General features: G+C 42.3%; 5 protein-coding genes and 2 long non-coding RNA genes across 19 annotated transcripts; 3 read left to right on the top strand and 4 right to left on the bottom strand.

Annotated features, from left to right (window-relative positions):
• Positions 1-4,347: 4,347 nt before the first annotated feature.
• On the bottom strand, positions 4,348-11,812 carry LOC130144845 (uncharacterized). 2 transcript variants are annotated; one of them, XR_008820266.1, is made up of 4 exons: positions 11,645-11,812; positions 7,631-7,856; positions 6,503-6,615; positions 4,348-4,647 (listed from the first exon to the last, which is right to left on the bottom strand). It is a non-coding gene; the product is annotated as an uncharacterized LOC130144845 (long non-coding RNA). The 2 variants fall into 2 exon arrangements; XR_008820267.1 differs by lacking the exon at positions 7,631-7,856 and having other exon boundaries at positions 11,645-11,775.
• Positions 11,813-49,688: 37,876 nt separating this feature from the next.
• LOC130144432 (uncharacterized) lies at positions 49,689-82,442 on the bottom strand. Its single transcript, XR_008820137.1, has 3 exons — positions 82,140-82,442; positions 76,010-76,163; positions 49,689-49,894 (listed from the first exon to the last, which is right to left on the bottom strand). It is a non-coding gene; the product is annotated as an uncharacterized LOC130144432 (long non-coding RNA).
• A 37-nt stretch (positions 82,443-82,479) lies between these two features.
• On the top strand, positions 82,480-116,229 carry MRPS9 (mitochondrial ribosomal protein S9). Its single transcript, XM_056328079.1, has 11 exons — positions 82,480-82,642; positions 89,198-89,377; positions 98,024-98,086; positions 98,180-98,210; positions 100,518-100,597; positions 106,675-106,757; positions 109,479-109,554; positions 112,279-112,447; positions 114,156-114,264; positions 114,457-114,626; positions 116,027-116,229. The coding sequence occupies exons 1-11, from the start codon at positions 82,565-82,567 to the stop codon at positions 116,116-116,118; spliced, it is 1,131 nt and encodes a 376-aa protein (XP_056184054.1). The 5' UTR covers positions 82,480-82,564; the 3' UTR covers positions 116,119-116,229.
• Positions 116,230-140,890: 24,661 nt separating this feature from the next.
• On the top strand, positions 140,891-145,250 carry GPR45 (G protein-coupled receptor 45). Its single transcript, XM_056329803.1, is given in 3 exon segments — positions 140,891-142,780; positions 142,783-142,995; positions 142,998-145,250. Coding segments are annotated over 3 exon segments (627 nt in total). The 5' UTR covers positions 140,891-142,557; the 3' UTR covers positions 143,189-145,250.
• Positions 145,251-149,162: 3,912 nt separating this feature from the next.
• On the bottom strand, positions 149,163-183,936 carry TGFBRAP1 (transforming growth factor beta receptor associated protein 1). 4 transcript variants are annotated; one of them, XM_056329789.1, is made up of 12 exons: positions 183,687-183,936; positions 180,049-180,750; positions 171,711-171,905; positions 170,513-170,667; positions 164,630-164,712; positions 158,179-158,520; positions 156,767-156,824; positions 155,841-155,984; positions 154,661-154,807; positions 152,973-153,132; positions 150,953-151,386; positions 149,163-150,051 (listed from the first exon to the last, which is right to left on the bottom strand). In XM_056329789.1, the coding sequence occupies exons 2-12, from the start codon at positions 180,731-180,733 to the stop codon at positions 149,863-149,865; spliced, it is 2,592 nt and encodes an 863-aa protein (XP_056185764.1). In that variant the 5' UTR covers positions 180,734-180,750; positions 183,687-183,936; the 3' UTR covers positions 149,163-149,862. The 4 variants fall into 4 exon arrangements, with proteins under 4 accessions (XP_056185764.1, XP_056185765.1, XP_056185767.1 ...); XM_056329790.1 differs by having other exon boundaries at positions 183,718-183,936; XM_056329792.1 differs by lacking the exon at positions 183,687-183,936 and adding an exon at positions 183,333-183,643.
• A 1,325-nt stretch (positions 183,937-185,261) lies between these two features.
• C2H2orf49 (chromosome 2 C2orf49 homolog) lies at positions 185,262-200,344 on the top strand. Of its 3 annotated transcripts, XR_008820404.1 has the most exons (6): positions 185,262-185,430; positions 187,242-187,408; positions 192,992-193,364; positions 196,294-196,360; positions 198,704-198,770; positions 200,207-200,344. XR_008820404.1 is itself a non-coding variant. In XM_056329794.1 (5 exons), the coding sequence occupies exons 1-4, from the start codon at positions 185,302-185,304 to the stop codon at positions 196,348-196,350; spliced, it is 726 nt and encodes a 241-aa protein (XP_056185769.1). In that variant the 5' UTR covers positions 185,262-185,301; the 3' UTR covers positions 196,351-196,360; positions 200,207-200,329. The 3 variants fall into 3 exon arrangements, 2 of the variants coding, with proteins under 2 accessions (XP_056185769.1, XP_056185768.1); XM_056329794.1 differs by lacking the exon at positions 198,704-198,770 and having other exon boundaries at positions 200,207-200,329; XM_056329793.1 differs by lacking the exons at positions 198,704-198,770; positions 200,207-200,344 and having other exon boundaries at positions 185,263-185,430; positions 196,294-198,697.
• On the bottom strand, positions 199,458-263,016 carry FHL2 (four and a half LIM domains 2). 7 transcript variants are annotated; one of them, XM_056329799.1, is made up of 6 exons: positions 262,903-263,016; positions 214,600-214,779; positions 206,910-207,084; positions 203,648-203,817; positions 201,744-201,930; positions 199,458-200,335 (listed from the first exon to the last, which is right to left on the bottom strand). In XM_056329799.1, the coding sequence occupies exons 2-6, from the start codon at positions 214,753-214,755 to the stop codon at positions 200,184-200,186; spliced, it is 840 nt and encodes a 279-aa protein (XP_056185774.1). In that variant the 5' UTR covers positions 214,756-214,779; positions 262,903-263,016; the 3' UTR covers positions 199,458-200,183. The 7 variants fall into 7 exon arrangements, with proteins under 7 accessions (XP_056185774.1, XP_056185771.1, XP_056185770.1 ...); XM_056329796.1 differs by lacking the exon at positions 262,903-263,016 and adding an exon at positions 243,679-243,780; XM_056329795.1 differs by lacking the exon at positions 262,903-263,016 and adding an exon at positions 225,978-226,153.
• Between the last annotated feature and the right edge of the window lie 25,342 nt (positions 263,017-288,358).

Below are 288,358 nucleotides of genomic sequence, written 5' to 3'. Positions count from 1 at the left end.
GCGGTATTTGGTTACTCGATTTGGATGGCAACAAAGAGCCAACGTGAGGCTCCGCACGGGTTTCTGTTAACAGGCAACCTTCTGCGGGCTGCTGCGTGAGAAAAGCTGGGGCTTAGGCCGGGCGAGTCGCGTTTGCTCGGAGGGACTGGCAAAATGTGCCCCGTGTGCCCGTGCCGCGGGCTTGTCATGCACAAAAAGTGAGGCCATGGGCGCTCCCCCCACTCCCCCCCACCCCCACCCCCGCCCCCAAGAAACTGAATCCTTTGAATGTATTTAGGAATTTCAGGGTTGCGAGTCTATGAGATAACGAGAGGTAGATAATAACTGAGAGGGTTTGCGCTAAGGGTTATATTGTTACACGTGTAAATAATGAAAATATTGTTATATATCGCCAGATCTCTTAATGAATTTAGTAATTGTATTCATTTATAATATCAGTGTTCTGTGCTTGGTAACTGAGTCGGCATCATTTTCTTTACTCCCTCCCCCCCCCCCCCCCCCCTTTTTTTTTTTATTTCCTGCCTAAAGGAAAGCCAAATGTTTTACAAAGTTATGTTTGATCAGTCTGGGTAATCCTGAGATGTGATTATTTATAGTTTACATTTTCATATCCTGCGGTCCTCTACTACGCCCCAGTCTTCTCACTTGCATCCCATCCTTCCCCCGTCGAGTCTGTACACAATAAATCATTTTCAGGTGTATTTAAAATAGTCATCTCACTGCTGTTGATCCGCATATTTTCCGGAATTTAGCAAAGAGCTCTACCTTGGTTTGAAAACGCAGCGGCTCCTATGGGAAAGTGATCTTTACAGAATCCTTATGCTTTAATGTAGTGACTCGTGTTTGCACATTACAATGCTCATAACTTGTTTTGTATGAATGGTTTTAAATGGAACGTTTAGAGAATAATCGGTTCTAATATGAAATGCAGTATATACTATTGATAATTTTATCAATAAGTGTAATATTTTAAATAATTTTAACAATTAATTTTGTTTTTTTAAATTATATATTTGTAAAATATTTATCCTGTTGAAAGCAACAATATATTGTTGTATTTATTCGTTTATTTTTGTAATAAATGATCAACACCTTCAAGCTACGGCAAAATCGATACTTCTATATATTTATCCAGGGATACCTTCCTGAGGCGCAGAGATGCTTGTTCCGATTTGCGCGAGAGTGTAAAGACTGCCTCTGTAACTGGCAGGCTGCAGGGCCGAACTGTAGGCGTGAGCTTCTTCGCCACATGTACTTTAGTTTGCTTAAGTTCCAGGGTAATTAATCAAACTTTAAAAGGGACGCAACAAGTCCCGGCCTCGGAGGCGGGCGCGGAGCGAGCGCTTTAGGACAGGGACCGACCTTGCTAAGGCCGGGGATGGCGAGGAGCTCGGTCGCCTGTGGCGAGACGGATGGATGGAGCGAGCGGAGGAGAGGCAGGGAGGTGGTTGCCCCAGCGGTATTTTCAGTTGCAGTTTGGAATAATGGAGCGGGCGCAGCCTTCAATAGGCGGCGGGAGAGAGGGGAGAGAAAGGCAGCCAGCGACCCCGCGGTATCAATGACACAGCAGTAGGGAGCTTTTTTGGCTGAGAGGCTTTGGCGAGACAAAAAGCTGAGGAGCGAAGGCCGAGCGGGGGAAGGCTCGCCTCCGATCCCGTCCTGCCCGACGCCAAAGGAGCAGCCAGGGCCGCGGGGGCGCCCGCGGGGCCGCGCCGTCGGGGCCGCGCCGGGACCCGGCCCTGCCCCCCCCCCCCCCCCACCCCCGCCCTCTCCGGGGCCGGCTGCGGCGGGGCGCGGGGAAACGGGGCCGCGCCGCCCTCCCCCACGCGTGGAAGGCCGGTCCCGGGCCGCGCCGACGGGGCGGCCGCCGGTGCCCGGCAGCGCTCCCTCCCCGGCGGGGCGGCCCGAGAGGCGGAGCGGCCCGGGAGGGGCGGCCGGGCCGCTGCTCCCGGCGGGCGGCGGGGCGGCCCGGGGCGGCGGGCGGCCCGGGGGAGGCGGCGGGCGGTCCGGCGGGCGGCGCGGTGCCGCGGCGGCAGCTGCTGCGGGTCCCACAAGTTGTTTTCCTCGTGGCGACCATTCAGCAAAACGCAGGATCCTTTCTCCAAGATTTAAATTTCGCGGATGAATTACCATACAGCGGTTGCTTAGCAACTAAATTCAAGCCGGGCTAAGAATATGCAAGCTTTTTGTATTCTCATTAATAAAAATGCCACTCTGACACAGCAACCTGACTTTGGATCACTGCAACTTCTGTAAAAGCCATAGGAGAATACAAACCGGCTCCTCCATTTAATTACAGATCAGAGTGGCTTGAAATGTGATGTTTTGTTAATCTATCTTCCTAAAAGCGATGTAAAAAATAACGGCTTTTCAAGAGCAGTGGAAACTACTATTTTAATGGAGCTGTCTCCTGGTGCTACTGATGGCTGTAAAGCGAAACCTTTTTTTTTTTTTTTTTTGAGTCACACTTTCAAGTAGCATCCCCCCTTCTGCGTTGAGTTTCCTGAAATAAAATAAAAAAAAACAAAACAAAACAAAACCAAAACCAACATTGAGACATTTGGAGCCACAGGGAGAAAAAAAAGTAAATAAATAAGCTGCAGCCGACCGGCGCGTTGGAGAGGCGAGCATCGCTCAGAAAAGGGAAGGGGGGGATTAAAAATGTCAGGGTACAGCCCCAGCCAGGCACAGCCCCACGACCCGGGGTGCAGCCTGCCCTTGCTCTGCAGCGGGAGCCTCGGCTGCCGAAATGGTTCCCTTTGGCAAAACATGCGTGGGTATTCCGGGGGGGGGAGGGCAGGAGAAAAGCCTTCAGGGACACCTTGTTGAATGTTTCTCTCCATAATTTATTTCCCCTTCTGCTAACATTTACTTTATATTGCTCTTAGATCGGTGGAGATAAGATGTTGGTGTTAGATTCTGGCATCATGCACCCCATCTCGTATATATGGGAGAATGACCTCATCAGAGGAGGACTGTGTGTATAGATAGGATTATTTAAACATAGACTAGACACCTACATATAAATCTATATATAAAGATGTGTGTATATGATATAGAGATATATATATAAGTGTGTGTATATGCCTCCAGCAGTACCAAAAAACTTCGCTGCCAGCTCCGGAGCCTGCAGGCAGGCTGGCTTCCCCTGCAGCCTGCGGCGGGAGGCGGCCCCGTACCGCGGGGCAGCGGGCGGTGGGGCAGGGCCGCAGCGGGCGGTGGGGTGCCCCGGGCAGGGCCGCAGCCCAGCGCAGGGCGCTGCCAGGCAGGGCCGGGGGCCGGGCCGCCCCCCCCCGCGCCCGCCATTGTGTGAGGGCCGCTGCCGCGGGAGGGGCTGCCCTCGGGGCACCGGGCACCGGGCACGGGGGCCGCTGGCTGCTTTCGCTGGTGGCTGAGGGTTTGGTCGTGGTGCCTTTGTAGCAACGAAGGGTTAAATCCAAACCTTCTGCTGCCTTCTCCCCCTTTTTATCTTTTTTTTTTTTTTTTTTTTTGGACCCCTGGAAAGTGCTAACATTGAGCCTGAATTGTACAAACCCCAACCCACGTTAAAAGTTCAGGCGTGGGGGGTGGTGGTGTGTTTCCCATGGGGTTTGTCTGCAGGAGAAGGGGAACTTGGAGGTCCATCGGAGCTGTGTGCAGGTCACTGAGGAATCAGGGGTTCCCCCCTCCTTCCCCCCGCCTTTTAAGGTTTTATTTTCTTTCAGGGGGAGGATGGCTTGAAGGGGGGCGGTCGAGGGGAGTAGGCGTTTTCCAAACGTGAGTTTGAGAAGGAGGGAGCTCGCTCTCTCAGCAGGATTTAGTTCCTACACACTTTAAAATGTAGAATGTAGAATGGCAGACAAAAAAAAAAAAAAACAAAAAACATCCCATATAACAAATACCAAGGGAAGAAAGGCAGTGAAGTGAGAACCTGTGAAGACTAGAGTCCCCCTGAAACTCAGGCTCATGCATAGCTTTAGCAGAGTGTTTTGCTTCTCTCCCCAACGGTTATAGGATGAGTATCACAAGGCTACAGCATAAATAATCACATTCCCTTCCATTTTGCATCTCTCTCTCTAACAGAGTTGAGATTAAAAGCCAAAATCCAAGCACAGCCCTTACAGAGTGGTTGAATTGTGCCAGTACATATGTTTCCCACTCACGTGTTGAAAACTGTACCTTCAAACATAGGCTTGTTTCTGATAGCTTGCATTTCTTCAAGTACAAGGGAAAAAAAGCTAAACAGAACTTTTCTGAATTGTTCCTATTGCGCACATCAGTGGGGTGAAAAGACAGCATTACATCAGCTCGGTACCTTCAACGCAAACAGGGAAGGTTTAGCAAGACAAGCTCACGGGCATACCGCAATAGAGATCTTTATTTTAGACTTGGGATGGTTCGAACCAATTCAACACCAGTACTGAGTACCACAAAATATTTGGTTTGGGAACAAACTTCCCTCCGGAGTAGTGTGAAGTGGATTGCTGCTCCTCGATGCCAGATGCCTGGTCACCCCAAACATCCCCTTGCTGCCTTCCTTGCAAGGCGCATGATACAGAGGAGACTTTCTACCCACAGGGACGGTACTTTCAGGTCAGACTGCTGTGCCATGCCTTCCAAAGTCCAGGCATGGGGTCCCAGCAGAATTATTTCTTCCTTGGAAGAAGCCTAAGATGAGAAGGGGGAAATGGATTAGAAAGGGGAAACCAGCCGGGGACTGTTATACTGTTGCTGGTGGTAGGCCTGCTCTTAAACACAATGTCAAGGCGCTGAGATATGCGTGTGAAATGACAAAGACAGATGCTATTTCTTCCTGAGGTCCACGTTGAGTGGAGAAAGCCAAAGGGTTGTTCACCGTCTCGCGTTCAGGGCCATTCTTTCAAATTGAAATGAATTGATTTAAAAAAGCAGGGACTGCCTAATGGGGAACCGCATGGCTGCTATATTTATGTGCATCAAACCGAAATTTAAACAACTTGAGGCAGTGTGGGCTGTGTAAATGTTTTATATATAGTAACCTTTTTGTTATTAGTTTTGGAAATGGTTGGTGTTACTTCCCTGCCAGCGCTCCATAGAGCTGACTATACAGCATTCAGTCCACGCTACAGTCAAGCAGGAGCTGTTTGCTCAACAACTCCAGGCTCTATTTCCAACTGGAGTACTAACATACACCCGGAGGTGATTGCATAAACCCAGGTAGCCCAATGTATGTAGACCATTTCACCGAGCAGGCTGCTAAAATACAAGAAGCAAGCGCGTGGCTGTAGGGCAGGTGTGGGCTGGAGGGTCTTCTGAAAGGGTTGGTTTGGTGGTTTGGATTCTTTTCCCCCTCTGTGTGAGTGCTTGTGAAAGCCAGAGAGGACAGGGACATCCTCTGAACCTAACTTTGGTCTCATCTCTCCACCTTCCCACCAAGTTTGAGACATTGTGAATATTTACCAAGTACAAAAGAAATGAGAAGTGCTGGGTATTGATCATTATTATATCCCTTCCCTGACAGAAAATAGGCCTAGGATAGCAGAGCTGAAACTAATCTTTCTAAAGGGGGGGAGGGGGGGGAGGGGGGGCGTTGGGGGGGATGGCGGGAGTGGGTTAGTGAAGAATTGTGCTGGAATAACATACATTTCTTTCCTCTTCTGGAGCTCTCATTCAAAACAGGGGCCCATCTGCCTGAGTGGGACACTTCTCACCAAAAACTAATAGATATTTGTTCCAGAGTCCACATTAAAGCCACAGACCAAATGTAAGGTGCAAAGCTCTTCATTTGTTTCTCTCTCTGTCACACACATGCATTCCCACACATGCAAACACACACTCCCTTCTCTTCCTAAAATAATAAAATAACCGCTCCCCAGTTCTGCTGCCTTCTCTATTTTATGCAGGTCCATACTCAAATGTGTACCAAAATTCTTAACTCAGTTTGCTAAAATCGCCTAGATTGTCGAGGAAATTAAACTAAACAAGGAGCTGTGTGAAATGTTGAACTTTAAATACCATCCGCTACCTCGAGAAGAAGAAAATGAGTCAATAAACGCTCAGGTTTCTGCTACTTTTAGATTATCGTAATTAAAAGAATTATTTTGTTAGATTTTTTCCTTTTTTTTTTCTTTTCTTTTCTTTTTTTTTCTTTAGCATGGTAAGAATTCCCTCATGCTCTAGTAGTGGGTATTTGAAAATAATGCTCTTTCCCTTCTGATTTTGTACTGAAGGACAGGGTTACAGTGTCTCCCCTAGGTGTTAATGATGGATATATGGACGTGTTTAATCTTGTGAATGGTATGTATATTTCTGTGAATACCAGGAGAGATGACGATACCATTCTCAGTAGCCCAGAAGAGGCATGTTTTACCTGAAGTACTGGGCTTGGGCTGGATGCTGCTGTTGTCCTGGGTTTTGGTTTTGGTTTTTAATTGTCCTGCCTACTCTCTCAAGTCAATATTAATGCCGTACAGCACGGCTGAGGCCAGGGCTGAGTGAGCCCCGTCATTAACAATAGCATAAACAAAGGAAGGGGACCAGTTACCTTGACATTAGGTGCCCGCTTTGTTCCCGAGCCTCCAACTGCATCCTGAAGCCCATACAGGGAAGTATTGCCTACGGGAATGAATAATCCACTCCACCTATTGTCCCAATCCCCTGGAAAACAAAACAACACAACCAAAACAAAGATGACAACACACCCCCGCCCCGCGTGGAGTCTGCGAATGGTTTCATCCCCTCCTGCCTTTCCCTGCACTTCTGGCCACTCTGGTCGCCGACCCGCTCCCCCACAAGTGCTGCCCGCTGCAGCCCGCGGGCGCTTCCCGGCTGGCGCAAGCACCCCCAGCCCTTTGTCGCCCAGTTTTCAGAGGGAAGGGGCTGGAGAACCACCCCCACCGCTCTGGGAGGGCGAGAGGCGGGGAGCGGGGGGCTGCGCGCTCCTGTGCCTCCGCAGCCCGGCAGGATCCTTCACGCGGCCGGGCCGTACCCGGGGGGCGCCGCGTTAGACGGGGCGGCCCGGCGGGGTGAGCTGCCCTCCGGCCGCCCAAGCCGTGTCCGCCCCGCTCCCCGGCCTGTCAGCAAGCAGAAGGGATGCACCCCCTCTCGGTGGCATGGCCTGGCCCAGGGGCAGCGCGACATGCCCACGCACAGCCGTGGGGATGCGAGGGAGGTGGGGGGCGAGCGACTCTGTGTGTGGACCTCCATTGTCCTTCCAGCTTCGCCCCCCCCGGGGCGGTTTTCGGGGCCCACTCGGCACTGCCCTCCCTGCTTGCACACGACCTGGTAGACCCCGCTCCGTAGCCCCCCGTATGTGGCAGAAACGCCCGGAGCAGCCCCCCTGCTCATGCCCAGCCGCAGGAGCCTGTGTGGAATGGGAACGGCTCCTTCCTCTGCCGAAATAACTAAGCTCCCCACATCCAGTTTTGTCTTCCCCTTCTCCTACAGCCCCATGCGGGCCATCGGGGCAGAGGGATGGATAGCAGCTCCCCCAAAGTTTTCGGGAGGCCGGTTTGTCCCGGTCCTTCCCCGCACGGAGGGGGGGTGCCAGGCCAGGCCACGGCAGCGCTGCCGTGGGGTTTCCCCCCGCGCCGGCCCCGCTCCAGGGGCAGCTTTTGTTCCCGCTGTGCTCGGAGGGGAGCAAGTTCTAGCCCCGGGAACCTCGCGCCTTCACCTGGCTCTCCGGGAGCAGATGAAGGGGACCTGGTGGCGTAGCCCGAGGTAGAAGAAGGCCTTAGGAGACAGATGCATCGATCCCAGATGCAGCCAAATCCATCCTTGCGACGTGGGTGTGTGTGGGGATACAGGGAGTAGCCAAGGAGGCCGTTTGAACCTCGAGTCCTGGCTTCAAAGGTTAACAGCTCCCTCGTCAAACGTTGCCAAACGCTACCTCTACGGGGCTGAAGAGAGGGGAGAAGGGGAGGAAAAAAAAGAACATCAACATTACTGCAAATTTCAAAGCGCTGAAAATAGCTCTAAGAAATCCCGAGGATCCACCACCGCTTCTTTTTACCCGGGACATAGGCGTTAGGCGAAGTATTTCCTCGGAGGTGCTTGTGAGCAAGGCCAGCGGGAGCCGCGCCTGCCTTTGGGGGCGAGCCGGTCGGCGGGGAGGGGGGCTGTGGGTCGGGGCCGCGGGCTGCCGCCCCCCCCTCACGCACCTGCAACTTTTGGCTGCGCTGGGGACCCCCCCAGGGCTGTGCCGGGAGCAAACCCCCTGCCAAATTGCCCCCCGCCCGCCCCCGCGGCGCGCCCGGGCCGTGCTCCCGCTGGGAGCCGCGGCTGCCGGGCAGGGGCTGGCCCCGGCAGCCCTTTATGCACAGCGGTCAGCAGCCGGGTTGTGGGTTTGCAGCTGCATGCAAATAAATCCCCGGCAATAATCTAATGCGGGTTTGCAGCCCCAACGACAAAGTTCCACCACAAACGCAAGTGCATTTTTTTTTTGTTTTGACCACCGAGGTCCAGCAACCAAGGGAAGCAAATAAAAATGGGGGGGGGGGGGGGGGGGGAGTTGGTTAACACTCATGTTTCAACAAACGCAGCCTGCTTTTGTGATATACGAAAGCCAAGGATTTGTTTCCTGCACCTCTGCGAGAACACCAGCACCTGCCCCAGCTGGAGACAACGATTCCACGCGAGATGAGCAGCAACGAGGTGTCCTACCTACCCGGCCGCCCGCTGCTGCCTTATTTGTTCTGTTCCCACGTGGAAAATGCATCTTTTCCCTCAATTTTCATTGAATTACAGCTATATTCGATACGGGACGTGGCGGGTGGGGGTGGGGTGAGAATAAATTTATACACTAGCTTCTCTTGCAGGTGAAAGTTTTTTTGTTTGTTTTACTGCTCTCCAAGAAAGGTCTGTTTGCACGTATAGGGGAAGGTTGTTTGGTTTTTTGCTTGCCCGTCTTAAGCAAAAGCTGAGCAGAGTCAATGGGATGAAGAAGGAAAAACCCAAAACAACAACATGTAAAAGAGGGTGAATCTTTGAGAAAGAGCCCTCTTTCTCAGTGGAGTGGTAGAAGAAAAAAATCAAACCACAAAAAAATCCCAGCAGCCCAATTCCAGAGAGGATGGGAGGGGGTACAATTTCCCAATTGCCATTCTGCGGACTGCCATAAAAGAAAAAAAAATCTCATTGAGGGCTGGGACAAGTGGGGGGGGGGGAGTTTTACTTTTGCGAAGTGTAAGTCTCTAACGACAATCAGTCCTTCGTGACACCTGACGCCCCCCCGGGCAGGCTTGCCCCCCGGGGCCCCCGAGGCAGGCAGGGCGCGGGTGCGGCGCCCAGCCTGGGGCGGCGGTGGGTGAGTGGGGGTGGGCGCCAGCTCTCCCCAGCGCAACCCGCCGCTCTCCAACTCTCCCGCCCCTAACTTTGGGAGGGGGGGCGTTATTAGTGTGGAAAAGCCCGTTTCCCTGGCAAAAGAGGGGCAGCTGGGCGTCCAGCCTCCCCACCGCCATCTCCCCTCCGGGCGTGCGGGCAGCCGGTGCGCGGCCCCCGGCCCCGCCGGCTCGACCCCGGCTTCGCCCGGCCCACCTGAGCCAGGGCCAGCTCTGCTTTCGCGTTTCATCCCTCGGGGAGGGGATGCGTCCCCGCAGCCGCCTTGCCGGGCACAGACGGGCCGCCCTGCGACCAGCTGGCGACCGGCGGCCCTCGCCCCCGCCCCGGCACGTCGCCCCGGGGGCTTTCCCAGACTTGGCCCAGCTCTCCCAGCTCCTCTGTCCGGCCTTGCCTTTCCCCGCTCTCCCCGCCGCCGCCCGGCTGAGTGCGGCGCCCCCAGCACCCAGGTCCCGCCGGCGGCGGGGCTGCCGGGGAGCGGCAGGGCAGGGGGTGACCATCCCCTCGGTGTCTCGCCTGCCTGCCCGCCCGCCCCTGCGTTGCCTGCCCTCGGCCCTTGCGGCCGCCCCTCGTCCCCCCGCCCCCTGGCACGCACAGAGCCCGGCCCAGCTGCCGCTCGTCCCCTCGGGGGGCTTTTTTTCTTCTTTGCCCCCACTCCCCTCTCCCCGAGGCCTCCTGGGCGCGGGCTGCAGCCGGGCCCTCCGGAGGGGGCTCAGCCTCCGCAGGGCACCCCTCAGCCTCGCTGCCCACCCGTGCCTCCTTGTCTCCGCCGCCAACACAAAAGCCCCGGACCAAAGCGGTCAAGCAAAGGCGGCACAGCAAAGCTCACGCCCGCTGCCCCCTCCACAATGCGAACTCCAGAGGGAAATCTCCCTCCTAAGCCCGGCAGTCCCTTACTTAACCTTTGCAGCTTTCCGCAGGGTAAAGCGGAGTTTGTCACCCAGGTTGCCCCTCGCACCTCTGTGCGACCTGACGCGGGCACCGGGACAACGTTGCACCGGTTTCTGCAATCCGAAAAGAAACCTCTGGGTGCGGGGGTCGGTGCTGGGGGCCGGGGTGGGGGACCCAGAGTACGCCCGACCCCCCCTGCACCCCATGCACAGCCTCCTCGCCTCTGCCTTTGAAACTGTGTTTAAAACAGCAGCTGAAACACAATTAATTGTAACTGATTAACATGGATTAGTTTGGCCTCCAAAGCACTTTAAGTCAATTCAGCAGCCATAATAATAATTAATTCATTAATAAGTACTATTGGTGCTTCATCACTAACGCCAAGAAAAGTTTCCCTGCGAAGTACAGGTGGCAGGGAGTGTTAAAATGAAAACATTTCCATGCAACTTTTTAACCAGAAGGGAAAGCACTTTGGTTATATTTGGAGACATGTGTCTCACACATTTTCCCCCTTTTTTTTGTAAACTATGTAAGAATAAACATTACAGCTCTGGGCTTTTAATTTCTCCAGATGGAATCATAAAGTACCTAGTAGATTTTTTTTTTTTTTTTAATACTATACAATTGAGGACACATGTCTGCTTTTCCCAGTGAGGACGGAGAAGCGACTTAATTTGAAGGCATAACTACTGAACCACATTTTGAGTAACACACTCGAACAAGTTCACTTTAAAAGGCAGGAAACCGCTAAGAGCACAGCACTGAAAGTTGCTCCTTCCCACTTGAGCTCCAGTGGAAGATCGCCCGTCTGACCTTCACGTACACTTCGCCGTTCCGTACACGTGCAGAAGCATACCGCGTGTAGGTGGCGGGGTGCCTGGCCGTGGGGGGGGGGTGGGGTGGGGGGCTTTCGCAAGGCGGTCGCATCCCCGAGAGGCCCCCCCGCTCGCTGCAGGGTGATGGAGGCTGCCCGGGATCCCACCCCCGGCGCGGCGGCGGAGCCCTCTGATGCGCGGGTGACAAGAGAGGTCTCCTCCCGCGCCCCCCTCCCCCGGCTGAAGCGAGGGAGTCACTCGCCCTCCCGGCGCTCCTCTCCGCTCCTCACACGCACCCTTGCGCGCCCCGCAAAGCGCTCCCGTGGAGGCCGAAAGGAGGGAGGGAGCCCGGCAGCCCGCCGCTCGGCTGCCTCAGGGGTACACGCGTGAGGAGCGGGTCAGGAGCCCCTGGGCTGGGCGGAAAATAATACGGAAATAATAATAAAAAAAGTCCAAGGGCAAGATTTCTTGCTCTAAACTGTGTTTTCTGGGATTTTCGGGTTTTTTTGGGTTTTTTTTTTTTTGTCCCCTTGGTGATGGGAATGAGCAAAATAACCTACCTACTCATCTCCCTAACTAGACTCAGCCTCCCTCCCCTCCCCGTTCCACCCCCCCCCCCCACCCCCCCCCCGGTTCTGACTTACATGTGTTTAGAGCAATGGCAAGAGGCTCCCAACTGGAGCCCTGGCAGAAGGTGCGTTTAAAGTGTGGATGATTTACTCCCCTACAATTCAGGTCCCGCGTGTGAGCCTCCAGCCCCGCGTCAGCTGGGCACTGCAGACAAACAGCGTTAAATATGCATAAGGAACAGTTCGCTTTCTTAAAGGAGAACTTACCCCACCGGAAAGTTCACAGCCCGACGGCAGGCACGGGAGGGGGGGGGGCGGGGGTGGCCCTTGCGTCGGGACAGCCCTAACCCCTTCCCATGGTGTTCGCCCACACGCTCAGCAAACAGGGCTGGGGAGAGCCCTTATGCTCGGGACCGGGCGGAGAAGTGATGGCAAGTCGGGCACCGCCTCAGTGAGCTGCGTCTCAGCGGACCGGCGCCTTCACCCCGCAGCGCCGACCCCGTCCCCCCTTCCTCGGCCGGGATGGGCGGGGGGCAGAGCCGCGCTCCCGGGGCAGTCCGGCTCCGGTGGGTCCCCGCGGCAACCACCGACCGGCTGCCCGAGAACTTGCAGGGTCCTGAACGGGGGGAAAACGCGGGACTCGGGGAAGAAAAAAAAAGGAAAAAAAAAAAAAAAAACCGCAAAAAAGCGGGGCGGGGCGGGGGGGGATTGACGAAACAATCAACCAGCAGAGGCCAGGCAGGCTGTGCAGATTGCCAGCGCAGCTTTTTGAAAAGGAAAAGTAACGCGGAGGAGGGACGGGAACCTGAGCGCGGTTTTCGCCCAGCTCCCCGCTTGGGAACCGGCCGGCGGCCCCCCCGCCCGGGGCAGCATCTTCCCCCGGGAGGAGCACCGGCTCCGCTGGCCCTCGCTCGCCCTCTGCCTTGCCCCGGGGGCCGAGCCCCGCCGGCGCAGGGGTGCGGCCGGTCCCGGGCGCCCCCCGCGGGGAAGGGGTCCTCCGCCGTCCCCCGCCGCGGCGCCCGGGCGCTGCGGGGCTCGCCCTGTTTGCTCCGGTGTGTGTCCCGCCGCACGTGGTTGCAAAGTCTGTAGCGCCACCTAACGGGGGGCGGGGGCCGCGCCGCGCCGCCGGGGGCAGGGCGCAACCGGGGGCAGCGGGGCCAGCGGGCCCTGCCCCGCCGCTCCGGCCCCGCGGGGAGCTGCACCCCCGCCCCGCTCCTCCCGGCACCCTTCCTCCTCCGAAACGCCGAGGCTGGGGGTGAAGGATTTATTTGCTCCCTTTTTTGACCCCTTTTTATTGGCGCCTTTATTGCGTTTCCTCCTTTTTCTTTATTTCTGCTTTTATTTTTCTTTCTTTTTTAAAGCACCCCCTGTCCCAGGCAAAACAGGTATCGACCTCAGGGCGCGCTGATTTCTTTCATGGCAGGTGCCAGGCTGCTGCCCTGACACCCTGCCGGCTCAGCGGCACCACCTGTGGGATGCAGAGGAGTGTGGGGGATGCCCTGGCCCTTGGGAGTGGGGCAGCGGGGCAAGGGGCTGGCGTGGGGATGGCTCTTGGGAGCGAGGAGGCTGGGCCAGAAGGGTTGTCTGCACCAAACCTGCCCAAAAGTTGCTTTGTAACTCAGCCGGAGGGGTCATCCTCCAGGAGCTTTTCCAGCCTCTGCGCTTTTATTTTTTATGTCATCATAGCGGTGAAAAGCTGGTAGAGCTTTTTATTTTGTTTTGTTTTCTTTTTTAGGAGGGGAATAAATCCCAGCAAAGCCAGACAGAGCTGAGGGTGGATGGGAGAATGCTCTCCCAGCCCAGCATGATCGACTCTTTCCCTTTTCTGGGAGGTCAGGGAGGGCCCCAGCCAGCTGCTGTGTCTTCAAAGTGAATAGGGCCCCCGTTTCTGCTGCTTCTTCAGTATCCCAGGAAGCTCTCTGTTCCCAAAACTTTGAGCATATGCTAATTTTAAAGGTTAAATTATGACGCTGCCCTTTTGCCAGGGCACTGCAGCCATGCCTGGGTTGACAGCCAGACTGACACTCATTTTGGGAGGCACTCAACCTGGTCCCCCCAGTTTGTTTAAGGCACCGAGTTGCCCAGATTAGGAGCCTGCTCACCCCAGGCCTGTGGCACGGGCAGCAAAAGGAAACAGAGACTCTCCCGCACATGTCTGGGCTCTTGTAAGATCACAGCCAGTCTCCACTGGTGCCTGCTTCTTCAGCTCTTGCCCCTTCAAAGTACTCAAGTTAGAATGGGAGAATACAGGCATTTCTGCTGAACCAGGATAGAGGTTTGTCATTAGGTTTGAAGTTTACTTTCATTCTGCTTCTGAATTTCTGTTATGTCTTCAATTACACATACCAATTTCTCTGTGTTTACGTAGGTCTTCTGTACACGCATGTTGGCAGGGAGTCCCAAAGAAGCACAGAAAACTTTCTGTCCGTACCTCAAGTCATAAAACGGTAGTGTAGCCTTTGGCTAGCAACAACTGTATTTGCATCAGCCACTCAAACTGTATTTATTTTTCGGTCCAGGTTGTCCGGTGCTGTTGGATATGATTTCTGTGTGTGGCAAATCCTGTGTGACTCAGATGGCCAGGTTACATTTGCCAAGGTGATTTTGGCAGATTAGGTACCTGAGTGCCACTGACATCCATTGACTCTGAACTTTACCACTTCCAAGGCATTTAAGGCCCAGCCCAAACAGAGGGTTTAGGCTACAGACTCCTGGGTGAGGTCCTGACTTCCTCCAGACACCAACAGGGAGATAAAAACCTACATGAGAGTTACAAAGTCTAAATCATTTTTGTCATATGTGGCCCTTAGTCTTAAAGCCCATACTAAAATATTTAGGTTCTAACTCCCTCTTTATTTCGTTGTAACATCTGAAACATCTTTGATGGGATCCACACGGCTTGGAAACAGGATTCATCCGTCATTCATCCTAGGTTGCCTACGCCTTCTGAACAGAAGGATGGTTAAACATGTCAAAAAATCTACACCTTGAAATTCAGCTCTGAAGTCCCCTGACAGCCAGAAGCAGACTTTTTAGGTGCTCTTTCCGGCTTTATCGTAGGGAGCAAAAATTTCCCATACATACACACCAGAAGGAATCTGAAGTGCAAGGTGACCAGGACTTTATCCTTTCTGATTGTGCTGCACCACAGGCCACTACAGTGACCAGACAATTAAGTGTCAGTAACAACCGTCTGATCAGTTCTCTGTTGTTTGGTCAAATTTTACCAGGTTTTGCATTTTCAGAGGTGAAAGTGTGATTTGTGATCCCCGTCCCATGTAATCTTCTGACACCTTATGAGCACTAATAATTAAAAATAACACACATTTATTCCAGTATCAAAATAAGGCTTGTAAAAACTAAACTTTGCATGGCAAAAATGAAATAGAGTACTGACGCTGAGCTGGTTTTATAGACAAGAGATTGTAATGTGTGTTATTCACAGACAGGGATAGATTTTCATTCTTGAGTCTAGGAATGCTTATCTTGTTCAGTGATTGAGGAGGGATGGCAATTTCCATCTGTGCTGAAATAAGAATGCATTTTGGGGTGTATGGACAGTAGACAACCTCTGATAGTCAGGCTAGGATGTCTCAGAGTAGGCATGAAAACTCAGACACACTCCAGTTCATTAGCCATCTATGAAGAGTTAGGTTAGAGAGGTTTATGACTAGATCCAGTGAAGGATTTACATGTCTTGAAAATTAGTTGTCTCAGTACTTAAACTTCAAGTGCCTTGCCCCAAGACTGGCATCCCTGATGTTGCATTTGGCAGCAGGGCTCACTATACCGTGAGTGAAGAAGGTATGTACAGATGAATCTTTTGTGCCTTGTCCAAAGCCATACTGTCCAGCAAAGGACAGGAACAGCAGAAAAGCCCAGGCTTGTGGTTACATTAGGAAATGCGAATTACTGGTTTTAACTGAGAGAGTCTTTTAAACCAAGAGAGGAAAAGTTTTTCCTCCACTTTTATGTGAAGAGTGATGGAAGGACAGCTGCCCGATGTCTTTCAGATGGAGGATTCCCCATGCTTGTTCTTCAGTCACCCCACAAGAAGCACGAGTCCGGAAGGCTGGCAGATGGCACATTTTGCTGTCACAACTTCCAACTTGGGAAAGGTCTTCCTGAGATTGGTGAGGGAGACCTACTTTCATCTCTACAGTAGCAGATAATTCATTTGTTACTATCAGGTGGGACATAAAGGTTGTTATTCACCCTAAAACACGACACCTATTTTCTTTTACTATATAATCTAGAGGACCTTGGGGTTTTCTTTATCATTCAAAGAAGTTAAGCTTTGGCTTTGAAATTACTCCAGTGTTGTCAGTTTTCTTACACTTGGAAGATGAGAACAGCTCCTTGAGCTAACTCAAGGCAATGCATTTCCCAGGTCAGTCCCAGGAGGGCCATAGGCAGCATCAGCTGCAGCAAGTCAACAGTACCTTTCGCTGTGCAACTCATGGCGATTAGACCATCCTACGCTTTTGATCCTGAACTTGCTGAAGTTGTGGCGGAAGGTTTCTGTTCCTCCAAAGTCCTTTTGCTGTGCCATTGGTGAACTATGTGACAGGTCCCTTTGTTTTTTTTGTCTGGGGGGTTAGTTCTCATTCAACTGAAAAAAACTCTGTCAGCGCCAAAGGCTTCTCTCATCGTTCTTCCCTTTCTGGTGTAGAAAGACAAGGGACCAAACGCTTTAGGGTTTTTTCTAGTAAAACAAGGAGCACAAGAATTCCTTTGTACAAAATAGAAGCAGCTTCATCCACGTTAAGGTATGTAATTAAAACTGGAGTAGTTTTCAGAAGTGCCGGGGAATAAGCAGACTCAGTGGGTGCTCAGTCCCTCTGTAATTCGTGATCCCTTCATGTAGATGCCAATGTTTTGACTTGGCTGACTATCTTTAATATTGGGTTTAAAACTTTTGGCCCATGTGTTCTGTTTCCTCAGGGCCCTCTAATCTTTAACTTTTACCATAGAAAAATCTTAATGTTTTCAAGGTTCTACCTTGCTAGCAATATGGTTTGAATCAGATACACTGCACAGAGACTATTTGATTTTAAAAAAGAACAACCTTCTGGTTTTATTTCTGCAGGTATGAATAAAAATCTGAGAGATCCTGTGTTTAGAGGCTGCCTTCACTTGATAGCAGACAGCATGAGCTCTGTGATATGGATCAGTGATACAACATGTTTTCCTTCATTAGAAACACAACCTAGACATTAAAAACAGCCTGCTGAAGAATCATATACATTTACTAATCATGTAATTTCACAATCAAGGGGTTACTATTGCCCCCCATCCCCCTTCCACCCTCTCTGTGTCTGTCCCTGCCCCGTCCCGTCCCCACTTTAGGACTGCTCATTTATGGAGAACATCTGATACCAATAAGTTTATGATACCTATTCCTAAAAGCAATGCCTGCATTTCCAATGCAGCTTTAGCAGTTGAGTTATCAGATTCAGCACTGACTGCAGATGGGGTTTATCTTCACCAGACACATACTGGTTAATGCGTAGGCCAAGTCTGGGCTCCCTCTGTATTCAGTGGAGAAAGACAGAGGGCGATTCATGCCAGCTAACTTAGGCATCTATTAAAGGGAGGGATGAGTCACCTTTGGAAGCTGCCTGCGTCGCTCAGTCGATTATAGCAGGAGGCCAGGCAGCTATCTTAGTTATAGTGTACCTGACCAGATGGCTGCAGTTAGGGTAGATGGATCCTGTCCTACCTCTCTGCAGGCAGTGCAGACAGGAACTAGCTGTGTCCAGCGCTCTCTCAGGACTCAGAACTGGTCGAGATGAGCTGTTGTTACTGAGTGTGAATGTGTTTTGCCCATGACAAACAATATTTCTTGGGGCCTGGTTTATACCGCAGCCAGTGGTAAAATGCTCAGGAAAAATGACCCCAGCCTACAGCTAGCTCATTTGATCAATCTGCTGTGATGTCTACTGAAATGCAGTTTTACTTTGGCACCTCTTTATTTGCCATCCAGGCTGTGCTGCTTCTTTGAGGTGTGAGATCTTCAAGTTTTTTGTCATGACAGGATGAGCTGGACCCTCCCTTTTGTTCCAGCATTTTCTACATAACCGTGTGAGTCTAGGAGCCAGGCATTAAAGCAAATACCAAGCAGCATTAGACTGCTTATAAAAAAACAAACCAAAGACCTTCAAACCCCAACCCAAAACCTGGCAGAAATGAATATAGGAATACCTTTTCATGTGGTTGTACCTCTTTAACCAGGGCTGGCACACACAGCTTGTATAGAGTTAGGTCTATACCATATTAAACTCAAACTTTTTTTCTCATTACCCAGTTAGTGACACCCCATGAACTGGGAGGTACGAAGACAAAAGAGCATCTGTGCTGGGCTGTGGTAGAAGAGATGTACATACCCCCAAAACCTTTTTTTGTGTTTTGCTCCAAGTTTTCATGGGTCAGTTGGAGCCACACGGTGGGGGGATCAACCACCTAGCTCGGGAGATCAGCAGCCTGAGACAGCCTGTAGCACTGGGCTGGAAACAAGCAACTTGCCAGAGCCACAGTGCAAGACCAGGGCTGGACAGGTGAGTCCCAAGAGTAGAACATGACACAGGGAATGGCTGATTAAGAGCGGCAGAAGCATAAGGATAACCAAGTACCAGTTTCTTCGGAAGAACATATCTCAGGGGACCCTGTCCCTTTTGTTAAAAATTTCACTCCAAGGACCTCTCTGGAGAAGCAGCAGAAGTGGATGGAGCCTGTGGACAGAGGATAAAATATCCACCTGCTCAGCTATAACAACTCCATATATATTATCCCAGTGAAGCCAATGGATAATTTCCTATGACCTCTTGCAAGAGGATGCCCAAGCCTTTAGCCCTGCAAGCAGACTTATCTTCAAGCTGGCAAACAGCAACACAGCATACACATGAGATGGTGTTAAACAAATGCCCTAGGCCACTTTGTTTTCACTTTTGATGCCTGGCTGGCAGGCAAGTCGTGAGTGGGGATTGTTTTCTGTGTAGGACATAGCCAGCCTGAATATTTCAGATGGTAAAGTTCATCTGAGCAGTCAGACAAGACTGAGAAAAATGTTTTAAATTTTACATGAAGCTCCACGTTATTCCTCTTTCACCATTCAAGCTACTGAATATTGCTCAAACTTGAAATGAAAAGTTTTTTGCAAGATTTGGGTCTTTCTGTTTCAGTTCATGTTTGGCAAACTAGCAAAAGTTTAGAATTGAGAAGCAGCTAAAATATTTATCAAACACCCGAGACCCGCAGTCTTCTCTCATCACACAAATCTCACCTTTTATTCTCTTCCTTGGGTATTCAGCCACAGTTAGGCCCACCAGACTAGAATAGGCTTCTTGGACTTGCAAGACCTCCTCTTATCACAAACACATAGATTTGCTTTCAACGATGTGTCATGTTCAGTCTTACATACCGTTCAGTTCTTGGTGCTCACTCTCCCCCACAGCAAGACTGATGACTAACAGCTAGGAAGCATTTTCTGATTTTGCTGATTTCTTGTTGATAGCTTGTATCTTCTCATTCTCCTTCCCCCCACTCTCTGCAACTTAACCAGCCAAGTTATTCAGGCTTCTTCTGTTTCCTCTTGGTCAAGTTAGCTGTGTTTCTGCACAGTGCTTCCATCTGGAATCAAGCTTTCCTGCCTGTGGGTGCTCAGAGCTGCACATGAAATCCCATCACAAATCAGGTTTTGTGCTAAAGCATTAACACTTTCTGATCTCTGTCTCACTGGATTTTAGTTACCTGCTTTGAAGGCTGAGTCATAGTGTAGCATAGAGTCACCCTGGGTAGTGTGGCCAGGTATTTCTGCTCACTTACAAGCTTGGAGCAACCAGAGGAAATTGTACTATCAGTCCTAACTTTGCATTTAATTTTTTTTTTTTAAATCTTTACCTGTTTTCAGGGTCTTGATATGCTTTTCCTTGCATTAACAACACCTCTCAATGCTGCGTCATCAAAAATTTTAAAGTCTGTATCTATGTAATGATAATTCATGAAAACAGTAAACAAGATTGGTCCTAACACTTAGTCTGAAGACCTCTCCTAATTGCTTCTTTCCAAGCTTGTAATGCTCTTTTTTTCAGTAGTGCCTATATGCTATAAACCAGATCCTTATTATACATTCAGTTTTTCTGCAAAGCTCCAGCTAAAAAAATAACATCGTCTGTGCCACTGTGTCAAATGCTGTAGCAAAATGCAAATAGACAGTATCTAGGCTGTTCTCTCTGTGTAGGAAATCATCTTGTCCAAGAAAGCTTAGGAGGACTTTGGTGTGATCTTTCATGTCACATTTTAATCAATTCCCTGTTTAGCACTTGGTCTTTCTTTTAAAAGACATAAGCTAATGTACTAGTACCCCTCCTGAAGTCGTTATGCAGCCAGACTTTCTTTTTTGCCTGTTACACAGATTCCCGAAACTTAGTCACTCAGACCTGTAGAAGCTCCAGGCCTCTTTCATGTTTTAATGCCCAAATTCTACAGTCCATCCAGCTTTACTAATCAATTCCATGAGTTTACCAGACTTTGCCCTTTTGAAATGCAAAGCCTTATTAACAGACTCATTTATCTGTTCCATTTATTTAGGAAGTGTCAGTCCCTGGTCACTTGAGCCAAGGTAATTTTTTGCTGCAGTTGTCAGTTACCAAACCCAAGTCTCAACCAGCATCACTTTTTACTGGTTCTGTGAGATTTTTATTAAGAAATTTGCTGACGTGCTACCACTAGAATTTTCTGTATTCTGTCGCAATTAGTGGCATTTGCTCTTTGATCTGTATTTGAGAGGGCAAAAATTTCCCTGTGTGATACAAACACTACAGAACTTGTCTCTCTAATGGCATTACTGCTGACTTTACCCATAACCAGCACTTTCTAAGCACTTCTTTTACCAGCTTTCCCCAAAGTGATTTTAACTGCAACAAATTCTGCTTTTCGCATGTTAGCCCTTCTGCACATCCTTCTTTGCAGTGTTTCGTATCATTAATGTGCAGTTATTTGCCACCACCTTCACCTTTATCTCTGCCTTTCTGAATAATGCATATGCTTTGAGACCAGTGTTCCAGCCGTGATTGCTATTCTGTTGAGTTACCAGTGCATACCTGTCCTGCCTAGTACCCTGTCAGCTCAGTTCATGCTCTTCCCTTTTTTTGGTACATATATTGTTGTTAAATATTTCTGTACCCCATACCACAGCTTTGTTAAGACCTGCTCCTGACACTCACTGTATTGCCAACTTGGAAGCAGTTCTCATCACAGTTTGAACTTTCTTTTTTCTTATTCCCTGCCATTCTGATCACTGAAATTTCTTTATCCTTTGGCATACCCTCGTGTACCTAGGCTTTCTCCTCTGGTGTTCTACGGGCATGTGGAGATTATTCAAGTCTTTGACTCTGTACCCTTCATTTCTAAGTTCAAAGCTCTGCTTATCAGTTCTGCCAGACTTGCTTCCAGAAGGCTATTTCCACAGTTGCTCAGAGAGAGTCTGTCCTTCAAAAAGGGTCTTCTTTCAGTAAATACATCCCAACGGTCAAACACTGCCAGTCCTTCGGCTATCTGTTGATCTTCCTCAAAGCATTCTTTTTTTGGCCTATTTTTTATTTGCTATAGCATCAAGAAATGCTAGACCCTAGTGCTCTTTTTAAATAAGAAGCAATACTAAAAAAGGAAAATTAAAAAAAATAATAACGGCATCTTCCCCAGATCTCCAGTAACACAGTTCTAAAAGCAAACTCCCACATGCAAGCAGCCGGCTCAGAGAGACAACTGAGATGCAACCAGAACCAGCAGTGAATATTCTGTTCCCCGCTTTCCCCTCCAAGATTTCTTGTATACGCAGAGAGTTTTGCCATTCTTGCTGTGTCAGTCAGAAGCATGAAAACAATTGCCTGTGGACAGAACAATATTAGGGGGGAAAAAAAGTCTTTTTTCTGGTTTATTATTTTGTTCATCAAAACGGTTCCACTGAGGTGGCTCTGTTGGTATTATATTAGTGTAGCTTTGCTGGCAAGCCCTTTCACATGTAGTGAACAAGGTGTAATGGAATAGTAGAGAGCAGGGACGACACTGTCTGTTCTGATTTGAAGGGTGATTCTGTGGGGGTAGCTTTAGGACCACACCACTTTTGGGTAGAAATTAATGCAATGTGAGAAAGGGCATGAACAGACCCTGTAGAATTAAAAAAGGCTGCAGTGGATGCCCTCATGTATGTTCACAGAATGTTCTCAGGAGTCAATGTTTCTGAGCCGTGGGCTCAACACTAGCTCAGCAGCTACTTCTGGCAAACTAACATTTTGATCATGTTAAGCCATAAAAAACCTACCTAGAATATGAATGACTTCATAACAATGGCAAATATGTAAGTAAAACCAGGCTTAAATGTAAGCGAATTTGAAGAAGTAAGGTAGTCACTTGACTTGGGCAGACAAAACGCATCCAAGGTTTTCTTCCCCTCTTCTTTCCTCCCTTCCTTCCTTCCTCCTTCCACACTTTCCTTTTCTCCCTCCCCTCCCCTCCCCTCCCCTCCCCTCCCCTCCCCTCCCCTCTCCTCTCCTCTCCTCTCCTCTCCTCTCCTCTCCTCTCCTCTCCTCTCCTCTCCTCTCCTCTCCTCTCCTCTCCTCTCCTCTCCTCTCCTCTCTCCTCTCCTCTCCTCTCCTCTCTCCTCTCCTCTTCCTTACAAGGCTCATATTTCTGTGGAATGTGAGATGACGTGGCTGATCTAAACTCACAGTGAAATTTGATTGAATTAAGTGCAAAAATGTATTGGCACTACAAACAGCTTTGTATTGTAATGAATTCAGAACTGATGTGTGAATTAGGAAAAAAACATGGTATTTCTGGAACTGCCAGTTCATTTTTTTTAATGCAACTATTCTTGTTAGTTAAAATATCACTTATAGAGTCAAAACAATGTGATTTCGTAGATGATCAGCATCATAAGCACATACTATGAATATTGAATAAAGTTCTCTGAGGAAACAGCCCCCTTCGTAAAAGAATCTCTAGATTATTCCTCTAGATTTAACAGCGAATTAGATGAAAGAAAGTGCTGGCTACCTATTGAAAACAGAGAATTAGAAGTGTGTAGTTTCTATACCTGGTTCAGTTCCTGATTCACTTAGTGAACTTCAGGCAAGTGATTTCAACCCTTTGTCTCCTTTTCAGTATCTGTACAATTGGGAATATGTTAACATTTGTCTGTCCTCCTGGGCCCGCAGAGGGTTTCTTAAGAAATCCACAACACTCTGATGTAGGTGTATGTCGTGGATTAACCCCAGCTGGCAACTCAGCCCCACACAGCTGCTTGCTCACTCCCCCTCACGTGGAGGGATGGGGACGAGAGTCAGAAAGGAATGTAAAACCCAAGGGTTGAGATAAGAACAATTTAATAGGTAAAGCAAAAGCTGCACATGAAGCAAAGCAAGGAATTCATTCACCGCTTCCCACGGGCAGGCAGGTGTTCGGCCATCACCAGGGAAGCCGGGCTCCGTCGCATGTAACGGTTACTTGGGAAGACAAATGCCATAATGCCAAATGTCCCCGTCTTCCTTCTTCTTCCCCCAGCTTATATACTCAGCATGACGTCATATAGTATGGAATACCTCTTTGGACAGTTTGGGTCACCTGCCCTGGCTGTGTCCCCTCCCAATTTTCTGTGCCCCCCAGCCCTCTCGCTGGCAGGGCCCAAGAAACTGAAAAGTCCTCGATTTTGTATAAACATCACCCGGCAACAACTAAACACATCAGTGTGCTATCAACACTGTTCTCACACCAAATCCAAACCACAGCACTGCACCAGCTACTAAGAAGAAAATTAACTCCATCCCAGCTGAAACCAGGACAGTGTAAAGCACAGTTGTTGAATAACTATAATCAACATAGGAATGGACCTGGAAAGTCTTGAAAAAAGTTCACCATTAACCACGTTTCTGTCAACTACCTAATGTACTCAGCAACCACCCTGCATAAAGGTGTTTGAGGAGCATGTTTCAGCCAGGGTGTTGGCTCCCAGGGCTGCAGCTGGAGGGCTGCATGGTCAGCTAGGTGATGTGCTGGTTTTCTCCTGCCTACCTGAAGAGAAGCTCTGGGCAGCTTGTTTCCACCCCATTTCCCCCACTGCTTTCTGCTGCCCACCAGCTGTGTGGTTAGACAGAGTGAACAGCAAAATGTCAAAATGGAGGCTAAGACTTTCTTTAACTTAGAGTTAGACATGCCCCTGCAGCCTGATGGAGTCCATTTCCTAGGGGTGACTCTGAAAGTTTCCAGCTGCAGGATTTCCCTCTTCAACATTTTTCCCTAGATGAAACATAAGCTCTTCATTACTTCTACCTTTAAAGGCCGAGAGGGAGAATCCCAGAAGAAAAAAGTTCCATCTAGCCATATTAAATACAAAGATATCACCTCTGGCTCAGCTTGTCCTCTAGCTGCTAATCACTAGAAGCTAGGAGGGTGTATCGGAGAACCACGGCTGCATTTTTTGGCTCTGTATTTTTCCCTAAACATCTGCTATTAGTCACCATCAGAGGTAAGAGTCTAGAAGGATGTTGGTTTGATCCAGTATGACCATTATTACATTTTGATATTATGTTCTGATAATTTGGCCTTACACGGCCTCAGGAAGCCAAGACATGGTAATGTCTGGGCAAAAGGGCATGGATCAAACATTGCTGTCAAAGCCCATTCCCTAATATTTTGGAATAAGCACATAATAAAAATGATGAAGAATCCACCCTTCAGCTTGGCTGTTTGCAGCAAATATTGTAAGGGTATTAAACTAAACAATGTCTTGTACTCATCTGGCTCTCCAGATGTTTTCTATGACTCTTAGTTTCTATCAATCAGTTAACCACGGTTTTTGCTTTCCTTAGCAACGTATTTCCAAATCACAATCAAAGAAACTAACGGCAAATAATGAAGGCTAGATTGTATTTGGTTGCTGCTAGTTGCTCATGGGAAAGGAAACTGCAAGAAGCACTGCCAATCCTTCACACTGGCAGACCGTCCAGGAATGCTTCCAGCTCCCCTAACTGCCCCCCCAGTGCGGTCCATGCTAGAGGGGCTCTGCAGCACTCATGTCTGACAGGGAGACCCCACGGCTTGGGATGGAGGGACACATGTGACTGGTTGCTATATGGGACAGGAGATATGGAATAATTTATTTCTCTTTCCACTCAGTCCTTCATTACAGCCTCCCCAACTTGCTCGTAGACACAGCAGGCTGCAGTCATTTAGAGTTTAGCAGTGGGTGTTTTCAGCCTGGCTCCGTAAGGAAGCACAGCTCATATAATTGCAGTGTGTGCGTGTGCTTGTGCACATGGCTGTCTAATAACTTTTGTACCCATTGGCCAACTGTAGCTTGAACCTGGCAGAAAGGTAGAGGTTTCAGAGATAATCAGCTTCGTACGTGAAAATAGAAAGCTGAAGATTTTTCTTACTGATGGAAAGGCTGCAGCCCACGCTTGGTTCTCATTTGACACGGAGAGAATCCACCTGGGAGAGAGACTGGATGTATGTGAAGGAAAGCTTCAGTCAGAGCTTACACCTTATTAGATATCAGGGAATCCACTCCGCAGCCTAGGCTTCTCTCCCCTATGGATTCTCCAGTGTCTGATAAGGGCAGAATTCACACCACAGCAAGAGTATAATTCATTTAAAATGTCAGTCAGCCATGAAACTCGAACTCCATTGGAAACTAGGCTTCCGGAATAATTCTGGTATTCATGGAAATACTTGTTCCCTCATACACTGCAAAGCTCCAGGAGGAATTATGGGTGTTTCTCCATTGCTTCCAGTCTCCAAGCTAGTTCTCTTGGAGCGATCTCTGCCCAGCAGTACAGTGGGTCTTTCTAGTGCCTGCTGCCTCTAGAGGTTTCAAGGGGGGAAAGTTATATTTCACTTCTTTCCTCAGAGCCAGGCTCATCAGGCATAACTTGTCTGAAGAACCCGATTCACAAAAGAGCTCCCCATTCCCTTTTAGGCACTGAAAAAACCCCAGAAGGCCAGCTTTCTCAATGGCTTCCTGGCCAGAAAGAATTGCTGGCTGCTGAGCACTTGTGGAAAAATGCTTTATTGAGAAGTGTAAATGAGAATGGAATCTTTCTGAAAATCTGGATCCAACCGGGGACTATCGGCACTTGAAAATTTGGCCCTCATTGCTTTTGAAATACTTAGCTCTTAAATGAGCAAAATCAGAAGTGACTTTTCAAAAGCCTCCTGCCTTCGTTCCCCCTTATTCCCAGGTAGCACTGAAAATACTTGTGGTATTGATGTCAAGCATTATGCTCAAACCAGGAAAAAAAAGACAGAAAAGGACACATTTCAGTTGGCTGAATGCTCAGGTTTCCTCTAGATACTGTTTTAATAAGAGACTCATTAGGAAATTCCCCAATTATTTGTATTGTCTTCCCATGTTAAAAGACAGAATGTTATTTCTTAATTTCAATATTATTATTGAATAGGGATAGCTACTCCCCCTAGAACGAACAGATTATTCTGGTCCACTCGGGGATCAGCATTATTTCTGGCTGCTACATTTCCCTGGGAATGAATACTAATATCATGACAGGTATTTGACAGTGGTATTAAAAAAAAAAAAGAAAAAAAAGAAGAGAGACATATCAAGTCATTCGATTAGTGATAAAAAGGAAGCCAGAGATCAGCACATGGGGACACATGCAAGCTCTCTCATCAGAGAGAATCCCATGTAAAATGGGACAATTCTGATGCCTGATCTTGGCAAATTTAAGTCAGTGCTGATTTGCCACCGATCTGAATGCGAGCAGGGCCCAGTGACAAAGAAAGCAAAATTTATTTCCCATGTAGCTATGCATTGTTGTTTGACTTCAATAGATGTTGCAAATACATGCTGGGAGTTAGACTCTGGCTCTGTTAAGTCAGGGTTGCAGGAGATTGCACTGAGATTGTAGGCAGGACAGATCAGATATTACACGAGCAAGAAGGAAATACAAACCTCATAGAATTAACATATATTGTCACATTCTATTAAGGTTTTCTGTAGGGCTAGATCAGATTAAGTGCATTGAATCCCAGTCATCTTACAGCATATGAAAATATTGTCATGGATAGAATTTTTCATTAGTGAATAAAATGCAGAATAATGAACAGTAGACAAAAAAGAGAGAAGATGTAAAGCCAATCAAAGGAAGGGCAGATGTTTAAAAAGTCTTTTGCTATTCAGGATTGTGATCCAACAAAAGCAATTATGTTTCTGCTTTCTCAATTTCAAAACAGCAGAAAAGAGCTTTGAGGTTTTTCCAGTGCTTATGGCCTATCTCCACACCGTTAACTGAACAGAAGGTAACATAATACCAAACATAGCCAAAGGCAACTGATTCCATGCAAAGCTTATAATTTGGGACATCCAGTGAGTTAAAGGGGATCGTAATCAAAGAGATATATATTTTTTCAAAAATTGCCAAAGAAATCTATAAGAAGCCTAATTAAATTCTTTTATAAATCTGGGAGAGGAATCATAAAAGGAAAACTAAATCAGTGCCTACAGGTGGAAATTACACTTGGTAACTGCCCTCTGAACACATGAAAACGATAATGTGTGGAATTTTGTGGAGATATGCCTGGCATGTGGCTGCAGAAAAGCAATGGCCTCTCTTGGCAAAGTACTGAATATTATTGTTGCCCCAAAATTTATTGTGCTATTTTTGAATGGATAAATATCAGAGATGTGATTATAAATACAGTCCACCACACTCCTCTCCCAATCACGCACCTAAACAAAAGTCAGTGAGGCTGAATATGGGAATATTCAGTGAATGCAACATATGTATGGCCCAAAATGTAATAGAATGGAGAGGAATGTCACAGAATAGAGGGGGAAAAGATTCAATGCCAGTCATTCTACATTGTGAGAGAAACACTTCCCTAATAATACAGTATAGTCTTCCTGTATTACCTGATGCACAAGGCCTGATGTGAAGAGATGCTACTTGCTACTCAGAGTGCATGTGCTGTGGCGTAATAAAAATGGAGGTTACATTCTGCTCTTGGTAGTAGTCATACAACTTATTAACACTGTGTTGTTGGAATGGGTCTGCAGTCAGACAGAAGGATGCGCAGCCATAGAATAGGAAGCTGTTGAAGTTGGTGGAATTTTTGCCAGGGACTTCAGCGGGGTTCAGATTTTGCCCACACAGTTCGTCTTCTCTTTCTCTGACTCCTGTTGTCCTGTGCTATTCAGACAACACAGGATGCTTCCTCGTTGCTTGGCTCCCCCACAGAAGGAGCAGGAAGCATAAAGACTCATTTGTATAGGTAAGCAGGAAGAATTTCTTCAAGACACTATGAGATCAACCTGGGCATGATCCTGAACTGTCTTCTATGTGTGTAAAATGCAGTTTAGTCAGAATGTAGGTGCATACTGAGGGTCACACAAAAAATTCTGCCAGTCTTGATTAGGTGTCTCCCAGCATATATGTTGCTGGGTGGGACTTCCTTAGGTGCCCATACAGTCCTACTGTATATCTCCAGCTACTCCTACCCACACCAGCTCAGGTCAAAAGGAATGGAGCCTTCCTGCAGGGGCAGGAGCTGGGGCCTCTTTTCTCCTGCAGCAGGGAGTGCTATGGTACAGTGAAGGCTGGAACAGCGCCTGAGGGTTCAGGAGAACAAGGCTTTTGGTCCTGTCAGGGAAATAAAGAGGCAGAGGTACCAGGATGCAGCCTTCTGCCTCATTTTCCTGGGCTCTGTCTGAAGCAAAGCAGTGCTATTACTTTTTTTGTTTGTTTGGTCTGGTTTGGGGTTTTGATTTTTTTTTTTCTTTTTTTTTTTTTTTTTTCCAGCAGGAGGCAGAAAAAAAGCAACAGCCTGCTTGTCTTACATCTTGAATTGGCCCTGCTACACAGCTACATAACTGAATCATTCCCATTTCCTTTCACAAGCTGCACCCTCCCTAACTCATACCCTGTTGGGTCCGAATCAGTGAGGTTTGCCCCAAACAGAACGTAGGACTGCTCTGGCTTTTGACAGCAATTGAGAGCCCCCCTGCTTCCTTTCTGGGACACATGGTGCTAACTAGAAGCTTTGAACATGAAGCTGTGTAGTTGCATTAGCTCAGGATCAGCTTACAGTAAAGCAGTTCCCCAGCTGGCTTGGAAAAAGGACAAAACAGGGTCACCTCTGTCTGCAAAAGACCATGTCAGCACCGTCTACTGTGGTCTTAGTTTCAGCATTCTCAGCCACTTCCTTTCAAAGGCGACAACTGCTGTCTACCTTTTGTGCAATTGCCTGAGAGCCAGAACACTATTGGAAATAAAAGTTTTCAGTTCTCTTTAACCTAAGGTATGGGTTTGAAGGTCTCTTAAGGAGATTTTCATTGAGAGAGAAGAGGTAGTAGGGGAGAGGACCACATCATACTTCACACTGAAGTGAGCCACAGTGCAGCTGAGAAGTCAGGAGTTGCAGAGCTAAATAGAGCAAAGGCGAGGCACTGCTTTTGCATTGCATGTAGACAGGTATAGACTGAAAACTAGGGTTCAGAGCTTCCCATTCTCAGTGGGAATACTCATTACCTGCACCACTCACAGCACTCCTTTCTACTCCCTCTGGCTCTATGAGCTGTGCCTTCTGGGCTGCACAGTGACCTAGCTAATAGAAAGAAAACAGAAGCACTCTCTCATCACTATTCCCACTCTCACCTAAATCCTTCTGATGAGACCCGCTTCTCTACGTTACTGTAGAGTTTGCTGAGATAGGGCTGGAGTCCCACTTCTGGGGCACATATTCAACAGGCTATTAGCTAAAAGCAGTTATCACCACGAGCCCTGTCCCGAAGGAGAGCAGAGATGAGCCACCTGTCTCCAAATATGCGACTAAGCTAAACACAGGGCAGCTCAGTTCAGAAGCTGTCATTCAAAAACACAGTTAACTGCAGCTCTAGTGGGAAGAAAAATTCTCGTCATTGGGATTTCCTGTTAGCTTTGGTGGCACACATCTTGTGCCCATTCTTAGGGTATGTTTCAATTGATGAGTATGGACAGACACATCCGTGTCATCTGTGATACAGGCCAAATGGATATATGGCATTCTGGTCCAGGCGATAAGGCCTGTTAGCTTAGGTCCACTGCTGTAGCTGTATGGGTACATGCAGCTGTGGGACTGGAGCTGGGTCACCACACATGACAGGAGCAGACGTGTGTCTCACTGTACTCATCTTCACATGGCTACTTTCTAAGTGCTAGCTTTCCTCAGTCAAATTTAAACTTTAACTTCCTGCATGTTGCCTATACCTTATCCCAAGCCTGTGACCTAACTCAAATTCACTCAGTGCTGTCTCTAAAGCCAGAATGCACACGCTCTCTAGTTTGGATCTTCAAACTGCTGGGCCAGTGGAGAGGCAGTCTGTGCGGACGCATTCAAGCTCTATCGAGGGCCAGCTGTTAGCACAAAGTGAGAGCGGTGGCTTAGACTGACCTTTGCCTGGGTTATAATGGGCAATTATAATAGCCATTTAACTGGTGTTCTGCTTCCTTGAAAGCCAGGCTGTCTGATGACATGAAGTGAGAGGTCGGAGTATGCGTCAGGGAACCTGCTGCTCTTCCCAGGATCAGCAGTCATTCCCCCAGTTACCCAGTGACAGCAGTGTCCAAGTATGGCTCTCTGACACGTTTCACTGCTTCTCCTCCCCTCATAGCTGGAGCAGCCCTGGGGACCTGTTCTGCTTTCTCTCCCTTTGGGCAACAGAGCTGTATTCTGGGACACTGGCAAGGCACCTCTCGGTCTGTCCCATGCACGGTGTGGTACGCTGTCACATGCCGAATGTGCCAGTTGCACAGAAGGTCTGGCTGAGAGAAAGAAGTAAATACCTGAATGGTAGTGTTAAACGATACAAAGAAACAGCATGTCAAGGCTCCCCCTCAGCATGTCGTCACCACCTCATTGCTGAGATACGTTGTGTGGAATCTGCCCCTGCTTCACTCCAGGGAAACGTGCACCCCACTTCCCTGCCAGCCTGCCTGACTGCATGCTGAGAAGGGGACATGCTCCTACTGTCAAGTGGCAGTGTAACAAGCAGCACAAGCTGAGAAGTGGTTTTAAAAGCCATCCTTTACTACCTTTCAGCTAATAGTTTGGTGCTTTTGAGTGTAGATACCTGCCAGGGTACGTGCTGTTTTGATCACAGCGCCAGGAGGGTCCAAAGCTCATCAGGACAAATCCATAGGCAAACATCCAGTGTACACAGAGCTTTAGGTGTCTTGCTCAGCACTATGAATTTTGATTCAAGAGCTAAGCATTCTATGTATCACATAGTTGGCATGACAGCACTGAGGGCTACTATTAGACAAGCTCTTCTAACTTCTGCTGATCAGGGTTAAGATATGGACGCACTCAGCCATGTCCAGAAGTTTGCCTCTTTGCCCCCTTTCCCCAGAGGTTACTGCCCGATCAGTATTGCAATTTAACTCTTTGTCTGATTGCTCCTTGACAGTGACTTCCATAAAGTGATGCAGGTTAAAAGAGAGTGCTTTTGGAGCTGGTTTCATCTGCACAGCTTCTTGGAGTATCCCAGCCAATTTGTAAAAGGAGCACTGGGTGCAGTTCAGAGGGACGTGAAGAGCTGCAAGGGAGCCCATTGTAGCTTTCTGTTTCTGGGATTCATGCCACTTTAATCGATGAGCTATTGCCCCCATGAGGGTCTTGGAAAGGAAGAGGGAAAATGCAGAAATACCTCAATTGCACCCCTACTCTGCCCCCACTAGGCTCCTCTAAACGGGTTCTGTGGGAACAGATGGCATAGGAATTGGCTCTGTCAGCTCTGTACAAGCTAGGAACTCCCTCGTGCCAAGGGAATCCTCGAATGGGGAGATTCGGCAGCTCTCCAGCTCTTCTGAAGTTGGTCAAAATGATTTAAGAATCTGTCCCGTTGCGGCCTCATTTCCTCTGTAAATCAGCTCAAATACAGGGGACGATGGAGTGGTGAGAAGATAGAGAATAAAATTTCAAAGAAGATCAAAATATGCCATTTTAGCTTTTGTATGTATAAACATGCATAATATGACATTTTGTTTAGACAGTTATTTAAAAAGAAACTTACAATCTCGTTAATTAAAATGAATGCAAAGGAATAGGCTATAAATATGAACACAGGAAGGTAGGAGTTGACAGCACACAGCCTTCCAGACAATCTTTTTTCAGTTGTTATGGAGTATAATAAAATTTTGTTTTCCTTTGCAATTTTTCCATAATGTTTATGTTTGTTTTAGGTAACAGATTAACTGTAGGTGACTTTTTTTTTTTTTCATATATCATGTCATGTGTCAGAAGCCTCATTTTACAGCTAGCATGGGAACAGTGAGTGAAATTATAGGAGGCAAAAGAAAGAGAGAGCGAGATGGCCATGTGGGAGACCATACCTGAACTGTGGATGTGGTACTGTCTACACTTACACTGCCGCTGTTATTAAAACATTGCTGGCATCGAGTCTCATTACCTTACCTTACCTCTGCTGTTTCCCCACTGCCTGCTTCGCTTTGCCTCTGCTGTCTGCCCACCTAACTCGTGAAATGCTAAACGAGTTTTGATATTTACCTGTTTATGATTAAATTGCAAAATGATCTGCTTAGTTCTGTTCTAAATTAAGGTCTGCATTAAATGTCATAGCATTTATCTTTCATAAAACGAGACAGCAAGGACACTAATTTCCCAGGTACTCAATCACTGCCCTGTGCCACTGGAGAGTGGCTCGGGGAGGAGCATGCCCGCTGTTCACAGCTCGCTGACAGCGCCGAGGCAGAATCATAAATGTCGATTAATCATTAAAAGCTGTTACCAGCCTGTATTGAACCGCTCTGGCGCAAAATGTTAATCAGCCCCACATCGATACCATAAATTCCTGCAAATTGGAGCGGTCGATAGCGCTGAGGCCTGGCGGATCGATGGGAGGGCGCAAGGCCTCTCCGCTGGGCCCCGCCAACATGGCCGCCGGGCGGCCACCACGCCCCTCCCGGCAGGCCCCACGCCCCGCTGTTGCCACGGTGATGGCATGTCGCCCCCGGCCAGGCCTGCTGGGGCTGAGGCAGGGGCCGATGCATCACTGGCTTTGATGGGTCTGTCAATAACACTTAGCAGGGGACGGGGCCCTCCCCAGCGCATTGGGGCGATTTAATCACTCGAGGCACTGTGTGCCGCTGCATATGTGCGGGGCTAAGCAGGGCCAGGGGTAGCTGCTGACCAGGGATGGGACGGGGCAGCCGGCGCCGTGTGCCATTAACCCGGCTGCTGCTGCGGGAGGAGTCACCCGGTGCTCCGCGGGTTAGGAAACTGTTCTCTGCCGAGCTGTAATATGTCACTCATGAACGGCTGCGGAGTTGTTCATTAAACCCCCTGAGCCCCAGGACAGTGTTTTGCTGCCGTCTCTGGTGTGCTGCTGCTGGGCACCCATAAAATGGCACCGCTGTGCCTGGGGCGCGTGGAGGTGTGGGGAGAGGGGAAGGTCGCTTCTGCTTTGGCACCAGCCTCATGCTTTTTCCCACGTAACTGTCACCCCTGAGAAAGCATGAGCAGTGCGAGCCAGTTGCCCTTGCAAACGAGACGCTTTCAGCCTTTCGCAAATCACCCTATATGTTTGGGTACTGGTTGCAGTGAGGCCTCAGGTTACGTCCTTGCCACCCTAATCCCTGGGGGCATGGTGCCGTCCCGCCTTCCCACCCAGATGTGCAGACCAGACTGGGGTGAGTGGAAGAGCCTGCGGCAGAGAAGCGAGCGCAGCGGGAAGGACCGTGTCCCGAGCAGGAAGAAGGACTCGGTCCGCCGAGGCCACCCCTGCAGTGCACCTGCTGCCTTCTGCTGCTGCTTCCCCCAGGAGGGCAGAGATCCCTGCCTCCCATCCGCAAGGCTGCTGAAGCCTCAGCTGAGCCCAATCCATTTATCTCCTGTTACTGTTATTAAATCTGACCTGCAGTGGGGGAAAAATAGTATTTTTAGGATTGCAGGATATTAAGAAAGCCTCTTTAGAGATGAAAGAAATGCCAGGTACCGTTACTCTAGGGAAGGATTGTGTTTCACTAGTTTCATTGTCATTTAACGTAGAACATAAAGGTTAATACTGAATAAAATAATACCCATGTTGATTATTTTAATAGTCTCAAAGTATAACTTTTTCCCTGGACTGCAGTTATCTAATCCATGTGCTGTACATGCACCGGCAGTATTTTGTACTTCTTCACGGCGCTGATATGATGGTTCCATTAACCATTATGATGGTTCAGTGCTGAGAAGCTATTGTGTGTATCTCTAACACAATCGCTCCATACTCTATGGGAAATGGAAAATACATGGATCCACAGACATGCTAATTCCCAAGATTTGTACATTTTTAAAGATTAATAAAAAAGTCCATCTTATTATTATCTGAGTCATAGGAAACATCAAAATAAATTAGGAATCCTACTGCAAAGAAATCCCCTATTCAACACATTGAGACAGGATGATGTTATGAGTGTTCAGACAAAGGTAATACAGTGCCTCTATTTAATTGCCCTGACACCTTGCTCAGTTCCTCCAGCTATACTCTGAGAACTAAAAAAAACCCCTCTCATTGTTATTAATTGTATTCCTTTTTAAATGTAATGTCATATCGCTGCAGGCTGAGCTAATGAAACATACCCATATTACTAAAATAGGCATATTTCTTTTTGTACAACACATTCTATCAAAACTGTCTGCTAAAGACATTGTGTTAAAGACCTTTCATAGAGCAATATAAAGAATATCTCAGCTACTCCAACATTTCTATTACATGATTATTAAAATGCCCAGGAGGACTAAACAATATAGTGTGGATCCAGTTATCATATAAGACTTTAGAAATATTGTTAATTCCTGCCACTGATTTATGTTAATACTAATGCTAGATTACATGCTATGGCTACTAAACAGCCACTGCATACCAATTCACACAAAGACAGTCTCACTCCTCTCTATGGGAGCTGTACTCTTCTGTTATAATGAGAATCTGAATTATTTATCTCTCTTTATCCTACAGTAGTTCACTTGACCACAATCACTTTTTTCCCCCCGTTTCTACCGTACATCAATGCATGTAAACATGACACAATAACAACAGCTATCTTTACCTATTTCAGCCAGTTTAAGTCATATGAGATCAGTCAGAGGATGGAAGCAAAAGTATTGCACAGTGCTGAGCAGGAGGTGGGTATGAGGTTGCCTAAATGCTAAAATGACAGCCCTGCCCCAAGATGTCTTCAGTACATTTAAGTACAGGTCCAGTGTAAATCACAAACTGAGCAATACAGAAGCCTCCCTTGCTGATGGTTTCTGCTGATGGCAGCTTATCTCAGGTGCCCGCTGCTTTTTGTAGCTCTAGCTGGGTGCAAACAGCTCCTCCACAGCATGTGCGCAGACTCCACTATCTCTGAATGGGACTCCAGGCAAAACCAGCGGTGTGAGTAGGATCAACTGCTGGTCCATTTTGGATGTTCGTGTAAGAAAGCAGTGTACGGTTCCATCTTCTTCCTAATTGAGAGCAGGGATGCGGCCAGAGCTCTTCTATTTGAGAGGTGAGTACTGCATCCACGATGTTATAGAGCAGCCTGTGGCACGTCTGTGAAACTATTTTTAACTGTCTATAACACCTGTTCTGCAGTCATTAGTGCTGGGTTTATACATCATTTGTAAGAATGCATTTTGCCCCCTTCACACATGGCACATATACATTTTAATTGAATTCCATGTCTGATTATTTGTATGCTGCAGCCTCACCGCCTGCTGTCTCACTCTGCACTTTGGCTGGCCTTGGCTTACGGGGAGGGTAGGAACGCAGCCCTGCTGAAGTAGCTCTGATGATCCTTCTGAAGAAGGTTGGTTGTCCTCTTTTCACAATAAAGAAACTCACACTACATCTAGGACACTAATTCAGCAGTAGGATACAAAGTGTATCTCACTGTTGCTTCCATGCCTTTTGCAAGCAGCAGTGAAAAGGAGGATGCTGTTGGTCACGGCAGCTGTCCTACAGGTGTAAATGTGGAGGCATGCAGGTTCCCACTGCGTACTGCTCTGTGACCTAGACTCCAAGCAGAGTTAGAAATTGCAACTGCACGTGTTGCTTGCCATAAGAAGTTGCAGACTGCCATTTTACCTGGTGGCAGCACAGGTATGGACCTGATCCAGGCTGCTAAGGACCTGTGATAGCAACAGAGGAGCATGCTGTAAATGAAGGATGATCAGCTATGGAAAGAAGAAAGATAGCATTCGTGGAAATCTGAGCCACATCTTGGCTGGTGAGCAAGGTGACTATCATGATTCTCAGGAAATGCTGAGGAAAGGATTGTAGAGGTTTTTTGGAAACTGACAACCCAAATTACATTTGCTAGACAATTTGAAGATGAAAAACAGAAAGACTGCCCGCAAAGTGCCATGTGCCATTTGGAAGATTCTTGTGTGGTGCTGCCTGTAGGTACTAGGTGCACAAAGCTTGGACTCTGTCAGGGCTGTTAGAGGATTATATTACCATTTTTTGTATTCTTGACCTCTCAGTTACCTATCAGTTGGAAGGCATATGTTTCCACTGTGCTTTTAGCTGTTGCTGTTCACTGTTTTGTTTCCCTGCCATTGCTACCAGCTGATAGGACATACCATGCCAAGTTTTTCCACAGCCCTTGCTTGTCCAAGGCTCTGCAGGTAACTCAGTTTGTCCTGGCAACTAAACCTATCAAGGTCAACAGAACCATTATGCTATCCACTATTCACCTTACTTTAGTGATCCTTCACTGCCAATTTCAGCTACCATCTAGAGCACTTCAGTTTTCACCAGAAAAAAACCTGTGGAGTGGAAATAGAAATGTGGGGTTTTTTTTTCCATCCGCCTGCCCCCTTTTTTTTACGAGCAATGTGGTGAACTTTCTCTGTCAGGCTTGAGACCACATTCTGTACAATGCCAGCAAGGCCAAGGGGGAATAGATGGGAGAAGTTTGGAGGAGGAGGCTGAGGTGGAGTCAAACACTGTGAAAACACAGTCATTTACCCATCAGATCCAACCGAGCCAAATTGTAATGGATGTTCTTCCCACCTGTTCTGTGCAGAGGCCCTGACCACAGCTGGAGATGCTGAGGTGCTATATGCTTGTTGCTTTGGAAGTCGCAAACCCTCATTATATGCAAGTCTTGATCCCAGTGTCTACTTTCTTCGGCTTGTCCTTGCCCTTGCTGGCTCCTGCTCACCTACACCTGCAACAAGCAGATGCCACTATGCGATTATCCTAGAAAGGCAATGGGAGAAGAGATCCTGAAAATGGAAAAGTGCAGGGCTTTGTTGTGAGAAGTGACCAGTGAAAAAAAGAGAAAGGGAAGGGGAAGGGGAAGGGGAAGGGGAAGGGAAGGGAAGGGAAGGGAAGGGAAGGGGAAGGGAAGGGAAGGGAAGGGAAGGGAAGGGAAGGGAAGGGAAGGGAAGGGAAGGGAAGGGAAGGGAAGGGAAGGGAAGGGAAGGGAAGGGAAGGGAAGGGAAGGGAAGGGAAGGGAAGGGAAGGGAAGGGAAGGGAAGGGAAGGGAAGGGAAAGCCTGGCAAGAATCCCTTTAAAGGGATTGATTAGGCAGAATCATTTGTAAGTAAATGTGACTATGTGGGGTTTTGAAACCACAGGGGTTGGGTATGTGTGTGTTATTAAAAGCCAGGGTCATTGTGAGGACTTGAATCTCAACAGGAACTTTTGTGCTGAGCTCTGAAATGCTTCCTTCACTGGAAAGAAGAGATGTGCATGGGGCCTTTGCTGCTGAACAACAGGAGAGAGGACCTTAGAGTCCAGCTGTGGAATCTGAAGCTGGAGACACTGTTGGACTCTGCTGCTCACCTGCACTAGCTCCATCTTCACTTCTCCCTGCATCTGGTTTGCTTTGCACACATCTGCTTGGCAAGCTAGGGATGTCTGCTGGCTGATGACATGCAGACTCCTGAGGCTGGAGGGGAGGGGAGCCGGACAGCCCTGACAGGGGTGAGGAAATGAGCAAGGAGGGAGAAGCAGAAATGGCCCAGAAACAATGCGGACGCCCCAGGGCCTGTGTGCGTGGGGGGACCTTGGAAGTGGTGCTCACCATGTACTCTGACAACCTCTGGTCTAAAGAGGCAATCACATTGAATGGTGTGACACTAACCCATCACACCTGGCCCACAAAAACTCTCTTTCACTCAACCAAGGAAGCCCTGCACTATTCAGTGATGTTATTGATATGGTGCCTCATGGTGAACGTTCTGAGTTCCAATTAATTGTTATAATTAGTCAAGTTCAGTAAAATACCCCAAAGATAGTATTTTAATTCAGGAAAACAGAAGGTCATATTTTATGTGGTATAAATTAGACAAACTCCAAACCCTTCAATGTTGCTGTATTAATTTCTATTATCTGACATACTGGTTTTGGTTACACTGGTTACAGTATCAAATCATGTTTCTTTAGAGGAGCAGTAGTCTAAAGACAGACTTCAACCTTCATTAAGGTCTAAACCTAGACTAATTTTACTGAGTTTGAAGGAGTTACACCAGATTTACCGTGTAAGAAACGAGGTCAGAATCACATTGTAAAGCATTTAGCATCTATCAGAGTTGATGAGGGCTTACCTTGTAATATTTGGTAACACTGGTATTTTAGTCAGATAGGGAAATGCACTCTCAGAGTCCAATTTAACAAAGTCTAATTTCAAAAACTGAAGCCCAGTTCTCCTAATCTGAGTGACTTTAGATACACATGGGAATATCAAAACATGATTGCCCTGAAACTCAATCTTCTTCTTTTTAATTAAAGAAAGAATCCTATCTTAGTCACCTGAGAATCTGAAAGATACTCTAAGTCTTTGACACTCAGAGCAACTTTTAACAGATAAATTATGAAGGCAAGAGACAAAAGCTACCATCGATAGTAAAAGTAAATTTAAAATAAAACCAAAGATGCTCTAATAATAATAATAAAAAAGAGCTAATCAATCCTGATCTACAAATCCTTCCTTCAAGCCAAAAATAAACCTACTGCAGGAATTAATTTAAGTTATAAAAAGTCACGACTAGATCTTCAACTAACATAAATCAACAGAGCTCCACTGATTTCAATGGAGCTCTACTAAAATAGTTAGATGAGAATCTGACCCTCAATTGCTTTGTAATTGTGTTCCCTAATTAACAAACAAAATATAATTTTTAAATTAACATAGAATCATAGAATAGAATCACAGAATGGTTTGGATTGGGAGGGACCTTTAAAGATCATCTATTCCAACCCCCTGCAATGATCAGGGACACCTTCCACTACATCAGGTTGCTCAGAGCCCTGTCCAGCCTGGCCTTGAATGTTTCCAGGGATGGGGCATCTACCACCTCTCTGGGCAACTTGTTCCTGTATCTCACCACCCTCATAATGAAAAATATCTTCCTTATTTCTAGCCTGAATCTACCCTCCTTGAGATTAAAGCCATTACCCTTTGTCCTATCGCTACAGGCCCTATTAAAAAGTCTGTCACAATCTTTTGTATAAGCCCCCTTTAAGTACTGAAAGGCTGCAATAAGGTCTCCCTGCAGCCTTCTCTTTCCCAGGCTGAACAACCCTAACTCTCTCAGGCTCTCTCCACAGGAGAGGTGTTCCATCCCTCAGATCATCTTTGTGGCCCTCCTCTGGACCCACTCCAACAGGTCCATGTCTCTCCTGTGCCAAGGACCCCAGAGCTGGATGCAGCACTGCAGGTGGGGTCTCACCGGACCAGAGCAGAGGGGCAGAATCACCTCCCTCGGCCTGCTGGCCACGCTGCTTTTGATGCAGCCCAGGACGTGATTGGCTTTCTGGGCTGTGATCACATATTGCTGGCTCATGCCCAGCTTTTCATCCACCAAACATCTGTCTGAAGCCCTCACTGTTCCTCAATCATAACCTGATGTTTCTTTTGTAACAGACCTCCCAATTTCTCTGTTTTAGCTGGTTTAGTTGTTTTTTGTTGTTTAGAAGGACAAATGTCTAAGAAATCACTTTTTTTTAAATCAAGTTGTGCAACCTTGATAAAGTACGTGTCTTACTATACACAGTGCTACCTACCTTCCTTGAAGGAAGAACTGGACAATGCTAAAGGATTAATCTCTTTTTGGCATTTCTCCAATGTCATTCAGGCTATCACACACAGGAGTGCACATGCAGTCACATGCCCTATATTGCTTGACAAGCTTTTGCTGGAGTTTTACTGAGTGCATCTTCCTTTTTTGCTTTTAAGGTGTGCTCATCCCTGACAATGCTGTATCAAAAAAGTAGAAGCAGAATATGACTGAGCTAAACAGATCACCACACCAAAACTCCTCCAATCCCTGCAGGCAAAAGCTGAGGAAGCAGTGCAAACTCTGGGCTGAGGCCATGAGTGCTCTGCAGAGACTTGTGCTTCCATGGGGCAATGACTTGTGTTGACCACAGTTCCTCAAGTGGTCCTTCATTGCCAGGACTGGTGTCCTGGGCAGCGCTGGCACAGCTGCTTGCATGGCCAAGCAGTGAACCAGGTGAGGAAAGCAAGATCTGCTTTTCCCACCAGATTGATTTCCTGAGCTGTACTTCATGGCCACATAAACACCTGGCTAAGCAAAGCATTGCGGTGATGTGGAGCTGGAAGTGAGTAGTCAAGGGGCTAGAGGGTCAAGAGCTACCTAAGGCCATCTAAATAACACCAAATTTGTCACCAAATATGAAGCCACACAATCTGCTACACAATCTGCCACACCATACCATGCTAAACTTTCAAGAGCAGTTCTACAGCCTGAATTACAGACCAGAAGCAAACAGGAAGCGCAGACAAATGGTGGAGCTCTGGTATCCTGTGCCAAACCAATTAAGCAGTCAGGCCCACTGGTAAAATTGTCTGGAAAGAAAACAGCTTTGTGCCCTTCCTGAGCACGGCACAAAGAGAACTGGGTATACTGCAGGGCTGGAAGGAGACCCAAGCCAGCACATTGCAGCGTGCTGGCTACACTGATTTCTGTCCCCTTGGTCTCCTTGGCTTTACAGCTGTAGAGGTCCCTGAATCACTTCCTAATAACTTTCTACTGAATGCTACAGAAACGAAACCTATGCAGTTTTTCTCTTGGTGATAGTGAAGCTTTTAAAACTTGGGCATCCAGAAATACAATTCTATTTTGTGCTGTGTTCTTTTCTGCTTGCAAGTGTGGTTTATGGTCATAGCAATGGTAGGAGAAGGATAGAACGTCCCTTATCTATTAACCACCAGCCTGCCATTATGAACATTAAATGGCTTCCTGACTGCTTCAAAATAAAAAGCACCAGCAAATATTTAATGCTGTACAATAATTAGAAAAGTCTGGAATTGTCTCTTATTCATTAACCTTAATCATATCAACCTGTTCACATACATTAGCGTACCAAATGCCAAAAGCCTGCTGGGAACCCATCCCTTTGCCAGCTGGTATGTACTGTATTTGACCAGGACTTATTTTCGTATGGGAAGCAATGAAAGAACATCCACAGTGGTTTGACAAAAAACATGGAAACCAGCAAACACATCTGGAAGTCTCTGAGAACAAGCACACACACTGTGCGTTCATTTATTTTCCCACAAACAGGGAGATAGACAAGAGGATGTAGCCTGTGAAAGCCATGCTTATCTAGGACAGTATCATTGGGGCATCGTATTATATTACTGCAGAGAAAGCACATGTACTTCCAGTTTTCACCAGGGAGAGCAGCTGTTAGTCTGAATGCACGGAGTGAGCCACATAGATTGACAAGGAATTTTGTTACCAAATGTTCATCACCCCTTGAAGAAGTTATGTGCTTTGCTGCACAGTGGTATAATTTTTTTTTCCACAGAAAGTGGAAAAAAATTCAGTATCGTGGAGGAGCAGATCAGCAAGCAAGGAGCCCAGAGTTGTGCCCACAGATGGCCTCTGCACCCCTGATGGGGGAGAGGGAAAGGGGCCACGTTATTGCTGCCTGGCTCTGTACCCGTGCTCTGAGCCACATGGGTGCTATTACCCTGCTGCATGCCTTCCCTTCCCACAGCTGAATCAATTTGTGAACTGAAAATGGAGTAAATTCTACATTAGAAACTTTGTCATAAGACACAGCATTGGTAAAAGACAAGTGGCATGCCACATAATTTTATCACTGCATTTCAGTCTAAGGTTAAATTTAAACACATGTACTTAAATTTTCTCACTCTCACCCTTCTGGTCTTGCCTTTTCTAGCCTGGCCTGCCGGTTTTGCTCTTGACCAATATGCCAGCAGCTATTTCCCTTCGATTGCTGCTTTTTCCCTGGTTAGGTGAAGTGAGGTCTCTCTTAGCGCTGAATTCTGCACTAAATAAAACTCTGTCTTTTCAATAATGAATCTTTCACATTGTCTCAGGGGCCACGCACGCAATTAAGAACAATATGAAATTTAATTAACACAGGATAATAATAAGGGTATGAATGTCACAGCGAACTCTGAGTGAATACAGACCCCGACAGTAAATGGTTTGGGAACTGGAGTGAAAGCCAGCTGCTAACACTCAGGTCCCAGACACCCAAGTGGCATTTCAACACCTGACCTCAAGTATCAACATACTGGAAAGGAAGAAAAGATGACTACCAAGCAATTAGAACCCAAAGGCTGCAGATCTTTATAAGGTAATGCTAAAACAGGGAGTTATACCCACAGGTGGTGATGGAGGAAGTGGAGTCCAGGCACTGAGTGCTCTGAATGCCTGCAGCCTGCCTGAGGCACCACCTGTGGGGGCACCACAGGTCACATCCAAGGAACACTGCTCAAAGGGTGCTCCTGTACTAGTCACTATGATGGTAACAGGCATGTCCTTTAAACTGCAAAATTCACTTCTGGTCACATAAGGTGTTATCTATCTTGCCAGTCTATCCTATGGATGTCTGTATCCAGACCGTACCCTGCAGTCCTGAAGCACCCCCAGACATTGTTTAGGAACCCCAAAGAGTACACATTAAATAGCATCACAAGTACGATTTGTATTATCAAAACAAACAGGCTACTACAAAATAAAAAAGTAGTGGAGCACAGAAAGGAAAAAAATGACTGACTGCAACCTGTGTTTCCATTAGGGGAAAACACTCACTTGCTGAGATTTAGATAAATCTTCGTTACAAAATCCAAGTACAAAGGTAGACATCTGAAATGTGGTTAAAGTATTTCCATCCCCTTGCTTCTCCTGCCTTTTCCCCTCTCCCCAAGGAGCCAGCACAGCTCTGGCAGTTCACACTGGCTGAGAAATGGGCTTCTATTCCTTAGACTGCAGTCATGTGCATGCGTCTCCTCATTTAAGCTCTTCCATTCTGTTTCTCTCAGAGGCTGAGAAATCTGCTTTTGGGGAGAAAAAAAAAAAGTGGGGAAGCTCATTAGCAATTTGTTTAGAATTTGAATGTCAGCGTAGTCACTTACATCTAAGTGACTGAAAAATATATGCGAGTCCTCTGACTTTCAGCAAGAAATCCAGCGTTCTAACATCAGAATGAACAATATAATTACTGTGTGTATAAAGACATATTGGTCTTCGTATAATGAGGTATTCAAATCTGCTCTACTTGAATCAGATCACAGAGATATATTAAACACACATGGCGAAAGAATTCAGTGTAAGGGTAACCATGTGTTCTGCCAAGTCTTTCTATGCATGAATGGGCTGCCAGGGCACCATAGGCTACAGACAAAGTACAGGAGAGCTGTGTTCAGAGGTAGGGAAATGAGGTTGCAAAGGTATTTCCTCTTCATTCCCTCGAACATGCGAGTGTCTCCCATTCCTCTTCCTCTTTCACAGGCTGGTGCACCTCAGAAGCAATTCCACCAGAATTTACTGTAACATTACTGTATCATGGTTTCTTGGTACGGTTTATTACTGTGTATTTATAGCACCCAAGAGTGAGCTGGCTGCCTGAGAGGGGTAGCGATTGCAAAGGCTATTCTCAGTTTCAGTTGCAGAATTGTTTTCACAAGTTCGCAACATTCTGGAAAACATGCCTCCTTTTCCAGCATCGCTGCAGCTATTTTCAAGCGGAGGTGCTTGAACTTGCTGGCTAGCAGCAGCGTGTGTGTGTGCCTGATAGGTGCTGAGGATTGATTGACACATCAGAAAGCCGAGGCTTGGGCCCCTTGCTGTGCCTGAGATCATGTAATACTGTGTACAATCAGGAGCAACCATTGTCAAAGCATAAGACGTCAATTTTTTGGCAGTGTTATTTCAACATCCAGATACTATGAAAAACATGGTAAGATGAAAACAGTAGCTGTTTTGCTTACTCGTAGAATTGTCTAAGCGTGGATACCACAGCAGATTGAGTTACGCCCAGCTGCCAAAACAGACACGGGGAACGTTTCTGTGGGCCACAGAAAAGTCTGAGTGCCAAAGCATGCCATTCCTTGGGTGGCTGAGCTCCTGCAGAGACCTTGGTGTGACAGATGAGAAAAACAAAGTGAATCAAGGCCATGATTTCAGTCTCTACCACTCACGAGTGAGTGTGTGGTTATATGGACAAGTTTCTCTGCTGGGAGTGCTGACTGATTTTAAAGGAAATGTCTTGCTTTTTGTTCCCAGGGCATGTGTGTCATACATGACATATTAAACGTACTTTTCTGTGGGTACAGGTGCTCGTATGCTGGTTGGGTACATGGGTATCTTCAGAGGATGCTTCTCTTTTCCACGAGTTGATGAGGCCAGAATTTCAGGGTGGCAGGAGCCAGCTGGGAAGGCAGGAAGAGTCCAGTCCTTGCTCCTCCCTTGGCAGCCACCGTGACTGCATTCTGCAGAGCACTTACCAAGATGAGGATGGCAATTCACACAGAAGAGAGGTTCTGGGGAGAAAGCACCACTTCATGTGGCTGCCAGTGATACAAACCTGGGAAGATATTTATCAGAAGCCTGGCCATTTTTAGGAAGTGAGAACTCACTGTTTCGAAGCAGAAAAGAGAGTGAGACCTATCTGTCTCTTCAGGGAACCACAGCTGCCAGAAGGAAAGGTGTCAGATAGATGTGGTTACCAAACCCAATTTTTTAGAGGCTTCACTGGTAGCTGGGGAAGGGGAGAAGAGGTGGGAAAGATTTAAAGGGAATTGCGTGTGCACAACAGCTCTTAGACTAAAGCTCAGGCTTTGTTTTTTATTTCACTTAGAGATAGACTGTAGAGTTTACTTTTGCAGAATCAGTGAGGTAAAGATGCGGTTCTAGAAAAAAATAAACCATGGATGCTTCCTATCCTCTTTTGTTGCATACAACTCTTTCAAGTCTGTGTGAGGTTTCAAATACTAAGCCAAGATTCAAATGCCAAGCTCAGTTTATAATTCATGTTTAAGTTAATAGCTCAAACGTAGAGCTAGACTGCTGCAAGAACCTTTTTTCACAGCAGTGTTCTAATATTGGGATCAGCTATAACCCCTTCAGTGGATGGAAGTCTTACACCCTGTTTTATTCTGAAAAAGACATGTCCTGGCTTTTTAAAAGCAAATGTAGTAACATCTAGTTAGCACAATGGTAGATTTCTTCTTTCCAGGGTATGAGGCTTCCTTTTAGATTCAAAAAATGTATATCTGAAGGGTGTGAAAAATCAAAAAGAGACGAATAAGCAGATAGTTAAGCTGGATAGATATATTGACTTCATCACACAATGTCTGGCTAAAAATTCCCTTTTATCATTATGAGAGTCAGTTCATATCCTCACCCTGTGGAAGTGGTTAGCTTTTAATTCATTCAAGAGATGCTATCAAAAAAGAGGGAGTTATTTTTTATAAACCCAAACCCAAAATAATACTGCTAAACAATACATAATTCATATCTCTTCAGAATTCTGAATGTGGTCAGAAATAAATAGCAGCACAGGCATTTAAGAGCTATTCTCATTGAAAAATGTAATTAATTGGTGTTATCCACAAAATATTTCTTTAAGGGGGGAGCAGTGTTGCTTTAATTACAAGTAATTGTTCTCAAAATCATGCAGCTCATAAGTTTTGCAGGCTAGACAGTGATTATGCATCAATACACTAATCTATCACCTTCATTATTTTAGTCATCTGGGTGTGATCACCAAACTTTGGAGTGTAACCCAGACAAGAAACCAGACATATCTCATTCTTTTATTCTTTCCAAACTGGGTTGTTTTAAAAGAAAAAAAAATTGCAGTGGTGATGCAAATTTCAATGCTTTTGTTTCAAATGAAGAATGTAAATCAAATTAAGTTCCTCTTTGTACATTATTAGATGATGACAATGGAAAGGATGTTCTTGTGACTGCATGAAGGCCTGGGGGGCTCAGGACACCCCAATATTTCTGAATTCTGCCACAGCCTGTCTTTGTGGACAGAAGATTTCACTTTTTACATTTTGTACAGACTGCCTAGTGAGTGTACCAGGAACCAGCTACTGGAGACCAAGCAGGCTGACCAGTCCACTGCTCTCTTCATCTTAGACACCATAGTGGTGTGATTCTCCCACTGGCCACCTTTTGGTCATCTACCACCACAGAATAATTAGCAAATCTCCCAACTCGGGAATGCAGGGAGCCTTAAACCATTAATGTTTGCACAGCTTAATACATGATCTATTGAAATGAAAGTAGCTACCTAACTGCAATTTATTGTCATTACTATTATTGTTATTATTATTACTAGATGAATGCAGAGCTGAGTTTGCTATTAATTGAGGTACCGCTCATCCCAGCCTTTAGTCATCCCTACCCGACATACCACATAAGCACCCATGTAAATCAAAGTTAAGCAGAGGATTAAGTGCTGTCCTGCATAAAGATGGCTTAAGTACATGTTTCCTGAATCAGGGCATAAGCTGTTATTTTACTACCGTCTCTGAAGTACTGCTTTTTCTACCTCATTATAATGAGAGGATGCTTGCATAAATTCCTCATATTGACACACAAGACTATGCCTGTCTCCCTGAGAATTTGGAGATTTCTTTCCTTTTCCCCCAAATTAATAAGTGCTGTCACCTGCATCGCTAAACACCAATTTGCTGCTTACCACTAACAAGACCTCCACGTAATGTAGCTAACAGTAGTATTTCAAAAATAGAGCTCTCCTGTTCCCAGCATGTCTGACAAGAATACATTAGAGGCACCTGTCCCTGGCACCAATATTTTGTTTTCTTCACTATGTGGAAAGGAAGAAATGTAAAGCACTGAAATTTTCCTTGAAAGCAAAGCAAATGTGAACACAGGAATCTCTTTTCCCATCCTGCATCCCATCTTTCAATCCTCTCCAGCTGTAGGGAAGTTTTCAAAAGTAAGTAAACATTAGAAACATATCCACTTGGGTAAAGATCTAAAGTTATCTCTTTCTTAATGATTTTCATTTTAAAACCATCAGGCAGTAGGACATTTTTTTAATTACATTTGAAACTATGAGACTGGCTCTGCGCTCACCAAGTCAAAGACATAAATACTGCAAATATACCGGAAATATCAGCAATCTTTAAACAAGTCCATCATACCTGTTAGCTGCCCAGGTCAAGACCAGTCACCATGGTACAATAGAAACTCAGGACTAGTAAAATCTAGATGTTCGCCACCTCAAAGGGTGTGATGCTTCTGTATGCTTCGTTTGGATTGCAACAGCGGTTCTGTAGACTGTGGGATGGTCTCTTTCAGCCCTTAGCTTCAGACATTTGTCCTGTATACCTTGACACCTGAGGCAGATTCCTTGGATCCCTTCAATGTCAATAGACGGAAACAGGTGTTTTGAAGACTCAATACATCTGGTCAAATGCAGATGTCAGCCCTAGCTGATGATGAAAAGGTACCTCCTAGAAATGCTTATTTCTCTGTATTGACTTCAAAAGGAGCCTTAAGTGATGTAAACATCTCGGATGGAAACATCTGTGTCCCGTTAGATGAATCCCAGGATGCTGGGTGCTCATACGCATTCCCAGACTTCACAGGTCCGCTCAGCTTCTGCTACGCTCTACCTTTCATCCATTGGCATTAGTTTTATTTGGATGTCTTCTATTAGAAAACTGATTTGTGCTTCTATCCCTGTGACAAAGATAGTGTAAGCTGACAAAGTACATTCATGCAATGAATGTCTCTCCTGTTTAGGGCAGTTTGTAAATTCTTTTCAGTTTTCCCTAGCACTTGAGCAGCAGATTTAAATAATCCTAGACATGGATTTAATGCTAGATCAGACTCAGTGCAGTTCCTATTAAAAATTATCTTAAAAATGTCCACTGACCAAGAAGGAAACTGGGTTGAGTCTCTTAAGTGTGCCATCATGAAGCCAACCAAGGCAGTGCTGTAAATCAGTAATACTAATTTCAATGAAACCCATTGACAGTAATTGAGAATATAGATGTAAAATAGTTTCCTTTCTTACTCACCTGAGAAATTAAACATGCTATAGGAGAGAAGGGAATACCCAAACAGCACATTTGTGGTTTTTTCCCTGTAATTTATTGGTGTTGCTGTCATGTGAAAAGACAGATAATATTGCCTCATCCTCCTTACGATTTATATGGGATGGATTTCTTGTCTTGTTCAATGTTCATTCTCAGCCCAACCCTCTGTTCAAATAATCATGGAATCATAGAAACATTTAGGTTGGAAAAAGACCTTTAAGGTCATCGAGTCCAACCGTTAACCTAGCACTGCCAAGTTCACCACCAAACCATGTCCCTAAATGCCACATCTATGTGTCTTTCAAATACCTCCAGGGATGGTGATGCAACCGCTTCCCTGGGCAGCCTGTTCCATTTGTAAGAAGCAGCAGCAAAATATACTGAATAATCAAAGCTTTCAAGAAGATTGTTTAACACTTGCTGCAATTGTTTACCCAGATTTGATTCTATTTCTTCATACATGTCTCTGCTTAGCTTTTTAGTAGGATTTCCATATACCTGGCTTTCAAGCACCTGGCAGTCCTAAGACACTGCACAAACCTCGCAGAAGTAGCTCAGATAATTCCTTATAAGGTAAGCGTGTAACAGAGTGATCTCAGTCTGAAGTTTCCTTCTTGCTTGTTTTCTTGACTAAGAATCTAAATGCTGTTTGAAAAAGCTGCCCCTTTTTAATGAGAAGTTCACTTTATAAATAAAAAGGTTGTATCCATTTCTTTTACCAAGTTAGTCATCTTCTGAATATTTCATCTGCTTCTAGATCATGTAGTAATAAGGAATAAAGGCACTTTATGGACCTGATTTTCCAAACACTTACCTCACTGTACACCAGAAGTAACTCCCCTGTAGTCGTTAGGTCTGATTTCTCTCATACTTCATTCTTGCCTGGCTTCCAAAAAACGGGGGTGTGGGGAGGGGGTGTGTGTCTGGGTTGGGTAGCTCTTCTGTCCCTTTCCTCCTCAGGCTGATTTAAGCTGTGGCTTACAACAGTGTTGCCATCCTTGGGGATAACACCGGTGGAAAACGGCAGCAAGCGTCAGAAGCCCCAAGCCTTGGAGAGTCCCTTTTTTAACTTACGTACATGTTTTATGGTTACATGAAGTCTCATTAAGAAAAAAAAACTCTGCATCTTGAAATTAACACTATTTTGGTCCATCATCTTTTGTGTTCACATTTGTTAAAGAAAACAGGTTGACTCTTCACAAAAATGTTAGTTGGCTGGGAAAAAAAAAAAGCAGCAGTGAAGTGACACTTTGACTATAATTAAAAACTTTTCAGTTGATTTAACAGTTCACTTTAGGCATTTTTTGAGCTATGGAAATAGCAGTGCTTTTAAGATAATGAACATTGTATGACTGCTAATGAAATCCACATATACATACATACATACATACATATGCGGTCTTCATGCTACGCATTTATCCATCTATATATGCTCCATACATATCCCTACATATATGCTCCTCTTCAGTTTACTTAAAAAGAAATCAAATGTGCAGGGAAGCGCATTTTTCAAATGTGGCTCTAATTGTCTTTTGTGCATGTTCATTACTGACTGTTTACAGAACCTGTTTGGAATGGCTTTACAGCAATAGAGAGAGTAACATACCTTCATTGTTTATAAAATGACAGCTCCTAATGGACCGTATTAGGTTTAACACAAACTATTAAATCCTTTTCATTAAATTATTCTGCGCTCCATTTTGGAACCTCGTTAGCTCTGGGAAGTAGGTGCAAACTCCTAAGGAAACACGAGCACACATTGAGACTATTATAGATAATGTTTATTAAATAAGCCTCTGAGGATGTTTTTCTTGGGTTGCTCTCAAGCATTTTGAAGGAGTCATGTTCCATGTTTGAGGTCCCATGTTTCTTCCTCTTAAACTATGAGCAGCTGTAGCACATGACCTACTTCTGTAGAACCCTGTAATGATTTCCTTCCTTCAGTGGCTTCAGGAGTCCCTCTTCTGCCCTGTGAAAAAAGGGACAAATATTTTAATCCAAGCAAAATGCTAAAGCAGGTTTTGTTGGTTTCAGGGAAGAAACTCAATACAGCTACATCACCGAGCGTAGGCCTCAAATTGGAACCATCTGGCCTGCAGAAGCACCATGAGATCTTTGGGGAAGGCATGGATATTTTTGCCTTGGGCTGTAACTCATACACCTGCAGAAGGGGTAGCCATGTTGGCAGACAAGCTGAACTCGTACAGCAATACAAGCCTTCTCTCACAGTGCTGTGGCAGTGCTGGAGCTTGGAAATTACCCTGACATGTTTAATAAATGTAATCACTGTACTGCGTGCTCTCCAGATAGCAAATATTCAGCTGCACTCACTGTTAAGTTCATTCAGACAGGTCTGCACTCCAAAGCCCATGTCTTTGTGCCCTTCTTGCACAGACAGCCCCTTTGAAGGCAAAATAAGGACAAGGGAAGGAAGATGGTAAGCACAAAAACATGCATTACATCTTCAGGCTCCCTCTTGCAGGCGGTAGTCTCATGTGATATTCATGTGAACGGGATTAGATTGAGAAGAGATTCTTGTTGGTAAATATTACAGCTCTTTGGGAACACAGAAAGGTAAAAGAATGCAGGTGTCAGTGCAATCAGAAATAATCTATCCTCCTTGGTGGGACTTCTAGGATGCAGAAAGAGAGAAAAGCCACACGCAGACTCTGAAGGTCATGACTCTAGAAACTGTCAGAAAGAGGTGGTGTCTGAGCCCAGTCAGAAAATGAAAATGCACATCACAGAAGCAGGAGGACATATATCTTTTGACTGGAACATTATTAAACAATTAGGATCACAGGTTTTCCCGGAGCTCTGCACAGCACCCGGCTTTCTGCCTGCAGTCTGGTGGATGGCAGAGCAAAAGAGCAGAACGTGACATTTGCACCTTTGTGATCTGTAGTGGCGAATGCTATTTTGCACCTGCAAATTTGTGCCCTGACCCTACGGGCGCTCTTCAGACAAAACTCCAAGCGGTCCCTCGGGGCTAAAAGGTTAAGGCCCACGCAGTTGGACATCAATACCGTTATTCTCCCTTCAGTGGTGGAATGTACACGGCATCCTAGGCAGAATTTCTGATGCTAGGCTAGAAAGCATCACTGCTCACATCATGCAGCAGATACGCTGGAGGGGAGCAGGTTTTCCCCAGCCTTCTCCCTCTGCCTAGAAATAGTGTTGACTGTATCAGTCTTTCCATTGGGAAAATTTATATCCTGAATCTCAATCTGTAGTTTCCCATATTCCTAAAGGAGTTCAAAGAGAACATTTTGGCCCAACTCTGCTTTCAATGTACTCTATATTGCTAGCATCTGGAGTCATGTACGTGGGCTATCCCAACCCTGAGCCAGGGAATAAAACAGACAGAACGTGCACAAGATTGCAGTCTAGTCCTGTGAGATGCAGTATCCTAAGCACTGCTGGCTCCTGTTGTCTTCTCTTTAGGAGATGCTGAAGTGTTTTCAGAGCCAGATCCTGAAGTTGACTTTCTAATTGTTTCTCTGAGAGCTAGACTGGAGCAAGGATAAAGGAAGACTATGTACAGTGTGTAAAAAATCAAAGTCTCTAACTCTCCTATCCTGCACCCCTCTGTAAATGAGAAGCAGCTCGACAGAAGCCAACAGACCAGTGCCAGGGTAAAACAGATGATGGAGAGAACAAAAGCAAAGTATTTTTTTTTGAGATCCATAGAGACATTATGGAGATTTTGTGGACAGTCAACTAAATATAACAGGAATAAAGGTGCAGCTGTCTCAAAGTACAGCGCTCTGAAATGGCCTCCTCAGTTCCCAACTCAGTCCTGCCTGACTTTGGAAAGGAAATTGGACTTTAGCTACTGACACATAAGAACAATGGGATACAGTATGTATTGCCAGAGACAAACCTCCTTCTGCAATTGTATTTGATTTGCCTTTGCTTTTCACCATACGTTGGTTCACCTCACCTCACAGCAACTCCTCACTGCTGCTCACACATCCAGCCAAAGTAGTTTTGCCTAATACACACCTCCAACAGTTTCCAGCACGGTTTCAGCAACAAGATGAGAGTTAATGAGGCTCAACACACTTCCTACCGAACTTTATGGGGAAAACCCCTTGAGTGAGAGCAGGAAATCCATCTTGTAAGAGTTACAATGTGGTCTCAGTTCCTCAGCTAGAAGCTGAAGAGAATATTGATATTTTTCAAGATATCAAATACTAAATGTGAGGTTTCCCCAGCCAAATTTCCCTTTGGTTCAATGGGGAAATTTTTCATTTCAGTGTCATTTAGATTTCCAAAATAATTTATTATATACGTCAAGAATATTGAAAATTTCCTGAAGCCAGATTCTGCTGCCTCTATTTATGCAGGCTGTGTACAGGCAATCCCACTGCTGCTACGAAAAAAGTGCTATTTGCTATGAGGGAGTGTGGGTAGAATGAGACCCTTCCTAAAGCCTTCTGAAAGATGGGGAAATGCAAAAGGGCCCATGTTTCAGTAAGTGCATTCTGACAAATAACTAAACCACCTTGTGATCCCAAACAGCAAACCAGGGCCTTGCTGAATGCCTTTTACAAACAGAAATTTCTTCATCGCATTCTGGGAACAACAACAAAAAAAAGAAAACAAAAAAAGGGAAACCTTTACGAGGGGAGAGCAAATGCAGCTGTGAACCTGGGAGGCCAGGTAAAAGGATATGCAAGCACATAAAGAGTAAAGTACTTTCCCTTAGCAAGTTTTTTCAGTCATCTGGCTCTTCCCGCTTTCCCCGCCCCATTCCCAGGGGTGACGGTCCCTACAGCACACTTTTCCAGACACACACCAAACCCAACACACGCGCTGTAGCTGCAAGCTAAATGTCTGCTTCCAGATGTGCCTGCTGGCCCCAGCAGGGCTGCTCCTCCATCCCACAGCCCATGACCCCAGGTTGGCAGCTAAACTTTCCTGGGGTACCCAACAAATAAGTGACTGCCCAAATCCTGATCTTTCCTTAGCTCTGCCCCTGCTATGGTTTCTAACAAACACTGGAAAGATGTTCCTTATTTCCATCACATTTCACAGAGCTGACTGTCCCATCCTTGTCCAGACATGGGTGTTTTCTTCCCGTGGCAGCCATGGTACAGGACAGGAGAGAGAAGATCCATTTTAGACACAGGTCCCATCCCTGCACACAGCCAGGATGTGGCCAGAATGTGCATCCAAATCCAGAAGCTGGCGAGCACTCCGGGGCCCCATGCTTTAGATGTTGTTCAAGTGCTGCTAGAGGAGTCATGCATATGCAGTTTACAGAAACGGAGCTTTTTTATGAGATACTTTTCCCTTTCCATCAGTGAAGGCAATAGAGAGCTCTTTCTCCTTTGGAGCTTCAGGCCGTGGAGTTCATTTTGAAATGCGCGCAGCCTTCTAAGATTGACGGAATTCCAGCTACTGATTTCCTTGACTTGCTCATAAGTTAATATTTACCATAAACATCTCAATGAGAAAACAAAATAATAAAAAAAGTCATTTTCAAAACGGCAGAAGCTGGGGAGATAATGAAAAAGGCAAAACTTTAAACGTTATCTTAAAAAGCATTAAACCTTCCTTCCCTTTTTTTAACCAGTGGTAAAAAGAAAATATGAAAAAAACCCCTCCCCAAAACCAAAAGGGTGATAAGCAGCTTTTATTGTTGAGTTCATTACTATGATTATTTTGGGAAAACAGACATTTTTCTCTTAATTTGTGAGCCAGAAATGAGCTCTTTGGAGGCTATCTCCTTCAAAATGACTGCACAAAGATGATTTTGCTAGAAAATTCCAGCTGGTTCAGCCATATCCATATGCCTGAGAAGCTTGATGATGGCTCGACTAACTCTCAGCTGCCCTCACCAATGCACAGCCAAGACCAGGATCTCCCAGGAGGCAGCATCCCACCAGCTGCAGCACAGCAAGCAGAGGATGCAATGGGCTGGGGTGCCATGAGCAAAGGCAAGCGGGGGTGTTGGCTGTGACGAAGGGCTGTGTCAAGGCAGCCTGACTGGTTGTCAGTGTCGGGGGACAGACTCACTCCCCTCCAGGCTGTGGAAACCGAGGCAGAGCTTGCAGGCTTCACTATTCTGCCAGCTGAGGGTCCCGTGCTTATTTGTCACCACACTGCCCTGGAAATGGCAGTGAACGTAACTCTCTCCTTTCCCCTCTCCCCAGCCCCGTGCAGGGGAGAGCTGCTGACAAGCTCACTGGCAGTGAGGGCAACTCATGAAAGAAAACACAGAACCGACAGAAAACCTAAATGCACATGGCGGGGAATAATATTTCATTTGTGTGGTAGCAGCCCTGCGCGAGCAGTGTAAATAAAGCAGGTCACTGAGACGTGAATATACCACTGTTTATAAATACTAGCCCTTCTGCCTGGAGACGTGCGTGAGGAGAGCTGGACACTCGTGAGGTCACCCTGCCACATTTTATGATTTGCATAAATCATGTCAACACTGCTAGTAGGAGCGGCGGGCAAACGGGGCTGCATGAAGCGAGCCATTCAGCCTCCTGTCACAGGTCTTAAAACAGGTAGAAGCTGTTAACAGGCCCACCAAATCTCTTAAAATGCAGAGGGGATGAGGGATAATCCAGCTGGGGAAGCAAGGTATGCCCCCACCCTCCGTGTCTCAGCTGACAGAGGCCTTCCTGGGCTCTGAGGAGCAGAAAGCCAGCCAAAAATAGGGTGCTGGCAACGCCCAGGAGCTAAACTTGTTATTAACATTCACCTTCACAGAGGGTAGTGTGTGCCACTAAGCAACTGCTCTTATGGAGAAAATGCCTGAACTGCCTGGTGAAAAAAATGCCCCCATGGTTGCTGCGTGCAGGACCCTTCCTCCCCTTATTTACCAAGCCCGTGGAAAATTTGATTTTTTCTGCAGAGGAATCAATATTCTGGGACTAAATGGAAGCCCCTTAGTACGTTTGCCTTGCATCCCAGTGCCTGTGGTTTGGGGGCCAGAGAGGAAGGCAGAGCAACACACAGCTTCCCATGGATTTCATTCGACTCCCTGGGAGCTCCATGTCTAAGCAGGATCACACGATACAAGGCCAATGCTGCAGCTAAGGACAAAAGTGGCAGAGACAAACAGTTTTCTTTTTCCTTGCCACTTCACAACCATGTACCGCTACAGGGTTGTCCTAATTTCGGAGGACAGTAGTTCCTTTTGGTCCAAGTCACCCAGTTCTGGAGACAGATGATGCCGTCAGGGTGGGTGCATGAAACACTGAGGATCTGGCTCGCAGTCTTTAACAGCTCTAATAACATGTAATTATGTAAAATAATTGTAAAAATTACAATTATACATGAATCGTGTATAATTATGCAAAAGAAATGTAAAAAATATAAAAGCAGTACAAAATCCTTATGATACATTGCTGGTATATGGACATGTACTATTCACTACTCTTAAATGCAAGTTGATTTAGAAGTATTACTGTGACCATAAATCAACTGTGTTCTGTGCGATTCCTGTTGATCTACAGCTGTGACACGTTCTCAGAGAAGAACAGATGTAAATATTAGAGAAAATTGGGAAGTGTTCTGGGAAATGTTTTTCAGTGGAAAATGTGGATTTGTCAAAATCAAAGCCTTAGGCAGGAGAGGGGATTTTTTAATGAATATGCCATATTCAAATTGGAAAATGTTTTTTAAAATGATCAAAATATCCTCTTTCTATACTTTCAAAAGAAAAGATGTAATATTTAGACTGAAAGTAAGCTTCTGTTTTAAATAAGTAAATTTACACCAAAAACAACGGTAAAAACCCCTTAAGTCAAAATACTTCAAGGATTACCAAAGACCAACATTTCAAAACTAACTTCTTTTTGATCCAATATAAAATCCTGTATTGTATTCTTTATATTCATTTTTTTTCAAGATTTGCACTTTTGGGGCCAATCTGAGACAGGCAGAGTTCTTGCAGTTACACAAAATATGGTAAGAGCAGAAAACCATTTTCTTTCACCTCTGTTGATCTGTAAAAATGTGCCTTCAGCAGACCCCAGACAGATCATGCAGCTCTAGTACCTCCTCCAGAGAAGTTTTCACCAAGCTGGAAATGGGAGGATCCTGGTCCTGCAGTGCTAGACCTCTCCACCCCTGGGGGCCAGCAGATAATCCCTGCTCTGCTTCCCCAGTCTCATTTGGACCCCAGGAAAAGCTTTTTTCCTAAAGGAGAAATGTGGAGGTGCCCTGCGGCTAGTGCCTTCCCCGTCTACATAGAGGTGACACCATGGTAGGGTCGCTCCCTTGCATGGGGAGTGACCTCTGCATCCTAGCCAGGTCAAGGTCATGGCTTGAAGAAGCAGGTACCTGTTACTTGAAACAAAGCCCTGATTGAAAAATAAAAGATTTGTTTTTTTGATACTGTGCCTTCCTGACGGTGACTTTTCAGGGGCAATTAAATGCTAAGCATCGGTCTGTTAAATTTAGTGGCAATTTCAGACGTCGGCAGCATCAAGTCAAGGACAATTTCAATTTCAGGGCAGCTTTTATTTCATGTGTTGAAACTGAGAGTGCTTTCTGTCCAAGAGCAGCTTTTGTTTGAAATAATATAGCCCAGCCTGTTTCTCCGTGGCCCTGATCCTGCATCTCAGAAAGGACCTCACTCACGGCCAGAATCCTACTGAAAATCAGGTGTGTTCAGCAGGGAGACTGAAGTGCTGCCCTACACACAGTCTGGGACTTTCTGTGCATGCCTGTCTCAGTGTGGGAAGGGTTATTAGGATCCAAGGGGTTTCTCCCACAAAGTCCCCCAACTCTGACCCACTGGCGAGACCCTTCGGGAGAAGAGTCATCTGCAGGATTCAGCTTTGGATGTAGACGTGGATCAGAGCTCCAGTGGTTTACAAAGGAATTTTATTTCAGGCATGTCGTTCGGTTCCCTGCGAGAGAGGGTGTGCATGCCCACTCGTACATGCCTGTGTAGCTGTACTTCATCTCTCTACAGGGAAGAGCTTCCCTGAGCTGCCTTCCTTAAGACTCAGGTTTTATATTACCAGGTAAATTTCGTTTCAGCTTTATTTGCATGGAGCAAGAGTGACATTCTGTGGCCAGTTAGATTTATGGCAGCATTCTCTCACTCTTTTTTCCCCTCCCATAAATACCTCAGGGTATAAAACATCCTCTGACAGTCTTTTGTTTTGTTTGTGGCTTCTATCATGCTTTGTGAGAAATAAAAATAGAGGAATTCTCAAACACATTTCTGTGGCTTAAAATCCTTAGGGACTGCTTTACCACGAATTCCTGACAAATTCAGATGTCTATGTACTGATTATTATTTTATGAGAGCAATGCCTGATCGTAATGTAAGTAACCAGAAGCATGAAGAGGCTACGGCACGTTCCTCGGGCTCTGCTCTAGCTGGCTCAGCCCGTTGTACTTGGAAGGGATGAGGAAGCCATGTTCCAAAACCCCGTCAAAAAATAAAGCAGAGCACTGTTTAAAACAAAGCAGTGGGCTTTTTAGGCATTTACGTGCTCCAGATAATACACCAACGACACTAAATTGAACTCATTTAGCTGTAAACATGATAATACATTTGACAGTTTCCAGCAGTAAAACACCAGACAGTCCATGCTGAGAAGAAAAGAAAAAATACAAGGAGCAAAGCTCATCACAAGAGTAGCCACAAAAGGGCCAACGGGAAAAAAAGTGCCCAACAAAACTTCTGCATTTTTCAGTGGTTTGGAGTCATAACTCAGCTCAGACACACATGGCACCAAAAGCAACCTTCCCAGTTTAAACAGTGGAGAGCAGGCACTGGAGTTTATGTTGTTCCCCTGTTTATTAAAAACGGATGGGAGCACTTGACAGAAAAATCAAACTTCTGGTCACGGCTCATTAATCTCTGTTGTATCTGTCAGATATGTGTGTCTAGAGTTTCAACAAGGCTCTAGAATCGAGATTACTGCTGAGCTCTGTTTTTCTCTCTAATTTTGAATGAGGGGAAATGCTGCCAATCACCCTAGATGAGAGGGGAGCATGGGGCCATTGCCACAGCCCTTTGCAGTGGGCACATCCTTGCCCCGTGGTTTGGACCTGATTTCAGAGGCAGTGACACCTCTCTCCCCTCCTCACCACAACCTGAGTTTTGGCTGGCTGCCTCCCCTCCCGCTCCCCTGAAAACCAGACTCAGTGCTTGCCACTGAAGTGTATCCCAGTCGGTGTTAAGGTGATGACAGGGCAATCTGTAATGGTGGTGGTGGATGCTCCTTCATCCCTGGATTCTGCTCTCACACGAAAGTGTTAATCGTGTTAATCCACGGAAGACAGTGGAGCTCCTCCAGTGTAAAACCAGGGTAAGTGATGGGCTCAGCAGGCCTTGAGTGGGCTCAGCAGGACTGAGACGAATATGGTATGAAACAATTAGCTGCAGATGGTATAGGAATCTCGTTTTCTGGAAATACAGATTTTGCCTCAAGATCTTTCTATATATATTGGATTTGTCAAACTGATAATGACTTGAACATTTGGAGAGAGGATAACCCACTGCAGGGCCAGATGCAGCTGTGATGGGGAGGATGGAGGATGTATATTAGCCCCAAAATGTGGCTGTTTCCCCATCATGTCACCATGCCAATCCATGATAGTGGGAGGATGGACAAGGCCCTGAGCAGAGCAAGGCAGGAGAGCTCACCCGCTGCCTCGCCTTATGCCATCACTTTCCTTATTTGCTTTGGACATTGCTCATTTTGTTTGTTCGTTCTTCTCTTCTTCCCTTTCTTCCTTTTTTAATTATCAGTGATAGTGTTTGCAGAGCTAGAAAAACTGCCAGGCACTTTGAGGATGAGGCACAAGATTTAGCTCCTGCTTCACTTGAGTGCAAAGCAGGCAGCTGTGAGCAGACATTTCCAGCTCCGTCAGTCAGAGGACAGGCTGGGGACTCCTTTTAATCCTGATACCACTAGCAAGTCTTCTTCAGACGCAGACAGTGGATTCATGCAGCACAAATATAGACACAGACAGAAAAATAACAAAGAAGATCTGATGCTTTACAACTGCAGGTACACCACAAAAAGGCAGTCTGACCCTCATTGCTTACAAACTGTAAACGGCAATAGCGGGACCGTGTAAAAGGCGTGTTTGCCAGCTCCCTTCTCAATGAAACACATGGGGTTTCCCTCGAGGGGATGTCTCTCCTGCCTGCCAAAGTCTGCCCTCAAGATCAGCCTTGCCTGCTGCGCCAACTGCAGGCTTGCAGGCATGGCTGCTGGGTGGCGCGTCAGATCATACGTTAAGCTGTATTCCCAGGGATGCCCAGGCATGCTGGAGAGCCTGCCTGCGTGGCAGTCAGCTGGACTGCGAGCGGGCAGTAGGCAAATGGCAAAAAGCAGAGCTTACCCTTCTCTGTGCTGCAGCTCACCATTTCTGAGAAGTGCAGGCATAGCTCTATGTTTCAACTGTAGCAGAGCTTGCCCATGCAGAACATTTCCCGAGAACCATCCTGAAGACCAGATTTATAAAGTTTGACCTATTAAGAAACAGAATGTCCTATTAGATCTTAATGGACAGGGTGAATCCAGCTGCCCGCTAATCTACCTGCAATGTGGCAGACTCTTTTAATCCCAAGGGTAAATTCCCATTGTCATAATGTTAGCTCCTATCACTTAGAATATTTTTCCAGTGGGGTTTTAGGAATCTGGATTATTGGGCCTCTTGATCTGTTCATTTTTGCAGACATGTGAGCAGCTACACGAGCTGGTATAACCTGCTGTTGCTCAGAGAAGCCTGTGCAGCTATATATATATTTGCAGCATTTCTGAAGTTTCTCTGTATTTAACACTTAATTTTTTTCAATAAAGTGTAAGTGACGTAGGAGACATTTTCAACAGTCACATCAGCACTTAAGCCCAGATCCTTTAAGCTATTCAAATACTTAAGATATATATACCTCAGTGGAAGTGTTTCAGACACCTCGGTGGGTTAGATGAGTAGCTTCCACTGAAATCTGCCCCCAGTTCCAGCTTCCCCTCAGTTGCTTAAGTTGTTCCTTTGGGATTTAGATATTGAGGTGACAAGTACCTAAAATACACAATAGCTGGATGACATGCCTAAGGTGAAGATGGGTGTTTGAACACTGTGGGATGCAAGATCAACTTTAGCTGAGTGACAGCTCAGGAAAAGGCCATCTCCTGGCCACCAATAGCCCTGGAGGAAAATTGTCAGGCAGTAAGTGCTGACAGCGACCCTCGAGGGTGTGAAATTTCTTATGCTGATACAGAAGACATGGCACAGGGTAAATCTCCACACTAGTCAGCTTTTTGGGAGCTGAGCTGTAGCAATGATCCTCTCAACAGAGAGCACTGAAGGTCAGCTTGGACATAACTGGGAGCAGAGAAGGGACCCACACACCAACCTGACAGAAACACAGATCTGTTTCATTGAAATAGAGAGTGGGGGCATTTTTAATGGCAACCTGTGAGGGAGCTGGACTCTGTCCTCCAAAAAGCTGGTGCAACTGCTGCCAGGCAGGCAATAGCTGAGCATCCTTGTTAGGCTGCATCACCTCCTAACTCTGTGCATCAGTCAAAGAAAGCTACAAACTAGGAACCCAGGATTTGTTATCTTCTTCCATCCTTTTGCGTGCTAGCTTTTTTTCCAGAAGACACAGAGAAACCTGAGGTTACAGACCTGCTCCAACTCTACTCCTGTCTCCAGGACACAGAAGATACAGCAGAGCTTGTGTCCCTCACTCCATGGTGTGGCAGCAGCACTTATTTTCTTCTTGAAAAGACTGTTGGATTGGAAAATCCAAAAAAGAATCGTTTGGATTGGAAGGGACCTTTAAAGGTCATCTAGTTGAATCCCGCTGCAACGAGAAGCCAGGAAGTTTCCTTGGGTTATGTCACTTGGTACTGCTGTGTACCACAAATACCATTTCTAAGCAGCTACCGTGTCCTTTGCCTTCATGGTTTCCTTTCTGCTCTCTATTGCTCATAATTTTTTTGCATGCATCTGTTACTTGAACAAAATAATATATTTTCAAGTGTGTAAATATTCAAAAATAAGCTACTTGTAGTTTGCTGGGCATTTTAGTGGAAAGCAATTATAGATGTTTTTATGCTTAGCAAAATATGGCTGAGGATGCTATCTGCTTTGAACTGCAAAACCAGAAAGTACTACAAACCTTTTTGTTATATGAGACAATGCGTCACTGAATAAAGAATCTTTTTATGAAGGGAAAGCTAAAAAAACCCCAATGATATTATATTCAGTTACACTGAAACTGCAACCTTTCCTTCTTCATCTCTGCTTCTACCATCAGCCATATAAAGCCCTTCTTACCACAGAATATATCAACTGCAGGTCTCCAGTTAACTCATGTGTGAAATGTGCTTGATACCAAATGAATGGATGATCATAAAAACAGCGTTGCTTTTTCCTGGAAACAAAAAAACAGTGGTGATATGTATTGCTTCTGTTTTCAGCCAAAGACTATAGTACCAGATGGCTAACACAACCGTAACAGCTAGCTGCATCTGGATTAAAAAGTTTGGATGGTGTGAGCTAATCTTTAAAAAATGTCAGATAACTTTTATTATCTTTTTAAATCATGTTACTGCTCTGTGTATTTCCTGCTCATGCCATCCTAGAACTGCTCAAACATATCTTAGACATGATCATTAAGCATCACTGAACTGAACGAAAGGCTAGTAACTATCTTTGTCAAGTCAGAGGTCAGGTTTTGGGATATGATCCAGGAACCACTGAAGGCAAGGGAAGATGTCTCACTGATGCCTGTGGCCTTTGAACTAGGAGCCTAGTGGTTATTTCCCCTTGTGCACATTTATTACAGCTGCAGATGAAACTTACACTGGTTATGGAAAAGAATAGAGAAGACAACTTGTCTCTTTAGATAAAATGACTTGGCTTTTCATACTTAAATGTACTTTTTCCCATGAAAACAAAGATGTTTGGGTAACAATGTTTGGCTAGCTGTGTAACCTGAATACTGAACAGACGGAGAAGAAATAAATCTTTTTGCTCTATATGATTATGAGATACCCAAACCAATATTTTGTAGGGAGGCCCTGGGCTTAGCTACAGATGCTTGCATTGCAACAGTCAGATATTGTTTCAAATTACTTTTAATTCAGTATCTTTCAGAATCAGCTAGAAATGAAATTCATACACTATTGGATGGGAGAGCTGTTGGCAAGGGCTTTGAGGAAGAAAGCACTTCGATTTTGTGACAGCAAGACCAAAATCTGTGGGTACAGAGGAGACTTACTTCTCCTCAGAGACTGTGCCATGGTACCAAACAAGATTCTGAGTGCTAGCTCTTGGGCTGGCTTTGCTTTTCTTTCCCCTCCCATTTTCTTTCCTGTAATGGTAGCAGTGTAGCTTAAAAATTCCACTATTTCCCACCCTAATCTTTGCCACAGGTCCCAGACACTTGATGGGAAGAGGCTCACAATTACTAAGTGTTTTGTGATGTCACAAGCATTCAAGTATTTTTGATGTGGGAACATTGACATAACTGCATGACTCACTCAGCCAGGACAGAAAAGAGAACAGCCTTGCAGTGCCTTATGCTGCTTCTTGAACGCTGGCTATCTTAATGGGGTCAGCGGTGGCATTTGTCTTGAAAACCATCCAGTAAGGAGGGAAGTTCTCACACAGTATTCCTCACAGATGGTGAGACCTGCCAGCAGTTTTACGGCTCAGCAGTGAATGGCTCTGCAGCTGTACGGGCATACCTGCTGGAAGGCTGCCTGAGTGATACAGCCAACATGTGCGTCAACAAAACCCGGCGCCGCTGGTGGGTTCCTTTGTTTAATCTTCTTCCAGCAAACAAAAAGTGACTTGGCTTCAAAACAATGGGAGGGAGGGAGAAAAATAAGGGGAGAGGGTGCTACTGAAAGATTTAGTTAAAGTCTATTCTTCTCTGGTATTTCTCAGAGTAGGGGTCAATGGTTTAAGTACAACAGGCTTGATTCACCGCCTAGATGAAGCAGATGGGGCAGATCACCAGGCAGCAGCTTCCAAATAAAAGCTGCGGAGGGCAGCTTTAACTTTTCTCGCAAACCAAAGGGCCATTACAATAGTGAGAAAGTGGGACCTGACCCTACCCACCCTTCACTTCCATCTGCTCCGGAGAATTCTTTGTACAGCATTTGGGTCGGAAGGGCCACCTGAACCAGCCCTCTCCTCCTCTGCCAGTGGCCTGGAGATCCAGTACAGGAACTGGCAGACAGTCTTCCTGCACAGGGGAGTACAGTGATTGGCTAAGTCTTATACTCTCACCTGGAGCCCACACTATACTGCAAAATGAGGTGCTGCACCTACAAATCACAAAAGACGCTCTTGCCTAAAAGAGGAGACAGACTAAGCATGAAACTAGAGTCATGCGTGGGAACACAGATATTGATAGGAAAACACAAAGGAAGAGTGAGCTGCCATTGTCCAGAACTGTGCTCAGGAGCCAGCTGCTTGATTGCCTCTACGTGTGCCGCAGGCATCGTGATGCTTTCAAAGCAGCGCATGAGGTCAGTTCACAGACATGTGCTGGGAGTTCCTCCCAAGAGAAATCTTGAGTGAAAGGATGGAAGTGTTTATTTGGAAGTGTGATAAGTGGGCAGTAACTGTGGTTTCATGGGACAATTAAATGCAAGAGTCAACATACTGGCAGTGCTGATAGGTCAAGTAGGAATAGACAGTGAAGAACCAGGAAAATGGAAACAAGCAGTTTGTATCAGTTGCAATATAGCAACCAAGACGGGAACCAGAAGAGAGAAGCAAAAAGTCAAGCTGCAGTATAAAAGAATTAATTTTTCAGCAGAAGTAAAAATGTATCTCCGTGGCACTCAGCTTTCCATGATTTGACTGTGATGCTTGCACAATTATTATCCAAGACTCCTTTCCCTTCTCAAGTCTGGAGTAGACCCTAAGAAATCCCTCAGTGACCCCATAAAAGGCGTACCTGGAGTTAACATACACAGACAGCTACTTCTGATTGAAGTTTTTAGCATCAGTAGTCTCTGAGCATCACTATTAGTCTACAGACAAGTCTATGTTATGTACCTTTTCTAGATTTTTAGACCCTGACTCTGAGCTACTAGCACCCCATGTTGTTTCCCAAGCTTTTCTAAAGCTTGACTTATGAGTATGCATAGGCATAACAACATGCAGATCTGATGAAAGGGTACTGTACAGATTTTTGTCCCTTGTACAGAAAAGTGTGAATACATTTTTCCATGTTTCTTTGGGCACATATATTATCAGACAGATAGACAAAGAAATAAATCATTCCACATACTGTATGTCCAGAATATTCCACTGTCAGTAGTTATCTGCATTCCTGTAGTAATATTAATTTTTTTATTTGATGATTCATAATCTTTTCAGTTCTTTCACACCATCATCCGTTTGTTTCTCGATTCTCTGAACAAGCACAGCATAACTGATGTTGGTAAGTCCAACATCTACCATTGCCTTTGCTTTCAGCCATGAAATTTCCTAGACATGAAACCAAAGCACTCTTCTGCACACGCTGAACAGCTTTGCTCTCATACATCACAAGCTAAGCAGTTTGTTCCCACATAGTTCGGTGCTCTACTAATCCAGAAGAAAACTGCACTCACCCAAGACCAAAAGGATTCTAATTTGGGACTTCTTTTTTCCATGGGAATTATATATGGACCAGACTACAGATATTCAGCCACAGTGTAGAAAAAGTGCAACCAACATATACAGGCCAGGAAAAGAGAACAATGACGGAGGAGTCTAATTCTGTGCCCCAGGGACAAGAGGGATTCCATGACCAGGCAAAGTAATTATTTCTGTCTTCTGCCCTGCCTGTGCACCTTATCATCAGTTCGTAATTCTTCAATTATCCCTGGATTGCTGTGATGAAACCTTGACTATTTTGACTTCAATTACTTTGAAGAACTGGGTCAGAATGCATGTGTGACAGATAACAAGGCGTAACAATAAAAGCAATAAAAAATGCAGAAGGCGCTAGTTGTGCAATATAGTGCCATTAACATATCACACCAGAAATCTTACTTTTGGAATTTCCTAAGGTAATTTTAACCATAGAGTCTTCACATTACATTAAAAGTCCTCCTTGTATAACACCCAGGGTCGGGTCAGCAAGTGTAGCAGGAATTGAAACGTGGGCTTCTGGGTTTAGTTAATCTCCGCTGTCTGACCTTAAAGATGGCAGTCAGGAGAGGCACAGAGTGCCGGCGTGGGCTACAGCAGCATAGCCTTTCCTTGTTTGCTACTCACACCCTTATTTTCACAGGAGAAAAGGAAGATCAACAGGCCTGAAGGAAATTGGATATAAGTGTTCCTGGACTCAAAATAAAATAATAAGACTTATTTTGAGTATTAAGACACATATGTATACACGGGGGTTGAGAGTGAGGAAAAGAAAAATACTCAGCATGAGTGTTAAGGAGAGAAAAACCGTGTCTGCTTTGACGGTTAGTATTTGGTGCCCTCTTCTGCACCCATACATATTTTTAAAGTTCTTTAGAATCAGGAGAAGAGCATCTGTCTGTCGTCCATTTCTACATAGCAGTGCTTTGCTGCTAAGGGCAAGGGGTCATCCTAGCAGATGTCAGCCATCGTGGTGATGGGAAAAGCAGAATCTTTTTTTAGGTGAGAGGAATGACTTTGTTAATAGAGAATAGAAGGCTGTGAATAGAAATTAAAAAATATTTAACTGAGATTTCATTTATGACATCTAAATTATTATATTAATAGAAGTACACTGTATTTTGATTGTGACTGAATAAGAAACATACCATGTATATAAGGTATATAATCAGTTTAATCACATGCTGATCCCAGGACAATCTCATCCCAACATTTTATGAAATTACAAATAACATATAGTGCACACAATTCTTCATAGTAATTTAAATGTCACTTTGCTAAATGAACTTGAAGACAGATTTGCATTTCTTGAATGCAGAATCATTTCAATATTAATTTCTATTTTTTCCATTACCAAAAGATAATTTTATGCTAGAATTTCAAATACTTAAATCCAAAAGGTTCACTAATTCTGCTCTTAGCTTTTGAGTTTCAGCAGTACCAAATTCAATTGGAAAGCTTGTTAACTACCTTTATCTTTCTACCTTGAACTTTTATCTGCAGATGCACAAAGCATTGCAAATGTCTTACAGCAGTTCTCTACCAGTCTGCCACAGTCTGAGCAGCTCTTGTTTTCTGCAGGATTATTCATTTTTTTTGAAAAGGGATGATACAGAGGTTATCATTGTGCCAGCTCATAGCTCCTCCACTGAGAACTGAAGAGAGCAATATCTAAATCATAGATGTTGTTAAGATCATGACAAGCCTCAGGTTCCCGTATGGCAGTCCACCTGAACTCCTGACCCAGGGCAGGGTTGCTCAGAAACATCATCTGAGCAAGAAGCAGAAGACTGCAGTCTGGTTTTACCCTTCCAGGTATGTCTCTGTTCCTGTTTATTGCTGGTTGACTTCATGCGAAGAAATCCATTTGACATTTTAAGATTTACTTTCTTGGATACATAGGTTTGAGCAGCTGCTGCTAACCTCCCCTACAGTTTTGAAGCCAGTTTGTTTTCAGTCAAGCTAAACCTTAGAGCCAAAACTGTCAAACTTGGGTGACTACATCAACATAGAGACATGAAAGCAATTGGCCAGATTTTTGAGGATGAAAAACATTCAGAGTTTGCATCAACTCAGCACCTCCAAAACTCACGCCATTCATTTAAGTGATTCCTATTTGGAAAGGCTGGCTAGTATTTTCAATTTCCTTCAACAATGAACTGCCATGCTTACTAATCTGTTCTGCAAACTGTTACCTTCTTCCATTTTTTTAACTTTGGGGAAGGGAAGATAAGTCTTTAATGTAATTACTAAGTTTTATACGTATGTCAGAGGATAGGTAGAACGGGGTATGTCATAGAACAAGGCTCAGGAAAATATGTAGACTGCCACTCTGAGCAGACACCTGACCTCAAAAGCACGTGCAGACACGCTGCACCCAGGGAGCTCATCCCAAATCTGACATATTATTGTCGCTAAGCAGATACTAGAAGATCTGCATCTTATTGTGCGGGAGTGCAAATCCCAAATGAAGGAACGTCTCTGCAAAGCTAACTTTAGCTTAAATGTTGCCCAAGTTTAACTCATACATAGGATCCTAACTTCAGCATGGTGAAGCCTGTAGCTAACTGGCTGGCCCACTAATGGATGCAGTCTGACAATTGATCTCCCTGTAGCAGGGACATATGTTTGCTCCGTGGGAAAACTTCAAGGATATACAGTCCTTCAGTGCCTTCTGCTCATCTAAAGAGGTCACCCTTTTCTTATAAGCAATTAATCGGGGATGTTTTGGTTTTTTCCTGTTTTCCAGCTTGCTCCAGTAAAGATACCCATAGGATGTCCATCCACAACTCTCAGTATTACATACAAGCATAGTGTGGGCAAAACAAACTTAAGCGTTATTTCAGAGTGTGGTTACTTTCATGCAAACAGAGCTAATACAAACACTGTAATTCAAGCACGGATAATTCATGTTAACTCTTCACTGAAGACACATCCATCAGTGGTACACAGAAAGTGATTTTATCCTTGCTTTGTTTTCACTTAGGTTGCTAATTAAGAGAAGTTAATCTAAACAAGTTTGAACTGGACTCAAAGTATCAGCCTCAGGGATTTTTTTTCTTGTTTACATAGATCAAATACAATTAATTGATGTAGACTTTTGTAATTTTTCTGGTGACGACAAGATCAAGTGCAGTAGCAAACGAGCAAAGACTGCAAAAATGGGTTCCAAAGCTTACTGCACCTCACTTTGTGGCGTCTTACACTTTTGTATCATATGACTACTTACAGCTAAGTGGAGCTGGCCATCCAACAAAGGGACCAGTCAGGTCACTGAAATATGGAGTTGCCCTTTGCTTGTATTTGGATAATTCTGATGGATAAAATGTTGTTCAACATTACTCTGGAATAACATCAAACATTTTGCCTCCATACACAAAAAATTGCAGTCTAGACCGAGAGGAGGTTTTCAGCATCCTTGTTTTCTTCTCAATTTTGCAGAAAATTCTCTTCAAATTCATTATTAAATAAAGGCATTTAAAAAAACTAAACCAAACCTGCACTTTAAACTCAAAGAAGGATGAAGCACCAGTGGAAAGAGGAAAGAGATTTTCTTCCTTTTACTGCCGTACCTACAGTTTTTGAAGGTGATTAACTGTTGTATGCTCTAATATTAAAAGGATTTTTTTAAAGGCATTTTATTGGGAGGATTCCTGATTTAAAGAGGTGCTTCAGGAAGTAATCAGCTGTTTTACTATCCTGTTTAGATAGCTACCTCTCTGCCACTGTAAGCTCTAGTAATATTCGTATCAGTATAAGCAATGTTATGGCACACAATCTCAGGATAAACTGTGTGGAAAGTGGCTTCTAACACTGAATCATCTACATAGCAAAAATATATGCCATTAATAGAATATACTTAGAAAGACAACAAACAAATATCACAGGTAGGCTGCCTAGGAGAAACAGGCTTTATCACTATGTCATCATCATATTCCTCCAACCTAATATAACAAAAATAACTTTGATCAGTCTGTTAAGAACATGATTTCAGAATAAAAACACTTGGATCTCTTTTTTCAGCGTCAGTCTATGAACATCAGATCAACTGCTTCAGCCTTTAAACTGCTTGCCTCATGTCACACTGCATCAACCAAAACAAGCAGAGGAGCTTTTGCTAGAAGTCTCTTGTTTAAAAAGGACTCTTGCAGGGGGTGAATTTCAGAGGAGCTTCCCCGAGCCTGGAAAATGTTCCCTGTACCAATGAGTTTATCCAGGGGTTTTTTTTTTGTTTGAGTCTGTCCATGCAGATTTCAGAAGCCAGTTGTTCTACCAGGCTTGACAACAAGGCTCTGAAAAACCCCACTTTTAACTCTAAACATCACCTAATACATCCAGAACCTAAAAACTCCAGCAATGTCCTCAGTTCAAAGGTCATGAGGAAACCACTGTGACCTGCTACTTAAGGCAGCTCAGCACCAATCAAAACACCATTGGTTCCTGAGGAGAAACAGCTTAATTAATCTAATTCTGAATCGATAGTATTCTGCTTAAATATACTGATAAAAGGATTGAGCCCAAGAGCCAAAGTGTTGAGTAGTTGTATCCTGAGAAAATAACTCAGATCTTACCTGAATAGGATGACTCTGGAAGTGTGTGCTGCCACCTGGCTCCTCAGAGATCAGGGCAAATCTCACCTCACCCAGTGTCAACCACCTCTGCACCTCAAGGGAAAGAGTCATCCCTTCTAAGCCCAGGCCATTAGCCTGCAGCATGAGGAGAATATCTCCCAGCAAAGGCAATATTTGCACAGGGACCTCAGGGTCATCGTGAAAGGGTATCTAGTCAGTAGAGGTTTTCTCCTAAATATGCCTGAAGACAGGGCATAAAAGATCACACGCCTTGCTCTATGTCTACTTCAGCAGAGGGCAGGAGAGAAGTGGGCAGAAGGCCAGGAAGGTCTGGACTGGGATGGAGAAGGAAGGAAAGAGTGCCTGAGGGAACTAGACAAGGAAGCACTGCTCTTTGCCATGCAGACCACAGGACCACACTTGGTGGGTTTGGTTTTGCCAGTACTCATCCCCTAGCAGAGCAGCAGGCAACTTAAACCTCGGCTGCATTTTGGGGCTGAAGCAATGTCAGGTTATGCCACAGTGCCTCGCTACACTGCATGCAGTCCTGATGGGTTCACCTGAGACCTGCTACACTGTTCTGGAAGCTGCTACTTGCTTCAGTGATGCAAGTGATTCTTGGGACTCTGTTACTGAGCCATACACACACAGACACACACACACAGACACACACAGAGTATATATACAGGCTGTATACTAATAAATTAAACAGTGTCAGGGAAAGTTCCTGGGCAGGGGAAGTCCATCAGCTATACTACAAAATTACACTGTTAGAATACTTTCAGGCACAGCTTTGGTCTGTGCCAAATAGGACTTTGCTAAGCATAGTTCAAGAGTTAGTGCAGCCCTGGCACCACTTCCAGCAGGTGGTTTGGATGTGGTTGCCCTTAGCTGAAGGGTAAGAACCAGTTGCAAGCCAATTTGTGACAGTTGGCCTCAACACCAGAACAGGGCCCCAGGATGCTTTGCCTACCACCAAACACAGCCTTACGCCTGCCAACTGAAGACATACTCGGCCTCTGCAGAAATTCAGGACCAGATGTGAGACGTTGTTCCCCAAAGGTCTGGAGACACTGACAGAGTGGATGGTGAGCCAGAACACTTCACTCAGAACTCCAGGGCACTCTCTGACATGTCTCTGGAGAGCAATACCTCATGCATGTGTGCTGCTATTAGCCTGAGTTACATTTGAGTAAGTATTCCTTTTGGTGGCTACGAGAAATGGAAATGGAAGCATCACAGAGCATGGGACTGCTGCTGTTGTAGGCAATATGAAAATTAAAAGGATTACACATCTTTCCACTTAGGTGTTCATTTCCATAGTTGTAATTTTCAGATGAGAGGGTATGTCCTGCTGCAGTCCCAGTAAACAAATATATGACTGTTAATAAATTTATAAATAAATATATACTGTGGCCCATATAAAGTACAAATCATGTGCCTTACTACTATGCAATAAACCTCCTGGATTGCTTTAATTTAATTAATCAATGAATAGGAAGATTTTTATTTTAACATCAACTCACTCCTTAACTATTAGAGCTCACTCCCTGGAGAGAAATATCCCCAGTTATCGTAATTACTATATAGTTCAGCCTCTGCAAATTTTACACCATGCATTTAACTTTTGGTTTCATAAAATGTGAAGTGCAAAGTACGCACTATGTGCCTCCCCACACAACTTTACAGTAGCATTACCTACTTCCTAGCTTTGCACACTTTTTGTACTTCTGACATGGAATTACACAAACACTAGCCATTCTTTGTTACCAAAGTAAGGGAAAGCATTTGTTTGCTTCAAAAACACTTGCTATAAACCACTCCTCCATTGTGGTAGCCATTCAAAAACCGCACACTCAATTCTTAGAAAAATTCCCAGCAAAATTCCTGAAATCATCACAACAGGTCAGTTTGTGAACCTTTCTTTCAGGGCTGACGTATAAAACTTCTCAGACAAAACTCTTCTGTCTATAGATAGATTAATTCAACTTGCCTGACTTTCTTCTCATTTATTTTTAAGAGGTAGGAGCTACCCCTGTTAGAATGGTACTGACATACTAGGACTGTAGGACTGCTCCCAGCAATAGCAATGTATTAGATAATTTCCAAGAAAGAATGGTTTCTCTGCAGCTTCTAAGTGGCAGCCTGATTGGCAAATTAGTTATTCAAGAGATTCACTTTCCGAATATACTTGTTCTCCTATTTTTTCTTTCAGAAGTCTTTCTAGATGTTTACTTGAGGAAAGATCAGGATAGATCGTTGCTTGAAACTTGAAGATAACCTTGCCACTTGAAACATTGCATTGCATTTTTTAATTAAATACAATTTATCTGTATCCGGTACTTTTGATATTAGATGCTTTGAAGCCCTGGTTAAGCAACCTGAGGATGTATTCAAGAAACTGTTTCTGTGCATTTATGAATAAGAGCTTTTATTATCAGTCTTCTTTATTTAGGTGTTTTGGATACACACCATAGCTTCCTTCCTGCCACAGGCTTCTGTCCCACCATCATCATCTGTTTATTTTTACTCCTAAATGCATATTTGGAATTGTGACCTAAGAGAAAGCCTATTTTGTTAACGTGCTTCTCTGTTCTACTTCACTCAGTTATATTCCTTTTATTTCTGTATCTTTACCTTCATTTATTTATATATTGACTTAGAAATTCTTTAAATCTTAACAAAGAGAAAAAACAGACATTGGTTTGTGTTAGAACTACTCATAATGTACTATACATACCATTGCAATAAAATATATTTAAAAATCAGATTTTGATCTAAATCACAAAAATCTACCATAAATAGGGCCATAACAGCTTGTTAGCAGACAGTGAGAATATTGCTGTGGCACAAAGGTTTCTAGGTTTTTCCAAAGACAAATTAAACAATGAGATAGTGGTATTAAAAGGAAGAATCTTCAGACATGGAATATGGACGAAGGTTCAAGAACATGGATTTGCCTGCAGCTACTCAAAATATTATCATATTCCAACAGTAATGTTTTTATAGATTAAAATCGTAAGGATAACTGGCAGTCTAAGGAGAAGTTATTTAGAGAAGATAACCATCTTATAAAATTGGTTTTGATTCTTTGAAACATTTGGCTTCCATCTGCTACAAATTATAAAGCAAGCACAGAATAGGTACAAAAGAGAGAATATTAATTACTCTTTTTATTCTTGTCTTTGATTTATGGATATGAGCTTACTCGTGTTAGCATAAATGAATGCTATATATGTTGGTGTAATGATCATATTTAAGTAGAAATAAGACACTTCCCTGTCCACTCCATTTTTTTGGGTCAGTTTGTTCAGACATCTTTACTAGGGTTCAAAGAGGCTGCAAGCTGCATATACATAACTTCAAAGTGTAAATCAATTACTTACTGGCCAGCACCCACAAAAGGTTGCTAGAGCTTAACACTTAAACACTAGTGTGCTTGCCACCCTGACAAGCCACCTGATGACTCTCTGCTGGCCAGACAGGCATCAGTTGTGGGGGGAAAGGCTGATTTCCAGGGCTCCTGAGGATGGTCCCTCAGTGTGGCAGAGATGCCATCTTCTACTGCAAGCTGAAAGTCCGTAGCCTGAAAAAGTTCCATAAGCTGATCCTGGAAATGCTTAGGATGTGGTTTTGAAATCTCTTCTTGAATTCACCTCTTGAAATGGTGTGCATCGCATTAATAGTGTGCGCCATTAAAGGCAACAGCTTTGTTTACTAGGTGAGAAGCTCTTTAAAGAAATATGGCAGTCTTTGCTCAGTTCTGAAATGAATTTCAACAGAATTTCAAGTTCTAAAATGAATTTCAAGAGAACAGAATCTCCCCATTTTTGCAAGTATGTTCAGTCAATTATTCTCTGCCTTCATTAATGGTATCTGTTTTTCTCAGGGGAGATAACTGTTCTTCAGCTTCTGTTCGCAATTCCAATGCTTCAGGTTCAAAAAAATGCAGTTTTTAATGTTCAATTTTATTATAATCTTCCACTCTACATTTCTGTTAATTTGCTTCACTGACCTTAAACTTAACTTCTGAAGATTCCTAAATCTTACCTTTTTTCTGAATACCATATTTACTACCAGTAACAGCAGTGCCATTACTCAGTGAGAGTGACAAGTTGTTCTGTGTATTCTAACAGCTAAAACACATACATTACCATCATCTAGAACTCAACCTTAACTGAGAGACTTACCAAATATTGCAAAGAAGGTCTGAGAGTTTGTTAAGGTCCTCTAATATTTGAAAAGAGAACAATCATTCAGATATGTTGATTCATTTTGCCAGATTTGTTCTACTACTGGAGTGAAGAAGGGAAATATTTATCATCTAATTTCCAGTGTGAACATGAGAAGATGAAAATTTGCTTTCTCTTAAGAATTTCAAACAATTCCAATTTTGTACATCAAGTATTTGCATTAATCTGAGAAGAAGACTAATGTGTGTTTGTGAATATTCTCAAAATAATTGGAATGTGCTTGACTATTACATACTGGCAGAGTATAAAAACCTCTTTAAATAGACCTAAATAAACAATTTAAAGTAACAATTAACATATAATTTGCAGAAAATTTAAAAGGGAAAAAGGTAAAATAAATTTTGTTTTCAGAACCCTGGTCTTCATTGCGAGGCCAACTGTTTGCAGGCTCCAATAAGGTGTTTACAAAGTGACCTGAGTACGATCCTGAGTGCACTTTAGCAAGTAATTCCTCATTTAATTTCATGTTCTTCAGTGTATAGTCCATTGTTTGAAATGGCACTGAGACAAATCCCTCACCAGAAAGATTTATTTATAAGTAACGTACACATCTGTAATTCTTAAAACACTCTATCAGTTTGACTAAGAGAGATCATTATCAGGTCAAGATGAAGGAATAGCCTTGACAAGATAGGAGGGAAAATGTCCGTATCAAGACAAGAATAATAGCCCTATCAAGAAAAGTGGTAGGAAAAGGATAGATCCAGGCATGTAAGGAATATCTCTGCCAGCTGTATCTCTCAATCCTTTACTTTGATGTCAAGAAAAAGTAGTTCTAATTCAGGAACAATAACCAAATACCTAACCATGAAGGAACTCCTTCAATATTATTCACAGGAGTGAAGTTACTCGTTTGTTTGAGCATTTTCAGAATCAGAGCTTTTATGACAAATGCATCTAAACCCAGTATTTTCCCCCTGCAGACTGACAACATTAGCAGTTTGTCAGGAAAGTACATTTAAAAATAAAAGTAACCTTTCTTAATCGTTCTGCTGTTTAGACCTCACACACGCAATGATACTTGTCTGTAATGGGATTGAAGTCCTGCTCTTAACAGTTGCTGGTCCCAGAACTGCTAAACACATGGTCACCTTTTGTTCTCCTATTTTAGCAGAATGAAAATCCAAGGAAAATGAACATATAAAAGCTACCTAGCCAGGACCTGATCCAGCAGCCACAAGATCAGAGTCATACATTCCACAGACTCAGGCAAATCCAATCAGTAAGGTCAAGCCTGTATAGGCAGATGAGTAAAGTATGGAGCTATCCCTGAAGCATATGAAAGAGCAAAACACCAAATGATGTCAGCTATTGCAGACAAGTAAGTAAACTTGCCTTCAAGTTCTGTTTCAGTGCTAGATTTATAAGAATGTAGAGGAAAGAGTACTGATAGGAGAGTCACACAGACATACAGAAGGGAGGCAAAGAAAAAAAATGTCTATCCTATTGATCCCACAAGAGTTACATGTAATTGGCTCCTCTACACTTTTATTTTTTGTGTATGAAACTGCATTTTTAAATTTTGAATAGTATCATATTTTCCCTGACAGCTCCACTCTAAAGAAGATCTTTTTCTGAAGGTTCCTTGCATTAAAAAAATGTGTATCTCTTTCCGTATTTGCTCACAACCTCTAGATTCCAACAGAAACTTTTGATGAAATTCCTGTTTGATTCTCTTTTTTTAATGTATCCGGAAGACTGGAAAACTAGCAAACACATCCCAAGGGACAGTGAAGTCCTCTGCCAAGAGATATTTAACAAGCTTTTTTATTTTGCCTTGCTTTTACTTAAGTAAATTGAAATAATTTAATATGATCTGTTTTAATCACATTGTATATATATCTAAGCACATATTGACCTTTCCATATACCTTTATAAATGACTGAGAAGGCTTGGCCAAAGAGACTACATGTCTGGCATCCTTTAAAATAAGCTGGAGCCTACTTACCTCCATAAGGTTCACAATAATTTGCTGCCAGCCAACCATGTCCAGCTGGATTGTGGCAGCACGTTATAAATGACACGACTTGTGTCATCAATAAGTAAGTACATCTGTCAGTTTGTGACTATGCTTAGAGAAGTTGGAGATTCCTTCTCTTTTTTTCCTCCGAAATCTGCAAACTTTCTCTCCCCTGTTTTGCCTCCCTTTTTGAAACAGAACTATCATAATCTGAGCAATACAGTTGTTTGCTGCAGATGTTCAAATTTAGGCTGACATGCAGTATTAGATTCTCACATGTAAGGAGGTGATGATTCAGGCAGTTTCTACTGATACTTATAATAATCTTAATTATGTGTGCTATTTCACAAGTTAGCTCCAGACTGCATCATTTGCCCTCTTAAGCGCTTTCTTTCATGATTGAAAATGGCAGAGCAAGAGATGTCAAAACAGAGACTGCTTTTCTACCTGCAGGTCAGATGGTTGAGAAAAGAAAGCATTCAATAGCATTTCCTATTCTTCTAAGGATTATTTCTCACAGTTGCAACTTGGCCCAAAGTGGTCAGTGGTTGACAGGCTCTCCAGGCTAGCATAAAACGCCTGGAGGCGGAACTATTTTCCAGGCACCAGCCTAGTTCTTGGAGAGCAGAGCACTACTTCTGCATTCAGGTTAGCTCTTCTTGCAATGATGTTCAAATGCTAAAGAAGCTTCCTGTGCTTACCTCCCCCTCCAACCATACCCACACAGGACTGCTGTGGACTAAGCTCTTCTTCTTGTGCAGTAGAACAACAGGAAGGGATCTTTTCCAGGTGTCACACTGACTGGGTCTTCAGGTATTGGCACTCACAGGGTAGACTGTAGGTAGTGCCTCATTGCTGCAATAAGATAAAAACCAAAAAGAATGATCAATTCTTTTCTCAGAACATCGGGGGAAGACATCTGTATTATGTTAGATACTTGGTTTTGCTGGGCGCTTTATAGTCTTGACATAGATTCAATACAGGCACATGAATTTCTTGTTTCTGTAAAGAGTCCTACAGCAAGAAACTGCAGATTATTATTTGAATATAATGGTCAGAAAGTAACAGCAGTACTTGGTGTTTTTTTTTTTTCTTAATCCAGATTCTATTTGTCATTCTCTTTCCTTTTTATTTCTGTGAAAGATGCACCATATGTATTTCTTTAGACCACCTGTGGAAGCCCTGATGACTCAGAAGCTTCAGCTGCTATGGCTGTTTTAAAACCTGAAATCTTTTAAGTCTTACTTTCTTGTGTTTCATTATTCACAGACTGGTTCAAAGCCTGCTAAAGTTAAAGATTCCTTTTCAGCTCTCAATTGGCTAGTATTTTGGTCATAATTTTCATTTTAAGGGAAGAAGAAATTTAATTCTGAATAACCATTCTGTCCTCTTTAGAGCATCTCCAAGAAGTATGGAAAAGTGTTAGGTGCTGGATCTGCCATTTCCTGAGCTCCAAAGACACAGAGAGGACCACTTTTATTCTTTAACTTTATAGCTCCCATCCAGCTTTCAGCACATGAACGCAGTCTCCTGCCAGAGTAGCTTGTGGCCAAGGTGACTACATCCTTAACAACGGGCCTCCTCAGCAGGAGTAACTTAGTGTCTGGGACCACAGCACTCTACGGGATAGTGCTTAGTCATTGACTGTCAGGCACCCTGCATGAATTTTAATCCAGCAGGAAAGACATGAGGCCACAGGAAGGTGCATCCCAGCCTTAAAACCAAAATGGAGCTTGCAGTCTGACAAAGATACAGATGGAGTTCACAACCTCCAGCAGCATCCATAAACTGTACGTTGCCAAACTCCATGCATTGTCCCAGGAGGGCACGCTCTGAGATGTATTTTTGTTATCTGCAAGGTAGACAGGACTTACAGTGTCTACTCTCTATCTAAACATGAATCTTGGGAAGAACACACATTTTGAAAAACTACTTTTTTCTTCTATTTATTCTGAATATATGTATGTCTCCAGTACTTAGAAAAAATCAATAATGAAAAGTTTATAAATCTGAACAGGTTCAGTAATGGGAATAGCAATAAATTTCCTTCTGTGTGATGAAGAGATAAAACTACTACTGCTTTGTGTCTATGGATGGAGGAGATAATTTGTATTTCTGGTTCTATTTTTGGCTGTTCCAAGCAGCCCTGCCATACAGGGAAGGTGGCCCTAATCAGTGCTGATGTGACTCCATCAAGGTCACTCCATCTCTAGGCCAGACCTTAGGCCGCTTTGACTTAGCAGTATAGGCACAGCTTCTGGATATAATGTCAGCTCTGACTCAAAGTTGCTGCTAGAATCAGTAATGACATTAGTCTTAATTATACAGATACAAAAAAGTCTGATGCAAACCCTAGCGTAAAGAACAGCTCAAAATGATTCTATTATTGAAATACTGAATCAGCAATAGCAACAGAGATAAACATATGGAGGCAAAGCGTATGGTAGACAAATGACAAAGACACATTACATAGTCTAAAAGCACTTGCCAACTAAAAATAGGCCCAGACACTGCACTTGGATCTCTTTGGGCTGACTCTGGCATCCATGTGGAATAAAACTATCTTCAGATGCCTCCACATTACAACCATACAAGTTCTCTTTCTTTCTGTTTGTAAATTCAATGGGGGTTACTTGACCACATAAATTATGGCAGAGCTGGAATATAATACTGCAGAAAAGAATGCTCCCCAAAATGCCTTGCAGTGCTCAATGATAGCCGTAAGCTGTGGAAAACTCCCCCAACCAACAACCCTCAGACTGTGAAGAAAAGACAAAACAGATGCACGGCTGTGATCCAAAGTACAGTGAAGAACTGGGTAACATCTTCCTTCATGGAGAAGGAAAGCTGTAGGAAGGAACAAAACAGGGGGCACTGCTTTACAAGCAAAGATCTCTGGCTATTTTTGATTTATCTTTACCAACTCTGTGCTCAATCCAAAGCCAAAGCACTTAACTATAAAACGAAATATGATACCTCTGTATTTGGTGTTGTCATCTAAATTTGTTTTAATTTTATATTTGATAAATACTGTTGGAATAAAAAATCTCTCTCACAGCAGAATTGGTTGACAGCCCCCTAAGTGCTGTGCCTTTTATAGTGTATCATAATTGACAACCCTTAGGTAGCTAGAGTATGCAGTCTATGAAATGGAGCGTGCTTGCTCTACGTTTGAAGAAAAGTAGGTGCAATGAAATGGTTCTTATTACTAGCTTTTTAAAACAAAATTTATGTGTGTGCTTTTACAAAAGCATGACTTCTGGATATATCAGCCTCAAGCCTTTCAATAGTGATGAAAAAGATCAATGCAGAACAATTTCTATGTCAAAAAGCACACACAAGCCATAAAGTATATATAAATTACTTAACTGGAACAGAGTTAAAATACTGCTGAATTCTCCACATTTTTAACATGCATTTTGTTTTTCCCAAACACATACTGATCAGCTTCTGAAACACAAAGCTTTTTGTCAAGCCACCCTTCTCCAGTGCTCTCCCTAGCCAAGAACTCGTTTGTTGTTGAACACTGGACTCAGGTGTTCCTAAATTTTTCTGGGTCTAATGAGAATCCAGACAATGCCCCTGGCTAGGCTTTGAGTAATGTTCTCAGCATGTGGATGCTCTGCCTAGCATCCTCAGGCTCTGCCACCCAACCACGCAGTCCCTGGACAAGCACTGGTGATTGCTGTCCCTTTTTTTGGCACAGGTGCCCCAGAACGTCAGCCAAAATACTTACAGCCTGAGGAAGAAAGGCACAGGGGAAACAGAACAGAGAATAGTTTATAAGAATAAGTTTAGTTCAGAATTCAAAACCAAATGTACTCTTTTATTTCTGTTTAGGGAAAACCCTGAAAAACGTAGGCATCTCTTCAGAAGTGGATTTAATTATGGCATCCTGAGAAGTTTTAACTTTCCTACAACTATGTGCTTTGTCTTCTGGTTCACGGAGTCCCACCCTCTCGGCTGCTGGTTAGCTTGTTCTGTCGCATGGCAGCAGATCCTGCTAGATTCTCCATGAAGTCCTTGCCCTCTTCTCCTGTGCCAGTTTTTTGTATGTGGAAGCCTAAGATACTGCCTTCAGCTCACTGCAGGTCAGAAGACTTTATCAGGGGAACACCTCTGTACATTTGCCCTGCCTTTCTACTCTTCTGTAAGCACCTATCATTAGCCACTGGTAGAATGAAGCCATCACACTCAATGGACCTTTGGTCTGACCCAGTACTGCCATCCTTGCCACCTTCTTGTCTGCATCTATGGGGCAGTGAGCTGGAGATACATCTCCATCAGTGCCACTGGGATACCTGTTCCTCAGGCAACTGGTTTTCACATTACCCATACCAGTAACCTGAACTCATGCTATCTACAAATCTACATTACGAAAGGATACCCAAAATCTCGCTGCAGGACTGTCCGCATGTAGGCTGGTAATGTAAGCAATCAGCAAATTTGGACTGAAGCTCAGCCTTAGGTTTGTGTTCAAGAATTTGCATATACTACAGATGTGCCCCTCAGGCTGTCCCCTGACCGATGCACATGGCAGGCTCAGCCTGGTTTCCTTATTTCACATTCAGTGACTTTTCATTTCAGAAACCTCAGGGCCCACACAAAAGCACCATTTTCTTAATGTCAGGCCATCCCTCAAAGACAGCACTCCAAAACTTTTATCATCCCAAATTATATGCTTACCCTCATTACCTAAGTCTTAAAACAAAAGCAGGTAATGTGCTGCAGGCAACAGTCCCCAGTATGTGATTGCATAGAGCACAACGAACAAGTTGCATGACTATATGGATAATTAGGTTCACAATTTGAGCAGATCCCCAGAGCTGAATGTTGCCCAGCTGGGCTCAAAAAGAACATTCCTGCCACACAAGAGACTAAAGATCCACAGAGGGCTTAGCAAAGCACTGGGGTAGTTTGCATGGATTAGGTAAGCATCTACTGTCTGTCAACTAAATGCAGAGATAGAAAAAGTCCTTTGGAGTTAATCTTGGGGTAAGTAGATTAAACACGGTTTTCTTGCATTTCCCTCCACCTCTGTCTCAAACTTCTGACAGAGATACGGGATGCAGGTGGTTGAGCATGTAAATAACTTCCGTTCATTTTTATCTTACCTTGGCTTGTGCTAAAACCTGATTTTGAACTGGCAAACCCAGATTCCTGCCACTTGAGCAGAAGTGGCAATCTTTCCACTAGAAGGAATCTTTTTGGGACACATTAGCCATGCCCACTGTGGAAGTACATTTTCTTCAAAGCATCCCAAGTAATAACTACAAGCACTAGTTCTTGGCTATACAATCAGTCTAGAAACCAGTCACTGAGGCATCTCTGCACAAGTGTCTTCCAGCGACAAGCAAGCCCAACTAAATTTGGCAGCAGCAGGATGGCTGGGAAATACACCTGGTATTTGTGCAAAAATCTTCCATCTCGAAGGGGCAGCCATTAATTTCTAAGGGCTGACGACTCTAAAGATCCAAGACACACAACATGGCCCTTGTCGTTAAATGGCTGGACTCCACATATACTAAGGTCTCCATTCAGCAATTCAAGAGAATAATTTGTAACTTTAGACTGAAACCATGGACTATATGAACTGTCACATCACTGAAAACGTGCTGCAGACTGAAAAAGCATTTAGGATTTTTTCACAGTAGGCATAAGAATAGATAGATTTAGGGGGTCAAGGGAGTTGGATTTACATCAACCAGTTTCCAAGTGTAAGTGGAGGATATTTTATAGGTGGCCCTGCTCCTCAAGTTCAATTGACAATTAATTACATGTGGGAAATGAAAACTGCTCACTCTAGCGGTGCTTTGTTTCTGTAGTGCTGGCAGGGGTGAGAGGTAACAATTGTTCAGCATGGTGAGGATGGTGCTCTGCTGCTGAACAAAGCCAAGTCATGGGGTGACAGATGGCAGACGAGATTCACCACAGGCCTTGAGGAGGCTGTACCATCTCTGGTGTTCTCCATCTCTTTCAGCTCTGCTGGCTGCTCCTGGAAGTAGGTCAGCGGGACTGTGACCTTAACCCAACCCCCTTTTTTGCTTTCAGAGAAACAGCTGAGAACCAAATGCCATCCCTATGCACCCTGTGAGTGAAAGTGCAGCTGCGGTTCCCAGCTCTTGTCCAGGTGTGCACAGGAGAGACACTCCACTGCTCTCCTTTGGCGTAGTGTTCATTGCATTCCCTTGCACGCATCCATGTCAATAAAGCTACTGACGTTTTCATTTCCACAGTTGGTAACCGCAAGAATAAACGCGCCTTTCCAGGTGGCTTCTACTCAACCTCCCCACGTGGATGACTTCCCTTGCCCATGGCCAATTTTCTTATACTCTCTTTCACATCCCAGGGAGGAAATCATACTCACGTCTGCATGGGGGGAGGCGAGAGCCACTTGTGAAAAAGTGAAAAGAAAAACCAACCAGGAAAAGCAGAGATTCACTTCTAGAACTTCCTCTCAAATAATAACTGTTCCTAAAGAGAAGGTCCCAATACATCTAAGGTAGAACTTTTAAAATTAAGTTTTTAATTAATTTCCACATTTTCTGTGCTAGAAAACACTACTGCCAAAATCCAGTCACCTCTAAGGGTATATACTATGCAACTCAGGGAAACGATGAAAACTGTCAAGCTCTCAGGGTTCAGCATCTAGATTTTATTATCACCGTGGCAGGTGACAGCACTGATACCAGCCCCCCCTCAGCAAGTGACAACTGCTGCATCTCTAAAAAAATACCATTTTTTCCATGCCCCCCCCCCCCGCCCCCAGTGCTAGGGTGAAATATGCTTTCTGCTACAACTCTCCAGACATGCTGCAATTTCCAACCCTACCTGCTGGAACAGGAGCCTTGGTTTTTAGTCTTTTCTTTCAGAGGGGGGTTCACCAGAGCAGAGTCCACCTCAGGTGACTGGCACACGCCCGGCGCCTACCACTGACCTCGTCCACAGTACGACCATAATGCCAATTGTGAACCACCATTTCAGAGATCAGGCCGAACGCTAACAGTGCTGATGTGTTTTACCTTTTAAATACATTCCGATACCGCGGCCGCGGCCCCCTCCCCCGCGGCCGCGGCCCGGCCACAGCGCCGAGCGGCTGCAGCGCCAGGCGGGCCGGGCGGCGCGGGGCAGGGCGGGGGGGGCAGTGCGCAGGCGCGGCTCTCGGCCCCGCCCCTCTGGCCCCGCCCGCCAATCGGTGGCGCCGGGCCCTGCCGCGCCGTGCCCTCCGCTGGCGGCCGGGGCGGCGTGTCGGGGCCATGGCGGCCGCCGTGGGGCGCGTGCTGCGGCTGGGCGGCCGGTGGAGCGTGGCGGCGCCGGGCGGGCCGCGCGCCCAGGTGAGAGCCGAGCCGGGCCGGGCCGGGCCCCTTCCCCGCCGCCCAGCGAGCGAGCGGGTGCCGCCTGCTTTGTGCCCTGCGGCTCCTCCCGCGGCCACCGCAGGCGGGCGGGAAGGGGGAAGGTGGGGTGGGGGAGGGCGGGGAGTTGTCTGTGTCCCTGCCGGGGTGACCCCGCGCTCGGCTCGGAGGCGCCGGTTGGGCCGGGATGTGGCGGCGGCCCGGTCCCCGAGGCAGCGGCCTGTGCGCGGGGCCGGCGCGGCGGCGCTGGCGGGCGGGTCAGCCTCCCGGGCGCCGCCGTTACTTCGCGCGGAAGCGTGGTTAAGCCCTGACGTGTTTATAGCGCTAGAATTAACAGTCATCTCGAGACCGCAGCCAACGCAGAAATCAGGTACCTTGACATGGTAGTTTTTGAGGTTGATGATCTCGACTGGTGTTTGGTCAGCAGGTGAGTAGGGAATGAAGCCTCCCAGTTCCCGCATGGAGAGAGAAACAAGCACCGGGAGTGCAGTGACTTCTGACCGACCGGCGTTGCCTGTCTGCCTTGGGAGGTACCGGTGTTCGGCCGGTCACCGCTCAGTTAAAAAGCGTAGCTGCTGCCAGTGTTGTGGGCAGCCACTGTGTCCGTGCGGTGGTATTTCATACACATGTATATTTATTTAATCAGTGACCAGCAAGTGGATAAAAAGGCATGCTGGTGACACTTTATAGTTACAAAGTAATTCAGGAGAGTAAGGGCCGAAGACCTGTTGGGTGGCTGAACTCAACCAAACCGTGGGGTCACAGAAGGTAGATGCAGTGAGGAAATGAGAGGTAATGCTGGAAGGAACAATCTGAGCTGTTTATATTGGTTACTTCTAGGTTAACTTTACCCATTTAGGGATACAGACCTGGTGCTTGTGCGGGTAGTACTCTGTGCATCGCTCAGAAGTACACACGGCTAAGTTGTGCAGAATGAGAAAGAGAATAGGGCTGAAAATGTGCAAATGCTTGATTTTGTTCTCGGTTGGAATAGTTTATGTTGCTTTGGTTGTCCTGCATCGAAGGTATGGTTATGATTGTAGCTTCATTTTCCTGGCTAGGCATCTGCTTGAGTTTGAGCTGAAAATTATTTGTGTTGTAAGTAAGGAAATGATCTCGGAGGAGGAGTCACTGTAGAAGGTAGGGCTGGAAGGGGCTTTGAGAGATCATCTATCTACTCCTCCTGCCCCCAGGTACCTAAGCCTATAGCTATATACAAATCATCTAACTGTGAACTAAGGGATATGAAGGGAACAAATGGGAGGCAAGGGCTCAGGAAACTTAAGAGACTGTTCTTTCCATTAGGTGTGGTTAACCTGTGGAAGTATTCAATGAGGATATTCAGTATACCAAGCAGTTGTGTGAATACAAAAAGCAACGTAAGGAACTTGGAAGAAAATTCCAATGAGGACTGTTAAAAACAAGATATCAGCATGTCTTTGAATCACAGATTGCTGGAAACTGGGGAAGTGTCCTGGGAAAATTACTACTACTTCTTTCTCCTCTCCTTGTGCCCATGCCTGGCTGCTGTTGAGGACAGGGCAATTAAGTTGATGTACCCTTGTTCTGACCTGCTGTAGCTGTTTCTTATATTAAGCATTTACCTGTCCTTACTGTTAAGGAACTTCTTATGATGCCTATCTTAAAAATCTCTTGTTTAGGTCATTACTTCTTGGCTATCTTAGTGGGGGAAACAGTTTAATTTCTTGCCTTTTTTTTTTTTTTTTTTGCATTTGAAAGTGTCTGGTGTTGAGAGAGGAAATGGGAGAGAAGCTTTGTAATTCCTGTTCCCTTAGCTTTGACTGAGCAACAGGTTTAGTTTCTTATTATTCTAATAAGCAAACTGCAGAGATTTAGCACAATTTATAAAGAAAAAAAAAAAGATCTGGCTTAGTTACTGTCAGTCACTTCCAATGTGTTTGAATAGCTGTTCTCAACAGAGAAGTACAGAGTGCCATACACGCTGTTTAATTTGATTGGGTCGGGTATTTTCTCTAAATCACTGTGGATGGTATATGTACTGATATCAAAAGAAGATGATAGAACTTTGGTGATGGTCTTTCAGGACTACATACTTGGAATAGAGTAGCTTTTTCCTGCAGTTGTTACTAAGCTAAAGTCGAAGAGCCTGTTAATATTTGATTCCTTGTGCTTCAGAACAACTGGATCTAAATTATGTTCCCTGTTACGCACCTCTGACACTTGCCATGTATCTATACATTTACTATCTTTTATTTCCATAGTACACAGTGTAAGCAAAACTTAATACATAGATTTGGTCAAATATGCACAGAAAGTAGAATTTTTCTGGGTGGGGAAATGCCGTTTTACAGTTAACCTCTCAAGAGACTTCATTTTGAGAGGTTTTTTCTGATGAAGTACTTTTTGAAATTAAGTATAAAGATAATATAAAATCAGTTAAGCATATTTGCTGACACCTTGTCATACTTTCTGATGTGTTTTACAAAATGCTTCTTAAAACATAAACCTGATACTGGCTTACCTAATTAGTTTGTAGGCTGAATGGAATCTGAGATTCCGTAAATACTGGTCTAAACACCGGAAAGCCACAACTTGTCCACTGAACAAAAAGTAATTCTTTAGAAACTGGAGATGGGTCCACGCATTTACATTCTGTATGATTGCTACATAATAGATGTTTTTTCTTGTGCAACAAGTGACTAGAGGGCCAGTGTTTGTATCTTCAATGTCTACTGGGTTAAGTAGCACTAGCTGTGCCAGTAATCAGAGCAGTGGACACAGGGCAGCTGTAGTCCTGCATGCTTTTGTGGTTAAACACCTCCAGCTCTGTGTCTCCTAGGGAAGCTTTATTCCAAAGATAACTTTTTAGTACAGATTTTTTGGTGTGCTGCATGGCTTTGGAAGAGGAGATGGTTGAAGCCTGCCAGCTTAGAGCATGGAAGCAGCATGAAAATGGTGAAACTGCATGCCTGCCACATCGTTTGGTGTTGTCCTCAATCTGTGTAACTATGTCATGTTGTGAAAGAGGCAACGTTTATTCTTAAATTCAACCCTCCTGCCTCCAATTCTTCTTTCCTCCCATTCCAAAAGTACAGACATCTTGATTCTTCTGTTAGTGATACGTGTTGATTTTATATGCATATGACTCCAAAATGGCAAAATGAACAGGAGGAGTAAACAGACAAGTCCTAGTTCTTTCTCTTCTTGGAAAAAATAGGCCACAGAAGTTGAAGTTGTCTGAAAATGCTTGCTTTTTTTTTTCCTATGGCAAATTTTACATAAGCTGATTTTCTATAAATTTACGGTCTCCCTGGAAAATCAGGATTTGCCAAGCTAGGTTGCTCAGGAAGAAGTCAGGAGGTGAGACAATACCAAGGAGTTGGGTGCAGAAGTAAAGGCTTTCCTTTCCCCTCTATTCTGGTGGAAGAGGCTGTTATTTCAGGAGTACTGTTAATAAACATTATTATTTAAGTAATGATGAGGCTTCTGTCTGCAGTAATGCTTTAGGAAATATGTAGAAGTGAATGCAAACCTTTATGGTTTCCTCTAGAAAGTAGAGGAGCGTGCTTTCCTGTTTGACTGAAATGCCAGAAGCATCTAGCTGTGCTTTGCAGTTCTTGCCTGTACCACCCATGAAATAGTACTCTTATCCCAGAAGAGGTACCCAATACAATAGATATTAATTTGCATAAGAGGCTGTTTTCTAATTATGAACAGTTTGTGTGTCCAGGGACTTTTGATTAGTGACGAATTGAAACTAGGGAAGAATATGAATAGCTTGAGGGAAGGAGGACAAAAATGAGAAAATTACAATAGAAATTGACAGGAATAAAAGAAAGCAATCTTTAACTTTAAAGTATTCTGTTTAAAGCATAGCAGAGAGAAAGCAATTTTGGACCAAGTAATAAGGAATCATATGTTCATTAACATGAATTACAAATAATTAGTTACTATTAAGACAAGTAAGACAGAAGATGAATTGAATTCTTTCCTGAGGAGTGACTAGGAGAGAAGAATAGGGAATATGCAGATACCTCTGCTTTCCTTACTGCTTTCTAAGGAAATCATCAGAGCCTTGCCTGTGGAAAATGTGTAAATTTAAATTTTTGATTATTTTTCTTTTAATTCTGTATATGTCAATGTAACTTCACAGAAAACATGAATATAAAAAAAAGAAGGGGCAAACCAGGACTAGCATTGCATGTGATACATATAAACTTTGGAGAAAACAAAGCAACAACAGGCTCTTCAGCAACAAATTCTGTCTTGGAGATGTTTTTAAATCTTTTCTGGCAGAAGTATTGGTTACTTTTCTGAGGTATGTGCCTTGGGGGGGCATATCTTTATATCAGGGTGTAAAAGCATAGAGGGTCAGTTCTTTCCATCTTGTGTGACCTTGTTATTCAGGGATTACCTTACCTGCTATATCAAACCTTACTGAATTCACAGAACCTATCCTGCAGCACAGGTATGTGGTGTGCATAGGTTTAAGGCAGGCTATTGTCGTTTTTATTCCAAATTGAAATTTTAGGTGGGGTTGTCAGATTTTGTATATTAAGCCTGAGACAATCGTGGACGGGTAAATGGATCCTGAATAGCTTTACACTTACTTATGTGCAGCCAATTAGATGCATTGGACCAGCCAGCCTATCCTGGGCTGTCAGATGTCCAAAATACCACCTAGGCTCTGCAAAAGTATAAGAAAAGCCGTGTTTTATTTCCTGTTCACGTAGGAGTTGAAAGTGTAATACAGAATACCCAAAGCTTCTAGTCACAGGAGAAGTTCATGTAAGCTAACTCATGTTGCTAACAGAAGGTGGAAGTTTGATCTGCTGTAGTGTTTACCTTGCAAATATATCCGTGTAATCTTGTTTTGATGAGTTGTGTGTTTGTATCACTGCGGTTATAAATGGGTTTGAAGATTACTGTTGTATTAGTTACAGGAAGACAGCAAGTTTTTTATGCTATTCATACTAGCTTAACTTAGAATGGTAAAATCCATCAAAATGGTGAGCACGTCTAAATTGTGGTCTGGAGAAGACACTTTGCATGACATGGGCATTTAATAATTTCAAATACTAGCTTTATTCTGTTCCTTTATAATAAGAACCCTAACTAGTTCACTTTGTTGCGTGTGTTTGGGTTTTAATGTTTGGCTAAAGGTAGACTGAGGCTGCAGCTCCAGGAGCAGCAAAGGCAGTTTAATAATTTGCTGAAAGAAAGGAAAGAGAGGACTCTCCCTCTGCTTCCTTGCTCAGGGTTGTGTGGTTCAGCCGTCTTCTCGTGTCAGCTTTGGCTCTCCTCAGAGCCTTCTCTGAACTGCTCAGACTTACCCGCTCAGCTGAGAACTGGCCACTTGTTGGAAGTCAGTGTTCTGCCGCATGTAGGGAGCTGAGCTGGCTTGCAGAAGAGTCCAAGTGCCAGAGCTGGCACAGGGTGAGTGAAGGGAGTGGAGCAAGGAGTGCTAGTAGGTGTGGGCTGTGAGATGGGCTCGCTCTGCCTTGTGAAACTGCACTGGCTGCCTACAAAGCCAAGCTGTGGCACGTTGGAGGGGCTGGAGAGAGGTGTTTTGAGGTACTATCTGGCAAATAGAACTGGGCATTTTTCTGATTCAGAATTGATTATTTTTCTGTCTCTGCTTTTGTCCCACACATACTTTCTTTTCTTGTGATTCCCGCTCTGCCCCTGCCCACAGAAGACCACACAAATAATCAGCTCTCATTCAGTTTGTCAAATAATTAAGCTGCAGAGGACTTTAATACTGATGTTGGAGAGACAAAATAGTGCATAATTTTGGCACTAGGCCAGCCTTGGGACATTACAGCTCTGTCAGTGAAGCTCCTGTTTGTCTGGCAGAGGGTTTGGTTGAAATTCGTCACCTTAACTACTGATTGTCTTGAGAGAAATAAAACCAAACCTGTATCCCACAAAGATCAAAAGGTAACTGTCCCCTGAGATATGATTTCTGAGCTGGAACAATGCTCAGTAGTATTTGCTGGTGAGAACTACCGTCCTATTTTTCTAATTGTTCTGCCTGAGATGGTGAAATAGCTTAAGGAACCATTCTGGCATTGTGAACTCCCTCGCCTTTCCAGAGCCTTTAGCAGTATTTGTGCGGCCATATGCTCCTGAAAGACATTAGAGAGCTACCCCACAGATTCTGTTCGTACTTTGTATGGGATGCTTTTAGATGAAGGCAAAATCTGCTTATGTGCTGCTAGATTTTGATTTTCTTTCAAGACTGCATTTGTTGATCAGTGCTGTTTTACTGGGTGTTCCCAAAATGAAACTACGTTTCTTTCCATCAGAAAAATCTTCTGAATTAATTGTAATGTGTGAAAATGTTCAACTTTTAGAATGTATTTATCTCTATGGGCATTAATCAATTGGAAGTAAACGGTTTCATGAGTAATACTGCCTTTTCTAACTTACTACAATAATGTGTTGAATCTTCTTACAGGTATGAGTGGCTTGTGTACTATTCATTTTATTTAGAGCTCACTGTGCCAAAAATATAAAATAAATCTCTTGCTTTTCTTTTTTCTTTTTTGTTAGACATTAAGGCTAATCTATACCACTACAGCAGTGCAGAGGAAAAATGTAGGAGCCTCAGGACCTGAAAAGTACACGGAGGCATTTATTAAAAAACAGATTGAAGAGTTCAACCTAGGAAAGAGACATTTAGCCAACATGATGGGAGAAGATCCAGAAACTTTTACCCAAGAGGATATTGATGTAAGTACAGTTGCTCTGTTGGAGAAGTAATTTACTATAGAGTTTCAGATATTGAAAGCACTTTACTTCAGCATGAGCTCCTCAGCTCTTTGTGAATTTTAATCAAATTGTCAGAATAAGAAAGAATACTACTATACATTGAAAACATTGCAACTGTGACTCTGAATAGAGATTCTACCCCTGCTACCATGTAAGGTCAGACATCACAGTATAGAGCTGTATACCGTATCTTGCTAAAGCACAGTAGGTTCTTTTAAAAAGTACTAATGGATAATCCTGTTGATCTGAGGTTATAAGAGGCACTGTAAAGGCTTTTGTAGCACTTCAAAATGTTTACCCACAGTTTGACCTGCTGTGTATATTTAGGTCAGGTTTTCTTGTATGATACTGTGGTTGCTAGTAATGCAAATTAAACTTTATAGGATGTTTTACAACTCCCACTCTGGTTTAGGTTAGAGATTTTAATATAGACATGAATTTAAGCTCATATCGGTAGCTTCAAATGTAGTATTTTATTGCAGTTTCCTGACAACTGACAGATGGGTGGCTTCCTCTTTCTCTGTGTCATTTAGGCTCATGTATAGAAACGTTCCCTTTCACTCAGAAAAATGTTTTGTTGCATGGATTTTTTTAATGTCCCACATGGTCTTCACTTCTGTCATTTCTATCTTATTTTATCACACGGCAGAGGTAGGGAGGAGAAATGTCATTTGGTGACATTCATTCTTAGGTGAAGCTGTGTGAAGTCTCATGGCTGAAGCTTTTCCTGTGCAGCAGCTATGCTATTACTATAGCCATGGCAGCACAGTGTATCAGCAGAGCCCTTAGGGTAGACATAGTAATGGTATGTGCGAAAAGAGGAGTGCATGGTTTAGTTTTTTGAGGGTGAGGAGATTGTTGCCTCTCAGTGGCAAAATTCTGTCAGCATAGCCGAGTCCACATAAGAGGTCTTGACAGCGTGCTTATGCCAAGACAGACCTACATCTGTAGGTGGTGATACAGGCTGATTTCAAACATATTTGACAGGCTTCAAAACTTAAGTTCTGAAAACTTCTCTGAAAATAGACAGCAAAGTAGAGAAGAGACACACAGTTAATGGGCTGCTGAGAAAAACTCTGAAATGAGACTTGAGTTTTATCAGGTATCAGAAAATCCGTAAGGGAAGCTTCACTGCAAGTCACAAATCCGTAGGAAGCCAAGCTTTGTGAGTACAAAGCTATGCACTTATATTTCGACTGCTTCTGTTCAGAGTCATAGATAGCACTTTGCTCTTCTGCAGACAGGTGCCAATGCAGGAACCCTTCCAGCTCTCAGGGTAGGGTGGATAAAGTCCTCTCAACAGCAGAAGTATTCACTGAGGCATCTGAGCCAGCTGTATTAGCAGCCTGTTTCTGTATATTGGCTTTCTTATTTCTGTGGAGACTACAGAATTTCCTTTTCCTGTATTTTTCAGATGTGCTTTTCTGAACTTTAATGACCTTTATCTTTTTGAGTTACTTTCTTGTAAAGTATTCGTGCAGAGACCTGCCACCAGAATACCTCCCATATTAGTACAGGATGATGATGATGCTAATAGTTCAGTTTGTTTGCCTGAAAGGTTACTGGTAGGTGAATGTGTTAATCTTTAGTCTGGCATCCTTCTGTGACAGGGTCTAGTGGGAAGGCTTATAGCAAGACTGCAAGAAATGGTAAATGACTGTATCAAAGCAGTGGTTTCTTCCTTATGAATCCACAGCACTATGATTGTTTGCACAAAATTAACTGAGCTCCATCATTAGTAAAAGCAGATTCATTCTGGAAGTCAGTTCTTACAAATGCAGTGCAGGTGACAGATATGGGACTGCTTTGCAGACTCTTGTTTCTGAAAAGGTGGAGAAGTGGAGCCAAAAGAGTAGTGTTTTGTTTGGTGATACCAAATATCTGTGGTACATGTTTGATTTCTTCATATTCCATCAGGTGTTGGAAAATAATTAGTGTGTAATGGTGTCTGCTATGCATAATTAAATTTCTGTTATAAAAATATAAAAGCTGCTTAAGCACTGGCAGGGGAATTATCAAGCTTTACATTTCGAACAGTAATAATTCTTTCTGATGAGTGCTTATATACCTCCATGTCTTACACTGTTAATCAGTCTGTGCAGTCTGTTTCAGAAGCAGACATCAGAATTCTGTCCTTCAGTGGAATTTTAGGAATAGTTTATAAAAGCTAAACCTTGTGGAGTTTTAAACAGGAAAGTAAGTTGACTTACTTGCTAATCCTTCTGGATGTTGTGGAAGCAGAATTGCATCTTACTGATGCTTTTATTTAGGAATGAAAAGTTAAGCTGTGCATTACAACTGTGTTTCTGGGGGAGAAAAAACAATCCAGCAAATTGATATATAACTCTGCAGAAGTCTTCCAATTGCTTTTTAATTGATATTACAAACCTCGCTCTGAAGCTAGGATGTTTTATTCTCCTATGTGTGAATATGTGCTATGAAGTTTTTCTAATTGATTTGGTTTGCCCATTACATTTGATGTATCATTTTTCACAATATTTCATAATTTGTGCTCATTTCTAATGAACAGAGTCGTTAGGACAGGCATGTCTAAGTACAACTGACAGCTAACATTAGGTGCCAGATGCAGTTTATAAAGCTATGTAGAACTGTAGAGAACAGTTTAAATAAATTAGCACCTGTACATTAGTCTCACTTGCTGGTAATTTATAAGCGAATCAGTAGAGATGACATTTAGGTAAGTCATTGATCAAGTTAACAGCTGCATTCCCACTGCCCAGCTGGGATACCTAATTAATAGAGATTGCTGTCCTGACCTAGTGCTTCTCCCGGTTGAGTCTGTAATCCTTTTATTTTGTGATTTAAGTTTTAACTTACGGTTGTAGTAAACAGCCCACCTTAATTTTCCACTGTCAGTTCTGTGATATTCTACTTTAAACCCCAGAAATCTAAGTAAGATTAATACAAGCGTCTTAATCTTCATGACCTATTTATATGCCAGTATTTTTATTATTCATTTTTATGCAGTCACTAAATGCTCTCCCAGATATGAGCTCATCATAAAGCAATACTCTTAGGGGGGGGAAAAAAAGTTAGTAAAACTCAAAAGCTAGAGGTCTCTGCTAATTTTCTCTTGTCTGCCTTGGGACCTACTAGATTGTTGTCAAGAAGATGTAGGAATTTGAATCTAAAATATATGTTTATCTTCCATAGTATATATATTGTTGCAAAAGTAGCAGTAAGGTGGTTAACTATGAAAACGTTAAATGCGCAAAAACTTCATTCCTCATAGGGTATGGTTTCTTTCAGTGAATTAAGACTAATGAAAAATAGGTTGTATTCAGTTACTTTTAAAAGTGGCTCAGCACATCTGATTTCTAAATAACATTCAGATTTTAGCAACACAAAGTGTAGAAATGAGTGAATATGGAAACATCAGAAATGTTATTCAGAACAAAATATGTTTCTGAACTTGATTTCTGCAAGAAGAGTGCATTGTCCAGCATTGTCCTTACAAGAAATATTGGATTTTGTATTGTTTTTTAAATAGCTGACTAGAATGCTTTTTTCAATTCCACTCCCCCCGCCCCCCCCCCCTCCCCGGTGTAGCCAAACTGCATCAATATTTTCTTACTTCTGCATCAAAATCCATCTGAACTGATGACTGCTGTATTTCTTTTTTTCCTTGTATAATACCGTTCAGTGTTTTGAAAAGTTGAAATGAAGACAGAAATAATAACTGCTACTTCCAAAAGGTTTTTTGCTTTTTTTTTTTCCTGTGCAGGCTCTGGAAAAATACATTAATTTTTGTTTTGAAAATTATTAGTATAAAAATAATGCAATATTAAAAAGTGGTTATTTTTTTTCATATGATGCTAGTGGTTGGTCTTTTTTCTTTTTAAGTGATGAGGTTAAAATGATCCATTATTGTGAACTTGAAACTTTTTTCTGTCCAAGCTAGTATTCAACAGGGATGAATGATTGGGGTGGTTTCAATAAATTTTAGTTAGTTGTTAGAGGAGGATTTTGTTTTACAAGGTAATCTTAGGTGTGTCGCTGTTTTGTGTTTTTTTTTTTTTTTTTGTGTGTGTGTGCTTGTTAACCTTTTCTGTCTTGTAAAGTCTGAAATAGTTGGTTGGTTTTTTTATTTTTATTATTCAACACTTCACTTCCCATTTTTGTCTCATTCATTCCTGGTTCTTCCCCAAATACTCTGAATTTTGGATGCTGGAAACTTAAAGAATACTGCTAGTGTGGTTAGAAGGAAAAAGAGCTGTTCCAGCAGACATCTCAGTCAGAAATGCTGAAGTGCAGTGGCTGAATAACATGATTCAAGAGGCAAGGTTTAAGAAGGCTTTTGCGTGATGAAGTTGAGCAGAAGCTGAAATGGCTATTGCTCAGATGTGTGATATCTGAGCAGCAGTGACACAGAATCATCAACAATGTTTTGATGTAATAAAAGGACATTTTGATGTAATTATGTACTGACAGCATCTCTGCCTATAGAAATGGTCACTCTCCCAGCAGTTATGGCAAGCTTAGAAACTAAACTGTTATGGCATTAAGTGTCACTTCCACCTCAGTGTTTTCATGGTTGAAGTTTTGTGTATATCTAAAAAGGAATAAGCAGGATTCTTGAGCCCTCTGCCAGAAGGGATCTGTTGCAAGGGAACCCCAGGGTGGAGGTGTTTTCATCCCCCTCCCCGCCTCCGCCTTTCATTCTTTCTACACAATACCTTTCCTCACAGGACATTACTTAGATACGTATCTTTGCACGTGATTTCAGCAATGAAAATTAGTGGAATGTTTTTGTGTTTGAGCTGTAGATCCAACAAAAGTGTGGGAAGACACTTGGGCAAGATCAGTTTGCCCTGCCAAACTTTTCCCACTTACGGCGGGTTACTGAAGGACTGAACTGGCGCAGTCTCCTTCCCCTATCCCAGTACGACTTGGTCAACTCTATATTTGAATTAAGATACTGAATTCTTAATTTCTCAAGACCTTAGAGAAAAAAAAAAAAAAAAGGTAACCCTTACTGACCCAGCTGAATTTGTTTGATTCAGAGTTAGTCTCTGACGTTTGAGAAAGTGAGCAAATAAAACCTAGGCAGGGAAGGAGGATCAGAAGTCAGTGTGTGCAACATGCACAGCGAAGAGGGAAAATAAAGGCGTGGCAGGTTTGCTGAATTTGCATGACATGCCACATGCAGTGCTGGACAGATTATTTAATGAATTGGTTTGCATGTTTGAAGGACTGCCAGATAGGATTTATTTTTTTTTTTTTAATAGGGATGGAAGCTTGTTCTGTTCATATTATTCCAACTGGCTTGAATTTAAACTTAGAGCTGCAAGTGAAAGACATTGTAGTCCTGTGCGCAGTATATTGAATCATCTGGTCCCTGAACTAGTGATGATATAACAGGATTTCTTTTAGTTTGCTACAGTAATGTTAAGTTTACCAATGCAGTTTAAGAAATGTCTGATGTCAATTATCATGTTACTAACATATATTCATTATGATCTGCTATTTTGAAAGGTGTGACTACTGGGTATTTTTTTTCCTGCATGGATCAACAGTGGAGTTTAAAAACAAACGTTCTTTTCAAATCCTGAAAGGAAATAGCTCAGATTTTTTTTTTTTTTTATAGTAACTCTTAGCAGAAGCAGGCTGTACCTATTCCACCTTTTTTCAGTAGCTTATGTAATTATTTTTGGAAACACTAATGTGTTACTAGGTACCAGGATTTTTAATTGTGTTTCTGCTGAAAATAATGATGGATATTTGTTTTTTAGAAAGTTGTGTTTTATTTCAAAAGACAGTGGCAACAGTGTGATTTAACAAATAGAATTCTGAAATAGCATCCCAGACCCTGTGGAGGCTAGTGGGATGAATGAATCTTGTATAGCTGAAATGATGGCCTGAAGACAGAGGTTCTTGGTCATATTAAGCACAGTATTCCTTCTCTCATCTAGACTTCAAGTCAAATTAAGCACTAGAAGAAGGATATGGGCCATAACCCTTAAGCTGAAAGCCACTCCTGGAATGGAAAACTGCAGTTAAATCTAAAAGGTTTCTTGGGAACTTTACTGCTAGCATTTAAACCTTGATTATAAAGTTTTAAGAGGACATTCACCTGCTTTTCCTGTGTTCAGGAAAACGCAGAATGTGCAGTTAAATCTCTACGGAATTTTGACTTGAGACATGGAGATTCCTGAAAGGAAACCTGTGTTCCAAATCTGAAGACATTGTCAGATTTCAGGAAAATATTTAATGGTTATTTGTCCTCCAATTGCAGTTTGGAGAGATGAATTCTGATGTCATTTCCTAAGTTTGATCCACCATCTTATTTTATTGCTACTACATGTGGGTGTTGAGAATTACAGTTTCTCTGAAATACCCCTTTTCTACAAGATTGAAACATTTGCATAGACAAAAGCAGGTTCTAAAATAAAGTTTCCAAGAGGCAGACTGACTTGCTGTGTAGTTGCTTAAAAGTACAGTCTGAGGACACGGCTATTTAAAATTATTAAGAAACTTCTGAATAAAGTTGAACTGGAGTCTGTTGCATCCCAGGATAGCTCCTAATGGGATGTAAAGACAAATACCTCATCCTTTGTTATATCTCCATAAAAAGGTAGAAGGCAGGAAGACTCTTGTTTCTTTCCATTTTGGAACAATGAAAAAGTGAACTTACACAGTGAACTGTTTGGCTAGTTGTCATGTGGAGAGCTGAAAGTAGACGGTAGGGTTTGTTTGTGCTTTAGTGTGAAAGACATGATATACACTCAAGCAATATAAAATAAACTTTATAGAAGTAGAAGGTCTCAGATGGCAGCCATTCTCTTCATTAGAAATGTTAAATTGTTATATTTAGCTTTTATTAAGGTGTCATAGTTACTGTAACTATTTTGACTGAGATTCTGGAAATGCTTGTATAAAGACTACGTCTTAAGTACACACACAGTCAGTCTCAGTATCCTGTAATAAATTCTTTTAATATATTATATAAGGTGTTTGTTTAACATCATTTGGTTCACAGCAGATTTCTCTATTGTCATCATAATTAATCCCCATTTGTTCGTAAATAGGTGTTCACCTACTGTGTGTATGCATAAAATGCCCATTGACTAACAAATGGGAATATAGTAGTCACTAAGAGAAACAAAATTACCATTTCATAAAATCAAGTTAAGCCTTTTGTTTGCTTCAGAATTCTCAAAATTTCTCTTCAGGATGCCAGTGGGGGATTAATGAAAGTAATAGGTTAGGTCTTTTTACACGCCATGCATATTAAATCAGTTGAAGCACTGACAAACCACTCCATGTCCATGGAAAAAATTATCAGCAAGTAATAGCCCTGAGGTAGCCTAACCAACAAAGAACTGTTCTTCTTAAAGAGAAGATTTTTAAACTCTGATTTTATTTTAATTCTACTTTTCTGTACTGTCTAATGGAAATATAAATGAGACCACTGCCAGAGGGGTTTATTCAGTTAGTCCATGTTACTGTACAAGAACAAGATTTCGATCTTGAGCTCTACTACCCAGTGTCTGAAGTTGGCTATGCTTGCCAGACTCTTACATCTGGGGATTTTTGATGGCTAGCATTTTCTGTTTTGTTCTTAAAACCAAATGGAAACAAAGGCATATTTTTGCTTTATTAAATTATGTTTTGGTTATGTTGAAGAGGGAGAGTATGTTGATGTTGAACAAAAATGCATGTCATTGGGCTTAACCTTTTACGGTGCTTTGCCTTGCACTTTGCCAGAATGATTTGGAATTTTGGTATACCTGCTTTATTTGTTGGAGGCAAATAATACTAACTATGCATCGTAGTGGTAGCTATTGGTTAAATAAAAGAAAATTATGTACCTTAAACGTAGTGAAGCCAGTGGTAAACAATGAGCGTGTAATGAATGTGATGTGCTTTGCTAAATTGTTTTAGCAAACCCTTGGGCATCTAAGCAGAAGAAAGATGGCATTTAAGAGTCTCTTTCCTGAGCAGTTAGTTCAAGTTCAGCAAAGACTGTAGTGATTCACAGTTGTTTTCAAATGCACTGATCAATGAAATGCTTATTTAGGCTATGTAAAATATCTTCTACTGCCACAACAAACGTTGCTTTTAGACTTGAGGAAACTGCATCTGTATAAATTGGGATTCTAAATGTAAAACTCTGCTTTGTCCAGATGCTTTAAATAAAATTTCCATGCTTGGTCTCTCAGTAAGTACTGTTAACAAGCACTGGTATTTTCAGAAAGATAAATGTTGTGATTTCCTCCAAAAGTTGGAGCACTTGAAATTTCAGGGGAAAATCACTGTGTATAAAGGTGGTCTTTGCAACTGAGTAGTTTTGGTAAGTTATGATAAATGCATACCATAAAAACTTAACTTTGCAGAAGAAAGTTCACTCATTCTCTTATAGAGTATAGCCTTCAGAATGAGGTTTTTACTTTAGGTGAGGATTTCTGAGAAAATCATCTGCTTTTCTTTTCAGGACAGCACATATGCGGCACTCTTCCTTACTGATTTAGTTGCCTACTGTACCAAAGTTATACTGGTTTTCTCTACAAGAAAGTACCTAATAAATATTTTGGTGATGATTTTGTTGGAAAAAATTACATATATGGTCTCTCATTTTGTTTTCAGAAAGCTATTGCCTATCTCTTTCCTTCTGGCTTATTTGACAAGCGAGCCAGGCCCATGATGAAGGTAGGATTTTTTTTGGTTGCATTTCTGAATAGTTGTAGCATGATATTTTAAGTAACTTTTTCCTTTTGTTGATGTTTGTTTATTTATTTGCAGCATCCCTCTGAAATTTTTCCAGAGCAGAGAAGTAAGTGTTCATAGATTGTTCTTTTTTATTATAATTTCTAAGTATTAGAACTTCTGCATATGTAGAGTTCCTTATTTTCACAGATTTACTTTTTCCCCCCATGTTCCTAATAACTGCTAAGACATGAGCCATAGAGCCTGATCTGATATTTTGGTTTTTAGGCTAAAGGACACTGCTGGATTCTGGAATAGCAGTGGTCTTTTCAGACATCTTGTTAACTGACTATAAATAAATGTTTTTCATTGTTTTAAAAAAAAACCATAATAGGTAGGGTGATGTGCAGAATCTGTTGAAGTCATGGGAAAACCTTTTGTTGAATTCAGTAGCTTTTTGTCAGAGCTGTCTATCACAGCCATAAAATATTCATTAATACTATTTTAAACCAAAAGTTTTCCTGGTAACTTCATTGTTCTGAAAGCTTAAAAATTACAGTTTTGAAATTGCCAGTTGAGGATGTAAGTAAGGTGAGTTGAAACTCTCCCGATCATGTCTCAGTTTTGACCTGAAAATCCTAACTCTCCACTGATGTCCACACTGTCTTTGATCTTGCTCCTGAGACACCATATTAAGCCCCAGTTGTCACTGATATGCCACTGTGTTGGTCAGTGAGAACTTCACTGAAATTGCCAAATTAATTTTACACAGAATACTTAAAAGATACATTAAAACCTGTTGTCCACTTTTGAGTCACGTTTAATATGAACTAGTGGCGTGGGTGTGAAATTCTGCATTCGCTGAGCTATCAAGTTCAAGATGGGCATTTTTGATTTATCAGCAAAATCTTACAGTTTTCTGTCCTTCCTTTTCATGTTCCTGGAATTAATTGATACTTAATATTTTTGGTGCTTTGTGTATCTTTTAGAAAGTTGTCTAAATTATCTAAAATTTTGGAATTCCAGCTTTCAAATGGTATCATGCATTATTTTCTAACTTCAAAGTATTGTGAAGTACAAAGTAGAAAATGAAATGGTGGGAGAGCATTAGTCGTTATGCAGTTTTAAAATCCAAGGGCTGTTTTATGGCAGATTTGGGCTACTATTCTATATGCTTTCAGGACTAAAAAATTCTTTGAAATACTAGTTGTGTCCTGAGGAGTGTAAGAGCTAATTAGTATAAATATGTATCTTTGCATTTACATCTAAAAATAACACTTTCAGTAAGTATCACTTTTAAGGCAGTTTTGTCTTGTCTATGCGTTATGTCTTTGATAACTGTGAAGTACAAAACCCATAAATTTATCCTTCAGAATGTTCTCTGAACAGCAATTTCAACAAAATATGCTTTCACAGCTGCATTACATGGAAATTCACACATTCCACTAGTAGTATGTGTGGGTAAAATCTCTCTGTATTCCTTCTGTTCTAGTAAGTTTTGCATCTTTACATTCAACTTCTGTTGTATTATGTCTTAACATTCCAATGCAATACATACTGTGCTTATCAGACAGGTTATTGGAGTCTTTTGTCTTTGTAGCTTACAGATGGCTTCATTTGAGCTTCACTGGATAAAATGGCTGGGAGTTTCTCTATAGTTCACTTTGTAAAAAGCTCTCAGATTTTTATTTTTGTCACTTAATTTGTAAAAAAATCTTTGTTGTGTTATACTTGTTGGATTTTTTTCCCCCCAAAGTTGAAATTTATTTGTCCTTAAATAACACTTTTTAATGAATAAAATAAATGGGATGTGCTGAATTATATGGAATGTATGTTTTCTTGCTGAACTAATTATGTAAACTACAGCGTAGATCTTTGTATTTAAATATCCCAAACGTATCGACATGAACAAGTCCTAAAATTACCCAAGTACTGAAAGCGTTATGTTACCTGCAAAAGACAATTGTACAAATACTTAGTTTAGTTTAGATACATTATACTACTGAAAAATTTGCTGCGGGCTAAAAGCACTGTTTTCCAGAGCTATTGACCTTTCATCTTCCACAATCATCGTATAGATTTCAGTTGTCTCTTAATTTGTATGTCATGTTCTAAAATGGATGCTTCTATCTCTAATATCAACTATACAGTGTTTGAAAGTTTAAGATGTACATGAGGGATTCCCTCATGCTAAATTATATTTAGAAATATTATATTAAATATTTGGTTATAATTGCACATGGAGATTGGTTTTTAACAAGGTAGTCTAAATCATTAGATTTCCAGACAGGCTGAATACCTGCAAAATGCCTTTGTTCTCTGATATTTAAAGAGGTAATCAGTATTATGAAAGAGGTTTATAACTGCAATTAAATACAAGGGATTTTTTTAATGAGTGTATATTGCTTTCTTGTCTAATCTTGCTTTTCATTAGAAATCCAGTGGGGAGAAGATGGCCGACCATTTCACTTTCTCTTTTATACTGGCAAGCAATCATATTACTCGTTAATGCATGTAAGTATGTTATAAATCTGTAATAAATAATGCTAGCTCCCAGTCAAGTACATATTATTCTAGAGATGCATATCAGGAGTTCGTGAGTTTACTCATGTTTTCTCAGTAGGCCATAGTATCACCACTGAAGCTACATGAAACGTATTTTTATGTCACAATATCCATTATTAGGGGCATTTTTATGTCACGTGTAAGAGAATGTATTCTCTTACATAACAGCAACAGTTCTTGCTTTATTTGTTGCTTTGCTTTACAGTTTTGGCTATGGACTGGGTTTGAATAGTCCGCACACTTACTTGTAGGCTGTATATGGTTAGTAGCGGAGAACATGTATGCAACTAAAATGACTAGTTCTAGAAGAATTTGTTTTAGAATAAAAAATAGGAGTCTCTTTTCCCTTGAAGGGCAAAGCTATATGAAATGTTATTTGTGCTGACATTTAGTGTGAAGAAAATTTGCATTTAAACTGCTTAATTGATTTTTCTTAGACTGTTTCATTCATGCAAACTTAAGGCTTTTTCTGAAATGTACGGTTCCAGGGAGTAAAGGATCCACATCTGTTTACCTTTATGAAGAAACACTGTATCTAACAGAACATCACTAGACCTGGTCTTAACATGGATTATGAACAGGCGTTTCATATCTATGCCCATCAATGGTGCAAGCGTTATCTACCTCTTTGGAGGAGTTTATGGAAAGATGTGCATGTTTGTTATGTGTACTTACAGAAGACAAAAGCATTAATAATGTATGTAGAAATATTTAATTGGACAGTCATGTCAGATTTTGTTTCCTCGTTAGGTAGTCTTTACTTAGTTCTATGGTTAGTCTGTTGTAAAAAAAAATAGTAATTTTATATTACCAAATTCAGTGCACAGCTTTACTGAGTGTAGTGTTTTTATTTGAATCATCTGATACTTATTTTGTTCTGTGTACCCAAAGGACAAAATCCCCACTTGTCAGGTACATTTATTTCTTTAGTAGAATAAAAAACAATGCCCCCCCCCCCTTTTTTTTTTTTTTGTTTTTTTTTTGTTGACCTTGGGCAAATGAGCTTCTTGCCCTGGCAGAAATGAAATGAATGATAAATGTAGAGTGTGTCTTTGCTGAGTAATGGAGCTGCAGCATAGGCTTTCCACAGAGGTTTTCTCCTGCACAGCCTGAGGCAGCCCGAGGACCCCTGCTGTTCATTTAAATAGGTATGTCAAATCTGCCTCGAAACGCCGCTGGTTTGATCTGTGGTAATATTTGTGAAGGTTCCATATGGACTTGAGCCCCCTGCAGTGCTAAGAAATAATGTACAACGCTTCATGGTGCAGACGCAAATTTTCTCTGAAAAAGGATGCAATGCTGCGTTTTAGCTGTCGGAGAGGATGATGGAGCTGACGCGCTAGGCCTGTCAACTTGTTACACGGATGGGTTGCACGCAGCAAGGCTGTGGAAAATCTGTGCCTTTTAACTTTTCTACTTAATCACGGTTGTAGCATTGCCTTTAGACTGTATGCTACATTAATTCTCTTCCTGCCTTCTGCCTTTCATCCCAAGTTTCACGGAAAAAAGTAAAGCATGCAGGTCTTGTAGAGGAGCCTTATCAAACAGCTGTCATCTGACAAGCCATTTGCATTTGTTTTGGCTGAAACAGAGCAACCCAAGGGCAAGATGTTTTGTTGCATTCCATCATAATGAAGAAATTACAAATTTTACAAGGAGCACAAGTTTATTTTTAGCTCTTACTAGCAGTTAGAAAGAGCATGCAAGCTTGCCTCAGAAATCTGTAAAAGAATAGTGTGCGTCTTGTTTCTAATAGTGTGGCAACCACCTTCAGACAAATGGGTTTGACAAATGCATTTTTCATTAGTACAGGATACTTGAGCATTCTTTGACTGTTTCTGAATATTTTTGTTAAATAGGCTTCTATAAACCTAAATCCGCTAAGTGAGGTTTAACAGGGGTTTTTTTAGTCAGCCAAATAAAAGCAGAAATCTGCATGAAATTCCCAACATTGTTTTAACCTCTTATTAGACTAATGTGTATTTAACAAAATGTATTTTGAAGTCTCAAAGCTAATTAATTTGGCTAGGGAAATAAAAGGTTGTGTGTTAATACAGTCTAGTGTAAGTAATCGATCCCATTTGAGGATGTCCTTTAAATTGCTGCATTAAGTCTAATAAATCGGATAAACGTAATATTTAGCTTAAACTTGTATGCCATTAATTACTACATAGACTCATGTGGAACTTGAATTTTACTAGCAATTAATAATATAACTGGTCACAGCATTATTTGTTTAGTTATGCTAATAATCCACATACTAAAAATTGTATATTTGTATGTATTATAACTGCCCAATATATATTTTGTTATGCCTTGACTATTAAATTAACTTTCATAAAGGATATTTGCTTTATACTCCATTGTGGTCTTTGTTCTGCCTGTTGAATAAAGTTTAGCTGTAGAGAAAAAGACAATTTATTTTTCATCTGATACACAGAAGAATGTTTATTGCATGAAACACCATTTCAAAAATGTTTGACTATCATTAACTTAAAAGTTTTTCAGAGTAATATATTTTTGTAATGTGCAGAACAAGACGAAACAGTCTCTTCATAACGTTGTGTCTAGCAAAATAGTAATGTTTTGTAACTGTGCTTCTTGCACGGTTTTAGAAATACCAGGTTGTAGATCAGAGGTAAATGCTCTAACAATAGAGCATTTTAACTCTTAAAAAAGCAAAACCTAAAAACGCCCAAAGTATATGCTGAAGTCAAAACCACATAAAAAGCAAAGAAAAATGCAAACTGTTACATAAAATGTGGGCTCTGCAGCATATTTTAACTAAAACGTTGGGGTTTTTTTCCCTGTAAGAATTTCTTCTTCTAGGCTTCCATTTGCTAATTTCTTCCCTACATTTTTAATGCAGGGTAAAATGAGAATACTATGTTTTTAATTTTAAGAGAGCATCCTTGCAGAGATCTGAAATTTGATCTCTCTATTAGAAATGGAAGCATTTCAGTACGTAGCCAATCTTGTAAAATCAGCTATTTTGACTGTGTAATAGCTGAGTTTACAAGACACACAGATGTGTACATTCATGAATTGGACTATTGAATCCTGAAGTGATTAGTAAAATCTTCACCTGCCAGCTTTGAAAGAGCGAGTGTGTCTTCAGAAGCTTTCTCTAGCTGTTAGGGAGTGAAGATTTGTCAGATAAATTAGTGGGCATTACATGCGATTCCTGATTTTGCAAAGGCTTATCCACATACTTTTCTTCATACGTGAGTGGTTCTTTTAGTCTGTTGACTTCATCTCTATACAGAGATTAAATACATGCATTAATTTTTTTTAATACTTCAGACCAAAATTTTATTTCATAGAGATGCAAGTCCACTTTCATTGCCAGAAATATGCAAGAAATTATATTTAGTGTTTCTCTTAAACTTGGGATGTATTTTAGAATACTACTTTTTAATGTCACTTGTCTTCATCTGTGTAAAGAGTTCTTTGTGTGAATGGACATCATTACTGAAATTTAGCCAGAACAGTATAAAGAGATTGTTTTAATTCTAAGAAGTGCACATTCTTAGAACTTCAACAGGCTATGGAGCGTTGATGTTCTTTGAGAATACCTAGGGAAGGTCTTCAGGAAAATCTTACTGTTCCAGCTGTTGTAAAGCTTTCTTTGCTGTTGTAACAGTGAGTTTCTGAGGCTAAAAACCAGTGGGTGGCAACGCAAGTTTCATTTGTCCGTGTTTATCATATGTTTCTGAATATGATGACAAAATCCTTAGGTCTTCCTTTGATTTGCGTCGTGTTACCTGAAAATACTTCACTTTCTCTTTAGAAGCAATTCAAACTATAGTCAGTCCGTCTGGAGGTACCAGCTGTGATTCAGTCCCCCTGCCCTTTTTTAAAGAACTGCGATATAGTTGTGTTTTTGCTGAGCTCCTGGTTCACGTGTTTTTTGCTGACTGTTCCAGTACATAAATGTATATGCCAGAGTGTCGTGAAGATGATGGGTATTTGTGAGAAAGCAAACGAGACTGCTTTTGCCAGGTGGGAAGGTGACGCTGTGCCTTAGGAAGGCAAGAGGTAAGCTGAGAGGCTAGCAGTGAAGTGAAAAAGCTCCTTAGACATTTGTAAGACCTAGTAACGCAGTGCCTCTTCTCATCATCTTAACACCAAAATACCGTCATTGTGCCTGGTTTCACTTCCAAATGCAGAAACTCATGGATCTCGTGGTAATCTGTAAGCCTAAAATTTGCTTGGTGTAAGGCACACCTCATGGCTGGTGCTTTTAATATATAGTTAATAATTTCTGCAGCCTGATAGCTCTGAATGGAGCCATTTAGTGATGTGACATGAACCTTGTCCAAAGTAGTGCTACCATATCTTGTTATCTTAGAGACCTACAGATATATTTGTGAGGCCTGGAAATATTTGAAAATATGTTTTGTTGTGCTCTTTTCGATGATGTTTTCCATGCTTGAAGGTAATTTTTCCTAGCTTCAATCTGATGCAGATGTGTCTGTCAAAAAATGAAGGATTTCTGAAAAGCATACTACTATAATACACGAAGAGTTCTGCTGTCTCAAAAATGGATGATTTTGTACTTCAGGATTTTATACTGTAGAGTTGTTCCAAAAATACTTCTGTTTCATTGTGCTGTTAAAAACATAACCAGTGACCTGCATGAAAGACTTTAGTAAATTGTCCCCATTTAAATGCTTTGAGTGCAGCTCAGATAATGATCTGTTCTTAGTTCATACACTTTAAATACAAATATTTTTAGTAATGTGTGGGTGTATTTTTGTGTTAGTGGATAAATCAGCCTGAACAGTAGGTGTTTATAAATAAGCAAGGGGCTTTTGTTCATTTGTTTTTTTAAATGTAAACTATTGCAGAAATTTCGTTGCATCCTGTTGCAAATCCCAGTATTACGTTAAGAACTGGTATTTCATTGGTTAATTTCTGACAATACAGAGCTGTCTCACATTTCTTCTTTTACTGTCTTTTGTAAGTAATACAAAGAAAAAAAACCCAACCATTGTTTCTTGTCCCTACCAATTCTTATACTAGTTTCTAGTATTTGGTAAAACTCATTATATTAATAAGGTATATGAAAGTTATTACAAGCTTGCTATTTTCACCTGTTAATGGAAGTAAATTATTTGGTATATAAGTACTTTGCTGTAGTATAACAATCCTGTTTTGTTTCAGTATAATTTATAATTATTTCTCTAAATGCTGCTATTTAACTTGTGATTTGAATCACTGTTGTAATTCAGAACATTAGATGTTATATTTTAGAACCAAATAGTTCAGAAAGTGTCTGAACTGAAAACCTGAAAATAAAAGTGGGTTTCTTCTGTAATACTTCGTGTGACTTTTTTGGAATATTTTTTCCTTTAGGTTTTCTGAAGTGGTAAATCGGTATCACAGCATTGTTTGAAAATAATAGCATAGCTAAGAATTTTGAGAAAATTGTTTTACTCTGAATTTTCAGTATTTTTTTAATATATTTATAATGTTTGAAAGAACAAAAAATCTGATTATGGTAAACGTACAACTATGTGTGGCGCTATAGACATGCCTGGGCAAGAGGGAGTTCTGACTGATAGAGACCACTAATAAAGTTGATACTCTAACTAAATGAAATTATTTATAGTCTTTAAACCTTGTCAGTATTTTGAAGAAGGCAAGCTAAAATGAGAATGGACTGATGAAATTATTGTACAGTATGTTTTAGAGTTACATCAGTTATAAAAATGTAGTTGCTCTTCTCTATACAGTTGAGAATTTTTTATTTACAAGCGCATGTAAGAAGGCAACAAACACTGTTGAAGAAAAATACCAGAATTCAAAATTATTTACTTTGCATATGAAAATATTATATACACTGTCTAAAGGTTGTTTGGTTTAGATTTAACTTGTGATTTTTTTTTATCATCAGAGTTCTGCTTGTTTTCTGACTTCTGCATCTTAAGTGTTGGAGAGCAAAACCACATAAACGTGCATTTTAAATAACCAAATTTTAAATGCATTTTCCCATTTAATATTTAATACTTTATACGTTTTAGGAAACATATGAAAAATTGCTGAATGTTCAGAAATATGAAGACCAACTGATTGCTCAAGACCTTCCTCCTCAGAAGGAAAAAAGGTAAACTTCCAGTTAAAATTAATACTCATACAAGTTTTCTTAAAATGCTTCAGTATGTTGTTTTGTCACTTCTTGTGGTTCCTTGCCTTGCCTGGCTTTTATTCCACAAGCACATTTTCAGACGCTCCTTATTCCTTGTCTAATACTTGCATGATAATTCCAGGTTGAAAAGTCTCACCTTTAGTATGTACGTGTGGAGTCCTTGCTTCTCCCTGCTAGAACAGGGAAACCCCACCTATTTATCTTGTTCTTTAATCTCTCCCTGCTCTTTTCAATATTCTGTCTTATATAAAAATTCTTAAGTATGATTTGAAAATAAGTAGAGAATATCCAGAATTCTACGTTGCTGTATATGAAGTTTTCTAATTATTTCTTTATTAAAGGCTTTTAAAAAAGGAGGTAAACTCTCTATAAGAAAACGAGGCCTTTAAATTGCCAAATAAGTTGTTGGAAAATTCCTAAGGCCTAAAGCTGAGCTCTCTTAATAGTCTTTCATTAATTAGTTCTTGAATATTTTTACTTACCAATATTTAACTTGAAGAGTATCAAAATACTTAATTTCACTATTTTTCTTCTAATGCCTTTGAACAGCTAAATTGAAAACTGTAGTAATCTTAGAAAAGTTTATTTGGTTGGATTTGTTTAAATATCACCATTATTAGTATTTGAATTTAGTTTCTCCTTTTTGTCCTCTTATACTTCTCTGGTATGCACAGCAAGCTCTGTAGCTACTTAGCTGCTGAACAGAAAAGAGATGTGTCAACCAGAAGCAGCTATGGGAGATGCTACACTACTTTCTTAGTGCATACAGTCGGGATTGTCTTTGAAATGGGTATATGCTTTAAGAAGGGTTTGCTTCTCTTAGACTGTATCTTTGATTTTTCTATTTTGAGATATTTTACAAGGATTTTAATGATAGGTTAGCATATTAAATTAAGCAAGTCTTTAAAAGAAATGGTTACAGCTAGGAAGTTTTGATTTTGGCTTTTACTGCTTTTCCGTGTAGTTACTTTTTCACTGTCCAAGTTGTTTTTATCTTTGTTCTTGCTGTGTATTTTCTAGCCAGATTTATGTGCTGTTACAGTTGCACATCATGTTGGTTTGTCATTTCTTAATTTCAGCCATTTGTTATTTGTGTTAGGAATTTTTTAATTTACTGAGGATTATTAATTAGGATTAATTTACTGAGATTATTTCAATTTCTTAAATAACAGAAGTTCATGTTTCTTCATGATATAAAGTGTCCTATGACCCACAGAATGTTTTATTGTAGATTCATGTTAGCTTCTGAGCAGACGAGAAAAAATAAATTTAGTTGCTTGGTGTATGCTGCTGAAAAACAACCTGACTCCTTACAGAGCTCAGCCAGTGGATTTACTGATGTGAAAAATGACCTAAAGCTAGTCAGAGACGAAAGGTTTTTTCCTGTTAGCTTTGTAAAAGCTCAGAGAATTTAAAGGATTTTTGAGACTTATTTTCCACGCTGGATATGGTACTTCCTCTCAGATTAGCCTGGATAATTTCTCTCCGAAGTGTATGTAGTGGGTGGGTAGGGCTGGTCGCCAACCACCCCAGGCTCCCCAAATTATCTATTTTGGATACATTTTGTAGTATTAGCTAGGGTGAGGACCTGATCTTGAACTACTTTGTTTAGAGCTTTTCACATGTGAAAAAATTTGTTGACTTCACTGGAAGTAGCAATATGTAAATGTAAGTATATACTTGAGTCTGTCAGGTTTAGAAGCTTTTTAAAATTACTGTTAAAACCAGCATTGTTTCTAAATAAATGTTTCTTGTGCCCTGACTCAGGAAAGCATTAAAATACATACTTAAGAAGAAGTACTACTTAAAATCACCTTCAGAAGGAGTGCTTTTCTGAATCACAGCTTCCTTAATGCTGCTGAAAACCTTCATTAAGATAGTTTCTAAATAACCTGAAGAAGTAAGAAACTAGTTACAGCTTTGCCTTAAATTTACCTGATAATGTTGACATATATATTTATGGTGGCATTCTGTTTAGTTGATCACTCCGTATCATACATATTTCACAAAGATTTTCAAGCATTGGTTTTCCTTTGTGTATAGCATCTCTGTATGAGGCTGTTTTCTTAGGCATTTCTGCTTTTGTTATCATCAGTGCAGATTCTGTGCTAAACAGGTGAAGGTTACAAATAGACAGAATACAGTATGTCATTCCTGCATTAGTTCTTTGACTGTGCTTACTGCTAGTACTACCTGCTGCTAGTGGAGTTTTTTGTATTGATCGGAAAAGTAAAGACGAGGCAAAATTGTGCTACTTGAGAATCTGATTTTAAGGTTCTGCCTTTCATTTTGTTCTTTGCTGCTTGTAAACCAATTTTTTTCCTAGCCTTTTAAAACTAAGTCCGAAGTTGTGGGGAAGGTTGCTTACTATTATGGTATTACTTTAGTTTTATGATATTACTTTAGTTCAATCTGGGACTTCAGTAATATGAATAATGCATAACTGATACTTGTAACTTTCATGTGGTTAACTCAATACATGGTTACTGTCCCTTTCAAAAGACAGATCTTTTAAAATCAACATAGGCCTTCTCATGTTTACTATAGGGATGTGCTCTGTATTCATTTGTAATGGAAAACTTATTTCTGAATGAAGACTGACTGCATGTGTGGTCCTTTGTGATGTAATTCTAATTGCATGGTTAATTAAAGGGAGAATATATGTGGTATTTTAAACAGAAACCTGGCTGGCAGCAGATGGCTGACTAAGATTGAATTGGAAGAAATGTTGTTAGAAAAACTGTCAGATGATGATGTAAGTAATTGATCTTTCTAACCTTAAGGAGGCTTGTGTCTTTAAAAATACGGACTCTGGATGCATTTTTAGGTACTGAAAAGGTACTTTGTAGAAGCAGGTGCTCCTCAAAAGAATTGTCATCCTTCTCATAAAGTCTGTATATGCTCACAGCACTGTCACATTCATCATGTCTTGAAAAGTGACCGGTGTCACTTTTTTTAATCTGGCACAGTACAGAACTATTAAGGGGTTTACATTGTTACTAAGATTAGTTTTTCTTCTGGTGATGTTGTGCGACCTAGATCACTTGTTCCTTGCCGTCTATTTATGTAGTCAGGAATGGAGTATAGTAACACTTTAATAGAAATAAATATTTATTTATTCTAGTTACAGATGAAAACCAGACAGAGCTAGAAACTCTGTTGCTTATTGTAGATATGGGGTATATGTTCAAGTTGGGAAACACAATGGATCTGTGTAATGCTAAACCTGCACGCAGTTTCTAATTATTTAATCTGAAGAAGGACATGATAATGATGGAAAAGTCACATAGAAGGCTTATCAGAAATAAGGAGTCCTTTTTCTTAATGATTTTAGAATCAAATACCAGAAACAAGATGCAAAGCTACATAGATCTGTGGTCTGACACAGGTATCTGTTGTTATATTCTCCTTGAATGTTAATATGGTGGGAGAGAGGATGGTTTTGCAGTTTCCCTGGTAGCTGCAAACTCTATCACTGTCTAAGTTTGGAGTCCTTCTTTACATGTATCTTTGGGAATAAAATTATTTATCCTGATAGTTGTATGCTTTTTTCTCAGTCAGAGCTTTCTCCTACAGTCCCCCAAATAGCATCAGATTTTGTAACAGCAGGTTCAGTCTGTGTGGCCAGCTTCAGTTTTCTTTTGAAAGTTTAAGCTTGAATATGATAGTACCAGAGAACATAACACTATTTGAGCATCCCAAGTATTTCCTCACCTAGAAACAGTGTTCTTCAATCTCTTCTGTCCTGTGGACAGCATCATTGCAAAAATAGCATAGCAGCAGCAAGCGTGCCCTTTGCTCAGTTGACATTCAGAACAGTAACACGTGATGGCTTCCTTGTCTATGGGCGATGTGAAAAGGTCTTGAGCAGATTGTGGCCTGTAAGTGTAAGTTAGAAATCACTGTTGTAAATTCTCCATCCTGGTATACCCAGGAGACTTCCTTTATCTTCCTTGTGGGGAAGCAGTTAGGACTTCAGTGTTTTCGGTAGCTCCTGCATTTGGAATGGCTGTTCTTCCTTTCAGAGTGCCAGGAACTGGTCTAGTTGTATGACCAAACAGCTTGGAGTTCTTCACTGCTTGATTTTTGTACACTCTACATCTGTAAAAGTAGACTGCAGTGCACTTTAAAAAAAACCCCTAACAAACAAAAAACCTCAAACCAACCCAAAAAGCCACAACCCCCCCCCATACCCTTGTACGTACTGGCCTCGCATGTAAAACCACAAAGCCTTGGTCTATAGAAACAAATGTTTAAATCTGTTTGAAATGTCTTGATATAAGCTACCAGTCTCACCTGCTCAAATTCTTGTATTTTGCCATTGCAACAATTTTCTGATTTTCTGTGGTGTTTGCATTATTAAACAAAATCAGAGCTATTGATATTTTTTCTTCTTTGCACTCTGCAAGTGAAGACTGTTGGAAGCTTTCTTCATCTATAGCCTCTAAAGTTTTTAAATTTTTGTGTTTTTCAGTTTGTGCTCTTCAAAGGCTTTACCACGCATATGTGTCTTGTCACTAGACAAAAGTAGCTTTCCACATGATGTCAGAGTTCCAGGGGCTATTGCTAGGTTACAAGAAAAGTATTAATTTTGTGCAGAAGACTCTGGTCAGAGAGAGAAGAAAAAGTAGTTTTAATAACTTGTAAGTAAAGAAAACTTCAAAAATAAGGTTATGATAGCTATGTGAAAAATCCATTTTAGATGATTGCATACCTTTATATCCAGTGGCCAGCTGCCTAGTGCTCCTGCCAGTAACACTTCATAACAGGACATCCCAGCTTTTACTACAAATGGGTTAACACAGTGGTGTTTACTTTTTAATCACATGTTGAAGAACTTTGGAGGGGGGTGCAAGGGGGAAGGAGAACCACACAGTAGCAAAGGATAATTTATTTCAAGAGGTTGCCCTTTAAGTCAAGTATCTCTTGAATTTTTAAATAGCTTGATTGTTCAGTTTTAAAGGAAATCATAAACATTAAAGTAACTCAGCTTGAACAGCCAAAGATAGATAGATAGGTATTTCCTGTATATATTATGAAATATAATCATTTAAGAGGTTCAGTTTAGTGAAATAAAATTATTTCCAAGTCAATGAACATGCTGACTTATTGAAAATGAGGTGAAAAATCTTTTCCTTTTGCCATTTTATTAAAACAAAAGAGTGAAGACTCTCCTCAATATTTTCTTTTCAAAAGCGAAATGAACTTCATTCTAATGTAATAATACTGTATTACAGAGGGGTTGGTTATGCTTTGAATTAAAGTTTCATTGTTGCCTGAAGACAGAACTAGGTATCTTTAGTCACACAGAAAATGGTGCATCTGCATGCTGTTCTTAAATCAGCATGTAGGTGCAAAAGTGTCATCTTGTCAGAAATCATAAAAAAAATGAAATAAGAAAGATAAATTATACAGAAATAGAAAGTTTAAGCAAATGCAATTACACTTGCATCCTTTAATGAAGTCTTGTTGTCTACAGTATTCAAGATTTATTCAGCTCCTACAAAAATTGGTGATGTTGCCATGTAGTGACATCGAGGAGAGTTATTTGCAAAAGTTTACCAGAGAAGTTCCTATTCAGTTACAAAAGGTAGTTATTGAGCCCTTGAAGTATGACGAGCGAGGAGTGGCCTTCAGCACTGGTGAAGGTAATAATTTTTAGTTGTTTGGTAATAATGCAGAATTTTTCGTCTTCATGCTACTTTCTAATAGTATACACAACATTGCTGAATCTGTCAGTACTTCATTTTATATGCTTATGTGTATGTTGTATGTATAACTGTTAATTATGTTATGGCGTACTAAGTTATGACATGGCCTGGTAACAAAGTGGAAGTTTTTGGCACAGTCTATCAACTGTTAGTTTTTATCTGTATTTCTATACAGCAGTACCTCTGTAAAGCGGACCCTGTTGTGCTGTGTATTGTAGGATACCAAAAGACTTTCATTGCTGGCAAGAGTTGAGTGTTGAACATAAGGGTTGGAGGACTAGGGGAGCATGAACACATATGGAGAATTCCGGGGATGTAACAGTGTCATTGCTTAATATTAAAGTGGCATGCTGAGGCCACTAAGTAACCGTTATCATAACTTTTGTAGGGAGTCCTGCAAAGGAGAATTTCGAAGATGCAAAGAACAAATACCAAGGCATTTGGATATTTACAGACAGTATAGGATAACGCAAAGAGGGAATTCATAGGTTATTATTTTTTTTTAACAAGTGGACAGAGCATTTGAGACAGAGACAAGAATTGGTCATTGGTATTGAGGTGGAGAAGATGCTAGAGAAAAGCCATGAAGGTCTCTGTACTTTCTAAACACAGTCTGCTTACGTTTTCAGTGGAGGATCACACAGTGGAAGAATATGATCTACGATATGAGTGATTGCCTAGAAAAAGTAACACAGCAACACACTTACAGGAAAGTCTGACTTTGTGGATGAAGCATATGTGCACACATACACTTTATGCTGCACATTTAAGAGGAATCTTAGAGATGACATGTATTCTTAAGCAGCAGGCAGCAGCTGAGGATAAGAACAAAAGTCGCAGAGAATTTGAGGACAAGGTGGCTAGAGAGCTCTGTTCTAGCTGGGTTGGCTTCAAGATGCTGTGACAAGGAGATGTGAGAGCACCTAACTGGGACTTAATCCACACTGGGTTTCAGTAGAGTCTTCGGAACAGTAGTTATTGAGGTTTGCTAAACATGCACCCCATGTTATGTAAGAAAAGCCACCAGATTTTATAAGTTCAAGAACAGTCTTGTGTCCCATCACCCCCCTAAATTAAGAAAACTATCCAATTTGATTCATAATTTATCAGAACGATTGCTTCCTTTGTGCTACAGAAGATTGGTCTTAGGCTTTAGCACAGTTTAACTTGAAGCTAATGCACTTAGGTAACTGTAAGTAGTAATTTCTGAGGAAACTATGCTAAATGATGCATAGGCATTACTTATGCCAGTATAATTAAAGTGTTAACCTTTTCCATGTGAATATTCTTAAACTTCTGGACCTTTGTATGATTTTATAAAGTATTTTAATGTTATTGGAAATTGTACTTAGGATAAACATAGGAATTCAGCAAACTGTTTATTTTCATATACAGTGACGTCACCAGGTCAATAGAGAGTTCTGATCTACTGAAGTTTTGGGAGGTAGAGTGTTACCTCTCATCTTCTCCCAACACACATTTTCCCCCTGCTTAATAGACTTCTGTTGTTGTTGTTGTTACCTCAGCCTCCAAAAAGAAGCGGCTGGTACTCTATGGAAGTGTTGAGATTTGCTTAAATTCTTGGGCACTTGAAGTTCTGTAGAATATGGAAACCTCATAACAGATTGGTTTTAATTCCTTTAAGGTGTAAGAAAAACAGCAAGAGCTACTGCAGTAGTTTATGACAACGGGACTGGAAAAATTACAGTGAATGGAATAGACATTTTACATTACTTCCCAGTGTTGCAGGACAGGTGAGAGCACCATGAAATGCTGTATTCTTCTCTGTACTTAAATTATTCCAGCAAAAGTCATGTCGTGCAATTATATTTTGGTGCTGTGTTCCACAGAGTTGATGCTATATTCTAGTTTCTGTATAACATACTGTTATATGAAAATTGGTCTTGCTTTTTAATTTTTTAAATTTTATATTTTTTGTTTTTTAGAGAACAGTTGTTGTTCCCTTTCCAGTTTCTTGATAGAGTTGGAAAACATGATACGGTTTGCACAGTCTCTGGTGGAGGAAGATCCGCACAAGCTGGAGCAATACGTTTAGCCTCTGCAAAAGCATTAAGGAGTTTTGTGACTGAAAAGGAGGTGGAATTCATGAGGCAAGGTAGGAATTGAAATTATTTCAGTGTTTCTTAATGTGTTTCTGATAATTAACAGAATTAATAGAAGGATCATTAAGGATCAGATAGTGCAAATTTGAGTAAATAATCCCAGTGAAACCTTGTATAATGCATGGAAGGGTTCTGCATTTATTTATAAATTGTTTTCACTTGTTTCCTAGCATCCTTTGTGTACATTTTGGATGACTTCTTGAGCATTTTTCCATCTGTTCACGACCTCTCTTGGCTGTATTAACCATATTGCCTCAACATAGAATCACAAAACATGAATGTTTATTCTCTAACAAATAAATGTGGATCAGGTATTAGTGAGCTGTAAGATCCTAACATTGTATTTTGTTTTACTTGGTTAGTTGCATCTTGTTCATGTTTAAAGAAGTTTTATTCTTGAACATAAACTAGATGCTAGAGAGTTAGCATTGAAGGGGTTAGTAATGAGCAGAAACATTATGTACAGTTAGCCAGACCGAAGGAGCTTCTTTCCTCTCTTGCTTTATTTAGGGTTTCCAAGTTACCTATGATAAGATAGAACTTACTTGGGTAACTGCAGCGTTTGCTGCTTCTCTGTGATTAGATGCCATACTTCTTTCACCAAATAGAGAATTATGAACAGTGAGCTTTTAACTGTGCTCTTCCTGGACTAGTAGGGAGCATACCTGCATGTATTACTGGCAGAACAGCTATGTGGTTTTTTTTTTTTTTTTACTCTATTGCCATCCATGGAAGTAAAGCTATCTTCGTGCTAGTATCTTTGAAACAAGTTTCTTTGATTTTTCAGTACTGACAAGTATGACTTGCTAGGAATACCCCTGTAAACTGACATTGTAATGAGTTGGCTATCTGTGATGAGAACAGTGTAATTCTGAATGTGTTTTGGACACTGCCAAATATATTTCGGAAACACTTAAGTCCACTTCAGAGCAGTGGTCTCCAAAGTGGGATGTGTGCACCCCAGTGTTGCACAAGATGATCCATTGGAGTGCAGGAAGAAAATGTTACAATTGCACTACTGTATGAGATTTATAAATAAATAAATACACATACGTTGTGGGTGCGTGCTTAAAATTTTCACTGGTAGGGGCTACTGACCAAAAATGTTTGGAGTCTGCTGCTGTAAAGGCTTAAGCGGTATAGATATAAAACAATGTGGGATTTTCTTAGTGGTTTGTGAAGTAAAATGTGAAGAAAGTTCATTTACTGAAGAAAAGTTAAAATATTAGAGCATCTGATAAAATTCCTTTTGTGTTTTGTACTGAACCCTTATGCTTCTAGATGTTACCGTTCCTATGCAGAGTTATTGGCTGCCTTGAATCCCACACATGTAGTATGTCTGTAATACCAACTAAAACCGGTAAACAAATGGGTGCTTTTCTGTGTTTTGTAGCTGGACTGCTAACGCTTGACCCACGTGTGAAGGAACGAAAAAAGCCTGGTCAAGAGGGAGCCAGACGGAAATTCACTTGGAAAAAGCGTTAAGTTTGAGTATTCAAAGAATGTCAGAATGCTACCAGAATTTCAAACATACTGGTTTATGATTTAAAACTGTCGTATAAATATATTTAGTAATAAAGACTTTTTCCATTATAACTACTGTGCTTTCTCTGTTTAAAAAGCAACAACTTTCTTTAAATTTATTTAAAATTGTGGAAAATTATGGTGTGATTTGCCAAATGCTGAATCTAGAAGAGCAGCTCGAATGCCGATGTTGCATCTTAGCTCCACTGAAGTCAATAATAATTTATGAAACTGTTGGTATATTATAACTTCTAAAAATCAGTCTATTTGTTTAGTGACTTGACTGTCTAAATCCTGGAATTAGACAGCTCCTAACCAGGTATTTGGACAACTTTGACATGCCTCCCTTTCTGCCTCACAGGTATCTGAGGATAAGTGACAACTTCCCACCTAAGCCGTGGAGGAGTTGAGAAACTAGTGAGAACGGTACTGACAATTGAGGGGATGTTGAGAGAGGAACAGTCACAGAGGATAACCTTTGCCTGTGGAATCTCTTGTCTCCAGGATGCCTCCCTAGGTTAAGTGGGGAGTGATTCAGAGCGAGTATTTAAATTTAGGTGCTCTGAATCACCCTCTGGAGGAGTTGGTTTTTCTCTGCTTCTTCCAAATGCAGAAAGAGCTGAAGGGATTAGGCTGAAGTTAATCTTTTAGAATACGCTTCTCCACCCCTTAAATCTCAAGGGGCCTGATCAAGGAGGCGTGTTCTGAATATGGCTAATGCACAAAGATAGCATTGGATTCTTTGCCAAATACAGTCATAACTTGTCTTTTTTAAAATCAGAAGCAGGAGGTGATGACAGTGCTGCCCACCTCCTGTCTATAATTGTAGCCTTCCAAAATAGATTAGTGGTTACAGCACTCGCCCAAAAGCACAAGGTTTTGGTTTATTGCCAACTTCCTTCCTGGGACAGAGGTCAGATACATAGAGGTTCCAAGGAAGAGCGTATCCTTCATCTTCCCCGTAGGAGCTGGGCTACAGCAAAAAAGAGTATAAGGTTCATCTTGCCAGGAGAAAGCAAGAAAAAGAACTCAACTCTAGTTCTAACAACAGGACACATTCCAACTTTCTGTTAATTTGGAAGACTTCTGTACTTGGAATTCTTCTTCCCCAGCCACATTTTCTAAGTGCTAGAGTACCTGCCCTGCTGCTTATTTGCTGTAGGTTATACCAAAAGTATTAATGCCTCAGAGGTAACAAAAGGTGCTAGTAGATCACCGCAGGTGATATCTATGGGTGAATTGCATGGTGGTCATTTTGCCAGGCATCATTGAAGAGCAGGCAGCGAGTAAATGGACCTCTTGAACTGAGTAGAACAGCAAAGGTCAGAAACTGGGTATGCATCCTTGACTGATGTGTTGCTGATTCCTTACTCCCCAGTGCCACTCTGTGCTTCTTTTTACCTCGTTTCATGAGAATACTCAGTAAATTCAGTATTCAGTACTCGGTAAACTTGAGCAAGATTTCTCATTGCTGAGGTAGCTTGTCTTAGTCAAAATACATGAGACTACAACTACCTGAAAGGAGGTTGTAGCGAGGGGGATGTCGGTTCTCTTTTTCCCAAGGAAAAAGTGATTAGAGGAAACTGCCTCAAGTTGTGCCGGGGAGATTCAGATTGGACATTAGGCAAAACTTCTTTACTGAAAGGGTGGTCAAGCATTGGAACAGGCAGCTCAGGGAAGTGGTGGAGTCACCATCCCTGGAGGTATTTAAAAGATTTGTAATTTAGTGCTTGGGGACATGGTTTAGTGATGAACTTGGCAGTGCTGGGTTGACGGTTGGACTCAATAATAAGGGGCGTTTTCAACCTAAATGATTCTATGATTCTGTTGTGCTTGCAACGGACCAAGTCTTGTATCATGTTTTAAAAGATTTCTTGTAACGTTTTACCTTCCAAAAAAGTATGGGCACAGCCTCTGGTGTTTACAGCCAGCAAAAACTTTAGGTAGGGTAAAGTTTTAGAATTTATCCCTGATTTTTAGGGAAGTCCCTAGAAATACTAGTTAATGCTGTGGAACTAGGTCACTTGCTTCATAGCTACTCGCTCAGCCTTCCAAGTAACTCTGAAACTGATCCAAAAGAAGCATTTTGAAAATAAAAAAACCAGAATTGTACATATTTTTTGCATTTTTCACTTGTATGACATTCTTCTTCATCTGCAGTACATGTCAACGTTTAGGAGTTGAAATAGTTGTGTTAAGAAAGACTGTTTCCGTCGTGTTAAAGCTCATCAGAAGGTGAGACTGCCATTTTTTTCCCACTCATTTGGATGGACCCTTCAGAACTGAAGTATCTTATGGGAGAACCAAATAAGGAAATTTCATTGGGGTTGTTAATTTTGGGTTGTGACAGCGGCACACAGTAGAACTGGCTTACCGGTTTGAATATTCTGTTTTAACTCTTCTGTTCCTCTTATGCCCTTGCATTCCCAGGGTTATTGAAAGCAGCCCTGAACACTACCTACTAACTGTGTCCAAGTCAGGTTTCTCAGATCTCAATTTTCAACCACTTGTGGTGTGGACCACCTTATCTTGCCAACAAGATTTCAGAAAAGCATCCTGGATGTGACAGGTGCTTATACTTTAAATATTTAAAATACTTTCTGAATGTGGGCAAAAAGACATAAGCCTTCTGTGCTTTCTGATGGCTGTATGTGGTGATTCATCCAGGCTTTTTTTTTTTTTTCTTCATCCACCATGTTAATGTTTTGCTTTGCGTTAAGGTACCAAAATTGTCTCTTAAGTCAAATGGAATATCTCTATGCTGTTGATTTCTGGTGATTGTCACATTTCTTCAGTGTGAGGAAACCAGTCAGTCAGAAGGTAAAGCTGTAAGGATGTTTCTGTTTTGAATTAATGCTGCTGTGTTACCACGAGATGGAGCAGTTTGCAATCGAATGAAACGAGCTATTTCCAGAAGTGATATATATATACTTGGGAGAGAAATGATGATGAATCTTCCTTATAAATAGTGATTTTTATAACAGCAGATTAATATGGAAGTAAGTGAAAAGGTAGATTCAGATTGTCTTTTCAGGATTTTTTTTCTCCTGATTAAGAGAAACAAATTTTAGTGAGAAATAATAAATGTCAGTTAATGCTAGTTTTCTAGTAGCTAGTAATCTAATACCAGTGTATAGGTAATACTTACAATGTTATTCTAAGAAATGCCAGCTGATGTGTGAAGCTTGGAAATGGTATGGTAGCATTTTACGAGTCGTCACAAAGGTAAAGTCACAGAATCACAGAATGGTTTGGGTTGGAAGGGGCCTTCAAAGATATCTAGTCTATCCTCCCTGCCATGGGCAGGGACACCTTCCACTAGACCGGGTTGCTCAGAGCCCCATCCAGCCTGGCCTTGAACACTGCCAGGGATGGGATGTCCACAATTTCTCTGGGTAGCTTGCTCCAGTGTCTCGCCACCCTCATTGTTAAGAATTTGTCTTATGTCTAACCTAAACCTACCCTTAATGTTCTCATATTAATCATATATTTAACTAATAAATATAATTATTTAGATAAAATGCCAGAAAGTGGTTTTGGCTAAGGGGAGGGGGATTTGTTACTGAAACTGCATTTTCATCTGTACAGTTTCATAAAATCCTTGTGCATATAGAAATTAATTTTCACAGTATTCTGTGATATTGTATATAGATAAGAATTCATGGGCTGGGATGAGAAGCAAATGTATGTTTTTATGCTCTGCCAGCACCCAGTGGGTATTGGTTTGTAGTACCTTACTAAATGTCCTGCAAAACTTGTGGACACAAATCGCTGCTCACATACTGTGTACCTGCCCACATAGACAAAGCAGTGTGGGAGAGGAATAAAAGATGGAAACAAATGGGCAGTAATGAGTTTAGACCTTATATTGCTTAGCATCCACCCTCGGCCATTGTGTCAGTAATCACTTTCACTGTTTTCAGTATTGAATAACTGAATATTGAAGTCTTTTGGGTGGGCAATTCCAATCCCACCTGCTGTTTCTCTTCTAGTTGCCAGCCATGTCAGCAGTAGTGGTTGTTCCTCTGCTTGGCTGGCAACTTGCTCATTTTGAGGGGAAGAAAGCCTTGGGTGCTCCACAGAGGAGGTTTGTGTTTCAACACACTAAATCTTTAAGGCATTCAAGATCGTTTCAGTAAATGTCATATTCAGATGCTGACAATACTGACATAAATCACATAAACAGAGTGGTGTGTGCTTGCCACAGTACATTATGGAAGCAATTTCAGGCTAACATGATTAGCAGGAGATACAAGATGATACCCTAATACATTCTTCTGAAAGTACCAGTTTTTGTCTGAGACCAAAAAATGTAAATTCTCCTCAGTTCCAAGACTGGGTGCCGATACCTTCCTGCTTGTCTGATTACACTTTCCCTTAGTAACTGCTGTTTCTTGTAAGACACAATGATGCCAAGACAAAGGTGATTGCACCAGCAGTACCAGGGCAGAAGTGATTAAAAAAACCCTGCAGCTGATCTTGGTACAGTCCTTATTTCAAATCCCAGAGCAGCCCTGCAGGATCCGGGTTGGTGGCACCTCTAAAACTTTGACCTTGTATACCTTATGCCGTGGGTGCTGAGTTGCATATAGGAGTGGCAGCTGTAATGCTTTTTAGCTAGTGGAGATACCAACAGGATTTTTTTTTTTTTTGGGGTTAAATTTGTGCTTGTATAATGTAACAGAGGTGTTAGAGGAAAATATGGTGCAGAGCAAGAGCAGCCTAGATTATTCATTGGCGACAATAAGAATATTGTTATACACTGCATAACAGAGGAAGAAGTCATTGCTTTGTAAAGGCCCTTGTGACTTATATACTGCTTTCCACGCTTGGGCTGAGCCCCATGTACCTGTCACCGCAAGTATAAGGTTAGCCAGCAAAATCCCCACAGAGAGCTTTTATGCGGGAGCACCAATGCCTGAGAATGCATACTGATAATGCCACATGAGGCAAAACATCTGCTTCATTCAGCTTCACCTCAAAAAAACTGCAAGCACATGGTTACACAATAGCCTCCCTGCTCAGCTCACCTAGAAAACCATAGGGCAGCTGGGTTGTCGGGATCTTCCAACTTTCTGCTGCACGCCACCTTTCATGCTCAGCCCAAGCTGGGCATCCCCATCTCAGTCAGCAGCTTCGGGGACAGCTAAGGAAACGCCACCAGCAACTGCTGCAGTGGTGCATTGCAGAGCCAGGCTTGGTGCTGGTGTGTTTGTGGTCTGTGTGTAGTGCAAGAGAGAAGCAAGACTCTGAAAGATCTTGGTGAGGCTGCTGAGTTCTGCTTGGCTAAAGCGAGGGCTGCCCCTGCTAGTATAGATCCGATAGACATCTAGGATCTGTTATTTAGTAAAAGTTCGCCTGCAGATTGCACCCACCTGCAAGGCAGACAGCAATTTGGTTTTCTCTTCACTCAGTTAATTCCTAGGAATTAAAAGCTTGTTCTTTAGCAAGACCTTGATGTGAGCACTGACATCTCTTGGATGCTTTTGAGTGAAGGCCACAGGCGTCTCTCCTGTATCTTTCACCTTGGAGAGCTCTCTGGTAGCTGTTGCTTCTGCTAGGAGAACTGATAAGACATACAGGTTTAACAGTCAGCTTCCCTCATAGAGTTTCTTTCCCTGTGAAAAAAGTCACTTTGAGACCTATTCTAAATCCTCCCCCTGCAACATTACTTCCAAACTCTGTTTAATTTCAGAGGTTAAGCAAACAGGCAGATTATTTTCTTCTCTGAAGTGCATGCTTCTAAGGCTGAAGGACTCCTTTCTACTCAAGTTGCGAAGAACACTTAATGATTTTATTTGACTAAGGCAAAATGAGAAAGGAAAATGATATTTAGAAAATTTCATTAGAAAAACGTTTGCTGCTTTGTTTCTGTAACAGCAAGGTTACTGGGTAATCTCTGCCTTAACTCATTGGGGATAGCTGATTGCATCAGGTGTGCTGATGGAGCCGATACTGATGGGCTTGAGCGTGCAAAGCATACACATTGCCCTCTGGAAGCCACAAGATGGTTCAGACCAGGAATGTGCAAAAACAGCTGCCCCAACAAGTGTATCCCAAGGTACAAAACAAAAACTAGGCAGGAGGCAGAACTGCTCAGAGCAGCAGCAGAGAGTCAAGGGCAACTAACCCTGCTAGAGCACCAATCCAACCCTGACAGCTGCTGAAGGCTGGGGAGCTCCTAGGAGAGGAGCCAGCTTAAGCAGTTGATCACTGCTCTGTGCGGAAGCTGTGGCACCGACCGATGCTGTGATGGTGTCCAGCACTTCAGCCCTTCGGGATGTCACCCTTTGTTGAGAAGGGATGGGGGTCCTGGATCTCCCCCAGAAGCTGGGTGGGAGGCAGGCAGCTGGTCTGCCCTCAGGTGGGGGAGGGCTTCACTGAGGGAAGGAGGAACTGCTGGCCGGAGCTCTCACACCTTGCATGGGCAGAGGATGTGCCCCTTCCCTACAGCAATGTGGCCGATTCAGATTCTGTCATGTGCCAATAAAAAAGGGGACACCGCCAATGTTTCATTAATGCACTGTGAGTTTGGTTTTACCTTAAGGAGTTTATAATTTATAAATATAAAGCTTTACTTTAGCATAAAGTTTATCAGATGTTTAACATCAAAAGTCAAGACTTCATTCGCTGCCTGAATTTGGCATAAATCTGATTGGTTTCTTTTGTAGAAAGCCAATTTAGGAATCAATTATATATTGTAATGGGCGTGAAAACAGCTCCTCTTTGGTCATTGTAGTAGATTACAGCTTGTAGTCTGACATCACTTAACTGTGTAGCAAATTGTCTGAAAATGAAAACTCCTATTAGGACACTTAAAAAAAACTCTTTCAAAATGACTACTTAACAGCCATTAAAGCATCTTCATAGAAATGTCACTACCCTCGTTACATCTGTACCTTTGGTTAGTTTCTTTCCCCCTTTCCAATTTTCTCCCAGCATCTTGCAGCTTGCCTATTATTTGGATGTATAATTAGAAATCCATTATTATGTTTTATGGAGATGTAAAGAGCAGGAAGAAAGCTGCGTAACTACTTTTTACATGCAGCATGCAAATTATCCACCTTGTGTATTTTGGCTCTGAATGTTCCGCAGATGTAGTTTCATTTCCCTTGGATCTCTGTTTACCCATTTTTATTGCTAGTCATCAAGTATAGCAGCAGAAAAAAATCAAAATAGGAGGGGGAAGGGACCTTCCCATAGAAGCAGCTTAACATGCCCCCATTACAGAGTGGTATCGACATTAATGTGCTTCACCTACACAGTTCTGTGCGTGGCCATTATTTATAATAGACAACCATGGAAATGGTAGGGGTAATCAACATTGCATGAGAAAATGGTCACTGCCAAAGCTGAGTAGTTGGGAAAAATACTTTGAAGGAATTAAATGTTTTATTCAGATACTATGTGGACTGAGAAAGGATGCAAGATGGGGCTTTGATCGTACCTCACGGCTTAGAAAGAGCAAATTCCTCTTTCCTCGGCCTGACTCTTCCAGCTGACATTTGTTCTGGTCTTGCCTAAGGATAATATCCCACTGTGTGATCCACTCGGGACCTGATCCAAAGGCAGTGTAAATCTTATGGACTTCATGGCCCTTTACATCTGGCCCGTATGTTTTTATGGATTAAAGATCTGACCTTTTATATGCTGTGAAACCCCATGGATGCATATAGCACAGTGCAGTTTATGGGTTGCACTCGTGCCGTGGCTTCTTCAGAATTGTCAGTCTACCAGAGAGAAAACAGGGTGGAGGTTAATCCCTTTTCCCTCTCACTCCCACCAGACAGAAACGTCCCAAGTCAAAAGGTTCCTCCAGTTTGTGACGAGAAAGGTCCAGTGAGGCTCCTAAAGCTGGCAAAACCCCTGGAGCTATGACCACCCCTTTCAGTGCGGCATTAAATGCTGAATGCCTTGAGAGAGCTGCAAGCTTTGCCATGCCTTTTGGAGGTCCTTGTTGGATCCCTGCTGGCGTTTCCCCAGGTGACAGGATGCCTCTTGCGTGGAGATAAGTTTCAGTGCAATGGCCTTAAAGCAAAGATTACTTACAGCTAGTGTTGGACATTGAGTCTGATGTAAGTTAAGTGTATGGAAATGGCTCTTGGACAGAGTATAAAAGCACTTTTTTTTTTTGGGGGGTGTGGCGTGTATGTGTGTATGAGGAGGGTGCCAGTGGCTGAGAAGGAGCTGGCTTCACAGGAGAGAAAGAGCCTCTTTAATGGACATCTGGCAGAGCTATGATATGGGAGTTACGAATGCACATAGTACATGGTGGTGTTTTGTGGTTTAGTGGCTCAGTGTAAATTTCTGAATATTAAATTTTAATTTACCTAGTAGGTACGCATTTTAAAAAATACTGTTTTTCCTGAATACTATTTTATCTAATTCCTTTAGTGACTGACTGGACAAAACCAGATACAACATCTCTACAGTATATAGATTTTCTCCCATTCTGAATTGCTGCTGGTTTTACTTAGCTTTTAATTTCATGTAACTGGCAAAATAATACATTGCCTAAGAGTGTCAGTCTCTTTTAGTCATGGTAAAAGTAAGAAAAAGATTCTGGTCAACCAGAGATCACCACTTGATAATAAAGTAGTATTTGATCAGTGTATTATATGCATATATATATACACCCACACATATGCATCCAGGTATTACACACATATATTGTATGTATTAGAACAAGGGAAGATAGTTTATTCTTTCTGATAAAAAAGCCAAAAAACTTTAATTTCTTCAGCTAATTTGATAACTATGCTATAGTTATGACTTAGGGAAGTCATAAAGCTATAAAGACTGGAACAAGTCAGATAAATATTGCAATTAAGAAGTTCTTATGGTGCTGGGATAGGACATGGGAAATAGCTCCTCTTCCTTTGCAGAGCTCATAATGTGACTACAGAGAAACAGTTTACTGCCTCACCACGAGCTGCAGTCATCTGGTAACACCTAGAGAGTGGGAATGCCACTGGGTGTCTATTTAGCTCTTGGTCTTTCTGACCATGTCCAAGTTTTCACTCGAGAATCCAAATAAGAGAACACTAATGCCTGGCACCCTGAGCTTGTCTGTCCATCCTTATGGCTGCTGCCCTCATGCTGTGTCCTGAGCCAAGTCCTTCTGTCCAGTAGCACCGGAGATGCTGCTCTCAGAGAAGAACAGCACTGCCTCCTTATCTGCCCTGAGGTGGCCACCAGCTCTCCAAGGGCTCCCTCCGTTCAACAGGCTTTTGGGACTTCCTGAACCTAATACGGCTACGCAACTTTTAGCTGGTGGTCAAAACTGGCCTATGGCTTTCTGGAATTGTAGATGAAACAGAAAGGAGAAAAGGTGGGGCGGGAGAGCAGGTCAGACCTCCTGTCTCTGCTGCTGTTAGCAATGCTGGAGAGGTATGATGAGTGACCGCTGCTTTGGGGTGGCAGCAGTCCTTCCTCAAAAATGAGTGATCCTTTATATCTTCACCTCCTCCTTGATGGCAGCGCGCTGGCTCTCCAGCAGCCTTATGTGCGTGAAAGAGGTGGTAATGCTATGGCCGGTTTGTTGCACCGAGAAGTTTCCTCACACAGGTGATGCGCTCACTGTGCCTAAGCCCAAGGTGTCCTGCTCACCAGGTGGAAGAGGGAGGCTTGGTCCCAGCTGGAGGTCTGCCACAGTTATTCCCAGGGATGACCAAAGAGCAACTAGGCTGTGTTTTTGCAAAGCTACATACATTTTCCATCTTAGACAAAGAGGTTTGCTATGATGTTTTAGCCTTGCTTGAAGGAGAGGCTGAGATCTGAAGGCATTGAGGTTGTTGCGTGCCTATCACCATGGCTGACAACAGCTGTATCTAAACCTGTGGCTGGGGACTTAGGTCAGCATTGGTGCAGTTCGGCCAGGTATGGACCAGAATGTCTCCAGCTCAATCCTGTCTCATTTATGGGTTGTGTCTTGCAGGTCCAACAGCTGTAGAAACTTTTTTTAATCGCTAGTTTAAGAAGATATATCTCTGGATACATCCAGGGGGTAGGTCTGCTGAGGAAGCAGGTGCCAGTTTTCCATAGTTACTTTTAAGAGCCAAATTGCACTTTAGTGCTGATTTTTAGTTTTAAGGCAATATTGAGAATTTTAAAACCCTTCTTTTTTTTATTTTTTTTTAATTTTTTTTATTTGATCCAGCTGGAGCTTGTACTTCCTCTTTAACTTTTTCTTTTATTATTTAAAATCCTTAATTATCTGAGACAAAATTGGTAAGGAAATCTGCAGAATCTAGGGATTCCACAGAGCTCTCTCTATAAACACTCAGGCTATTCACTGTTGCCAAATAGACATGTGCCAACTCTGAAACACCCACCCACTCCCTCCTTCTGCTGCAGCAAACTAATAAGTGCATTGATTACATTCATTTAAAGAAAAACACTGCTCTTTTAATCTTTACATTCCGCGTGCTTTAGATTTGTGATTACGAGAGATATCCTGTTTATCACACATCATGTGGTGAAAAAGCTACTTGACACACCTCAACGCATTAGATATTTTAAAAGAATATTTTATAGGGTACCAGCAAGTGGTAGTAGAAGATAATTAGCATTTCCTGCAAGCTGTTGTTGTACTATTCGCAAGATGAATGAGAGGTCTCTTAAATGTGATTTTTGTAAAGGTCCCTTAAATGCCTTCAATCCCCCCAAACAAAAATGTTCATATGCATCTCTTCCTTCTCGCTCCTCTCCCCGCTTTCCCCCCTCAACCCCCCCACCCCCCTTGCAAATATGGAAGAACTTTGTTATAAAGATATGAGACAACCACATGATGCCTATTCTGTTGCTCTATAGAAATTAATCGTTAAGAATGACAATTATATATTTATATATCGGTGCATGTATATAGACATATATAAAGGCAAATACGAAATCGTATGTTTGCGTGAATGTGCATTGATAAAATACTTAATACATACTTAAGCCAAGCCTGAAACCCACCTTTTTAAAGAGTTGAACAACTTTTTTGATTTCAAGACTGGCAGGAATATCCCAAGTTAGATGCAAAATCCTTTCCGAATGCCCCATGCAGGTGTATGTATGCATGTACATAGACAAGTTTGCTCCCTCCCAGCGGACCATTGTGGAAGTGACCCACCATAGCCCATGGCTATAGAGCAGGCCACCGGTGCTCCCCAGGGTCTGCCCCCAGCCAAGTGTCCCAGAGATGCTGGTGCAGGGAGGAGAGGTGGGCAAGCCCCCATGGGGCAGCTGGTGCTGGTTACCACCTCCGAGCAGCTAAGAAATGAGCAACAAACTCATGCCAAACCTGTGGAATACTTGGCTCAAAATCCGTCTCTGGGCCCGTCTGAATTTACAGCAGTGAATTTTGGATCACGGTGTTCATTGTGGGGAAGCTGCAGTGATGTTTTGGCCACGGTACTGCCCGTACCCCTCACGGCAGCTGGCAGTGCCAGTCCCGGTTTCCAAAGCTGCCGGGGCTCCCAATCGTGCAGAGAGGCTTCTACAGCCTCTTGAAATATGCCTCAAATCTAGTATCTGGGACCAGGTTCTTGAGGTATTTACTATTGAGTGAGTTCAGGTATCCAAGCAGGACCCCTGCCTGGGATATAACATTTTACTTGTCCTTGTTTAGGGCCGCTTTCCCACTCATGCCCCGTGGGAGCAGTCCCCCGCTCCCGCAGCAGCCCAGCCAGTCCCCGGCTGAGACCACGCTGAGGAACACAAGAGCCACAGGAGGTAAAATCGGCTGATGATGAATCCACAGCCTGTATTTACTTCTGAAGAGAAAGGCTGGCTTCACCCTCCCAGCCCAGCTCTCCCGGTTTCTTTGCAATGCAATGGTGATGCCATTATAGCATTGACATTTAAAGCATCAGTTGGTAATAGCTGCTGTAATCCAAAGCCAGCCGCGAGTTTTTAACGGGAATTTCAGAGAGGAGCCAGGAAGTGCTGGACAGAGCGGCTCTGTGGAAACACAGCTTGCTGCCCAAACTTGTTCTCAGGAACGACATGTAGTGCAGTCTGCATGCCAAATCCAGTGGGACTGGGGAAACAGCACAGGGCTGTGGGCTGAGTAAGAGGAGATAAGAGGGAGGCCCTTCTGCAAGTGTTATACATGAATACAAATTAATAACAGAAAAGATGCTCTGCAAATCAGTGAGAAAAGTAACTATGCAGCTGCCAGTGGGCCTTAAATACTTGATTCTGGAGGCTCTGAGGGAGGCTCCGGGGGAGGGTGCTGCAGGTAAGGCAGAGTGTGAAGGGAGGCACCCCGGAGGTACTGTCTGCTGCTTGCTCTGGCATTAAACTGACAGATTTGGGGTGGGGGATGGGAAGGGTGTTGATTTGTTAAATGAGGGAAAATACCCAGAACCTAAGTAGTGAACCAGTATCCTGACTCAGTCCCCTCTCTTGAAATTACACACTTCTGAAGAGGTTCGATGGCAGGACGCCAGGCACGTTTGCTAACCAGCAGCGTCCCACAGCAGTGCTGGTAACAGTGTTTGGCATGATAAGGCCGTGCTTATTTTCCCAGTCTCAGTATTTCACATCCCTGAAGCTCCCAACCAGACCTTCAGCCTGGTAGTGCCCCCTGAGAGGTCACCAAGGGATTAAATCATTGGGAACAATACAGAGGGACGTTGGCTGTAGGTTCCCTGGCACCCATCTCTGCAGCACGTCTGCACCCAAGCACCATCTTGTTCTGGCTCTGACAGTACAGCTTGGCTTTTCTTCACAAAAAGGAGAGAGTACCTGCAGATAGTGGAGAAATCTATTGGGTTCTGACTTGTCTTTGCTACTGAACTTCAGAACTTGGGATTCTGAACTCAATACTGTGTGCTATGGTGACAGTATAGAGGCTTGTGCATCTGTAAAACCAGTCACCATAACCCAAATAACTTGCGGGTGTGAGGTGGTGTGAGTTCTTACAACTCAGCCTGCTCATTCCTGGCCTGGAGCGCAACCTGTAGGATTAAAATTTGTTTGAGGTCGGAAGTCCTGTTTCCATACCATACAACTGCTATGGCTGAAGTCAGATTGATGTTTCCTCGGTTTCTCATTGATTGTGCCAGTGCCTGCTTGTATTTCTCACTATAACCATAGATCCTCAGTCACGGATTCCTTTTGGTAGTTACCTTTAATGCAAGTATTGATTATAGGCCAAAGCCACAAATACTTCTAAAAAAATGTATCTTTTTCCCCTTTGTTCTGTTGGCCTATACATTACTAATGTAGACTGAATCTTTCAGTTAAACCCAGCTAAAGATAGTTATTAGAATAAAAGTGTTTGGTTTGGTTTTTTTTTTCATTCCGTGTATGTGCAGTCTCTATAGCTTTTCTAGTAGACTTTTAAAGGCGGCATTGACTAAGAATTCTTCCTAATATTTTGACTGCTAACTAGGTTTTTTCCCCTTAGAATAGCTTTTCTAATGGAACAATTCAGAAAAAGCACTATCATCATATCATAATGTACTGTGACAAGAGCTGTTCAGCTTTACATTTTGGCATTTAATGTATTCTCAGCTCTTCACTGTGTCTGGCAAGGGTAACTTCAAGCAGCTGATGTTACAAAGCAGTTGAAAAAAATTTTTGTAGTAAGAGATTTAGGACAAATTGTAGCCAGTCTTCTCCTGCTGTTTTTCAAATGTTTTTAACGTGTGTGTTTCTGTCTGGCATCTTCCAGCAGAAGCAGAAGACACCAGCTGAAGACTCCTATGATTCACATCTGCAAAGTTTCCACGGACTTTCCAAGATGTAGTAGAGATTGCCTCTGGCCTTGGAAAGAAGGGAGCGACTAGCTCACACAGAAACCCAAAATATACAGAAATCAAGGCTCACAGTAGAGGGATTTTGGTTGTAAAACTTAGTTTGCTTCCAGAAACTTAATTGTGTTTCTGTCCAAATATGAACTACTTTGTTATGGGCTCGGATATATGTCACAAATAAAGAACTTGTAAAGCTAAAGAATCCCCTGAATTTTCAACTGCTGATGAGATGCTCTCTGTAGGGCTCAGTAGAAATTGTAAAAGCATTTATCTGAGTCTGAAGACCTTGGAAATAATTGAAAATATAAATTTGTGCTGTAGAAGCTTGTTCCTTTTGCCACATTTTTGTTGCCGTTCCTGTTGAGACTTTCCGCTGCAGTGATCCTTACAGGGAGGACTCCCAGAAGGCCTGAAACCTTTCAGATCATATTGCTTATACTTTTTCTTTACTTGACAGAACAATGTGCAATAGCTGACCTTGCCCAGGGCAATATCATTAAAGCTAAACAAGATGACACTCGTACTGTGTCTTGGTCAGGAGCTGTCTAAAGCACTTTCTGAGTTCTTGTGGAACAAGAGGAAAAATTCTGGGCAATTGAAATACATGTGGTGATCACCAAATAACGTTTCTTATTTTAACATGAATTTATGCATCTATTAATACGCATGTTTGAAATGAAAAGAATTTGAGTGTTTCACAGCTCAGAAACTCATCTTCAAATTTTTATTTAGCTTACAGGAGATGACGTTCAGACTTGGATATTTTGAAGAACCTTTGTTCAAGGATCTACTAACATGCTCTGGTCTAACATCTGTGCTTGTCAGGTGCTCAGCGGAGGTCCGTCAGGATGTTTTATCCCTCATGTCAGATATTGGAGAATAGACGGAGCCTCACTGGTGTTAGCTACCAACTAGCAACTGCACTTCAGTCAAGGTGAATGGGGAGACGGTTAAGGGCTGGCAAAGGCCAGTGGGGAAGGGGAGTGCACAACAATCTTTTGGATTGAACATGAGAAGACAAAGATGAATTTTTGACAGACAGTAAACCTGGTCTTCCTTTTTTCCCTTTACTCAGGAAGGAACTCGGCACGCTTTATGTACAGGTGCCATTCACACAGCTTTTGTGTCCACATGCCTAGCTGGGGAAATATTTTAAAGCCATCTTCTTTTCACCTTCTTCTCCCCAGCGCCCCTGAGTCCCTGCTTCAGGGGCTTATGCAAGTACCGCCTCTGTCATGGTGCTTGTGCCATCCAGTGATCTAGTGAATTGTAACTGTCGATTTAAGGAGTGAGATGGTGCAACACGTGAATGAAACCATGCAGACAGCATGGGCAGTACCCCATTCTGGGCAGGGTTTTCCTTGGTGGAGCTCTTTTACTTTGGTTCTCCTTCGTGCTTGCACAGGATGGATAGCACTGAGGAGGACGAATCACCTCATGAGCAGGATTATTCTCCTTTCTGGATCACCTTTTCTCATGATGTAGTGTCTGTTGTGTATTTTTTCCCGTACACGAGAGCATTACTAGGCTGGAGTGCCATTGACAGCACACCTCCCGCCCTGGAGATTGTAGTCAACACAGATGGCTCTTTGTTGCTAAGTGTACGTGAGTGCTAAATTGAATGTGCACTCTTGTCTAATATTTAACAAAGCACATTGAGTTAATGACTAATGTTTCATTATTGCAGGAAGCTTTTAGTACCGAAAGGTTAAGTGGTTCATTTGAATATTGCCCGAGTATCTTTGCCCTGTCAGCGTTTTTTTTCTTCCCCTAAAGTTAATTTGCTATTGTTGTGATCATGTCTGACAAGTGGTGGGTAAAAGCAAAGACAAGTTATGGGGGTCTGTTTCCATGACATAATTTTGCTGTTATTTAGCAAGTTGGATTTTACTTAGCTGAGCATCTAACCTGCGTGGACCTTTATTCAGGGATAAAAAGCCAGTTTTGAGCATACGCCATCTTCTGCTGGGAATTATTTGCATCAGAGGCAAAGGACTTGCAGGGGAAGTGATAGATAAGTGGACAAAGTTAATGGAGCTAGAAGAGGCTACCAGAAGAGACTTGCTATGCATTCACACAGGTAGAGGAGTGGGCTTAGGAATTACTGTTCAATATAAAATTTCAGTGGCTAAGTACCAGTAAAGCACCATGGAAACAAGTTTCTGCTACAGTGACATTAATGATATAAAGTGCTTGTGATGTGGTCATAAAATTGGAAAAAAGACAAAAAAGCTTCTACATTATTTTGGTTATGCTGAACCCTCAATGAGTTTTTTCAACAAAAAGCAGATTTCTAGTTCACCACGTCTTTTCTCTGTTTAGTTTGTTGAGAAGGGGAACACGCATGCACATTCCAGTATGGGAGCAGTTTGTGAAGTTGGCTTCTGAACCTTGCAGGAACAGCATGGCTGTTGCAAATAATTAGCCTTTTTTTTTCCCCTCTAGTCACTGTAGTGACTTTGCCACCCTATGGCAGTGTGTAATGCTAGACGTTCACCTGTGCCTTTGTAGCACTGGCGTTTTTAGCTTAACTGCTTCTCAGGTCTCTGTGTGCTCCAGTTGTCTTTTGAATAGATTTGGATACTTTTTATTCTGAATCTTCAATTCAAAATATTTTTTGCATTTGATTAATGAGAACCCCTTATAGCTTCACCTCTCTGGAAAAGAGATTTAGCTTAGTACAGCAATGCTATTGCTGAGAAAAAAGCAATTGAGAGGCTTTGCATTCAAGGTAGAGGGCGTGGGATATTTTTTTTTTTAACTAGTTCATTATTACAGTTTCTATATAAAATCTTTAAATTGGTCAAGGGGCAAGCTTCTTTTTTCTAAATCATCTAAATGATTTTTTCTAAATTTTTCTAAAGCCATCTAAATTAAGGTGATTGTTTAAGTAAGACTTGCTTGCAACTGAATCTGAAATGCTGATATATTCAGGTACCTGCTGGTTATATGTTATTGTTTAATATGTAAGATAGAAATGAAGCTTCTTTGCAGCTTTCAATTTCAACAAATCTGATCTTCCTTACACATTGGTAGGGAGAATATCCAGGAGCTAGACGGAGAACAACTATGTCTGTGCACTAGTATGGGGGATCTACATTAACCGTCATCAATTAATTTGACATACTTAGTCTTAGCACCAGCATGTTTAAAGTTCTTCTAAAGATACTTCTGTGGGCCTTCGGGTAGCCCATTAGGTGTCCTTGCGATGAAGTGATGCTACTGTCCAGAAACGTGTTTCTGCAGTGTTAGAGTTAATGGAGAACTATTTACTAAACTCCTTCTTCCCCCAGAAACAAATACGATTTTCTATTTGTTTAATTTATAGTCTGAAGCTGGAAATGTTCCCTCAAATGGTTCTCAATAGCTCCCTACGTATCTTTTAAGCACAGTAAGTGGCTTCAAAATCCGCTTCGCATTTTTCATGTTTCAGGAGCCCAGGGAATTTTGCGGTGAAAAATGTTCTCTTCAATTGCTCAAAGTATTTGAAAGGATTACTCTCTACAGGGAAAATCAGACTGCTCTTATGCCAAAGACCTTCCCTTCTCAGGTCCAGATCTTTCTTTCCCTTAAGGCAATGTCTCCATGACCATTGTCAAAGTACTGTAATAACATACTGCTTTGCTGTGTAAGTGCTTTGCTAAATCAGAGTTCTCTATGCATCTCAGCGCTGAGATCCTGTAAAAGAATCAGCCTCTTATTATGAGTTTAGACCAAAAATAGGCATGAGGAAGTGTCTTTGTAAATGTGCTGTAATTAATCCAAAGGCATTATTCTCTAAGACCTATTGAACAAGATCTTATGGGATTGACTTCATCTCACTCCTTGTTCAGTATCATCTGGGGTTTTTTGGTAATAATTTTTCCTGCCTTGTTACATCAGTAGATCCCTGATTCTGGTGGCATCTTGTCACCTCTGACATCAAGAAGCAAAGCAATGATTTAGCAAACCTCCTCAGAGTGGGGTATTTTGCAGTGGGCTAGGCTGCCAGGCAAAGCACGTGAACACAAATCGAACTGAGCACCATGGCGAGTGCATACCTTGAACCAAGACACTGTGTGCTATTTAAACAACTAGGAGCTAACGTTCCTTCACACCCTCAGGACAGCTTCAGGAGAGACACCAAGGAAGGGGTGACCAAAAGGTACACCCACAGTGGAGTACACGCCTCTGCCCCAGTGATGTAAAACCAAATGCTCATTTCAACAGACACCTCACATTTCAATAGACTGCCACAACAGACAGATAACTCTGGAGATTGTGGCTCAGGGATGCAGCGGCACTTGCACCAGGGCAGCAGGTGTTCCTGGATGCAGGCAATGAGGGGTGAGAAAGTTTATTTTATCGTGCCGGTTGCTCCCTGTACTATGTGGGGCCAGATGATGCTGCGCTGAAGCAGCGCTGGAGTCTGTTTACACCACGGATCTGAAAACATTCACCCATTGGCACTTTTCCGTACAAGTTGACAGGGGAGGAATTGCTAAATTTGTGTCAAAAGCCAACACTTTCATGCCTCTGCAGGTTTTTGCAATGCTCAACTCCACGTACCCTGCAGAAAAAAAGTGTCTGTGTTGTGTCTCATCCTCTGAAACAGGTTTCCTCAGGCTTTTTAGTCTTTTCATGTCTTTTAAACTGTGAAGAGCCCAAAAGATTGAAGGACACCTCAGAAGCCACTAAGGCTTCTCTTGCGTGAAAGGAGACTCTCTGAGCCTTGCAATGTGATCCACGCCTTCACCTTGCACTCACAAAACAGGGAATTTTGCAGTGCTAAGTAGCTATGTATAGTTACCTACTATAGTGGGTTTCCATAAGTTTACCTCTCTGGGATCTGAATCAATGTAATGCTCTTCCCAGAGCCTTTCTGGTTTGAAAGTGCCCTGCTTATGGCTTGTTGTAGATGTTTTCTGCCATCCTGGGGTGTATCTGAAGTTTGCTAGACAGCTTTTAATTTTGGCTGTTTCCACACCTAGGAGGTTGATATACTAAACTCAAAATTTTGAAAAGAAAATTAAAAGGACTAATGAGCCAGTGCATTTTTTGGCCGAATAACTATGACAGCGGAGGTTTCTAATGAAGAGTGTGAAAGGTGAGAACACCCGGGACAGACACAGTTTGTTTAAGCCAGGGTAGAGACAGGTATCATAGAATCACAGAATGGTTTGGGTTGGAAGTGACCTTAAAGATCATCTAGGCCCAACCCCCCTGCCATGGGCAGGGACACCTTCTAGACCAGGTTGCTCAGAGCCCCATCCAGCCTGGCCTTGGACACTGCCAGGGATGGGGCATCCGCAGCTTCTCCCGGCAACCTGTGCCAGTGTCTAGTCACTCCAAGACAGACAAAATGTGCTCATCAGGAGACCCTTCAGCTTATATGTAACCAACAAAGAAAATCAGGGAAAATGTCCTAATGTGAGTTGTTACTGGGGAAAAAGAGGTCTAAAGACAATATGGGAAACATACCTTCCATGGTAGCCTGGGGTGGATTTTGGCTTCTCCAGTGCTAAAATTGTGTGGCCTCAACAGCTCCAGGTTCACTCATGTTTTCTTTCTTGGCTTCAGTTACTGCAGAGATGCAATAGCCATTATATGTGGTGGGCACTGTGCATTTTCAAGGTATTAAAACTGTCCTGTAAGAATGGCTGCCCCACTTTGGTTTTGCTCTGGCATGTGTTGGGTACATAAGGTTTTAATGCTGTGACTACAGAAGTCTTGTCCTTACTTATGCAGAAGCTCATAGGAGCTGCCAGCATCTCCACCACGCTCTCTAAAACAAACACAGCACTAGCTGCCTGGCAGCATCTCACAAAGCCAAGGGGCTTGCATGTCGTGGACCCCCATCTCCCAGAGAGTCAGGATGACACATTGGCTGGCTAAAACTACGCGCTTACAGCAGGTCAAGCCTCAGCCATATTCTGAAGAACTAGAAGCATTTTGGTCATTGATTGGCTGTACAGACCTAACCCCCAAACTTATCCGAAGTAAATACAGCAAGCTACCTTAAACTGCTAACCTGAAAGTAAAGACAGCATCCTTCCCTTTTATGCGCATCAGGGCGCTACCAATTGTTTTTGCAAGAAAGGAACTGGAAAAGGTCAGTGGCGCAGTGAAGCTGCCGTGTCAGTTGTTGCAAGGCTGGCTAACACTCCTTTGCCTGCTGCTTTCACCATTGCAGTCATGCTTGATTTTCCACAGGCATATGTCTAGCAGTACCCTGCTGAGTTTTGTCTCTTACCATATGCTTCTCCCCTTCAAGCACAGCGTTTCCTATAGGAGCTGTATCTCGTGCCTATTTCTAATTACGCTGTTTCAGTGGCTTTTTCTGGTAGCAGGTGATGGCCTGGGCTGCTGTGGGCAAAGGTGCTGCCCGGCGCACATGCGGCAGGGCTGGTGGTGCTGGCTGCTGCTGGCTATCGCCATCGCTGCTCTGCAGCCAGGCGAGCATCCTGCTCACTCGGTCGCTTCAGCAGATGTGCATGATTAATGGATTATTTACCTTGTGCTGCCTGATTATTATTTTTTCTGCCTCTAACCTTTTCACTTTTACAAATTTATTTTGACTTTGAAATTCTGGGGATTCCACTTATAACCTTTATGTTTATTGGTGAAGTAGCTATTATTAGACTGTTTTCTCCCCTCTTTCTAATTCTGGAGTTTAATTATATTTTTCCTTCTGCCTTTTGGTACAGGTGCAGTAATTAAATGGCATTAAGTCTGTTTCACGATCATTAAGGAGGCTCATTATTGTCCTTTCTGTATACCTTTGAAGTTGTAAATAAGTCACCTTTCTAATGAATCTGCCTGGTGAAACTTTGACATATCACTGAGGTAGTGCCGCCAGGGTTGTATGAAGAAAGGTCCTGGGTTAGGTATCGCCCCCGGCCCTTTCCAGCAACCAGCACAGAGGGGTTGGAGTGAAAAGAGGGCTGCGGCATTTTGAGAGTGCCGCAGAGGGCTTGCAGGCGGGATGAGCCAAGGGGAGGGGGGAAGGCAAGGAGGGGAGCAGCAGGACAAAGATTGCATTTGGCTCTGAGGAGCATCACTCTCCAAGCCCCAGGGGCCTGTGTGGGTGTCTCCAGCCAGAAAGGCAGTCCTAAGAGCTGAGTGGGCACTGGGGGGTAGGTGCGTAATCTTATTTTTCTTCTGCCTTTGCTTTTCTTTCACCCAGGCTTTTGTTCCTTTCCCCATTCTGCCAGGCCCCTCCAGCCTTATCTCTGCATTTTTTGTGCCATTTTTATAATGTATCTGCTAAGGCACATTGTACTGATTCCTTCCTTAGTTCTCCTTTGGAGCGTTTCTCCCTCTCCCTGCCTTTTTGATTGCTCGCGCAGGCTGACCAGGCACAGGCATTCCTGGCTCTCTTGCTCTGTTGTAGCCGTTCTCCTGCATTCTCCCTGTAAAAGCCAATCTGAATTGTGCTGAACCTTAAATAATAAATATTAACTACGTCAAACACTGAAATTATTCAGGTACAAGTTTGTTTTTAAACTCAGGCTTGTGATCTCAGGCCACTTGGATGAGACCCCTGACATTTTCTGTGGGTGTGGGTTTATTTCAGTGTTTCTAAAGTACTGTTAATCGGAGAATGTAATGTGACCTTTTTTAAAACCGTTTAAGGGGTGAAACACTAGATGTTATATTGATGCAGTGTGCATAATTTCAGAAAGGGTGAATTAATCAGCTTTATGTGATGGGTGTGCGGGAATGGAGCTTGCATGTATACAGCCCATACACTTTAAAATAATGTGATGTGAGATAGCAAACACAATAGAAGTGTCCCAGAGGCAAACGAGGGTAAGGAACAGGGAGGAAGAAGGGCTTCTTGGCAGCATAACTCTGCAGTGTTAGTGCTCTTTCCAGGGCTAGCTAAGTGTGGAAATTTATTCTCCATGATTACACTAGAAGAAAAATATACCCATCTTTTAGAAGGCATATACACAGGTTTTAAAATTTTCCTGTAAAGAAGCACATCGAGCAACAGGTGCAGACCTGAATAAAAGTTGCCTCCGTGTGGTACACACTCTTTATGCCCGGAGAGGTAAAGCTGCCAGTCTTTTTTCAGACTGTGTGGATTTGTTCGGTGACCTTCACTGGTACCATCAGAACAAGAAGAAACGTGTTGCTGCCAAGGCCAGGATGGGTAATTCAATGGAGCAAACGGGTTAAGTGCAAGAACAGTTGTCTGGGGGCATCACCAAATAGGCTGAATGCTGCAAGCTAACCTTTGGGTTTTTTATACTGTTGTTATTGTTCTGCTGTAGGGCACATGGGACTCTGAAGTCTGTACCAGTCTGTGGTGCATCTCTGTCGTATGCTCTAAGGGCAGCATATGTATTGTATGGGTCTCCCCTTGGGTGCCCTGCCTCCCACCTGCTGTTGGACTTGGATGAAAGAACTCCACTGGAAAAGGCCGAGCGAAGGACTGCCTTGTGAACAGCACATTTTGCTGCCCAGCTGATGACATGGTACAGTTGCCTCCGACTTACATGCCCACCACAGTGCTGGAGCTGGCTCTGCAGCACCAGGGACCCACAGTGGGCGAAGTTACACTGCCCGGGTGTCGGGGCTTAACCCCGGCCGGCAACCCAGCCCCACGCAGCCGCTCACCCACCGCCCCTCACCCAGAGGGATGGGGAGGAGAATTGGAAAGGAACGTAAGACTCGGGGGTTGAGATAAGAACAATTTAACAGGTAAAGCAAAAGCCCCGCACGCAAGCAAAGCAAAACAAGAATGAATGAGACTCACTCACTGCTTCCCACGGGCAGGCAGGTGTTCGGCCATCGCCAGGGAAGCCGGGCTCCATCACACATAACAGTTACTCGGGCAGACAAACACCGTAATGCCAAATGTCCCCGTCTTCCTTCTTCTTCCCCCAGCTTATATACTCTGCATGGCGTCCCATGGTATGGAATATCCCTTTGGCTAGTTCGGGTCACCTGTCCTGGCTGTGTCCCCTCCCAATGTCCTGTGCCCCCCAGCAGGGGGGAAACTAAAAAGTCCCTGACTTAGGATAAACATCACCCAGCAACAACTGAAAACATCAATGTGCTATCAGCATTGTTCTCACACCAAATCCAAACCACAGCACTGCACCAACTTCTAAGAAGAAAATTAACTCCATCCCAGCTGAAACCAGGACACCAGGACTGACACGTTTATGGGCACTGCCTGCTTTTGTGACAGAGCAGTTATTCAGCAAGAGCACGGTTTTAGCACTGCCACCGTCACTTCACTGGTAGAGCATGACAGCATTCAAAGAGAAATGAGGTCCTCTTACTTCAGGTAGTTTTCTTCCCCTTAAATGTTACAAAGAACAGGAAAAAAAGCTCTTTGCATGCCAGAGCATTCCCAGTGCTCTGACAGCAGGAGGGCAGTTGTACAAAGCAACAACAGGTAATGATGCATAAAATGAGCATATCAAAGTTGCTGTTTTTTTAAATGATTTCCATTGCTGGGACTACCTGAACAAGACATTTTATAAGTTTTCTGTGATGGATCTGACTCTACACTGCAGGGAACACAAAACACTTAGGTGTCATGTTGTACCAGAACTGAAGTATTTAGATAAGACATGATGAAAAACCAGGGATAGCATGTATATTTACTTCTGCCTCCCTCAGCTTACCTCCACTGGAGATGGAGATCAGCCTGAATGGGCTGAGAACCCTACAGCCCACAAAATTTGTTGCCCAAAACTGGCAAAAACTTCACCCTCAAAATATTAGGCTAAAGAGAAAAAAAATAAAAAAGGTTGCTTTCTTTTGGAAAATGTATGAAACAAACTACTCAAACAGACTGGGTAGCTTTAGCATTCTAATGTTATGTTGCTGGCATGAAAGAAATGAGAAATTTCAGATGAAGTTGTCACCTCTGTTACCAAATGTTACTGGCTATTCTGTCACCCTGCTGCCAGGGTCTCAGGCTGATTTCAGAGGGTCTTGGACATAAGAAACGAGGAGCCCAGCTCCTTCTGCATGTTTGCCAAATATCCATTGTGCTCTGGTGGGGAGGGTCCTTGGTTTAAGGTTTTGGAGATGAGGAAGAATGAAAATGAATTTGAAGGTACCTCACAAATATTATCTCTGTGAAAAGAGTTCAGCAATTAAGCACTGTCAGTCTTCACCCCATTCCTCTCAGCCCAAATCTCGCTACCAGAGAATAAAATAAAGCAAAACTTACAGCAGGTTCAGCTCCATTTCCTTCAGCTCAGAAGACAAGGATGTTTCCAGGATTCACAATTTTTGATTCAAGAGATCTTGTCTAAAAGTTTTATTATGCACGAAATCAGTACCTGCTACTTATTGTATGTCCACATGCAGCAGGGCTGCCCCTTGGCTCCCTCAGACTTCTGCAGATAGAACTGGACGGAATTTGGCAGGACTGCTTACGAATCCTTTCAGACTCAGTATTAAAACAGTAAGTTGACTTTATAGCCATTGTTCCCTAGTAAAAGCATTAAAGGCAACATTTCACCATAGAGACTTCATTAAGATAGTGGGTGTATGAAAAAGTTTCAACACAAAAAGCTGTCAAGCCAAGAGACCTTGAATTCTTGTGTTAGAGCACAGCTTTGCTCTTTATTTAATGTGACATTGTTTAATAAAGTCAAGAACTGTAGAGGAAAGAAGCTGGGTTAATTAGCATTGTTAATATACAGCTGTGGGCTGGCTTCAGGGGCGGCGGGTTGGCCGATGTAGATAAGGTGCAGCTGTGGCTGGTTCTGTTAAGGGGTTGGGAGCCAGTGAAGGGAGGGCAGCTGGGGAAGAAGCAAGAGAAGAAAGAGAGGGCCCTGGATGAGGTGAGATGAGGAGAAGGCAGCAGAGGGACTGTATGAAGAGTATGCTGGTATGAGATGGTAAAAAGATCTTGTTGCAGCTTGATAGTTTGGAGAGTGCTGCAACAAGGAACCTCTGTTTATTTCTGGTTTGTCGTGTCCCGTTCCCCACACCCCCCACCCCACCCCCACCCCCACCCCCGTGCTGCAGCAATTCAGCCAGGGAAGACACCTGGAGAACAAGGTGCAGCCAAGCAAGGAAGCAAGCGAGCAAGCTGGCCAGGGACAGTGGGAGCAGGTGGGTACAGCACAGACTGGCAGCCTGAGAGCAGGAGCAGCGGGGCTTACCCCAGTGGAGCAAGAGGGGGCTGGGTGGAGGGGGCTTTGCAGTTAAGGAAGCCACTGGAGTCTGTTCTGAAGCCTAACTTGAAGTGAAAACCTGACCTAATAAGATGCAAGGTGAGGGATTTGCTTGCAAACTTTTGAAACTTTCTCTCTACCAAACTCATGAGCTGCTTCTATTTTAAAATTGTTCTAGCTCGTGATTTCCTGAACCTCAGCTTTTGCATTCAGAGCCCTTTTGGTGCTTTTCAGGGTATTCGCTTTGAAAAAAAGCTCTGGCAGACCTTCTTTTTGGCTGCTTTTGAATCCTGGCATGGCATGGCTTCAGTCAAGAAAGTCTCTCCATTTTTTCCTTCTGCAGAGGAAAGTTACCAGCACAAGTGATGATTTGTACAAAACATTACACACACTTGTAAGTGACCTGATATCAGGCAAACAGGGAAACCGAAGTGCAGAGTATCAAAGTATCAATAATTAATAGCAGCTTAACAAAAGACTTCCTCTGTCCTCGGGATTGAGATTTCTTTAGTTTGTAGTTTTTTGGTTTGACCATCGCGTTTCTGTGGCCATTCAGCACTACAGAATGAGCAACTGCTGTCAGAAATACTCCTGGCACACTGACTGGAGTATCTAAGGGGCATGTACTGAGTGGCTGCTATCCAGAACAAGAGCTTTCAGGAAGCTTTTGAAGGAGGATCACTAAACCTGCTTGACAAATCAGCATGTCACAATAGGCCACAGAGATGCTTTGAAATATGATGAGTTAAAACCTAAAGATGGATCAAACAAGTACAGACACAAAACCCTTCTTTCCACTTTACAAATATAAATCCCCAGTGCATAACATTTTTTAAGAAAGCGGACAGAAATCCACCCTGTGCTCCTCCCTGCTCATCTTCTACTGCTTGTGGTTCAAGTAGAAAAAAACGTACTTTTGTCAAACTCTGGCAGCTTTCTGGCATGACACCGCAGAGTAACCTTGTATGTTACAGGGACTAAAGGGATTGAACTGTCTTTGCATGCAGCCTGTGACTTTCAACCAGGTACAAAGAACTCACATTTTATTTGAATATACTGCTCCAGGTCAAAGAAGTACCAAGCAGACACTCATGAAGCTGTTATCAGTAGCTTGTTATTTTCTAGATTTCCCTGTTTAGTCAGTCCTCCTGTAATATCTGGAAAAAAAACCCAAACAATTCCTTCAAGTTAGATGCACCTTTTAGCCATTTATGCACCACAGACTCTTGTGGATGCTTATGCAATACATTCCTGTGGCAAAGAGCTGACAAGAAGATATCTGGACCCTTCCCAATCTGGTTTCAAGCTTGTCAGCATTGGTCTAAAATAAGACAACTAACCTGACACAGGCTGAAACCTGCTTTGAGTTGGGCTTGGACAACACTGCCTCTGGAGAACACAGCGAGCCTAAATTTTTCCAGGATTTTAAGATTTTGCGATGGTCAGGTCCCACTCAGTGCGAGTACCATGTCGACAAGGCAGTATCTTCAGGGGGTTATTGGCAATTACAGGCAACGGTAATGTTGTTCATGACTGTTATTGGATTTTTAGGTGCTATTATTATCAGCCTCGTTACCTACTGAAAACCTGCTGTGTGTTCAGCCATCAGCTTTCTGTTGGCAACCTCGGCCTCTTTGACCCTATGTTGTCTTGCAGCTACGGTTGTTGCAGTGAACTGGACCTCTGGGGCACATTTCTGCCAAAACTCAGCTATGCTCTATTGATTATTTGTCTTGGAAGGAGTGCCATCTGGATGATTAGTGTGGACCATTTTCTAAACACTGTCTAGAGGCAACACTAGCTGAAATCCCACCGTGCCAAAGTCACAGCTGCTTTCTCTTTTAATGCTTTCTGCATTGCCTTTCCTCCGCCGACTGGATGGATGGTTGGGGAAATGTAAACCAGGGTTCTCCAGGGTGTATTTCCTGCTGGCTGAGCTAACAAAGTGATGCTTGTTGCAAATTTTTCATTCCTTTCAGCATCATGCTGCACTCCAACCTTTGCATCCCAAACACCCTCTGGAAGAGCATTCTGAGCACCCACCATGTCCACTGCCTTTGCTTCAGCCAAAGGAACAAACTTGACCTGATGGGGCTGTAGAAACCTTGCCAAGTTAATGTAGACCAGAACTTCAAGAGCTCTTCACTATAGTTCCCACTTTGCTTGTTGGATTTTTACCCTACCAGCTCCCCAGCTACGCAGCACACAACCTTTGGCATCCAGTAGATCCCTGGACCATTGTTAGCGCCTGTGCTGCCTGGATGAAGGCTTACCCTCTCGTCTACTATCCGAGCACCAAGATGCTTTAAATGGCTGAGCTTAGGCATAAGACAGCCAGGATTCTCCCCAAAGTGCCTGAACGAGGAAAAATAATACAACCTATGCTTCTGATGAGAGCCACTCAGCCATCCAAGCAGCGGTTTCAGAGAAGTAGCTGAAAATCAGGGCAGAACCAGCCAAACTGCACAAACGCTTCTGCATCTTTCCTTCTGATCACCCCCTGAGTTTTTAATGCACAAACCAAACTGGAAAATGAACACGTTCCCATTTGTTATTTGGTTTTGAGACATCAAATGAAACAATAGTGCAATACTGTCACAACCACACTCACAATTAAACCCAGGCTGACTGAATGGCACATGCCTACTGCTCAGTAGCCTTTATAGTATTATTTCTTTATATAAACATACTTTCAGCTAAAGAATGCAGCAACAAAACAACAGGTGAAAATATTGTTTGCACAAACTTCAAACAAGCAGCAAGTCCTGATGATTAAACAGCATATGCAAAGAACCAAGTTATTTTTAGCACAAGAGCAGTAAAATACTGAGGTGACAGATTAGTTCATACTAAAATTAAACTACACTTTCAGTGAGGTCTGCCCATTTCATAAGTTTGCCAGGATAAGCATCACATCCACAAGCTACATGTGAGAGAAAAAAAATAATAGAGGGATGTAGCAGGCAAAGGACATACCACCCCTTCATGATGCACAGGCCCATGCCAATACATAAACCTAGCAGTGACCACTTCTCCCCTGCCCAATTGCTGCCACATTCTCCTTGAATTCCTTCCAGTGATGGTTTTCCAGGGCCGAAAGACATTAAATCTCATTACCCAAAGGCAACTGCTTGCCTGCGCTTTCTAGCCAGCATCCTCAGTACGTTTTGGTCATGTACAGCATTTCCCCTATATCATGAGCAGGGAAGATTCAGGGAGAAGAGATCCAAAGACATGTAGAGGGGGGCTGGAGACCAGCTGAATTAGGTCACACTTGCATGTCCTAAACACACATTCCTCCCTTTTCCGCACTGGTCCTTTGCATTCCTCCCTTGCTGCCTGCCCCTGGAGATAACAGGTTTCCTTGGTTTATCGCAGCCTCCTTACTGCCCTCCCTTTCCTGGTGTTTTCTCATCAGCGGGTCCTATAGTGCCACTGTGGTAGCCCTGGCCTTTGCTGCTGGAAGTGGGAAGAGGAGGACACCTAGCCCTGTGGCCCTGCAGCTTGCTCCGAGCCAGGGCCATGACTCCTGAGCAAGGAGGATGATGAGGAACGCTGGCTCCCTGCTGTAGAGTATATAAGCCCCATGCTTATTTTTACATTGCAGGGATATAACAATCCTCCTTTCCTGGGGACACGGGCTAGGCTCTGGCAGTAACTTTGCTTTTGTCCTCCTAAGGTTGAATTAGGGATCTCTAGTAATAAAAATAAACACCATCCAACCTTGGTAACACTCGCATCTTTTCTCTAAATTTTTGGTTTTACTAGAGTGCCCCAGTGGAGAAGCTGCAGATTAAGCTCACTTTCTACATGGTCCCTGAGGCCTCTGCAAACAGCATCCACTTTCACTGCTCTCAACTACCAGCCTACGCTCCCAGCTCAAGCCTGGTCCCGCTTCCAGGTCTTCTCCTTGAAACGTTTTAGTACTTCTGTTCGCATTGCTCCAGGATGTCCACACACCTGTCACTGCCCAGACCTGCCATGTAACTTCCAGCTTTCATCAGGAAAGGGATTGCTTTAGCTGCAGAGGCAGATCACGATCTTCCAAATCTGTAATGGCAGTAGCTGCTTTGACCCAAATCTGTAAAAAACATGATTCAATCAAGGAAGAGGTAAAAACAAAGCAAAAACTTCTTCCCCAAAGTAAAATTCACTGGTTTAAGAACTCCTGTTTATCTCCATTAACACTGCACTTTCTTATTTCAGTCTTTTCATCTGATCAGCTCTGTCAGTCACCCAGATGAATCCTCTATTTACTGCTGAAGACTTTTTCTCCTTCACTTGCCCATTCACATCCCAGTTTATATATCTAGGAATGAACGACAAACATAATTAAAAGGTTTTTTTATTAAAAATCAACATATTTATACATTTGTACATTCCACATACTGCTGTATATGTTCACCAATATAACCATTAAGTCAGAAAGCATTAACGGTACAGATTTCCATCTGAACAGATTTACTGCAGGGGAACTCCAGTTTTATAATCAATCAGACATTACAGAATGCCATTAACTTCTTTTCCCTTTAAAAGTAGCAGCATAATTAATTATCAGTGTTCACAAGGCATAAGCCCTAAAGTGTTGTACAGCAAAAGAAAAATTAATTAGTAAATATAGGCAATAGGAGGAGAGCTCACAATGAAAACGTTATTAGTTGCTGCCTATCATAAACAGTAGGATGTTAATAAAACAGCTGTGCTGAATGGAGACTGCAGCAAATTGGGAAGACTAATAAAATAAAGAAGTTATTTCTTGATACAACTGTATTTTTTTTAATGCCATTCAGGATAGGAGTCCTACAACAAACAGACCTCGTTATAAAGATTCAGCAGAGTGAGGATAATGCTTCTGTGTTCAAACATGTGATCAAGGTCTTGGAAAACACCACATACTCCACTGTTATCACCACATTTCCGCAGCTGACATTATCAGGGGTTTCATGTGGTGACATTTCACAAAGTGACATTTTATTGAACAGATGCACTTGAGTCCACCTAGAACTCGAAAGATTTACATACATGTTAATTAAGTGGTAGAAGAGTGACGTTAATCAGGCAACAAAGGTTGGAAATGTTTTGGAGATGGGAACCGAGAGAGAAGCTCTCATTGTAACCTGGCCTCCCACGCACACCTGAGCCACCCCAGTACGGGCTGCCTGAAGAAGTCAGTCTGCAAGCACTGCGCTGTGCTCTGTGTAACAAAAACCAAGGGCTTGTTTTCTCCAGGCTTTGACAATAGTGTTTTTGTAATGCTATCAGTGTGATAACTTATCCTTTTAAATCACAGAAATGAAGATCTAACTGAATTCATTCTCATAAATGTACAGTCGTTAATCTTATTTTGAGCAGAGTTCCAGTCCCGGCAATTTTTTCTCATTAGTATTTTTCTTCTTTTTGACTTAGAGAGGGGTAAAACTGCATATGATGACATACATATGTCACAGGAAATCTTCACGTGAGGAAGTGTGGAGATATAAAAGAGCAGAAAAGGGTTTAACAGGTGCTTTTTATATGTATCAGCAACTGTAATGGAGTCAGAGCTGCAATATTTTTGTAATTAGAAGATACGTGTTAAGCAAATATGCCTCTCTCTGCAAAAGTATTTGTGTGAAACTAATCTCATTTATTATGTCCTGAGTCACAGTCACACTCTCACATTAAAAAACCCCAACAATCTGCACTGCTGTTTTGGTTTTCACACATACAAAGTTGGAGAAGACTCACTGGAAAAATAAAAAGAGACAAACAAATAATTTAGCAGGGTTGAATAAAAGAATTATTCTGACAGAATCTCCTCTCTCCAAGGGCAGGTCTAAGAAACCACATTCCCTAACTGGAGAGAAAAAGATTGCATCAAGCTTAAACTCCCAGAACCTGTTCAGTTTCTGAACTACTAGTATGGTCAAAAAAATATTCCTCTTTCCTGCCCCTCTCCCTTCCTGTATCCAGTCAGCAATTAATAACCAGATTAACATTAATTCCCTCCTTGCTGCTGCAGCCATACCAGAAGAACTTACCACAGCAACAATGCTGTCCTGGGACTTCAGGTACGTAAAACAAGAATTAGCAAACTGACAGTGCCAAAATAAGAGGAAGGAACTCAGGTTCTCCAGTGCGCAGTTCTCTTACCCAGGGGGTGCTGCAGTTGTCCCGCCTAAGGGAATTTGAATGCAGACCTTTCATAAATTTCCTGGTGATGAAGTACAGGATACCACGCACGCGCCACTGATGCAGGCTGTCATCTCCTCTGGTCAAGTATTATCCCAACTGCTCAAATGCTGTATGCACACTGCAAAAGCATCCCCCACCTGCCACCTCCCTGCTGAGCTCTTGCTCTACACCTCAGTCTCACATTAGGTTTTTTTTTTGCTTTTTCTTTTTGTTACCATGGAACTTCCCTACGAATTCATCCAAATGAGTTCTAGTATAAAATTTAACAAAGAAACAGGTAAAAACGCATGAATCAAATGTCAGTATTTTCCCAGTACACACTTCTGGGGGGCTCAAAAAATTAGATCCTCCAACTTAAAATATTCATCACCCTTTTTGTCATCTATGACTGCAAATATGCTAACTTGCATTATTCCAATTTCTGTATTTGTTCTGTATGTACAATTGTTATTACTGCTGCATTTTAGCCAAGGTAAAAATCTGAAAAAAATATCAAATATTAGTAAAGAATTATTTAATCTTTTACAGATAGACCTTTTCATGCAGTAACAACTAAGAACTTTTCTTGTGGTCTGGAACAATATGACCTCTATTCCATTGCAACACTAGTTGACAAGACTAAGTTAATCACTACCTAGTTGCTAGAATTAGTCTTAATAATGGAGAGTGGTCTTTGTTTTATTACCTCCTTATTACGTAGGAACAAAGAGCATACTGAGGACGCTTACACCAAAAGAAAGTATTTCTTATGAATTGCATGCTGCTGTACAGAAAAGGCTTATCAGATCTTTGTAAAATCACTTCCTCTATCAGCAAGTATTTTGAGGACAGGAGACTATAAATTTGTCTATGTATTCATTGCCAGTTGTGTACACAATGTCTGAAGACAATGAATACAAGATACAGAAGAATGTGCTCATACCAGTGCCACAGGAGAATCACTCATGCCAAAATTAAGTCAGAAATCGCCACTTTTGCCTTTTTTGAAGGTGCCTTCTACCAAACGTGGCTCACATCTTAGAAAGCGCTACAAAGTTCCTTACTTGGATGTTAGTTATTTTTTAAAACCCATCACAACAGCTATACTTTTCTAATTTCAAACTCGGGAAAGAGAAAGATTCAAAGACAAACAAATGGATGGGTTTTTTGGATGGTTTTTTTTCCCCCCTGGATGTAGTCTGGTTGACCATTCCTGGAGACACCACTATGCTCACAAGGCTCTTTCATAAGCCAGACTTTCCGTAACAGGAGATCTCTCTAGACTGCATCTAGAAGATACCATGCAGATATGCCATTCTGCTGAAAGTCTTAACTCTGATTTGGAATGTTGGAACAGTGAGCAGCTGTACTAACTCAACTGCATGCAGGTCAGTAAGCTTGGTATTTATTAAGAGCTTTACAAAATTCAAAGAATTGCTTTGACTTTGAAATAGTTAACTTCTATTTAAAATTGTCATTTTTGAACCTCTTTGTGGGAAGCTGCTTCTTTTAAACTGACTGCTTTAAAATGGTTAAATAGCAATGTGAATAATTATCAGAGCAGTTAAGTGAAGGGTTTGTGCTGTTTGAAAAAACATTAGTTTACAGAGTGTTTTGTAGAATATAACAAATTCAGTACCCCTGTAGCGCACCTTTGTAGATTTCTTCCCAATTATACCTTCTTTCTGTGATTTTGATTGCACAGTCATTCACATATACTAAAACTTTGTGGTGTTCCAATCTGCCCAGGTTATGTTATAGCAAACATTTAGCACATAACCTGCACACTTACGTATCAGCTACCTCTTTATCCTCCAAAGAAACTCTAGAATGATAGAAGATCAATTTATTCAACTGTATGTACAGTATATTTGCATATTAATAAATAAATCGATATTAAAGTCTCTTCCCCCATATAAAAATGACTACAGTCTGACCAGACAATCTGACTTTGTTTTTTTTCTTCCAAGTACAACTGTGTAACTGAGGCGATCAGTTTCCACTCAGTTTATTACAGTTAACTGTAGGAGCAGAAACCCAACAGACCAGTGCTTATACTTAGATTCTATATGTTGGCGGGGTGGGGGGCAGGTAGAAGTACTAAAAAGTGCATCAACAATTTGTAGAGCAAAAATCAAGTCCATAACATGATCCTGGGGAAGTGAATCCAGCCCAAAAGAGAACATGCTGCAGCAAACATAACCAACACACATTTTTGTCTTGATAGTAAGCTGCATGATGCCAGTCTTGTTATGTAATGTTCCAAGAATTCCAACTCCAATGGATGCCGTCTCCACCTCTACAAATTTATCAACACCACAATCAGTGCAAAGTGACATTTCTTAAAATAACTGTTTGCCTTGTCTCTGTAACATTCATCCTTACTGTGAAGAAAAGGCCTGTTTTCTAACTGTTTCTTACTATGTACAGAAGAGCCTGTATTTGCACCTCTCAGTTTCTGGTAGTGAATTTTCTTTTCTATCTACATTCATTAGAAATCAAAAAAGATAAGTGGCAATATTTCATATTTACTTGGAAGTCTTCCCATTAACCCAAGGACTAGCCGTTCATCTTGATTTATACCTAAAGTAGCTGCACTTCGTTCTTTTTTCCAGCCCACTTTCAATGGGGTATATATAAAGTCATGTGAACCTGTGGGACCAGAACATATTTCAAGTCTGATTGCCGGAGCTGGAAGAGTGTTGAGTCATGTTTGAATTCAGATGTCTGTTCGCAGCACAGTGTGTGTGGACCAAACCTCCATTTGGGTATCTTATAAATACAGGCTCACAGAAAGGATTTTGGCACACCTGACAGATCTTTTTGTCTGAAAGAAGAATTGGGGTTCCTTTTTGTTTAACCTAAAGAGAAGGAAAAAACATCCAAACATGAATCCAGCAAGAAAGGAATGGAAATTACAAGGCATATAATTTCAGCTGTACCAAATGGACAAACCTGGTCAATAATAGAGGTAGAAGAAAAGACAGCTTGAACAATTTAACTTGAATTCAATTTCCATATTCATACTCGTTCATCTTCATGCTTCGTCTTAGGTACTGCTTCCCCGCTCCACACCTTTTTTTCCCCCACTTGTTTAATAAAATAAAGCACTCACACATTTAATGCAACTGAAAACCTGATGCAGCTTGCTAAACAAGGTCACAGGACAACTCCACAGCAAACAGCACTGATGGATTTTTATTCCTCAGAGATTCTGCTGGATATACCATTGTTAAAACTAAATGGATTCAAGGGAGCTTTAAGCAACAGAGTTCTAGCTAGGAATAGAAGAAAGCTTCACAACTGAATTTACCTCTAACAAAAGCTACCAAGAAGCTTCAACACTAAGTGAGGGGTAAACTTTTTTGCAAATTCTGACAGGTCTCAATCCTAGTGAAAAAATGCTAACTCACATTTTGTAAAGTTTCTGCAATAACTTTGTTAATCTGTAAATCCCAGATTCACTTTCATTCAGCCCAGAAGTTCACCAAAATTGTTCCTATTTCAAGCACCCCCCCCTTGCTTTTTGTTTCCCAGAGAAAGCATAAAATTAAGTTTGAGTCTAGTAGTCATGGCAAAACCCTAATAAATAGAGCAAGTAAAATTGCCAAGGACATGAAGACAACTTTGTCCTAGTTCTTCAAACTTCTTCTGATTATTAGACATCAAAGGACTTAATTGCAAAGCTTCAAAGTGCCTCTGTTTAAAAAACAAAAACAAACAAACAAAAAAACCAGACTCAAAAACCAACCAACAACCTACCTTCTCGTATTTGTAGATTAAATTTTCAGCTTGTGCTAGCCCAAGTGCAGTCTGAGTCATTCTTTTTGTATGAATGCTTTGCCTCACTGCTCCAGACAGGAACGGGGAGAGAAGCTGCACTGACCAGCTATCAGGCACCATCTGCAAGACTAGAGCTGCATCAAATTCAGCTGCGTGGTTATTCAAGAGATCCACAGCAGCCATGACTAGCGCACAATCCGAAGTGCCTGGACTTAGATACACTGACAGCAGCATATGGAAGAGCCTCTGTCTGTACTGCATGCCTCTGTTCTCAGAGTTCCACATACAGTATTCCTCAGCAGCATGGAAGTCCTTTAACTCATGGACAAGGATATGCAAAGCCTTCTCATGCTCTTCTAGTTTTCCATATAGAATTGCACTTTCCATATGAAGGTCTGTGCCCTGGATTTTGTCTGTTAAACAAGAAACAAGGCAATATTTGCTCAGTACAGAAGACAACTACTCCCTCTCCCAGCGTCAATGCAATCAAGCCCACAGAACTCAACTCCTGCTATTATTGCTGGCAGCTATGAAGGGCACAGATGTTTGTAAGTACAAGAATGCCCAGATATATGGAAACACATCTCTAACAAAAAGCATCACAAAATATGAAAAAACCAAATTACTCAGTAACAGTGATAAAACAAGCACCACTGACATTTTTAAATTCCAGCATGTCAGTCTCACACATTTCTGTGCTACCATGTATGATAAACCGTAAGATGAAGCCGCACTATTTTAACCTCTGCTTCTCCAATACTGTAGAAAATTACAGAACAGTTTAATGTCCATAAAAGACAATAAAGATCAAACAGTACTTCCCTTTAACAAAAGGGCACTACAAACCCTTAATCCGGTCTGACAGTTTTAACTGTCAGCAACAGGCAGGAGGAAAGGCAAGTTCATCTGGCATTTCAAGATAAAGTAATAAATCCTCTATTTATTGTAAAGGTGATAACGATTTGGCATAGGCCTCTGTAAAAGGATGAAAATACAATGTTTTCCTCCCAAAATATTTTGGTTATCAAGGAGGAACACACTAGCACCTTCACATAAGATATACATTGTCATATAAGAAATCTTGTGTTTTGGAGTACATGGATTCAAGAGAATAATCCGTCTTGTAGTTCTTGCCCTTAAAAATTTGGCTAAAAATTAAAAGATGAAAAAGAGCAAGAGTTTCAATGACTGTGACTTGTACTTTATCTGTCTTATCACATTTTGCTGACTGAAAAGGCAAGGGACATTAAAAGTTGGTAAATCATTTTAGTTGCTACTCAGCTATTTTTATTTCCACATCCACTGGATTCTTCCACTGAATATCAGAAAAACATTTCATATCTTTCAGTACAACAAGAAGTCATTTCCATTTCACCCACTGTTCCAGTGGATGAAATATTAAAAATTAGCTATTATAAGCACTGGCCAAGGAAAAAAGATTAGCTCAACTGTTGCTTGCCTTATACCAACAGTAAGACACATGTTGCACTCTCCACTCAAACAAATGCTCATATTTTTGTTTAGCATGAGCCCCACCTTTTGGGGTAAGAGTGGATTATGGACAACAAACAAGTCCTTGGCAATCAGATTCCCCAAAGTTTCACTTCAGTTCACTTAGAAACAGACGGCTTAACAATTAAACTTGCAAATCTTCCATTTGCAAAAAGTTTTCACAAGTTACATGCTCATCATTAAAAGCTGACTATAAATTAACAAGATAATTGTAGGAAGATATTTTTTCTAGCTACTTACGGTATTCTGTCTGCGGTGTAGTGGCAAGCATACTGTTGTACCTCACAAGCTATGGGAGATCAAAGACAGTACTAACAGATAAGCTTGCTAAATTAACTTGCATCTGTTAGAAATATAGATGGTAAGCCTATCAACCAAATATACCTAGAAACCTCAGATTCTTTAGTTTTCTATCCTTATGAGGGCTTTATTTTGCTTCCTGCTGACACTGACATACAGCATTTATAACAGACAACATGCATCTTACCCAAAATAAAGTGAATTCTATAAAGATCGGATTTCTGAAGAAGGCTGCGTAGTTTAAACAGCAGTTCAGTTGTTTCTGTACAATTATCTGTGGTCACAGATTTTAGCTGAAGTATTGCCTCCAGGTACAAGACAGCTAGATGAGTATGGTACTTTTCTTTCTACAGATGAAAGAACAATGTTAGCTCAGTTTACAAAAACAACTGATTCTCCCTACCAATAACAGTGATATTTACAGGATTACACAGAATTGTGTTTTAATTAATTTAATTCAAAATAATCAGAAAGTCTTTTGTTCATACTGATAGACAACTTATTCAGACCAGCTTTACAAAATATACCTATAGTATGTGATTCTCCATTTCATTAATACAGATATTTAAAAAATGTAGATATGGAACAAAACTTAAAGTGAAGAGCGGTTTAGGAATAAAAAAGCTCTATAAATATATTTTCTTGCGCAAAGATTTCCTTTCAAAAGTTCACCTAATGCAAGTCAATGTAGTAAAGCAGACCTCTCTCCTCTGAGTACAAGTATGTCTTTACTGTCTTCTCCTTTTGTTTCCCTTGTAAAATGAGTAACTTAGATCTAATACATCCTTCCTCATACCCAGGTATGTTTTTATTTCTGCAATAAAATTTAAGAAAGCCACCAGAGGCAGACAAGCACTGTGAAGGCTCAGTGGCTGTGTATTATCCACTACCCAATAATCATCAAAACAAGCTGATTTGACTGTTTGAAACATTCTAACTAAAGCATTCACAATAAACCAGTACTTTCTAAAATCCAAATCAATTTATAATCCAGCCTACTAGGAGGCAGAGCAGATTATTTTTGTTACAAATATTCTACTAGGCACTATGTTTAACTCAAAAAGTTTGTTTGAAAATATTCATGGCATCAAAAACTAGTACTTTCATCTGTCATGGTATCATACCTTGACATATTTGCAATAGCAGCAGAGGGAAACCACAGATCTAGCTTGTGTGTTTGAAGAATGTAGGTTAGTGAACTGGTCATCAGTTCTGCAGAGTTCTTTCAATGTTCATTTCCTTGCTTTATTTACAAGTTGAAGTGCTTGTGTGCTCCTATACTTAAAATGTCTCATATCCAAGTACCATATGTTTGGCTGCTTCTGTATTGTGCTTAAAACCCCAAGGGTAGAACAGACTGTCGCTTATGACTTGTGAACACGTCTTTTGAACATTCAACATCTAGAGTGGTTTGGAATTCTAGAGTGAGGGGTGCATTCTACCATTCATTGCTCAAATCTCTCCAGGAGGACAGAATGAAACATATCTACTTGTAAAATACTGAATTAGGAACTTTTGTATATTGCTGCCATAGTGCAATAGGATTAGCAGTTGCTCAACCATTTTTCTATAAACTTACCAGATGGAGGTTTGATCCTCATCAGTGAAACAGAAAAGTATGAAGTAATCAGATGTAAAAAAAACTTTTGAGGGGAAGTAATTGCCTTGCCATCCCAAGAGTTGAAAAGTTAAAAATCATGCAGGTATCTGCTCCTCATCTTCTACTTTAATTTTAAAACCACTCCTACCCTACTCTAAGTAGATCTGAAAGCCTTCAAATTACACTTATTTCTTCTGGACTGGCTTTTCTCAGAGTTGTGCATCAGTCTGCGTTCTGAATTCTATGCTTATTTTTAATATTCTCATAGGACTCACCTCTATTTTTCTTTCCAATACTAGATGTTCTAGATATTTAACACGTGCTTTAGGATATTTGTTAAGGCAACTGATGATATCATCTGGATTAATGTTGTTTTTCTCCTGTTCTTCCACAGGCCTTTTAGTGAAAATCTGTATGCCAACCTAGAAAGAGTTAATTGCATTTAGGAATTTAGTGGCAACCATTTTATTACCTTTTTATTTTACACACTTATTGAACAGCACTATCAGATTAGTTTGTACATTATTCAGGAAGATAAACACCACGACCCCCTGCTCAATACCACCAAGATTACTATGTGGTGATTATTGTGACCTCACTCACTCCTTTCTCCATTACCTCAATTTGTAGTCTATACATTATCCAGCCTATAAACCTTGCGTTGGGCACAACCTTTGCCAGCCACAAAAACTATTGAACAGATCTGCATAGCAGCAGCTCAGGAGACTTCAGCCTTTGCAGCAAGAAAGCATGTTAGAGACCAGAATGTTTACAGCCTTAACAAATATGATTACATACACAGAGCAAGAGACTTCTATAATGACCAACCAAAAGTTTAGGAATCTGTCACTGCATGTAACAAATGAGCTTTAAATTAATACAAATTAGGCAGTGACAAGTTCCAACAGCACAGACTGTCTGATACAGTGTCAGGCATCCTGTTTAACAGAACACCATACTAATGGATGTTACAAAATAATTTTTTAAATTTTGGTGGATTAAGTTAATTCTTGTAGCAATGAGATTTTGTCTTGAATGAAGGCAATTTATTCCACATCATAGTGTACATAGTTATCACCCATCCATGGAATCCTTTTAAAAAAGACACAGCAGCAACAGTTAACCTGTTAGGTGATCTTTAATTTTTTTTTTAAAATCTGAAAATTATCTTGCTTAATATGAAGAAAACCAGAAGACATGTTGTATCTTTCATCGCACAGAATGATCTAAACTTGTTTTCAGAAGAGAGGCAGCCATCATGAGCACTTGTTAATAGAGGGATTTAAAAGAATTGAGAAACCTGGAGGTTTTCTTCTGTTGATCACTATTTAACTGGCATTAAATGTTCTGCAAAAACGGTCCAATTAACTATCAAGATGGAACAATGTTAATGAACACCCAAACAACACTGCAGGGAAATACTGATGTTCTGTGAAAAGCACCCCAAACACAAACCTCTTCGTTTTTTTGTAAAACCCATTCAGAGTATTTCCACACAAGATCTTGGTCTGAGCAGAATGTAAGGAAGTCTACTATATATTCATAGAGATCTGACCGTGTAGAATCTTGAATGTCCCCATCAACTATTTTCACCCATAACTGCAACAAAAACACACACACAGATGAAAGTGCTTAAAACATGTTCTAGCTCTTCCAACTCAAAATTTATGTGCGCTACTATAAGACTTAGTATTAGCTATTGGTACTTGTGGAAATAGACAGAGCTCCTAAGAACAGCAGTTGCAAGGGACCTCACTGGTCACTAAATTTATGCCTTCTCAAGCTTCTCTTGCACATGCCATATTCAATTAATTCAGACCTCTGTATCATGTGAGTTCTCATTCTGAGAGTAATTGGCCGAATACTTCAGGAAGAGGTACACCAAAGTGTCCCCAAAGGGATCACTAGCCCAGCTGAAACCCACAGATCTTACAGAAAGTTTTCACTGTCCATCATCACATCAGGAAATAAGCTCTCAGTTGCTGACAGTGTCTGCCATCAGATTACAATACTGCTTTGCTGTGTATATACAGACTAAGTGGCACTGGATATGTTCCTGAAGTCCCTCAAACACCTTTTAAAGTGCTCTCTTGATTTTAGTCCTCCTGTCCATCTTTTAAAAGAGGACAAACACCTGTTCCGGTATACACAGTTTTGCTTTACAATAGCATGCAAGCATCTAAATAGCTGTCATCTTCAGTAAGCTCTCCAGGTTTTTCCACATCTAGCATACTAATTTATTCCAGGAAGTCTTAGCATAAGCTTCTCATATATACACATCACTACTTTTCAAACATAAATTAGCATCTCGGATTTTCATCTGGGAGGTAAACTGGTATTTTGGAATGGTTTACAGACGACACTAAAAGCTTTATTCTAACCTGAAGTGCTGCAGTATCCTGACCGTTGTAGTGATACAGGAGACCAAGAGCAAAATACCTGCATAAAAAGAGAAAATATTAAAATCACTAGATCTTTCCTACTGATTTTATTATGGTTTGAGTAGCACAGAATATAATAAGTAATTGCTTACACAATATGTACACGGCCATGTCTGCACTTGAACAAGTGTTTGTAGGCTCTTTTTCAGAATAAAAGGAGAGAAGTTCTGTCCTAGAAATGTGTCTGTTTCTCTAAGGCAGTTTGTAGCTCCAACTTAAGCAAAGCATGTGTCAAATTAGAGATGATTCCTATGCCATTCTTTGAATTTTATATACAGACATAACACACAGCTCCAAATAATAAATATTCCTCCAACAGTTTATCAGGTATCATTAAATCTAATCTTTATGATGCTTTTATTTAAAACTCTGTTTTACTACAAGAAACATTTTTTTTCTTTACTGCAGCGTGAAATCAAGTCAGGCAAGGATGGGCTTTGTACAGTGCCGTTACAGAGGCTTTTTGTGTACTGTAACAAAAATACAGTGAAAGTTCTGTGATGACCGCTCTCATGGAACAATGTTCTACTATTCACATTTGCAAAAAGTTTGCCATGCAAACCATAGTTACCAAGAGAATTTAACAATGCAACTGAAATAAATGAAATTACCTTAAATTTAACCACAATTAAAAGATTCTACCTTACTACTGTAGTTGCTATACTGCATCACACAGTTTAAAGATTAAAAGAAATTAAATCAAAGACTTGATGATGATGGCAACTGGAGTTTGTGTTTTACACATTTACTATCTAGTGTTCCCTGCTTTATGACAGTCAATTCTCCACCTGCTGGCACTTCCAATCTGAAGTAATTTGCAGTCACCTTAAGCAACCTCCTTTTGGTGAATCAGTGGGAGCACAGAAAGAAAGTATGCAATTCAAAAGTAAGATCCCTTTCCCCGAATAAGCAACTACAGTTTTAAAGCCATTAGCTGGTTAATAGCTTCTACCTAAGGTAGTGCATGCTTTAAGGCACCTTTTCATTCTGAGTACTACTACTGCATCCATTCAACTGTCACGTTGTCACAAGGATGAACAAATCATTTTCCATGTCCCTCTCCTCCCCCCCGCCCCAATTTGTACCAATCCTTTATTTGTGTGTTGGACACAGAAACTTTCAGCGAAAACTCTGTATATACCAGCATAAGACAGAATGCATTTCCTTTACCTCAGACTGTCAATTAATACCTTTTCACCATTGTTAAATGCCAACAAGTCAGACCAAACTGTTTTTTGGACCTGAAAACACAGAAACTGCAAGGATATGAACACGTTGCTCTAGAAGCCAATGGCATTTAAGACAATTTTGCCTCTGGTCACAAAGGTGCAATACTCAAAAAATCCACTCACTTTTTGTGTTTTTCCAGCCAGGCAGCACTATCTGTTAAAAGACAGAAGTTCTCCGAAACTAGCAGATCCAGCAGGCTTTCATGATTTGCCTCCGCATATAGTTTGAGTAAAGCTGTGTCAATATCTTCCTTGTAGCCATTTGCAACCTCAGTGCTACGGACTTCATTCAAGTAACTCATGAGGAATCGTTTGCATTTTGTCATCTTCTCCTGGTCCCCTTGGGTCAGCTGGTTTAGGTCCGCATACTCATGCAGAGGGGGATGAGACCGTATAAATGAAGAGGAAGTAGGCAACAGGAAGGGGTAGAGAGAGATCAGCTCCCGGACATCAAGCTGGCCGCTTCTGCAATTACAGTGTCAAACTAGATGAGGCAAAAAGAAAGAAAAAGTATACATAGGCACAAAAAAATAACATACTGGGAATGTGTGCTCACATATGCTTTGAGTTAGGACACCAACAGGTTGTCAGTTTCTGAAAGTTATTGCCTTCTATGCCAGAGAAAATATATTCAGAACAAATTTTTGGACTTATTTTTTTGCTAATTCTATCCATACTTATTTACCATTCTTTTTCTTCCTCTAGACACTGAAAACATCAAGAATTCAGAGACTGGCCAGCCATTTGCTTTTGACATCCCACACCTGTTCTGTGGCATATACAAAAATCAGCTGAATAGCCTTAGTGCAGTTCCCAGAACTGTCCTGGGCGTCATCCATACAATATGGGAGCTAGTCTTCTGATGGAGGCAAAAAAAACCCCAAAGAGAGTGGGAATCCTTTCAAGCAAGCCACAAAGACTGTGCAAGTGTAATTCTGCAGAAAAGAGCAACTTCCTGTAGAAAACTAAAGATTTCAGAACACGTGGTTGGATGACGAGAACATTTTCTCCAACCCCGAAATGCACCACATTCCTCCTTCGGCTCACTTCTTAAGGAGGTTCTGAAAAGGAACCATGGATACTGATCATGCATCCATCTAACAAATAAATAGTAGTCTATTGTACAGGCATAGGTCTTGGGTGTACATCTATGTATGGTGTTATGGAGTGACTTTTCCACTTTACACGTGAAGGGCATCTATACTTTATTCAGGAGCAAGTTGTAACATAGATATGCTACACAAAACATTTTTCTTTCATCCTAGATTGAGGAAATTCCTCAAGCATATGAAGAATGCTTGTTGTAACAAAAGAATAAAACAAGAATTTTTTCATACATAGCAAACAGCTCCCTAGTTTTCACAGCTAGAACGATTCTTCTTCCCAGGCCTTGCTTTAGAAGAACAGCAAGAAATAAGGACTTCTATTTCAATTCACCATCAAAGTCGTTATGCAGCATTCATCTTTAAAGATGAGCATCCCTGAAACGCAGGATACTGTTGCTGACAAAAATAAAAATAAACTGACAGTTCTCTAAAAGAAACCCTGGTTAGTTACTATTTTGTGGCAAATTAAACTTCTAAAAAATAATTATCTGTTCAGTGATCAGCAACCTCAAAAAGACTTTCTCTTCACAATCTTGATTAGAAAGAATTCCAAAAAGAAACAAGAAACCATGGAATTAGATAGAACAGCAGATTTCTGTAGGCAATAAAGAGTGAAAGATGCTCACAAGCAGGCTCATTCCTTCCCTATTGCTGTAAAGTAACTAAAGCAGTGGGGCATGCCAGTTCCAAAACCATCCAGGAAATATGAACTAGCAGGAAGCATTACTATGGCAACACCTATCTAGAACTTTTTTTTTTTTTTAAATAAGTATTGTCCTTTGGCTACAAAAAACCATACCAGAAGAATGAAATTCTGGGAGAGAGCAGCAACAACAAATTTAAAAGCAGCAAGTATCTTGTCCTAGAACCTAGAGACTGCAAGGCATGGGAACAGGAACATGAACAATAGAGGACCACAACAGATAAAAATCTGAACATGGGAAGCCTTCCTATGCAAAGCGGTTTGAATAGCACGTTTTTCCAATTCATGTACAGACCTCCTACTGCCTAAAACCTCTATGCTAGAAAAGTCAGCCTCTAACCAAGAGTCAAGTGTTCACGTCTACTTCGCAGACTTCTGCAGTTGAAACTTCCTTTTAATCCCTCTTTTCAGGCTTGACACTTGGTTTTGAAATTCTTTAGATTACATTATGGTGAAACTCACAAATAGACGAGGACTTCTTTTAAGAGGCAGAATAACCAAGTAGCAGCAAATTCTGTCAGTGGTGTGACCTAATGGTTCCACGAGCATTTGGGCTTTCAGTATGAATTTGTTACAGTACTCTAACTGCAGCTTTGGCTAGTCCAACTACTCATGAAAGTTTAAGACCGGAGGATGACGAGATAAAATACTTTACAAAGGTGTATTACACTAGAAAGTTAATCCCATTTAAAGAAAGAAGAGATTATTTTTTCCTCTCCAGTGTTCTTCACTGATTTCTTTAGAACAACAGCTAACTCATAACTTGAATAACATTAACAGGCTACTCAAAATTAGTGCAGAAGCAAGGCATCTTGATAAATCTGCAGAAATTCAAGTACAAACACTGGCTCCCTTGCTGACTATGCTGTCAAGTATTTGGGCATGGCTTAAGTTTGAGATGGAGACTATGACTGTGGAGACAGATGAAGAAGTTAAAAACGCCATGTTTAACATGCCCATTTTAGTAAGTTTTAAAACATCTTCCAACTGCTACAGTAGTTTCTACATCCTTCCAACTTACCATCCAACTTTTCCTAGGTAAGGAAGTAGTAAACTGCTTCAACTCTGAACTTCACAGATTTTGGCCTTAATGACTATCTGTTTCCAAAAGAAGAATCAAAGCCAACTTCCAACTCAGGCTAGCCCAAACCTGGGGCTGTGAATCACTTGTTGTTTTCTCAGCAGGTCTGACTCAAGCTCATGTTGTACAGCTTTGCTCTTCCCACAGGCAATGGTAATAAGCAATCAAGCAAGCCTCCTTAAAAGCACAGTATCACCCAGCATAAACTCCTTCAGAAAAATACCAAACACTGTAACAATGATCCCACCTGCATGAATAGTTAACATTCATCTCAAGGCTTACGGCTTCTGGGATCTGTGGATGTTTTGTGGCTCCTTCCACCACATTTGGAGGAAACAGTTTAGGAGCACCTACAAAAAATGTCATCTCTCTTGAAAAACAAACATTTGAGTCTTCACCTTCTAATACCTCAGGTTTAGCAAAATATAGCTAACAACTTATCACAAATCAGAAAACAGGCCCTTAAGACAAGTCAAGCTGTCAATCAAAATGAAATTGTCTCTTAACATTAATTCTGCATTAGGTCTTTTGGGGCTTCACATACACAAACAATGCAACACGCAGAATCTACAAGTTTTCAGGAAATTTAAGTCTAAATTCAGACCCTTAAATTGATGGATGTCAGAGATGTCAAAGCAGCCTACATGATTTAGCTGTTTTGCCTAGATCCCATGGTTGTAATCGAAGCTTATATTGAAGCACATTTAAGATGCAAATCTCATACTAAGTCCTACTTCTTATGTCTCCAGGTGTAAGTACCAGCAAGTTTTTAACTTTTCCAGCGTAGGAGAGACTTTAGCTATAAGTCTGTATATAGCCTTTCCCAGGTGAGACAACACTATGAAAAGAGTTAACATTTTGATTTGTTAGAGAACAACAAAGTTTAGACAAGTTCCAGAATCTGACACGCCAGATTGTAAGCAATATCTAACCAGTGAAAGGACATAACCAAACACACTGGAGAGAAATGGTTTCACTGTGAAAGCTACCAATGTCTCAGCAAGACATCTAGAATTCAGTAAATGGCCTGCTAAACATCACTATTTGGTCTAACTGTATGCGAGCCTCTAATGACAGCGATATGAAATAGCAAAAACGTCACACAGAAATCACAACTATATAACGCAATCACAATTCTGTTATTGCTGTACAGAATTTGTCAGACCAAAGAAGCCCTACTGTGACAGCTAGGTTAACAGATCCAGCTGAAGAAAGTTCTCCTCCCTCTGTTGAACTATTTGAGTTTCAATAAAACTACTACTTCCTTCCTTTTTGTCAGCCTTCTTCAGTATTCAGAAGTATCAGCATAACCAAAAGGAACTTAGCGGGAAAGTATTCCTCTTAAAAGTTTTAGTATTTAAGAACTACGAAGTTAAGTGTAAGATATAATCGTATCTTGACAAGGTCACCCAAGGAGGCTAATTGAATCAAGAAAACCAGATCATTTGTCCAATATAATAATTTCCCCTGCTAGCCTGTAACTGACAGATATTTTCTGAGGAGTAAGACAATCTCACTTCATATTTGGCCAAAAGTAGGTTCATGTCACACCAAGTTCTTGGAGGTACTGCTGCCACTCAGCTTCACTGCGAAATTAATCTTCGCTTGGGCCTGAAAGTTATGAGACTGAAGTTATTTCTGACTAACACTAGCTTGAAACACCTGCAGAGCAATACACGGGGACGGGAGGAAGTGTTTGCATAGATTGCCATTATCTTTCCCACTCTTCCTCTGAGCATCGGTAGTCTAAAATGAACAAGATTGTTTAAGTGTTTATTGGAGCATAATCAGGTATTACTTGAACTCTGTGTGTTCACCAGGGCTAAAAATCAGGGAACCTGCATTTCGTAGGGACTATTTCAGAGTCACCAAAATACTCTGAAGAGCTTACTTATGGCTGGCCAGAAGAAAAGCACAGAAAACTTATCTTTGCTTTCTTCCCCCAACAGACTTCAGCAATTCATGGACAGTTTGCTCTGCTTTGGAGTTGCAGCTCATAGAGGAAGGCAACATCTGGGATGCCACCTCAGCTCCAAAATGCATGGCTGGACAGCACATTTCCTTTGTGAAGCACGTTTTGCCTTCTATAGAGGAGCTCCCACAATCCTGATCATTAAAGCTCATTTATCAGATGGACTGCTAGTTGAATGGAGGCTGCATAACTGAGCGTGGTTTCTTCCCCCACAACGTGCTGGAACTCACCGCAGGACACAGTTCCCCTTTTTCACTGCTTTTAAAAGATCCTTGGGCCACTACCAGTGAGGTGGGGCCCCCAGACTAGATCCCACAGGGAATTATTGCCAGGCAGGGTGGACTAAAGGGATAGAAATAAAGGTGAAGTGTCAGCCATAATCAAAACAGCTGCAGAGCTATGCAAGTCTGGCTACCTAACCACACCTAGACAATGAAAACACGTTATAGCCAGTACAACCTCAACAAGCTATTTTACCAAAGCTGGACAAACTGACAAAAGAAAATGAATAAAGTCCATTGGAAAGCCACACCTAACGGCTTTGTGGGAATATCTTAAAGATTCCTAACCATGTACAGCTTGTACTTCTACTTCAGATACAAAACACAGCAGCAATTCAGTCTAGAGTTTGGAAGATTTCAGGGAGGAAGAAGATTGCAAGTTGCTCATAAAGGCCTAAAATTCTAACGCAATATAGAAAGTGGTTGTGGCCAAAACAAGTTGCCACTAAATGCTGTTCAAGCCTTTCCTGTCATTCTCTAATCTTCACTCAGTGTATACTACCCATTCAGGCCCCATGTCTGCCATTATCCTGGTGAGCAGGAGACAAAATGGCAAAGTCCTTCCTCAACAGTAACACTCCCCACCCCAAAGCTTTACTTGCCTTGACATGCTTCCATAAACCCAAGGACTTTTTTCCTATACTGTACACACAATATATAGCAAAATGTCAAACCTTATTCCTATCCACAGACTCTAAACTGACTTAAAGAGAATTTCACCAGATTAAGAAGGAGAGTTATGTTATGTGGTCAGCATGGATTACACTAACTCTGGACAGTGCCCCATCACAGAATGAGGCATGGCTAGCAGAAATGAATGATCAGGTAAAATAATGAGCAGCATTTTTTTAATGAAAGTGGAGTACCAAGGTCAATTTGTAAACAAGTGACTGCTGAAACAGCTAAATCAGGAAGGTTAGTACAGATTTCAAGAACAAATAAACTGTCCCCTGGCAAAAGCCTAGCAGAACAAGTGTTAAAATAGTATCAGCATCCTCCAAAAAAATTAGTGCAATGTGTCAATAATATTTAAATTGTAACTTTTTGTCAAAAAGTTTTTTCTTCTTAAGAAAAAAAAAAAAAGGAACCAGGCCATGTTCTTATTGTAAATCACAGCACAGGCTCAATAATAAAGCCTTGGCCTTCATGGGCATAAAGTAAAAAAAGTCTCCACACATACAACACTCAGACTATAGGATTACAGCCTTAATGCTACTGGATGTTGGTATACCAAAAAAATCAGTTGCATTAACTCTTCAGTATTAAAGTTCTTTCAATGTTACTCTGTTCTTATCCCCCCCGCCCCTAAACTATAACAGTGAACTCACATCTGCATCAAAAAACATTCAAGCGACTAAGTCTTTAAAACTGCAGAAGACTAACTCCTTATTTAAAGAGGATAAATAAATAAATTTCTTGTCACACAATTACCTGAAGAGTTCTTTTGCTTCAAGGAACTGAAGCTGTGCAAACTGTATAAAACCTGCTTGCTGCAGGATTCGTTTGTACATTACCTATGAAAGAGAAGGGGGGGAAAAAGGTTTATTATGTTTGTAAGAATTTATTTACACAGTGCTAGTCACTACTGCAATAACTACTTGCCAAAAAACCTGAACATATGATCTTCAACCAGACCTGTCAAATTACATGCAAAATAAGCCTTCATCCTCTACATTTTGAATTGTATGTACTTGAATATACCAAATATGCTGCCTGGACTCAGTTTCTGACACAGAAGTATGTGAACACAAAACTATTCACGAGTACTTACTAAAAACAAAGTCAACAAACAGCAAGTTTAAGTTTTCTTATTCAAATAATGACTTATCTGACAGTCTGACAGCCTGAAATTTTTGCCTGTGGTATTTGCAAATACAAAACCAAAAGGTTATCTTTGACATTCCCCATGACTCAGCAGGCATTAAAAAAAAAAAAAAAAAAAAAAAAAAAAAAGATTTAACTCAAGAGTGGTCCCACTGGACCACACACAGCCAATCTTCTCCCCACCTCATCCCACTTCTGCAGCAACCATGCTAGTGATTCTTATAGTTTCATCCCCGGCTGATGACCATATTTATGACTTTCTGCCAGTGTGGGGTTTTTGTTTTGGTTTGTTTTTTTTATAAGTAAGAGTACTTCCAAAACAGTTCAAATTATCCAACATGCAGCACACTATGCAATATACATAAAAATACGGTTAAAAAGAGGAGCACAAGTGAACCATATGAAAAGCTATGTATTATGAAGTTTTAGTGTTAAGGTCAAGCCTAGACAGAAAACAGTTAACAAGAAGTTCACTAGAAGAACAACACAAAACTACGTTAAACGCTAGGTACTTATTTGATCTGAAGAGTCAATTAGTTACCATGAGATTAAAAGAAACTTGTGCTCAGAATATTTCCAACAGCAAAAGAGAATTACTAAAACCAAGGAACCTAAACTGTGCCCTGCAAAGCATCCACCCTTTGTGATAACACCGGGATTTTGCAAATACACCTAGCTACATCCACATACCCTCACGTTTTCCCTTCAACTTTCTCATGAATATACAGCTTTCTAATGTTTATCAGTGTACATGAATGCTGTTATCAATAACAGACTCCTATTTTCAATGAAAACACCCAGAGAAACTGCAACAGTTCGCAACATAGTCCAAGCAGGAATTGCTAAAGTGTCAGGCCTCAAATAGGGTAGAGACTGATACTCTAATTCATGATTTTTCATCTTGATAAAGATTGTAGACTTACTAAGAGAAAAGCCTGCTTAAATCCATTTAGTCTGTGCATGCTTTACTAATAGTACCTTAAGGACATACTTAGTCTTGATCATTAGCAAGCCATTAAAACCTATTGATTTGAAAGGTTGTGGGACTTTTCCTGTATCCCCAGTGTGGGGGGCAGAAAGGGAAGCAGAGGGAAATGCTACCTGGCACCCCTTTTCAGACAAATGTAACAAAAATAAACAAACAATACTTCATGACATCTTTATATTAATTAACGTTACTATGCTTTACATCCAAGTCTACTAATTCAAAATATACCTAAGTAAAGCTAAAAGGCAATTTAATTACAGTAATAAAGTAAAACTACCTGAGATCATCAAGTCATAAAATATCCAAAATATTTTGTATTTACAACTGTGTTATTATATCAATAAACAGTAATCTGAACTGATGAATACCCAACCCGTCACATTCTCAAAGATGCTGGTAAAGGACTTCATCTGCAACTATCTGTATTTAGCAGGGCCAGAAAAACCTCAAAATCTGGCCTCAGGCTTTCCACTGAGGGTTGAAGTACAGACGTTTCTCGACCCGCTAACTAGTATCAAAAGTAGGTGGCTGGTTGTTTGGGTTTTGTGGGTTTTTTTAAGTCCGTTTTCAATCTTTGCAATGGAGCAATCACTAATATTTACTATCTTTATTATTATTATTATATATTTTATAAATACATACAATATATAATTATATATTAATATTACTAATGTTTAGTGAATTTGGAGATTGGAATTAAGTTTGAATTCATCCAAGACACTGAAAATACTGCTTTAATTGTAGAGCTTAGTCTGTACGGCAATCTTTTCAACCAGAAGTTGAAAAGAGCTTGTTGACAGTAAGAGGTATAGGCCCAAGGAATCAGTTTTAAATTTGAACTGATTAAGTGGTATTCACTTTCATTTAAATGTTGACATATCTTCACTTGTCCCTTAAAGTCACACAACAAAAACTATGTAGAATATCTACAGATAGACTTCCCAACTTTTAATAATGCAGTGACGGGACAGGGAGTATCCAAGCTGATTTTTAGGCAAGAGAAACACCAGATATTAAGATGTCCTGTGGTAAAGTTTATGGAAGCAACAGAGCAGAGTTGCTGTGGAAAATTCAGTCTTCTCCTTCCCAGAGGCTTTTAAAAAGCAGCTAGACCTATATGCCAAAAAAAATTAAACTGTATATGGTTATGATAGAAAAAACATCTTGAGTTCTTCCAGACCCGTTTGCCAGAATACTGCAATATGCTTCTTTTAAAAAGGTACTAAGTTACACCCAATCAACATTCAATATGCTGTTTATTCTCCTATCATTTTTCAAGGGCCACCATAGGACCTGAAGTGCTTTAGGGAAATTCTATGTTGTTGACTGAATTCACATTAAAAAACTAGCTAAAAAAATATGAAATAAGATTGTATTAATTCATATCTGAAAAAGCACTAGGAAACAGAAAGATAACTGCTGATGCTGTGATAGCTACAGTGAAGCCTTAGCTCCCCCAACTGCTATGAAAATCCTTTCTAAAATGGTCAAAATTACCAACTAGATTGCCAAAAAGATTTTTTCTAGAAAGTTACTTCGACTTCTGGTCAGGTTTGGGTGCAGTTAGTATGCTTTTTGAAACTAAAACAGAACAAGAAGGAAGGAAAAAAAAAAAAAAGAAAAAAAAGACAAAAAGAGATACCTATGCAAGATGTGTGTCAATCTAACCAAGGTCTTCACTACCATCAACCATGATTTCTGCAAACTTCAGTTGTCCTGAAAAATTAATAAGTAGTATTCAGTCATTTCATGGTAGCATGGTAGAAAGGCCTTTGTATTCTTCTACCAAAAGTGATATCCAAAGCCATCTCCTTGCAATACTTCCGCTTAGTGTTTTTTACCTAACTAGTAAGTCTTGATGCTCAAAGAGAAAAGAATTTTCATCTAATACAGCAGAGAGAAATTTGCCACCTGCAGGGCCCACAGGTTAAAACAACTAATCCATGACCTACTTCTTTCCAATAACTAAATATTGGCTGTACAAATAATTCTGGGAGTATAGTACTTTACTGTTTCAATCCCACTATCATTCTGCATTACCAGCACACACACACACACACATATATATATTTATGCTGATATAATACTGTTGATATAAAGAGAGAGAGCATGCACCTGTGTATGCATGCAATGACAACGAAGTATTGAACTGTAGGAAAAAACCTGACGTTGTCAAGAACTGTCCTACAATGCCATGACTGAGTTCAAGTCACCCATAAGATGGCAACAGCCATTGCAAACTGCAGGAATTAAAGCAGTGTGTGGAAAAGGGGGCACTATACCATGTGTACCAGGCAATTACTATCACTCTTCTGTATGTATAAATTATAGTGGCTGGATAAAGTGTCTTAATGCCAAACCTACACATTCCTCCCTACTGCTCATATAAAATGGCAAAATAAGGCCTTCAAAGTGTCAGCTACTCAAGAATCAGTAAAGCTTGCAAAATAGATATCTTAAGATATCTGTTAGAAGATACCTGTTATTTATCTGCCTAATAACTATTACCTGAAGATCTCTCTTAGACATTATTTAGAAACAAGTGACTACGATCAGTTAAAATATGCCAAAAAAATGCTGCAAAAGACATATGTAAAGCATGTGATTTGGTTGAACTCAATCAGCAAGACTACAGTAAAAGAAATTCTGATGTGCTTGTAACAAACCTGTAATGACAGCATTAAGTATCAGAGGCACATTAGAAAGCAAGCTCAACATGTTCAGTTTCCAACTACAGATAAGCTCTGAAAAATTGGACTAACAACTACTCAACCAAGTTGAGTCATTTTAATATGAAACAGTAGGAGCCTCCAATTTAAGCTGGTTAATATCAGTTTGCAAATACAGCCCAGAACTAGAACAGGCTATTCTGCTTGCAAGTACTGTTTCCTGTTTTTCAGCTGTAGCACTGACTCAAAAGTAACTGAACACCCTTAGAAGTACATTAAGGTAGCAAGAATTTACAATAATCTTGGTAACAGTAACTTCAGGAAGACAGACATCATGCACATATGAAACATGTGAACAGAAAGTAACTTATCCTAGACACAGAAAAATCCTAACTGCAAGAAAAATTAGGAGGAATGAGATTCTACGTATTGTCTTTTAGATAATGAATACAGTTCATTCTGTGGCAAAACACAAAGACATCCTCACAGTAAATCTACATAAACTGGAAAGAAATAATTGGAGAATTAGAGGTCGTCATACATAGAAGAAACTAATTAGATCATGCAACCTGTCCTCACAGCAAGATTTTAGTTTGTTTCTTTAAACAGATTGCAAAGGGAAAGTTGGAAACAAAGATGCAAAGCAAAACATGCTGGAAACTGAACTACGTATTTGCCTGAATACTTTCCAGCTGCAAGTACTTCCAGATAGTTGTACCTTAGCAAAAGGATGGAAACAGTTTTCTCACCAAGATTTTTACTTCCAGCAGCCTCCCAGCTGTTCATTCAACAGAGGAGTTAATGATCACAATGAAAACTCATACAAATATAATTTAATTTAATGACTGCTTTTCAAGGGCCTTGACCAAATTTTAAATGGCAGGGTATTTAAAACATCTTGCAGTTAATATAAAGTAAAAAAATCCTGCTGGACTGAACCATTTTGGACCACTCCAATTCTGTAATTTCCACAGTCATGTTCCAAACTTTACATCTTCCTAAACAAACTGAAAGTAATGCAACACATACTATTTTGATGGCACCAAATGCTCCAAAGTACATTAAATGAACCAGATTTTCTGCAGGTTACAGATCAAGTTTTGCCTTTACAAAAGAAAAAAAACTAAGTCAAATATTCATTCACCTTCTTGGTGAGTAGATTTCATGCTATTTTTCCAAGTTTCAGTCTCTAAATGACAAATAGGAACAAATACAGCAGAAAATATATATTGTAATTTAAACCAGAGATAGAAGGAAATGAGTACAATTCTCTAACAAATACTCTAAATCAAAGAGTTACTAAGATACTTTGCCACATGAAAATCTTAAATATTCAATTACACACTAGTACAAGAACTACTTGTATGAGTTTGAAAGTAGGACATATTTGCTTTAGACTTCCCATCACTTAACTTCAAAGTTGTACTACTGTGGCATTTAGGACATGGTGAGAATAGCCAATAAAAAAGTAAAACTTAAAATTTGCAACTTGAAATGAAGTATACTTTTTTAAAGAGCAATAGCAAATAACAACTGAATCTAGTCCTAAGGATGCATTGCAGCAGATTTTCTATCATTAGTTTATCAGTTTTGTTTTCAATTTTTCCAAGTTACACACTTGAAAAAAACCAACACAAAAACCCCAGCAGAACAGCAGCATTATCACAGCCTTTACAAGCACAAGCCAATTCAGCAGCACATCTATTTCCTCAGGCTGAAACCATGAAAGGTATTTGATTTCTCTTCAATGTAAATTCCTTCCCCACCCTCTCTTGGTATACATGGCCCCACTGTGAAATTTATATTTTCATGAAAATTAAAGGAAGGACAGACCTGAAATTTCTCTTTTGGAATATTCCTTCGAGCTCCTTTTGCTAGAACAAGGGCTTCTTCCACTCTGTGGCTAGCTAGAAGATCCTGAATCTGTTTTTCCAAAGGTAGCGGCACCAAGATATACACACCCTTGTTAGTAGCAACAATCACCTTTCCTGGGTAGAGCAGACAGACACATTCAGTTTATATTTTCTACAGAAAAAGCACATTTCAGAAATAAGCTTTAAGACTTACTATTTAAGATACAAGAACCTGAACAGTGATAAAATAAAAAAATCGTATTTGTTGTTACCATATTTACTAGCTAGTGTAGTTCACCTGTAAATTGCACTTCAGAAATACAGAGATAATGGTAAACATTTATTTACAGCAGACTTTATCCCTCTCTGAGTAAATGAAACTGGCTATAGTCTCTCATGATGAGCTAAGCTGTAAAGGCCACCACTGAAACTATTACCCACACTCCACAGAATAGGGACTTTTAACTACCAGATATTTCCACATGCTTACATCAGAAAATTGTAAGCTGTACATCAAAGGCAGCAAGCAATGCACATTTCTTGTTGTTCATATTGTACTGAACAACAAAAAACTGAACACAAAGTTCATAGTGCTACAGTTTGTAGGTCTCCTGGAAAAAAAAAGCAACACAATGTATTTCATATTTCAGAATTCTTAATTGAAAAACAGGTCAAAAGAATTTTTTGTACTTTTTGTTTAATAATTTTTATGAAATATTCCATTGGAAACCTCTCACACAGATATTTCAGAAAGAAATACAAAATAACAATTTTTAAAATGTTAGAATTCTGTCAGGAGAGCAACAGAGAAATACCTCTAGCTCACAGTTACTGACTCATAGCATAATACTGCTCCTTTGAAAGGAATAATCAAGTTACAAGAAAAACCTCTAACCCCACAGACTCCTACCAACAATTAACTTGACAATTAAAGCATATTTAATGAACACACACTCTGTTAGAATTTGGGATGTGGAATTACATTTTGTGGAATTTTGGATTACTACAGTTTTCCTATCATAATTAGCAGATATCTAATCAGGAAAGCATTTGCAACAAAAGTTTCAACAGTTGATGTGCTTGATAGATACTCTGTTTAAAAAACAAACTGAAGTGACTGTGCCCACAGCAGTGGCTGTTCCAGAATTACTGATGCAAAAAAGTGCCCTTTTTAATACCTTCGAAGTCCTGTAGAATGTGACCTTCTTTAAAAGGCAGGGTTTGCTTTTGCTGCTGGTCCAGCATGCTGTGCACCGTAATGAATTCATCATCAAGAGCAACGACGTAAGGAAAGCACAAAGCTGCTCCAATCACGTTCTCTGACCAGTGCACAGGGGCACGCTGTGAAATGCCATCTACAGTTGCAAACATGCCTACAAAAGCAAAAAACAAAGCCTGAGGCCTGTGCTAGTTGAAAACTGTTGTTTTCCCAACATGAAGCATGGGTACCAAGGTGCAGAAATAAAGTCTCAGATGAACAGATGCAGTATCAGGTGGCATGACAACAGCACATCACACCTCCCTTGACCTTACAGGCCTGTCGGTTGAATTTTTTTTTCCTTCTCCTTTACCACAAAAACAGGTGACACCAAAAACTGAAACAAGAAGAATACTGAAACTAGCCAGAATTATTCAAGTTTAGTAAGTTTCAGATTTTTTTTTAGTAAGAATTATGCCATGTAGTTTGAATTAATTTCAACACACTAATATTTACTGAGACCCAGTTTTCAAACAATACAGCCTTAGTAGGAGCCACAGATCTGCAGTGCCTGACCTATCTGGCAGTACAAACATATTTGTTCCTTGTAGTGTCAAATGTCTAACAAGCATTTTAGTTGACAGAATAATTTACTACTTCACTTTTGCTACAGCAAAGTTTTCACAGAACAAGGGTCCAGCTCTTTGGGATGATTCCCTTCCTGTGAGGTATCTGTGTTTTCAATAATTTGAAAGAAAATGCAGAGGTTGCATACAAAGCACATTTTCCCAAAAGCCAAGCACAGACTAAAGATTTTTTTAATATCCCAATGATAACCTCCTATGCTGTCTTCAAAATAACCATATTAAATCTTCAGTTAATTTGTGGTTTTCGTTGCCGCTATCTTTCCTCCTGTCTATCCTGCCCTCCTCCTTTCTAGCTTAATAAAGGTTTGACTTGCTTTTGGACCACATGTCGCTGGTTCTATTTATGCTACTTGGTGTTCCCCAGCTCTTCCCAAGACATTAACTGAAGAAAAACTCCAGTCAAAGTTTTCAGGCCTAGTTCAGTAAACCTTTGCTAGCTGAGCCATACTGAAGCACGTTACAAACTTCTGTTCTAAATATGAATGCATACCCCTTAAAACCAGTACTCTCAGGCCATTAAAAAGACATGCCCATGAAAACTGTTCTTCAGCAGGAATGAGCTACTTGACAGCTGGCAGAGTAAGTCTGAGCTCTAAAGGACAGAGGAGATTAAAAGATTATGTTATTCAATTTACAAAATCTCTTCCAAACAGAGGATAATGAGGCAAGGGTAGCTGATTATGAGAACCATGTTGGAATTAAAAAAAAAAAAAAAAAAAAAAAGGAAAAAAAACCCTGAGGGTTGTAGGTTTCTACAGAATTACAATGTAGAGACTAAGCTTCTGGATCCTTTATAGCAGCTTTGAAATGATCAGCCCTTTCCCTTGACTAAGGGTGCAATACATAATTAAAACTTCAACATCTGACTTGGCAAGTAACATTACTTGCTTTTTCACTATAATGATCAGCTTTTCAATCAGAGCACCTCACAGAAAATACTTTTTTTGGCCATTATATGTAATTCCCATTTTACTCTACAGATCTTGATATTCTTAGGGATTAGAAGTGGAATTTTATGCCAGGCAGGCTGCACTATCCATTTTTAATGCCTTCCAGTTGTTACTCTGTGCTATAAACCCATGTCAAAAAGTGTGAGAAAACTTGAGTTAAATACATACTAAGCAGTAGTAAACGCAGGGATAATATTTGAGATATTCATTCTTAGAATTTTCTATTTCTCTGACAGTCTCAGAAAAATAAAACCCCCTGATTTTAAAATTATTTTTTTTAAATGACAGAGCTCCTTTTAGCTAATTTTAAAAAAACCCTTTATGGTAGTGAAAGGGTATGCAGAGCAGTGCATAGTACTTTTCCAAGTCAGTGTCTCTTTACATCCCTCTGCCCTCAGCAGCTAGTGCTTCTGTGATAGAATGATACATTTTCTGCCTTCATCCAGCTCTCACCTAAAGATAACAATAAAGAAGACAACTACAATCAGAAGCCATGGCCTTTTTATAGTACAGGAATGTGTTTGAAGAAACTGATGATGAAACCATTAATCAATTCTGTATTAAAAATATGTATGCTATCCAGAGGTTACAGGTTACTCAAAACGCAGCTACAGTTTTCAGCTTCAGGAGATCTAGAAATGTATAGAATCATAAGAATAATTTAAGTCAGAAGGGGTTTCTGAAGGACACAGTCCAGCCCACCGCCCCTTAAGAGCAGGACCAACTTAGACCAGGTTACTCACAACTCTGTGCAACAGATTATAGATTTCATTTTAAAACAAAAAGCTTCTTAGAGAAAATACCTGTAAAAATTGAAATAAAACTTCTTTATTGTTATTACTTGCCTAAAAAGGAATACAAAAACTTTCAGCTATCGCAGAAGTTGACAGCATGAAGAATACTACAAGTGAGTGAAAACAAGGGATCATGCTGGTTCTGTTGACTACCCTGCTTTATGCAGTGTGGTCGGCTATGAAAAGGGGCACTGCATAACCTGTGAATCATTCTGCTTAGTACCTCTGCACTTGTTCTAAGTGACAAGGGTCAGCTCTCCAACTCCGTTTGTAGTCTACCCAATCACTATAGAACTGTTCAAACCATGCACCACTAAGTTTATTCTAGAAAAGCAAAAGGAATAAACTAAAACTAGGTATTTAAAATTTGTATTTTTTTTATTCATTAAAGTCATGGAATAGTTGAAACAGGAAGGAAACTTTGGAGACTGTCCAGCCTGACATCCCTGCTCAAAGAAGGGTCAACTGTAACAGGTTGCTTGAGATCTTGCCCAGTCAGGTTTTGAGTACCTCTAAGAACAGACTCCACACCCTCTCCAAGACTTGTTTCCTGGTTTGGCCACCATCACAACAAGGAATTTGTTTTCTTATGTTTATATAGAATTTCCTGTATTTCAGTTTGCACTGACTGCCTCTCATCCTTTCCCCTGGATACAATACCACTGAGCAGTATCTGACTTTGTCTTCTTTACCACCCCCCATACACGTTAGCAAGATCTCTGCAAACATTTTCTTCTTCAGACTGAACAGTCCCAGCTTTCTCAGCCTCCCCACATATGAGGTGCTCTTATTTTTCTGGTCCTTTTCCTATCTCCTGTCTTTCTGGTCCTTCAGTGGATCTACTCCAGTATGTCCATATGATTTCAGAGAGGCCAGAACTGGACCCAGCACTCAAACGTGGTCTCACTAGGACCGAGTGGAAAAAATGCCTCTCTTCTCAACCTGCTGGCAGCAATTGTCCTAATAGAGTAATTTAGGTTGGAAAAGACCCTTAAGATCATTGAGTTCAACTGTTAACCTTGCACTACCATGTCCACCACTAAATGCGGCCCAATAGGCTGTTGGACAACTTTGCCACAAGGCCACACTGTTGGTTCATGGTCACCTTGCCCCTCAGAGCCCCAAGGTCCCTGGTCAGGAAAGGTACCTTTCCAGTCGGTCAGCTCCCAGCCTGTACTGGTTCATGGGGTTGTCCCTCCCTAGGTGCAGGACTTCACATTTCCCTTTACTGAACTTCATGAAATTCCTGTCAGTTCATTTCTCCAACCTGTCAAAGTCCCTCTGAATGGTCACACAATTCCCGAGTGTATTAACCACTCCTCCCACATCTGCAAATTTGCTGAAGGTGAACTCTACCCCAACATCTGTATTAATGAAGATGTTACTACTGACCTCACATTGGCCCCCGGCAATACACAAGTAGCAACTGACCTCCCATGGTGCATCCCATCAAGTCCCACAGATTTGTCTGTCCAGTCTATTTAAGTGTTCCATAACCTGATCCTTCTCTACTGAGGACAGGTTTTTGTTGCTCCAAATTTTCTCACCGGTCCTAGGGGCTAAGGATTCCTGAAGGAAGATCATACCAGTAACAACTGAGGTAAAGGCAGTATTAAGCACCTCGGCTTTTTGCATACCCTTTAGCATCAGGTCCCCAATCCCATTCAGCAGTGGGCATCCATTAGCCTTCCTTTGCTGCTGATATGCTTGTAGAAGCTTTTTTTGTCACCCTTCATGGTGCTCAGCAGAACCAATGCTAGATGGACTCTGGCCTCCCTAACCCTATCCCCACATGCTTGGACAGTGTCTCTATGTTGCTCTGAGGTCACCTGGTCCTGCTCTCTCTTCACTTGCTTCCTTTTTATATTTCAGTTTAGTCAAGAGCTGCCTGTTCATTAATGCAGGCTTCCTGCCACCTCTGCTTCTTTTCCTGCTCATTGGCATGGGCCATTCCTGAATTTGGAAGAGACAGCCCTTCTCTCCAGGCCCATATCCTGTGGAATTCTTTTAAGCAGGTCCCTGAACAAAAGTCTGCTGTCCTGAAAATTAGGCTTGTGTCTTTTTGCCTTGTTCCCTTCTCTCAGGATTCTGAACTTCACCATCTCACAGACACTCAGCAAGGCTGCTGGCCTGACCTTCACATTCCTAGCCAGGTTCAACAAAGCACATCCCTTCATCAGCTCCTCAGTTACCATCAATGCACTCCAGAAATCTCCTGGACTGCTTGCGCCCTGCTATGTTGCCCCTCTAGCAGGTAGTGAAGTGGTTCAAGTGCCCCCCAAGAACCAGGGCCTGCAAATGCAGGTTTCTTCCTGTCATCTGGAAGAGGCTTTACCTACATCATCTTCCTGATAAGGTGGTCTGCAGCAGGCACTCACCATGTCACAACCCACGTTAATCTGATCTGCCCTCTAACCCTAATCCATAAACTCTCAGCTGCGTCCTCCTTTGTCCCATGGCACACCACCATATCTTCCTACTGCTCTCATGTAAAGAGCAACCTCTCACCTGTGCTGTTAACACATTGCTGTGCTAATTTCCCAGAAAAAGTGAGAAAGGTTTCAGCATCCTGTTGTTTTGTATAAACAACTTTGTGCCCATGGGCCTGAAGCAAGGCCTCTTCAGCGCTGTTTGTTGAATACAAAGTCTCTCATCCATGTCATCCTGCACTCTGTTTCCCAACTCAGCCTATCACCACCATTCCTCATTTCAATCTTCCTCACCAGGTTGGTCAGCCTGTTGGCAAAAATGCTTTTGCCTCACTTGGCCTGGTGAATCCCATCTCTTCCTTAAATAGGGATCCATAGTTATAAAAGCCAAATCCCTCATCACCAGAAGCTGTGCAATCCGTTGGTGACCTGCACAATCCACCCACTCTTCCTCAAGCTGTTCTTCCTCACTGGCAGGACTGATAAGTAAACCTGCATCTCCAACATGAGAGTCTCCCACTACTATTACTTGTGAATCCCTGCTGGTGCTACTGCATTGTACAGGCTCAGATGATTTGTTGGAAAGAGCTTCCTGTTTCTCATCTGCTACTGTGAGCACTGAACATATTCTATAGATGCAAATCTGTGGGCAGAGAAGGAGAGTTCTTCCTTTTATGAGAAGTCACAAGTTTCCAGCCTTCATCATCACAGAACAAGCAGAGACTCAGCCTGCCCTTCCCTCAGTACAGCTGGGGGTTCAGTCCTGGGTCCTGCAAAGGATTCAACTTTTTTGTCACCTCTGATGCCATGCACTCTGCTGACCTCCTCCTGCATCTCCTTTACTTGGCAAAAGAAATCTTCAATCAAGCACTCATCTCCTACAGGCAGTTTTGGGACAGTTGCCCCAGCTGGTGCGAGGAAGCATGCCCTGTGCCAATATGCAAGAATTGTTTGCTGCAATTTTAAAAGCTTAAAGCCTCTGTATGGCAGGACATCTGATTGGAAACATGCAACAAGAGCTTTATGGAATGAAAAACTAAATTTTGGTAAGCATCGTTTCATACATAAAGAATTGATTTTCCATTCTGAATTAACTACTTACTGGCCAAAATGCAGATGCATCAAAACCAAAGTTCCTCCTCTCTTTTGAAAGAATAAGCTATATACTAACTGCAATTAGAGCCGACAAAGTACTGAATGGATAAGCCTATGGATCAACTATGAGCAGTTCTTACAGTCAGTTTTAAATGCAAAGAGTCTGGGTAACGAAAAAGGTTGCATATCCAAAGAAACTCAAAGATGTTTTACTTCATGATTACCGTTTTAAGTAGTTGCTTTCTGCCATTCTGAATTCCAGTCTTAATTCAAAAGCAAGTTAATCTAAATAAATTTCACTTCAAGTGCTATTAAGCCAAATACATTAATGCAGAATACATCCACCTCAGTAAAAAAGGCTGAACTTGGCACAGGTGCTCTAACAAGTGCCAAACGAATGTGCCTTAACCAGTAAGATGTACAAAAGCAAACCAAAATTAGAATATTTACACTGAGCCTTTTCAAGTCTGTTCATCCTACAGCAGAGGCCTACCTCAAATGTCAAGATGTGCAATGCTTATGTATTATAACAGTGCACAACCATCTTCACAACTTCAGACAAGTGTTAAAACTATGAAGAATTTTACCAAGGAAGCAGAGCAAGATGGGTAATACTAGTCAAAAGAACAGTGGTGAGGGAATAGAGAACAGATAATTAAAAAAAAGTAAAATCCACAAGCTGTATTAGACAAGGAGGAACTATACAATCCATAGCAAGCAGTCTTCTAAGGTTTCTGAGCTAGCGCAAGATACGACTTCGCCTGTATTATGAAGAAAAGGGAAGTTTATAACATGTTTAGAGCTGCAGAAGTGCATTTGCTTAAGATACCACATGCCTGATATTCTAACTCCAGAACAATCTACTTACACAAGGATGCTGGATTTTTTGAGTAAAGGTCTTACTGTACATCTCTCTTCCAGAACACCAGATAAAAGCAAAAAGAATAAATTCTGCTTTTTGACTAAATATAATTATGCTTTTGAAAGTATAACTATTCTTCTTAAAAAAAGGAATGAACCACTTTAATAGAATCTGGTTTGACCAGACAAAGATTGAAGTAAGTATAGGATCTCCTTAGAAACATGTCAAAAGGGAAAAATTTTGGACAGTCAATTCACAATTTTTAACTTTCATAGCACTCCTAAAATGGTTAATGCCCACAAATAAATGTCCACATTTTAACCAACTAAGAGTTTTAACAGGAGGTGGGCAACCAAGAAGACTTACAAAAGCCCTATGAACTTGCTTTTTTCAGGCATCTTAGAACATCTTTGATTTCATAAATTGATGCTGTACTTTCAAGAAAAACTGGTGAGTTGATGTACATCTCACATTCTGGTCACAAGACAAACCAAATATAAACAACAATGCACACTTTTTTTTTTTTTAATTTATATTAAAAAGCCCAAACCCATGCAGATCTCTGAATTAAGGACCTAAATAGTTGGGATTTTTGTGTCATGCTATTCCTAATGCGTCAGGGAAGATACATGAACTGCATCATCTAAATCGAGAGTCATATGGCAAACAGCATGAAAGCATTCTGCCTGTTGTCTGTCAACTCTGGGTTATTGCAGCTTTTCCAAAAAAAGCTCAAGATTACTGACCTCACAGCATATTGTTGATTTAGACAGACTACAGCAGCAGTAGTCTATACAATCATCATCATTCTATTAGACACGAGCTTTATTTCACGTGGTCTAATTTTGGTTTTGCAGTACTTAATCTATCATTTTCTGTAATACAGAGCTGAAAAATACTATTAAAAAATTAAGCAAATGGGAGCATAAAAACTGGGTAGTATCTGACAACATCTATATCTGAGACAGTTTACTTCTACAGGAGTTAGAATACAGTAATAGTGTTTACTTCCACTTACATTTCCTACTAGCACTGTAGTACAACACACTTATTTGTAAACCTGTTACCATCCATAAAACGGACTTTGCATGAAGTCCTCTGAATAGCAACTGAGGAAAAAAATTAAGTGGTCTATGCTAATTTGACAATATTACAGCAGCATGGGGCTCCTCAAATCTAGTCCGGCTGGTCACTACAGAGAGGCTATCAGCCTCTGAAGTTTACTTGCTAACAACCAATTTTTTCACTCTGGGCTACAATACTACTGCTAGCTGTCTATACAGAAACAAAGCTGTCTACAGACACGATTAAATTACAAATAATGACATTTTTGTGCATTAAAAAAACTAGGAGTTATAGTAATACTTACTACCAAAAATTTACCATCTACCTTTCTATCTCAACGTTCCAGTATAGTCCTGTGAAGAAAATTACCATTATTGTGCACAACACTTCATTTGTTAATCTTTGCTTTGCAAACTGGGAGAAACTGAGAGAGAAGGTAAAAAACTTGCAAAAAAAATTACAATCCTTAGTCTCACCTAGGCCTCCGGGGCCAGCCAACAGAAACTCTTGTCTGCCTATCCTTTTCACAATTGGCCGTTTCTCATCACTGCAATAAGGAAACAGATCCTGCGAGACGCCAGTATTATAATTCAAAATGATATACTGTGTAGTAAGTGCAAGACATAAGTAATAACCATCTACAGCCACAGCACAGGGTTGCTCTGGAGTAAACACTTCCTTCACTATCTGGACTCTGTCTTCAAACACCATGAACATTTGAATGGTCCGCCGCTTGACCGAGATAATGCAGACTTCAACACAGAAAGGATCCCCACTCACAGGGTTTTCATTTAATGCAAATGTCACAGCTCCTTTGATTCTAGCGCCACTGGGGACAGGTTCCAAGTTTATCATGTTAACTAGTGTTATCGTGTTGTCGCAAAGCACAAGAAGCCTGGTGAGGGCGGAGGCTGCTTTCAACTCACTCACAGGCTTCTTCAAGCCCAGGTATTTATGCAGTTGCTTTGTGGCAGCAAAAGCTATTTTTCCAGCTGTTGATATCTTTTCATCCAACAGAAAGTGATAGATAAAGCAGTCATTGGTTCCAATATAGAGGTTCTTTCCGCAACACTCAATGCATTCGATGTTGATGTAATTTTTCTCTCCCATTAACATCTCCCGCTCAACAGCAGAAACAAGCTTGAAAGCTTTAACGCTCATTGTGTCTTCTGGGTGATCTGATTAAAGAGGAAAAAAACAAACAAACCACTTTTATCTCCATACAAATAATCAAATAGCAGAGGCAGCAATTTAACATTCACCAATACAAAACCTTCATTGGTGTACTTTTTAATAGTTTATACTCTATTTCCAATCTGATCACACAAGCCAGAATGAACACATTAGTAACTGCAGAAATGAACTGTATGCTTCCGTGTCAAGTCTATTCCGAAACAGATTCACAACAGCACCCAGCTATTTTGAAGTGATGCTTTCTCCACATGTAACCAGCATATTATTGGTGCTCTCAGATACTCTGGCACTACAAGTGGTTCCTGCCAGCACTTAGTGATTTATAAACCTGTCACGCACATGTACGGCTTTCTATCACCTGTACATGAAAACATACAAACTTCAGTTCTCAGATTAGAGAAGTCACATTTCATTTAGTGCTACAAGTTCACATTTCATGTTGCTTTAAACTCAATTTAGGCCTATTGATACATAGTCTCAGTGAAATATGATAGGTATATTCCAGTTTAACACATAATTTACATTCCTTATTCTCCAGCAATCAGAAATCTGTAACTTCCAAGCGACTTAAATAATTATTCAAGGTATCGTCCAACTCATAATAAAAGCTGTTGGATTGTGGTTGTTGTTGGGCTGTTGGTTTGTGGTTTTTTTTTTTTAATATTTGCAGTGTCTGTTTTATTCAGTGCTACTTACACATTCTTTGTATCAGACTATATGCACCAGCAATTATAAAACACATTCACACAGTTAATTTGGAAGCACGGTCCATAAAGCATTCATTAAGCTCAAGATGCAGTATCACAGAAATTAAAGAGTTTCTGGTCTCTACTCTCACAAACATTGCAGAAGTCTGTCTTTAAGTGATAAGAAGCACTTCTAATATTAATTCTACTTTAACTATACCTACCCTTTTGCAATGAAGCCCCATCAAGGAACAGATGCAATTTATGAAGCAATTAATAGTGTTTTAAAAACAGCCCATGTAATTTTACTGTACTCCAGACTTGTGTTATTTTTACAAGAAACCAGCAGACAGCTGTGCTCAACACTCCAAAGAAAAGCAGATGAGAAACTGCTGACCTTGTTTAATCACCTTTTAATTTGTCATGACTGGTTTGTAACAGCCATTTAGCCAACACAGAGGAGGACACAACACTAAACATCCTGAATGGATTTAGGAAATAGCACACACAATTACTTCTAGTCCACATACACAGTAGAGATATAAAACACCAAATGAAATTTCTGTGGACCAACAAAGACCAACATCAACAAAATGCTCTTGTGAACAATCCTGGAACTAAACATAGTAAAAAAGAATTTAGTTTCCAATTTTTACATCTAAAAGGCCCCTTTGCTTTTGCAAGAGAACATTGAAAACCATGGCAAAGATTTCCAAAACAGAGTAAGAAAAGGCAAGGTACACAACTCACAAGTAACCACTAAATAAAATTTTGTCAAAGGGTATAGCTAGAAGCAAACCATGTTACCAAGAGACAGTAGTGATCTTTTATGCCAAGAGCTCCCTATTTTTTTCAAAAGTTCAAAAGATTTTAGTTTGGGCTTCCATGACATTTTCAAATTGCATCCTCACCTGTGGTGTAAATTAGCGTTCTGCCCTTCAACAAAACCACCCTGACCCAGGAAATATTAGAGAAATAGCCTATGGCAAAAAGATAATGCAAGACCCTGACAACAGAGCCAGCCATGTTCTCCTCCAACATTACTGAAAGAAACACAGTGTATTAAGTTAGAGAGGGCTGCTGAAAAAGCCTCAACCATTTTTAAGAGCCCTGTGTAGCCTGAAGTGATAAACTATCACCTGGAAAGGTTTGGCAGCTTTCATACCTGAAGCTATCAACAACTTAGTTTCTGTAGTCCAGGGTAAAAATGTTAACCTATGCTATTGGGAGAACTACAGAATTTCGCTCTTGACCATGATGTATTAAAAACCTCCAAAAAACTTACTAAATGAAGCAGATGAAAAGTGAAAGTGTAAAGAAATCAAGAGATACATAATCCCTGAGCAGAAAGAAGAAACTAATAACACACTACGAGCACGTAAGAATGACACCAATTAAATTAAACATCCATGCTAGAAAAAAAACTGTGTAAAAAAGTTTTAAGTATAACCAATGATGTTACACATAATCTGCATGTGGTTTTTCTTTTACATTTACTTTGCTGTCATTTATAAGAGCTTAGGGGCTTATGCTCACTACAAATAAACAGGTTCTGCAGAACATTCTGTTCCTTTAAAGTGCAAAAGGCCACCCCAGAGCTACAAACGGAAGCCAGTAAGCTACTTCTTAGATGTTCAGGCCTCCGGAAAACATTATAATGGGGGAGGCCTGCTATCAAAAAAAAAATAAAAAAATCAATAGGCAAGCACATTATGAGTCTGCTAAATTTCACTTTCTTAAGGGCACCAATAAATCCCGCTTGCGCTTAGTTCCGGTAAAGAGTGGAAAACAGCTCTCCCTCACCTTTGTTAAGTAACACCTTGCTCTGCATTTATGTTTTGTTCATTCACTGCTGCCCTGCAAACCAGCATCCTACTTACCCTGCCTCTGCACTGCTCCTTCACGCTCACACACGTACTCCTACACCCTGCGCAATTAACCCCGTGCGAGCTACAATTAACCTCTGGGTACGATCCCACAGACTCGAGGTGCTGGGCCGCGCTAGCCCCGGGAGCGCGGGGATGCCCGCACGGCGGAACGCCCGCACCCTGCCCGGCCGCCGCACGGCGGCAGAAGCGGCGCCGCTCACCGCACCCCTGTCCCTTCACACGCCCGCAGCCCCACCGGGCGGCGGAAACCAGGCCCGGCAGTAGCCAGCCCCGCGGCCCCCGGCGCGCCCGCCTCCGCCCCAGCAGGCGACAGAGCCTCTCCTCCCGCTCGCCCTCCCCCAGCACCTGCCACCGCCACACCGGGAGCCGGGCCCACCGCTTCGAGGCCTTGCGGTGCCACTGCCGGCGGCCGGGCCCGGGCCGGGCGCCGCCTCAGGCCGCGCTGTCAGCGCCCAGGCCTCCCGGCGCGCTGCGATCCGCCGGCGGGCGGGGGGACGCGCCGTTTCCGGTGTCGCACAGGGCCCGCCCTGCGCTAGCGTCACCGGTTCCCGGAGGGGCGGGGAGCGGACAGGGAGAGGAGGCGCCTCACCCCGCCCGGCCGCGGCTCTTCCGGTCACGCGGGGCAGAGCGCCCGGCGCCGACGGCGGGGGGGCGGAGCCTCAATGAGCACCGCCCTCCGGGGGGTGTGGCTGGGGCCGACCGGTGGGCGCTGGGGAAGGGCTTCTGGCAGCTGAGGGCGCTTACGGCCCCGGCCCTCGGCACGGTGTCCCGGGAGGCGGCGGTGTAACCGTGCCCCTGTGTCTCTCCTGTGATGGCGAGCCCCTTCTCCGGGCGCCGCGCTCCAGCCGGCCTCCTGCGGGCTGAGACGGGCGCGCTGAGGGCGAGGGGTCGCGCCCACGGAGCGGGAGATCCGCCTGCCAGCGCTGCCGAGGGCGCCACAGCAACCGGAGAGATCCCTTCGTTATCGCCCAATGCTGTAGTTATGCCCCGGGGAGCAGTTACAGACCAGGTCCAAAGGATATGTACAAGGGATGAACGCCGGTGGAAAGAGCAGCTCTTCCGAGAAAAATCATGGAACGCCCGTAGCGGTGGGTGGTTTGGGAGGGGACGAGGGGGAGCACAAGGAAACGAATCGCATGAAATGCCAGAGGGCACTTTTGAGAACGCTGTACGAAGTATCAGGAAAAGTTACATTGCATGCATGTACGCTTCAGTGGTTTTTAAAGATTCAGAATTTGAATCCGTACTCTTGGAAGCGCCACATATACACAGAAATAACATTACACGCATAGTCATATATACGCGACTTGTTCCGTGTGTGCACTACCTGTTGCCTGCGCCTTTTAATTTTATAAAATACATCCGGTACTTAAGTACATTGCAATTTTATGTCGTAACGACATGGCTAACTTATTAGTGTAATCATCTGTAATTCCCTATTCTGTTTGTAAGCATGTAAGCAGGTCATTAACTCAAATGAGCCAGTAGCTATTTCGCCTCGGAATTACAACGGAACCTTCGCTATTGCAGATCGAGGAGTGTTAACTGGCAGTTACCACTTTTATGCGCAAGATTTAGTTCCTCTTTAATGCGGCAGCAAAGCTCCCGCGGGCGGTGGCACGAACGTGTTGTGCTTCTGCAGGCTGGCAGAGCTTGCAGTAAGGTACATTCGTTTCCCTCATTCAACAGCACAGGCCGCCTCCCGCTACAAACGCGACGCGAAAGACCGGAACGGCCGCTCCGGAAACCCGTTCCCAGTCGCTCCTGCTCGCTGGCCCGGCCCGGCCCAGCCCGGCCGCGCAGGGCCCGCCGCTCCGCGCCGAGCAAACAAACAGACACCCGCCAGCCTGCCGCGCCGCGCTGGCGTCACTTCCTGCGCGTCACTTCCCGCGCGAGCCCCCGCCCCGCGCGCCCCGCGCGGCATTGTGGGAGGCCGGAAAGGGGTCGCCGGGGGAAGAAGATGGCGGCGCAGGGAAGGGGCCGGGTGGGCGGTGGCAAGGAGGAGCGCGGGTCGGGGCGCCCGGAGTCGGAGCTGCTGCTGCACCCGGAGCTGCTCTCGGAGGAGTTCCTGCTGCTCACACTGGAGCAGGTGCGCCCGGGCGCCGCCGGGGAGCGAGCCGGCCCCGGAGCAGCGGCCCCTGAGGCGGGGCGGGGGGTGTGTGGCGCCCGCCCCGCCCGGCGGGAAGGGGGGCTCCCGGGCCGGCCGCCCTGCTTGTTGTGCCCCTCTCTCCGCGTTAGACCTACCCCGTTTGTTTCTCTGCTTTACTACGCGGGGAAACTCCTACCCCTCGCCGCCCCTCCCCTCTCCCTCCACCCTCCGTTACCTACACGGGAAGTTTTCTTCCAGTGCTCCTGCGGTTTCCAGTCATTGTACCGCCCTTAACGGGTGCGCAAGGAGCGTTCAGGAAAAACAAAACCTAAGTCGATGCCCTGTAGGCTAGGTACTTGCTTAGAGGAGGTCCGTAGCCCGAGAGATGTCTCCGTGTTTGCAGAGGGGCTGTGTTTGAACACTGTAGTTGCTAAAGAATAATTTACCTAGATCAGCATGTCTGTGAGACAGTGTTTGCATGCAGTAAAATTTTCTGTGGAAAGATGATATTTACCCTGTTGTTGTCCCGTTTGTACTTAATGAATTAAGGGAATGCATCCTATGTAATTAGTCAAGCTATGACTTAAGTATTCGTAATAGAAAAAAAAAAAGAGTTTGAAAGTGAGTTATAAGCAGTTTTGGACCGTATGGAGCTTCAGTTGATGTGATTTGGAATACCTATTACAGCTTTGCCTGAGAATTGTAGGTGCATGAAACAATAGTAATCAGAGTTTTAGGTTTTTGTATGAGCTTGCTGAATTTTGGTATGCTCTTGTCCATGTAGTTTACGTGGACCAAAACGTACAGGTTTAGTCATGAAGTGTTGCCAGTACCTGTAGTGGCAGAGACTTGACCCGCTTTCAGTGACCTCTAGTTTGTAGAAAGTTAGTGGATTTTTTTTGTCTTTCAATAGATTTGGCAGGAGGTACCAAGAAGTTTTGTTTTGACAGCCCTGTACATTACTAGAAAGAAAACTGGTCTTCTGTTATAACCGACAGTATCTGGAAATTTCCCTTTGCAATTTATTCTTTGGGAACTGAGGAAGGAAGCGCAGCTCTATATTTGTAAGTTTAAACAGTGTTGTGGTCTAGCTGCCTTTTTTTTGGACATTGTAAGAGCACCTCTGGTGTCGTAATTGGATTCAGGGAAGTGTGTTTAAGAGTGCATGAAAACATCAGTCATCCTTTTGTGTTTTTTTTCTCTACTATTTTTATTGGGGAAAATTACAGGGTTTTGGTTAGGGAAGGGCTGCAGGTTGACCTGTGTGGGCAGAGGTGATGAACCAGTACTGGTTGCAGCTGGATCCAGCTGTCTCCGACACGGTTGAAAACAGCCCATCACACACCAAAGTTTCAAGCAGAGGAGCTCATGGCACCTGTGTTGGAATTCACTTAACAAAGAGCAGCGGCCACCAGGGGCAGGAGACACAAAAGGGTGCACAAAAAGAGGCATGTGAAGAGATAGGCATGTGAAGAGATGTGCTTGCAGCTAGTGGAAAAAGAAACCACTATGCTCCGACCCAAACGTCGCACATTTCCTATTGCCTCACTGAAGGGAGGGACTGAGTGTAATCCACACAGAAAACAAGGGAAGTTGGCAGTAGGAAGACTGGAGACCAGCCTGTCATTGGCAAGGGGCAGTTCATGGCATCTCCATGCTGGTCACCCCTGCAGCCCCCTCACTTCTGAAATCCTCGCGTTGATGCCCAATACACTACATTGGAAGTGGCTTTTGAAAAAAAGAAGTTATGCCACTAATATGCTTGTGCTTTGAATTTGTCATAATAACAACTTTTTTTCCTGTTCCCACAGAAGAATATACTAGTTGAAAATGATGTAAAGATGGACAAAGATGGTCTCACTGATCTGTATATTCAACATGCCATTCCCCTGCCTCAGCGTGACCTACCAAAAAGTAGATGGGGGAAAATGATGGAAAAGAAGAGACAGGAAAATGAGTTGAAAAGTGGGAATAAAAGGTAACTTAGCTTTTATTGCACTAGTTTGGAGAATTTAGGACAGTGCATTTAATCTTTGTTTGCGTGATTAATGAAACTTGTATGGACATTGTTACAGTTTACAGAGAGTGCTGTGTCAAGTCTTCTGTGTCAGAAGTGTTAGATTCTACTACTGCAATAATAGGAAAAAGGGGAAGGTAATCTTTTTTTGTCATCCAGATGTTATTAATAGTATGTAGCTTACAGTGCTTCTTTTCATAGAATCATAGAATGGTTTGGGTTGGAAAGGACCTTTAAAGGTCATCTAGTCCAAACTCCCTGCAGTGAACAGGGACACCTTCCACTAGGGCAGGTTGCTCAGAGCCCCTTCCAACCTGACCCTGAACATTTGCAGGCATGGGGCATCTGCCACCTCTCTGGGCAACCTGTTCCAGTGTTTCACCATCCTCATCATAAAAGATTTCTTTCTTATACCTAGTCTAAATCTACCTGCTTTTAGTCTGAAACCATTACCCTTGTCCTGTCACAACAGGCCCTGCTAAAAAGTCTGTCCCCATCTTTCATATAAGTCCGCTTTAAGTACTGAAAGGTTGCAGTCAGGTCTCCCCAGAGCCTTCTTCAGGCTGAACAATCCCAACTCAGCCTTTTGCTCATAGGAGAGGTGTTCCATCCCTCAGACCATCTTTGTGGCCCTCCTCTGGACCCACTCCAACAGGTCCATGTCTTTCTTGTGCTGAGGACCCCAGAGCTGGATGCAGCACTGCAGGTGGGGTCTCACCGGACCAGAGCAGAGGGGCAGAATCACCTCCCTCGGCCTGCTGGCCGCGCTGCTTTTGATGCAGCCCAGGATACGGTTGGCTTTCTGGGCTGCGAGCACACATTGCTGGCTCGTGTCCAGCTTTTCATCCACCGGTACCCCTAAGTCCTTCTTGGCAGGGCAGCTCGCAACCCCTTCATCCCCCAGCCGGTATTGATACTGGGTTATTGGTACATTTCAATACATTTTCATATACATTTTCTAATGAAAAAAGATTATTTTCGTTTTAACTATGGAAGTGTTAAGTAATAATAATATTTATAGTGTTTAAGAAAGGTACCAAAAGCATGTTTAATTATGCTTGCGGCCTGGACAGGGATGATCTCCTCTAGAATCAAGGGTGTACACCGCAGCAGTTTTGTGTGTCTAATTCAAAACTAGCATCTGCTTTCTGAAAGAAACATTCTGCCCTATTTTTAAAATCTTTCTGTTTGTATTTGATGAGAAAGCAAAATCTTCCCCAAAAGTTTATTTTGCTGAATCTTTTCTCCTCCTAACCTTATCTCTGCCCAGGACTTTGACTTTGGTGTGTGATGTGCATGAGTGGCGTTCTAGTTTAGCTTCAGCAGTAAATCCTAAGGAACAGTGGATGGAAATTCTCATTATAGTTTTCCAGTATTACAGTTGGTTGATTTTATTAGTCTGTTTTAGCTTTACTGAGGTTTCTAACAGGGAAGAGCTAAACAAAGGCTGTCAAATGATTTTGTTTTTATTGTTTTAGAATTTTAGCAGTGGCTAGGACACTGCGTTGTTATGTTGTGGTTTTGTTTTTCCCATGTGCCTTGGTTTCTTTGCAACTTGAGGATGAAAGCCTGAGGTTAGTGTTTGAATAATAAAAACCTGTTGTTTTTCTGAAATAGGTGCAAAAGAATTTTTTATCAAAGAAATAAAGATAGCAGGCTGGATATTTTTAGACGAGGCGGCAGTGTTAATTTTTAGATGGGAGAATGACTTCATCCAGAGTTTATATATAGAATAAGTTTAGGGGCTTTTATTTTGGCACACTAGCACTCAATAATGGTTAAACCTATGCAGTATTTGTTGGGAAAACAGTAAGTAAAAGTAGATATGTTTAATCTGCCAGCCTGCTTTTCTTTACCAGTTGCTCTTGGCGCTTAACATCTAGCATGCTAGGTCTTTTGCTCTGCTTAGACAGTTTTAAGATTTTCCAGCAGTTAACTATTTTTGCTTATATTACATCTTTCATACTCTACAAATATGCTGGCAAAATACTGTCTTGGAAAGTTAGTCTCTTACTGCTAGTATTACTAACCCGAGAGAAATGGGAGAAGTAGTCTTTCAGCACCTTCAGTAAGTAAAAGCTGCACAGAGAAACCTTCAGTTTCAGTATATTGACAGAAAGAATCAAGGAAGTTCAATTATCTTTTTGGATGTTAAAATATTACACTTTTCTTCATAGTTGTGTGTACCACTTAAGGAGAACTGGCACAGTGCTGTTGTGCAGAGGAGGAAGTAAAAAGTGGTTACTTTGGTATCATGAGGCTGTAAGTTATGTGCAAGTCAGAGATGGGAGCTAAGTGTGCTGTTAGTTTGGTTTAGAAGTCAGATAAACTGATTGATGTATGAACAAAGAGCTTTCTGATGAGTTCCTCTGTGGGAAGCACAGCTTTACAGTGGATGCTGGAATTAATATGAGGCTTCACAGTTCAGTGTGTGTTTGCATGCCTCTAGCAGTTGCAGATAAGAGGTGAAAACACATTGAAATTTGTCTGTATTGAATATCCTGTTCAGTTTTACTGCTGGTTGTTGATGGCATGTCCTGAAAGACTTACTGTGTATCAGCTGAGCTGCAGTAACGTGTTAGGCCTCAGTAATACAATCAAATATTTGAGGTCACAGATGTTGGCTTATGCTTTTATTACTGAATATTTGAGTTTGCAGACAATCATACCAAATAAACCCAAATGCAGTCTATCAGACTTCAGACATTTCAGAAAGCATTTGTGTTCAGTGACAGTTAATTTTGTAGATCTGTAAGATAGTCTTGCCTGCTGGAAGAAGGAGGATGGTGTGAATCTCAAAATGTGTATGTAGTTTCTGAATTGCCACCGAGTCTGAAGGCTCTCACCTGCAAACTCTTAGTATCCAGGAACACTGTGGTTATACATGCTCAGAGCTGTGGCCTTAGTAGAGCTGATCATTTCTCCTTAGTCACCTTAGAGGCCACTTCAGCATCCTCTGAGAACTCTGATGTGCTGATAGTAGTGGAGGTCAGTGTAAAACATGATACTTCTGACCAGTTTCAGACATTCACAGAAGAGATGATCACCTGTTCATTTTGGTAACAGGTGAATATTTAGGATAATCAGGGGGTGGGAGCTAAAACCTACACTCCTGTCTGGTTTTAGGGTGCTGCCTTAAGTGCCAGGCTAAGCTAGATAAGGATAGGAGCATTTTGCATTAAATTGTCCTCATAGTCTGGAGCTGCTCAGAGGCCATCCTTACTACATGAGTAATCATGTGAAACAGTGGAAAGCCGGATCGCTCATGTAGAGAAGCTTGTATTTTTTACCATGCACTACAAGGTAAACGGCAGGATTAGAGCATGCCCCCTACATCCAGCATGGCTCAAAGTGTGGCTAGAACATTTCTCTAGGATGTAGATGTGCATTGAAACGTAGGTTTCATAGAGAGTGCCCTGCAGGAGGGGACACAGTCCCAAAATTATTCTTTTCAGCTGTCAGCTAGCATCGGTGTCCTCCCTCAGAAGAGTGCTAGCTAATGTGAATCCTACTCTGAAGCTTTTAAGCTGCCTGTACTCTTTGCATAAAAAAAGTGAACGTCACACCCAAGGTTCTATGCTGTGAGCCATGTATCTAAAAATTAGATATGACAGTTCTTGATGGTACAGCATCCAAATTTCTTTTGGAACTTTCCCAAAATGTTTCTCTGGGAATGTTGTCTGTATTAAAGCATGCGGTCATTTGTACAAGTGCGACAAGCCTAAAATTCAGTTTAGAATAGGTGACAATCCTCCTAGAACTGTGGTTAGTTCCTGACTTGCCAGTCTTCACCAAGCTGAATTAAAAAAAACAACACAACAAACTCCATAGGAAAAGCAGACTTCTTGTTAAGGAAGGTGACTGAAGAAATGCATAAAATCGTTTCTTTCATATAGTTTTTTAAGTACCTTTCTGAAAAGGCTGCTGGGGAATGTGTTCCTTGTCAGGAGTATTGAATAAATTCCTGGACAAAGTCAAAGTGAGCAGAAAGTATGATGATTTATTTTTGAAGTGTCTTAGCAGCTTTTTAGGCTTTTTAAGCAAAATTATACTCCCTAATTTAATGGATGTGTTAAATGCTACTGTTGTTTCAGTAGTATTTAACTGAAACAACATGCCTGACTGAACACTCCCGGTCGTGGAAACTAGTCTCATTTTGTAGAAGCTCTCCTAGAAACCACATGTACTGTAGATATAAGCGAAAGAGTCTTATCTCTTGACAAGTCCCAAACAAATTGAAGGTCTCTTTTTGTCTCTCTCAGTTCCAGGAACCCAGTGAATAGAAAAAGAGGAGGATTATGTGACATACATACATTGTTGTGAACAGATGGTAATGTAGAAGCAAACCTGAGCAAGAGCTGAACTTTCTCTTGCTCTATAAGCTCTTAAATTGTGACTTCTTTCTTTTTTTTTTTTTAAAGAAACCCCTGGTCTTGACAGAAATTGTGCAAGCAATGTGTAATTTCTTAATATGTGAGGTTTATCAGCAACTACTGATTTAATGTTGTTCCAAGTCAAACAAATGGATTCCCTGCTTGTGGCTTGTTTTAAAGAATGTTGAGATACCCAACATCAATATTGTCAAATTCATTAATTACAAATTAATGAATATATTGTTGAAAACTTTATTCCTCTGTTTAATATGAGATGATTAAACAGTAAGTGTGTACTGAAAACTGAAGTTTCTCAGCAGGAATACTATATAACTTAATGGTTATTTGGTTTTACTGTTTGTTAAATCTGCGCTTCGCAGACACTTTCTCTTTGCCATTCTTGAGCAGTGCTTTTTTTAAAACTCTGAATTCATGTAGAGTGAGCTATGATAACTTTGTGTTTGATTTTTTGGCAATCAGGATGTTTTCTGATGCTACTGTTTTGATATTAGCTTGATAGTATTCCCTTTTCATTAACCAGTTGTTATTAAATTGGCCAGCTCTGACTACAAATAGGCTTAAAGGCACAAACTATGAAAAAAAAGTAGTCATTAAATCAGCTTAGCGTTCCTGCTCAGAGACAGCTTATTTCAAAAACAGGTAGGCTTTTTTTGCTTAATGTTTTTATTCTTTGTCTAACAGTCTTTTAGACTACCTTAACATGATGATTTTGAATAAGAGTGGAAACAGGGAGATTAGAAGCACAAGAATATTAGATGCTGTTCTTGTAGGTAGGGTGGCACACACTTGCTCAAATACTCACCTTTTGAAATACTTAACAGCTATTACGTCTTTAGTTACTCTGTAATAGCTACAGTGGTATAAGCACACAGTCTTTGGTCACAAAACTGTAGTTGTCTGCCTAGAAAGTTCTTTACACAACCCTCTCTGAGGAACAGTGTTCCTCACGCAACTTCCTTCCCACTTTCTATTTTGGAAGCAATTTCTGTTGCTTAAGTTTGGAGCAGCTAAAAGTTTAAGGTTAGTGTTTTGGGATATATTTCTACTTTAGGCAAAGTAATTTTCATTTTCACTACTCATGTCTTGGATATATGCTATTTTTGGATCATATAGCTTGTGTTTCTGAGAATTTTACAATTTGTATTTTCAGTGTTGGAACGGTGGAAGGTTTAAGGAAACGACCATTAATTGTATTTGATGGCAATTCAACAAGTACAAGCATAAAGGTGAAGAAGACAGAGAATGGAGCTGCTGATCGCCTAAAACCTCCTCCAGCTGGAAGCACCACCAACACTGTTAGAAGATTATCAGTTCCTTCAAATGCCTCAACATACATTTCAGCCTCCAGTTTATCAGAGGACGCTAAGCTTGGAGTGAGGAATAATGAGGCCAAGCAGAACAGTATTTCAAAGACTAACAGCAGTGTGTTGGCTAGTCTGAAGGTGTACCCTTTGTCTCCAGTAGCAGGAACTACTGTTGTGAAGTTAAAGAGAGCTGTTCCAAAAGAAGAATCTGATTTGCCGGTATGTATGTTCAGCATCTTGTTTTGCAGGTTTGTGGTTTTTTGTTTGTTTTTTTTTTTTTTTCTTTTTAATTGAAACCTACAGGAGCCAAACTCTTGGAGGAGTTTTCAGGATTATTTTGTTTTGGAGTAACAGCAGAGTCTTTGTTTAGAAACAGGCAAAAGAGTAGCTAGTTTGGGAAAGATGAGAAGGAAAGAAATTAAGTACTTTGTACTTGTCCATGGGAAACTTCTGTGTAAGAGAGGCAGCTTTGTAGAAAAAAAACATGAATGTAATTTTAAAATTACTAAGTAAGTAGTACTTCAGGTGGTGCTGGTAGCAGTCAAATAAAACACAAAATAAATCCTCCTGATAGGTCTGAGGGAGAGAACAAGTATTGTAGAACAACATGAACAGCCTTAAAGGGAGGATGAGTGGTCTGTTTTCTGTAGTAGGGAAGAAAAAAATGGAATGATAACATTTGTAACAGTCACACTTGAACGGTTGAGTAGGAAAAGATTTGATTTGTCAAAGTGAAGGAAGAGTTGTTACAGGAACTGAAGTGAGATGCTGAGAGCTGTAGAATATATCCTTAGAGGAAGAATGCCATCTGTTTTAGATCTCACATAGGAGTTGGCAAGCTAGAGGAAGGAACTGGATGTGAAAATCTGGAGAGCTGCCCAGATTGTGGGTCTGAATGGGAAGCCATAACAACAAACCATACTAGTTGAAGTGAGAGGCCAAAGGTCAAGTGCTCGTTTTGAGCCATGGTGATCTTAATCAGGTACTTGGGCTTCTATAAGATCATAAGAAAGACGTGCTGAGGCCTTGAACAGAAGGGCATTGTTCTCGGGTAGAAGACTGATGACTGAGCTGTTAGCTAAAAAGGATAGTTGCCGCCTTTCTACAAGTTAGATTCAGCTGCAAACAAATTTTCTATAGAGAACTGTATTACACATGGTGGCAGAATGAAGCTGATGAGCCTAAGTGATGAGAGAAGAGCTAGGGCAGGATACCTGAATTCGGCAGGGCCTATCTTTGAAAGTGTAGGTAAGGGCGCTGAGTGTAGCTGCCAGTTGGGGAGAACGGTAGGACAGTGGTTGTTTTTGACAGAGGTGTCATTAGTCTTTAAGGGCTTGTCAGTGAGCAAGGAACAAGGGGCCATCTCTTCAAAACATGCCACGGGGTAGGGATAAGTCTGATATTTGTGTTGTATTCCTTCATGATACAAATAAAGGAAATTTCACATTTCCACTGGAATGTGAGAATATCTGGAATGAGCCTGGGTGTCAAAGGAAGAAATAGAAATATCTGTTCACGGCTGAACTGCGGAGGGAGCTTTAGATGTGCCGTGTGCAATTACATTGATTACAGTTTTCTTAGGACACCAGACCTAACATCTGTTTTCTCAATATTGCCTCATGAAAAGCTTTCTATTAATATATTTTTTTAATATCTTTCATTAAAAGAATGCAGGTGCTATCCTTGCTGCATGGGTTGGTTTGTTCCATCCAACTTCTGTTAAACATGAGCACCTAAACATGGGGCTGTTCTGAAAGACAGCTCTAGCAACTTTTACAAGAGTCATGGCTGAGGGCCTGAATCAAATGTATGCTGGAGAGGCGTGTTTCCTACTACCAGTTGTTATTACTAATTTATTTTAATATTTAGAACTCTTCCAAGTACTGGTCAGATCTACATAGCTTTTGAAACTTTTAGTATACACCTTACACAGCTTTTTATATTTAATTTAAATGTTTTGTAGCCACAATGATGAACACTTAAGTGACACTGTATGACTGACACTCAGAAGCTATGACCTCTGACACTTGACTTTCTACCTTAGCCACAGTTTTTTGTTCAAGTTAATACTGGTAAGTTCAGTTATGCCTTGGTTAATGTCGGTCAGACATGTTTGAAGTTAGGCAGATGTGTTATATGGATGTTACTTTACTGTCTGAGATTAAAGAACATGGCGTTGAATAATAAGTGATGCAGCCAGGAAGAATTGATACACTTGGCAGATGGCTGTAGGGTGTAAAGCCTGATACATTTCAGTATAATGACAGTAATGACAATTGCCTTTTCAAGCAAGTGACTGTTCTTTGACTTCCAAGAAAAACTGAAGTTCTCGCGCTGAACAGCATAGAACTATCCCTCTGATCTTTGGGTCTAACTCCCTTAAGCCTTCCAGTAGCTGCTGTAAATAAACTGAAACTCTTTAAGAAGAGAGATCTCTAGATTGTGCTCCCCAAACCGCAGTGTTGCAGAATGTTCTTGAAAACTCATTTACCTGTCTTTACTCTGCTTGTGTGAACTACTAAAGCTCTAGTTTCTCAGACTTTTTTCTTATTTTAGGTGGTGAAAGGGGATTATTTCACTACAATGTCCCATTGTTTTACTTTGGGATTGCATGATTTTTTTCTGGTTTCTTGGGGCAGCGCTTGAAAGATTAGTTCATCTGAGGCTTTGGCAATTATTTCACCTTTTTATACATGTCATTATAAGTAAAGACCAACTTTCCTTCTCTTTCTAATGTTTTTACCCTTTGACAGAAGTAAATTGTTCTCAGATTTGTATGGTTTTTTTTTTTCTTATACAATCCCATTTCAACTTTAAGAAGGCAATCTGAAATAACTTTAGAAGTATGTTTTGAGGCTCCAATATATACCTGTTTCTAAGCTGCAAACCTGAAAGATAACTAATTGTAGGATTAAGAAAACCCAAAAGACGTATGTGATTTGCAGGTCGTTAAATTCATTGGCTTTATTTTTCTCGAGGAGTTCTGTGATATTTAACTTTCTCCACGAGATGGCAATAGAAAGCTGTTGTAGTAGCATATAGCTGAGTACAGCAGTAGTCAGTACTGGATTTGAATATGGCAGGTTAATTACTAACTTCTACTTGCACAGTATATCTGAGAATATTTATATGTTTTCTTGTTTTCCAGAATGACCTAAAGCCTACAGAAGCAAAGAAGAAAATCCAGCATGTCACATGGCCATGATGCTCTAACGGTGCTTGAAACATAAATGTTACTTCCATATTTTCAAACAGATAAGTCATATTTAAACAGTTTAAGTACAATTCTTTTTAAACCTTACAGGGATTCAGATTGCTGTGAAGTTCTAACAAATTTAAAACTTCCCTGTTGTAAAGCTGGAGTCATTATCACCAGTCACCTTAAGAGTGTCTACTCTTGTACACCAAGTAGTTCATTACTTCTTTGAAAGGTGGTAATATTACAATATACTACCCCCCCCTTTTAGTTTTCAAGATTATTGTAGTTCATCTCCTGCATGTCACTATGATTCACACATATAAATATTTCTTCTTTTTTTTTTTTATTTCTGTAAGATTATTTTTTTTCCCCACTTCTGGTTAAATAGGTAAAATAGCTATTGAGATCTGGAGTGATCCCATGAGCCTTCTTGGCTTCAAAAAGATAATTCATTTAGATGAGAAAACTGACCATTCTGCTGATAAGATAGTCTGAGACAATTTTTTTTCCTTTTTGTTGCACAGAAAAGGGGTGAGGAATCTACATTGCAAGTTAGATTGGTAATAAGAGATGAACTATTTTAACAGCATTACTTCAAATTGAAGTTTCTCTTGTTGACACATGAAATAAGAAATGCGCAGATGGAAGTATGTTATTAGACTGTTTGATTTGAATCTTTGAGAGGAAGTAGTGAATGAATTAGTGCCATGTTCTCTTAAATACGCAGGCATATTTTATACATGCGTAAGTGTAAAAATGTGCCGATGTAGCAAATTTGCTTGTTTTCCTGGTTACAGTCATGCTTATAAAATACAGGGAAAATCTGTGGAATGCAGGCCAGTACTTTCTCGACTTACTAACAGTTGGAGAGGGACGGGGATAGGAAGACAAAGTAGTACCTTGAGATCTTTAGCTTATGTGGTTGCATTCTGAAAAAAACAACAACCTGTTTTCCCTTTCAATAATTGAAGATGGATGTTGGTTTTCTGTGAAACTTGGTGTTTCATCTGGATTATTGGTAGTGCCTTATAAGGCACAAATCCAATTAAGCTGATGGAGACATTTCTATTAAAACTCAGCGGCTCATGGTGGAGCCAATTTAGATTCATTTTAGATATGGATGGTAAATAATAACACTCTCAGACTTAGTAAAACAAAAAAAGAATCAACCTCTGAATCCACTTAGTTAACCCACTAAAAGAAGCTGTCAGTAGTGATCTGAAAGCTTGTTTACATTTTTAACATTGGTTGAAACCAAAACCTGTAGCTTAGTTCATTACTGACAGAAGTTTTTCATTCACTGTTAAGACATAAAAGGCACTTCTCGGATGCTGTAAAATGGTAAGAATGTGTTTTGAAATACTGTGCTGTTTCCCTTTTACTAAACACTTGTGCAGTTTTTGTACTTGAGTACAGCAGACTTTAATGCAATGTACATTTTGTATGTAAAGAGTTGTCTTTTAAGTAGCCTTATCCTATTTAAATAAATTTAATTAAAAGCAAAGAAAGTAGTGCTGACTTGTTTTTGTGATGTAATTAAGCTTGTTCATTTTATACAGCTATATTTCAGTGGACTTGAAGAGATCAGAACTTAAGAGAAAGCTTACAGGGTAAAAGGCTCAGTAGCTACTTTGAAGTTTTAGCAGCAGTTAGTATCGTGTGAAGTGCTGGTCTTTGCACTAGTGTAACAGTCTGATATGAATTCTGTTTTGTGGGTGGCTTCTTGGCAGTGGGTTTGACTCTAAGCTGTGTTGTGTTGCACTTCCAGTTGGTAGAAGCATGTTTGTGTTGGTATGTGTTAAGGAGCGATATGCAGAACTGTACTGGAATAATAGCGTGATGCTGCTATCGCATGGTAGCCGTCCTGTTTTGAGGCCGGTATGCATTCCAGCCCTGTCATGTTTCACCTGCCTTTCTCCAGAGCTGGGACTGTTTTGCTGTCTGTTGTAGTGCTTGGGGGGCAGGGTGCAAGCCATGCTGCTCATACTACCTTCCACTACCCCCTTAGCTAATAGTAACCCTTCTCTCAGCAAAGTACTAGAGCAGAGCTGCTATGTGCTGGGGGTTTGCCAGACTGCAGAGGAGAGAGTAGGTGAGGTGCTTGCCCTCCTCTGGGAGGTGTGAATGTAAGAGGGATACTTGTGGCTATTCTTTACTACAGCCTTCATCATAGAATGAAGTCACCGGTAGGATTTATTCAGTCAGTGAGATCTGATTGGTACGGTGTGCACTTCAAAAATGTCATCCAGCCAAGTTCTTCAAATGGTGCACAGTGAACCAAATCTGATCTGATGCACCTGTTTAGCTTGTTGAATTAATGAGAGAAGAATGACCTGTGAACACTTTACGTTTGGTACAGAAAGAGACAAATCCAAGAGTGGTGGCAGGAACTAGGAGCAAACTTTCCCTACCCAGTTATACACAGAGTAAGTATATTCCTAATTCTTATTTCCACATCTGAAGATTCCTGTTGGAATTGTGACATGTTATTTTCCTCCTTTTGCTGGATACAAAGGAATTCCACCTGGAAGGTGTACCAGGATCGTATATTGCATACCATAGCCATATTTATTGAATTTTGTTTTGGTAAGAGAGTTACATTCCTTTGGGTTGTTTCCTCTTGATTTTATTGTCCTGCCAGCATGCTGTTGCTGACAGTTGCCTTTGCAGCAAATGTAGCAGAAATGATGCTGGAGCAAAGGGTATTACGTATTGCAATACAGAATAAAATTAAAGCATGCTCTAGTACAGAAATTAAACTTTTTTTGCAAAGATAAATGTCTTTTGAGTTGCCTTGACCTCCTTGCTTGCTAAGGAGAACAATATTTTGGTGTTGAGTTTAGAGCCTATGAACACACTTTTATCAGCTGCAGTTGATTCAGTATTTCCACACAGTTCAGTTTTGCTGATAATTTCCCCACTGATTTCAGTTAGTAGAAGACTATGTTGTATAAGCAGGGCCCATATGAGGATTGTCTAAACTCCACAGTTCCGTAATGACTGGGTGCAAAAAGGGTTATGTTTCTGTGGCTCTTATCTTGTGTTTCTTCAGACTGTGAAAGCATTTTATTTGTAAATATCTAATGTAAATAAAATTAAACCACAATCAAGAGTTTTGTTTTAAATTATTTTATTTTGAAAAATACAATGTGCAGTGTAATGTTGACTAACTGTAATACACTGTCAATCAGAACTTGTACTTCACACAATGGTCAGCTAGTCATGCAATAAAATATGTACCTGTTATGAAGCACTCCCACTTCAACTGTTTTATCATTATCTCTTTATGGCATGGCACAAAGCCTTGTATGCTGAAACACCCTCTACATTCGCGGTCTTTCTACACACTTGACGCACACACTAAGCACATAGCTCAAGAACACTGAGGCGAGACCACAGGCTTTTTGAAACTGAATGGCATTTGCCATTGATTTCAATGGGCTGAGGGTTTCACCCTGAATATCCATCTATGTGAATGTATTGTGTGCGGCCATTGTAATCCTTGAACTGTATCACTTGTTTGTAACTGGAATATTTAGTGGAAGGAAAAAAAAACCAACCAACCAAAAAGAGTATGTTATGTCAGTAACACCAAAATGGTTTTACATCTCAGGTTTTGCATTAGTTTTGGTTAGCTGTAGAAATCTTAAACACCAACACTGCTACTAGAGATTTTAAAGTTGCTTTCCCTCCAGATTTGGAGAGTTTGAAGAAAAAGGTAAGTAACGTTAATGGTACAGCGAAACACAGAGTGGCAAAGCTAGTTCCGAACATCCGTGTATTTCAGACTATATATTGCAAGCACAGCTTTCCTTCCTCTCCCCACCACATTTTGAGCTTTAAATATCTTTTCCACATTCAGGGCAAAGGATGTCATCCCTTTCTGTGAGGAAGCCGCGACCCACTAATGAGAGAGAGCACTTCTTACAGTTGAAGCAATCATTATGCCACTGCCGCTCTTCGAAGGAGATGTACTTGGTTCCTCCGAGTCCTGTTTGAAAACCAAAAGCATTCTGTTAGAAGAAGAGAATAGCATGTTAGCCATCAGTGACACTATTTCAGACTCCTGTCTTGGATTGCTATGGAGATCTGACATGTAGCAGTGAAAAAACACCATTGTGTCAAATCTGTTGTTGTGCTAATTTTGCCACCATTCTTCTGTAGCAGGTAATATTTTCATCCTCAAATAGTTCTGTTGCTTTCAGCTAAGTTAGTGAACTATGGCAGAAATGAACTTTCAAGGGATGGCACTACGATCTACAGCAGAAGGAAAGGAAAACAACTGCCCCTGAACAGAAGTGTGATGGTTTTTTACAGAATGTTTTATGGTGCCTGAGTAAGTTAATTTTGTTCTTTAAAAATGTATTTAGACCATTAAAAATGCAGACTGCAAAAAGCATTCAAGATTTTGTGGCTATGGAGGTTATTGTAAGGGGTATCAAAGTTGTACAGGAAAAAAAGAAAAGGGACAGATGCCTCATATAGTAATTATTTTTTGCTTAACCTCAGAAATGATAAGCAAGTTGAATACAATACAGTGGAATGATTTAGCTGAGCATAACGTTTACCTCATGAGAGGGGATTTGTTTTTGTTTTGCCTTTAGTAGCAACATTTTGAAAAAAACCCACCCCAGTTTATGATAGAAAGGACTGCAATATTCAAAAGAGAAATCCCTCTTTCACCTGAACAGAAAACTGTATCTGTAGTGTGCACTAACTTCTAGGAGGTATGCAATCAAGCGTATGTTTGTGAGGACAGGCACAAGGGTAGAGCAAAAACAAGAGAGAAAGTGGCCCAGATATAACTCAGATTTGCAGTCTTGGACTGTATAGACCATGCTCTTAAATGCTGAATGCTTCGTAGAGAAGGTTATAGTTTTATGCTAAGTGTTTCATAATAAAGCTCTAAGCAGTTGCTGCTTTTTAAGTACTTTTGTACTGGAAAGCAGTATCTAAAAGCCTTGTGATTCTCAGTTGCTATCCTGAAAAGTCAGGGAAGAAATGTACTGTGCTACAGCATGAGGTATAAGCAAACCAGTTAGATGCTTTCTGCTGGTGAAGGGACTGTTGTTGCTGAGGTCAGCGATCCCTCTAATGAGTGCATGTGGAATGACGTACAGAACGTGCATATCTTACTATGTGCATAGCTCTGTTACTGTGTCCACCATGTTCCGTGAAAATCGGGTGAAAAGGAGGAAACATCAAATTAAGGACGCCTTCCATTTCCTTTTGTTGGGCGCTTGAAAGGCATTGTAAGTATTAAACTTCACATGTCTTGAAATGTACTGTCTTGAGTGTCTCAAGATATTCAGAATGAACTAGTGAACCATTTTTAACATTAGAGAGAGTTAATCGAAAAAAACCCCAAAATTTAAAGGCACTGGCCACAAGAGACCTACCACTGATTGGGTTTGTGCATCCAGCACACTTTTTGGCGTAGAGGTTGCAGAAGCAGCTCAGGCAATAGGCAAACTCATCCCTGGAAGTAAAGCGTTGTCCAGACAACTGCTTCTTGCATCCAGTACAAACGAAGCACTCCTTGTGCCACGGCTGTTCCCGGTATGTAACGCCTCCTGTAGTGATAGCCTGTTTTATGGAAAGTAAGTCAGAAAGTGTTTTCTTGAGGGTGGGAGGTTTGTGTCTTAATTTGGCAGAGAAAGTGATGAGAATTTTGTGGATGGAAGGAAGGAAAGAAGGCCTAACAACAGCAAAATCATCATTTTGGCTGGAGTTGGCCTTGAGAAAAGCATGCAAGTGATTTTTCATAATTTTCCAATTTATACAAAGAGGCCCCATAGTAAAAGTACTTTATTCTCCATGTATTGTATAATCTAACTCTCAATTGTCCGCTTGGTTTTTAAAGATAGTCTTTCTGTGTTGCTTTTCACATGCATTTGCTAGGATTCGTCTCATCTCTGTTCCTTCATCTGTCCCTTTTTTTTAATGGTGAGGGAACTGTCTTATGTGTTTCAACTTCCCTGTTACTTTCCTTGGCAAAGACTGTTTTATTTCCAGTTTTAGTTGAAGTTTTTGCTTTGAGCTTCTCCAGACTTTGGGGATTTTCTCTTACGTTGCTTGCAGAACCAGCTTGCCTCATGTTAGACAAACTGAACTTTTTTTGATCATTTGAGTATTCTTGAGAAGGGTGTAAAATTGGACAGTTTAATTTTTCTTCCTTTCTTCCCTGAAGGGAGGCACCCTGGAAATCAGGCTTGTACGTGATCGTGCTACCTAATATGTGTATTTATCTGTGTCTTTGCTTGTTTCCCAGGTATTTTTGAGTCTGTTCTCAAATTTGGTTAAAATTGGACATTATACAGAGTTTTTGAGATGGGGAAACTCTTAGAAGCTTTAGAAACTTGATAAGATGGATGGATGGATGGATAGGAGGTAGCAAAGGTAATTAAGTATAGTTTAGGTCAAAGGCTGAAAGAGAAATTTAGCCTTTACCTGTTTTGTTTTTTCCTGTGCAGCAGCAAAGATGCATTCGTTTCTGGCCAGCTAGTATGTCTGACCAGACTCCAGCTTTGACTGAAAGTGCAAAGGAGCAGGTAGCACACATGGAAGAAAATCTGGGTCATGTGGGCACGGGTGGTGGCTGGCTGGATGCAGAGGGCAAAGGGAGATAGGCAAGAAATGGTGACAGTGGGAAAGGGGATTTACTGTGGATATAGCCATAGTTTTGATTGTCTTTGCCTATGCATATATCCATAGGAAACTGGGATTTGTTAGTTCCATAAGTGATGAGGAGATTATTTTTAGGGAAGAAATGAAAAAAAAAATTATCAGTGTCTGTGTATAGAATTTAGGAAATTCACAAATAAAAGATCCTTATCTTAGAAAGTCATATTCCTAAGCATATTGCATTTACTAGTGTTTATTTCAGGAAGAGCATTTGCTCTGTGTAAAGCTTATCTCTCTGTCTTGAACGTCATTAGAATATTAAAAAACTATCAGTGTTAGCTCATCTTCCTTCCAGTTGAAATGTTCAGGTGTATGATATATGATGGATTATATTGGAGTGAGGTTATTCCACTGCAGAGGTTTGGTCTTGTTTTGATTTGAAATGTATTCTCTGTATGGTTTCAATACAAAGTGGTCTTTAACCCTGTGTAAGAGAATTCTCATGGTAGTAAATACTGTGCCTGATGTGGGATGGGAACTGAAACTATATCATCGCTTAGAATCAGTTGATTCTGCATCTTGTAACACACATGGAAAAATAAGGTATTTATCTACATGGACATAAAATGGGATGGACTTGAATCCCTTAGGTTTTAAATAAATAAAATAAGAGCACTACCTTCTTGCACTGGACGCACTGCATGGCAAACTGCTTTTCATAGCAGGGTACGCAAAAGTTTTGATTGTCCTTAGGGATGAAACTCTTCGTTCCAATAGGCTGTTGGCAGCGGTAGCAGATAAAGCAGGTCTCGTGCCAGCTGTTGCCCTTGTATTCCATCTTCCGAGTACCTGTAATGAAACCAGAGCACCAAGTGAACTTCTGGCTGAGTCAGATGCATTTTGTAGCTCCTGTTTGCCTGACGGGTGCCTGTCAGTCAATAAGCAGTGCAGCTATGAGCTAGGGGCTATTTCTTGTTCCTACCAGCTTTGCATGGTATTGGGTACCACTTTAAGTTTTTGGAGAGTGATTGGTTGTTCTGCTATAGAGATGAGAAACATTTACTGCTAATCATGAAGGTTTAGGACACCTTTTTGTTGTGTAATAATAATGAATTCTAATGCACAGGAAGATTCTAGAGAATTCGCAAGGTACCAATAAAAGCTGCTGTTAGTGCTGAGTGAAGGTAAGGCCATTCCTTGTTTAAGTTTGACTTAGTTCACTCAAAGTCCTTTTTATTTCTTTTTCAGACAGATGCAAGATACCCGGTTAATTCCTGGCAAGCTTGTTGCCTCCCTTTCCCAATAAAGCATAGTCACTGCCTGAGACAAAGGATTATTTCGTGTCTGCTCTGGGACCTTGTTCCTATCCTTGTGGAGGTCCACTATAAATTTGCAATGGTTTCCAGCTCTGTAATACCTGTCCTAAATGTTTTTCTGTCTCTTGAAACTTTCAGTAAGAAAGAAGCTTTCTCTCTGTGTTCAGTTGTATTTAAACCATAGTTGCAATGTGAAAGGAAAGAAAAATCTTTAAGCAATCGTTTGCTGAAAAGCAGAAATTGGTACGGACGTTATGAGCCGAAGGTACCTGTCTAGAATGAAGTTTTAGGGTACAGATACTGTACTTTGCAGATTCAGTCCACTGCTGACAGGTGGACTATGAGCCTTTCCAGGAAATTGAAGATATGGACAAATTTCTTTGCACACTATATAATTTCCTATGTACCAGTTTGAGTCAGAATATTTGATGCTGGCCAGAAGGGAAAATAAACAAATGATGATCCTACTGTTCTGCATTACTCTTGAAGCCTGTAGCAACAAACATGATATCAAATGCTTGGAAGGCTGACAAGCTGATCATGTTGGCTAATGATGAAGAACCACACAAACTCCTTTGATGCCAGCTTTCCCCACCCCCATTACTGCAGGGTGAAGTTTTACCATTTTTCCCTTCTTGAGTATTAATTCCTCTTTGTTTACTTAGTTGCATGGTTTTCTTCTTTTTTTTTTTTTTATCTCATTAAATTCTGCCCAGAGGCATACTTCAGGATTTTTGTAAATTTTTGTTTGAAGAATTGACTTGCAGGCGTGTATTAAGTGAACTGTTAATTTTTCTGCCTGATGCTTACATGCTTGAATATTTCTGTTCCATTTTATTAATAGACACCTCTTAAGAATTATGTTCCCCTGTGCTGGTGACTTTATCATACCAAGGAACCAATAAGTCAGTCCTTGAAGGGATGATATTCTGGAAAAAGGAGATATGGATAATTTGTTTTGAATAATCTAGAGTTTTATTTTGACATTTTTAGCTTTTCTGCCTTTGAGATTGTGTTTTCACTGAAACTCAAGGCAGGGGGAGCGCTGTTTTGTTAGCTGCTGGACTGAAGTCAGTGGGAGTTTAGTTTGCAGAAGGACTGAAAGATCCAGCTTGTAATTACTTTAGTATTTAATGGGCATGTCATGATAAAGCTTTATTAAATCTAAATTGTACGTTTAGTGGAGCAAAGCAAAGGGCAAGTGTAGCATTAACAGTCCCCATAAAGGGTATCCAACCACTTGCTGGTTCTTTCAAAATGAATTATGTTTCAGTTGGTGATCACAGTGCTCTGGTGTAGCTGCTGTACTAACATGGTGTGCTGTGTAAGTAGAAAATACATGCTGTATGTATTGCTCTCTGAATGTGGCGATATCATGGCTATCCTGAGTAAGCAGCTAAAGATCAGTTGGTGGTTATAAAGCTTCATAAAAATTGATTTCTTCTATTTCAGATTATAAGAGAAGAGGGGATTCTCTCGGTCGCTGAATCCAGCATCCATTACTATTTATCAGTCTATAGCTGGCATAATAGGCAAAAAGAGATCCATTTGGTAAATAAACTGCCTGATTATGGGGGTGAATTTGATGAACAATATTAAAAAGATATAAATTTAGGAAATCCCAGCTTTAAAACTAGCACTGGCTATTCCCAAACATTTTGGTTATTAGTGCTGTGTCAGTAAAAACAGGTACACATGGAGTAATACAAGGAGATGGCTAAACTCCGTCACGAATGGATAGGGCCATTGGCTTTTAAATATCATTGTTGTTTCTATTTATACATCCTGTTTCATCACCAGTCCCTCATTTTTACACCTTGGGTGCCCAATGTTGTAGTTTTCAGCTTTTGTCTAAGGTGACCAATGTTAGAATCAGCCAAGGAAAAATTTTACTGGAAAAAGTAACTAGTAATCGTTATTGAGCATGTACATGGATTCTTCAAATTGCCTTTTAATATTTTATTTCTGGACCAATATTCCTTCCGCTTCCAGCCCTCAAATGAGAATGCTATAGTATTGACATGAGCCGATGAGGTTTTAGCAATCTATTACTATAACCTTATGTTTCATGTTGAAAAAGAAAATAGCTCTTTCGTGTTTCTTCATATCTTTGTGCTCAAGAAAGACCTTAGAGGCATGTTGACTGATTTTTCATTTTTATGAGAGAAACTAAATTTAGAGTAATTACATAAAAAGCTAAATAGTTAAGTAAGCTGTTAAATTTGCAAGGTACTGCTCTTCTTCAAGAAGTGGAAGCCAGTCAAGACAGAGTACAAAGTTGGGATTGGACAAAAAGATCAGTTTTGGTTGTCCAGCCATCAAAAGCCTTTTAATGAATACTTTGTGGAAAATTATAAATCCCATTAATAATAATGCTAAATTAAATAAATACTAATTTTCAAGAGTAATCCACTTCATATGAATAACTGTTCTATCATGATCCATTATGAAAATTACATATTCTGGTCATGGAAGTGACTCAGACTGTACCATCAACTGAATTTTACAGAGTTCACCATGACTTAGTAGAGATAGTCAAGGAAAAACATTTGTCACAAATGTTGCTGAGTTTATGCTTGATATTTAGCCTAATCTTTTCTTAGTCCAAAAAGTGAGCATCCTAACCTGGCATAATAGTCTTCTTGCACTCATTACATTTGGAAGAGTATTCGTTGGAGTAGCAATCAGTACAAAGTAGATGTTCCTCTTTTGCAGCAAAAGGTTTGTCCACCAATGAATTCTTGCACTGGAAGCAGTGGAAACAGGTTTCATGCCAGTGGCGGTCCTTGTAAGACAGATCCTGTAGAAATCCAAAACCACAGAGTAAGCGGAATGAACAGTTTGGACAACTGGAAGCTCAGAGAATGCAATCACGTCCCAGTCTGAACCACAGCCAGGAGCTGAGGCTAATTTGCACAGCTCAAGACAACAAAATGTTCTGATGAAGGTGAACTCATTTTGCTATGATAACCAAGCTTATGACAGCTGTCGACCCTTTTTCAGTTCAAGGTAACCTTCATTTTTTGTATGCGGCAGAGGAACAACTAGTTTCATTTAGGTATTTCCTCTGAGAATAAAGTCCCATTTTTGGGTCAGATTAAAATTTGTTAACCTTATAGGTAAAATAGACTTCCCCTATCTGTCTTAGCTATTGCTGGTGTAGGTCATTTCATAGCTGTTCACTCTTGGATGGAAATCCTTTTCCCAAACACTTCCTGGTATTTATTCAGCTAAACAGGTTTACACCAAGGTTGGAAGTGATCTGATCTCTGTTCCTTATTTTTTTAACTGTGACATTTTTTACCAAATCTTGTGTTTTGGTTTACCTATGCTTCAAATGTGGGTCAGACTAGAAGATGGGAGACCATATTGTACCTGCAGCCAGTGATCCAAAACACTCTGGCTAAGGGATCAACATGGGCATCTAAGTGTTCAAAATACTCTCTGCAGTGGTACTTTTTATTATTTAAAGAAACAGTCTTTTTAAAAATTGTGACCTAAAGGGATGGATTGTGCCTTTTAAAATTTAAATTAAGGTGGCCTAATCATACAACACTTTGTATTTGGACTTCAAACATAATGGAGCTTAGATTGTTACAAGAAAAGGTGTCTACCCCAAAATATGTAGGCTTCAGTTGGAGGCGTGAGTGTGAGGGGGCTAGTTTTGCCATGAATGGGGGGTATGAAAGTTCACTAGAAATAAATTCTCAGATTTTAGCTCAAGATTCACTATGTGTTAATTACAAGCACTGAATTAATCTGCTTAAATGAAGGAAAAGAATGGCTTGTGGAGTATCAGGTTTTTAAACTGTGAAAACTGAAGCATCGCAAAATCTTCAAACAGAATCTGGCCTAAGCTGCTCTGTCAGTCAGTACAGTCACAGGTAACTCCAGATGTGCAACCTTAGCCCAGAGCAAACAACAGATACTAGGGTTTTAGGTTAACCTAAAATAACAGCACATTAGGTCTGCAGGAGCCTTGTTCTCATAAATAGCTAACAGGACACCCTGAAATAGTTTCACCTAGCTCAACTGATATGTGATAACTTGTTAAACTATAGTAACTTCACTCACAATGTGACCATGCAATTAGGAATTTTTGTTTGGGCATCTGCGCTACTCACCTAAATTTCTTAAATCACCGTGAGTAACAGTTGGTATCCAATGTGTCTTTCATCTCTGAGATTCCATTCTGTGACAGAGTATCTAAGGCTCCTGCTTGCAACTTTCAGACAGTTGTTTATTCTCATCTATTCACTTCAGCTAACTCCTTTTGAAACAACACGCTTCTGACTGCAAAATCTTAATCTTTTCTAATGGCAAAATAATAATAAAAAAATCTTCGGAAGTTGCTTAGATTTTTTTCTCCTTAAATGAAATCGGATATTCTAAATCTGATCTCAGAGGGGAATACTATTTTCAACAGAAAAATACAACATACATCTTGGAAAACTGTTGGCTGTGAGGTTTGCCTGCTGGAAAATAGAATGACAACAGATCTGGTTTTCTTGCTCTTATAGCAGAAGTTATAAGAACTTTTTTCCCCCGTTCACTGTCTTTCTCCTCTTTTTGCAATGTTCTGCAAGCTCTATTTTATCTCCAAAATTCATATTCTGATATCTCCTTTTGTTCTGCCTTATTTCATCAATGAAATTATACCCTGGAGAAGGTTTGTGCCTTTTAGAAGAGGAGTAATGAAGATGAGGATGAGGGGTCAATGATGAAAGGTTTGATCCTTGAGCCAGTTATGATGGCGGCTTGTATAGACAGTAGCTGAGTAGGTGAAAGTAGCAGGTATTTCATCACGACAAAGCGATGAAGCCCAGTGACAACCCAAAGTACCCAAGATACAGACTGACTTGAATAATCTTTAGCTACATTGGATGATTATAACAGATACAGTCATCGAATGTAGAGGGTGTCTAGGATGTCTGGCTTTGACATGCCTGCAGCAGAGTATTAGACCAATGAAATGGATATTGCTTTCTTTCTATGAAACTCTTACATCTTAAGCAAAGAAGTCCATGGTACTGATGAAATAATTTCTGCATCATGATTGTTCTTAGGTCAGTGTCATAAAGTCACTGAAAATAAGGTCTGGTCTGTTTCAGTGTGTTGTGTATCTAACCAGAGTCTTTGGCTTGTGCATAAGCTGTGGATGTATTGGTCTGGAACAGATTCTGCTCTACACTGGAGAAGCTGCATGTGCAAAACTGACTTCCAGCTTGTCTGCCTGTCAGGCTGGTGCTCAGTTAAGCTGAAATAGCATTAGGTTTACTCTAGGCATGTGAGCTCTAGGTTATGCTAGCTGATTGTAACCCAAATAAATCTGAAGGTACAAGTGATAAACAACTAATTCTTGTTTATTGCATGGATTTCCAGGAAGGGCTGAAAAAGAAAATTACTGTTGTGGACTTGGAACTGGAGTGTATCCTTAAAATATTGACAAGCGTGACTTCTCAGCCACTTTATGCAACTCAGTGGAAATGAATCCCTGGTGCTGCATATTTTAACTGTAGCTTTTAATGCAGCCTCTCTGTTGCCTAAAAGAAATACAGAGTGACTTTTGCCATCTATCTGTGTGTCTGTCTATGAAAACTGACAGGCATGTGCTTTTGTTAGATAAAGCACACATAATCACAGGTAAGAGACTTGTTAGGTGAAGGACAGGCAAGAGACTGAAGAATTATCATAGATTGACATGTGAGAAGTAGAACAGTGTTTACATATATAGAGATGCATGCACACAGGTGCTTGTGGACATGGTCTGTCCTGCGCGAGTGTTTTGCAGTTGAAGTGCAGAGAGCACCAGACCAATTCCAGTTGTGGTGCTGGTGAAAAGAGGAGGGGAGAGAGGCAATGCCTGTCCCTGCAGCGCTGTGGTAAAGAGTGGGGCAGAATTTGCAGGGAGAACTATTTAACACTTCATTCAGTTACTTTTCTTCTGAGCACGGAAAATAATCCTTCCCTTACATGGTTTCATTTGAAGATAAAAATGGCCAAATTAGCAATCCCTGAAACTACTCAGATTTCAATGGGGGCTTTTCTCAGCCTCAGCTCAGAATTTCAGCTCAGTGTTCCTTGGGACAACCAAATGAATAATGGATTTTTCTCATACAGATGTCAGAGAGTGTGCCAAGTGGAGATCCTTTGTACACATTCAGATGACTCTTAAGAATATGGTGCAAGCAAAATTTAATGCAGATCCTATTTGTATCCAAAACTGTTTAATCTCGACATTATGTATTTTGCAAGCAATTTTATTTTCACTTATTTTTATGATGTCACACCCCACCCACCCACCCCCCGCGAGAAAACTTTGTCAAGATAACTGTTTTCAATTGGCAAGATCACATTTTATAGCTCCTTTATAGCTCTGTGTGGTTTTGATCCAGCACGGTTTATTTGCCCTTTAGAATGGGGCTGCAGGTGACTTTTTAAAAAAATAGAAAAGTGTTTGTTTTTTTCAAACTAGAAGAACCCCAAGACTGATGTAACCAAGTAATTGGGTTAAGCAAAGACTCCTCATATCCTGCAACTATATTGTCTTCTACTCTGGCTTTATAAATCTAAGTAAACTTAAGCCATTATGTATTATCTTTACTCCTGAACTGGCTTTCAATAGGGACCCAACAGGAAGAAGAAGATTAGAGACCTTATTACCAGAAAAGTAACCAAATATGTTCATGAATGAAGACTACATCATACCTTTTTACTTGCCACAATGCTCTTTTCAGAAGGTTGAGCAGAGGAAATGGGATATGCCAACAAAACGCTGTACAGATTTTAGCCATGCACACCCTGTGGCAAAACACTTATCTATGTTAGAGTGGCACATCCTTGTCAAAAGCATGTTTAGAAAAGGTGAAAACAAGTGATATTGTGCTGAACCCAGCCCCCTAGGGATTTCAGAAGAGATGAAGATACCTGCCTCTTTTACCATTCCATTTCACAACAACTTGTCTGATAGTCAGTAATGCACTGAAAAAGTGTTGCAACTCAGGGCTTAAACATTACAAATTAGAAAAATTAGTATTTTCTCCCTTTCCTGATCCACATTACTAGAAGCTTTGTTTTTTGTTTACTTTATATGTAAGACTGTCCCTTTTGATTCATTTTTGGCCTATGTGCTGGCATAGTATCTTTATCTCACAATTCACTTTCCATTTCTTTCTCACATTTTACAGAGAGAGTTTTCACCCCTCCTGCCTGCCAATGGCAACTTGTGAACTACATTTAACACTGGATTACTGTAGGTATTTCCTGTATTTGTGATGGTTTCTATACCATAAGGTCTGCAAGGAAACTATTAAAAAAGCTAAAATCAACTAAAAGTCACACTTCAGCTGTTGGACAAATGAGAACTTAGTGGATGGATTCCTAGAAAGAACCATGAAACCGTAGAGGTGGAGATATGGTGAGCGTTCATCTGGGATGTAGGTGACTAAATGACAATTCTTTTTAGGAAGAATAAATTGCTACTAGAACCTGTTGGTATATGGATAATGTGTAACAGCTGTGAGGGAAATAGCATTGTGTTTTTCTACTGCCTGCCAGTGCCTCCTGCCACTCAGTATATGAAGCTTTTAATTTGTCTGTGAAAGTTTCATAAACATCAGCTAGAAATGTTTGCAGCTAACAAAATGGCCGAAGTCCAAAAGTGTCAGTCAGAGCTTTTTCGGTGGGAAAAAGAACATTTACAATAAAGAACAAATTAGTTATTACTCAGTTACATTCACAGCTACCCATAAATTACCATAGAAAGTGAAGCAACTTCTCCCCTGATTTGAATTCAAAGAAAGCTTCTCTTCAGGACAGTTGTTTTGTGGGCTCTCTGAGCCGTACTAAAACACAAGGTGAAAATCTGGCATCAGTTTGATCCTCTCAGAGCCCAGTGCTGCCAAAGTTGGGGTATTACCAGTGTCTCAGCAGGCTTAAGTTCAACTCAGATGAGCTGATGCTATGCAGTAGTGTCAGAGAGGGAGAGCTGGCTCTCCTCTTGCCAACACCTGTTTTACCTTGGTGTAACCCTTTCAGCGATAGGAGGGTTGCTTTTAATTGGGAGGGCTGGTAGGAGGGAAATTAAGAGCGTCTCGGCTGCAGCTGGGTCTTCAGTTCAGCTCTTCTCAGTGTAGAGCAGCAGCAGTGGCTAAGAAGGGACTTGCAAAGGAGGATCTGAGGTGACAGCTACATTGAGCTTTTCAAGTTGTAATGTGGGTGTGAGGGTGGGTGCCCCTGCCAGATGCAGAGGCCTGGATGTGACCCTTTCTGATAACACCGTCATGTCGTTAGGTTTTAGTTCCAAATTTCACAGCTGGATAAAGGCTATGTCAGAACATACAAATAAATATGGAGTACATTTTGTACATGCAGTAAACATACCGGTTTTATTCCCAAACACAGTACGTTTTATCTTCTTCGCTCAGGGGGAAATGCAAATGCAATGTGTAAAAATATATCAAAATACATACACATATGTCTGTGTATGTGTATATGTGTATATTTCTTGTGTGTTCAAATACCTATGTACATATACAGTTTAATGAAGGGCAGAATCATGATTTTGGGTGGCTTTGTGTTTTATGGCTGAATTATGCTCAGTCATACAGCGCACAGGCTTCAGCTGAAATTTATCTTGTGGTTGAGGCACTTATAAGGGCTCTCTCAAATGTATTTTCTAGCATCTATTACTGTCATTGAAAAATTACTCTTGTTTTCCTCTCAGTGGGAATGTTAATACGACCTCTTTTTCTACCCAACCACATATTTTTTTTTACCATATATAAAATATTCTCATATTGCAGATAATTAGGGGCTTTTTTCCCCCTATCCACTATTAGAGTGTCTTGCTTAAAAGTACGGAAGAGCTGTATATCAGATAACACCCACACTCCCTAAATCCATAAATCTGGGTTGAAAAGTTCAGTCTGATTAATTCCTGAATACTTTGTCCGAGATTTGTTGAAGCCAGTCCAAGTTTTTAAATTCTTGAATATCAACACATGGAAATATCTTCTCAGGGGATTAGAAAGAGACCTTAAAACAAAAGCACATTCTGGAATGGGGCAGAAATATTTTGCTTTTTCAGGTCAGGCCAGCTGTATCTCTTCTCTAATCTGATTATTTATAAGCTGTAGAAAAGCTGGAAGTTTTATACCTTCTTACAGATTATTGCCAGTTCCCTGTCATGATGGTGAAACGTTCTCACCTTTTTAAGGCTTCTGAAAGGGGCTTTCCTACTGATTTGCCAATAGAGTGGGATAGATCAATTCGGAAGATACAAGACATTTGTTTTTCCAATCTGAGTAAACATATATTTTTATATCTCTGAATGAGCAATAGAGTGGCATCATCAGTAATAGAGACTAACAGGTGCTTCTAGAGGTACGGATCAGCAATGTAGGAAATCAAACGGCAGACCTCCTCGTACCAGTCAAGAACCACACGGCCATGCAATGCCAATTGGTGTTCTAGTGCAAACTCATTCTATCAGTGAAGCTCCTGGCCAACTTTGAACAGGTCAATTTTGTACAAGGAGGATGTCTATTGAATGAAGTCTGTCTCTAGCCGTTCAACAGACACTTCAGCGGATGGCTTAAATATCGTCTGTCTTCATTCAGCAGCATACAACTGGGATGAACTCCAGTTGTTTTGGTTAATTTGAAAGAAATGCAGGTGGTCGCACCTGATTTGTACCAGGTAGGTGTTCCCATGTGGTGCAGTGGTGCATAGCTCAAGCAAGTAAGTCCTCAGCTCCGTCCGTTCCAATCTTTAGTTAGACTCCAGTGTCATCATGCTGCATTTAAAAGGTCAATTATTCTAACTCTGTTCTGACTTACTACTTGGATCAGCACTAGCCAGATTTTTGTGGCCCATGAGTTGGCACCTTTTCTTGAATGTGTCTTGCCTTTTGATGACAACTGAGTTGTGGTCACTGCAAAGCCAGCAGTGGCTTAGCTCCCTCTGGCACAAAGGTAGGCAAAATCAGCTTCTGCCACCTTTCCAGGTCCCAGCTGGCCCCAAGGACAGTCAGACTCTCCTAGCGAGTTAGAGATATTTTCTAACATCAGATCAACCTATGCCTTATGGGAAGAAAAAGGCATTCTTCTATTTCTATTAAAATGCCTGGTAAAGAAGGGTTTGCCAAGTGAGGTGGTGAAAAGCAGATACAGGGGTTCAGAAAGCATGCTCTCCCACCAAGTGAAACCCCTAGGTAGCTGTTGAGCTGGATCCTTCCAGGTGGTAGCACGTCTCAGAGCTGTGTATCCAGGCTACTCTGTCAAGATTTCTGTAACAAGATACAAATCTGACATACCTTGCAGTCAGCACCAATTGTTTTTTTGCATTCCTCGCAGGTGTTAGAGTAAAGGTTTTCATAGCATTTCACACAGTAGGGGCTGTCCTCCCTCAGGATGTACTTCTTACCAAACAGGGACTCTTTGCAGTAGTGGCAGTCAAAGCGTTCAGTCATGTTGGTGTCTGGAGTCCAGCTGTCCTGTCATGAAGACAGAAATAGGCGCATGTCAGATTGAGATACACTTGACCCAATCCCCCAGGAAAGGTTTATCACCTCTGGTTTATCACTTGTATCTCAATTTGAATTCAACATTCAGTCAGATAAATGAACAACAGGAAGAAACTGGATTATAAATTTTACAGTGTTGGTTAATGGCAATAGCCCATCTACTTTAGCCATCCACTGGTGTGTCTTTGACCAAAGCTAGTGTTAGAGATGAGAGGAAGGAGTAAATCCTGAGTCAGAAGAATTCACATGAGATTTGTGAATGGGATTTGACCAATAGGTCCAAAGCAAGAAGCTGTCTCTGTAGGGCATGGAGGGAGCCAAGTACGTTAACAGGATGAGCCAGCTAATCTTCAGAGGGAACAACGTCTCCATAAAACAATACAAAGGTTTGCATTGCTGGTAGACTTTAGTCATGCGCAGGCTATCGCGCAGCATTGTTATGTGCTTCTATTCCTTTCTTCTCTGCATTTTCAGTGATCTGATGTCTGGCAATCATTGCCCTGCAGCGAGACACCAACCCTCCATATCCGTGTACGTGTGGGACTATGAGCACTGTTAACAGCTGGAGATGTGGGGTTGGTGGTGGTGTATCTGATTCCTCTCTGATGCAGCTGAATGAGTTATCCAACAGCTCTAGTGTACTGGGACACAAATGGGAGCTAGATACCCTTGTTCAGATAAATGTCAAGTGATGTTTATGGAAGGGGAAAAACAAGTAGAAGAAACTGCAAATGATGCTTGTCTAAATTTGGGACAGCTGCTGTTTGCTTCTCAGGTCTTGTTAGGTCTCCAGCATTTTCTGGATGCACACACAAGCAAAGATCACACAAATACCTTTAATTACCTTCATGAATGTTCATTGTTGCCTGGGACAATTTATTTTGTGTTTCATTGGAGTCATTAGGTTCTTTCTTAACCTGAGGTTTGCAGCATGTGTTGCACCTGAAATCTGTTTGGAGGTTACAGCTGGAGCAGGGCATAGCTGCCTGCTTAGGAAGGGGAATTTCCCAGGCAGAAACCACATTCCACTTGGACTGCACAATCTTCACTGCCTGCCAGGCCTCATCTCCTCTTTAAACTGCATTTGATCTATAAAGCCTTAAATGTTTTTGGGTACTAATGGCTTAAGTAGCTACCTCTGTCTTCCACACATAAGTGACATTTACAGCAGCTGTTATCCTTTTGCCAATTTCATCTCTCAGATTTAAACACAAAGTTGTTACTTGCTTAGTGTTCTTGGCATAGGTTGCTGGATTCTGGAGTTTGTCCTCTCCTAGTGGTGGGAGTCACCCTTAGGACATTCTGAAATCCTGAGATCTCTGAAATCCAGAGTTCTCCTACAGGTTTTCGGGTTTTATTATTCTCTTTTGCTCCCCACAGCTGGGGTTTGATTAAGGTTTTAGGGCAGTCCGAGTGAGCAAAGTTTGTTTTGATGGCCAGAATTTATTTTTTTTTTAATGCTCAGTCAACTGCTGAATTGTGCGGTGCATAGTGCTTTTATATGTGTGAAGTGGGTAATTCATGGCTCAGCTTCTGGGAAGTCTTTTGAACTCCGAATAACTACTAAAGAAGAAAAAGGCACAAACTACCAAACCTCAAAATGTGCTTGAAAGAAAAATCCTGACAGCTGGTAATCTGTGCTACTGACAACCCAGAAGGAATAGCAGCCCCCCTGCTTTGACCTTACAGATGCTTTAGGAACTAATTAACTTTCTTACCCCCAAAGGGAGCTAGGAGTGTGCTAGGTGTTTTTTGTCCTTAAGGAGTAGAGGGTACAGGCTGAGGGCTGACCTGCTGGAAGGCAGCTCTACAGACAAGGACTAGGGAGTTCTGGTGGACCCCAAGCTGCCCACGAGCCAGCAGTGTGTCCCCATGGCCAAGGCCAATGGCACCCTGGGGTGCATGAGGAGCAGCGTGGCCAGCAGGTCGAGGGAGGTGATCCTCCCCCTCTGCTCTGCCCTGGTGAGGCCGCACCTGGAGTGCTGTGCCCGGTGCTGGGCTCCCCAGTTCCAGAGTGACAGGGAACTACTGGGGAGGGTCCAGTGGAGAGCTACAGGGGTGATGAGGGGACCAGAGCATCTCCCTCGTGAGAAAATGCTGAGAGACCTGGGGCTGCTTAGTGTGGAGAAGACCAAGGGGGGATCTTACCAATGCGTACAAATATCTTAAGGGTGAGTGTCAAGAGGACGGGGCCTGGCTCTTCTCAGTGGTGCCCGGTGACAGGACAAGGGGCAATGGGCACAAACTGCAACAGAGGGAGTTCCACCTGAACATGAGGAAGAACTCCTTTACCTTGAGGGTGACGGAGCCCTGGGACAGGCTGCCCAGAGGGGCTGTGCAGTCTCCTTCTCTGGGGACATTCAAACCCGCCTGGACATGACTGTGCAACCTGCTGTGGGTGACCCTGCTGTAGCAGGGGCTTGGACTGGGTGATCTGCAGAGGTGCCTTCCAACCCTGACCTTCCTGCGATTCTGTGGTAGGGACTGACAACAAGAAGACAGAAAGTAAGAAGACTTATGCTGGAGAGAGAAGCACAATGACTCCTCAAAGTTCCCCTCTAGCCCGTCTCCAACAGCAGTGGCTAGCAATGAAAGTGTAAGGGAGGAGAACAGGGACAGTACAGTGACCTTTCCTTAATAACTGCAGCTTATGTTATTTCTGTAAATATCTGCTCTATGAAGACACCTCAGGGGCAGCTCTGGGTGGGGTTTGAGGCACAACTCCAGAGATCTGGGAAATCAAATGACAAGGAAAGAAAGTTCCCAAGATCTGTATTTTGGTTTTAGTTGTGTGAATCTTTTATTGGATCTAATTTCAGATCCAATATCTCTTAAAGTTAAGAATTCAAGCTCATGTGGTTTCATTCAGAAATCTGGAATTCAGGGTGAAACATCCCAGACTCCAGGCTGTTTAGATCTGGGCCTTGGACTGGATCTCACAATCTACTATGTGATATTTTGAGGATATTTGACACAGGGTGGTGATGGTGGTGATGTTCTTCTCTGGAGAGAATTAAATGTAAAGTAATCACGGGGCCTATCTGTTGAAAAATTAGCAGGAACATCAAACGAATGAGTTCATTGTTGCCTTACAAACAAGGAATGCAAAATCATACTGAGCAATGTTTTTGCCTGTCACTTTGTACACATGGTCCTTTACATTGTCAGTCTGTTGGTTCCTGTCATATATTAAAAAAAAAATGTGTTTAGCTTAGGGCAGGTTTTATGCCCTGCTTTGGGCTTCAAGAAAAAATAACCAAAAGACTTGCACATGCACAGTGGTGGATGGACACAAACTGCAATTCAACCTTCTTGCCATTCATTTATTTGTTCCCCTTGTGTTTGATACTTGTTAACAGTAAAGCTTTGTGGGCCAGAGGGTCATCTTTATTGCACCTCCTTGTGGTATGACAAGGTCTTTAGATATTATTGCAGTAGAAATTCTATACTTAAGCTTTTTTGAGGTTGCTCTCAACATTATCATGAAGGAGAAACTGATTTTTCTGCCATACAGTCTTCTTCCTACAGCATTAGACATAACAAGTACATCTCCAAAAGGAAAAGAGCTTTCCATTGCATGCCCAGAAAAGAAGTTACAGCTTATGCCAAATGTTAGCACTACCCACGTTGTGTCTTCCAGGAAGTAAGGATTGGCATGAAAATTACCAAAAAGTTAATAGGCTGACTTAAAAAATATGCTTCTTTCCTCTTCTTCCCCTGTTTGTGCAAACAGTTTCATTTTACTAGCAGTAATAAAGTTATCATATTACCTCGTAAAAACTAGGGCTCGTAATGTTATTAAGAAAGCATCCAGATTTCCCCTATCCCATGACACTATTGGCTGCTGGAAAAGGGAACTAGCTGATCCAGAACTTGTCTCCTTTTTCAGCCATGCCTGCAAGCCTAAGAAGAGATGTTCTGTACATTTCTTATTTCAACCCCTCTTAGGGGGCGTTGAACACAGAGGTATAGATGGACACGCACAAGAGAGACAAATAAGCCAAGGGAAACTGTCTAAAAAATGTAGGAGTTGTTTAGTTTATTCAGTGAGGTGAAGCTCTGAACTCTTGTTGTAGCAGTCTGGAGACACAGAATTAAGTCCCTGTAGATGCCAAAGGGGGACTTGCTGTTGGCCTCTGTTAGGTCAAAAGGGCTGGGGCTCTACCTGTACCTCTGGAACAGGACGTTCTGTTTAACACCTGTGCAGGAATTAAAAGGGCTTCGGAGACAACCCTTCTTCCCCCAAGATGTGCACACATTTCTCCCAACTGACTTTTTTTCAGAAAAACTGTGCACATGGAGAACTTTTTATCTGTTTTTTTTTCCTTCCCCTGAGAAGGGAAGATTTGTGTCTGGCAACTCCAGTGACATAAGCCATACAGGTCTAGGGCGTTTGGAAACAATTTATATTAATGTTCCAAAGGCTAAAATGCGAAGATCTATGATATCTTTTGCAACTATGAACTAACAGTTCAGACTATGCTGGTTTTTCTGGCAAGAGGTGATTATTTTCCCGTAACTTAGCAGCTACTGCCACATTCATTATCTATCATATCGTTGCAGCAACTGCAAGCCATGTGCCATGCAAGGGGAGCGGGGGGGAAACTAGTTTTGTTTCTTTTTGATTTACTTTAGGAAAAGAAGAAACGACCATTTGCGGGTAGCAATGACTAGGCAGGGTGGGGGAAGTTACGTGTAGTCAGAATCCACCTGAACTCCAGTGTGTGGAAGTTAGCTGGTGTAGGTGCACACCATGGACTCCCAAAGCAATACTGTGCGTTTAGATTTACTAAAACAAATTAAGGGGTGGTAGCCTTCTTTCTTTGGCTGGCCAGGTATAGCTTATGCTCTGCTTCATGGGATGAGCACCCACAGACACTGTTATGATAGAGCAGAGGGAAAGCAAAGGGAACCTGAGTCCTTGGAGGTCTTGCTGGCCATAGGGCAGGTGTTGCCTCTTCGAGTTGCTTGGATCCCTGACCCCCAAGAGTGGGCTCTTGGCCATGGGGAGCCAAGCCAGCTGATGCAGAACAGCCAAGTCTCCCTCTGTGGGCTGCAGAAGGACATTTGCTTCCTTACACTAAAGATGGCCAATGCGAAGCTAACCATGCACTGAGAGGCAAGTGATGCACAGCTCACCCTGCAGGAAGCCCAGCCAGCCACTCTTCCCTTCCACAGGCCCTCTGTCCCTGCCAGCGGCTACTGGGGTACCACTGCATGAAGGTGCATTTCTTGAGTAAAGAGAGGAAAAGGGGAACACATTTACAAGGTTTTTGAGATGCTGAGGCTTATTACTATAACCATTGTTCATACCAGCATCTTTCTGTAGGTTCTTAAATAGGGGAGACGTGATTACTGCAGGGAACAAGTAATTGGGTAACCTGTATCCCGTGATCTGGGGTTTATGCTAAGCTTGTAAATGAGACAGTTTTGCTTAGACAGGTGTGGCTGCACTCTTTCTTTTAAATTTTTAAGTTGAGAAGAAAGCGGAAGCCTTTTTCTCTTGCCGCTGCTATGCAAAAACAATCCTGTAGCAAGCCCACTGAAAGAATCTGGTACGCTGTCTTCCAGAAATCAAGGCCCTTATGATATGTTACTCCTCTCACAGAACTGCCCAAAAAAGCTTTTCCAGTGTCTACATCAAGGTTAGGATATTAGAAACATCTAATTACAGAGGTGTTAATTGCTGTTTCTGAAGTTTTTAAGCTCAGAGCAGATATTCATAGATCTCCTAGAAGCTCCCAGGCAAAAGCCACAAAAACTTGGTTTGATATTTGAACATAATAGTAATAATAAAAAAACAATACAAATCAAACCCAAGTAAAAAAACCCTCTTCCTAAATATCACATTCAGACCTTTCTATATACATGCTAAACATTAAAAACTATTTTAAAAAAATCGCTAGTTTTTAATGGCCTTCTTAAAATTACCTTAAAGCATTGTTCAGAATCACAGATAGGTTTTTCCAGAGACGCAGCTTCCTTGTGCATGGTTGACTTATTTTGCTTAAGGTATAACATTCTGATGTCTCTTTTTGAGTACTTTAGAGCAATTTTCTGAGCAGACTGCATTAACTTGTGCAGATAACCAAAGCATACCTGGTTCCTGTCTGGATTGCACAGTCAGCCTATCATAAATTGGAAAGCGGATGGTCTGCTATTTAAGATTGTTTTCCTTAGCATAATATCAATAATAATAATAATAAAAAAACCACAAACAACCAAACCAGAAAATGTTTCTTGTGTGGTAAGGTTCCTCATGCTCCTGGCTAAAGTAATCCCAGTTATAGTAATGGAGAGAGAACACTCTATTTGTGGTTTCTGTGTGGTTTGTTGTGTTTGGCAGTCAATAAAGATCTGCTCCAGTTCAGAGCCACTCCAACAGTGGTAGAGCAAGCACCAGTGGTAGTAACTACAGATGCCACAGAATGAGCACTGACGCTTTGAAAGTGTACCCCACGCAATTTACACTACGATTATCCGAGGTTGATACTGAAATGACTGGAGGATGTATGGTCTTACCAACATTCCTGCTTACATTTCAATTACAAAAGGAGTCTATTGAAATAACACGGAGCATGACTCTTGAATCTACCATAGCAAGGAAGAGCACAGTTCAAGCGGAAAGGCTTGCTCTTATTTTCTATTTTAAAGCCTTTTGAAACTGCTGTCTTCCTTCTTTCTTTTGCAAAATAAACAAAAGCTTACTCAAAGAGACAGACTAAATACTTGATATTACTTAAGCATAGAAATTTGTATGTCTAATAAGAACATTAGAGCAGATAACAGAAAATCATAGAGGAGAAAAATAGTACAAGATTAATAAATTCCAATTGTTATCTCTGGCCCTACCCTACAAAAATAATGTATAAGCTAAATGACTGCAGACACTAAACTCTAATGGTAAAGTTTGTTTTTCCAGAAAAGGATTGCTTTCTCTTATTGACAAGAACACTGTTAATCCCAGAGAAATTAGACCCTAAGATAAAAATATCCAGAAAGTGCCACGTGCTACCGTGCAGTGACATTTCTGAATTCTATATTTTTGACATCCTGCGTACTACTATAAAGGGCACAAAACCAGAACAGTGTCCCAAATATTCTGTTTCCTTCTTTCTAGAAAGGATAGAAGCAAAACTGGGAGGTTCCTATGGAGGAAGAATGCTTTGTTATTTGTCCTGGCTTCTAGCAGAACAGCTCTGGGTCTCTCTGTCTGATTCTGTTTACAGAGGCAAGACCACAATTCCCCCTTCTGTCTAAGATAATTGGTATGCATGGTGATTTGGAGAAGCAGTTAATGTACGTCTTACAGCTGCTGTATAAAACTACTGTAGCAGTGAATCCCTCAGAGCTGTGAGGAATTCATACTTCTGTGCTCGGCTGCTGTGCCGTCAGCTTTCCAAAATGTGGCAAAGGAAGCTACGTAAACCTTAGAATTACCTGCTCAGTTGGAAACATCTTAGCAAAATACATTGGGTACACCTGGGAGAAACTGGTTTGGTCCAATTTGTTTGCTGGGGTTTGGGGCTGGAGACTGAACACAGAAAGCAAAGACATCAGCTATTAATGTTAAGTCAAATACCTGTGGTGCATAAGAGAGGCAGGAGCAAGCACAGAAAGACACAGGGAAGCTGGGGACATGGACACTGTCAATCTTTTTTTTTTTTTTTTGTGAGATTTTTCTAACTGAAGAAGGAAGATGTTGGGTCTGCTATGCACAGCATAGTATGGAGGGGGGCAGTCCCTCAGAGGTGGGATTCTGTACTCTGAAGATACTTGCGGTCTAAATCTCAAGAGTGCTTCAAAGCAATGACAGAACAGAGATATGTAAATGCTTACAGGTATTTTATGTTTTTATGCAACTTGCTACTTTTCTTATGCAAGTTGAAGTAAAGAGTGGTGGGTTTTGAGCCCTTGTGCCTGTGCTTGCTGAGGGTTTAGAGCTATCTCCCACCACAAAAAGTGCAACCTTGCTCTGCTGTGGCTGGTAGATTTGTAACTTTAAAGTTGAAAATCTGCTGTGAAAGGGAGAGATGAATATTCTTTTGTCAGTGTTATGCTCACCTACATTCCTCCTATATCATATTACTATATGTACAGTAGCCATTTAGCATCCTAGTGAATATTATCCAACAAAATTAGGACTGTAACTTTTTCACCTGGCATGAGTATTTTGATGTTCAGCCTTAAAAGAAGCCTCTAGTGGTTTTTAATCAAACTCTGTCTATATATATAGCTAATTAGTATTGTTAAAATGTTAATGCTTCAGTGGCTGTCAATGTATCCAAGATTTATTTCCATGAAACCTGTCATTACCCTGCCATTTCACACCCTCACGTGGGGTGAATCTGCATCACAAATAACCGTGCATATGTAAATGAAACATTAAAATTACACCATTAGAATTAATCAGTCTAAAAATGCAAATTACAAGATCCCCAATCTCTGAAGCAGTACCCAAGTGAGGGAAGGTGACTGCCTACAACACTACACCATCCGGAGTTTCTCTAAAGTTGCTCAGGACCAATTTATTCATCAGAGAAACACAAAAGAGCCTCAGACCTCCATGTAACTAGTCTGTGGGGACCTTGAAAGGGTGGCAGCATGCTGGCCAGCAGCAACAGGCATTACTTCAGTTTTCAGCTTGATTTTCATGGAGAGGTAGCCATTTTTTCTGGCTGACAGTGTTAACATTTATCCAACTGTCCCTTAATTCTGAATGTCCTGACCCCTGTGAGGTGAGTCAAGGAGGTGAGGGCAACAGCAGGTAAGATACTGCTTGGCTCTCAGGATCAGGGCTCCGTGCCCTGGAGAACTGAGCCAGAGGCACTTGTGTAAATGAATGAGCCTTTCTCATCCTTTTCTTTTGGGATAAAAGCTTGGATTTGTAGTGCAGTGCAGCAGAAACTGTCACCAGCACTTACGATTGCAGGAGCTGTGTTTCATCACCAACTTTTTTGGGTGTTTTGGCTCCTGATGTTTAAAGCACGATGGGATCCTGGAGGACTGGGTTGTGTGTGATTGAAGAAGTTGTCTGATTTTTTCCTAATGCAAAGGGTGCCAGCTGGGAACACTGGTGTCTGTATGGACAGAAAAGATGTGGTTTCAGGGAAAGGGCTTCCCTAGACTTCCTTAAGAAACCATATAATTGTAGGTAGGAAACAGGATTTTATGTGCACCTGAGTATTTAGTAGGGAATGACCATTACATGCTCTTCATGGCAGGAGCTTTGCATATACAAACGATATCCAACACACAGCAGCAGTATAGCTACTGCAATGTGATAAAAGTGATCTTACAAAAATCAGTGATATTTTTCTCTAAATCTCAACCTGGAAGTGAATACTTGGTGCTTGCATGCGTAGCACTGCTGATTCCCATGGAAGCACATATGGCAGAATGGCGAGAACCAAAAATAAGTATATTCTACCCCAACACTTCTGCCATCTTAAGATCTTCTAAGCTTTCTCAAAAGACCTCAAGAGCTGGTCCATGCCTCTGCCTCAGTCCTGCTAGTCAGACGGAGATGTCAGGAGGGAACCCCAGGTAATTGTCACAAGCATGATTTTTCAGCAATAGTGGTTTGCACCCTTTCAGCTGCCCCACTCACCTCAACCACATGTTGGCTCAGAAGCTGAAGATCATTGTCTATGTTATGGCTAGAGTAAAAGATAGTTTTATTAGTCCTCTGGTCAAATTTTGGATACAATAGCACCACTGTGGCAGTGTTAGGAACTGAGTTTTCAATAAATACAGTACCTCATATCCTTTTTTTAAAAATTTTTTTCTCCAAATGTGATCAAGAATATATACAGACTATTGACGAAGTTTAGAGTGCATCCTTTCCCAGTTTTATGTACAGGAGCAGTAAACAGACAGAAATTTTTATAAAATTAAAAAGAAATAGACTATTATTCTGCCTTCCAAATCCAAATGCCTGAAGCAATAATTTTCAAAGTCTACCATCTGGCTGATAAAAGGCACAGAAGATTTTAGCCAGAAAGCAGAGAGTCTCATAAATTTATGAACTGATGAAAATAGGGTTCATAGCAGAAACCAAATGGTAACCTTAGTTATAGCATTCCTTCACATTCAGATGTATGTGAGTATGTAATAACATACAGCCTTCCGCTGGTCCCTTCTAGGACAATTGCTGTTTAAGACAGCGTACAAATGTGTATAGCCAACAATAGATGTTATAGCTACTGACCGTGGCAATCTCGGTGTCAATCAGCAATCTTAGCTAATATATCTCTAGATAGGAGTCCGGGGAGTAGCAATAACAGACTGACTGACTGCTGCTGGTATATAGGTTTTACAAGGTTTGCTTCCTTGTGTCTATGTGTGTGTCTCTGTACACAGCAAAGCTGAAATATGCAGGTATCTGGTGAACTAAATAAAAGCCGTATCCTTTTGGGGAAGTAGACAGTTCAAACAGTCATTAATGCAGACAATGGAAGTTAGTATTTCCTTTATTATGTACACAGAGAAATCCATGTTAGACAGCATACATTAAGGACCTGGGTTATTGTGGTTGCACACGCATGCACACAGAGAGAAGTATGACAAAGAACTGAGAGCTATTAATTGGGATTTGTGTTCTAATTTATTCTCTCCATGTAAAAAGAAGAAATATGATGCTGATGGCTCCCCATTTTTCCTGTACACAATCTGTCTACAGTGTTTGCCTGCAAAGAGGAAAGGCTACCTTTGTTTCATGTGCATCTGCTCTTGCTACAGTGCAAAAATGCTCCTTTGTTGTGCTCGGCAGCAGGAGTGTGCACAGAGGTGTAAGGAATCTAAGACCCCAGCTTCTACTTTTTATCCCCTCCCCAGTGGATTACACGCGCGGCACAATACAGTAATTAAAAATAGTTACACATGAAATGACCCTGCACCTCATCAGCTCACTGATGTGTCACTTTAAAGACGGACATGCAGCAGTAATTGCTCTGATAAGAAATTTGTCTTTTTCTCCTCTTCGCACCCCTTGCTGTGTGCTCAGGAGAAAGGGGGACCGGCAATACCTCTCCTCACAGCCTTACCCAACAACCCACTGGGGCACTAAACAACCCTCTCCTCCTCTCTGCACCCTTTGTTTAAAGCGACAACTTCAAAGATCTATTCCGTGGGTAGTGGGGAGGGAGGGGAAAAAAAGGGTTACTTACTTACAGAGCAGTAGCGGGCAGTTAATGTCACCTCCTGGACCAGGGACAGGGGGTCACATCCATTAACAAATGTGTAAAGAGCACACCGGCCTGCCTGCAGAAGAGAGCTGTACAGCTAGCCGGGGCTTTCTACTGCCTGTGAAGAGTGGCTCTTCTGAATTCAGCTCTGCAGTCAGTGTTGTGTGGAAGGAGGCTGCTGCTGCCTTCCCCAGCCTAGTGAAACCCCTCTCTATCATTTTACCATATAAGGAGACAAAAGCATCGGAGACACTCATTCTTTTAGGCGCTCTGCAGCTGGCATTCGACACTTTCTCTATTCCAAGGGTGTCGATACTTCCCCCTCCTAAACATCTTGTCTTTCTTGGCCCCCTTCCTAAAATAAGGCTCCCCCTCCCTTCCTCCAGCCTTTGTTTCTCTAAACCCCCGATGCTTATTAATAACATAGCTTTGCTAAACCCGAGGGATCGCGCTTTCCAGAAGGAAAGGTTTTACAGCAGCTCAGACCCGCACGTTTGTAAGGCTCTTCACCTGGCTGAGAGAATGAAGTACTTGGTTAAAACTGGTATGAGCTTTTATTTGCTTTGGCTGTTTTGCCTGCTGCCACTCAGTGCCTTGCCCAGAGAAGAGTGGAACAAGCCGTCTCTCTTCTCCCCGGTGGAGAGGTGCACATTTTTACGAGGCACAAGTGTGCAGGCATTTCTTTACGAGTGTTCAGAGCCCATTCTTCTTTCTCTCCACCCTTCTTTCTTTCCGAGTTCCCCCATAGTGAGGAGGAAAAAGAAGAAAAGCAGGGGAAATCAAGGAAACCAGCGCCTCCCCCCCTTGTGCAAGAGAGAGCCAAAGGAACAGATTGTCCCAGCACAGACTCGGGACCTAGTGGAGAGCCCTGCCAGCGGGCACATGTTAAGGAGAGGGGGAACCATTCATCCCCCTATAATCAGGAACCATTTTTTCTGCTACAAAATCCAATTTCATCTATCAACCATCCTGGCAGAAACACATTCTGCTAATCAAAACAGTGAGGGTCCTGGGAAACCTCCCAGAGGGAAGAATTTGGGTCAAAAGCATGAGGGAGATGTCTGCTTTCTGCCACTTGAGGGATAGGGTGGGGAGGCATTTCAGGGTAACCGCTCAATCATGACTGGGGCTTGCCAAAGGGAGGTACTTTGATTTAAATGCTTTCAACCTTAAGAGAAACCAGTAGAGCAAAAATGTAAAGCCTATTAGCCCTAGACAGTGTTGCTGTTGGTTTGCATCCAGATGATGCAAGGTAGCCCAGTGTCCTTTTGTGTTGGACACTGGGTCCTGGCACGTGTCTGGGCGGTGCTGTAGGTGTGCATGTGTGTTAGCTAAGGGTTTCTCCTGAAAACCAAACTTATGCCAGAACCCTGACCTGTACTTACTGTCCTCTTGTGCACCCAAACGGTAGTTAGGTATGGAATAGGGATGAAATGTGTTAGTCAGTCATAGAATTTTAGGATCATTTAGGTTGGAAAAGACCTTTAAGATCATCAAGTCCAACTGTTAATCCAGGACTATCAACTCCACCACTAAACACATCCCTAAGCACTGCATCTACACATTTTTTGAACACCTCCAAGGATGGTGATTCCACCATGTCCCTGGGCAATGCTTAGCAACCTTTTCAGTGAAGAAATTTTTCCCAATATGCAAACTAAACCTTCCCTGGAGCAACTTGAGGCCATTTCCTCTTGTCCTGTCACCTGCTACTTAGGAGAAAAGACCAACCGCTACCTTGCTACAACCTCCTTTTGTGTGGTTGTAGAGAGGTATAAGGTCTCACCTGAGTCCTCTCTCCAGGCTAAACAACCCCATTTCCCTCAGCCGCTCCGCATAAGACTTGTTCTTTAGACCCTTTACTGGCTTTGTTGCCCTCCTCTGGACACGCTCCAGCACCTTGTCCTGGTTTCAGCTGGGACAGAGTTAGCTATCTTAGTAGCTGGTGCAGTGCGGCTCTGATGTGAGAACAATGTTGACAGATCACTGATGTTTTTAGTTGTTGCTGGGTGGTTTATACTAAATCAAGGACTTTTCAGTTTCTTGGGCCCTGCCAGCGAGAGGGCTGGAGGGGCATGGGACATTGGGAGGGGACACAGTCAGGGCAGGTGACCCGAACTAGCCAAAGGGATATTCCATACCATGGGACGCCATGCAGAGTATATAAGCTGGGGGAAGAAGAAGGAAGACGGGGACATTCGGCATTACGGTGTTTGTCTTCCCGAGTAACTGTTACGTGTGATGGAGCCCGGCTTCCCTGGGGATGGCCGAACACCTGCCTGCCCGTGGGAAGCGGTGAGTGAGTCTCATTCATTCTTGTTTTGCTTTGCTTGCGTGCGGGGCTTTTGCTTTACCTATTAAATTGTTCTTATCTCAACCCCCGAGTTTTACGTTCCTTTCTGATTCTCCTCCCCATCCCTCTGGGTGAGGGGCGGTGGGTGAGCGGCTGCGTGGGGCTGGGTTACCAGCCAGGTTAAACCACGACACAGCTCTGCATCCCCCTTGCAGTGAGGGGCCCAAACCTGAACACAGGATTCGAGGTGCGGCCTCACCAGTGCCCAGTACAGGGGGACAATCACTGCCCTAGTCCTGCTGGCCACACCATTTGGGATACAAGCCAGGATGCTGTTGTTGGCCTTGGCCACCTGGGCACACTGGCGGCTCATGTTCAGCTGGCTGTCAACCAGACCCCCAGTCTCAGTGCTATTCCAAATCTACAAAAGCACAGACAGAATAAAATGATGGGGAAAGGCCATTCCTAGTTCTTCTATCAGAAGCAAAATCTCTTTCACAGATGTGAGTTATTTCTATGATCAGCAATTTCCATGGGTCCGTCTGTTTATTGCTGCAGCCTTTGCAGTTGCATTTTCAAAACACAGGCATTGTGCCCTGAAGGACTGACTATGGATGTAGGGGATTAACAAGTATGATTCTGTGGCAATTAAAGCTTATTTAAATCAAAGACACTGCACTCCCCAGCCACATGTCCCTGGCTCCTCCCTTGCATTTGCACTGGCACTGGAAGGTGAGTTAAACCAGACAGTGAGCAGTTTTCATGAGCCGTTGAGCAACCATGGAACTGCAGTTATGTCCTCAGAGAGCTGCTAGTTGGGTTTCCAGCCCCATCACTGGCTTGCTGGACGCCCTTGGAGAACACATTGCATCTTTCTGTTCTTTAGTTTCACTGTCTGTAAATATAGAGCTCAGGATAGCCAAACTCTTGTGTGAGTTGTCAGCAAATTTACAAAGGACTCCTTAGAGCATCATAATACTACTACTACTACTACTATTTCTTTCTTTTAGCTTAAACTATTACAAAATGACCACAATAATAATTTATTTCCAACTTAGTTACAGTTCTTACCTCAGTTCTGATTTAGAAATGGATGTAAAGAAAAATGGGCCCTGAAGGTGATTAGATTTGGGCTATTTAAATCAGTTTATTTCCAAACCTTTCTAAAACAAATTAAATATTCTACATTTTTTTCCATTTTTCTCAATTTCCTTATTTTCATTTCCCCGTCTGTCCATTGACAACCACTGCAGCAACTCTGCCAGAGATTTTTTGATGTGACCTGCTGGAAAACAAGACAAGTGTTTTCCAGAATTGCAAGTTGAAATATATACTGGTTTCAGCTGAAATGGTTTAGTTTAACTGTTGCACATCATGGGTTGACTTTAAGAAAGTAAGGTCATTTTTGTCTGATTTAATCTAACATCTCTGACTCCTTGAAGGCAGAAAAGCCCGTGCCAATTTAAAACCTGATGATCTGTGGGCTCACTATGGGACTTGATGCTCAGCAGCCACATCAAGTCTGCATGGAGCTGTGAAAGGGATGAGGGAGAGTTACCAGGCAGCTCCTTCCTCATCTCATGATGTGGTGTATGCATTCCATCAGACACAACCAGGGAAGGCAAAAGGAACCTCTGACCTCATCCTCCTTCAGTAAGTCCACTTCACCTTTTTATCTACCAAGTAAATATTTATCTGTGATTGGCAAAACCCCACACATCCTCTTTCCCACCAGCATCAAATCCGCCAGGGGTGAGTGGAAGAAAACGAGATTTCCTTAATTGTCAGGGAGATGGGGAGGAAAAAGCAGGGTTTTTTTTTTCCACTGGCATATTTAATGTTTAAGTAACTGAGCCACCCTTCTCCACCCCAGCCCCCCCACCCCCCACCCCCCCTTGCTTCTCTGATCAACCCAGCACAGATCAGCAATCTTCAAGGCTTCAGAGGAGAAAATACAAGGAAATCAGGGGACAATGTTTCTGAAAGGGTGCTTAAATTTAAGGTTGAAAATTCAAGTACTGTTCAGTACCATCCTGTGTCTTAGAAATGTACTCTGTGGCTTATATATGTAGCATTTATGTAGCATATATTGCTTGTTCTTCAGTGGCCTGTGTGCTAAATTTAATGGGTTTAATTCTACATGGAGAATGCCATACCTCACATATGGGAAACAAGATGGAAAAAGTATCATTTTCATAGCAGGACTTTTCAATGATTTTACTAATCCTTCAGAAATCTCACTTCAGCTACTGGGTTGATGCTGGAATAACTACAGTTTCAGCACTGATCCTTTCTGGCTGAAGAGAATGAATAAAGAAAAATAGTGGAAAGAGGCAGCTGGAAGTGGAATATTTCTATTTCCCCCAGTTTGACTCATAGAGGAGTTTAGTGTCTCTGAGAGGGCAGGGGAGGTGGAAAGTTACACTTTTAGGTTTGAAAATGGCTAAGCTACTGACTGATTCCTTCCACCATTATTTTATCCTGGAAACTGTTTATTTACTTTATCAGAATTCAACTAATCCCCTTTCTGATGCTGGAACCTGTGTAACACAAGCTTTCATTGAATATGAGAGGGTGCATTTAGGAGAACTGCTATTTTTGGCACTGCTGCTTAGGAAGTAGTGTAGACTCATGCAGACATTGCATTTGAGTTCATTAAACCTAAAATAACAGCCAAGCAATATTAAATCTTCCTGAAATTTCATTCTCATAAGATGTTCTTAGATAGGTAGTTTTCCCCAAGCATATGAGGAATCTGCAAAGGGTAAAAAGATTTTCTTTAATGTGCATTTTTCTCTCCCCGTTCAGTCTCCTAGTCACAAGGCTTTTCGCAATATTCTGATCTTCCTTTCTTCCCCTGGGTGACTCGATACTCAAGTAGAAATACTCAGCAGGTAAGAAATATCAGAGTTGCACAGATTCTGATGAAGGAATTATGGATACCTTTGGACAATCCATTAAAACCACTGCAGCCAAGGCAGATAGGGAACTTAACATGAAGTGAAAGTCTGTCCACTTTGGGTTGATGCAAGACTTCTTTTATTTTTGGAAGGATGTTTAGCCTAAATCAGTATAAAATGCTTAGTGTTTTAGAAACTCCAGTTGAATCTGGAAAAAAAAAGTTTCTATGTTTCCTTTTATAATGTGTTTGAATAATTTTCACATACAGCCTTAAACTGTTTTCTTCAGTGAATTTATAGAAAGGTGCCATGGCTCAGTAGCACTGAGGAACTTCTGGTTTTGTATATGAAAAGTTGTCTTCTGAAGGGTAATATATTGTTATGTCGTAAGATAGATGACATGATTCAAATTCAAGGGTGTTTCTGTGACAGCATGGTCTGGGATGGAGCTGAAAGCAGTTTAGACCATTATGGTCTAATTAGACCCTTGGACAAGGATTTTGTTCAGTTTTTGAAGTTAGTCAGGACCTTGTTTTCTATCCAGTTAGCCCCAGTTTCATTCAGAGAAATCTATCTCTTGAAAGAGATGCCTGAAAGGGAATGTGGCAGTGAGACGCTGGTCAACATGCCACTGTCTGTGTAATTGCTCCTATGCCCCTTTGTCCATGGACAGTTGAGATGTAGAGATGGTTTGCAATGGATGACCCAGGCAGAAAGACAGCCATGTCCCTGCTGCTTTCCTTTATTTCAGCTGGGCAGATAAACAGCTCTTGACACTGATGAGTGGTGGAGCATGAATTGAAGGGAGAACAGGGGAGAAGAGCTGTGGTGCTCAAGGAGGGAGCAGACAGCACACCAGAGGAAACTTCAAGGAGCAAGCCAGAGTTTTAAGGAACTGGTATCTGCTGAGGAAAATTCCTCTTGGTGACAGCTGGGTTTTCAACAGCTTGGAAAGCTGAGGCACCATGTTACAGGACTGACAAGTCCTTCACTGGACAAGCATCATCATGATCAGAGCCACCCCAGGTCCTCACAGATTAAAAGAAGCCCAAAAAGCCATTGCAGGATAAAGGCAGTGCATCAAACAATTCCCCAAGCAGCAGGTGTCTGTACCATGTGGGCCAGCTACCCTGGAGAGCTTTCACTAGGCTGCTAAGCAAGTGAAGATGAAACCATGAAGAGTTGTAATGAAGCCAGTGGAAAGCAACAGTTCTTGTGGAATGTAGTCTTTTCCTTCCCTGCTTTCCCCAACATTCTTTCTCCTTCTTTCAGCTTGCTAGGAAACAGATGGTGCCTCTACTTTTAAGGAAACAGAGTGAAACATTTTGATCTTTGCTGTCCCCACACCTCTTTGGACTCTAGGCATTCCCTAAGCCCATCAGCTCCACAGTTTGTTCATCTGAAACCAGGGACAGAGAGCTTGGTGTCACATCTTTGGAAGTGCTTTGGGATCCACAGACAACTTCTAACAAGAGGTGAATGGTCTTTGGAAGCTATGATTCTAAATGATGATAGTGCTGAGATCTATGTGGAAAAGCTGTTGCTTCTTTCCTTTCCTCTGGATTCAGTTTGATTGCCCTGTGGGCCCCTGACTATAACAGATGGGAAGAGGCTTTTGGGTTCCCTACCCCTATGGGTGGAACATGGGATGTCAAATTACTACAGCTTGCAGTAATTGCTGGTCTTCTGAACTGGCAAATACTACCCCTTAATTTAGGGTTTTATTCATTTCAGGATAATCATGATTTACGGCTCCCTGTTTCAGACACATGAAACACTGTGATTGTTCCAAAAAACGAATCGCTCTGTGTTTCTGATAGCACGAGACATGCAATTCTGTACAAAATAGTTCACATTCCCTGCAGTGTTCCCAGCACGCTCCAGTGTTTTATGCAAAGTCCCCTTTCCAGAATCCTCCCCCTCCCACTGCCCCACTGCTCATAGCTTCTTCTCCAAAACTTTACTTCTGTGTGAATAATTTTCTTCTTCTCCCCATGACGCTTTTTCTGCCTGCATCCTTGACATTTTTTTTGACCCTCTTGAAATAGCCAACAGCAACATTTGTAACTACATTCTCCCTTATCAGCTAGGCAGAGTCCCCGTGAGCTTCTAAGTAGAGAGGTTTGTAAAATGGGGCAGTTGACAGACACCTCAAGAACTTTATCTAACTCATTCCCAAGGCAGGAGTGACAACATCCAACTCATTTTTTGTCTGATTTGCCCTCAAGGATTAGCATTAGGACTCAACAACCTCCAAAATCAAATGAGCATAAGTTTTTTCAGTATAACAGAAATGTGAAAAGGCAGAAAGAAAGAAGAAATTGAGACTAGAGTTTTCAGTTTAACATTCACGCCTGTAAAGGATGACTAGTGTGAGGCAGAACCTGTAATTTGCAGGTATTCGTATCATGCCATAGCAGTATGAGAAATGCTGAACAGAAGGGTTCTTCCAACTTGTTACCTTGTTCTTGGGGACTAAGAAGTGTCTTGGGAAAAAAGTGAGAATAGTCTGTAATGATATCTCTTCATAATACTCTCCCAGCCTCCAACAACTTTTGGCTCAAAGATTTCTCAACCTGGAGGCAGTATCCATACTGAATATCACTTCCATGAACTCGCGTAGTTCCCTCCTGATCCCCTGAAAGGAAATTCAGAGTTTCCTGGAACAGGTAGCTCTATGTTGTTAAAGAACCATCTCCTTGTGTTCATTTTGAACATATTACCTCATCTGGTGCCTCTTAGGTCTTACATTTTCAAAGATAATGAGCAACTGATCTTTATTCATACGCTACAGGCTGTTCACGTCTTTGTCAATCTTTATCGTATGTCCCCTCAGCCATCTCTCTACTAGGCTGGAGAATCCCAGCCTACCTAGTCACTCTGTATGAAAGCCACTCCCTATGTTTTATCAATCTTCCCCAAACTGTTTCCAATATGGCATTTTGCTTTTTCAGATGAAGTGGCCAGAACTTTAACATTCTATTTGCTTTTTGGCTGTTTTTGACACTAAGTAGGTTTTTTTTGTAAACCTATATAACCCCCAAATTTCACACCCAGGTGGTCAGTTCAGAACCATTACTTTATAGCTAAAGTTCCATTTTTCCCCACATGCGATGCTTCATGCTTATCTACATTCGGTTTAAGATGCTGTTCCAGTGCCTACTCATCCTGTTGCCTAAGAGCCTTCTGTTTCTGTCTTAGAATTTCCACTAATAATCTCCTGTTAATCTCCCTTTACTGTAAGAACTGCCTGTTTATCTTTCAACTGATTTCATACAATACGTGCAAAGATTTTTCCTCTTATCCTGTGCTGCTGACCTGTTTTTAAGGGATTTTGGTGAGGGCCCTTGTTGAATACATGGAAAAGCACAAATATGCAGATCTCCTGTATCTGTATGTTTATCATCTTACAGGAACCCAATGGATTTGTAGTGCGTGATTTCTATTTACAAAGCTGTATTGAATTTCTCCCAATGTATAGTATTTATCCATCTTCTCTATTGTGTGTAGTAATTTCTACTCAATTGATTAGTGGAAATTAATCAAACTTACCAAACTGTAATTCCCCCAGTTTCTCTTGGAACCATTTAAAAAGGTTGGCACCGTATTAGTGACTTTCAGGTGCTCAGTTCTAAGCATGTTTTAAATAAAAGGCCATGCACTATTATTGTTTCAGCTAATTCATCCTTGAGTCCCTTCAGATCTCATGGGTGAACACCATCTGGTTCTAACATTTTCTTCCTATTAATTTTGTTTATTTGTTCCATACCTCTTCTACAGACATTTCAGCTTGAAATAGACCTTCTGACAATCCCCATAAGGAAGTGTTCTGCTGCAGGAAACGCTTCAAGTTCCTCACAGCAAACACAGGAGTGAAAAAAATTATTTAGCTTTTTCTGTTACAGCCATGTCTTCCCTGAGGATTCTTTTTGTACCCTGGTTATTTATTGGCGCTATCATTCCCCAAACCTTTCAACTTGCCTAGCGTTCAAAAGACATACGGTTGTAAATCACTTCCCAGATTACTTCAGGCTTGTAATATTTTGATGTAATTAGAAACAGTCACCCTCTCCAATCTGAATGTGATTGGGGACATCCTGTTTTGCAGAAAGATCCTTCTGTATGGCAACAGTTATTTTTCTGCTCAACTACTGTTTGTATATACTACAGATAAACTGAGAGGGTCTGAGACGTAGGCTCAGACATATATTATAGTTGAAAATATGAGCTTAGATCGCACTTTGAAGTAGAGTCCTTGCTGTTGATCCTCTTAGGCCTCTGCTTACTTTGAACTCTGTAAGTGCTCAGGCCCTTTAAATAATAGGATTAAAGTAATCATTTAGTTGCTGATGTGAATTTCATGTCTAACACTTCACATAGAGCTCAAAAAATATACCATCCATTGTTAGCCTGATAGATGTATGGATTGTGTTTGTCCCTACCAAGTTTATATTCACATGGCTGTCTAGTGGAGTTGCTGTCTTAATGTGAATGAAATTCAAATGTTGTAAAATGAAATAAAGGCTTGTAACAATGGCTTGCCTTGAAGATAATGTGTCTCGTGTTGGAAGGTAAGTAATTTTTTTGAATTGTTAGAGAGGAGTCAGAAATAACAGTATGAAGCAGCGCTAGTCCTTTCATTTATCCCTACTGGCTAACTGTAAAGTCTAGTGAGTCCTTGCTGGATTGCTACAATACAAATGCCTTACACGACTGAGCACTGTCCGCATGGCTGGATGCTCCCCGAAGAGCTGGTCCACAGTGATACTGACTTTTCCTTATATCAAGAAGGATTTCCAGGAATGCAGACTCCTCATTTGTAAGGAAGAGTTCCTAACACTTGGATGTCCAGAAAAAAAATGCAGGGAAAGGGCTGGTTTGTCTGTCAGCAGACACAGCACTGGCAGGCAGAAGAAACTTCACTTGCAGGAGAGGGCAGAGGAAGACCTGGGAGGAAGGCAGGCTGCTCTGCTTGGGTGCCGTGCCCACGCTGCTTCTCCTGCCAGCTTCCTCTGTGAGCATGCCTCAGACCCAGAGCTCTGTGCTATTTCCTTTAGCAATCATGCATCCACCCTGCATTTGCATTTGTAAGCGCAGGGGGAAAAGGCAGGAAAGGGGGCTTGGCTGTAGGTGCTTGGGCAGGTATCCAGGTTGAGCCTGTTCACAAATCTTCTCACAGCAACTGGCACTACCCACAACTACCTGCACAACCGAACGCTCACCCTTTCCAGGCACAATGAGCTGGAAGTGCCAGTGCCCTTCACATGCTAGGTCTGTGCTAATTCAGCTGCTCTCATTCAAAAGATCATGAAACCATTACCAAAAGCAGTCAACCAGGAGGAGTGGCAGAGTCTAGTAGGAAGCAATGATAACAGAGAGAGGAATGGCTAGGACAAAGGGAAGACCGTGCACTGACCCAGATGATCCCCAGGATGCAGGCTGGGTGCTCCTGCTCATGGTGGTGGGAGAGGGTGGTGTGGCCACACCACTTCTTTGTGTGCATTTTGACACTGGAAACAAAGTGAGGGCTGCTGAAAAGAAATGGATGGATGAACAAACTTCCCTTGCATATTGCAATCTCCTTGCAGCCTCCTTGTGCCCACGACAGGGACATCTTCTCAGGGGTGACCTCATCACCCATTCCTGTGGCCCCTCTGCCTTCCCTGCCTCCATTTATACCAGTAGCTTGTGTTGGCCCAAACACAGCAGAGGATGGTCCACACTGTTCAACTCTAAGTGCAGCCCCTGGTCTGGTTGAGCCCAAAGCCCCCATCACCCTCCCAAAGGGTCTCTGGCATGGCCCAAGACTGGCCTGCTCAAAGGACTGCTCCTAACAAAAGGGTGGATGTGTGCATCTCATTTTGCCTGGTAAGACAGTGTAACTGTGTGGACATCAGCTGTGCCAATACTAGTTGGTCTCGGGACCAATATTTTGTTATAAATCAAAATGTTTCTGAGACAGAACTAGCTAACAGAGAAACATGACAGTAAATCAGATCAACCTATTTTCCACAAGGTTGTCCTAAGATGTCTGTGGTTTGGTTGATGTTGTCTGTTCTTCTATCTCACACACCATTTGTTCCTCAGGATCAGGAGAAAGCCTTTTTGGCCCACTCTAGTCCTTTCTTGAATCTTTTGCTGCTTGTAGTTCTGTGGTCCCTTGGTCTTCAGACCTGATAGAGCATGGACCTAAGATTCTTGAAACGGACAGTTTTGTTGTTTGTTTTTCAACTGTGTGCAAAGGTGCCAACATCTGCACCAACTGCCTTCCTGAATTCTGTCTACCTAAAGATCTTAAGCAGAACTATATGTCTTTGTACTGTGCACACCATATACTATGTTCATGTAATCAAGTCCATATAATGACACCCTCTTCTTAGCCACCAGTATTCCACAGCAACAAATAGCTGTATCTAAGACACTAATTGCACTAATAAATCTAGATCCTCCTTAGGTTATGAATCTGCAAGTTATTGAACTGCAAGACTTAAGTAAGGTGACACTACAAATAACACCGTGGCTTGATTCAAGGTTGTGAATCGTTAGGTAGACAAAGAAATGTGAATATTATTACTGTGAAGTTCAGAAATGCTTCTGCAGCCAATCTTAGAGGTGTCAGAGTAAAACTTACTGAATTTGATGAGACAGAGGGTGAAACAGTTTACAAATGAATGACCTTGGTAGCAGTCCTGATAAGAAGTTCCAATTGCCTTTTATAATAGGTTATTTATAATGATTGAATATTTTCCCATTGATTGCCTAACTAACAAACTTACATAAGCACCTTCCATTAACAGTGAAAGCTCTGTTCTTTTTCTCATTTTAAATGGTTAGTCTAAAATGAGAGACACCAGTGTCCTAGCTGGCTGATTATCATTGTTACCACAGTCACACTGATGTTTTTTGGAAGCAGTTAAGTAAAAATAACTGGAATACAAGTCTAACTTACAGCATCAGATCAGGAAAGTACAGTCTCATGCAAAATCTCTTTCCACTCAAGTTTTCTACAAAAGACAATTTTTCCATTGCAATCTCAAATTTTTCAAAGACCTTCAACTTTGCACTAAGAAGTGCATTGAATTGAAACTTTTTGAGGTAATGTTGGTTGGAAAGACTATTGCCATTACAAAATTTCAAACAGGTTTGTGTCATTTTCTGCCTGCAGATGAGAATGGATGGTCTAGAAAACCATCATTCTTCAGTCCCTCCTCCCAAGTTTCTAGTCTTTTTCATAATCCTTAATTTCTAAATAAACTCTTTCACATCATTTTGTTCTGAAAGGCAAAGTCATTTCTGCAGACTATTGCTCTCTGTCACAGCCCTACCAAGCAAGGAAAAATTCCTAATGAAATATTTCCACTTCCTACAAGGGTTCTTGTTTCCACCACAAGCACTTCCCATTCATCTGATGTGCTCCTTCTGTGCCTTGAGTCCCACTTCACACTTGCAAGCAAAGTTTCAGGAGGATAGCCTTGGTTCACCTCATGAATCTCCAGAGAATGCCCCAGAACATATCAATACATGAAAACCAATACAAGAAGCAAAAATGACCAAGGAGAAAAATGAGAAGTAAGCTCAACCCAGTTCTTTTTCCAGAGTCTACATTACTAAAGTACCCCGGTTTATAAAAGTGGAAAGGAGGGGAGAGTTTGCAGGTAGTAGTTATGGATTTTGATAATAAAGTCTGTTCTTTGATCAATTAAATGCTCTGTGTAATATTTGCAAATAACCTATAGTAGCATCCAACTCACCCCATTTTAACTGACCAAATGTTAGCTGACCCAAACAAGTCATCCATGATCCTGCTACAGTGGATGGAGAAAGAGGGGTGCTTGCGAGGGGCGATTTGTTAGACACCTGTTGAGGATGGAATGAATTTCCCTATAAATGTGCTTTTCCTTCCACATCGAATCTAGAGGGAATCCAGCTGTCTAGGTCAGACAGACTCCTGACCTTGGATAGCTAAAGCATGGCAGGTTTGTCCAGGAAGAATTCATACACCTGAATTCAGCCACTGTCTTTCCCCCTACCTAATTGAGCAGAACTGGACACGTTGCTCATGTTGGCTAGAAGATTTTTTAGGCAGATGAAAGGAAGAGAGAGTAGAGTCTCTTTCCAAGACTTACTTGTTGGAGCCCTGGGTCACTGCAGCCCTGATCTGGGTCTCATAGCCTGCCAATCCTCGCCACACTTCAGCACTTGAGCCTTCCCTCACATCTGGCCCTTGCTTCTGCTTTCTGAATTAGGAAAAAGTGCTGCTTTTCTCCCCTAAAAGGATGTTGAGAAAAGAAATACTTGACGATATGAAATGCAGGCCATATGAGTACATAACACACAGTGTGCTTAACCTGTGCTTATGTGAATTCTTGAGCTGGGGCTTGCACCCAGAAGTCGAAACCCACAACAAATAGTTTATTCTGATAGCTTCCTCTTTTTTATTGTTCTGTACCAGGAGTGCCATGCTAAACAGTGTTAACACAGCTCTCTTTTTATACTATAATAATTGTCCTAACCCCTTGAGTGTCCTGCTGCCTTCTGCACCCAACACCAGAGGCTGTGGGGCATATTGCAGTCAATGGATTTCATGCATAGGAAATTAGGTAACTCAGCATTTAAAAAATGGGACAAATAACAGAATAACGGGCTTCTGTGTTGTGGCATCTGTAGATTGCAAGTATGCCTGGTTTTGTATGGTAATCTCTAGGCATGCTGGGCTTTGCTTCCCTAGCTGCAGACTACCAAAAAGGAGCACTGGTCAATGTTACCTACTTCCCTCCAACAGAAAGCATGCAAATTTCTAGTGAGACTTTGGTGAAAATCCTTTAAGATTGACAGGGAATGTGCTGATCTGAAAGGCCACTGGCTTTGTTTATGAAGTGTGTGAAATGATTTCTGACCCCATGTCTGTGCCCATTCTACTTCCATGACAACATGGTTTTATAAAGTACTTATTTTCCTATTTTAAAGGAGAGTTTTCCTCTGGTTTGTTGTGGTATGGAAGTTTCACAGAGACAGCAGGAAAAATGTTATAAAAGGGAAACTGTACAACTGTCTTCACACAAAACATTACCAAAACTATAAAGGGAAATGGGGAAAATACTTTTTATTCTAGCTCTTTCAGTTTCACTACTTCTTGGTGGCATGTGTTAATGGTAGCCAGTAAATCAACCTGCAGCAGAAACATGTTGAGTTTTATGAAGTTGATGGATCCCTTGAAAACCTGTATGGTAGTGCTCCTTCCATGTTTATGTCAGAATGAGCTGAGGAAAACCAGACAAAATTGCTCCAACCGCTTTCAGAAAAACTAGGACTCTGTATAATATGACCTATGCTTCTCAAAGCTAATCAGCATTAGATGATGAACGTTGTTGAAACAGCCTGAGATTATATCACAGTGAGTACAGTTTCATGCTGATAAAAGCCAAAGATAAAATGTTGCAGCCAGTAATAATTCATTTCACTGAAAAACAACTGTGTCGGAATGCCTGTGCTCTGGTTAGACAATACACAGCTACAGAAAAAGGAAAACTGGTAAGAAAAAAATGTGAAAACGTGCTTTGGTGGTGCCAATCCGCACAAGTGTGGCATTATTAAAGTTAGAAGGAAAAGGAGGAGATGTGAGCTTTGCTAACATCAGTGGATGTTTCTGAGAAAACTACCATTGATTTAAGGGGGCCAAGATTTCACCCCCAAATCAGTATTCACATTCCCTTCCTCCTCTGGTTTTCTTCCTTGTAAAATGGCCTTTTACATTTTCTCTATTAAAGAAGTGTTTGAATGAGTCTGCCCCCTCCCAGCCTCTTGCCAGCTGCTATCAAAGGTCTGCCTTGTTCTGATGGCTTGCTGTTTGGAAGGGAAAAAGTAAAGTTATTCATCCATTAATCATATTTTCAAATGCTAGGTAAGAACAAAGTATTATTGTTGGAAAGACTGCCCTTAGAATGGGTTCAGTTTGGGAACAGGCTTCGGGTCTTTTTGTTTTATTTAACTTTTAAATTCAAATCCAGTGAAAAATCCCTGCATTAGTATGTATGTTACTCTATTTTTTCAAGGTAAAGATCTTTGGCCAACATATATATTTTTTAAAAATCCATAATGTTTTGCTGCACATGACTGGAATGCTGCTTCTGCTTCTTGTTTTTAAGAGGGAATACTGTTAATACAGCAGTGGTGATACTTTAATACTAAGTGCAGAAACAGAACAATTTTGTTATTTTTATTGTTTTAGCCTGAGGCTTGGATGATAGACAAAGAATCTGAGGACATGAGAAAATTTCTAGTATGGGAGAAGTGGGACTACTCTATAAAAAAATATTAGTTTTGTACACAATTTCTTTATTGCACAATTTAGTGTGGAAGCACATCAGTTTAGCTTGATAGGAGGATCTTGGCAAAAACAGACCAAACGGAACAGCGGGTCCAGCTAAGGCAGCTGCCAGCTCCCACTGGTGGCTTGCTAAAAGTCAGTGCTGCACTCTCTGGTAGGACCACTACCTCTAGGCTCCAACCAACACACAAAACTCATCTCACCAGTGCTAGGGAGCAGGAAATTGGAGCTCTGTGCAGATCTGAGCAGAACAGACCACGGTCTAGCAGCAAGACTGTTAATGCTGGAGAACAGAGAGACATGTGGAGACACCAGCTGCGATGTCTGAAGACATTAAGCCTCCCAAGGCTTCCATGCAGGGACAGTAAGCCTCAAGATAAAACAGGAGTGTGTGCAGACGATTTGGTATTTTACATTCCTTTCTTCTTCCACTGAAGTTATGTGCTGTTCTTCACATGAAAGGTGGGGCAAGCTTGTTCCTAAGTGTGCTATGTTGGCACTATCTAAGCCTGCACCAGCATAAGCTTGGAGAACTCAGCCAGACAAGACATACTAACTGAGGTTTTTCACCATGGCAGCAGGTCCCCATCACAGGTGAGGCTGGACACATGTGGGCACCCTCAGAGGCCATGTCTGTACTTATAAATTGAACAGGACCACAGGATGCTCCCGGGCATTGAGACTCTGTCAACCGTGCTGGTTTGTTGTCCAGATGCCTGCTAAGGCTTTCCCATCTGGGGATGGCTTGGGAGCAAATCCTGTCCCTAGGACATGTTTTGGATGTGGCCACTTGATTTCAGAGGCCAGGAGTGAGTAATGGCCTGGGCATGGCCCCAGGGATGATTCAGTTCCACCTGAACATGAGGAAGAACTCCTTTACCTTGAGGGTGACGGAGCCCTGGGACAGGCTGCCCAGAGGGGCTGTGCAGTCTCCTTCTCTGGGGACATTCAAAACCCGCCTGGACACACTCTGTGCAACCTGCTGTGGGTGACCCTGCTGTAGCAGGGGCTTGGACTGGGTGATCTCTGGAGGTGCCTTCCAACCCTGACCTTCCCGTGATTCTCTGATCTCCTGCAGGAGGGTTGCCAGGCGTATTGCATGCACTGCCATGACAGAGCCCAAGAGACAGCCCTGGGACCGGACCCAACATCTCCATGTCCACTGATCTGATCAGCACCTCGTGTAAACACCCACCAGAGTAAACAAACGCTGATGCAAAATGTGATAGCTTTATTCTCAGGCTAAAAGTAAGCAAATATTTCTTACCTTTGTGTTGTGATCCTTGGATTAAAAAGCCTTTTGTTGTAAGAACGTTTAAAGTAAAAATGCATGTATAAATGCATCCAAACAAATGTACGCACATGCACAAACAATCTTCTTTTTCCAAAGAGGTCTTTTATTGGCTTCATTTGAAAATTAATGCTCTCATGAGATGAGGTTAAAAGTAATTTAAAGTAACAATAGCTTGATAATTAGCGTTTGGCAGTTATTGCTCATGCTGTTTTACAGGCTAGTTCTGACAAATTCCTGCTTTGACACCCAGTTGTGTTTCAGTGCTTTTTCCCTTTTCCCACAGCTGCTGTAATCGATAGCAAGTAATTGTTTAAAACATGAAATCAGCAAGCATCTCCTGTAATTTCCCTTCCTTTCTTTCATGGCCATTAGGAAATGGTCTGAAAGAGGGGGGGAAAGTAAAATGTTCCCTCTGTTCTCTTTTTTTCACTATCTATTCAATTTCCAAATATTCATCATAAAGAAGAAAATGCTGATAGAGGGAAAAAACCCCCACAAACCTAATCAAAAGCTTTCTGCCTGAAGCCATTCAGTTTGCTATTCAAACCAGGAAAGTGTCTATAGTTAGACATGGTTGTGTTCCTTGAGAACACGAAAACATGACAGCATATTATTAGTGCAGAAACTAAAGAGCAGCTGTTAGTTAGCACCTGGTTCCCAACAGCAGACTGGAAATACAAAAAGAGACACTCTGTGTGTGCACTGGCAGCAAGAAGGGAACAAACATCTTAAAATCCACTCTTCCCCTAAGAAAGCAGTGCTCCCTTCATGATGTCTACACAAAGCCTTGAGAAATCATTGCAAAGGGAAGGTGAAAGGGAGAAAAATGCCCCAAGGACAGTGAAAACCAAAACAAGGCACTGTCTTACCTTGCTGCAGCTCGGCACTGCCTCTGCTTGTGAGCCTGTGAACGAGAGAGGACGGGGACAGGCTCGCTGCTTTATTGGATCGCCCAAATTGTGTGTCTAGTAATTAGACAGTTAGGCATTCTTGCTTTGGGTGAGCTATAAATATAATACCTCCAAAGTACCAGCCATCGGCAGGAGATAAGGACCACAGCATCCCTGTGCTACCAGCCTTTTAAGGCATCACAGCTAGAGCAGCACAAGGCCCCCGATGGAAAAGGCTGCCGTGCTCCTGAGCAGACCCGGCCCTTTGCTGTGCTCCATTTGGGAGTGCTTGATCTTAAAATACACTCACCTGCTGCAGAGAGGTCCTGCGAGGGACCCAAAGGAGCTGGCAGTATTTCAGGGCTTGATATTTTGGCTAAGCTATGAGCAACTCTAATTTCTCAATCACATTATCTGTCAGGGCTCTGGGATTGACAGAAACACACTAGGAAATGCCAGCTGCTCTGCAGATGTAAGAGACTCCAGCTCCCCTTCGTCTGTCTGTCTGTCCCTTGCAGGTGTGCAGCCTTGTTGCAGGGGAGCCTGTGCCTCGTGTCCTGCCTTGTTTTACCCCTGCATTACATTGTGTGGGGAGCGATAGTGTCAGTGCTACCATTTCACAGCAAAAAAGACAGCAACTTTAGAGACTGGCTTGAAGTCATGGAATAAATGTGCATGGGCATTGGGGCCATAGCTCAGGAGCGAGCTCTCTGCCAGGTGTGATGTTGGGTGAAGGGAACACTGGTACGTGGAAGGAGCAAGAGATTAGAGGTGGAACAAAGCTCCTCCAGCAGCTCCTGTAGGCAGTGTCTCACTGGCTCTGGAAGAAAACCTGTTGGAGCAAAGCTCAGCGCGGCAGTGGGGTTACAGCCTGCCTACCTCTTTGGGGCCATCTGCATTTCAGTGTACTTCTGCAGGGAAAGTTGCAGCAGAGGCATGGTCCTTGATACAAAGCTGAACTATTTTAAACATTATTTTTTTTTTTAGGAAAGGAAAAGGAAAACCTCTCTTCAAGTGAGGGAGATGGAAAAAATTAGCATCAAGTAGCCTCCACATGCAAGCAAATGACCCTGCATAGCAGCATACATCTCTGAAGAAATGCTGTGCTGTTGAACTGAGGCCGCCTCTTGTTCCTTCTCCTGGCTGAAGCAGGAGTACTTGCTGAGGGATTTGATTTCTTTGCTGGATTTACTTCTTAGTTGCATAGTCCTGAAGAGCCCCTATTCCCTTTATCTCCCTCTTCTCCCTCTTCTCTGCAGAGTGCTGGCTGAGCAATAGTCTTTAGGAGACAGTGTCAACTCCCAGCTTGTCTCTGAGCAGTTAGTTTGGATAGCAAGCATGGGTCAAGCCATGGAGACTGGATACTAACATGAACTGTGTGCCAAGCTTTCTGACATGACAAGCTGATTTATGGTTTGACATGGAGCCCAGTCAGGTTTTATGGTTTTAACTCCAAACCAATGAGGGGCTGGCATCTGAAGGGCTCATCCTAACATAAAAAGGCTCATAACTGCACGTCCTCTGTCCCTGCCAAGCAACATGATTTGACAGCCTGAGTCAAGTCTCTTGAACAAATGACTTTCACACATCTCCTCTTGTGCATGCAAAAATGCCCAGCTTCCAAGCACCGTGGACAAGGAGTATAGGCTAGAGACTTAGGTTAGGGAGAGAGATATCCCAGATTCCTGATGAAAATACTGTTCATTCTAGAACTAGAGACCTTTTGCCACATGTTCCTTTAGCTACTGTGTAAACAGCCCTTTCACATTTCCCAGAACAATAAACAGTTATGAAAAGCTGTATAAGCAGCAAAAATGTTGTAGTTAGGACATACGTTTGGACAGTTCTGGAAAGCCTCAACCTTTTCCTTTCAGCTAATTTTTTTGTTTGCATGATTCAAAGGTCCAAGTGGTGTTGTAGAAACAACCTGGATAAAAAATGGTTGTCCCTTGCTCCGGTCCAGGATGTCCTGGGCACTAATGCCATGTTTAATCCTCAGGTGTCAGCCTGATTACAGAGCACATTTGGATTTGGTGTAAACATCAAGCAGCTGGGGACCAGCTTGGGGTAAACGTGGCCTCCCAGCACACTTCATCTAACTATTTGGGAATGTCCATTACAGATCTGTAATCAGCAAACATTACCACTTTTCTCTCTGAAAAAAAACAAATGACCTACAAAGCTGTTGTCCCCGCACTGTCCCTCTAATTAAACTGTCCCAGTTTCATGTCAAGTATTGCTTTACTCGTTGATGGGGAAAGGAGGGCTCCTTGAGAATGGATGCCATAGGGAGGCTAAAGCATCTATGACGAGTCAGGCTGCTGGGCCTGTCCTGTGCTCCCCACAGCAGGTGACAGCTGAGCTGCTCCACTGAGACAGGCAGGGAAATGCTCCCATGGTCATGGCTCAAGCACCTCTGAGATACAGAGCAGTGCCAGGCCAATGATGGAGCAGAGGTATTCCTGCGGATGTTGTCAGAAACAGAGACATCTCCAGGCTTCTCAGCTTTATAGTGGCATCAGAATTTAGCCTTTTAAAAAGAGGAACGGAGGCTGAAGCGCTCTGGCCCAAAGCAGCAGTGGCACCACGGCCCCCTTTGCCATCTCCACTCCATGGAGCTGCAGCACTGGTGCCAGCCCTGCTGCTCCCGTGACTGAGGCACTGGCAGGAAGGAAAACAGGAATTTAAGCCAATTCTTTATTCCAAGGTGATGGGAGGTGCATGTGCTAGAAGAGCTGCTCTAGAATCATAGAATCACAGGATCATTTAGGTTGGAAAGGACCTTTAAGAAATTTGCAAAGGAAATGCTGCAAGCTTTAAAGCATGGCTCCCTGTGGAAACCATACCAAGGTCCTGTTACCCATTCCTTACACTGAGCTTAGAAGCTTTGTCACTGACCCCTCACAATCAGGATTTGCCTTGCCATTCTCTGCAAGTCACAGAAGATGCTACAGTGTGGGCATCTGAGAAGGATGTAAATCTTCAGGACAGCTTTAACAAATAAAAAAATCTCACTAGCTTGCACTGGTACTGCCTTTTCTAAAGGAAGACCTCTATTGACAGATATTCATGGGAATCTGACCTTGCTGTCCTGACATTTGTGTTCATGGTGGGTAGCACAGGATTAAAACTGTGTTATGAGGTTGTTGAGCCTTTAATCTAATTTGGAGGATTTAGAGGTAGGTTCTGTACCTATGATAATGACTGCCAGAGACTTAGCAGCAGAGCCAGAAGGGAGGAGGGAGCCTGTGGAGATTTTGCTGGTAGTCAATATTTTGCAAACACTTCACACTCAGGCCCTTGCGGTGAGGAAGATGGGATTAGCATTCGCTGTTGAGAACTAGGGACTTGGCTGCGCTAACAAGCCATCAGCCTGCCTGCTTCTTCTAGCCCTTTGCAGTCACAGGTCACACTAGTACCTTCCAAACTTGCCCTTAGAGACCCAAACCCAGCCACCCTGCACCTGGAGGAAGAGCATGCACAAAGGCTGACCCTCCTGCAGACCTGGGGGCATACAGCCTTTCACCAGGAGGCACATGGTGTTTCAGGATCACCTTTAGACTTCCCATGCATGTGAAAATGCTTGCGGCAGGCAGCACTTGGGCTCTAGCAGCAGCAGCCTCGGGGGTACCAGTGACAGTCCCCTGGGGACGGAGGGACACCTGGAGCATCCCAACCCCAGCTCCCTCCCAGTGGGTGTCTGTCCTGGCTGCCACCACCATGCCCAGGCTCCGGAGCATGAGCGGGGTGGAAGTGCCTTCAGATGAAGCAGCAAAGCATGTGTGATTTCCAAGGGCCTCATGTCTGCCCGGCTTGCCTTCCTGCCCTATGTTTTGAGCTGAAGCTCCAAGAAGATGTCATCACTGCAGATACATGCAGGCTTGCGAGCAGGCTGAAATGCTGAGAGCCCTGTGACCTCTGTGTTCTCCATGGGTGCTGTCATCGGTGGTTCACCTCACCTACTTTTTGCCATCAAAAGCTGGCATCTGGTGTAAGCTGGTTATCTGCATGCTTGTTTTGCTGGGTGGGGGTGCATATCTCCCACTGCTGACTACAGGGAGAGAGGAGATGACTCATACCAGACAGCTAACTTCTGGTGACTGAAGTTATGTGAAATGTGCCTCACTCAGCCTGAGATGCCCCTGCTGTGTGTAGTGTACCACAAAAATGCCTGTGTCAGGCCAGATGTAGGTTAGCCTAGCCCATTTTCTCGCCTCTAGCAATGGCCAGTAGTTCGTGCTTGGGAATATATATTCCCAAAAACAGTTTCCTGAATTCCCACAGGTTTTAGTTTGGGGACTCTGAGACAGAAGCAAACTATATTTAATGACCTTGATGGATTTTTTTTTCTTTTATTTCCATAAGTTTCTCCAGCTCTTTCTGAACCCAAATGCTCAGTGGTGCCATGCCCACTCCCTGCAGCTTGCGCCTCCCAGGCCTGGCGGGGCTGGCAGAGGCTCGGAGCACAGGCAGCAGCTCTTCCCCTAGCACAAACAATACCACATTTGGGTAAACGATGCAGATGAGCCTTAGTCTGAAAATTCAGACACCCAACTCCCCAAAACCTCTAAAACCAAACTTTGCAAGGAAAACCTAGGGAGCTTTCCCCTTTCTCCCCCTCTCCATCCCCTGTCCTGCTCACACTAAGGGAGACAAATCCCGTCCCCAGTCTGCTCTGCTGCCTTTCTGCCCTACTTATGGTCTCAGGGTTTGCTTTGGAAACGTGGGGACGCAGCACTGACAAATGCCTTGCGTAAAGAGAGGACTGGATGGTGCCTTTTTATCCAGAGGGAGCTCTGGATATATTTTCAGATGCAAACAAGGTTGGAAAAGCAGGAATCATTTCTTCTTCACTCTTCCATTTATCTGCCTGGCAAATGTTACAGCTCACAAAAGGCCACTGCTCTTAGCAGCTGTTTCGTGGCCTCACCTCTGCCCTTTCCCGTTTTGGCTGAAATACTCTTTCACTCCGCTGGTTTTGGATCATGCTGAGACTTCTCCAGTCCAAAACTAAATCTACCCTCATAATCCACCAAACTAAGTCCTGATAAAGCTAAGCGGGCTTCATTTAACAACAAGCTGAGATAAAACTATTTGTGGGTGCAGTGACAAAGGGATCCAAGTGATCTCCTGAGTTTAAAGCAGATGAGAGAAGCAAGCCCAGTAACATCGAATTTCAGTGCCCCATTTGCACTCTTACCTGCCTGTTGGAATTAATGTCTTTACCCCACTGGAGCTAACTCTGCCAGTGAGTATGAGTACATGTACAAAAGACACTTTCAGGATTCTTTTTAGGAGAGAGATATTTTCTCATGAGATAACTGTTATCTGAGAGAAGTAAAGTGCTGTGACCCAAGCAGCAAGAGTCAGGAATTGCCACTGGCAAGATTAAGCAAGAGCTCAGTGTGTTTCACCTGCTGCCAAATACAAGGGTGCTTGTATGGGTAAGGAATTTCAGCCTAAGTGGTTTTATTTTGGCATGCATAAGAGACTAAAGCAGACTTTTGTAATAGAAGCTGCAGATTGCCTTAAGCGTAGGTGTAATCGCCAGCCTGGCCATAATAAGTAATAATAATCCCAGCTTTGGCATTAATTCATTTTGTGACCTTGGACATGACACTCACATCCATGTTATCAAACCTGGCAAGTGCATGCAAGTCCCAATGAGGGACAGAGGAGCTGCAAGCGCCGAGCACTGTAAAAAAATCAAATTAAGCTCCCTGGGGCTCAGGTTTCCCACTTATAGGGGAAACTATGAGAGAGATCATTGCTGACAATAAGATCTGAAAAATACAGTGAAATCATAAAAAATTCCCCAATCCTTAGCAGACTAAGAATTTCCCAGACCTCCACAGACATTAGAAGGATCCTTCTGACAGGAGCACAGTTCCCAGCCAAAAAGCCCCAAGATCAGCTGTGACAGCTTTTTCCCTACATCTTCTGCCTCAGGCTTCATGCTTGACAGGGGGCACATGATCTCAAGTGAAGGTGCTCTGGCAGCCCAAAATTATCCTGTTTGCATACACTACATCACAATCGATAAGCTGCTCTCAAGACATATTCAGTGGTAAAACTAGTATGATGTTATACTACCTTCACAGGCATTTCCCAAAACAGTGCAGAAATAGAAATTAAGACAGTGCAGCTGGTAGTGGTGATAAATCTAAAATCTTACGCAAAATGTTTAAGCCTTGTATCATCTTTGCACACTGTGGAATAGGGCACTGCCCCCCCTTTTTGGCATTGCCTTGGTGTAAGCCTGGTGGCTCACGTTAGCCTGCTGAAGGCCCTCGTGTGCAATTTGAAACAAGCCCAACAATATTAAAAAGTGATGTTTGTAAAGAGCAGCTGTTGGTGTTATGGTGTACATCCTTCCCCTGGAGACTTCATCAGCTGCATAACTAGTAACTCGATCTTTGCTAGTGGTTTGTTGCCTTGCTGATAGAAGTGCAGCCCAGGGCTACCATATACCTTTTAGGCCATTTAGCACAATGAGAAAAATTTCACTGCAAAGCCTAGATTAGCCTCGATGCCAAGTGCCAAAATTAATATCAAACCTGACACCTACTGTTTCCCCTTACCATGATCCTGTATGTGACTACGATGAACCTCAAATGCTTGTTTTCTCTCTTTGCTGAGCCACTGATTTGCCTCTTTTCTCATCCATAATATAAAAATTCTCCAGCTGATTGTATTAATACCTTATTTTTTTCAGTGATGCCTTTTGTGAGAACTCACAGTGATTTTGCTGGTGGCTGAGAAAGCTGTGTATATTAAAACTGGCACCCTGATTTTATGGCCAAGTTCGACAGAGAATGTGACATTCACCGGGGGGACAGCTCTTTATGGTACCTCAGTTAAACAGAGCTACTTCTATAATCACCAGAGCTGCTCAGATTTTTCAAAAATTATTCAAAGATAAATAATCAGTGCTATGACCATACATTAACTTGAAAGTCTTGACAGACATGTTTAGCCATTAAGTTGCTGAAGCACAGAAATCAAACCCAAGGCGTGCTGAACAAGGAAGCGACGTGTCTTTGCTATGTGTGCCTTGTCAGCTGAGACTAGCTAAATTGTTAGTTGCACACTGGTCAAAACACACAAAGAGCTCTCTGATTTTCAGATTGCTGGGAAAAAAACCACAGTGCCTTTTTCATGCTTTAAAAAGATACATTCAATATAGCTGAAGGATAGTGAGATTAGAGCCTTTATCATGCAAAATCTGCAGTCTGTTTTTGCACATATCCTGACAATGAATTTGCTGATCTTTTTCTGATCGCCACCTGTATGCCTCATAAAACCATTATCCAATGGAATACCAGACCATCTTAGCATTACCATAATTTTCTTTGTGTTTCTTTCCATGTTCCACCGTCTCTTCTCCCCTCGTCTGTTATGCTGGCACGCCACATCTCTCCTCTGCTTCCTTTCTGCCCCAGGCACCTGTGGTGTCAGCAGCATGGTCTGCCAGCCTCCTCTCTCCACTCAAGCCACATACCCCACAAGCTAATCCTGTCAGTCCCTGGCTCCTTAGCATCCTTGCCACTGCTTCTTTCCCTGCAAGGATTAATAGATGTTTCCTCAAAACATCTGCATTTTTCCCCCTCCACCTCATTTCCCACATTCCCTCGTTTAACTTTATGCCCCTACAGCACATTATTCCTCTTCTTTTGCAGCTGACAAATGTTCTTGCATTATTCCTCATACATCAAGCCCTGCACAAGCATGTGTGTCTGGCACCATGTGGGCAGGGCATGCCAAACCAAGATGAGAGCTGAAGCCATCTGTTGCAGCTGCTGTTTTATGGCTTCTCCGCCATGCTGGAGCACGCCCCTGCCTCGCAAGCAGGAGTCTTGTGGAAAGCAGTTCAAATCAATAAATCACCCAGACACGCAAGGTATGCCCAGCACCAGCACTGAGGGCAGCTGCTGAGTGTAACCCAAGCATCTTTTGGAAAACACTCCTGTAAACAAATCTGCCATTTAGGTTTTGGGCACAAACATTAAATATTCTGGGGAACTCCCTGCCAAGATGGAGACGAGAGGTTCACACCTCTCTTTGATCTGTGCTTGCACTAAAATTGGCGCCTGCTCAGCAGACAGCAGTGCTTTTTTCTAGCTTTTAGGAAGAATGTGCTCCTTTGCAAAGACGTATGAAGAAGAAGGCATTTATCCGAGTTGCTGCATGAGCTGTGGACGTCACCCATGGTTCGCAATTGAGCTTGGGCCCGAAGAGGTTCAATAGTTGCCAAACCTAAAGTATAAAAAGAAAGGCCTCCTGGCATTGAAGAACCTAGAACAAAGGGAGATGAACAAGTAGAAAGAAAGAGAAGTTGTCATCTCTGCCTTGCATGCTGAAATGCTTTTAGGGCATTCAACTCTGTGCATCATCACACCAAATCCTAAAATGACACCAGATCCCAGACCTGTGGGCTCTCTGGCTCTGACCCTACTTTGGTCCTGATCTATCATTGTGTGCAGGAAAGGCTCTGGAGACAACTTTGTCTTCTAGAGATCAAGTTTTTAGAAAAACAAATATTGGATTGTATAGAAGTACAATGATTTCATTAATAAAATCTAACAGGTAGGGGGAGGTTGTATCTTAAAAAAAAGAAAAATCTGACTGCTGCAGAAGAGGTGTGAATCTCTATTTACAGTTGGGTACCAAAACAGTAGAGGGTGTCTGCTTCTCTGCAAAGCTGCAGGACATTTTTAGGATGGCTTGTGCAAAGCCATGGAAGAACACTGGCAGGAGCCCACCTGGGCACTTAACCAGCTCAGCTGCTCTTTTCATTCCCCTGGTTTATGGCACCCAGACCTGACCTGAAATGATTAAGGACCCAAAGCTGAGCTCTGTGATGGGCCCTTCCCATGAAGCCTCTCACTGCTCCGTCCCAGCAGGAGAAACCCCTCACTCCCCAACCTCTGTTGCAGCTGCACTTTAGGGCTGCCAGACCAGGAGGGGATACTCTGCAGTCATAGCCATCTGCCATCAAATGTCATGTAAAGTTGCTTCCCTGTCTATAAGAAGGTGACACCACTTTCATTACACATGCTGCAGGGCACTGCGGCTCAGGGGAGGAGGAGGAGGAGGAGGAAAGTGTGGCAGGGGATGCCCAGAGTATCCCAGAAACACAGCTCCCAAGGTCCCCTTTCTGGCACAGCTGAGTTAAAGGCCTGAATAGAGAAGCCTTTCAAATGTGTGACCTACTGCTGCTATGATGGAAAGTCATTTGCACCATCTCTCAATGTGACTGTAAACAACAGAGCATTTCTGCTCCTTTTCAAACATGGTATCATGCTAGCAGCTCAAATTGCTCAGCTTTTTCTTGGTAGCCCGATAGATTTGAATGCCAGAATCTTACCAAGGACAATCCTACTGCATTAACACCGGCCAACCAGCAGCGCTTGAGCAAAGTGAAATAACCTGAGGGTCGAAATCATTCTTCACAGGGGTGAGACCAGGTTAATGTCAGACAATGCAAGATCATTCCTCCTGATGTTAATGTGACAGCAGGTATGTAGGTATGCCTACAGCCCTTAAAAAGAAGTTAAAACTTTTTCCATCAGTGCCCAATTTTGGAAGTTTGCAAGTAAGGATGGGCACTAGCATTGCATATGAAATTTAAATACAGTGACTGCTTGCTGTAAAGCATTGGCTAACATGGATCCTGGATTTGGGAAAACAGATGGAAAAAACCCCCATGTTAATAGAATACAGAGTATGATAAATGACTTTTGGTTTTAAAGTTTTCCAAAAATCTCTCATCCAGTACATCCATACCTTCAAAGGAAGAATATACCCTCATGGTGTATTGCAGGGGCGTTGCTCATGCCAAGCATGTTTATGTCATTGTCAGCCTGAAATAATTTGGTTACCCTTAATTCTTGTCTCAGTGAAGCCAGATCTAACTTACTACGTGCATTATCACCATTTATATGTTTATATCTACTATGATTATTAGCTTATGCATATATATGACCTGCTGCTTTGAGTGTGTAAAGAATTAATGCACGGATGCTTGAATCCTGCTCTGCCTTGGAGAAACTTCCCTTCACAGTCAGCATACATTTAGGTAAGCACCAGGATGGTGATATTTTTCCTCTGTCTGTTCCCCTGGGCAGAAGATCCCACCTATCCAGAAGGCACCAACAGTTCCAAGGCCAGGTAATGGCATGAGTGGGCGAGATGTGAAGGGGACCTGAAACATTCCAGGGGAGAAGAGAGATGTGCAAGGACATACATATCTCTGAATCAACATCCCTTCAATGAAATACATGTTCTGGACCAGGCTTTGCTTAAAGACAAGTTTCCAGCTGAAAGGTATGTAAGCATGCTGAGAGTGTTTAAACTGGATAAAACAGAGAACAGAGTTAGCATAATGTCTGCAGCTGTAAGTTTTCTTTTATTTCTGCACAGCTGCCTCTAAATAAGGAGATCATACTGCTGATCTTTGGATTCCTGAGTAAATTCATTCCTTACTTTATCTTCAAGACTGTCTGGTGGTAGGAGTGATTTAAGGATAACTGGCAAACCACCTTCATTCCATTCCCAAAGAAACGATGATTCAGTAAAGGGGGGTGTTGGACAGTTCTCCTAGAAAAGATACAAAGCCAGAGGTAGCCAGATGTTCTTCCTTGAGCTGCATGGGACATTTTGAAAGTTGATAATGAGCCTTGGAAGGGAAATGTTGTGTCCCATGCCCCCCCAGACACACACACAGAGCACATCCCCTGTCACATGGATCAGCACAAAGAGGAATCACTGCATTTATTGGCATAGCCAGCACTCACACAAACATAAACAGCACAGACAGCCTCATCCTGTTCCCCCTCTCTGGGGCATCAGGATTAAAGTCCACTCTGAGGATATATGCACAATGTATTTATGGGTCATTTCAGGAGCTGGTCTTAAGACACTCTGTCGTCTAGTTGGCACCTAGCTCCTGGTCTCCTCCAGCTGCTGGCATTTGGACCTATGAGCCCCAGAGGTTTGTGATCCCCCTCTGGGTGCTGGTACTCTCTAATCCTACTAGTCTGGTGTGAAGCTTGGTAGCACTCACACAAAATGACTCAGGACAGAGCACGCACCCTCACAGAAGCCAGTTAGAAACAGGATTTAGTGGCAATACAGGATAGATGGTGGTGATGAAGCACAGGACTCAGTCAAGCAACTATACACTCAACTGGGCCCTTTTACCTCCTTTGCCCCTCTATTTCCTCATATTTGTTATTCCCTCAGTTCATCATGATGCCTCTGTTTTTCCACCTCTGGTCCTTCCTGTAAGCATCCCTTACTGATTCTCACAGTCCCCTGAAAACCTCCCATTGAGAAATTTTATACTATCCTCAAATTCTTCTTCCTATGCAGACCACGCTAAATTCTGCATCCTGTTAGGCAGCACCTCCCTTTCCTATGCATGGCTCTTTGTCCCATTTGGCTGTCCCGTCATGGGGTGTTTCACACTGATAATGGTCTAATCCTCCTCCTTTGATAGTTGTATGGAGTTGCTGATTCAGCGGGCCATATTTTCACTGCTCAGGTCATTAGACTGCCTCCATCTGTCACTGATCCTTCCTAGTCTCACTGCTTGCTGTGGTTGCCTTTTAGTCACATAACACACAGAAACCTAATGTTGCTCTTTGGGTGGCTAGTATAAGTAAAGGCCAAGCAGAACTTCCCATAGAATGCCATGCTGTCTTGGTGCACCCGACTGCACAGACGATGTCTAAACCATGTAAAAATACTTTTTTAGCAAAGAGGAATAGCTGTATTTCCAGCTCTCCTTGCATGTTTAAGACAAAGTTTCCACAAGTGATCTTTGTGGCTTCCATCTTGGAGCCTCCAACTTGAAATGTATGAAAGGAGCTTGATTTCTAGAGGATTCAGCTGCCAATGAAATTCAGCCCGCTGAAAGCTTCATCTTCACACAGAGCAGAGTCTATCCCCTTCCCTGAAAGCACAAGTGCCATGTTTACCCTTACCATCTCTGCCTCAGATACTCCTGGAACTGAAATAACCCCAGTTGCCATAATTTAATTAAACTATCAGTTTGAAATGCCTGAGTGTTGTCTTGAGACTGTGTGGAAAATATGAGTACAGATAATTGCGTTAGCTAGGAATAACAAGACAGCTTGCAGTGTAAGATGAGAAAGGATGACGTTCGGTGTGATCCAAGCTGACAAATCCTGAGATTATGGCATTAGGCTGGTCCTGTTGTGGACTGCTGAAGAACTGAGATAAATGTTTCTTTTAAAATGGGCATCCAAGGGCGTGTTCCAAATAATTTGTTTCCCCTTAGTGTGACTGTGTGCATTCCCTTAATACCCACTATTGTGCTTGACACTGCTTGAGCAAAGCCATATGTAAGAGGAAAAGCATAAGAGCAGGACTTACTGTTGGCAACATCTAGATCACGGAGATGCTTAGAGACTAACCACAGCTAAAGAGGCTTTGGCCCATTTTATTTCTACTTAGATGGCTTTTTTCTTTATTGGCACATCACTCAGACTGAAGAGTTTTCTCATGAGGAAGAGGAGGGATGTAAGGTTGCATCATGGCACCTGCACAACTCTTTGCCTCTGAAAAAAACCAACAGGTTTATCAATCTACTGTATCTCAGGCGGGGGCTATGTGCATGGTTTCCTCTGGGCTTTGCGCTTTGCTTCTGCAGCAGAGAAACCTGTGGCAGGGCTGTAGCAACAGCCTTCTGCTCCTTCCTCCTGGCCTTCAGCCCTACTGAGAGCTCTCCCCATCCTCAGTCCCTCATGGCAACTCCTGCCCAGGCAGATGGGTGTTGCAGCAGGTCTGATGTTTGGAGGGATGCAGCTGGACGTGTCCATTAGTTGGAAGAAAGCAGCACTGTTATGCTTGCTTATCCCTTATCAAAATACTTTAAATAAAGGACCATAATGCTTGGTGGTTTTATTAACATAAATTAGAAAGAGCCTCTGCCAAGAGACCGAGACGTTATGGCAGCTAATTAGTAGAAAAGCCATTAAAAGACATTTTATCTTAGAAGTAGCAAGGTGTGAATTTTTTTTTTGTTTGTAAGGCTTACTGGTTGTGCGATGTCAGTTCCAAGGCCAGGTTGTAAAGCAGGGCTGCTTAAGGTAATCATTAAAAAGTAAAAATCTTGATTTTCCAACTGTTTTGAAGATGCTGGTTTTAGGGGGTGTGTTCCTGTTAAATGTATCTGTGTGCTTCTAAACCAAAAAAGAACCAGTAAAGAAACAAATGTGAGACTTGTGTTTCACATCAGCAGCCCGGCTGATAGGGCTTTCACACTGGGAGCCTGCTCTCTGGGATTTCTCAAAAATCAAAAAGCAAAGCTTAGTTCAGCCAGAACACAAACCAGAGCATTAATAGGCTCAGTTTGGTCCAGGTCCAGACTAAATAAGAGCATGGCTCACGTCAGACCAAATCAAACCGATCTTTCCTGGAGCTTGCTCCCCAGCCCCTGCGATAGTCACAAGGACTGTGATGAGTTTGTAAATTCTGCTGTTGAATCTATAGGCTCAGTGGTCACTGCTGGTCACTTTCTGCCACCCATGGCAGTGTCTGCCCAGCGTGGCTCTGGGGAGAGGACATCTGTGATTCTGCGACATCTGAGCATGGCTCTGCAACCTCGTCCTGCCCCAGCACCCCCCACTTTCCCTGGCCCTTTGGGAGCCCTGGCTGCCAGCTGGGTTGCAGATCGTGTTTCTCTGCAGGAGCTCCTTCTGCTCTGTTTCAGCTGCCTGCTGGGCCCTGTCGCCAAAGGCCCTGCAGGCTATTCTTCTTAGAAATCACAACACCAAAAAGAATGTAACATTAAAAATAATCCAGGCATTAGAATATGAGCTGCTGTGGGGAAGAAAAACCCAACTAAACAACAAAAAAACCCCAACAAAACCCCAAACGCCACAATATCTTATTTCTGTCTGCCTGAACTACTTTCCTAGATCTTTCCAGGGGGAAAAATCAGTTTATTTTTTCCTCCTTCCAGGCTGTTGTGTGGCTTTTGGGCATGATCCAAACTCCACTGAAGTCAATGGATAGTTTTCAAGGTCTCTCAATCAAGTTTTGAATGCATGGTGGTAAAAAGTGTGAGTATCCTGCCTTACACTCAAGGTGGAAACACACATGTCCTACAAGTGTTGCACATTAGTGCTCTGTAAGTAGTCCTCTCCCTTCCCCTGTTTCTCCAGCACATGCAAAGGTGTCTGGTGATATGGTAGTTGAACATCTTCTCAGAAAGGAAGACAAGTCTGGCTTCCTTCTAGCGATGAAACTGCTATTGGCAATGGAGTTGCACATCACAGGAGTGGTCCTTCTCCTGGTCCTTGACTGCATAACATCACACAGAGCCCTGTGGCAGTGACTCTGCAACTGCATGACACTTTACCTGGTAACACTGTAGGTCTCTGGATAATGCACCATCAGCTTCGGGTCAGGTTGAAGAACACAACATCTCTGCAAATAGTCACCAAACCATCCTTATGGCCCAGGCCATTTGTATTTTAAATGGTTAACCTTTAAATTACATACTTCCATAAGCGAACAACCTTAGATAGCAAATCTATGGTGGCAGCCTAATAGATGAGACATTGGCTGATGCCACAGATGGATAAACTTCTGCAGATTTGAGTGCCTAGTGATGTGAGCCCTTGTACCAAGGCTATTAACAAGGCCAGGTAAGGATCTGGCCATAAATCTATGCCTGTCCCACATTCAGACAGACAGCACTAGAGGCTGAGGTGATGAGAACTGTTTTGAACCCTCTGATTCATTCCAAGTACTGTGAGTTAGACCAGGTCTGCTTCCCAGACCTTACTTTGCAAATGGCTGAGGTGAAAGCTGAAGACTTACCAGTGACTTCATAAGCTCTGTTTGGTACAGTTTATGCCAGGCACAGCTCAGGGTGAGATTTGCCAAGGTCTCTCACCAGGCTTTTTCACAAAGGCACTGGATCTCGTAGCAAAAAATACATACTCCCCTCCTCACCGTTTTGTAATGAAAATGAACATCGCATAGCTATAAGGATAACCCCGTATCAAACCACTACTTGTTATAGTAGCTTGAAGTAGTGCCTCAGAATTTAAATTTCTGATACTCTTCACATTTCCCCGAAGTTGTTTTTTCATTAACTTCTTTTTTCTAAGCTGTTACAGCTTCCTGAGAAATTCAGGGTCTCTGTGGCTTCCTCCAGCTTTTGTCTTCCTGGCCATGAGACTCACTGAATATCACAGAGCCACAGAAAAGCAGGGCTGAACCCTCTGCCCCTGGGCAAGATCAACTGCAAACATACCATTTCTGACAGATGTCCTGACAAAATGTTAGCTTGTTCTTAAACACCTGTAGGACCTATGTGATATTCAGAAGCCTTCCTGAAGTGTTTCAGCACTTTTTACTCATGCCTGACTCAAGCCTTTAGCTCAGTCCATCACTAAAAGCTCATCAGTCCTTCTGTTGTCAGTGGAGGCTCTGGAGGCTGCTGACCAGAGGAGGCTCAGGCAGGAGCACACATCCTGGCCAGGTTAGGTTAGGCAATATGAACACCCTGCTATGTGCATTTCTGTAGTGTACCAAACTGATTTGGAACAAAACTCTTCTAAGGATCTTCTCCCAACCCCCATGGTATGGTAAAGGCCAAAGGGATGAAGCACATCTGGTCAGTTGTGCCACAGGTACTCAGAGAGGTTTACCAGTTGTAGCACCACAGGTGGAGATATGCAAAGATAAGCAAGAAGAATTTTTTTTTTTTTCTCAATGAAAGCTGTTTGTCAAAATTCCTGTTCTTGGTACCAGTTATTATGAAAGCTGCCCATAAACGCACACCACAGCACACCAGAAAATGAGTCTGATCCAGGGCCAGTCCTCAGTCACCTTACATCTCCCCTTCCTGCTATCGGAGTCTGGGCTGTTGTGACCTCTGCATTGTATGGCAGAAGAATCATTGTCCTTTTCTCACTACAGCATTAATGCTGGCCATTTCAGACAAAGTAACCATGATTTCTTTGTAGACTAGTTAACCACACCTGCATCATTGTGACAGAGGTGGAAAAAAGTATTTCCTAAGCAAAGATTTTGCAGTCAGCTCGCTGGGGTACTACAATCTCCCAACAAGCTGGCAGCAGCATACACAACCACACTGAGCTGAATATTTCATAATGTCAAATAATTTTGTGTGCCTAAACAATCTTCAAAATAAAAACATTTTGTCAGCCTGTAGGTGTACCCAGACAAGTGAGATGATAACTGTGGAAATGATGTCAGTCCCCTGGGGAATGGTCTGTTTCTCCATAGTGTCATAGTACAAAAAGCCTCTGGCTCAGGCAGTGTCCCCAGCTTTGTTTAGGATCACTGCTGTGTGCTCAAGGAAAAGCTCTTGGTTTGGATTGTCTGAGGGGTTTTATTTTTTTCAATTATTATTTCACTACGTAGACTGTACATGTTTTTATAGCCTACACAGACTTTGCAGTGGATCTTAAAAATATGTAGAGCTGGTTTTTTTTCTTTAAAATGCAGTCACTTTTAGGGACTCTGCACTGTACAGCACAGGAAACGAACAGTTAAGACTGTGAGGCAGCGAGCCTGCTGCTGGCAGCTCATTCTGCATTGACTAATTATTGTTATTATTATTGTTGCCACTATTGCTATTATTATCAAAACTGCTAACGAAGGTAATAAATACAGCAGCTGTTTTAGGTTAGCCTCTAACAGCATCTCCCTTTTTAGCGGAGCAAGGTCCTTGCTGAAACTGCTTCCTGCTGCAAAAGATTGTTCTGAACCACTTCTTCCATCAGGCTCACAACAAGCACTTTCCAGATACTCTAGCTCACCAGACACTCCTTGGAAATGTCAGATATGTCTTTTGTGAAGAGCTCCTATTTTAAATAATATATTAATATTTCAAGCAAATACTTGGCAAGCCTCCAGATTTTGCCAGTGGGTCCTAGCATCTTTGGAAAAAAAGATTTATGGGCAGTGCTGGTGATGGAGGGGTGGACACTGGGCATGTAAAAAGCATACTTTGTGGTTTTAGTGACGCATGAATTATAATCACAGATGGTAGCGGGGTGCATTCCAGTCACTGTGACAAAGATAAAAGGCAAGGTGAAGATTTGCATTACTAATTATGGGAGCTTGGTGTTCAACTATGCAATGCTGCTGTGGGTAGATTGCCTTTCAGAAAAGTACTGTTACATTAGCTGTCCCGCAAAACATCCACTCGGTCATTTTTGCATACAGGTAGTGTGACGTGGCAGAAGTACTACTTGTTGTGCAGGTGTGACTGGAGCGCAGGGCACTTGGGGGTTGCTCCCTGTGCTCCCCAGGTAAGTCATGTTTTACTGCAGAGCCTCCATGGAGCAGGGACACGTGTAGCTGCCCAAGAAAGAGGGTCTCAGCCATCCTGCTCCATCCAGGGTGAAACTCCGTATAGGTATGAGTCCTCTCCTTCCTGCTCTTTATGCCTTTCTCTTCTCCCTCTCCCTTCACTCCAGATTACAGTCCACCCAGTTTTAATGTGTCATCTGCCAGGCATCTTTCACCTTACTATTATCAGATGGGTTAGACAACTATTGCCTTGCCCTGGTCTTGGCTTACTCACAAACTCCTTCCCCAGTAAGCTGAAAGTGGTGTCTTTCAAATTTTTGTCTGGGTTTTTTTGTTGGGTTTTTTTTTTTTCATCCAGATTCGTTGCTAGATCTGGCATGATGGCAGAAACAGAACTGTGGGAACAGGGAAAGAGGGTGGCTTTATAAACTGGGTCCTGCAACAGGGCTGCCACATGTGGAAAGCATTGCCCTCGTCAGCAAAGTGATGGGCTAAAGGGAGCCCTTTGCCCCCACACCCCCACCTCTGCTGGGTAAGTGTAAAACCCGCATTGTCCCTGAGTGTTTCAAATGCAGGGGGAGTCTCTGGCTTCAGCCTGAGGTTATTCTTCAGCTGCCAGACACCCAAGTGGATTTTTCGTGGTGTAAGTTTGTGTACTGCAGTAGTTTTATTTCCTGGAATGTAAAGTCAGATACACACCTATACAGAAGGGAGGGTACCAGCTGAGGGCAAGTAGATGTTACAGCTTAAACATCTGCATCTGAGTGGTGAGCTACCTCAGGCACCACGTACAGCCTGTGGAGTCCAGAGCACCATTCAGCTTACCTGAAAGTATGAGGACATCCTCACTTGTTTAAACAGTGATGACTACTAAAGTAAGACAACCCCCCCAGCTATTAGCTGTAAAGACTAGCTCAGAAAAAGAGTCCAAGTCAGCCTTCAGTTGGAAATCAACCCCTGGTTTCTTCTGAGTTAGTAAAGATTGTCTTCAGGGCGGAATTCGGAGAGGGAGAAGGGCAGGAGAGCCCGTCTGTGATTCAAAGATACCTTTTTCAATTTTTCCCTTTTCCTACTCAGTGCTTTTCACACATCTGTAGCAGCACAGCACCAAAGAAACTACACCACCACCTCCTAAAATGAAGCTAATGCTGGGCTGGGCTGACAGAGGCTTGCAGAAGAAGGTTTTAAAGCAGAGCTGTTTCAAGCATGCTAGCAGATGGCAGGTTATTTGCATGTCAGAAAACACTCCTGGTGGAGATAAGCAACCATAAACACCCACTCTTTGCAAGCCTGCTTTCAAGCTCAAAGAAACCTGACGCTCAGCCATGTGGAGGAATCATTTCTTTCCTCTCCGTAGCAGAAAGTTCACTGAAATGGAAAGCAGCTCTTACAGCTGAGTACTCCAACTGGAATTATTAAGTATTATTTAATAGCTGGCAAAATGATGTATTCACTTTATCTGTTATCATGTAAATTACTTTGTACTAAATGCACTAAACCATCTTTTGCAAGATTAGATTGGATTAGACACGTACTATAAAAATTACTCTTAATGAAAATGTTTAGGTCTGAAAGAGGATTTAAATATTATTTTCTATCACTTTAGGGCCTTTGTGTAAAGGAGAATCTGGTCCTTTATGTTTAAATGGTTTAAAGCATCCAGCTTAAACTGCATTACTCAGGAACTTCCATGTTGCCATTAATAACCCACTCTTAATTTGAAGTACAGAGGAAGAATAGTAATCAAAACCTGAATTTCCAGGCATTTTCTAATTCAAACCTATCTCTCTTTCCTATATTAAAGGATGAGATTTATACGCTAAGTTAACAGACTCTTAAAACAAGGCACTAAAAGCAGAGGTTATAAAGCATATATTTTACCTGAGCTGCCTCAGGGAGTCCTTCTACATCACACGCTTGCCTGGGCTGAGTTAATCAGGATTTAACAGGAAAATACTGCCACAAGCTTACCAGACCGGCAGGCACGGCTCCCTGCAAGGATGCCCTCCCTCCGCACCGCGTCATTGCTGTCCCTGCGGACAGCGGTAGCCTCTCTCCCCACTACGGATCACCCAGCCCCAGCCAGGTGCCCTGCGGCTCCCCCGCAGTTTCTCCTTCTGCAAGGGTGGCCGAGCCTGATCTCTGGGGCAGGAGAAGGTCCTGCCTTTGGGGAGGGTAGCTCCTGAAGCCAGGTCTGGATGGAAGTCAGGTGCATCACCTGTGGGACTCACAGGGAGGCTGTTCTGGATGCCATCTTCTTCTCCAGCTCACCTCTCCTGAGCCGGAGCTGTGTTTTGTGTTACGCAGCCCCTTGCAGTGGGAATTTTGTAAATAGCATTGTAGCTGTCAGGTGGACAGACTGCACCAGGGACAGACGTTTCCTCACTGTGGCCATCGCTGTCCCGGGCCCTCCTTCTCCACCCTCTCTTTGAGATTAAACCTGCACCTTCCCCTTGCCGGTGGAGTGGACAAGAGGTGCAAGCAGTCAGCCTGGCGGGTGAGGGAGGTGGGAGGGAAAGACTTCAGTCTGCAGGACAAGAGGCCCACTGTATCCTTGCCCAACCCCACTGCCCCTCTGGGATCAGCTCCCAGTCCTGGCTTTCGAGCCTGTAACAGACAGCCACAGGAAGAGACCTAAACCTGTGCTCAGCTCCGAGAATCCGAGAACTGTACATGCTCATGACATGTCTCAGGCAGAATGGACATTAGCACATGTTTAAATCTTTTCCTGAGCCAGGGGTCTTAAGCACATGCTCAGACTTTAGGGATTGGTTCCAGGGAAATCGGTTTTGTAATTTGGAAGCTGCTTCCCAGCACAACTTGTGCGTTTGCTCTCCTTGAGTTATCAGTACTCAGCCTGAGGACTGTCAGGTACAAGTTTGGGGTGGTCTGAAAGATGCAATTGGAGGGAGCTGCTGAGATGTTCCCATTTGGCCACAGCCCTTTTCCTTTCAGAACAGAGGGAGGTGGCTTTCTGCAGTGAGGCGATGCTCCTGGCTGGAGCATTTCAGCCCAGCTTGGGAGGGCATGATCCTGCCTCCTCAGTCAGAGCAGCACTGCTGTGTCTCCCCCCCTCACCCATGGGCACACGTCACAGTTAAAGGTGATTTAACAACCCTCAGGCCTCTGCCAGATTTTCAGCCTTTTACTGGGGAATCTTGGCACCTTCAGTACATTTTATTTTGAAAGAAATTAAACGACTTCCACCTATATGCTTAGGTGATTTTAAAATGTATTTTTACGTTATCTGAATGGTGAGTTAATATTGTACAAGATTTCATATTCAGGAAAATAAGCCTGCATTTTTCACCAGCCATTAGCCCTGCAACACCTAGCTCCCCAGAGCTATGAGACCATTTTAGAAGCAGACAGCCAGGTGGCAAGCCTGGCTCTTGCAGAGGGAGCCGCCTGCACGCCTCTCCTCTGTAACCCTGTTAAGGCATCGCAGGTAGGGAACAAGCGTTACATAAATTATTTTCACCTGCACAGCAAAAAGGCTGATGTTCCCCACTTGTTTGTTTGCTGGTGAAACATGGGTTGGTTTGGGGAATTTCAGCTGTGAGGCAGCCCGTATGTGGAGAATTATGTGGGATCTCTGTTTCAGCTCTCTGTGTTTTATTTTTGCTTTTTTCTTCATTTCACAGAAGTTCATTGAGAATACTGGAGTACCTGAGGGAGTTTTGGAACTCATTTTGGATCATTTTTCAGTCCCTTTTGATCTAGACACATGGTCCAGATGTCATCAGTCCGACCCAGTGATCCAAAAAAATCCCAAAGCATCTGCTCGGGGCTTGCCTTATGTACCTCTCCTTGATCTACTTATTTGCTGTGCACTGTACAGCTCTGCTCCTGCCTGCAAAGGTGCCTCCTTTCCCAGGGCTTAAGTCTGGGCGTTAGAGCCAGCCACCGACTGTTGACGGCTGAGTCCCTGCCCTTACAAACCTCTCCTCTGTGTGAGAGCCAGCCCTCTGCTGCTGGTGGCTCTCTCCTGCTGGAGAAGCTCATTTTGGTTCCACCACCATAGGTCTTCTATCAGGGGTGGGTAGCACAAGAGAGCAGAAAACCTAGGCTGCGTGAGCTGAGCATGGGTCATGATGGTAAAAAATGTGCTGGGGAAGTGCCTGTTTCAGAAATAGGAGCTGAGCACATCTAGTAGCCTATAAATAAACAGCTCTGGGGCCCAGGCTTTCAGACACATGTATGTGTCACAGAAATGCCTGTTACAGCTCTTCAGCACTTCAAAACTGAAGTTATAGCTACAGGCACATGATGGGGAGCAAGAGTGTGAGGAGACCCGAGATGTATAGCAGGTCACATATGGCATTTGTAAATTATGACAGAGCAGCTTCACCCCCACAGACAAATGGAAGAGCTTGTGGGAGGCTGCCTGTGACCCTGGTCTAACCTGTCAGGCTACACCTGTCTTTCTTTGGGCCAACAGGTACTGCTTCTTCAGGTGGCAGCTGTAACCTGGTCTGTGTCCAGTAATCTGTGCTACCCCCTAACTGCCTCTGTCGCCCTGCCTCCTGCACGCAGAAACACAGCCCTGGGCACTCCCAGTGACCAGCTGCCTAAGGGATCCATCCCGTTCCATGACTATCAAATAAAAGAAAAAGGGATGGATTAAATTGTCAGTTAAAAAATGCAGTGAAGGTGTGACCGTGGCATTTGTCAGCTCAGTCTGTCTCACGTGGAGATAAGCAGTATAGGTACAAGGTAGCTTGAAGGTTAGATGAACTGCCAGTGCTTAATTTCTCCAGGGATGTGCTCTAGATGAAGCTGTACTCTGTGCTGACAGTCTCGCCTGCCGCTGTGTAAGAAGATGGCTGGTTGAAGCAAGTAGGGGCATGTGGGCTCATGCAAGCATTGCACCTTAGCCTTGAATGAAGACACACTGTGAGGAATTGCTACCTCAAAGGCTTGTATATCTGATTTGTGCAAGCCTGGACACCCCTACCTGGTATATCTCGTCTTCCCAAACAGGAAAGCTTTGAGGAGGCTTTCCTGAGGTAATTAATTTGCCTTTTTCCAGTCTCCTAAATCCATTCCTCTGCTCACTCACAAGTTCATTTTCCTTCACAGCATTCACAGGTGGCAAGTCTAGTGGATCTTTCCAGCACGGTGTGTGTTGCCCTGGATAACTCTGCCCACGGGCATGCCTCTGTCAGCAAAGCCCACTCCATCTCTCCTCCTGTTTGAGCCCCCAGATGCTCAGCCCCACTACCACAACAGAGCACAGCTGGCTCAGCTGGGCTGATACAGCTCCACTTGAGCCTGTACTGAGAGAACTGAGCCACCTCAAAATACTCTTAAAAAAAGATAAAATAACCCAACCAGTTCCCTTGCTTGGTTCAGCGTGGGTTCCCCACAAGCAAACGTAGCACCGCGAGTGAAGTGGGAACGTGGCATCAGACATCACTGGTGAAGGTCGGGCAGTTGGGTAGGTGAATGGCCACAGAAAGAAAATCTGTGGTGCAGAAAGCTGCCCGCACCATGGGAAGCTGTCACGGTCAGGAGGTTTCGGCTAAGTCTCTGAGTTTGCAGCCATCCACTCCCAAGAGATCAGAAGGAAAAACAACATGGCAGGTTAACGGAGGTGGCCAGAACATTTTGAGCATGGCTCGTATCTGTGGGCTTTTCCCCGAAGAGTTTCTTGTCTAGTGTATCTCTAACGCTACACAGAGCTCACAGCCTACACCTCAGATCACCATTATCTGGTGAGGGAAGGTGGTCAGATGGCTAAAATAAACAGGAGAGCTCACCAGAAGCCTTCTGCTGCATTTGACTTGTAACATGATTCTCATTTCACCTTTTTGCTCTTCATAAGAGGGCGTACAATCTGCCAGAGAGACTCAAGTAACAAGAAAAGTTTAGTCTCGTGATTAAGTAGAACAAAGTATTGGGATTAATCTGTGCATGGGGAGCAATACTATTTTGAGTGCAGTTTGGGAGAGTGCTTGGTCAGTTAACAGATAAGTCAGTCACTGGACAAGCTTTCAGGTGAAGCTCTGACATGTTCTTCGGAAGGGAATCATGAGGTCTGTATGGAAGGAGGAAACCACACACCCCGGGAAAGAATGCAGGGTTTTCCCTCTAAAGTCTTTCCCTCATAATTTTAACCAAGGCACATAACAGGAGACATTTTTTAAATGAATGCAAATCACAGGCTTACTACAGAGGGGTGGTTATCCCCAGCTTAAAACGTGGAACAGCCTGGCATTTAACTGTGCTGTGAGATTTCGGGCACTCCTGGTTTTGCACGGCACCCAGCACAACTGAGCCATTGACCTGACCAGCTCCTGAGTGCCAGAGCAATTAAAAACTGTTATTTAAAAATAAATGTGGCTATCGCTTTTAAGAGGATTGCAATTAGCATAGATTATTTCAGCTTAGACTCATGTACTGTGGAAAACCTCCTGAAATAAATTTTTTTAATGCTGAAGAATAATTATGAGACTTAGGAATCTTTGCTTAAAAATTTCCCTGTTAGCCAGTTAAAGGATGCTAATGCTCCTTATTTACACCTTCAATATCTCATGCTTTCATATACTGGCGAATGTAGAGGGCTACCATTAAGCTGTGAAATGTCTTTGTGCAGACCAGGGTCTGCCAGGCAGGACCTCTGGAAGCAGGGGATCACTATCCCATTTCACGTCCTAACCAGCTCAGTCTAGGAAAGTGTACCACTTTGGTCCCAGCCTATTCTGGTTACCATCACGGTCTCTGAACAGCTGGCTATTACTTATTCTCACGGTCAAGCCTTTTGAAGCCCTCCACAGGGTCAAGAAGTCAAGACTTCTAGTTGCCAAAAGTGAAGCAAATAAAAGGCAAGTCCGGAATGGTGAACCTCCTCCCAAAGTGCCTGCAAGCCCATGCGAAAGAGCAGAGAGTAAAGCGGTCCCTTTTCACTGAGTTCATCCTGGAGACAGGCTTTGCCATGCTATTCCCCCGTATTTTATGGCAGCTCCCTCAGCATGACAGCAGGGGACTTTGGCCCCTGAAATCCCTTCCTTACTACTGCTGCTGACCTCGGGGCTGCTCGTGCAGAGCCAAACTTTGTTGTCCCTCCGCAGGAGCTGAGTTTCTGAGAAAGCTCTCTGCTGCTTATCAGCCCCTCTTCAGAGGTGATGAATTGCTGCTGATAGTCCTCTTCAAGTGAGCCAAACAAACCAGGAGGAGCTGTGTAAGGCTTTGACATTGATTAAGGCGCATGGTAGGGTTGTTATCCACTGTCATGTGTATGTCATTAGCTATTAATTAAGCTAAGTAACAGATAAACATTGGCTTTAGGAGCCATTCCCAGGCATTAAGAGTTTGCTCTTACTGTACATCCATACCCTAGCATCTGTGGAAAGCAAGTTAAGTAGCTCTTAATTTCTCTGGATGTATGTGTTAAACAGTGTTGGCTCTTAATTTTAGAGAATGTCATCTTGCTTCTGGCATGGCTGAAATTTTATGCCATGTTGTTTTTAGGAACCTGCCCACTGTCAATCTACACCAATGATGGCAACTAAAGCTGTTTGGGAGTCATCTGGGAGTCTGAAAAGGGTTTCTGGGAAAATCCTTGGTAGGATGATATAGTGCATTATTTGAGTTGGTGCTGGACGACCTTCTTGGCTCTGAAGTCAAATGCCTAGTTTGACTGGCATGGGGCTATCCCAACAGTCACTGCTCCTCACCCTTCCTGCGGTGCCTGTGATGGCTCCCAGCAGTCCCTAGGCTGCAGGAACCCATAGGAAACATGCTGGACTCATGCACGTGCCTGCATGAGCACCTTCCAGCCCAGCTGGAAGCCATCAGTTACTCTGATGCTCACCCATTGTGTCCAGTCCCCAAGTGCAGAGGTGCCCATGGCAGCAGCAACTGAGCCAGGACATGGGGGTGGCAGTGCTAGCGCTGCCTGGACTCACTTACCAGTGTGGCTGTCACTCAGACCTCTGCTAATGTGCCCATGCCTCTGCACATCCATCCCAGTAGTTAGCAGGTGGTTTGAGTCATTTTGGCTGGTGAGACATCACCACATGATCCATCTTCTTGTGTCCAGCCATGAAGATGTATCCCTAGGCACTCCCTAGCAGAGGGACTGGCTTTCCCTGGCTTTCTGCGGCTGTGTCACTGGGGTCCCTTCTGGTACCGCTGACCATTACTCTAACGCCTAAAGGTTAAGCATCTCTTTTCAGACCGTGCTGTTGCTCTTCACTGAGACATCAACATCAAAGGCAGGCAGAGGGATCTTGGCCCCAGAAGCAGGAAAGTTTCCTGTTTTCTGCCTTTTAGACAGCAGCCTCAGCAAGCGTTAGTTGAGTTTAGTGTGTATTTTTGACATAGACGTTCTTGGAAAATTCCAAATCTGCAAAATTTGCAGAAAGCGTTCTATGGAAAGGAAATAGCTGCTGATTCAAAATGACGGTGTGTATGCAAGTAGGAGCTGCATTTCTCAGGAGCCAACAGAGGATAAAGCTATTATTTTAAACCTGAGTAAAACTGGAAAAGGATGGAATAAGACCTACCTTTAGTTACATATCATCACAAAACACATCCTAGTGATGCTACAAAGGAAAATTTCATCTGTGTCTTCCTTATTCTCTACTGTCATGTACTTTCTGTACTAATTACTAAATGTTCCTGGAAGCCTGAAAATAAAAATATTAAATACTTTGATTCTTCAGACACGACTTCTCTATTCCTTTGCATTCCCTATGCTTTATTCTAAGCATGTACAGTCAGTTGTTTTATATGTTTAGCCAAAATAATATTTAAACAAAGAAAATGTTTTTAACATTGTTCCTAATGGACACCTTACTATCTATTGTTATGGCAGATTCAAGATATCAGATTTTGTAAGGTACTAGGTTTTGAAACCTTGGTGCTCTGAAGATCCTCGAGTCCAGAATATGAAACAGGTGGAGCTATAGCTTTCATCTCAAAGGGATTTAACATAAGTAATGTTCAGAGTTGAGTTTTCTCAGACTGTGCCTTCTCACCTCAAAGACAGAGAAATGTTTTCTATCTTTGTCTATCATGAAAGAAATTCAAGCTGCATTATGTCTTTGTGGATGTCCCATCTAAGACTCACCAGATGCAGCAGCGCTCGCTCAAGTCTAGCGAAGACTCAGCAGTAGCCACAAAACACTTTGTGGCACAGGTTTTGCGTTAGAAGTGAAGGAACCAGCTTTGCGGGGTACATCACTGCTAAGGCTCACCCATCTCCTCCGCCACTTTGCTAATAGGGCCCTGGAAAGTAATACCCCTGGAAGGGTTTTGAAAATCCAAAGTAGCTTTTGCTGTTTTGCTAGATAAATATGAGGCTTTGATTTAACGTATCTGTGCCTGTCTCAGCGTATGGTACCTAACCACCACTCACCTCCCTAGCTTTGCCTAGACTCTCCCTCTTAAACAATCCCTTTTTAGAGTGTCTTGCTTTGTGCCAGGCACTTTGTTTGCCATCCGCCTGAGCAGATGGAAGTATGCATGCCTCTAACAAATGTGACCTTGTTAGGCTGTTTGCCCTTCATGTCTGAGTGAGAAAGAGATGTAAAACGTTACACCCACTACCTTCCAGTGGGCGAAGAGACTCAAATGGCGTGCGTCGCTGTGAGGTGTCTCTTGGTAATGCTGCCTTGATATGATCAACATTGCAGCTACTGCTTTTCGGCATCTTGGTGCTGTTATAAAGCGTATGTTCACCCGCTCACGCGCACACCAACGCTTGCTCTCTCTTCACCTCCTGGAAATCACACCTGGGGGCTAAACGTGGTGCACTGGGAAGCAGCCGTGGCACAGTGCATGGTATCAGTGGCTGTCCTTTTGGCAGTTGTTAAAAGGGAACTTGAGAGATAAGCACAAAAATAGAAAGGTAATGTGTGAATGGAAACAGAGGATAAATAGAGGTTTGTGAATAGTTTTGATCTGTGACTTGATCCTAACAGAAAGTTCTAAAAAATGACTGCAGTCTACTTTGCCTGCACCACATTTTGCTGTGGTGAAAGTGGGATTTGTCTCACTTTATACAAGAAAGATTCAAGTCTAAAGTCTGTGGGCATGACCAAAGAAGCGAAGCATCAGCCTCCAGAGGGCAATTCATCTGACCTCCCTTAGATGCTTACTTGTCCTTTGGAGCAGCCTATTCATTCCTAGAAAAAGACACTCTCAGCCCTTGAGAGCTCCAGGCAGTTGCCCACAGAGAGCTGTTTAGTGCCACTGGATGTACCCTGGGGTCTCTGAGACACCTGTATGGAACAGGAGGGAGGACACAGGAGCTGGAGGTGACCTGTGCTGTTGTTGTGGCTGCCTGGGGTACCCCAGGGCACCACACAGTGCACGAACCACTTCTGTGTGGACAGATGAATGAACTCCTCAGCTTGCAGGTCCTTATACCAGGGATGGTGAATCTTTCTACAAATACCTCAAATAACAACACCCAGCTCATTGCCTAAAAAGAATAAAAAATGTTCCTGTTATAACTCCATGAACTGCAAGCAGCCATGCCCCACCCCTGCTCCTCTGCCAAAATGTGCTACAGGGCTGAATGCGAGGACCAAGAACTGTTCCCAGCATGAATCACAGCTGAGGGCAACATTTCAGTGCCTTACAAGTTCCCTTCCCACCATAAGCATGTCTTTAGTGGAAGAGTGTTGCAAAGCGACGAGGGAATCCAGGAAAAATGCTGCAGAGCTGTGAGGCTGGGGAGTGTTGGCAGTGAGCAAGGAAGGGGGTGCAATTCCGTTCAGTCTATCCTAAGCCTTCTCTCCCTTCCTCCACACTTCTGCCTAACTTCCAAACACTCTTCATCTACTGCTGGCATCTCTTTCTGAGTTCTGTGGCTGCTGCATATGAGGGAAGGAAGAATATGCAATTAGAATATACTAAGGTATTATTAGGGATAAATAGAAATTTTCATCTCTATATTCACATAAGATGCAGCTGGCACTACAAGTATTTGAAATGAAATAAATCTAGGCCCTTTCAGCACATTTAAGACTGCTGAAGCCTGACAACGGGCAGCAGAATGACTTGGCTTTAATCCTCCGCCCTTCATCATCGGTGGCAGGATCCCACCGATGCAGTGAGATAAGGATTGAGCTACCAAAAGCTTCACGTCTGTTTTCCAGACCGGGCAGTGTGGGTGACTGATAGCAGCTCTTAAGAAGTATTAGCTCACTGAGCAGTTGTTAGCAATAGACAAGCAAGGCTTGAAAGACAGCCTAAAAATCAGAAACAAGTTAGCACTCAGGACAACTTAAAAGCAGCTACCGATAGCCCGTATCTCTCCTTTGTTCAGGGTGGCGAGGAGGCTGCCAGCTAAAAGCGTGTTCTCTCCTTTTAGGGTGTAAGTCCCTGCTGTCGGCAAATTGTTTTCATGTTTGGTAAACCAGCCAGCTTGTGACCTATTAGTTACTGACAAGTGAAGAGGGTACTCTTCTATCCTTGGGACAATAATAAAAAAGTAATAGGCCAGATTCTCAAATCTGATCTGGCACTTCTGCGGTGTTCAGGAGATGAAAAGGAGCTGGCACACTTCCAGGTGCAAAACGGCCAGCCAAAAATGCCTCTCCCGGTCACTCCACCTCACAGGGAGAGCAAAAATTGAGAAGAAGCAGGTAGAGATTTGCCCCGTGTAGAGCTAAGCTTAACCCAGGTCACTGCATCAGTGTAAGGGAGGTGTCTTAACCCACAGCCTGGGAACAGGCTGCTGAGATAACCCAGCTGGCCTCACCCTGGTAGCCCTCATTTTCTGGATCAACCCAGAGCAGGCTGTAGGTCAATCAAATTACTCTGATTACAGCTTTCTGCCAAGCAGCTTTTCTCGCAACAGTCCGTGGAGGTGCAGGGCTGTGCCTGAGGAGGGGAGAAGAGAGGTTATCAGCACTTTCTGAGTTACATTTCAGCAGGAGCAGAAAAGGAAGTGAAAAGCTGTTTGGAGCTCCTCGATTCTTTTCTCATTGCTCTTGACCCACAAGAAAATTGTAAACTGCTGCTTTTCCTTCCTTCCTGCTTGGAAACACCTCTCCTGAAAGGGGTACGAGATTTCCATCCTCCTCCTTAGTTGCTCTCCCCATAGCCGAGGAAGGAAAGGCAGCCCCAGAGACACCAGGAGGTGTCTCCAGGCTTCGCCGTTGCTCCAGAGAGGAAAGAAACATCTTTCCTGGCAAGGAAAAGGTTGGCAGTGTTAATCATTGCCAATGCCAAGTGTTAAGGAAACAACAAACAACGAGACAGATTTCAACAGACTAGAGATTAAAAGCAGCGCCTCTGGCTTGTGTTGATGTCCTCCTGGTACTGGAGCTTGTGATGCAAGGAAAGGTTGGGTGTGAGTGGGAAGGGAAGGATTAGATGTTACTTTACAGGCTTTCTTTACCTATCACAAGGCTCAGTCCCCTGTCTTCAGGATCTGGAGCTGGAAGTAAAAGATCAAATATTATTTAACCATTGAACAAAACAATAAACGTGCACCACCATCAAAGCACAACATGTACTGGCCTTTCTCTCCTAAAGGAGTTTCTGAAGAAGACATCATCTCTACCACAACTAAGACCTGAGAGAAGCATGCAGTCTTGCAATAGAAATGTCTCAGTTTTAGATTTTGTGGCTGTGTAGACTCTTGCTTTCTTTGGCCACAACCTGGGAATCACAAACCTTCCCCACAGGTTTGATATGCTCTACTTGTAGATTAGGTTAGTCCAAAATTTTCCTTCCAAATTATTTTTGGTGAAAACAAATGTAACATTTTTTTTTCCAATTAAATATTTTATTTCTGAAATTAATGTTTCATTTATTGAGAAAACAATTTAAATTAATTGAAAACTTGACCCTGGGACCTTATGAAAGCTGTGGTTCAGTGGTTCTCCTCCCCCAGCTTGATTCCTGCCCTGCCCCACTGCTTGCTCGGTGAGCCTGCTGTGTGTGGAGAGGATGGGGATGTGAGAGAGCTAACAAACAGTCACTGCACGGGCATTTCTAAAATACCTTGTTCTTGGTTGTTTGGTTTTTTGTTTGTTTGTTTGTTTTTGCTTTTTTTTTGCTTTTTTTTTTTTTTAAATAAAAAATTATAACCTAGAGGTTTCTGTTCTTTTTTTCAGAAAATCAAGTTTTCCTTGCAAAGTGAGGGCGAAGCATCCATTTTCTACTCAGCTGGTACAAACTATTTTTGCACCTGTGCCATTTGGCACTAGATACAGTTATTATATATCTGTATTGCCATAGTGCCTAGGAGCCCTGACAGAGACCAGAAACTCATGCAAACCAGAACAACATTTCTTTTGTGAAGCTGAGGTAACAGATTTTTAGCTGACAAATAACAAATCCCTACATTTGTTTGACAAAACCCTTTATCTGTAAGATAATAAACCTGAAAAAAATGCCAGTATATATGTGCAACATGTACAACAGATACAACTAGAAGTAGAGACTTTTTTTTAGCAATTAGAAACCAGAGCAAAGTCCTGCTGTTCTATACAAATACAAAATGGAAAAGTAGCTGTTAATTACTTTGTGTTAGATTCAGCATTATCAAATAATGCATAAGCTCAAACAGAAACCTCTCCTTTTTTGGGGGGCATTCTGTGTGGATTCTCTGGTGTCTAATGAGGAGACCACCTCAACCCTACGTGCTTCTAGGGTTTTGTATCTTTAGCTAGCTGCTTATTTTTGTGACTCTTGTAGAAAAAAAATATTTGTATTTGAGAGCACTACCCTTCCAGCAATGTATATGGAAATTATCAAGGGGCTTCAGTGGTTGTTGAGTGACATACACACACAGAGTATGACTGGACAGAAAGACATCTGCAGTGATGCACCTAACAAGCTGCTCTCCTTTGAAAGTTCTTCAGAGTTTTGCAGAGTCCAGCTGCCTCAAAACCTTACCTGTCTATCAAATTAAATAGGAAAAGCATTTGGAAGGTAAGTTCCTATTTTTGCCTTCATGCTGTCATTTCAAAACCTTCCCTAGAACCAGCTCTAGTGTTTTAAAGAAAGTCCCATGCGGGAAGGGAATGTTGATATAGTGCTGAGCAAGACCAGGAACAGCATGGGAGGCTGCACGCCAGGTTTTGCTTCGTCATTCCGAAATTTAGTTCTGAGGGAGTTGTGAGTCACTTTCATGGATATAAAAGTAGAAAATTCATACAAACCCAAGGAGAGCTATGGGCTTGTATTTCCAGTTCTCGGCTGGCTGCTCAGCTCTGCTTTTCTTGCCTGCTTCTCCATCTCATCCTTGGAATTTCTCAGCTGTCTGCTCAGTAATTGTTTGGTTTATGCCCACAGCCTTGCTAGTTTTGTCACTCAGATGCTGCAGGCAAAACAAGCATGCTGATGTCCAGAGAAGAAAAGGGAGGGTGGGTGGATCAGATCATACCTCTGCCACATTCATACCTGTGCCGTGGCTGACCTGCTAAATTGACCGAGGGTGTCTGCCCACTGGGTGCCCCAGACAGTCCCAGCCACCCCAGAGGAGGTCTGTTATCTCCTGACAGTGTTTGGGAGGGAGGTGAGGAGGAAAAAGAGGAGTCTTCAGGCAGAAGAGAAAATGAAATGGGAGATTTGCTTGTCTCTGAGATTAATGGCCTTCAATGGCAAATGTTAAGGCAAGCCCAGACAGGATTCCTATCTCTCATTCAGCTGTTGGGAAGCGGGTGGGTGGGAGGGGTGGGGGGCTGGGGGAAGAGAGAGAGAATTAATTTGATATAGTTGTTTCTGGTCCTTGAGTAAGGACGAGGCAGTAGTTCCCAGAGCAGATGCAGATGGGTTAGGCAGCAGTGTGGGCAGTGTTGGTCAGACACTCATCAGCCATCAACAGATCCCAGATCTCTTCCCTGATCAGATTGTGGCCAAGACAAGAGACACATCTACCCCAACATTCAGTTTTCCTCTACCAGTGCAGAAGACACTAGTTCCCAGCCTGTTTGACTTCAGAGGAAGAAGCGTTTGACCCTACTCATTGCCCTTTCAGGTAACAGTGTAAAGGCCTCCTCTGATTTTGACATCTATTAAAAATAAATAAGTTAAAAGGTCACACAGACTGTGATTTATGGTAAAACTTTGACTGCTGTGCAGAGCTTTGCTGTATCATGGGAGAGAATAAGGAGACTGCTCTTGGCCTTTTCTTTTTAAATTCATAAGGGAGGATAGGTAGGAGTTTTTTCCTTCATCTGCAGAAGCGATTTAAATTACTACACTGGGAAAAAAAAATCTATATAAAGAATGTTTCACTGAACCACTGGACCATATGATTTGTTTTCTTCTGCTTTTACTGGGTTTTCTTTCAGGTTACAAAGCATGGTAACTGAGCCTTTTTATTTCTTTCAGTTCTACTGATTTATCTTTTCCGTCTTCTTGCTTCTTCCAGAAAGCTTGCATAATAGTCAGTCGTCTGCACCACCTCGGCTAATTATACGACAACGCCATAAGACTTTTGATGAGGGATAAGAAGTATGGTTAGGGCTTTCTTCTTAGCTGTTTCTGATGCTCAGTTTTGTACCTTCACTAACAAATTAGAGGGAATACACACAAAGGTCAGCATACAGTCTGGTTAAGTAAAATGACCAATGAACAACGCATTTAAGGTTTTCAAATGGTCCACAGGACTGAATTTTAGTCAGCAATTTCACTTAAGAAACAGTAGCTGATTGCAGATTAAGCTAAATGGGGGTCATAAAAATTTCTGTCATACCAGGGCTGCTCATTAGCCCTTGTGAAACAAAGAGTTTGGTCCACCCACAACACTACCTCAGGTTATCCACCTGGGAAATGTACCCAGGGAATAAGCCTTCTGTACTACCAACGTAAATGGCCAAAATTACAGCTGCTTTCGAGAAGAGTGTTACAAAGCTACTGGTAATCAGGGTCTGACCGCATGTGCTGTTATTTAGAAAACAGTTTGCTTTTGCAGGGAGAAAACTGTAATGACATCTGGTTACAAGTCCAGTCATCTCGGTAATCTGCCTCCAAAAGTGACTGAAAATATATATGTAGAGATGAGTACAAGAACAGGAATCGTCCCCCACAGTATATTCCCAGTATCCAAAAATGACTGTCATGTTGATTTTAAGAAAGAAAAGTATGGTATGTCTAAGCAATAAATGTAAAAATAATGTAAAAGGCTACAGGTAGCAAAGTTTAGAGCGCTGCACTGTAGGAGTAGCAGTAATGACAATTTAGCAGGAAATACCACTTTGATCTGCAACTCTCTGTACTTCTGACCACGAATCATGAGAAGCCAAAAAAAAAAAAAAAAGAAGAGTCTGAGGAAGCCTGCTTAGGATGACGCATTTATAACATTTCCATAGGCCCATCTCCCCTACCTCCTCCTCATCCTATAGCTCGTTCCAATAACCAGCAGGCCATACCTAAGTGCCTGCCGGGTGGTGAACAGTGAGCGTCATCCTCCTGTGCCTGCAGAGGGGCCACTTTCAAGTCAGCAAGTACATGTCCAGGAAAAACATCTTTTATTTTTGTGTAACCACTGTCCTGTGGCCTCTTTTTTTGAAGTTTGTTGCTGAGTCTTTCAACAGCTGTAAGCCTCCAGATGTCTCTTATCTCAACTGCGAGAGCTTTCTGAACAGTTTTCCTAGCCTGCTTTTCTGTGGTTTGTAGCTCTGATGTGAACAATGTTTTCATGGGACAGAAAGTCACTTAGTGCAATCAGCTGGCCAGCGTTTTGTGGATCATTAGGCAGCCTAGCGCAGGAGGATTGTTTGGAGGAACATAGGGCAAGCGGAGGGTACAGTGATGGACATTTTTACTCTGGCATATCCTGAATCGTGAATGCTTGAATAATTTATGCTTACGCACAGATTCCTTGGTGAGAGGACAAAACAAAATCTGATAATGTTTCTTTTAAGCAAGTCTCAACAAAATCATAGCTCTTGCTTGCCAAATAATGAGGCTGCTGTTTTTCCTCTTTTTTTGAAGGCATTGTATGAATTTTTGTAGTCTTGGGTTATTGCCCTGGGGAATGGCCTATAATTTGAGTGACTGAACATACTGTCTTTGTTTTGACTTTGAATGGGGTTGGTTCTAAATAAAATTATGAATAACAAGAAAAAAACAGCAAACAAATAAGGAAGCATCCATGTGACCAGCCCAGACAAGACTAGCCTTTTGTACCCAAGCAAATTGTGTGGTGGGAAGTAGATCTGCTCACATTGCAAATGACAATTAAAAATCCTCATGTTGACTGCAAACTTTGCATGCTCATCATGCTGACGGTTTGTGTGCTTCCTTACACTTTCCATGGTGGACTTTCTCAGGCAGCAGAGAAACCCCTGCCTGCAGTGGGAAGGTCATACAAGTTCAGACAAAGAAGATACACGAGACCTTCAGCATGGGTGAGCCATTGGAACCACCTACACAGAGGAGCAGGGGGCCCATGAAGGCATGCAGGCCACCACAGGCACATTCCCCTTCTGGAGGGGTGGGATGAAGATGGAGACCCAGGGCTAAGGACAAACTGCTTCTGGAAGAGAATCAGCAACAGGGTCTCTGGCAGTTGTGTGGGCACAGAGCTGCCCACGCAGTGAGACAGATTCACTTTTCCCAGTTGGCACATCCCAATAATTTGTGGCTTGCCATCATTTCAGGGCTGTCAGTCAGACTGTCTTGGTCTGACTCCCCCCTCATCGGGCAGCTGGAGAGAGGCTGCACAAAGGGGTGCTCCTCTTGGGTGCTGCAGAGCATGCTGCTTGCCACTACTGCGTGCCTCGCCACACAATATGGTATGCAGGCTGTCCATGTCCTCCAGGAAGGGACAGAGACCAAGAGATGGCTCCATACATGTTGTGGGCACCTTGAGAAAGAGTTTCCTGGCTTTTGTATCAAACCTGGCAGCTGCAGACAGAGCAGCTCCAGCAGCTCCCAGGCTGCAGATGCTTCTGGAACAGATGGCTGATATGAACAAATATTTAGGGGATTAAAAAAAATAACTCTGGTATAAAAAGAAATATTTATTTATTAACTTTGGTCAAGGCCTACAAACTTCAAGTTAATAAGATCTTTATCCCCGTTTTCTGCTTTAGAACTGATCCAGCTAGGGTTCATACCTTTTCTGGTTTAAACTGAATCCTATGCTGTAAATCCTAACATGTAGGCGATGTGCTGATGTGTGGGAATGGAGGGATGAGCTAGAAATATAAATACCCTGAGAAGAATGCAAAAAAAGGGGGAAATACAAGGTAAAATGATAATTTAAATGACAAAAAAAGCGCAATAATTTGGTTCAGATAAAGTAGGTAAGGAAAATACTTCAAATATAATTTTTATTTTTGTTATATCTCTTTGAAAACTGAAAGTGTTGGTAGCTGGCTGAAGATTCTGTGGGAAAACCTCCACATTTCAGCAGTGTTATCTTCTCAGTTTGTTCCTATGACTTCTGTGTACTGCTGTTGTGACAACAGATCAGTTACAGCTATTCCAGTTTCCAATTGAATTTGGATTAATGGGTCATTTTAAGGTCTTCTCTAAATCAGCGTCATACTCCACATAAATTACATGTCATTCAGGGTATTTTGGAAGTAAATAAAATGTTTGCTAAAGCCCATACATTGCTATAGACTTTTTTTAGCCGCATTGTGCCTTTGTCCTTTTTCCAATGGAAAATAGAGAAAAATATAGTCCAGGATACGGTACAAACTTTCTCTGTTTAGCTGTATGGTGTTAATATTTCATTTTAGTTCTTCACAGTGTATAAACTTGAAGCTCAGTGAAGTAAATGGGATAGCTGGAATTCACAAACATAGCCACAAATCCTATTAGCACAGCAGGTCTGAAATGCTCCCTTGTGCATGAAACCTGCTATGCAAACGCAAAATAGTCACTTTGGGTTGAATGGCATTTGCAACTTAGTAGTAAAAATACTTGAAGAAAATGTTCTGTTTAAGCAAGTCTACTTTTTCCAGAAGGAGCCTACTAAGTCACTTAAAACTTAACATTTGGGAGAGGAGAGAGAAAGCTAGCCAAGAGTGGTTCAAAACTGCCGAGATGTCTTAGTGAAGTGCAAGAGTTGGGTTGTGACAACAGACAGGGCTGTTACATGGCAACTGAGGAAAAGCAGGAGTGTGTTTAGCTTCCAGCAGCGCTAAAGTAAACAGGTAAGAGTGCGAGGCTGGATGAGGATGTGTATCTGTTTCACACTGGAAAGTGCTATCCGGGATATCTAAACACACTCCTAGAGCATGCTTTTCCAGCCAACACTTGACTTCCACATCCGTGCCCAGGTCTAATTCAGTCGTATAAGCAACCTTATTCTAGCTGCTGTAACATAGACACTATGTGGGATGAAATGCAGTCCATTTTTTAAATTAACTATCAGTCCCAGAGGCTCAAGAGTAGACACTGCAGTGACATTTAATGGACTTGACTAGATGGCTGTGACCTGCACTGTCTTTGTAGGACTGAATCCTCTATTCCATCCTAATGTGTAGAGGTAACAGATTTTAAAATCTGACCACCTCTCTCATCTGCTTCACAACAAAGTCCATAGTGTTGTAACCTTCTGGGGAAAAACCAAACCAAACCAAACCAAACCAAACTAAAAACACCCAAACCCAAAAAAAAGAAAAGAAAAAGAAAAAGAAAAAGAAAAAGAAAAGAAAAGAAAAGAAAAGAAAAGAAAAGAAAAGAAAAGAAAAGAAAAAAAAGAAAAGAAAAGAAAAGAAAAGAAAAGAAAAGAAAAGAAAAGAAAAGAAAAGAAAAGAAAAGAAAAGAAAAGAAAAGAAAAGAAAAGAAAAGAAAAGAAAAGAAAAGAAAAGAAAAGGAATAAGTAGTTTCTCCAGAAAGATTTGCCCTTACTCAGAGACACCTAATGATAGCAAATAGAGTATTTTCCAGCAACTAACAGCCTCACAGCTGAAAATATCTGCCATTGCTTCTGGTTTGAATGCACTTGGATTTAACTTCCAGACATTAAGACTTTTTTTTTCCCCCCCTCACACAGGAAATTACACAGAGAAACTTAATCTCCCTTCAGTCTGTTTTGAAGAATTAACAGTTTCTTCCTGTCTCCGAGTACACAGCCGTTTTTCCAGCCTTCAATTCATTCACTGCAGTCTCCGTAGCCTTTCAAGTCCCCTTGAAAATGGGGGCACCAAGAATTACGTGCTATTATCTGTGTTGACAACGGAGCTAAATTTACCTCACTGCTCCTCAGATTATATACCCAAGATCTCAGCTGTTGGCACTGCCCTGGGCAACTGTCCTGGTCCTTGTATGCCATCACCTCTCAAGCTGCTGTATGGAGTCAATATTTCTGATAATATGGCTCCCCACCCTGCAGGGTTGGCCCAGCTCTTTTCCAGCTGTGGTTCTTTGAGGTGTGATTCCCACTTAGAGTCGTATCAAGGCATGTTTTGGCTGTGAGACCACATCTAATGATGGATACACCCAGAGGTGCTCGTGGATGCCCTAGGGTGGAGGTAGACACTAAGTCCAGCTTCATTCTGGATCACCATCCTTTCATCACTGCTGTGCCTTTCTTCATCATACATACCTATCACTACAAATAATTTTATGTATGCTCTTGAATTTGAAGTGATGAGCAGAGTTCAACTCTAATGCAGATCCCTGTGGAACATGACTAGAAATGACTATGAATACCGTTTATGAATACCCATGGACAATTTTTGGTGTCTGTCATACAGACAGTTTAGGGCATCTAGTGTGCTATACTGATAGCAGTAGCCCTTGTGTCATGTAGAATTTCTTTAAGGAGAACCTAAGTATACTCCTGCTGTCAAGCTCCTTTATCTTACAAACTGGCAATCTCATCAAAAAGGGAAATCAGACTTTCTTTATGAACAGATCGATTTTCCATAAGGCCATGCAGATCAGCATTAATTAAATTCTCTGCCTTTGCTCCTTCTTTTATTTTCAGGGTCTTTTATTATTTTCTGTTTGCTAATGTTAATAATAATCAGGCTGAACAGCCAGAGCTAGTCTGCTGCTGACACAGAATCGGCACATTCCCACACTTCTGGGATTTGCATGGTGCTCCAAGACCTCTACAAAATTAGTATCAGAATAGTTGATATTGTTCTTTTGCTACCTCCAGTGCAAATTCTCACTGAACTATCATCTTAAATAGTTTGCCATCTCCCTCTAGCCATCGGCTGGTATCACAGCAAGTATTTTGCTCCTGGTAGAATTAAAATTCCTCTAGCAGTCTGTGACCCTGGTACAAGACAGGCTGTACTGCTTGTGAGCAGAGGCAGCTAGCACAGTACCAGCAGTGCACAAAGGCAAATGCTAAGGATTGCTGATAAGGACAGGTAAATAGCCCTAGGTGCTCTTCCAGCAGCCAGCCAGTGTATTTTCTTTTGTTTTGCTATACAGCTTATTTTCTAATTTGAATTAATTGTCTTTATATTCCCTACATTCACTTTTATACATATATATATAAGTGTATACACTTTCACACACGTCTATGCTCCCACTTTCACTATTAACAAATTACACTTGCAGAAGAGGCCCTTTTTAGCTACATCTAAGAGAACCTTTGGATATGCAGCTTCCATACCTGTCCATGCATTTTCCCCATACTGACCTAGCCAAGGTAATGCAAACCTGGTTTAACACAACTGATTACTGTCTGCCATTGCTGGCTAGTTCAGGGGGTGCATTCACACAATCCTCCTTTATTCCTCCCCACTGAATGGGTGCGAGTCCTTAGAACAATTTATCAGCAGCACCGTGGAATATATTGATAAAGTAGATCCATCAATGGCTTGACTGTGCAGAGGTCTGTGTAAAAGGGAAAAGATGACTAGTAGATGATAGGAAGAATGCTGCTTACTTTATGCACTGCAATAATCTAATTCAAAGCATAAATTATTTTATACTTGTAGGCCAAACAGGCATACTGTAGAGAGCAAATGAGAGCATCTAAGATGGGCTTGCCATTTGGTGAGCGCACCATATGAAAGCATGTGTCACTCATTTAATTTAATGTATGATTAACAACTCCTGAACATGATTAGCACTTCTGTAATTGTGATTGATGTGTGAAATAGCTCAGGAGCCTTCCCACAAGTGCAGATTCATTGATTGCTAAAATGGAATAGCAAATACAGTTGATCATCAGCGACCCAGTATTTTGGAAAGTTCCAGAGACTCTTCCAGCAATGTCCCAGTAAATTTCTAATTACATCTGACATTAGTGGCTTTAACCATATCGCTGTTTTTTTTCAAAGCTGGCATTCAGCTCTGAGATGTTCTCCAACAGGTGGCCTTTAGTTGAACAGTTACCAAGTGACAGCAACATTCTGCCCCTGCACATAAAATACTAGGGATGTGACAGAGTCAGGAGACACCATAAAGTAAGAGAGAAAAGCATCTAGATGGATAAACTGTGGCTAGTTCTTTTTTTTCCCCTTGTTTCCTTTTTTAAAAATGAGCTTTTCTGACCTTTGCTCTTCTCTTAAAAAGCCTGGGTTTGCTCGCCCATTAGTTCACTTCAGCCTTTCTCCACGGGCATTTGGAAGGCAAATGCTGTGTTCATTTCTGTCCTTCCCAAAAGACTAGGTGCTACAAGAAAAAATGTTTGATAGAGGGTCATTTCTCTTTTAAAATTAAGCTTCTTAGTGCTCTTCAAAATTTATAATATTTTTTTTTGGGGGGGGGGGGGGCGCTGCTTGGTGGAGACAGTGTAGTTGTGTGACTTCATATCGTTGTATAAAACCTTGGGGTTTTTGTTTCATTAAGTTAAATTAAGGCTTTATGGGAGAAGAAGTGTACTTCCTTCACCTCTGCTGGGTTGCTTACACTCCTCGGGAGAGTTTTACAGAAATTGCCTTGGCTCCTCCGGCAGTGCTGTGTCCAGGAAAGCCAGCAGTGTTTCATGAGCAAGAGGAAAGGGGCGCAGTTCTTCCCTGGGGATGTAAAAGACAGTGGCCAGCTTTCCTGGGAAGCACAGTGCTGGCCATGAATTAAGTCTGAGAATCTGGGGAAGTCCCTCTTCCTTCATGGTGTGGAAAGCTCCTTGCTGAATGAGACTCACACCCTGGGTCTCCTGGGGTGGCTGCTGCCCATTTTGGTACACAGAGTGAGCCTGGGAAGGGGCTAGCAAATGCTCTGGGTTCAGACACACTACCCTTTCCTCTCAGGGAGGTTAAATTCATGTTTAAACCACAGCCAGGCTTGCCAGCGCCAAGCAAGCGTGCCCCAGGGAGGCAGGGCTGCAGGGACAGCAACTCACCTGTGCTGGGGTTTTGGTTCCGTACCACGCAACACGCTGGGACCACAGAGCCCCCGGCCTGCCTTCAGTCTGGGCATATTTCCTCCCCACTGACAGGTTTTGAAATGAAATCTTCACACTCAGCTGGCAGGGAGGGCTGGAAACTGGTACATGGTGTGTGAGCTTCCAACATCGTGTGGGAAGAAAGGGAGGAAAGAGAGTGGGGACAGGATGAAAGAGCCAGGTGTGAACCTTTTGCCTCTTTAGGCTTCAAAGTATTTCAGGCTTGCAAGCCAAAAAGTTAGGTTCAGCAACCACAGTGATAATACTATAAAGGAGCATTTATAACTGTGTATTTATGCTCCCATGGGTATTGCTTTAGCAGCATATAAGGCCTTTACACCATCCCTGGATGGTATTGTCTATTCAGACTAAACCCCTGCCTTACAGCCACACTGCTTCTGTGACAACCAGCCCCAGGTGCCCGGCTGAAAGCAGAAGATATTGGTGAAGAAGGTAGAAGAGGGGACTGATGATGATGAAAGGAGAGGCAGATCTGCCCTCTTGTGTGCAAGGCATCTACTGCATCTTTTTCTAAATTAATCTGAAATTTATTTTCCTTGTAATAACAAATCAGGAAAATGCACAAATGGTTTGAGTGTTTTAAACCTTACCATAAAAAGAAGAACAAGAAAAAAAAGAATAAAGGCTGAGGTAATTTCTTCTCAGGAATTAGTTTGTAGATCCGAAGGTAGCAGACCAATGTGAATGGCCTGGCCAAGAGAAGCTGCTCTGAACACTTAGGCTATCAAACTAGAGACTATGAAAACACGAGTAGTACAGACACTCCAAGGAGGATAAATCTAATTGCAAGGGAAACTCAACCAGCTGCAAAATTATTACCCATTAAAAGTAAGCCTTTTTTTTTTTTTATGAGGGAGGAAAATAGCTTGAGAGTTTTCATCGCACTCATCACAGCAGTAAGGACCAAGAGAGAACATGTGGGCTGAGGCAAGCATATTTTGCCAGCCTTAATTAAACCAGAGAGGGACACAGGGAAGCTGACTTCACAGGGCTGGTAAGGTCAGGCCGAGCTTCCATGTTCTCTTCCTTCCAGCTGTTTTCCTCTGAAACTTCACAGCCAGTTGCCTTAGTCCCTCATCTTCCCAAATCCCATATATTAGACATGACACTATTAAGAAATTAGAAACCTGGGCTTCTCTGGACACCAAGATCAAAAGATCAGAGCATTGGCAAATAAAGAATGGAGCATGGGGTGTTCCCAGCGCAAAGCTCAGTCTGGTCCTGCCATGGCACTAGGCGGCCAAGCTGCCAGATCATAGCCTGCTGCTCATTTTCTGCTTGCAAGCAATTCAGTGACATCTGTTCAGGGGTGGAAAGAGCCCTAAACAAGGGTTTTCTCTGGATTGGTCTACTAGGAACATTCTCCCCCTCCCTGTCTTTTCTTCTTTTATTCCTTTTTTTGACAATGGTTTAAAAAAAACAACAACAAACAAACAAAAAAGAAAAATAGCCAGGGCAGTACTACAGAGGAACCTGTCAGTAGACCATGGATTTGCAGATGAATAGGCCAATTTGGTGTGAAATCTGGATGCAGCTTTAGAACATGGGCCACAGCAAAAGGTGTATTTACAGTTTGTCACTGCTGCTTCAACAATACACTACATCTGGTGGCATCAGTTTTTCTCTTCTTTACAATGAAAAAGCAATTATACTGCGGGACCGAGGATACAGTAATATATAACAAAACGAATAAACTCTGCAGCATGTAAGAATTCCATCTTCCATAGAAGTGGTAGATGCTGTTTAGGTACATTTTCCTACAATTTTCACACTCCTGATTCTCTCCAGAGTGTTTTTGTAAGTGTCCCAGTGAGATAAGCAATAGAGCAATCTCACATGAATTAGACTGCTTTCATCTGAAGCAAAATTACACCAGCAACAAGTGTGACTTGGTAGCTCTCATCTAATATAACATTATAAAAAAAAACGGATTCCCTTCCTTACCCTAGGACAGACAAGAATAAAAAAGGGAAAAAGTAAATTTTCTGCCATTGAAATAAAAGCAGATATTATTTTGGTTCCCCATTCTCTGCTACCCTCTACACACTTCAGATTGTTGCAGATTTGGGAGTCTGCGGCTTTTTATGCTTGTTTGTGCTGTAGTAGTTTGTGCTGCTTAGTTCATCTTTGTGTAACATCTGCGGTTGCAGTTTGAAATGGTGGTGGGAACAACTATTCAAACATGTCTTGAAGCTCCGTTTCATCTTTGTTCTGGCCATAACCTCTGTGTTGTGTGACCAGCCTAGAAGCAGTTTAGCAGGTTGCGAAAGAAAGAGTCTAGGCTGACTGGGAGAAAGGCAAATCAGGTGTTTTCTGCTAACAAGTTCTCATTAAAAGAAAGGCCTAAATAAATATCCTTTACAAGTACACTTTACCAAAAAAATATTCAAATGCTTTTCTTTCTTGGTGTCAGATACATTCTTTTGTATTTGTATATATATGCATACGTGTATACAAACTTACAGAAACCTCCCAAATATCTTCTACCCTCCTCCTTTCTTTCTTTGTTTTTTTTTCCTAAAGGGCTGAAATTCATGCACAGGTAAAGGAAAACACACAAGGTTCCCCTTCTAGTTTCTTCTCAGAACAGTTCGTGCGGGTGTGTGTGCATAAAGCAGTCCCCAGAGATGGCATCCCCTTGAATCCAGGAGAACTGGAAGCACGTGGAAGTGCCTCCTCATCCTTCTGCCATCAGCGGTCAGGACTCAAACAGAAGTCAAGACATCCTCAAGAGGTCTTTGGGCCATCACAGCACTGACCCTGCTGCTTGCTATTTTTCTGGACATGTCTGGCTCACTGTCATTACACCATGGATGCTTTTAGTGCAACTTTTAATGTCTATATTTTAAAAATGGGAGGATTTTGCAATAGAGTCAGCACATGGCAATATCTGAATGACTAATAGCCAGCAGAGGTTAATGTCCCTTAGCTTCCTCACAGGCCATCAGCCCCTAGAGCTGATCATTAGTTGCCTGGAATAGCCTATGCCATGGACATTACTGCTTAGTTATTCAGATGAAATGAATTATATCAAAACTAGGACTTCAGTTTTCATAAATGGAGAACTCTGTCTTTTTTTTTTCCCAGACACATTCCACATCCAATCTAACATTATTTTCTTCTTGCTTTAATAAACGATGCTTTCTGCCTGTTAAGCTTTCATAAAATTAAAGACATTTCTTACATATTAGATAGCATATAGAACAGACAAATAACCAGCTTATATTCAGTTATTGTCGCATGACTGAACAAATAACCACAGAAATTGATCGTGGTAAGTAATAAATGAATGAACTAGAAACTGTAGGAAGATCTGCATCCAAACCGCAGAGCAGATGCAGCGTATGACCCCAGTCCTACTTTCTGTTCCCCAGTCACAGGGACATGGGGCATTCTGAGGGACCCTTTGAGCTCAGTCTCCTGAGCTTCCTTTCCTAGAAACCAGAAAGCAGGTTAGTCTTGATAATAAAGTCTTTTAGAGGGTCTCAAACCTATGTGCCCTCATTTTTTTCCGGGAACTAACCCTACCTCCCTCACCAATATTTTCCACAGAAGGAAATGTCTGTGTGCGAGACTGGCGAGCTCCAGCTGATCCCTGCTCTGGATGGTGGCAGTCACCTGATGTCACAGGTATACCCAGGAGAAAGCTTTTCACACAGTCTTTGTGAATTCAAAGCTATATGTACGTGTACTTGTTGTTAGCACTCAGGAAAAGTATTTAATCTCAAAATTACAGAGGCACAAAGTGCCAAATTCTTCCCATCCCAACTGATACTTTGCAAGAAACGACACACCAGATCTTTCCTGCATGGGTACCTACAAATAGCAACACAGAATCACCTCCTGGGCATGCTTTATGTGGTGTAACTCTGTGGCTAGCAGAGTGGAAGAGGTCAAACTTGACAGTCATAAGTCATAGCAGTTTCTTCTACTTTGAACATCGGTAGATTTGTCAGTTTGTAGAGTCAGGAGAAAAGAGGCACCAGAAGCCAGCCCATGCATGACAGTTCCCAGTCAAATATTTGGAGAGGTTTGGATGCAGAGGTCTTGATACACTGCATCAGAGGTCACTTCCCAGCTATTCATTTCCCT

The sequence above is a fragment of the Falco biarmicus genome, chromosome 2 (genome assembly GCF_023638135.1).
Source record: "Falco biarmicus isolate bFalBia1 chromosome 2, bFalBia1.pri, whole genome shotgun sequence".
NCBI classification, from domain to species: Eukaryota; Metazoa; Chordata; class Aves; order Falconiformes; family Falconidae; genus Falco; species Falco biarmicus.
The sequence above is the reverse complement of the archived record's forward strand: the minus strand, read 5'-3'. Positions and strand labels throughout refer to the sequence as shown.

Excerpts from the sequence above, each read along its gene's own strand:
- FHL2 (XM_056329799.1), bottom strand. The coding sequence starts at position 214,755 with ATGACTGAACGCTTTGACTGCCACTACTGCAAAGAGTCCCTGTTTGGT. Across the intron at positions 207,085-214,599 it reads CAATTGGTGCTGACTGCAAG|GATCTGTCTTACAAGGACCG; the intron begins GTATGTCAGATT and ends GGATTTCTACAG. Across the intron at positions 200,336-201,743 it reads ATGCACAAACCCAATCAGTG|GACTCGGAGGAACCAAGTAC; the intron begins GTAGGTCTCTTG and ends GTTTTCAAACAG.
- C2H2orf49 (XM_056329794.1), top strand. The coding sequence starts at position 185,302 with ATGGCGGCGCAGGGAAGGGGCCGGGTGGGCGGTGGCAAGGAGGAGCGC. Across the intron at positions 187,409-192,991 it reads TTGAAAAGTGGGAATAAAAG|TGTTGGAACGGTGGAAGGTT; the intron begins GTAACTTAGCTT and ends TTGTATTTTCAG. Across the intron at positions 193,365-196,293 it reads AAGAAGAATCTGATTTGCCG|AATGACCTAAAGCCTACAGA; the intron begins GTATGTATGTTC and ends CTTGTTTTCCAG.
- MRPS9 (XM_056328079.1), top strand. The coding sequence starts at position 82,565 with ATGGCGGCCGCCGTGGGGCGCGTGCTGCGGCTGGGCGGCCGGTGGAGC. Across the intron at positions 109,555-112,278 it reads AAAAACTGTCAGATGATGAT|TATTCAAGATTTATTCAGCT; the intron begins GTAAGTAATTGA and ends TGTTGTCTACAG. Across the intron at positions 114,265-114,456 it reads TTCCCAGTGTTGCAGGACAG|AGAACAGTTGTTGTTCCCTT; the intron begins GTGAGAGCACCA and ends TTTGTTTTTTAG.
- TGFBRAP1 (XM_056329789.1), bottom strand. The coding sequence starts at position 180,733 with ATGAGCGTTAAAGCTTTCAAGCTTGTTTCTGCTGTTGAGCGGGAGATG. Across the intron at positions 164,713-170,512 it reads TTCCAAAAGAGAAATTTCAG|GTAATGTACAAACGAATCCT; the intron begins GTCTGTCCTTCC and ends TCTCTTTCATAG. Across the intron at positions 153,133-154,660 it reads TATTGGAAAGAAAAATAGAG|AAAGAAAAGTACCATACTCA; the intron begins GTGAGTCCTATG and ends TTTCATCTGTAG.